The sequence below is a fragment of the Erigeron canadensis genome, chromosome 8 (assembly GCF_010389155.1).
Source record: "Erigeron canadensis isolate Cc75 chromosome 8, C_canadensis_v1, whole genome shotgun sequence".
Lineage (NCBI taxonomy): Eukaryota > Viridiplantae > Streptophyta > Magnoliopsida > Asterales > Asteraceae > Erigeron > Erigeron canadensis.
In genome coordinates this window covers 1,113,837-1,393,023 of record NC_057768.1, presented here as the reverse complement: position 1 = coordinate 1,393,023, position 279,187 = coordinate 1,113,837, and the positions used below count along the sequence as shown (strand labels likewise).

Genomic DNA, 279,187 nt, shown 5'->3' with positions numbered 1-279,187 from the left:
ATTGGACACTGTTGTTTCTGAGATCGACCTCCATTCATGTGGGGGATTGTTGGGAAAAAGTGCATTTTTCCACCACTTTGGACATCAATAAATATATAGTCGTGTGACATATATTGCGAACCGTTTAGTGGGTTTTGTAGTCTCTGGTCAAGGCTACGTAACAAACTAAGATGCGTCCAAATTGGGTTAAAGGTGAATGAGATATCGAGTCTCAAAGTTATGTGTTTGGTGCATAAGTTGGAGTTGGAAAAGCTTTGTCCCACATTGGTGTGGGATATAAACTTTTACTAGTTTATAAGTGGAGGTTTCTAAGCTATGTCAAGATCTTGTGTTGTGTTTTACTCTGGCTCCTACCCGCGCGCAGGGGGGGTGCAGAAAACGGGTTTCTAGGTCAAAATTCTCTGAACCAATGCGTGTACGCGCGACCTGCGGACACGAATGCAGCTCGAAAAACTGGGGCCCGTGCGGGGCTCCTTTTTGCTGCGACCCGAGATAAACCCGACCCGGTTTTTGACCCGTTCAAGAATGATCTAGAAGAAGCTTTTGAAACTCCTGAAACTGATATCATAAGTATCAGTTCTGTAACTCATGAAACTGATAAATAATTAACTCACCATTAGTGCTAGTTAATTATTTGGAGTTACAATTTTGTGTATATAAAATCCTATCAGGGACTTGAAAGACACAACAACAACAATACATTTCGGTCATACCACACACACATTCTCTGCAATTTCGGTCACGAAACAGCAACCATCCCTGTGCTCCGTTCGTCTTTCAGGCAAGTGTTCAACGTCCGGCAGTACGCTGCTTTTAACCGGTGTACCCTGGGAACAGACGGCGAATCTGTTTAAGGGAATTGTGTCAAACACAAGCCCGGTTCTACTTATTATTATTACATTTTCGTGTTTTGCAGGAAGCTTTCAAATTGCCTCTTTTATTCAGTTCCTCCATTCTGTTCTTGTTTAATTCCTTTATCATTATTTAATCGTATTGTAATATATATATATATATATATATATAAATATATATATATATATTTAAGGAATTACATATTGTTATTATACTGTTATTTCCAACAGGATACATAATCACGAATAATCTAACATACACTATTAACGATAAAGGTCATGGTAAGGAGAATAACGATATGTTTATCGTGATATCTAGTTTAAGACAAATTAAAATAGAATAGGTCGATATAGGAGTGAGTAACAAAGAGAACAAATATAATACTTTTATGAAATATGTCACATTATGAGTTATTAGTAATTTATTATATGGATAAAATTTAAATTTAAAAAACTCCATAAATTTTTTTACATAACAAAATACGAATATTAATATGTTTAAATACTTTTTTATTATTATTATTTTCTACCTTTTAACTTGAAATCACTAATCTTTCATGCATATCAGGTGTATATGTTAAAACCAAACCAGATACATAAGCATTTATCAGATGTAAGGGTGAAGATCTCTCTAAATTGGAATTAACTTACGGGATCAAGTTAAATAATTTTAATCCTTAAATTAAAATTAAAAAGTAAGATTAAAAAAATATCTTTTAATCTTAATCGTTAATTTTAATTCAATGGTAAAGATTTCTTCGACTCATACACCACTCACATGCTAAACACAACAAAGTTCACAAACATATAAATAATATAATGTCTAGCATATGCGTACATAAAAACTTAGTAAAAATATATGACCAAAAATTACAAACATATCATTAACCAATCATATAAGATAACACGTATCACAATCATATAGTCACACAATGTCACATATACATAGAATGTATCTAAAACTACCCACATCGAGTCCATAAAATATTTATTATGATATAAAGAATGTTTGTGGAAAGGGTAAGTGTTTGTGGGAAAGGATGAAGAAAGGTGAAAGTTGATTACAAAAAATTGGTGGTAAAAAGGATGGAGAATTATGTTTTGTTTGTATATATAATTGATATGTTATGATTGTAGTTAAAAGTTACTTGAAAAAATGAGTAAAAACTTGACGTCACATAAATAACTTTAAACTGATGCAGGTAATCTAATCTAAATGTCACATAAATCTAAGGGCTGTTATCACAAAGTATTGATTCATCTAAAATTGGATAAATGCTAGAAAAAATACATACTGAAATTGTATATAGTAATAGAAGAATGAGCTAGAAATAGAAGTAGGCCCATATACCACAGCCCACACGCAATCCTACACACGTCTTGACCTCCAACGTACCTTATTAAGCTGCCTTTAGCCAATTATCGTTTTTAATTGGCTTTAAGTCTTTTACACTCTTACTTAACGTGTGAGACTTTCATCCTTCCCCATCTCATTAATCAACACATATAGTCATATGTAGACCATAATAATATATATCTATATCCCCGTAATCCTTCAATACCCTTTTCAATTCCAAAAATATTTTCATCATAATTCAAGTTACAATCTTCAGGTGAAATTTGTTGCCTTCTCTTTTTTCTTTTTATAAATATTCATTCTATTTTTCTACCCGGGTCAGTTTGTTTTTTTAAATTCTTTATTGGGTCTTGATCAAAATTCAATCTTGATTGTGTTACTTGTTAATTCAAATGGGTCTATAATATTCATACTTCAAGTAGTAGTCAAGACCATCATCAAATGAACATGACTAAAGTATCCAAGAAAACACCTATATTAGATTGTGAACAATCTCCATCAGCTTTGATAGATTTGATCATACTAATCGCGGTTATCGGTTCTTGTGGATTTTTATTGTACCCCTATGTAACGATTTTATTATCCGAAACACTTGGAATTATTAAAACAATCATGTCTATAGTTCATCAAGAAGTTTTAAGTGATCCAATAATTTATGAGTGTTTAGCAACCACCATTTTGGGTACATTATTAGTTGTGTTGGCAATAATATTATGTAGAAGTAATTATAAATGCGGGAAACCGGGTTGTCGTGGGCTGAAAAAAGAGATCGAATTCGATATCAAGGTTGAAACAGAAGAAGAATGTATCAAGAATTCAGATTCTTTAGATAAGGAATTGAAGAAAGGGTTGTTTGAATTTCCAAAAGATTACCATAGGGAATTAGAAGATGAATTAAAGAAGATGGCACCTCCTAACGGTCGAGTGGTTCTTGTTTTTCGGGCTAAGTGTGGGTGTCCGGTTGTTCGACTTGAGGCTTCTGGTCCTAAGAAGAATAACAGAAAGATGAAGAGGTAAAATATATGTGATGATTAGCATTTGGTTAGATACAAGTTTGAGGTTTAGGAATAAGGTGAGAGTTGATATTTATTAATTCATCTTTCCTTTCTATTTAACAATTTTGGTATACACATGCATCTTTTTAAGAATTTAATAGTTTCATAGACATACAGTTTGTATTTCACAGATGTTCTTCTGATTTGATTTTATAAACTTGGTGATCTGTAGAGGTTTATATGTTTTGGTAATATTATTGTTCAATAAATTGCTTTAAATGTTATGCTTGTGAAGTTTTGTGTGTCCAATATTAAATAAAAGTTACACTACATATATAAGAAAGTATTAAAAGTTTGATAGATACAACAATTTTTAGTTTTAGCTTTTTTTCCTAATGCGTTTAAATAAATGTAACTATTATAAGGTTGCATCAACTACTCCATTCTCTAATCTTATATCTAATAATAAACTAAAACAAAATTGTAGTATCTTTTCTTCTGGTTAAAACTGTCGTTAATTAATTAAAATAATAAACCTAAATAGAATAAAACAAACAAAATTTTAATTTATGATGAAAAATTTTACGACCTATTAGATATAGCCTTACCATTAATTTGAATTAGTATTTGATATTGTTAATTTATCCATTTATAAATACATATATATCCGGATTTTTAGTATACAGGGTTTTTGTAGTCTCGTATAACAATTCACATTTAGTATGTTAACAGGTGCTAACTTTCTTCTTCTTCTTTTTTTTTTTTTTAAAGATACACTCTTAATTACATATATCGGTTATGTTTTAGTTTTATTAACTTTTTTCATTTTGCTAATTTTTTAAGGGTTTTGCTAAACGAAGCCCTAAGGGCTTTCGTTAAGGTACATTAATTAGTTATACACTTACCATAAAATTCAGGGGTGGACTTTTAATATGAAAATGTACAATAGTTTTATGCACGTTAAGTGAAGTCCTAAGGGCTTTGTTTAGCATTTTTCATTTTTTAAATAAGTTAGTATACTTAAATTTATATGTTTTCTCTATCGTGGCCTTCATGGCAAACTATTCCTTCTCATTTGATGTAATCCTATTATGATCTTCGGTATCTTGCCGAATGGTTTAATATAAATTTTTTTAGTATATTAAAAAATAAATAAAATAAAATGACACATGTCGATCAAGTATTACGCTACGTATCCTCTACGTATCGTCTCAAGAAAATCTTAATCCTGTTCTAGTATATTGATAGCTAATAATAATATAATAATAATAATAATAATATAATAATAATATAATAATAATAATAAAAAATAATAAATAATAATAATAATAATAATAATAATAATAATAATAATGTTAGGTCCAGTTTTGCTGAAAACTGGATCTCTCCAGTTACATCCGGAGAGCATGAAGAATTGTCTGAAATATATGAAGTCCAGTTGCAATGTACAGTTTATGCAACTGATGACTTCCTACAGTTGAGATCTGAAGACATATACCTGAAGACATTCCAATTGAAGTCGAAGACAACAAGTGGAAGAAAGAGAATGACAATGGCAGCGAAGCCAGTTGACATTCTGTCAGATCAATCAATTGGAGAATCTCTCAATGTAAATGCCTTTACAAAGCTTTACACTGATTACGAGGAGGACCTTTTACACTACATCTTTTTACCCGGATAATAATCTTGTCTGTGGATAAAAGTGCAAAGATGTAGAGTGGTTGAATAAAGTAACCTTTTGTCTTACTTTATTTAGCACACACAAAGGATTATTTACTAATACTTTTGTGTGTTGTCAACCATAGTTGTACGTCGAAGTTGAGATCCCAATGCTCATACTTCGACTATAAATAGAGGTCCTTGCCCAAACATTTCAAAAATTTTGCAAACACATACATTCTGCAATATTGGTGAACTTGTGCAATATTCTCTCAATCGTAAAAAGGAACATTTCACAACTTTAAGTGTTTCGATTGTTAGGAGAATTTTCAAGTATAGATCAATTGTATTTCATAGGTTGTTAGGTTATTTACATCTTTGTATTATCTTGGTTCCGCAACAACCTTGTATTTTATTTAACAATCAATAAATAAAATACACTTGAAAAATACATATTATCTCACCATATTTACTTACTTGTCATTTACATTATTGCATTGTATTTACTTATTCAGACTTGTCACCTTAATAAGTAACATTCCAGCTAACCTGGTACACTACTCACTCTAAACTGGTCACGTTCAGATTAAGTGATAGTGTTGCAAAGTACTCTCACCATTGACATAGATGTGTCTTCAGCACCCATCTAGTAATAGGATTAATAATAATAATAATAATAATAATAATAATAATAATAATAATAATAATAATAATGTATACCACCTGATAATGTTTTCAATGTGGCAATTTGATCAATTATATGATATGTCGTCTAAAAATATCAATTGTAATTTACTTATGAAAACCAATGATATGGAGCTCATGTCTCTGGAAACAGGGGTTATGGGTTTGATCCTCATGCCCAGCAAGACTGGAGGTCCTTTTCAACCTATGGTAGAACCTGGAAGCAGCCTCTCTATATTTGGTAGGGGTAAGGCTGTCTACATATCAACCTCCCCTATATACCGTGGAAGACGGTATTGGGACCCAAAACCCGTGGAAGACGGCATTGGGAGTTACTTTACTTTACTTTTAATGATATGGAGCCAGTGTCGTCTCCGAAAATGATAACATTTTTCAGGGCCAAGCTCAAGAATAAAAAATGAGCCTCTAAAATAGCGAGTCGATAATAATAACATATAATAGCAACAATAAATGTTTTCTTCAACAAAAAATAACAATAGTATGACGATAAAGAAAATATGACAAAAAAGATATAGAATATAGTATATATTTCAAATAAATCGTGTGGCTCTCTTCGCATTTTTTGAAGCAAAGTTGTCGATCAACACTTGATAATCCATGCCCTCTAGTACATCACTCTCGATAGAAGTCATTGCTAATTCATTCCGTCTTTCTTATTGGGACATTGTAGATGTTAAATATGATTTCAACAAGTTTAAGTTTGAATATCATAAGTAGAACATAGGAAGATATTAATCATTTTAATATTAATCAATAAAATCTTATGATATAAGTGTATAACCTATTCTCCTAAATTAATAAACAAATAACTAATAAGCTGCATATTATAAAAACTGTAAAGTAATGGAATTTATATCGAAAGACGAAACTAACATAGAAATTTACCCGAGTTTGCGTGGCTACAAATGGGGTTTTAAGAATCTCGACTCCAAAGCACGACTGAATTTTCTTTGACAAAGGGTTATTAGTTGTTTAATTAATTATCTAGTGATAGTAATTTGATAAATGCCTAAAATGTATGATTATAATGGATAAAAATGGCATTTGTTGTGATTGTTAATAGAAGATTAGGGCGTGTTTATGTTTGATTAAGTGTTTCAGGTCATAAGTTACAATTTGGAGCTAAAAGGATCAAACATGGGTCAAGAAGAAGTCAAACAAGTCGAATGAAGTCCAATGGAAGAAAATCTGGAAATTACAACTACCGTAACTTACGCCCAGGAGGGTAGTAGGTTACGCCAGTTGAAGTCACAAGGGGCGTAACTTACGCCTAGGAGGGTAGTAGGTTACGCCAGTTGCTGTGCGAAAATCCGAATTTTTGGGTTTTAATTATTTTCAGTTTATATCCAATTCAAACACGACTTGTGGAAGTTACCATTCATATTTTCTCATCCCTGGAGTAGTTCCTAACATTCCCAACATCCCAATTTCATCATCAAATCACAAATCCATGGAGATTAAAGCTCTAATTGAAGAATCAATGATGATATCAATGATGAAGATTTTAAGCTAATTCTCTTTTGATCATTCTCATGTGAACAATTATGTAAGACAAATGTATTCAACTTTTCTTATGTTCATGTTGGATTAGATGTTTAATTTCTCATTAGTCTTTTAACATCTAATGTTGTTTGGATTGTTTGAATGATTATTAGTTTATAACTTTGAATGAATTCCATCTATCTTTTGATTTCAAATTCTTGTTAATCAATTATTATTGGAAGAATCTCTTATGAACATGTAATCTTGTTATTGAATAGATAATTTAGTTGTGTCAATTCCCCGGTTTTCATTATCGTGAATCATCACAACCTAATTGATTAGTTCTTAGCATTCATTCAATCCAAGCTTATAACGAATCATGTCTATGTGATTTCCAACGAACATAAGTTAGGTTATACTTTTGAAAACATAATTTGAAGCATGAGAATGATCTCTTTATTTAATTGAATTATTGTGTTAAGTTTATAATCAATTTTTTGTGTCTAATCAAATCAATCAATCAATCAATCGGTTTTATGTTTATGTCTAGTTTAATCAACTTTGTAAAATTGTTTAACACTTTCCCTTGATTCCCTGTGGATACGATACTCGACTTACCCATACTAGTTATAGGTATTTAGTTTATATTTTTGATCGGTTCAACGACATCGACCATAATCCAATAAAGTAAAAGTTGTCATTTGTCATAAACTTGTTTGAAAAAGGCTTTCACAAAGCCTGTACCAATTGCAGCCATGGGCCCATAAATACTTATTTAAGCATTTGCTATATTGGAGAAATAATATATACACGGATTTTTTTAAAAATTATGGGCCCTCAAAAATACCAGGCCCAACTCGCAAGCACCTTCTGCATACCTCAAAGGCCGACCCTGTATGGAGCCATGGAGGCATATAAATAAGTTAAGTAGATATTGTAACAATTCTATTTCTATACAAATTCATATTTGGTGGTAACTTGGATTAAATAATTACATATCATAGTGGTTTATAAATATATATATTAATATTAATATTAATATTTATTATATTAATTTTTATTTACGGTAATTAGAATAAATTAGACTAAAAGAACATATGTCGCTTAAATAATATGCCAGGTGTTAGATCAAAGAATACTGTAATCCTGTTTTAGTTTATTGGTAGATAGTTAATTTTATATCCCCATTTTAAACCTCAAATATCATATTTATTTAGTTAAACTTAATAACATTATTAGCGCAGTACTCGTGCAAAACGACGGTGACCAGTTCTAATGGCAATTACTGATATCAATGGTGGCAAAAGTTGACGATTTATGGCGGTATCGAGTGGTCTAGATAATTTAAACTTTTCTTATTTGTTTATTTTTAGATATGTATAAATAAAATAAATAAATATTGTCAAAAAAAAATTATGAAGATGTCAATCTTACATGACATTGTTTTAGCATAACTTATTTTTGACTCTTTATGACTCTTTTTAATCTCATGTCACTCGAACTAGATAAATATTACTCGTATTTATGTTGCTCGAGCTATGGATCTTACGCGATAATGCCTTGCTCGAGTGCTTATTACTCGAGTAATGTTGGGCAAGAGATACACCGTATGATTAAATAGACATGTTAATTTAAAGGCCTTTATAACATGGGGTAACATTACATGGGCCTGACCTAGTTCCCTTTAGTGGGTTGACTTGTTTAACTTAAATTACATGTCTTGCTCGAGGTGTATATGGCTGGAGTTATGATCACGTATTACTAGAGTTATCTGCTCGGGTATAATTTCATATATATTTATATATGTTATTTATGTAGCTCAGTATGTTCGCATATATTGTGTCGCCTAAATATATCTAAACAAGATAAGGGTGTGATTGACATCATGATACGGTACAACTGCCTTGTACAGAAATTATATATATATATATATTTTTTTGAAAAGTTACATAAATTATACATATGATATATAAATATATATATTCATATGGATAATAAATAACTATAGTCTTTACGACGAAAAGGAAACTGACAACATTAAAATCTTTGAAAGTGTTTGTCACCCTTCCAAATATGCTTTCTATAAAAGTTCAATTCAATGCTTGTCAACAAACACATTTAATTCAGTCAATCAATCAATCATATACGCAAAACTGGTAATTTGGTGGTAAGAGTGATTTAATGATGGTGGTGTGATTGGCATACGTGGAGGCCCAACCTCGTCTTCACGGGGTCTTCATTAAGAAGATGACGCCGTTCGAGGGTCGTTGGCACGAAGTGGGTGCGTCGACACCTCGACGCCAATTGAAGGATAGAATCTTTTCAATTTTTCTGTTTTTTTTTGTTGGGTATTGAGGTGGTATGAGATTAGTAGCGATATGTACAACTTAATGCGAGAATGAATATGACCATTATATATATAAATATATATATATATATAACAATCCAAATCTGGACTGCTAGTGTCAGCTAATTTGGCTTATAACTGACTTGGTTTGTTATTAACAGACTTAGTTAGATGTTGATAAAATTACTTTTTTACCCTGTTGTCTATAACTTTCCAACTTTTTCTTTTTACCTTTGTTTTTTCCTTTTCTTCTTTCTTTCTACAGCATTTTTTTCACAAATTATCTTTTTCTCTAAGTCTTAGATCATAAATATGGTGAAGCTAGGTAACAAAGATAATGAGAAATATTTTAAAGCTATTATTTTATTCTCAAGTCTTGGCCCACCAAACACCTACGAGTATTAATTATCCTTCTTCCGTTGCCGCCGTTGGAAACATATCTTCCCAATTTCATTTTGAGCTTTTCAAATTTTACTGTTTTATTTTTTGGGGTTTTTTTATGTTTCTATATTTTTTATTCTTTTTTATTTATATAATAATTCCCGCCTTAGGTGTTGGTGATAAAATTGCTTTCAATTACTACTAAGTTAAAAGAACAAAGCGATAATAATAAGGGGCTGCTGAACAAAGCGATAATATTACTAAGTTAAAAGAACACGATGTTACTCCACTCTTTCAAGTGATAATAAAATGGGGCTGCTGAACAAAGCGATAATAATAGTTGTAAAGTCGATGAAGGATTATTACAGAAATTGAAGCAAAAGGATTCAAACAGTTGGCTTGAAAGGAATATAAAATGCTTGATTCTAAGATGTAATAATCATTACGTTAGTAGTATTTTACCTTAATTCTTTATATGCGCATGAGTCGTTGTTTGATTAAATATTGCTTAAGCCAATAACTTTTTTCGTTTATATATAGTGGTTTGATGTTCATTTAACAATTATGGTGATAACACAGAAAATTAGGAAGGCAACCAGAAAGCGGATTTTGTCCCACTCATGGTGATTGCGCGCATTTCGTGAAATCGTCAAGGATCCCTGTGGGTAAGTTTAATTAAACAATTAATTAAAGTGCCAGTTAGGTAATTCAAGATTATTCAAATCATGTCATTTGGTATTTTGTATGTGTTCATTGGCTATGAAGTTATATGTAACAAAATTTCTATACTTCTTTATATATGGTAATACATATTGAAGTAATTATACTCTTATGGCTAACTGATGAGCATTACTGGATACCAATTCGTCGTTTAGCGTTGCGTTTTCTTTATTCAAGACTAGCAATAAGGATAGTCGTTTAGAGTGAATGTCAAGTCGTATGGTAATCTAAATGGTCAAGTATGCACTTAGTAAGTCTATGGCCCAGCTCAGATCATCAGAATTTGGATTAATATACTTACTATATATACCTTATATAAAATCACAGATCATCAGAATCTGGATTAATTAGCGCATAGTCGTAGCTTATTTCAATTGTTCCAGTCTAAACACGCAACATTGCAATATTATTATACGATCCAGTAGTATAATTCTTTGATTTCTTTCACATAACAATAAAACGTCAAACAACATAAAGACATCAAGTAAACATTACCGGTCTAATTAATTGAATCATATACAAGAATTGTATAAACACAATGCAAATATAACAAAATCTTATTCGAACCGATAAATAATTGGCTTAAAAGATCAATCGAACCTAACTATATATCAACAGTTAAACAAAGGGGCAAAAAAAAAAATAACAATCAATTACTTAACCTAATCGATCTAAATCATCGTTTTTTTAATGATTACTAATTCTAGTCTCAAACCTAAAAAACTACGCCGAAATATTAATTCCTAGATGTACCAATTAATCATCCATCCCATAATTATCTTGATTCATCTCTTGATGACTATCCATATCTAGATCGCTTGCCAACCCGTTCTCCAAACCCGACCCGCTGACCCCACCCGAAGTTATATCCAAAAACAACAATTGCAATTGAATTTCCTGTCTCTTCTCTTCTTCTTCTTCATCAACGGGCATCTCGAATCTACAAACGGGACACGACCCGCGAATTCCTAACCACTTGTTTACACAATCGGCATGAAACTTATGTTTGCACGGCATCTCTTTGGCTAATAATGATTCTCCATCGTACTCCATCATGCAAATAGCACATTCTTCTTCTTGGCTCACTTTTACGGTTTGTAACGACTCGATGGATGCCTTCGAAGCAGGTAAAGGGCCTTCTTTAGCTGCTGCTTGTTCAAAGATTGATGTGATAATGTTGTTGGGCATATTTAATAGAATAATGGCTAGTGTTGATGACATGATCGATATAAGTTAGAGGGGTTTTGCAATAAACGAAACGAAAGACGATTGGATTGTATAGTATATATAAAGAATGGTTGGAACTTGGAATGTTCTGGAATTTAAATATAAGTCGGCTATGTTTTATCTTTCGAGTTCTTTTTTGTCATTGCTTACGTTATAAGTTACTCTCGTATATATAAGTGAATTTGTAGGAGAAGAAAAAACATATTCATGTTTGTATTTATAGAAATTTTATTTTTCCAAGGTTATCTTTTTCTCTTTTTTTAAAAAAAAATATATGTTATGTGTGTTGCCATGTTATATTATTTATTAATTATTTTGGGAAAATAAAATCTCAACCGTTTATCTATACTATTTATTAAAAAAAATAACTCCATGTTGAAAGTTACATGAGGGAAAATGTCTCTAATGCCCTTCCATGTAATATTTTCATCTACAACCCTTAAGATATATAATATTTTTACTTAGCACTAAAATATTTTTAGTTACACTACCCCTTAACATTAATGATTAAGTTATACTATTAATCCTTTATTTTTTAAAATATCCCCATTAATAATCTACATCAATCGACGTCTCATCTACCACAAATAGTCGCATCTACCACCACATCGTCGCCGTCACGACTACCGCCGCATTGCGCGGGTAACGTGCTAGTTTAAATTAAAACTTTTTATATGTCATGTAATTATTTATTAGCTATCAATTACTTTTGAAAAATAAAATTCCAACCATTTATTTAATTTATTTATTTTTATTATATAACAAACTAAGAAAAGATAACTTTGCTCTTAACAAGCATGTAGAGTCATGGTTGTAAAACTCGACCGATACAACCGAGTCTTGAGAATCGGCTCGTGTATCGGCCCTCTGGCGATACGAGTTTGTGAGACTCGGTTTGAAAATCGGCCAAGGTGTAAGACTCGGGTCAACTTGATCAAGACTCGGCTAGATCGGTCAAGACTCGGCTGGATCGGATCGGTCAACCAAAGTCAAACTTTTTTTTTAAGCTTTTATTAACTATCTTATTATTTTTAGACAATTATGTTTAAGTTGAAAAGTCATGTTATGTTTAAGTTTGAAGTTTATATAGAGAGAAAATGTCACAAATGGTCCTTGTGGTTTATCACTTTAGCGTTTTGGCCCATGTGTTTTTTTTTCGTTGCTAATGGTCCCTGACTTTTTCGTTTTCATTGCCAGAAGTCCCTGACACTAACTTCTGTTAAATTTGGCCGTTAAAACACTTCACGTGCGAACCATGCGAGGGCATTTTTGTCCTTTAACCAACCTTAGGGACTATTTGTGATAAAAAAAAATCCAAATTCAATTTATTTTTATCTTTTTATAATAATAGGAAAAAAAAGAAAAAAGAAAATGCAGCCATACCATATTTATGTCATCTTCATCTAAAAACCAACAAAATCCATCTTTCATTTTTTCCAACTTTGAAATATATATACTAATGGTTGTGTATATATGTAGTATATATATGTATTTATATCTATCTATTATATATCAGTGAGATGAGAAAGGATCTTAACTCATGTACTTTCAAAAACTATCGGCCGGAAAACTCATCGCCTCTGAAGTCGCTTGCTATGTCATATTACCGGAAAATGTACAAACATCCCTCATCTAGTTCTTCCCCATTCCATTTTATTCTTTCTCCTTTCTTCTTTTTATTATTTTTCCTTTCCTTCTTTTCCGGTTCACCAGAAAAACGCGATTTTGCCGGACCAAGCATCCATGGATCTGAAAAAGCTTCTCCCTCTTTGGGTGCAGTATCCGGCCACAAGGAAAAAAGACTCAACAGCCGCCTCCGCCGCCGGCCACGGATGAAAAACCCACCGGAAAAAGCTTCTTTTTTCGAGAAGGAAAGGGTGTTTATAGCTTTTCTTATTTTGTATCTGTCATTGTACTTTTAAACAAGTTGGATTGTTGCGAAGGTCAAGCCGAGCCTGACCCATTTATTAAACGGGTTAGCAATGTCAATCAATCATGGTTTACCCCGTTTGTTTTATGTCTGTTTTTTGTCATGTCAGAATTTGCCTCTCGCTAACAATGATGGTATGGTATCATGTTTCCCCAAAAAATTTAATAGCCATATTTCGGGATTTTAGCTCTGCATTGTACTTTTAAACCCACCGGAAAAAGCTTCTTTTTTCGAGAAGGAAAGGGTGTTTATAGCTTTTCTTATTTTGTATCTGTCATTGTACTTTTAAACAAGTTGGATTGTTGCGAAGGTCAAGCCGAGCCTGACCCATTTATTAAACGGGTTAGCAATGTCAATCAATCATGGTTTACCCCGTTTGTTTTATGTCTGTTTTTTGTCATGTCAGAATTTGCCTCTCGCTAACAATGATGTTATGGTATCATGTTTCCCCAAAAAATTTAATAGCCATATTTCGGGATTTTAGCTCTGCATTAACAACTCCCAAGAATTTTACTTGTTTTATATGTATATTCTGTTTGAATTGAATGATGGAAGTGAAGGAATTTTACCCGTTTTATATGTATACTTCGTTTAAATTGAAACAGTGTTTGTTATGTGATATAGTTGGTCTCCATTAAAACCATCGAAGGTCCTTCTTATGTAGTTGAATTTTTGCACCTTCATAGTCGAATGCATCCAAGTGATAAAAAAGTGATGATGACAAGTAAACACGTGATTTGGCTTATTGCATCAGGTGAGTTATCATTAAGATATAGATGGTTGAAAAACTTTGCGATTTATATCATCTATGTTAGTGTTATTGATTAAATTTTAGATGTATCTACAAATCGTCATGCATCCTGAAAAGAAAAATGGTTGGCCGGATTTTGGTGATTTTGGTTGTGGTCGGAAGGAGAAAGAAGGCACAAGAAGGAGACTATATTTTCATCTAAATGGACGATTATACCCTCTCTAACGGCCTTGAACTAACAGAAGTTAGTGTCATTCAAAGTGCCTTGCGAGTCATTCATAAACTCGCTCCTAAGCCTAGTCACATCGGCTTCGGATCGAAACTCTTTAAAGAAGGCTACATTGAAATCAACCCATTCCATTCCCACCGTTGCATCCTCACCGTTCTTGACAATTTCACCATCCCACCACAACTTAGCCCTATCACATAGCATGCTTGACCCATACAAGGTCTTGTCTTCTGGTGGAGTCTTTGTGATGCGAAAGGCTCCCTCAATCTTGTTTACCCACCTTGTGCTCACAATCGGGTCGGGATCCCCATTGTATTTGGGTGGGTTAGCAAAGGTGAAGCTCTTAAGGTCATAAGGCTTCTCACTCTTCGGCTTTGGTCGTTCATCGCCATCTTGTGTTTCCGGTACTTTTTCTTTCGGGAACCATTTATCGAATTCCTCTTGCACCGCGGAGGCAACTTCTTCTCTTATCTTGAGGGCGATAGTATTACTCATTGCGCCCTCAAGGGTCTCATTCAACTTCTTAACTATAAACAGAGAGAAATTCTCCAAAGCCTTCCCGATTTGTTCACTAATGAAGTCACTACTTAAACCTTCAATCAACACGCTCTTATTCTTGTCGTGACTCGATCAATCTTCATCTTGAGATGAAGCCATACTACACAATTCGAAAAGCTCATCAATAATACATTTCATTCACTATTTAGTCTCTAATACCCCCAAACCTTCATGTTCGATCATTTCCGTATTTAGTAAGTTTAACTTAAAACGTAATAGCTTATGATCGATAATAGGCCGGCTCTATTATTATCATAAACTATTTCATTTTAAACCAATCTTACGAAACACTTCAACTCTCAAACATGAATCATCCAAACCTAAGGTCAAAGTCAAATTTCCTATGGTTCAAATCTAGGTATCTTAACTAAAAGATCGAAACCTAAATCCATTGAACCATGGCTCTGATACCAAAAATGTAATGACCAAACTCCGTGTATGATAATATAAAAGTTATAAGATTTTTTATTTATTTATTTATTTTACCCAGGTGTGCCACATGCTTATATACATGTGCCACATTTTTGAGTTAAAACCTAAACATAAGCAAATATGTGCCACATGCCAAATTTCATGTGCCACATATCCTGACTTTCAGTTTTCCATGTGCCACATCCATAGTGTATGTGCCACACAAATGACCCAAATCCGAAGAGAACCTAAAATGTGTCACATACATTTTCTGTACGTGCCACATATTTGGGCTGAACAACAAAAAGAGCCAATTTGACACTTGACTCAACATGTAATCTTTCCAAACACAATTCTAAGCTTCATAACACTACATTTCAGATTTCAAACAAGTATTTGACATGATATATGATAATTACAACCATTGTTCGACCAAAAGAATCAATGTACAACGAAACGGGTCGCTTACCCGAGTCATTGACCTACTAGATGCTTACAATACCATATACAATCCAAATAGCTAAAAACTTGACCTTATCATAGGTTTTATACCAAAATAGACCTGTTTAACCAAAAATAACATGTATCAAGAGCCAAAAGGTACCAAAGGGATGTTCTACCCAAATTACCCAAGATGTCAACCTTTGAGATGGCAAAAGACTTCACTTGAACTTCACTCTAAAACCTCCTTGCTCTTGCTACTACCAACTCCTATAAGAGAGTTAAAAACTAAAATATAAGCTACACTTAGTGATTGCATACACATACAATCATAATCATGTCATTTCAACTTTGTGCATCAAGCACCATATAAGCCTTGCAAGCTAGCCTTTTCATACAAATCAAACAACATATATTCATTTTCAACATGGCCATGGATATTTTGTCTAGTAGGAATTTACCCACCTACTAGCTCTTACATACAACATGACTAGTAGGAATTTTCCCACCTACTAGTTCTTACAAACAATCAATTATGGGTCATAGGAATTTACCCACTGATGTGTAAAATCTAGTCTTAAATTTATAAAAAAGAAAATACTAATAGTTAGACTTCTACACACAGGCAGTGTACGTTATCATGTATAGTAAAGCTATCAGTAAGTCCAGGATCGAACACAGGGACTGATTTAGAGCAACCGAGATTAATGCAGTTTTAAAAAGAGTTTTGGATTTAAGGACTCCCGTCACCTTGGTTTTTATATTAAAAGTTAGTTAATTGAAAGAGTTAGAAATTCCTAAGAAATTTATCGAAAAGAAAATTGTTTTTAAATCAAATAGGATGAGAAGATCATCCACTTCGACTCCATGATACACATTATTTAGGTTGCATATAATTGAAGAACCAATTCAAATATGTTGATTTTATAACCGAGAACTAAACAAAGACTCACCGCGTACCCGTCAAGTTCGTTACTTTATTCAATTCCCTTGATTAACTAGTTCCATTACTAAGACCGGTACCCCAATACGCCTTTCATAACTTTCCTAGCCAACTAATTGTTTTGGTTATTTAGATAACAATTGTGTCTATTGATTGTACCCAACCATTAACCCGTTAACCCTTATTAACTATTAATTACTTTCTACCGTACCCGTCATAGAAACAATTGCTTTTAACCAAGCAATCAAAATAACTTTTACACAACCTAAGTCACCACTGAGATCATGCAAAAACTATCCGCAATTAAGAGTTAAATAACAAAGAATTAATAAGCTAAGATTATGACACAACGTTAAATCAAATCAACTTGAAATTCAAAATATTATGCAACCATTATTCAATGTGTCACTTCATCTTAGTAGATGATTAAAGATTTAGCTACTCATGGCAAGAAAAATAAAACTAACAATCATCGTATAAATAAAATCCATAATAATTGTCTAGTAATATAGTTCTTGCAATTAAAAACTAAAAGTAATAATAAAAAAAGTTAAGAAAATCGAACGAGAATATAATTGCGGCTGATGAAGTTGATTTCTGTCGCAGCTCCTTCGCACAAAACCCACACTAGCTGACCAAGAACTTCGATTCCCTAAAAACTCTTCTCGTACGAATTAATTGTCGAACCTTCCTAGCCGATCTCAATATCAATTCCTTAAACTAAATTCGATAGCTAGATATGATCTGTTGTCCATTCGGTGGCTTCATGAGAATTAATATATAGACATATGAGTTTCTTTATCTGCTTTCCCTGGAGCCCACAAAATAACATAGTCGGTTTTGATGTCAGCCTCTTTTTCCCTCGTCTAACTTATTTATGTTAAATTCTCTTGATCAAAAGTCCAAAACTCACGTAAACTATTAGTCCAACTTTAATTTAATGTCAAAATAAATCAAGCTCATCTTTTCTTTTCTTTGAACTAGGCCGAGCCCACCAAAACAAACCAAAATATTTGACCTGCTTCCTTTTGTAGTATGATCTTCCATCTAGCGAGTGATGGACTTTTATTCTTCAAGTTCATGATTCAAGTAATAGATATTTCATCCTTGGCTCCTCATTGACAAATAATCTTCATTTGGTCTATTTTCGCCATTTTCATCTTATACACCTATAATCCAATAAAATTACATATAAAGTATAAAAGTGATAACAATTCAAGTATAAAATAAATAAAAGAAACGATATCGCGTAAAATAACTATGTATAAAATAGGCGATATCACCCACCTATGACCTTAATAACAAGAATATGATTATATGCATATACACTCACCTCAAACTTGGCTACTTGACACAATAAGGCTACAAACTCAACAATTCAATCTTCAATACCTATTTAAGAATAAACACATACTCCGTATCATCTATGGGCTTCATGACTCAATTGCCTTACATGTAACTACTTGTATTTCTCAATTCTAACATCATGGTGTTTGGCTACTCAACACTTTTCCAACAAAATTCCAAACGCTCATAATAAAGCTTTATTTCTTAATCACTAGCCAAACACCATAAAACATAAGATTCTTACCTTGGGGAATTTTCATTAACAACATCTCTTTCAATCAAATTATCCATTTATAAATCAAATTTAGTTAGGGTTTTACTTGAAAATCTCCAATAACAAACCCCCCCCCCCCCCCCCCCCCAATTCTAAGGCTAAGAACCCTAAATTTCAATAACAATTAAAACTAAGATTAAGGAAATAAATACCTCAAGAGAGAAAGACAAAAGATTAGGGTTCTCAAAATCACAATTTTTCCCCTTTTTCTTCCGAGAATTTTCGGCCACCACCACCTCCAATCAAACCCTCAATTTCAATTTCTAAGATAAATGGTGATGATTATTGTTATTGTTCAAGGATTAAGATTCTTTAATTTATGATTTGAAGATTCAATTGCATGGATTTTGGAAGAATTTTGAGAGATGAGTTAGTTAAAAGAGAAGTGAAACCTGAAGTGGGAAATATGAGTCACAAAAACTATGTGGCTGGCTTTCTTCTCAGATAGCCACGTCCCATACTAAAATTTTAGTGGGTTTAATACCTGCTAGCCACTAAAGTTCCAACTAAATTAACCCCTTAAATCAATACAAAATACTAGGAAATTAATTTGATGTCAAAACTACAAAAAGGGTTAATTTTCTATTACCTTAAAATATTGGGATGTTACACAAGGCTTGCGATTTTGACTTTTTTTGACTTATGGATAAGATGTTTTGTGAAATTTTCTTGTACTTGTTAAGATAGCAATAAGATTTTTATATACTTTTTTTTACTTATGAATTTACCAACAACTTTTCACCATAAACAACACCATAATTTTTTGTTTCTTTCATATTTGGAAAGTAAAAGGTATGTTTTTCTTAGCTAATAAGTATTTAGTATTTAATTTAGTTTTTGTTTGAAATGTAGAGTTAGGATGAAAGTTTGAGGCTAAACTCTGAGTCTTCTTAGGTACTGGTGTGTCACTTATAACTCAGACGATTTCTATAAATGTTATTTAACAAGTGAAATTTGGTACTGTTTGTCTTTCTTTGATCATGGTAATCTTGAAAGACATAAATCTAGTAACAAAGCTAAGATTAAAATTAATTAAATAGTAATTTCAACAGATTTATCAAGAAAGAGGACCACGTTATTACTGCACTCGAGTCAGAGGTGTAAACTGGTTAATATTTTGTTGCTCTGTGCTTGAAACTTACAGAAACTCGATGATAAATATTTTTGAGCAATCAAGTTTTTTAGTTGACTAGAGATAAAAGAAAGTTTCAACTTTGTACAGGTTCTTACTTGGCTGGGTTTTTGGTAGTTGGTATTGTTCTTTCAAAACCCTTGTATATTTTCAGTAGTTGTTTCTCAACATTGTAAATACAAGATTGGTCCTCGTGGTTTGCCACTTTTTACAACGGCATTAAATACTAAATACTTATTAGCTAAGAAAAACATACCTTTTACTTTGCAAATTAAAAGAAACAAAAAATTATGGTGTTGTTTATGGTGAAAGGTTGTTGGTAAATTCATAAGTAAAAAAAGTAGATAAAAATCTTATTGCTATCTTAACAAGTACAAGAAAATCTCACAAAAAATCTTATCCATAAGTAAAAAAAAAGAGTCAAAATCACAAGCCTTGCTTGCGGATCGCAAGACTTGCTTGCGAATCACAAGGATTCCTTGCGATCCTCAACTCCTCCTTGCGGTCTTGCGATTTTATGGGTATTTTTGGTGAATTCGAAGAAAGTTGGGTATTTTCGTATATTAAAGATGGTTTTTGGGTATCTAGGTTATTTTCTCTTTATAATAATATAACTTAATTATTTTGTCTTTTAAGTTTTATCTCTTGCTTTATTGTCATTCAACAAGATTTTTTTTTTGATTTCAATTTTTTTTGTCCTTTTATGGCCATTTCACTTAATAATGTAGCTTTTGTAGAAATGAAATATTATGTTAGAATTTTTTTTATTCACGAACTAACTCAATTATACGTCATTCTTGCAATAATTAAGAATAAAAAATAATTGAAAATCTTGGTAATAAATGAAATCGTTATCAATTATACAACTAAAATTATTTTTTTATGAGGTATTAACAGATTTCGAATCTATATGATTACTCTAAGAATTTTATTAATTTTTTATTTGTTTAGTTATTTATGTAATAATAAATTTACAAATTCAAATTAAAAATCATTTATCATTTCTTTCTATAACATAATTATGTGACATCCTTATTTTTTTGTCATGTAAAATTTTTACTAACATTTGTTAAAACAAATCCATTTAAGTTATATATGTAATTATATGTATAATATAAAAATCGCAAATATTTAGTAATCATTCACTATAACATTTTCTAATAGATCTATTATATTATGCGAGTAGTTTTTATTGTTTTAAAAGTATTAAAAATAACATCTATTATCTACTAATTATAATATTTCCGCTTAATTATTATAATGTTACCGTTGGACGTAAATATAATCTGATTTTAAATATTTAATATTCGGTGTATGTTTAATCAAAGTGACTTGTTTTCAAATAAAAAAAAATGCTAAGTGTGTCTAAAAACTATTGTACCTCCCTATTAAAAGTTGTCCATGAATCATAATAAATGTACAACTATTTAAAACATTTGAACCACAACTCTTATTTAACACTCTTATTTTAAGGTGTCTGGTGTCATTGCCGGCTCAATAGCTTTAGTGGGCCAAGCAATAGCTTTAGGCCTCCACTTTTTTAGGTCCCCCAAGTTTTTAAATTTTGGGGCTTTCTGTTTTTAGATCAAACAATGTAAGTAAATGAATAATTGTTGTAAATATATAAAGAAAGCATATAAAATAAAAACTTACCGCAGTTAGTCCAACTTTATAGTTTTTGTGGTTCACAACCCCATAGAATTGGAAAAGCACATACCACGACCCTAAGTGAATATGAAAATCTCAATCTGTGGTTCACAATTTCAAGCCCAACTTAACGCAGTTAGTCCAACTTTATAGTTTTTGTGGTTCACAATTTCGAAGACTAAGAATCTGTATAATTCGAAGTTCCAACTGCGGCTGATGTGGTTCACCATTCCTACGAATCAGTATTTCTTTTTTATTTTTGCACTCTAAAGTTTTATACAGATTTTGTGATTCGATTCATTCAAAAATGAAAAAGACTTCGAGTCTAAATAAAAGAGAAGAATTTTTTGTATAGACTTGAAAAATGTCCCAAATATGGTTTCGTTTAAGGTATAAAAAATGTTAAGCCGGCGTGTTAACACAAGGTTAGTAAATTAATAAAATTCATGGCAACTCTGTATTTTTTTTCCCATGTGATTGAGTTTGCTTCGATCTTTTTTTCGAACGTAATTGAGTATGCTTCTAATTTTAAATGTTTGAAGTTACACTTATTTTGAAGGGATATAAACGTACACGTGCAAACTGCGATACAAACCCGTACACGAAAACTAAAAAACCAATCTGGATTGGAACTACTTCCCTGTTATTTCAATAATTTAAATAAAATTTAAACAAATTAAATCTTTTTTATATCTCTAATAATAATAATAATATCCTTAAATCAATCGTTTTTGTTTTTCTTTCAGAAACCTTAAAAACAACAATAATTGAATTAAATTTTGAATAATCTGTTTAGGGTTTCGTTTTTGCAACGAAACCCACAAATATGGATTCAACTCGTCTCCACATCTTGGATATTTACACTCGCTATTGCGGTAACTCTTCTACAATCTCAATTATTTATATTTTACCAAATTTTAATTATTGTAATTGGTAGTTTGTTGTTATGTATCTATATATATATATATTGAGTTTATATATATATAATTTTGATGTAGAAATCACATGGGATGCGTATAGTATAGAAGGAGATGCAATATATAGGCCTGCAAACGAGTCGAAAAAAGCAAACTTATATAGGGATGCATTATCCGGGCTTTTGCAGTTAGTCGATTTAAAGGCGGACAAAAGGTATGTGCATACATTGTGGAGGAATACCAAGTTACTGAATTTTGAATGTTTGCTTCGTTGAAACGATTATTATGCTTTATTATTCTGCTTGAATGGCGTCGTCTGTCCTGTTTTGCCCGAGTTCTTTTTTTGTTCTTGTGATTGGTGTAAAGATAAAAGGAATGTTGATATGTATTAGTTGATTTGTAAGCCTTATTCTAGTAGAAAGTTTAGAATAGTTTTTGGGAGCGGAACGTGTTTTATGCTGTATTTTATACCGTGATCGTGATGCGCCTTTTTTTTAACATCTTGATGCAACAAAAAGTTTTTTTGGTGCGTCAAGGTTTGGTGCATCGGAATTCAGACACGTGTCAATGCTAGAATATTTCGTGTACTTTCTACCATATGGAGACTTTTCTCTTGTCTTCTTTCCTATAAACATCAAGTCAAAGGTTTGTCTGACCTGCAAAGGTTGTACGACACATGCTTCTTGAATTTTTTGATGTGATGTCGCATTGTTAAATGTTGATTTTTGGGGTCTTACAGATGTATTTGTATCCCATGGATTTGCTAGCTACGTATCGGTTTACTAGTTAAGATTGATTGATTGATTGATGAGGATTGTATTGCCTCTTAGTGACAGGATGCTGGAAGAAGTGCCTATGCTTATGTCAAGGCTTCGTTTAATGGTAAGATTTATCATTGGCTTGTTAAATGTTTTTGTATCCGGTTGAAACATCAATGCACTTATAGTTATAAATACATGTATCGTATTTTATTTTTGCAGGCAGACTCTCATGAGTTCTCCCGGTTTTATAATTTTGTGTTCTTCATATGCCGAGAAAATGGTCAACGAAGCATCAGTAAGTTTTTAATATCCATGAATTGTGGATGAAATTTTGTATCCTGTTACATTCCCTCTATTCACTATCTACACACCTAACCTAGATCACCCCTTTTCTTCTACGAACACTTCGTAGCCGTTAGCAGGGCAATCACGGCATGGAAATTAGTTTTGTTTGGAAGGTTCCGACTACTCAATCAATGGTGCAGTTTCGTTGAGGTGCTTTTACTTCAGATATTTATTTTTGGTTGCTTACATCTTTTGACGCATAAAACTGTATATAAGTCTGGCTGTTTTTTAATAACGTATTTCATATTGTAATCCATGTCATTTTCATCGCATCATCACCCAGTTTTTTTCTCTATGGTTTCTTTTTTGGTTTTGAATTAACTAAGTTTCAACATTTAACGTTTAGAAAAATCAGCGGCATAATATCTCCGAGGACACATGGAGGCAAGTTTTGGCTTTTAGTCGCTGTGTACATGAAAATCTTGAAGGATATGATCCCGAAGGTACAAAGATATATACTTACTAGTCTGCACTTTGTTCATCAACCTCTTTCTTTTGGGGAGCATCCTGCGTTATCGATTTATAGGTTGCAAAATAGCGGGTTGGGTAACAGGTCAAAACATGGAATTTTGAGGGCCATTCAGACAGCACTTTGGTTAACCTCCAAACAGTTTTTCGTCCATTGTTAGAAATTGGTTAAAAAAAAGAAGTAATTATTTATTATGATTAACGATACATCTTCTTCAAGTATTGCGATTTGGTGTTTTTGAACGTTTGAGTTGACACTTGATGATAAACCATTTGACGTTGACCCATTTCTTTATCTTAGGTAAATTATTTATTACCTGTTTGACCTGTTATCAGTAAAATGTAATCAAAATTAAATTTTTTTCTCATAAATGGGTTAAGGTTGTCACCTTTAAGTAATAACTAATAAGTATTAAAATAGGCTAATATATCAGCATGGATTTGGAGACTCTCAAGCTTTATGACCTATCTATCTTATTTGCTATTTATTTCTTTAAATGAAACACTACTCATTTGACCTGATATCTGTAATAGACAACTAACTTAATAATCTTCACTTTGAGGGTTGAGGCTGTAAAGTGTAAACACTTGAATAACCATCTGAGCCATTTCTTTCTTAGCCAAGTTATTCTGTACCCACTTGACCCAGTATCATCAAAACCTTTACTTATTATAAGTGATTAAGAAGAATGTAGCTTTTGCCTCTTTTCGACTGACATATTTTCTAAGTTCTAACAAAGCTTATGTTACATTGACTGTTTCAGGAGCTTGGCCTGTTCTGATTGATGACTTTGTCGACCATATGTATAGGTACTACCTCTACCTGAAAACGCATATGAGAAGATAAACTTATCTTTAGCTTTATTAAAGAGTTATATATACATTATGGTTTCGAAGAAGTAGTATTATAAGAATGATCCAAGATTTTTGGTCAAAGCAACTTTTGAGGTTATAAATACGCATATGCTTATGTTGCTTAAACCATTCTAACCTGTTTCTATCAAACGGGACGAAGCTGATTCCTTTTTATAGTTTACCAACCAATTATCACTAGAACATAATTCCAATTGCCCCCGTTTTGCTTGACTTCCCAAAATCTGGTTTGTTGTATCATATGGTGCATAGGCTAAAGGGATCTGAGGATGCTCGTAGCTTCAGCTGCGGTTGTGAAGATTCAGAAGCCCAACCGATTGATGACTCTCTCCCTGGTAAGCATTTTCTCTTGGCAAAGACGTGCATTATTAGTCGAGCTAGGCAAATGGAGCCAAATTGCTTTTGGCCCAGCGTTAATTGAGGTTGCCCAACAAGCAAGATGTTGTGGGTATCAGTCCCATTAGGGACAGTTGTGTGAGCAGTGATGTGTGAATATTCACCTTTAAGAAAGGCTGGGCAAGTGCACATGTGGCGCTATGTTGGCACAAAAACACTTAGTGTGCTTAGTTTTGAGTTTTTAAAGACTTATAGCTGTGTTTAAAGTTTAATATGATTTACAGTATTAATCATGTTTATGATAATCTACTATTTTGCTTAAAATGGTTTTAGGATTTTATGCATGCAATATTGTGACTTTAGACCTGTTTGACTTGTTAGAGATCGAGTTGTAAAACCTAACCTGGGAAAAAGTATCCATAAGTAAATGACCATATATATCACCTGTAGAAAAATGAGACCCTTCACTTTCTCATTGTTATTGCAGGTTTGAAATTCTTTCCTGGTGTAAAGAGGAAGTATGGTGAGGACTTGCAAGGCCAAGAATTCGTTGATATTAGTGACACAATGTATATTAAAAGAAGGCACACTGATTTTGCCAATAAATTGGTGAACCAAGATGGATATTTATCGAGTAATTCCATATATGCTTGCACAGAAAACTTGAAAGAAGATAGCCCATTGGGTTCCTCCAAATCTCTGTGTGCTATAGAAGGGAGCCTTTCAAAAGGTTTTGCAGAGCTTTTCTCCGGGCTTTCTTGTTTACAGCGGGGAAACTAAAGTTCCCTATACATTGTAATGTAATTTATTTATTTTACTTGAAAGCCATTGTAATGTAAATTCGATTAGATTATTCTGGGTTGATTGTATGCGAATAAAGATGACATCCACATTCTTGAAAGTGAAAAACATGAACTTTACACATATCCTGATATTATATTATGAAGTTACTTGATATTTAGACTAATTAGCATTCAAGGTGGTGGAAATAACATTGAACGAGTGCTTTGCCTTGTAATTCTGCCATGACTGATCTTTATATTATCGAGCTTCTGCTTGCACCATTGCAGTTGAGAAGTTGATATTTCAGGCATCACTAGCAATCGTGCCACGAGCTTCAACTTGATTATGATGAACATCATCTCTTTTTTGTAAACGTCTTCTTCCATAAGTTTCATGCTTCTTTTGAACCAACATCTCTGCTTTCCTTTTAAATCTTTCATCCATGACTCTTTCTTAAATATAGAAACATAAAAACAACAAAGAGTTAAATTATAATTTGTTCCTATACTGCTGGTTTATGTCATCAACATGAGTCACGTTGTTCACCTGTCTTAGAGTATGTTTAAGATTATGCAGTAAGTTGTAGCCTTGTTGGTCTTCTAATGGCGAATGACTCCATGAAAGACGGTTGTGTGCTTTCCTCCAAGGCTTTTTCTCATCTATCTCAATAAATGATTTGAAAGTCTTGATGCATTTCTCTATGGTTTTCAACACATCAGTTGCCCTAATCATCATACCTCCGATCCTTCCTTTGGTATCATTACCCCCGTTTTCTTGAAGAACATAATATTAGATGATTGTGAAAACACAGAAGGTACAGTTTACTACCTAGTACGTTAAAAAGTAGTAGATCTATTCAATAAACTTCAATCAACTAAAAATTTACAAGGTTTACTAATGACAACCATAAGGGCTGTTAATTAGACGTTGCTACATGTCAGTTGTTGCACCTTCCAATAGATATGACAGGTGGTTAATAATTTAAGATTTAAACACTGAAACATGAAAATGGCGTGTTATATATACTGTGCCGAGGGATGTCATTAGCAAAAATCAAAGTTATTTGTAGCTTTGAAATCAAGACATGTAAGAAAGGTTACAATTACTATACCTGAAACATCAGGAACCTGAAGTAGGCTCTTGTTGGAAGCCCTTTTCCGAACGAAATTCAGATACCTTTTGCCCCTTTCAGATCTTTCGTCGTTCATAAACCTCTCTAGCAGAATTTGAAACCTTTGAAATTTATTTACTAAGGTCCCACTGCATAGCGCGCCATAAGGAGACACCCAATTAGTACCATCATTGCAAGAAGCTATTATGCCTTCAAGCTTTTTGTATTGATCAAAAAGTGCTTCCCATGACAAACATGTTTGCGCTACATATACCATCTCAAAGTCACTTTCTAAGCTCTTTATAATTATTTTTTCACCAGCTGAATGCTCTTTCTTTGTTAATAATGCATCTGCAAGAATAGGAATGTTCTCTTAGTAACTAGGAAAAGATGCATCAATAATAAATTGTAACTAAACGTAAGAACTCAACAATAAAAAAGACGCTCACTTAGTCCACATAATCGTTCTTGGCTAAGAAGATCAAACCAACTCATTCTTTCTGTGTACAACTTGTAGAATGAATCTTTTTCTTCTTCATCAGGTTTAATTCCTGGTAATGGTGAAAGAAAATCTGTACAACAATAATCATTGATTTAGAGGCCAAAAAATTCAGTTTACAATGTACTGAAATCTTAAGGGCATGTTTAGTTCTGGAAAATGAGTTTTAGTTTTCCATTTCTAATTAAATTTCTCGAAAATGAAAAGAGTTTTCCATCTCTACTAGAAAACATGGTTTAATATACTTGGTTAAGTGAGATGTTGAAGTGGGGTGGGGGCGGGGTAGGGATGGACCGTACCCATTAACACTTTCTTGGCTCCATCAATGTTACCAGTCTCCGGATACTCTGGTAAAGTTATAATCTCCATGTCCCTACGACTATTGCAAGAGTAAGAACTCGTTGGTGAACTACTAGAACTACAAGAACAGATTATTATTTCGTAATCAAGATCAGAACTTGAGTGTACATATATTGTTTCTTGACCAACTGACTCCAGAACCTTACTGAAGGCAACATTAGGAATTTTATAAGATTTTTCATAGCATAAGAGCAACATCCCAGAAGTAGTATTTGAAGAGGTACATGAATCAGTTTCTTCATACCACACATCTTCATCTTCTACTTTAGTTTTTTCATTACCTAATCCAGAAGACGAGTGTGTTTTCATCAAGAAACGTCTTAAAAATGCAAGGAGCGGTAAAAATAGATACCGATCAAGGAGAAAGACCCAATTTTGTATGGTTTTGATCCATAAGTAAATTTGACAGAAGAAAAGAAAACAAGGATTGATATAAAAGCTTAGAGAAAACCATTTCATAAACCCATATGGGATCAAGTAGCATTCAACTATAAGCCAACAGTTTGCAAGCACAGCCATGCTCAAAAGACTTTGGAATGGCTTAGTATCAACATATAAAGTACCGTACTATTCTTGTGGGTAAACATTATTACCATGCTAAAATGCCTTACGAAGAAACTATATAAATTTCTTGATTAGATTAATTAATGGAGTAATTAAATAAGTACACTTGGTAATCACATAGAAAAAATATGATTGATAAATCAATTTCTTGATTTGATTAACACTAAAATAAGTACACTTGGTAATCACATAGAAATCTGTCATTTACTATAATTGATGTTGTCATTTGTAGTAACAAATTGCCATTTATGGTAACAAATTGCCATTTCCCACTCTTCTTGATCAATGGGAAAAGTAGTATTATTACTGTTTTTATTATTCGGAACTCTTTAACTACAGCACCTTCTTCTTTTTCTTTTATAAGTTAACATTATTTTCTGAACACCACTTGTTTATTTCCTCCATAATATCATTCCTTCACCTCACCATCTATTATTCCCAATCACGTCATCTATCACTTTCTTAACACCATAATTGCTAAACTTTTACGAGTCACGAGTGAACTCTTATGCGTTGAATCGAATTACACCAAAAAAGAGACGACTCTTAAGGTGACTTCTAATTTCTTTCGACTCTTACGAGTCGGGGGTGGCTCGGTTCGAGTCAAGGCGAGCCGCATACTCTTTTGAGTAAGAAAAGAACAACGAATGAATGATTGTTTTAGTTTTATACTTATGATTTTTATATATTACTCTTCTGTCCCATTAAAATGGTCATATTTTGATATTCAAAGTTTATATTTTAAGTTTTGATTTTAAATATATTTTTGTGTTATATAAACTTCGATTAAATTTATATAAAATGAAAACACTTCTAAAACACAATCAATTCATATAACTTTTATCAAATAGTAACACAAATAAAATTATTTATAAGCAAAGTTTAATTAAAAAGTTAAATAAATAATGATATTAACAAGTTTGCCATCCTTTTAATATATAATAATTTAACATATGCTCATTTAACATGCAATATAACTCATATTCCATTTGATGAATTTTATGTTTTTACGTTTATATATAATTAATAATAATTAACATTTTTTTATGAACCCATATTTTCTAATTTAAATTTAACATATATTTATTTACTCTGCGTTCCTACAAATTAATTAAACTTTACTTATGTCATATTTACAATAATAAATATCGAAAAATTATTATTATAATTATGAAAAAAGTCTCATTTATTTATATTTCTTTTTTTTTTTTTTGTTTTTTTTATCATTAACTTACACTTTTTAGTCTTTAAAAAAAATCTTATCATATACTTAATGTAATTATGACTATTATATTTTCTAGCTTTCAACTTAAGATAAAAATTTTCAATTTTTAACCAATCAATTAATTAAAAATTTTCTAACATATTATTAATAACTTTCTTCTTCATAAACATTAAAACTATATATTAGCTTGCATTTGCAATCCGTTTATAAAACAATCATGTATTTGACACTAGAATATATCTATATCTAATGTCTTTTATACTACTAGATCTATACTACTTTATAACTATAAGGGGTACTTGTGCAACGTAACGGTGGTAATGGCGATGAGTGGTGATGACAACTGGGTTAGGGGGCTGACATTGGTTGGAAGGTGGATGCGTGGTGGGTGTGGCACCACGTTGGAATACTGCCGCCAACCTCCTACCACGAGTGCAGAGACGGTACTAGGAAAAAATTTCAGATGAGGCAAAATTAAACAATCTGTGAAAAATAAATTTAAAAGGGGGCAAAATGTTTAAAACCTATAAAAAAAATTTAAAAATTTATGAAAAATTTAAAAATACATGACAAAATTCAAATTTTGAGGGGGGCATTAGCCCCCCCCTTTAGTACCGTCCATGCACGAGTGGTGGCATCAAATTGAGTGGTCAGACCACGCACCCCATAATCCACTTTCTATCAATCACCATCATATGACTTAACTTTTTTTTTTTTGTTTTGTTTTTAAGTTAAATTTTTTTAAATTGTAGTTGTGAAGCGAGTGGCCGGGTGCTAATAAAATTTGAATGAGTGGTGAGTGAGTGATGAAGTTGAGGTGACATAATGTGATTGGTTAAAAGTGAGTGGTGAAAAAAGAAGTGGGAGGTGGGATGTCATCCCTGTTATTAGTGCAAAGGTAATTAATGTAAAACGGATAGTGTAATTATTTTAAACGTTGAACGATGTATGTTGTAAATCATTTCATTATAAATATATATAATGGAAATGTTTAAATTAGTGAATAAAAGAAAATAAAAAAGTTTTTGCAAATAGGGGTTAAAAAATATATTTAAATATTTTAGGTAGATGTAGTGTATGGTTTAAGAATGTATTAAAAGTTAGTATTTTGAGTATTTTAAAGATAAAAAGTTTAAAAAAAAACTACTTTTTAAAAAAAAAAATAAAAATAAAAATTATTATATCTAACTCATGTTGAAAGTTACAATTCTATATAAATGATACGAGTATAAATGAATTAGTTTATACTTTCAATCCTTTTATATATTTTCACTATCCTTTCACATCACATAATTATACATACCACCACCAAAAGTCGACGAGAAAATGGACAACGAAGCATCAGTAAGTTTTTAATATCCTGTTACATTCCCTCTACGAACCCTTTTTAGCTGTAAGCAGGGCAATCATGGCATGGAAATTAGTTTTGTTCAGTTCGGAAGGTTTCGTTAGAGGTGTTTTTTTTTTATATTTATTCTTGGTTACTTGCATCTTTTGACACACAAAACAATATATGAGGTTGGCTGTTTCTTTTTTTAAAACATATTCCATATTGTAAACCATGCCATTTTCATCACATCATCACATCATCACCCAATTTTATTTTATATTTTTGTCTGGTTTCTTGTTTGATAATGGGTATGCTTGGCCCAAAAGCTTCAAGACTTGTAGATTATAGATATGACTAGGAGTTCGGCCTTCTATTTCAACTTTTGTTACACAAGCTTTTATGTTATTTAACTTTCGGGGCTTTAAGAGCTTTTTTTAGGCTGGGGATTTTGATTTTAAAAACATATCCAAACTGGGCTAGTGAATTAACTAAGTTTCAAAATAGCTGGTTGGGTAGGGGGCCAAGACGGGTAATCTTGGCGCCTTGAGGGCCTTCAAAACAGCAGTTTGGTTAATCTCCAAACACTTTTGAATCCAATGTTTGGAATCGGTAAAAAGATAATCTTTAGTAATTATGAGTAACAATACATCTTTAAGTATAGCGATTTAGGTGGTTTAGAACACTTGAGTTGACACTTGGTGATAAACCATTTGAAGTTGACCCATTTGTTTTTCATAGGTAAATTATTTAGTTGTATCTGTTTAAACTGTTATAAGTGAAATGTAATCCAAGTTAACTTGTTTTCACATAAATGGGTTAAGGTTGCTGCCTTTAAGTACTATAATAATAGGCCATGGATTTGGAGACTTTAAAACTGTATGACGCATCTATGTTCTTTTTTCTTTAAATCAAACACTACTCATTTGACCTGCTATCAGTAATAGACAACCAAAATTATTAATCTTCACATAGAGGGTTGAGTTTGTAAACACTTGAATACACATACAGGGACTTTTAAACCATCTGAGCCATTTCTTTTTTTTTTTTTAGCCAAATTATTTAGTACCCGCTTGACCCAGTATCATCAAAACCTTTACTTACTAAAAGTGATTAGGAAGACTATAGCTTTTGCCTCTTTTCAACTGACATGTTTTCTCACAAGGCTTATGTACATTGGCAGAGCTTGGCCTGTTCTTATTGATGACTTTGTCGAGCATATGTATAGCTACTACCTCTACCTGAAAACTCATACGAGAAGATAAACTTATCTTTAGCTTTATTAAAGAGTTATGGATATAATATGATGATTACGAAGTAGTACTATAAGAATGATCCAAGATTTTCGGATAAAGCAACTTTGGATGTTATAAGTGCGAATATGCTTTAGGTTGCTTAAACCATTGGGATTATTACATGTGGATGTAATTAAGTATGACCAAATGTTTATGTTAGGTAAAGATTTCGTAAAATGTCTTTGACATGTAATGAACGGTGATGGGCAAATCAATAGTAAAAAAATTCTGAAACATATACTAGTTATTGCGAAGTTTTGCTTAGAAAAAATAACAGGTCTTTATCTTTGTGAAAACCTCCCATGAGGCCATGACACTTACACATTTTAATAATTAAACATGGGATTATGACACTCGAATGTAACCAACTATGACTCAATAGTTATGTAATGTAGTGACCTTTCAAATTGGCTATTTGATGTAAGTACCTTTCATTTTTGTTCTTTTAATGTATCGGTTGACCTGTTGTACCGGTAGCCGGTCATAATGTTAGTTTTACTTTGGGATTATGGCACTAGAATGTAACCAACTATGACTGAATGGTTATGTTATGCAGTGATCTTTAAAACTGGCTATCTGATGTAAGAACCTCTCATTTTTGTACTTTTCATTTACCGGTTGACCTGTTGAACGGTCATGGTTACGGTTGTGGGTTATGAACTCCAACGAAATGGATGGTCAATGGTCTTAGACTATGACGAGGTTGTAGTGGGTAGTCTCGGTCTCATTTTTTCTGCCATTTAGGAGGTGCGACCATCTCTCCACCATCTCCACATCCGGACACGTGCCACCGCCGATTGCCACCAATAATATAAACAGATGTCAGCCACCACCCAGACAACCACCGTCGCCATTCTCTGTCAAACCCCCCCCCCCCCTTTTACCCAATTGTAAACCAAAGTTGCTGGATCTTGATTGTGGTGGGGATGGGATGGTCGGATCTTTTTGGTTAACAATGATGAAGTCATCATAACACAATTTGATTTGGGGATTAGGGTTTTAGTATGATTATTATTGAATCGTGTTCTGAAATCAGTAAATGTATATATGCATCTTTCTATATCTAGTGTTGATTTGTGTTCGGGATTGAAGTTAGACATTGAGTTACAGTTTCACATTTGCTCTCCGGAATAAATTGTTGTTACCGAAGATAGTGCCGAAAATTAGACGGAGAAGATGACCAGAGTATAAAGTCGTTGGACTAACCTGGTAGGATACATCGAGTAAACAAAACAGAGAGGTTCTTACATTAATTTTAACACTTTCGTAAGTTACTGCATTACATAACCATTCACTCATAGTTGGTTACACTCCGGTGCTTTAATCCCTATTCTTTTTTACGTCAAACGTGGCATTACCGGTTACAAATAGGATGTTACCCGGTAAGATACATTAAAAGAACAAAAATGGAAGGTACTTACATCAGATAGTCAATTTGAAAGGTCACTACATTACATAATCATTGAGTCATAGTTGGTTACATTCCGGTGCCATAATCCCATTAAACATTGGGCTATTGGAGTATGTCTTTAGATTAGGATGGGCCAAATGATAGAAAAGCCTCAGGTCAAGATAAAATTACACACTAGGCATGTAAATTGCCCAAAATTCAGAATGGGCCACATCCCATCCTACTTCTTAAGTGGCTCCGCCATTGGTAATGAAGTTTCAAATCTTGGTTATTAGATGTATCCGGGTATATGTGATAACCATATAGGCCGGCACTTGTAAGTTTTTATTGGTCGGGTACATCTGATTACTGGGATTTGAAGATTTGAAAGTTCATTATATGACATAAATATTTTACAAGATCTTTAAATAAAATAGACATTTGGTCATAGTTAGTTACCATCCGTAGTAATAACCCCTAAACCATTCTAACCTGTTTCTATTACATGGGTTGAAGGTGATTCCTTTTTAGACTTTACCAAATAATTATCACGTTTATACAAGTTAAAAGTCCAGGGACGCAAGACCTTTTCATCCAACACAAAAATAAAAAAAAATATTGCGGGAACATAATTCCAATTGCCCCATTTTTGCTTAACTGCCAAAAATCTGTTCTGTTGTGTCATGTGGAATGTGGTGCATAGGCTAAAGGATCTGAGGATACTTGTAGCTTAGTTAGCTGCAGTTGTGAAGATGTTGTGGGTATCAGTCCCAATAGGGTCAGATGTGTGAGTAGTGGTGTGTGAATATTTCACCTTTAAGAAAGGCTGTGTCGACACAAAACTCTTAGTGGCGCTGTGTCAACACAAAACACATACTTAGTTTGCTCAGAGATCGAGTCGTCAAAAATAACGTGGAAAATAGTATCCATAAGTAAATGACCAAATATATCACCTGTAGAAAAATGAGACCCATCACTTTCTCATTGTTATCGCAGGTTTGAAATTCTTCCCGGGTGTAAAGAAGAAGTATGGTGAGGACTTGCGAGGCCAAGAATTTGTTGATTTTGGTGACATGATGTGTTCCAAGAGAAGGCATGCTGATTTTGCCAATAATTTGGGGAACCGAGATGGATATTTATCAAGTAATCCCACATATGATTGCACGGAAAAAGCATTAAACAAGATAGCCCATTTGGTTCCTCCAAATCCCGCTGTGCTGCAGAAGGGAGCCTTTCAAAAGGTTTTTCATAGCTTTTCTCCGGCCTTTCTTGTTTACAGCGGGGAAACTAGAGTTTCCTATACATTGTATTGTAATTTATATTTTTTTTTACTCGAATGCCATCGTAATGTAAGTTTGACTAGATAATTCTGGGTTGATTGGATGCAAACAAAGATGCGCCAAAAGAGTTTGAAAGTGAAAAACAAGAACTTTACACATACTCTGATATTAAATTAGCATTCAAGAAGGTGGAAATAACAATGAATGAGAGCATTGCCTTGTAATTCTGCCATGGCTGATCTTTATATTATCGAGCTTCTGCTTGCACCATTGCAGTTGAGAAGATGATATTACAGGCATCATGAGCAATCGTGCCACGAGCTTCAACTCAATTACGACAAACATCATCTCTTTATTGTGATCGCCATCTTCCATAACTTTCATGCTTCTTTTCATCCAGCATCTCTGCTTTCCTTTCAAATCTTTCATCCATAACTCTTTCTTAAATATGGAAACATAAAAACAGCAAAAAGTCAAATTAGTTTGTTCTTATTCTACTTGTTTTGGTCAACATGGGTAATGTTGTTCACCTGTCGGAGAGTATGTTTAAGATTATGCAGTAAGTTGTAGTCTTGTGGGTCTTCTAATGGTGAACGGCTCCATGAATGACGGTTGTGTGCTCTCCACCATGGTTTCTTCTCATCTATCTCAATAAATGACTTGAAAGTCTTGATGCATTTCTCTATGGTTTTCAACACATCGGTTGCCCTAATCATCATACCTCCGATCCTTCCTTTGGTATCATTACCCCCGCTTTCTTGAAGAACAAAAGACCAGATCATTGTGAAAGCACAAAAGGTATAGTTTACTGCTTAATACGTTAGAACCGATTCAATAAACTTTAATCAACTAAAAAATTTACAATGTTTGATATTGAAAACCATAAGGACTATTAGTTAGACATTGCTACATGCATCAATTCTGTACATTGGTTAATGATTTAAGATTGAAGTAATCTGAAACATGTAATGGTGTCTTATATATTGGGTCTTTATATATATAGGAGGGTCATATCTCCAACTTAATACAGTACTTAATTATGTTATAAAGATTACATTTACGATACCTGAAACATCAGGAACTTGAAGTAGGCTCTTGTAGGAAGCCCTTTTTCTAACAAAATTCCAATACCTTTTTCCCTTCTCAAATATTTCGTCCTCCATAAACCTCTCTAGCAGAATTTGAAACCTTTGAAGTTTGTTTACAAAGGCACCACTGCATAGCGCGCCATAAGGAGATGCACAATTAGTGACATCATTGCAAGAATCAATTATGCCTTCAAGCTTTCTGTATTGATCATGGAGTGCTTCCCATGACAAGCATGATTGAGCTACATATACCATCTCAATGTCACTTTCTAAGCTCCTTATAATTCTCTTTTCACTAGCCGAATGCTCTGTCTTTGCTAGTAATGCATCTACAACAATAAAAATGTTCTCCTAATTAGTAACAAAGTATACAAAAAGATGCATCAATGATAAAATGTAACCTAAAAACTCAAGAATATGAAGGCGCTCACTTAGTCCACATGATCGTTCTTGGCTAAGAAGATCAAACCAACTCATTCTTTCGTTGTACAACTTGTAGAATGAATCTTTTTCTTCTTCATCAGGTTTAACTACTAATAAGGGAGTAAGAAAATCTATACAACAATAACCATATATTTAGAGGCAAACATTAGACAATGTATTAAAATCTTTAAACATTTCTACCAAGTATAAAAAACAGAATGGGCTAGACTATTACCCGTTAACCCTTTCTGGGCTTCATCAACGTTAGCAACCTCTGGATACTCTAGTAAAGTATCCGGTAAAGTGTATGACGACGAAGGGGTGGTTGAAGGCGTTACCTCCATGCCCCTACGACTACCAAAAGAGTAAGAACTCGTTGGTGAGCTACAACCAGAAGAACATGTTATTTCCTCATCAAGGTCAGAACTTGAGTGTACATATATTGTTTCTTGATCAACTGACTCGAGAACATTACTGAAGGCGATGTTAGGAATTTTATAAGATTCCTCATAGTGTAAGAACAAGATCCTAGAAGAAGTACTCGAAGAACTATATGAATCAGTTTCTTCAAACCACACATCTTCATCTTCTACTTCAGTGTTGCCATCACTTACCCCAGAAGACGGATGTGTTTTGATCAAGAAACGTCTTAAAAATGCAAGGAGCGGTAAAAATAAATATCGACCAAGGAGAAAGATGAAGAGAAAGATCCATTTTTGTATGGCTTTGATCCATAAGTAAATTTGACAGAAGAAAAGAAAACAAGGATTGATATAAAAGCTTAGAAAAAACCATTTCATATAACCATCTGGGATCAAGTAGCATTCAATTATAAGCCAACAGTTTGCAAGCATAGCCATGCTTAAAAGACTTTGGAATGGCTTAGTATCAACATATAAAGTACTACGAGTACTTTGTTTCTTTCTATTCTAAATCCCCTTCATCCACAAGCTTCCAAGATAATTATGCGTAAATGAAGTGGGTCCCTTTTCAGGAAAAGTCGAGCCTTTGGTTTTGATGTATGCAAACTGATATTCTGTGACCCTTCACTAGACGTTTTCCCTGATGATCCCAAGATGTTTACCAGCGAGGTTCGAACCTGGGTTTCTTATGAGACCTGCACGCCTTATCACTATGTACACCACTAACTTTTAACTGTATAGCACCAAACATGTTTTATATTATTATACTTTACAACACCTCAATGCATATTTGGTGGTGTATGGTTGAAAGCGAATGCAAAATACATATATCGAATTTATAATAACTGTGCGTGTTCTAAAATTGTGTGGGTCAAGTGAGTTCAGCACATGGTTATTTAAATCAACTAAAACAGGTTAGCTAAAATCCTAACAATTGGTCTGTAACTACATGGAAAAAATCAATTAAGCTTGTGGGTCAAGAATTCAAGATTGCCATGCTAAATTGCCTTATCAAGAAACTTAATCAATTTCTTGATTAGATTAATACTAATAAAATAAGTTAAAATTGGCAATGACATAGAAAACTGTGTCATTTATTATGATTGATGTTACCATATATAGTAACATATTGCCAATTCCTCTCTTCTTGATCAATGGGATGTAGTGGAAAAGAGTCAAAATATAAGCCGTCATCCAGTAATTTTAGAGCAACGTTTTGCTTGGATCTTGGGTACTATCTAATTGGATACATACTTCTTAAACTTTTACGAGTGACAAGTGAACTTTTACTAGTCGAGTAAATTTACACCATAAACTAGTCGACTCGCTAGATGAATTGTTTTTGTCCAGAATCTTACGAGTCGTTGTGGAGTTGGACCGAATCACAAGTTGCAAACCTATTATTGTTGTAGTTTAATACTATCATTATATATTAAATATTATATTTATTTTACTACATTATTTTGTGTGTTATTAATGTAATTTTGATCATTTTATTACGAATTTAGAGAGAAATTATAAGTTTATGACTCGAAAATACTGAATATGTAATATTTTAGTAAATGTATTAAGATAATGAATTTATACGTTCCTAATCACGAGTCAAAAAATCAGGTTTTCGAGTCGAGTCAAAAGTTATAAATCGACGCACGACTATGGATACATGTCGTCTAAAACTAATTTTAAAAGGAGGAATAACGGTCACAATATACGAAGACCCATATTCGTCCCTGTGGTTTACCCATTTTCGTGGTTTACATCCCTGTTAGTTTTTTTAAACAAATCCGTCCAAACTTGTCATATTCTTTGCAAGTTACGTCCCTATGGCTAACGACGCTATTATTTAGCCGTTAAGTCGACGCACGTGAGCTGCACGGGAGGGCAGTTTTGTAATTTGCCACCCACAAACAACTTTGTAATTGCACGATTCGTCCCTGTGGTTTGTCCATTTTAGTGGTTTTCATCCATACTCAAGAATTTTCGTGGAATAGATCCAAAGTACGCAAATTTGTTGCATGTTCCATCCCTGTGGTTGATGTCGTCAAATTTCTTACGTTAAATGGGATCACGTGCCATAAAAAGTTTGATGGGTTTTTCGAAAATTCGCAAACCATCATTGATTTTTTGACGGTGGAATTAAAAAACGTTTGGTGTATACAACTAAGCAAACCTGTTGATGGGTTGGTTAAAAATGCAAAATCCGCATTGATGAGCTTCCCCATTGGAACCAACCACTACCAAGCTCTCACCATTACCACCACCACAAACCACAAACCAATTTGTTATGAAACCCAATCGTGGACTGCCACCGATTGATGTATCTCTATTAACCGAAGAACTACTTTGTACGTTTTTTACATATATATATATGTATATATATATATATAGGATAAGTGCCTGAAAATATAACTAAGTATGGTCAAATGTCTATTGTAGTAACCAACTATCAGTTTTGGATATTGTATGAAAGCAACTTGGTAAAAGAGTCTAAAACATTAAAAAGTGACTTGTTCCATCATTAGCCGATAAATACTTAAGTGCCTGGAAATGTAACTAAGTATGGTCAAATGTCTATTGTAGGAACCAACTATCAGTTTTGAATATTGTATGGAAGTAACTTGATAAAAGAGTCTAAAACATTAAAAAGTGACTCGTTTCATCATTAGCCAGTATAATACTCTATTTTCTTTTTAATTATTTCCGACGTGGAATATATAAGCTGGCAAATAACAACAAAAACTACTGAATGTGTAATATTTTAGTAAGGTCGCGTTTGGTTCACAAAATTTGATGGAATCTGATGGAATTGGAATTGAATTCCATTCCTTAGTGTGTTTGGTTGGTTAAAGATGGAAGAATCACATTCCGTTGGAATGTTAACATTCCCTCATTTGATGGAATCTCCATTCCTTGGGATGGGGGAAGGAAACTCATTCCGTCTCTCACTTAAATCTTCAAAAAATCAAAAACATTCCGTCAAATTCCATTCCTTCAGATTCCAATTCCTTTGAAAGATTCCATTCCTTCCAAAAACATTCCGCAAACCAAACGCGCCCTTAAATGTATTAAGATAACAACAAAAATCAAGTTTTCGAGTTGAGTCAAAAGTTATGAATCGACGCGCGACTATGGATACATGTCATCTAAAACTAATTTTAAAAGGAGGTATAACGGTCACAATATACGAAGACCCCCTCCCCACCAACCCCTTTTAAAATATTGTCAAACGCGGTTTTAAGAGTTGTAGTTTAGGTGCATTAAATAATTATACATGCATTTCAAATAAAATTTAGGAGATAAACTTTTTGATATGTAAGGTCCAATTTTATTACATAAATTACGTGCAGCCAATGACTATATTAACCACTGGCTTAAACCCTAGTGGTCAGATGCATGTATCTTCTAAATCCGCTCCGGGGGCAAGTTAACCCAAGGTCTCATATTCGAATCTTGGATTCTCATCTTAAATATATATTTTCCATAAGGAGGGAGTTGAAGCTCCAGAAAATATCTGGTTAAATTAAATTGTGTGAATCGAAACTCACTTTGAAAAAAAAAATTGACCGGATTCAACTACTTTTTTATTTATATAGAAGTACAGTGGCATGTTAACGAAAATTATTTCTAAACTGTTGATCCCCGACTTCATACATGAAACAAAAAAAACTTTAAATTAAGCTAATGGTCTCTAATTAATAATTGCTGAGTTAGTAAGAAATCTTGTCATTTCCTCACCAAAAAAGTTTATTTTGAATACTATATATACATGTTGTATGTAAACAATATATTTAAGAGAAGAGCAGTTGAAACTTCTTGATGATCGATGACATGGTAATGATACTAATTTCGTATATACAAAGAAACTATTCAATAATCGTCCAATATAATATAAGGAATTCGATGCATGCATAGATTTTTGTTTAAACAAATACTTTAAAACATATCTTTAGTAATCCAATTCACTTAATAGAAAACGCATGAGTTTTTCATTTTAGGTTACATGACAGGGTAACGACATTTTTGTGTTTTTATTAATTACAATTCATATCTTTTATTTTTTCTTGAACGTCTTTATTATTGTTTTATTTATTGTTTTATATGCTGAATACAAAAACCATATTAGAAGTGGCCCCCAACTTAATTGATAAATTAAAAGTTTTGTTTGCATTTTAGTCATCTAGTTCCTTGCTAACGTTTGTTACTAATATAAGCTATTGTATTAATGCTGTTAAAAAAGAAAAAACACAGCCTAAGTTATTTTTTACAGATCAAAAGTTCCAAACAAAAACATTCAAATGATTTAATTAAGATATTCACTCATTAATTAAATCAATCAAATTTCATACAAATATATAATACCTAAGTCCTTGATTCACATGTATGCGACTTGATCGAATATCTTTAACTATATCCAAAAGCATCCTTAATTAAGACATTTACTCTGTGAAATTTGAACTTTAGATGTTGAAAAACACCATAATAATGTGTTAATTAAAACACCATGATAATGTTTAGCTCAATTTACGATTTGATATTCATAGAAATCCAAAGCAAAATTAAGTATTTAACTTGCTTTTTAAACCTTTCTTAGATGTATAAAGGAAAACAAATTTATGACCATCTATATTCCTTTATAAATATTATTGGGTTGTGTTGAAAGTTTAAGACCTTTTGAGACATACGAACTTACTTATTTGTCATAACACACTCATTATATTCTACCCTTGCTCTTTCGTATTCTATACTTATAGCAAACACCCTCCTGTTTATCTTTCTAACTTTTCCAAAAATCAAAAGTAAAAAACAAGGTGATCGTGACATGAGAAACCCTGTCCATATTATCTGCTGCAACACGCAGGTACCATACTCGTTTTACTTTTAACATAAGTTAATTATTGGTTAATTAATTAATAGTAACATTTCTCCGAAATAGCTTGGAATAAGGATGTGGATTTGGATAACCACTGATGAAGTCAATGGCATCATCCACATATACAACTTCCATTGCATCATCCATTAACCAATACATATTATTATATATTGTTTAGAGTTAAATTTATTTGATTCATAGATAAAAACCACAAGAAACTGAATGAATTTAAAAATAAAAATAAACAAACACAAGAAAGAAAAAACTAAAACGACATATATTTAACATATGCATTAACATAGCCACCGGTTTTCCTTGACTGAGTTGTTAGATTTCGTAGAGGATTTTCCTCCTCAAGATAACCCTCATGGCTCATGGTATCACTACGGGTGGTAACTGTTGGAATATGATCACGTAAAATGAACGTATGTCCGAAAAGTATTTAAGCCTACGGATCACACCTCAACGTGAATGTAACTATAAATTGATTAATATATTAAATGTAATTTATTAATTAATTTGATCACGAAAAACTAATGGAGGTTCGTTAAAAGAGTTAAAAGTTAACGGTACTTAACTAACGGACTTAACGGTGAAGAGTTAGAATTAGGAAACAATTAGGAAACCCCTCTAGAATGTTCTAGGGAGGGGGACGGTCGACTAAGGGTTCCAAAACCCTTAAACTTGGCCATTAAGTTTCCTAAGCCTATAAATATAAGCCTAGGTTAATTGTTTTTCACACACAATTAATTAGGTTTTCTAAAACCCTAAAAATCTCTTCTCTCTCTCCTTCTCTTGCTTCGGTCGACTACTACAAAAGAAAAGGGTTTTGGGTTTTGTTTGGGTCAAAATTCAAGAGCAAGAAACAAAGGGTTGTTCGGTTCGTGATCAAGTACTAGCATACATACGTTCCAACGTTGAGTGTGCAATCGTAGAGAGGTTAATTTAAACCTTGTTCTTATCTTCAATCTCTCCATTATAAGGTACAAATTCTATACTTTGGTTAATTAATTAAACTACACAGATCTTGTCTTCCGTTGCGTGCTTTGTGATTTGTTGTGATAATTAGTTATAAAACCCAACAGTGGTATCACGAGCCTACTATGTATGTTTTTTGATTACCAAAAGATCAAAACTTGAAGGAGGGTTAGGGTTCTTGATCATTGAATTTTCGGCTATATATATATATGTATATATTTAAATTGATTTTGTAATTTAATTACATTATTTAAATTAGACTAAGGTTTTATTTAATATATATATGGTTCGAAAATTTATTCCATAAAATTAAAAAAAAAAAAGTTTTTTTTAGGGTTCCTAATCCAAGTTTTGATTAATTACATGATTATGTGATAAATTGTATGTAATTATGTGTTGTACCTTTAATTTTAATTGTTAAAAAGAAGTAAAAATCATGAACTTTTCATGCAAATCATTTATGATTCTTACTTAGATATATTGATATGAAATCTTGATCATTAGGGTTAATTATGCTAGATAATTGTATAATTAATTGTGTGACAATGTGAATTTTTCGTATAAACTTTCTGTTTTGCGACAGTTTACTAAAAAATTCATATCTTTTAATTCGTAATGAGTTAGAGGATTTGCTTTGAACTGTAGATGCTCAACACATAGGGCTAAAACTTTGTAGTTCTGGTCGAAATCTGAATCAGACCAGAAACAGGTCTAAACAGGTCGTGAAGCTACTGGAATTTCCAGAAAGCCAACTATGTGATTATATGATAATTGTTTGTGATGTACATGTTTAAGGCTTACGCAATCAAGGCAACTTGATGTATGTGGTCCTCTTCTTTGAAGAGGGATCCGGATTAGACATAAATAAACCATAGTGACATGTTTAGGTGGCATACCATAACTCGTTGCATGCTTAATAGTTATAGTTTATGATTTTGCATATTCATTGAGATATAAATTGTGATGTAAAATTGTTTTGAGAAAATATAAACTTGACTAAGCAATATCGGAATAATAGATTTTTTAATAAAATTGGAGTCCTACAACCTTGAGATACACCGGCTCACCCATTTGAACAAACTCTAAGAGAGGTATAAGCCGGAGTGCGCTAGCCTTCTAAAAGGGCGGGTTTTTAAATCGCGTTCATCGCATACCTTTGCCCTTGCGCTTCTTTGTGCGTTCAAATGGAGCTACCGAGCTCTCTTGTGTTGCTAAGACTATACAAATGATTTTATTAAATATTATGTTTAGAAGATATGCATGAATCTTCTAAACATAACTTTTTGATCACATATCAAATTGTATGACCCAATAAACTTAAGTCATTGCCATCCAATTTGTCAAGGACACATGGAGTCGTTATTTTACTCACTGGTACACAGTGGTGAAATGACGATTTCATGGCAAAACCCATTCACTGGTACATAATGGTGGTCTAATGAACCGGCTAAAACTGCTACAGCAGCTGAAAAAGCTGACTATAGAATTAAGTACACTAGATTCAATGAAGTTTGTTGTTTGATGCTTGCGAGCATGTCTCCTGAGCTACAGAAACAATTCGAACTTTATACTCCATATGATATGATCAGCGAGCTGAAATCTTTATATGAGAAACAAGCTGGAGTGGAACTTTTTGACAATGTCGTGGAACTCCATGACATGAAACTTGAATCTGGAAAGCCGATTAGCAGTCATGTGCTCAATATGAAGAGCATTTTTGACAAAATGGAATCAATGGAGTATGCTTATCATAAAGATGTTAAAGTTGGCATGATTCTCAAATCTCTTCCAAATGAATTTGAGAGTTTTGTGCAAAACTATAACATGCACTCTATGAAAAAGAGTGTTACTGAACTCCATGCTATGCTCATTGAATTTGAGAAGAAGATTCCTAAAAAGGCCAATGACTCTAATGTTCTTATGATCAAAGGGGTCGGATCTAAAAAGCTAAAAGATCGCGAAGAGCTAGAGGGAAAGCTGATGGAAATGGAAAAGGCAAGCAAGTTGCAAACCCTTCCAAGCCAAAGAAGACTCCTCCGGCTAAAAAAGAGCATCCAGCTAAAGACCAGAGCTGTCATCATTGTAATGAAGTCGGGCACTGGAAGAGGAACTGTCCTAAGTATCTTGCCGAGTTGAACTCGAAGAAGAAGAATACTAGCGGCGCTAGTACTTCAGGTATCTTCACAATTGAATTATTTTCCTTAACTAAGCGTAAATCGTGGGTTTATGACACTGGCTATGGAACTCACATCTGTAATGAATTACAGGGGCTTAGGAAAAGGAGGAAACTGAAGCCCGGAGCTTTGCAGTTGATAGTGGGCAATGGTCTACCAGCAGCTGTTGAAGCAATTGGAGAATTTCATTTAGTTCTTCCTTCCGGTTTAATTATTGTTCTAGACAATTGTCATTATACACCTTCTATTATTAGAGGTGTTATTTTAGTTTCTTTGTTGAAAGACAACGGATTCATTAATGTTTTTAATGATATTGGTATTTCAGTTTCTAAAAATAATGTTCATTATTTTGATGCTATTGCTTTTAATGGTATTTATGAAATTGATATGCGTGATTGTGTTTCAAATAATTCAATGTATAATGTTAGCAAAAGAGCCAAGACTGACTTGGACTCTACCTATCTTTGGCACTGTCGTCTTGCACACATTGGCAAAAATCGCATTGAAAGACTTCAACGTGAAAGGATCTTAAAATTGAATGATGAATCATTTGATAAATGCGAGTCATGTGTTTCCGGCAAGATGACACGAAAACCCTTTAAGCATACGCCAGAAAGGGCTAAAGATCTTCTTGGACTCATTCATACCGATGTTTGTGGCCCATTTAGACATGTGTCAAGAAAATGAGCTAGCTACTTCATTACTTTTACGGATGATTTCAGTCGTTATGGTTATGTTTACTTGCTTAAACATAAACATGAAGTCTTTGAAACATTCAAAGAGTTTAAGAATGAAGTTGAAAATCAAATCGGTAAAACCATCAAGATTCTTCGTTCGGATCGAGGTGGTGAATACTTAAGCCAAGAGTTTAAGGATTATCTTAAAGCATGTGGCATTGTCCAACAGCTTACTCCTCCATACACTCCTCAGCATAATGGAGTGTCTGAAAGGAGAAATCGAACCTTGCTAGACATGGTGAGACCAATGATGACCCGTACAACTCTCCCATTTTCGTTTTGGGATTATGCTCTAGAGACTGCTGTACGCATTCTCAATATGGTTCCAACCAAGAAGGTTGACAAGACACCGTACGAATTATGGCATGGTGATGTCCCTAATTTGTCTTACTTAAGAGTCTGGGGATGTGAGACACTTGTGAAGCGCGATACGCCTAACAAACTTGAACCCAGAACTACTAAGTGCATCTTTGTCGGATACCCTAAGGAAACGATGGGTTACGACTTCTATGATCCCGCCAGAAACACTGTTCGTGTTGTTCTTTGAGAAGAAGTTAGTTCAAGAGAACATTGGGAGGATTGTAGAACTTGATGAGATTCAAGAGAAAGATGTGTCACCTTCTGAAGATACTAGCAATCATCAACTTAGGGGGGAAAATGTTCAAAGTGATGAACCTCAAGTTGATGATAATGAAGCGATTCCACTTCGTAGGTCCGAAAGGACAAGACGTCCTACCGAAAGACTTTGTCTGATGGTAGAAGAAGACGTTGTTGGAGATCTCGATGAGCCTCCGAATTTCAACGCTGCATTATCAGATCCGGAATCTGACAAATGGCTTCAAGCTACGAAGGTGGAAATGAAATCCATGAAAGACAATTAAGTCTGGAGCTTGGATGATCTTCCACAAAATGCTCAGACTGTTGGGTGTAAGTGGATCTTCAAGAAGAAGACGGACATGGATGGAAATGTACACACCTATAAAGCTCGTCTCGTGGCAAAAGGTTATACTCAACGTTTCGGTGTTGATTATGAAGAAACCTTTTCTCCAGTTGCGGACATTAGAGCTATTAGGATTCTCTTGGCCATAGCAGCGTACTATGACTTTGAGATATGGCAAATGGATGTTAAGACTGCCTTCTTAAATGGTTACTTGGATGAATAAGTCTATATGGATCAACCGGAAGGTTTTATTGATCCGAAACATCCCAAAAAAGTATGCAAGCTTCAAAGATCCATTTATGGACTAAAGCAAGCATCAAGAAGTTGGAATAAACGGTTTGATGAAGAAATCAAAAGGTTTGGTTTCGTTCAAAATCCCGATGAGCCATGTGTATATCGTAAAGCTAGTGGGAGTAATGTTACTTTCCTTGTCTTGTATGTCGATGACATATTAATCATAGGAAAACACATTCCAATGTTGCAAGATGTTAAATCCCATCTTGAAAAGTGTTTTGCCATGAAAGATTTAGGAGAAGCGGCATTTATTCTTGGAATCAAAATCTATCGAGATAGATCAAGGCGATTAATTGGACTAAGTCAGAGTGCTTATATTGATAAGATCTTGAAGAGATTCAAGATGGAGAACTCTAAGCGTGGGTCTATACCTATGCAAGAAAGACTTAGTTTATCTGTCAAACAAGGTGCTTCTACGCCTAGTGAGGTGGAGCGTATGAGTAGAATTCCTTATGCTTCGGCTGTAGGATCTATTATGTATGCGGTTAGATGCACTAGACCCGATGTGGCGTTCGCACAAAACATCGTAAGCCGATTTCAACAGAATCCTGGTGAAAGCCATTGGATTGCTGTTAAAAATATTCTGAAATACCTATGAGCTACTAAAGATATATTTTTGGTGTATGGAGAAAATCCAGACTTAGAGCTCAAAGTGACCGGATACTGTGATGCTGGATTTCAAACTGATAAAGATGACACGAAGTCTCAATCAGGCATCGTCTTCGTTTTAAACGGAGGAGCTGTGGACTGGAAAAGCAAGAAGCAAACCACAGTCACCATGTCTGCAACAGAGTCTGAGTACATTGCCGCCTCAGAAGCCGCAATGGAAGCAGTCTGGATAAGGAAGTTCATTAGCGGGCTCGACGTGATCCCCTCAAATGAATTACCCACTTATTTGTACTGTGATAATACCGGTGCATTAATCATTGCCAACGAACCCGGAGTTCAGAAAGGTGCCAGACATTATGCTAGACGATATCACTATGTTCGAGAGCAGATCGAACTAGGAGAGATCAATTTACTCAAAGTTCACACAGATTTTAACTGAGCTGATCCTTTCACAAAAGCTTTGTCTAGGCCCAAGCTTGAAAGGCATGCCGATGGCATAGGACTTAAATTAGCTAGTTATTTCATGTAAATCTGTTGTTTCGGTATTTGGATAAGGGATGTTAAACAATTTATATCTTCCATAATGAAATAAAGTACTTGATATGTTTGATTTCATTCAATATTAAATTGTATCCTATATTTGCATGTTTAATCCTTGAATATTTCATTTAATATTTTATACATTATTAAATATTCTAAATTGTCTATTGTCGATTAATTATATGTGAATATAATTAAACGAAGACAAATGTGAGTGATTGGTTATATTCTTGGAATATGTAATGGATGGATCCCACCAAACTCACATGATATCCATAGCGGATGCATATCGGACTACCCCACTAACGAATTATCGATTTATGGATCATCGTCATTAAGTGAAATTCGCAAATGGTTACTTTTATTGATCCTTTGACTTGAGATGCAAGTAGGTCAGCATATATGAATCGCACTTACTAGATATAGTTCTAACTCACCTGAATAAGGGGGTACATAAAGGGCTATTTTCAGAAAGCGTCGTGAAATATGATGACTAACACATGTAGTCAATATAGGATTTGTTCCTTCAATTTGAAATTGAAGTATGATACCGTTTGGCGCTCTCATTAGGACTAATTAAAGATGTTTGCATGGTCGTGCCCAAATAAATCCAGATTGTTCTCGATTATATTTGGTAATCATTAATTAGTTATAGAATGAGAAACAAAATCGTTAAATTATGAAATGATCTCGATCCATATTCATATTTAACAAAGGTATCAGAACAAAGGGATAATAAATGCCTTAACCATTTAAACAGTACTTAAATGTTTTCGGGAGCATTGGCGTGTTGCTAGACGCTTACCAATGTTATTACCTTCATTCGTTACGAGCTCAAGTGGGAGCTGTTGGAATATGATCACATAAAATGAACGTATGTCCGAAAAGTATTTAAGCCTACGGGGTCACACCTCAATGTGAAGGTAACTATAAATTGATTAATATATTAAATGTAATTTATTAACTAATTTGATCACGAAAAACTAACGGAGGTTCGTTAAAAGAGTTAAAAGTTAGCGGTACTTAACTAACGGACTTAACGGAGAAGAGTTAGAATTAGGAAACAATTAGGAAACCCCTCTAGAATGTTCTAAGGAGGGGGACGGTCAACTAAGGGTTCCAAAACCCTTAAACTTGGCCATTAAGTTTCCTAAGCCTATAAATAGAAGCCTAGGTTAATTGTTTTTCACACACAATTAATTAGGTTTTCTAAAACCCTAAAAATCTCTTCTCTCTCTCCCTCTCTTGCTTCGGTCGACTACTACAAAAGAAAAGGGTTTTGGGTTTTGTTTGGGTCGAAATTCAAGAGCAAGAAACAAAGGGTTGTTCGGTTCGTGATCAAGTATTAGCATACATACGTTCCAACGTTGAGTGTGCAATCGTAGAGAGGTTAATTTAAACCTTGTTCTTATCTTCAATCTCTCTATTATAAGGTACAAATTCTATACTTTGGTTAATTAATTAAACTACATAGATCTTGTCTTCCGTTGCGTGTTTTGTGATTTGTTGTGATAATTAGTTATAAAACCCAACAGTAACAAGTAGTGTAACGTGTGAAATGTGGATAACGAGTCTGAATACTGGCTATTTGGAGGTCACTATGATTTTCAACCATCTAACAACTAATTCGTCGTTTGAAAAAAATAATAATAATAAACATTTTGGTATTTGTTTTTTTGGTTTTGTTTTTGTTGTGTGTGTGGAAGGGGCATAACTTTTATGTTCATGAATGTGTTGCTAATTTGAGGCATTTCACTATACTGGTTCAAGAAAATGTTGTCGATATATTTATGGGATAATCTATACATACACCACTTGTCAAATTCAAATCCAGCATTCTTTCATGTATAAATCAAATAATGGTGTATATATATTAATTATTTTACATTCGAAAGACGTGTTGCTAGATGTTTGAATTCATGAAAATCCAATTTAGGGATGGCTCCCGAGGTAAATGGTACATATACTATTCACCCACCGGCCACCCGCACCCGGGAGTTTTTACAAGCAAATACACTCATTTAACGGTTCGATTCCATGTAAATGATCAAATGTGGCACATAAGGGGGGAGGGAGCCGAAGTCCACAACATTTTCATTTCCCTTCAACTATCTAATCAAATTACTTCACCTCATTTCAACTCTCTAACTTTTTTTCAACCTTTTATTAATGGCAACCGAAACTCCAAATCTTTTCTTCACTTTTTAATAATTTATCCTTAACATTATAAACTTTACATAAGTAACCCTTTTTTAATTTATATCTTTTATTAATAACAAAATACATTACATAACACTTAAAACACATTACATTTAAAAGTAAAAAACACACACGTACGTAACAAAAACACACAATGCATAACTTAAAAAAACATAACTACTCTTCATCGTCGTCATCTTTGATTGACATTTTTCCTAATCCACGGTAAGCGCGTTCATTGAGCCACCACTTGTCGTGTTGCGGACATTTGACTTCATCTGTTGTTTTGTCTTCTCCGCAATTATCATGGTACAATTCGGCCTAAGTACATCGGTCACCCAACGTGTGACCGGCCTTACAAACATCATCGACCACCCTCCTGATCCTTTTGGCCTCATCTTGCAAAAAATGTGAATATGTCTCTTCGTGTTTCGAGACCTTGCGGCCTGGTGCTTTTATTGTCTTAATATGTTGCTCGCATTGTCGCATTTTCTCCGTAGGTAACCCAGGACCCCAGAAAGTTCAGTTTGAAGGAGAGTGTCCTTTTTGATATCGGTCATGATTCGTGTTTTCATCTCGTCTTCGGTCAGACGAGGTCGGTGAACATTCTTTTTTGATGATGAGGACGCCATTTGGTTAGAAAGAGTGAGTAAGTTTGTAGAAGAATGAAGTTTAGAATTGTGATGAATCTGAATTGTGCTCTAGGTTTCTATTTATAGTGTGATAATCCAGGTAGCCGTTCAGGGACTATAAGTGTAAATGATTTTGAATTTTTGGCCGTTTGAGGGACGGAAAGTGTAAATATTTTGAATTTAAACGTTAGAAGGACTAATGGTCTAAATATTTTGAATTTTGAACGTTGGAGGAGCGTCTTTGTAGTCTACTTATAAATACTGAGACCTTATACAAGATTTCATATCAAAACTCAAACTTCTATATATCTGAAATGGCTTCTTCATCAAATGTCCCTAACCGAAAACCACCAATGACTGTCGATCAAGTGAATGACAGTATCATGGCCGTTATCCTCGACCACCGAATGTTCAAAGAGGATCTTGTTGCAGTTGGTCGAAAACTAAAGGCGAAGAGGAAATGGTGTCGAGAACAAATCAATTATATACAAACTGGGCATTGTACTGATCTTGAAGGTCAATACTTTACTTATTTGCAGGGTAAGATCGACAAGATTGGAAGTGCTATAGAAGAACTTGCTGATGCGGTCGTCAACTTGAACCATTTGATCATAAATGCTGAAGCAGTTTACGAACAAAAAATGAATGTTTAGTATGTTGTAATGTTATGTACTTTTAAATTAGTTAATGATGGTTTAAGTAGTTTTAATTATGTACTAATGTACTCTTTTAATAAATAAAATGTCATTTTAGGAATTTATATGGAGTGTGCGTTGTGTTTTTGGAAGTTTAAATAGGTAATATATATAAGAAAATAAAAAAAAAAAAAACTTTTAGCAACTTTTCACCCTTGGTCCCTGGCTCTTTCTTTCTTCCCCTTCTAGTCCTCCAATGGTAACACCCAACTTTCAGTAACTTGCCACTTCTGGTCCCTTTCTCCTTTATCTCTCAGCGAGTTCAAAGCTCGCGCCCATCAACTCACTGTCATCTCCCTTCCATGGCAGCCGAAGCTCGCCAACCTCGTTGCAGCTCCCTCCATCTCGCCGGCCAACTCACTTCCGGCTCCCTCCCCCTAAGTTCTATTTTGTGTTATTGCAACCTATGGGAGCATAAATGCATAATGATCGATCATTATACAGATGCAAATAAGTTCAACTAATTTCGAGATGATAGAAATAGACAATTTTAACACTAACAATAAACAAAGAACCGGAGGGAAAAGTCAAGAAATATGTTTTACTAGCTTTCATGCTAATTAAAAAAAAAAAATTATACCAAACCAGTATAAAAAAATAATAAATAATATACAAATAGTTATTCGGGTCACCCATATAAATTTTTATATGTTTAACCCATATACCAAACCATACTAAACATTTGTGTTTGAGTTAAACCGAGTAACCCACCAAAATCTGAATAAGGTGACCCATATGACACAAACTCATTCAAGTTCAGATTATTTGGATATGTGTATTTTTAACACCCCTAATTCCATTTATCAATAATTTTTACTTTTAGTAAAAGAGAGTCTTTTTATTTTTCTATTTTTAATAAAGAGCTTATTTTGAAATAAAAAAACATCTCTTTTCTTAAAAAGTAAAAACTTTTTGTGAATGTAATTAGGGGTCTCAAAAATACATGTATCCAAATAATCCAACTCGATATGAAGGTTTGGGACTTGGGTCTTATGGGTCACCTTATTCAAGTTTTGATGGTTTAATTATTTGGTTTAACTCGCGTCCAAATATTTTGTACGATTTGGTATCTGAGTTAAACATACACAGATTTGGTGACCTGAATAACCCATTTGTATATTATTTGATATTTTTATATGGGTTTGTATGCTTGTTTTTTTTAACATTGAGCAAACAACTTGTCTATGATAAAGTTATTCTTAGCATAAAAGCTAGTAAAATATGTTTCCGTGTAAACATTTGTCTCTGGTTTCTTGTTAGTGTTACTTGTTAGTCTTAAAACTGTTAGTATTAAAACCATCTATCATCTCCAAATTATGTTTCTTTGTAAACTACTGTAAAGAATGTACCACATTACAAATCACTAGGAACCCAAAACTGAATCCTAAAATAATCAACCAACATTGTTATGAAGTTTCCAAAAAGGTATCGGAATGCTATAGATTTCGTGCTATATCTTTCAACGACACATAAGTACCCACAACTGCAACCAAAATTCCTATGAATACAATGAATCCAATGACCACCACCTCAAGTCCCATTCGACGGTAAATGCCTGAAATTTTTAAGTAACACAAGCATGGGAGTATGATCGATGCAGTAACACTTAAAAACGCTCCCACAAGTGACATCAAATACCCGAAGAAAGGGAGTGCCAAGGCTACTATTACTGTGCTTATAACCAATGCTGTTCTGATCAAGATGCTAAACCTCCTTGTGTTGTAGAAAGACATAAATCTTTGTTCAATAGAGTTGACAATTGGTGTTACCATCAATGCGTATTTAGCTATAGGATTCACTAGTGTGGTGCATATAGCCACTCTTGAGCTTATTTTGTTGGTAGGAAGGTTTAAGGTAATCTGTGACTCTACATGTGAACCAAACATAAGGTAACCAAAAACTGCCATTGATGAGTAAGTAATCGTGCAGAAGACGAAACATAGTAGCAGCACCTGCATTGTATAACCATGAGAAAAATTTAGTTATAGAAGCATGGGAATGTTTACATGGCAGGTGAAATTACCGCTAGTTGGAAGATATTTTGGGTCGTAGTGATCTAGCTCTACTTTGTATTCGGACGGGCAATAGTCAAATGTACAAAATACTTTGAGGGATAGGTGCCAATCCGACCTATATACTTATAAATGGGTTGATTGTGGTTATCTTTTATCTATAACAAAGTCAAACAATTAAAAAATCTTAAAGATGGACTTGGGTAGAATAGGTCAAAAAAGTCATCCATATTATACTTCTTATGCCTAAAACCTCTGAAATCATCTTATTTAAAATTTGATCAGGTGTTGATAGATGGTTTTGTAATCATATTAGAGTCACTACTATGTATAAAATATCATAAAAAATGGAAAGAAAGTATTTCGGGCCAACCCAACTAACCCATATTGACTGAACACCAATTACCCATTTTGATGCCTACCTGACCCGCCTGCCCTGTCTGCTTCTGCTACCTCTAGGTGTGAAGTATAATGCAATTTGATGCAAGAAGTTATGGCAGAGGTAGCAAGTCCCCATAGAAAGGGTGAATGACAAACTAAACATTTATATCGTAAGCGTTCAGGGGAGATGTGGCAAACATTATTTATTGTATCGGGCTAGAAGATATTGTTGTACCTTTGAGAACTGACGTTGGTTTTTCATCGAAATATACAAGGTAGGAAAAACTGGATGAGCACAGTAGCAAAAGGCATACAAACTTATAGCCGAAGGCATTCCACTCCAATTTACAAGAGTACCTTTTTCCTGAAACCCGACACCATCAAACTCACCAACCCACATAATCGAACCTAGAATAATCAAAGACGCTAGCACACCACTTGCTGATATATACGAAAGAATGCTCATGTTATTTAACCAAATCGTGGGGAGTATGATGGCTGCAACGATAACAACAAAGCTTTTCTTGCCACCTACATGAATTCCATAAACATCAAAGTCCATTATTCCTGGCAGTAAGTTGCTTAAATTATCGCCTTCTAAGATCAAAAAACCCGTAGCAACCAAGTAAAGCTCTATGTTCATGGTGACTGATACAATGATTCTGCCTGTTTTACCAAATGCCCGATCCCCAATATCCGGATAACTTCTTATTGTGGGATCAGCATCCATACATCTTTTTATAAGTAATCCTGTGTAGAAAGTTGACATGGCTATTGTGAAAAGTAGTATCAAGCTTAACCATCCTCCTGATGCCAATGCATATGGAACAGACAGAATTCCAACACCTATGAAAAACCATCAAAAAAAAAAAAAATCAGCTTTTTAAGCTCATGGTGGACAATGCATATGGAACAGACAGAATTCCAACACCTATGAAAAGTACTATTTCTTTTTTTTACTTGAATCTTTAGATTTTACAATGTCTGGTGTCCTGTATACATTGTCCACCAATAGTCCAATACATATGTCACTCAAAAGTTAATTAGATGTCAAATTTTATTGAAAGGAATAAATATATTGCAAAAGGACAAACGAACATGAGCCTACAGGAATCATAAGCTCAAACTCTTATAAGAATGCCAAATATAACCTTGGTGGTTGCAACTTTCAAGTAAAGTTTATTGGAAAGGTTATACAGAAAATCAACAAATGTATGCTTGGATGCATCTTTTAACTTATTTTTGAACATAAAAAAGTCATAAAACTTTATGGTTTTGTCCTTTTGTTTTATCTGTCTTCCTTGTTATGGGACCCCACATTTGCTATAAGTTGTAAGAAAACAGCTCTTAAAAGTTGAAATACTTTTTAGCTAGGTTCAGAGAACAAAGGAAAAAGAGCTTTTAAATGTAAATTTGGTTTTTAGTTTTACTTTCTTGACTTAAAAAGTTGAATTACTATAGACCTATGTGATAATTAACTCCACCAAATGGGCTAAATTTTTTTCTTCCCGCCGTTTATTATCAATAATTAGTGTTTTACAAGCTAGTATTTAAATGCCGCGCGCTATTTAGACTTGGTACTAAAAGAGAGGTTTAGACTTGGTACTAAAAGAGAGGTTATTTCCCGTTAAAACATTAAACCAAAAGCTCATTGACCACCTAATAGACTGATATAAACGATAAGTCAAGTTTATAAGCTCATAGCCAGTTAAAAGTGAAGCTTATGAGCATTTGAGATATTTGAAAAAATAAAAGAAAGATGCATAGTTTTCCAAAATTTTATATAGTTTTCTCAATTTCTATCGAAAATAGTAAATGTCAAATGAAAATTAATATAAAAGAATTCATGAAATGTATGGTTAACGCCTCAATCGTTTTTGGTGCTCAATTAAAACATATATAATTCAGATGTACCCTTTATATTTTTTAAAAGAATCAAATGTTAATTGTTACTAATCCATAAGCTGATTAAACGTCAATATCTGGATTTGAACCCGATATTTCTAAAAGGGCAAAGCCTCACCTCCCCTTAAACCACAGGACCAACCCCTTACATACCAATAATTACTCATTGGCAAAATGTAGCCTTTATTGATTAAATATTTTAGTTTTAATTATTAATGGTTGATTATATCAAATGACCTAATACTCGACTACCCTTAGGTTAACCTTAACTACCAATATATCTAATAATTAATGACGCAGATTATAATATAATAAAAGTTAGAAATAAAAAGGAAAATATAATTTTAGATAGTAATTGACCTGATAGAGCATTGAGTCCATTGAAACATGTGTTAAAGAAGGAAGAAGTGACCATGCTGGTGTCGGGGGCCTCGGCCCCCGCCCCAGTTTTGTGGTGGTGTTCATCCGCCTTTGCTTTTGTATCATTGTTGTTAAGCAATAAAGGTATTTTTAGGGAATAATCTTGCTGCTTTTCTCCTTCCATGTGTAAAGTTATTGTTGTTTTATTTTAAGCAGCAAGATCGAAGGAAGAGAAAATAAAGATGAGCATGTAACAAATGTATGTACGTTTTGGATGACTATATATGGATAGATATGGAAATGGAGGATATATATTTATGTAGATACAAAATGGTGGCTGCATGAGATTTTTGTTGTGTATATATATGTCGTATACATCACAAGTGTATGTGTTGTTAGTGTATCCTCCGTTGCTTTTTTTCACGGGCCCATTTTACACTCATCATACCCAAATTAAAATTTGAGTAACTTGCAAGAATGATCCCTGTACTTTTTATGAACTTCATTGATCGTTTTTACCTTTTGAAATTATCTTCTTAGTCTTACTGTTTCATTCTCCTTTCATCGAAGGTCCTAAAACAAACGACTGTTAGTTTGCCTTGGTTAAACCTCTCATGTAACCAGCAATTGAAGGCACCTTGGTTATTTTATTTTTTAATTAATTGAACTATTATTATTAACAAAAACAATTTGAACTAAAACCAAACTCATTTGTTTCCTCTTACTATTCCATATTTTATTCCGTATTTTATTAACAGATACAAATTTTATAAACTAAATTATGAGTGTGAGAAGTACTTAAGAATTTGCCAAAATTTAGTATTGGCACCAATGAAAAGTTGTCATGTTTTCATGTCAAAACCATATCAAACCATACCAAATGAAAGATGGAGTAAATTTTGGTACCAAAAGAAAGAAGATAGAACGTTATTTTAAATCTTATACAATATAAGTCAAAAAAGCAAGGTATAGTAGTATCAATTCTTTCTCCATCGACATCACCACAACAATTATGGGAGTTTTGTGCACATATCAATACATGATGCAACAAAGGAAATTAGAATGTCACAATATCACTTTATCGACAGGCCTCCTTCACCTGAAAGTTAATATCCATAAAATTAATCAATATCAAAAGATATAAGGGTATAAGAATAAAAATGTCCTCACGTGCAATGCATTTGAGGTACTTAACGGACCCAAGTTGATGACCATTTATTTTTGAAGCAGTGGTAAAGCCAAATGAAACAATAAGACCGTTCCAACAACAATAAATTTAGAGAAATTATCGCAAATTGTCCCCGTGGTTTGCTCGATTCTCATTTTTATCCCTCTGCTTTTTTTATCATTAGGTGTCCCTGTACTTTTCATTTTCATTGTCAACCGTCCCTAACACTAACAGTCGTTAGTTTTACTCCTTTAAACCCCTCATTTGCAATTATAATCGTCACGTTTATAACAACATGGACTATTTGCAATAAAAATATTCGATTAAAAAAAAATCTTTGTATTCCTTCTCCCACGCAACTCCGACCACCATTCCTGACCGGCCGCCACCACCTGCCACCCCCGGAAAAGTTCGTCGGAAACCGAGAACCACCATCCCACTATGGTTACCAAAACATTGATAAAAGTCGACCATTTCAGTCCCAGAAACATTGACAAAACAGTGATGGTTCACAGTGGTGAAAAGTGGTGGTCTATGGCGGTTCGAACCAAAACCAAAGACAAAAACATAATAATCGAGCATGCTCAGATCTATAACAACATGTATTGAAGCTTGAACGTCTCTTCTTCTTTATAGACCGTCGTTAGGTAGTGGTAGTCCGGTGGTGCGTGGCTGTGTGGGAAAGAAATGGAAGAAAAAAAAAGAGATTAGTGTTTTTTATAGAGAGGGGTTAAATGGGTTTGTTTATAAGATTGTTACTTATGTTTCATACTTTCCTGGGATGTTATGAAGTCGTGTAGTGGTAGCTGGAAAACAAAACAACAATAACAGCGATGGTAGAGTGGCGGAGCAGCAGCGGCAGCAACGGCTCTTGCGATTAAGTAATTAAGGCTTAGGGTTAAAGATGAAACCCTAATTGTTGTTGGGGATGATGGCCGAAGTTTTTTATGGTGAAAGAGAGCGGCGGCAGGAGGCTGTGAGGGTGACCAGAAGTTTGGTTGGTGGTGGAAGTGAGAGAGAGAGGAAGATGATAAGTTTTTGTCTTTTATTACAAATAGTCCCTCAAAAATATTTTATCACAAACAGTCCATATGATTACAAACTGGACGAAAATGCTCTCATGTGCATTGGGTTTAACTGATGAAAACTAACGGTTGTTAGTGGCATGAACGACTAGCAATAAAATGAAAAGTATAAGGACACCTAATGATAATAAAAAAACACATGGATCAAAATGCGAATCGAACAAACCACAGAGACAAATATTTCTCATAAATCTAATAAAGTTAACGCAATTAATTAATGAATAATTCAGACAAACAAATACATGTAATTTACTATTTAGTATTATACTCATGTTAAAGTTTGATGACGTGTTTTCATTTTGCTTTTTCATTCTAATCTTAGTATCTTAAAATTATGTACATAATTGTTCAGTTTACTTTTTATCATTTTTTTTTTACTCTAGTTTTGGAGTTCAAAGTACTTAGTATTTTTCCTTTAAGCTTCTTGAACAGCTAAGTATGTCCAACTATACGTTTTCAATGCATTGTGTATAATGTTTTAATAGCATAATTGGAGATAAGATATATGTCATTTAGGAATAGAAAGTTTGAAATTCCCCATATTGTTTTATTTTTTAATTGTTGGATTTTACTAGCTTTATGATCAAATTAATCTTAATAGCTAATTCGCTATGCAAGCCTAGAGTCAAAGCAGACACGATAAGGACGATACATGTAATGCAATAAACTCAAGGTGATTTATTAATGAAATTCAGACAAACAACAAGGACGATACATGTAATTTACTATTACTCATGTTATAGTTTTATACTTTTATGGTGTGTTTTCATTTTTTTTGTTTATTCTAATGTTAGTATCTTAGGATTAAATACATTTTTGTTCAATTTATTTTATATGATTTTTTTTAAACTTTTAGTTTTGAAGTTTAAACTATTACTCATGTTATATATTTTTCCTTTTAAGCTTCTTGATAGTATGTCAAGGCGTCAAGCTACTTTCAGTGCATTGTGTATATGGGTTTTTTTTTTAAACGGTAAATTAAAGATAATATATGTTTGGCAACAAGTTTTTAGGAGCCTTTAGCTTTTAACGAAAAGCTTCTATCTATCAAAAAGTTTTGTTTGGTTAGGGAGCTTCAAGCTTTTAAATTTGGAGAAAAAACCTCATTTTTAAACGCTACCTTCACTAGTGTTGGGATAAAGCTGCAAGCTTTTTGTGTCTGAAATTACATAGATAACCTTATACTCCCTCCGTCCCATTTTAATTGTCCTATTTTGACTGATCAAGTCTTTTTCTTTCGATTTTGATCGTAAATATCTTTGTTTGTGTTATATATTAGTTGATTAAAGTTATATCAATGAAAAGTACATTTAAAACTCAATCAATTCATATATGTTATATCAAGTTTTATATAATACAAACAAAAATATTTACGGTCAAACTTGAAAGAAAAAGACTCAAAAAGTCAAAATATGACACTTAATATGGGACAGAGGGGTAATATTCTATCACGTGAGGACTCGATATAAACAATTGAAACAAATGATGTATGATAGTGATGTTTATATGTAAATTGGAGTGCATCAGTATTTTCATGTCTTTTATTTTAATGTTTTATAGTTCAATAAAACACTTTTTTTTCTAATAAAGAATCAGTGTATATTACTATATTTCTATAAAGTTTTGATTCATAAAACTTTGATCTACATAACGCTACTAGTTACTCATGCTGATAAAATTTTATTTATTATATAAATATAAATATAAATATATACATATACATGTATATGAATATTATGTATTTTTATTATGTCTATTTTTGTCATTTTATACATTTTATTAAAAGTTTTATACATTTTGTCAAACACATAAACATATCTAAAAAGTTTTAGCTACCAGCTTTCAGCCACAGCTACCAGTTAACACCTTACAGTCACCAGCTTACAGCTAACAGCTACCAGCTAGTTCCGACAAACATACCTTATATATAAATCATTAGAAATAATATATATAAATCATTTAGGAATAGAAATTTTGATATTCCCCCATATTGTTTTTTTTCGATCTTTGGTTTCTTATTCGTTTTGCGAACAAATTATTTTTAAGAGCCGACTCGTTTTGCGAGCTTAGAGTCAGAGCAGGTAAGTCTTTATAGCTACTAGAATATCTGAAAAGTGATTCATACCCCCTAGCTCACCTATTATACGTGTTAGTATTTATAACTGCATCGTCATCGCGAGATCTACTAACCTCTATGATGCAATGCCTGGACAAGAGTAATCCTCCTTTTATATATATAAATATATAAATATATAGGGTAGAGATCTAGAGAGAATGTTCTTAAGGAGAGAAGAGAGAGAAGGTTCATTTTTTATTTTTTTTAACTTTTATTATTTTTTTCACTTTTCTTATTCTTTTTTTAATTAATTCAATCCATAAAAAAATTTAAAAAAATAAATAAAAAAAAAAAATTTCTAACCCGAGTTGATGAGTTATACATGTAAGGATACGGTACGGGCTTTGCCCTTAAGGATATTCATAAGGGGTAGCTGGTAGGAGTGATAGGTCATAGAGGGTGATAGGTCATAGGTGGTGATCGGTGATGGGGTGATAAGCCGAAAGGCTTCGCTTATAGCTTACGGGCTACGCCCTTGAAAAAAAATATTTTTAAAACTTTTTTAAAATTTTTATATAAAATAAGTTAATTAAAGAGAGAATGAAAAAAGTGAAAAAAAGGAAAAAAGTTTTTTAAACAAATTAAAAAAAATAAAAAACGAACATTCTCACCCTTCTATCCTTAATGTACCTTCTCATTTGATCTCTATCCTGTATATATATATATATATGTGTGTGTGTGTGTGTGTGTGTGGTGATCATCAAATGAGAACTAAATTAAAATAAAAACAAATAAGAATACTTAAAAACTACATTTTGATGCATTAAAAGTTCATATAACTAACATAGTCTATAACTAATTATTATTGTTGAAGTGTTTAACAATACATTGGCATGTCAAAATCAAGAAAATCATGTGTTTTTTTTGTGCATCCATCTTGGATGCATATTCTTCAAAATGATGCATCCAACAAAAAACTTGATTTTTTCGATTTTGATGGCTCAATGTGTTGTTAAACACTTAAATAACGATAATTAGTTCTGGACTATATTAACACTCCGGTGAGAACACTTTTCAAATAAGAACGGTGAGAGCACTTAAAAACATCATTTTGATGCATTAAAAGTCCATAAAACTAACATAGTCCAGAACTAATTATCATTATTTAAGTGTTTAACAACACATTGAGCCGTCAAAATCAAAAAAATCAAGTTTTTTGTTGGATGCATCATTTTGAAGAATATGCATCCAAGATGGATGCAAAAAAAAAAAAAAAAAAAAAAACAACATGATTTTCTTGATTTTGACATGCCAATGTGTTGTTAAACACTTAATAATGATAATTAGTTATACACTATGTTAGTTTTATGGACTTTTAATGCATCAAAATATAGTTTTTAAGTGTTTTTATTTGTTCTTATTTTAATTTAGTTCTAATTTGATGATCACCCTATATATATATATATATATATATATATATATATATATATAGAATCGAAAATTCAAGTAATCAAGTTGAATATTAAACTTTGCCTTTAATTTACTTCATTTTACGAACCGGCCGTTGCAAGGCTGGAAGTCCTTTTCTATCTTTAGATAGAACCTGGAAGCAGCCTCTCTACACCGTCGTGGTAGGGGTAAGACTGTCTACATCTTAACCTCCTCCATACACCGTCGAGGTATTGAGACCCAAAACCCGTGAAAGACGGCATTGAGCGTTACTTACTTTTTCTAGTATCACTTTCATGATAACTAATAATCCACTATCACTTCAAGTCGGGTGAAGTGCAACTTATAATTATTTTGTCTTTTCTTTCTATATCGTATCATATGACATGAAACTACGTTATTTAAGATGGGTGCTTTTTGTTGTTATATGAATGTCCTCTTTCAAATTCGAATGTACAACGAATTGAAAACATTATCTTAAATTCCATCGGGCATCCACATATATATATATATATATTGTTAGAGAATTTACATTCCTACTTTGTTTGTAGAGGCAAATCCTAATGTCATTTTTCGCATTTGTTCCAAGTTGACTCGTAGTAGACAAATTAAAAAATAAGATACACAATATAGTTTGATAATGTAAGAAGGCTCTTAAATCGAAATATTTTGAAAACTTCGTTACACTTTTGATAATTAAGATCGTCATATTGAGATCAAATTATCCTAGAATGCTCTATTATTATTTTCAGTCGTTGTAATTAATCATATAGCATTAGAAGGCAATAATAAATCCATAAGGCTGGACGGAGTTGACCGGTGACCACACCGGTACCGGTCAGGTACCGAGGGGAACACCGCCCCGTGGTACCGGTACCGGTTGGGTGATGACCGGCATGGGTTCGCCTCTCCCCACCTTCCTCTCGATGGATTCGACCGTTAGGAATAAAATAAATAAATTAAAAGTCACACGGGGCCCACGAAGTTTTGAACGTTAATCTCTTCTCCTCTACTTCTTCTTCTTCTTCTTCTTCCTTAACTTCTCCCCTCTGTTTTTCTTTCTCCATTCTGTTTTTTTTTCTTCCCTTTACGCTCCCACCAAAACATGAACCCTTTCAACAACCCTTTATTCATCGGATCCGGTTCAACACCCCCAAATTTGCCATCGGACTCGAGTTCTTCCGATGAGACGGACCGTTATGTTAACCTCTTTGCAATGGCGCATCACGCGATTGATCAAGAAGTCTTTGATACTGCCTCCTCTTCAAGGAAATATACAAATAGAGATGATCGTATCGAATCCCACAACCATCTTGTTCGAGACTATTTTGCCTCCGAGCTGAAATTTGATGAAGGTTTTTTTAGACAACGGTTTCGGATGAGTCGGTGGGTGTTTTTGAAGATTGCTACAGATTTGGAAAGAAACTTTGAATATTTTCAAAGGAAGTTCGACGCTCGTGGGAAGCTTCGATTCTCGACTTATCAGAGATGCACATCCGCTATTCGCCAGTTAGCATACGGTTCTAATCCCGACAGCTTAGATGATTACTTAAATATGTCGGAGAGATCGTCACGCGACACCCTTAATGTTTTTTGTGATGGAGTCATTAAGTTATACCGCCATGAGTATTTGCGTAGGCCAACGCGTAATGATATACAACGCATTTTTGATCATCATGCGTCTTATCATGTCCTGGTATGTTAAGTATATATTTACTTATATACGTTTATGTGTGTGTGTATATATATATATTAATAGTTTCGGTTTAATAATGTGTGTGTATATATATATATTAATAGTTTTGGTTTAATAATGTGTGTGTGTGTATGCATATATATATATATATATATGGGGGAAGGGAATATGAGGCTGTTAGGCACCCAAGTTGGGTGAAAAACCCCTCACATACCTTTTTTTTAAAAGGTAAAGATCATGGGGGACCATGTATTTATTTAAAATATTAAAATACTAGTATGTGAGGGGTTTTTTATCCAAATTGGATGCATAACAGCCTTAGACTCACTTTTCCCTATATATATATAATATATATATAGCTTACTTAGTAGTTTCAGTTTAATAAATGTATATATAGGGAGTCTTGATTGTACACACTGGGCTTGGGATAATTGTCCGGTGGCTTGGCATGGCCAATACACGAGAGGTGACCACAACGGGCTGACAATATTGCTTGAAGAAGTGGCGTCATAGGATTGTTGGATTTGGCACGCGTACTTTGGTGTTGTCGGTTCAAACAACGGCATTAATGTGTTGAACCAATCTCCTTTGTTCAATTACTTTGAAGACGGCACAACACCGTTGATTCCTTTCACTGTAAATGGAACCGAATATAAGTACCCATATTTTCTCGTGGATGAGATCTATCCAAGATTTGCGATGTTTGTGAAAACCATTCCTCATCTAATCGGTGAGAAAAGGATTCGATTTGATAAGGCACAGGAGGCTGCAAGGAAGGATGTGGAGCGAGCTTTTGGTATTATAAAAAAAAATGAAAAATACTTGGGGAACCAGCTCGACAAATGGAAGAACTCTCCATTTGTAGGAACATGTATGCGTGTTTTATTCTTCACAACATGATTTTAAAAGACGAGGACCACACATTATGTCCTGATTATATTCCAGATCCCCCGGTCGCGCCACACATCAGATGCTCGACTTGCAGAAATACAAGACTCAAACGTCCACGAAGATCTTCAAATGGATCTCATTGACCATATTCATTGCACATTATCCCGGGCCTCGATCGCTGGTTTAATTATGTATTGTGTTGTCGGTTCGTTTAAGATTGTAGTTTGGTGTTTTATTTTGTTGTTTGAGTTTAATAATGTATTAATTAATTTATTAAATAAAAGTTTTAGTTTTTATTTGAATAAAAATAAATAGAAAATGAGTTAAATAATAAAGGGTGGAGAGAGGCGGAGAAGTGCTCCTTGCATTTAGGAAGTGGGCAGAGAAGGAGTGAAAATCCGGGGAGGGAAGGGGACAGGTGGTGAAACCCTCCCCCAGCCTAATGATCATATATTTTATGTCATTTTTATATTGATTACCAAAAATGATTGAATCAGTTAGAAAGTTGAAACAGTTATATTGGGTTTTACCCGATTTTAATTTGGTTTTAAAAGCTTTTGATCAGTCCCAAACTCCCAATATATTCTGAAAACATTACGTGTAAGACTTGTTTGACTTGAACAGTGAAAAGTTGAGAATACAATTAATATAAACATTGTGGAACAAAATCACAAATAAAATTAAGTTCATGAAGTAATATAAGTATAGAATTTTGATTTATATGAAAATCTTATGGTGTATTACTGTGTTTGGTTCAATATGATTTGGAGAAAAACTAGCATTATACCCGATCGTTGGTCAGAGAAAACCGTAAAACAAAGACCCGAATCTAGGCTTTTAAATTTTAACGTTTTAATGGTTATCTACAGATTAAGTAATACATATAGATAAAACAATATTTTGTAAATTATAAAAGTTGTTTATGAATTTAAAATGAAAAATAAAAAACTGATGACTTATGGTATTTTAGAGTTGTTGTATTTGTGTAGATTATATTTTTAGATCTAATTTATATATGGATTTCATATTTGTGAAGCTAAATATATACCAAAAGTTATTCAATAAAAATATAAAAAAATCCAAAACAAATATCAAATGTGCTATAGCCAATGGAAATCCCAAAATGAATAGTGAGGTTCCATAAGAGCAAACTGAACAAAAGTAAAGTAAGAGAGCTAAAATTTTTAAAAAATAGTATTGTTGGTTGAGGGGTTCGAACTCCAAACTTTAAAAAAATGAGGAAGTGAAGAGGCCACAAAACACCACTTGGTCTATCATTTTTATTGTTGACCACGTCTCCATGTACCTATATATCTTACGCTTAAAGTGTAATACAATAATGCATTAAATATTGTACATTAAGTTTATGCACTTATACTTTACTATTAACGTGAAATTAATTTAAATAAGTTATAATATAATTTGAAAAAGAATTAGATTATGAAAATATTGAATTTGAAAAATGTTTTTTATATTTTGGAAATTCAATTGACATACGGAATTGAAAATCCTTCACATACATCCAAAGAATTTGGATTTAAACAAATGATGAAATTTTAATCTTTTAACGAAATGAGATACTTTCATTTTAAACAACCAATCAAACTTCAATTATGATTTTATTTGAATTTATTAAAATCTATTAACTATAAGGGCGGAACCACATAAAGCTAAGGGGTAATCCGGGCCACGGGTCCGTTAAATTCATGTAGTTTAATTTTTTTTTAAATTGATGTATTTTTTATTGATGATACGAGTCAAATAAATATTGAGATGCTGGTCAATGTAACCAACTTTAAACTTTTGAAGCATTTTTCTATCAATAGAACTTATAAAACTTCATCTATATATACAAGTAAATGATAAATAAAAACTACTAAAAGTGTCAAAAAATTCTTGAAATCCTTTATAAATAGCCGAAAGTCATTTAAAAAAAGCTAAAAATTGTAACAGTTTAGTCGTTATCATTGTTATCATTAATTTATGCCGATACAAGACTATTGGAAAAAAAAAGTGTGCTACCGATCATTTTCGTTTCTGGTTTCGCCACTGTTTAATTAAATGCGACTCTATATTCTTCTTCTAAGAAACTTCCATGGAAGAATATTTAATAAGCACGACACTTTCTTTCTTCTTATGATTCGCTTAATCACAAAACATGACGTGTAATGTAGTTACGTACGAATATTATTGACTTATCTAAGTGTGTATTTTTCAAGGATATATAATTATCGAGTTTTCGACATCATATCATGCCCAGATTGCCTCGAGGTGCACCTTCCCAGTTTTGACCCACATGTTGGCTTATATGTCTTCATCAATCAATTATTAAGATTGATTCATTGTCCATCATATTATTCATATTCATATCTATATCTATCTATATAATTACTAAAACGGTAATTAATCAAAGAATTCTAGAGCATCATCAACTTAAAAACTAGCTTATATCATTATCACATAGGATTTAATCATATGTGTCATCTCAATAATTTTTTACAATATTTAACTTTGAAAAAATAAAAATATGAGAAAAAAAAATTAAAATCATTATTGAATGTCATATCTATTCTATAAAAAAAAAATGAGCCTGATTTTTTAATGTATAGAAAGTGTGTGTTCCATTCAAGGAAACATGTTACTCATAATATACGGATTACATAATTACTCAAAACAGTAAATATACAAAATTTAGCCAATTTTATTCGACTAAAAAACCTCTATATATTATGAACTAGCTAATCAACCTGGGTGATACCCGGGTATGAGTAGCAAAATACATATAAAATTTTATATATTGAAATACTTGTAAGTGCGTTTATCCAATTAACCATAATATTTAATTAAATCACCTATAATGATTTCATACATAGTTTTTTAGGCGACTCGAAGTTCCATGAAATCAATAAAATAAAATTGTAGCGAAACAATATATTACTAAAAAAATGTAAAAGGTAAAACATTTAAAGAAAACATGAAACATCAAATGGGTTCTTCAAGTAGGAGGTGTGTTTATGAGAATTAGTTTTGTAGCTTTGGAACTTTCATTTTATGAACATCATCTACATCTTCATGTTCAACAACTTTCTTAGAACCTGAACTTGAGGCAGTACCGGCTGTTTCACTGGTCCCGAACACAACATCCTATTTATGTTTAAAATTAGAAATAATTTAATATATGTATAACAGTTTTCGTGTTTAAGTTTAAGGTTCAATAATAAAAGTTTGGCATGTAATAAGTTGTACCTCACTGTTAAGCCCAATACTTGATGGCAGTTCATTCAACACTTGGAGATCAACATCAGATGAGCCATCCTATTTTAAATTAGTTTAAATAATGTGTGTTAAGATAATTGAAATAAAAGAAAGTTAATTTCAAGTGTTACGTGGTACTATATTTAATAAATATCTTATCACCTGATGCCCTATGGAGTATAGCCTCAATAACACTAACATTATCTGAGAACTTGTAAACTGTGTACAAATCAGACTTGTGCTCGATATTGTATTTTGATACGTTGATTCTCCAAGCAAATCTTTTTCCGAGGAAAACGTTAAATTCAGCTGGGAACATCTTTGAGTGTTCGCCCTATACATAAAATATAAATGGAGCTCGGTCCTTGTAAGGTGTTGCAAACTCATCAAATAATAATATCATAGGCACCTGGCAAAATTTTAACGTTAAATTCAGCTGGGAAAACGTTAAGTTGTTTTTGTTTTTGTTTTTTTATTTTGACGTTAAAACAAAATTAAGCTAATGAAAGGGCAATGTTGCCACTTGGCAAAATTTTAGAAGGCATTAGGCTAATGTTTTATTAAGGATAGAGATAGAAAAACTCCTTAGGCCAATCATCTATTTGGTAAAAATAATATCAAAATATTATCCCTTTGATTATAGGAATTAAAATATTTTTAATTAGATCAATGATATCACAAACCAAATACTCACATCAATGTCCACCATATATACACAGACTATTTTTTTTCTCACACATCTCTTCAAGTTCTCTATACAATAATACGTAAGTTTCGTGTTGCTTTTTTTACTATTCAAATTAAATGTAATTAAGGCTTTTAGGCTTTATTTTTTCATGCGTAGTAGTTTACTACATTGATGATATGAATTGATTATATATGTAAACAAATATCAAACACAATGTTTTTTAAAATGTTTTTCACACTATTAAAATATAGTTGGAGTTTCAACATGTTTATATAAAATTGTTCTTTGAGATTGATGGTTTTTCTTTGTATAGGTTAATTTTTTTTCCCCAGATTTTTCATTAATAACTAGACATAAGAGTTGTGGATACATGTAGGGTTTTTTTTTCCCTATTTAGTTGATTATTTTATTTTTTATTTTATAAATTCTAACAGTTTAGACACTATTTTTTTTTTTGGTTTTTTTTTCCTATTTAGTTGATTATTTTTTTTATTTTATTTTATAAATTGTAACAATTAGACACTATTTTTTTATTCATGTAGTTACATAGTTAGACAACACATCAAACTATGATATAAATTACATTTTATTGATTATCAATGTCATAATTAAATTTTTAAAAAAATCAATTCAACATCCACGCATCACGTGGATAAAAAACCTAGTATAATTATAAATGCATAGATTCCTTCACTCACACACACACACACAGATATATATATATACACTATATTATATATTATATACGAGTAAAAAAGATAGTCTCACTTGTTAAAAGTTACATGAGATTAATTATCTATAATGTTCTCAATGATTAAATTACACTATCAGTAATTTATCTTTTAAAATATTTTTTATTAACTATTTACATCAATTATTTTTACATCAATTATCTACATTATTCGACATTTCCCCTACTACCAACAGTCGCCTCCACCACCACATTGTCGCCTCCATGACCACCACCACATTTTACAAGTACCGTGCTAGTATATATATATATATATGAGTAGTGATAAATCTACAACAAAATTTTACCATATACAACAAATATACAAATTTTACTACACAGAGTACAACTGTATATTACATGCATTGTTGTAGATGGATAAATATCGTTGTAGATTATCAATTTCCTATATATATATATATATAAATAATAAATATTAAAAAAATAAAAAAACTTGACTCACAAAACATACTAATTCATAATAATAAAACTTAGAGTTAAATTACAGTTATAGAAAAATAAAATCCAACTACTAATTCAAGCGAAGTCTAAAAAATCAACGTAGGTTCATATAAATGACAATATTGTAAAGAGAAAAGAGGCGAACAATTAATGATACAAAATTCTAAACGAATTCTCTTAAACACAGACCTCATTTCATAAAATATTTACTAAATATGTGTGGTAGCATTTTTACTCATTATTATTTACTCATTTATTCAAGGAATTTAAAATTCCAGTTTATTAATCTATATAACATAAAAACAAATATAAAATATAAGAAAAAATGGCCATCACTACTTTGGTGGGTTGGTAGAGACTTTCGCCTCTTGAGAAAAAGACTAGGGTGCAAATCCTGGCAATGATATATAATTATGAAGTAGAATATATTTGTTGTTAAAAAAAAAAAAAGAGAGAAAATTACATTTTTCGTCCCTGAACTTGGCAGTTTTTGCAAATAATGTACTAAAGTGAAGAAATTACACTCGTACTCCTGGAACTTGTCAATTTTTCACAATTATTACTCCGCGACTAAACGCCGTCCAAATTAGACATTAAGTGCTATACGTGACAAACAAGTGAGGGGTAACTTCGTCTTTTCCTCTTTCCCGCCTCTCTCTCCAGGTTATATAATAAACCTTTTTCCACTTTAATTTATATTCATCTTCTTTTCCCAAATTCATCCCCAAAGTGATGTGAAAAACCCTAACCGAAAATGGAGGTAAACAAAAAAAACGATAGGGGTGCAGCATGTAAAGATTTCCATCTCAAAACTCACCAGCAAGATTATGGTACGTATCTATACTGATTGAATACTACTATTTGGGGATAAGTAATGTTAGAATTTAGGGTTTTATTTATTTATAATTTTTTCCCCATTTTTTTTCCAGATCGGTACTCAGAGATGTTCTCAATGGAACTACATTATGGTGGTCATTTTACGTCATTCCCTAAAAGAAAGTACTTAGATGGTGTAAAGGTAATAATTGATTGGCTAAACTTCGATACTTTTGAAATAAAAGATATGAAAACTATCATAGTAGAATACGGAAAGCATGATCCCGGATCTCGACTATTTTTCCATTATAAGAAACCTGGGGGATTTGGATCTTAATTTGTTTCCTTTAAGTAACCAGGGAGATGTCAATGCCATGAAAAAGGCATGGTAAGAGAACTAGGTTCATTGAGGTGTATATGTTGAACATGGTTCAACAACATTGGGAACTAACTTTGTCACCACTTCACCTGTTAATACAACAAATGTAGTATGTGAACAGGATCAGACAAGTAACACTCGAAAAAGATTGTTTAATGATGACCCTAAGGGTAAAGCGATAGATGAGAAAATTACATTTTTTGTCCCTCAAGTTGGTAGGATTTTCAGTTATTGCCCTTAGGTGAATTAACTACAGGAAAAAACCCTGAAGTTGGTCAATTTTTTCACTTTTCACTCTGTGACTAATAGCCGTCTATTACGTCCTTTAAGTAAGGGGCATATTCGTCATTTCACCACGATCCCTTCTTCTTCTTCTTCCAAAATCAAACACAAGCCCAGATTTGTCAGGTTTTGTAGAAAACAAAATGTTAACCGAAATCATGGCGTCCATATATTTGAAAATAACACCGGAAAAATTAAAATCTAGATTCTTCAAATCAGAACACAAAACATGTTGCAATCGACTCAGAAATCAATCACGCACGAACCCTAGCCAAAATAAATCCGATATAGACTTGTCGAAAAAACTCGATCCGCCAGAAAAACTTGTTTGGATCGAAAAGAAAGATAAAGCAAAGCAATTGCACTTCGAATCCAACATCGAATCCAACCAAATCTAGCCAAAACAGATCCTGATCCAAACAATTCCGAATCCAAATACCATCATTTCCGATCTCAGATGTGTGTGATTCTGAGTGTGTGTGAGTTCAGTGTGTGTCTTTTAGTTGACATTTCATTTTTCGGCTACTGAGATTTTCAAAAGTTGGGTTTGTGGTTGAGTTTGAAAGAAGAAAAAGAAAGGATTATAGTGAAATGACAAGTTTGCCCCTCACTTACGGACCTAATAGACGGTTGTTAGTCAGAGAGTGAAAAATGAAAAAATTGACCAACTTCAGGGTTTTTTTGTAATTAATTCATTTAAGTACAATAACTGAAAATCCTGCCTTTTTGAGGGACCAAAAATGTAATTTTCTCTGGATAGATGTAATAGATAGTGTTGAAGTAGACAATGAGACAACTGGGATGGGATGAATGGCTTAGATATTGAGCCTGGTACAATCACTCAACCACTTGGTTTTGAGGTGTTTGATCTGGATGATATTTATTGGGATGGTTTAGATGAATATGTTGCTTCAAAGACCATATAGACTGATGCTGAACCCAAAACACCACCAGATGCACCCATTCCACGACCTATGCATACAGAAACTGATGGTGAACCCAAAACACCTCCATATGCACCCATTCTACAACCTATGCATACAAAACAAGAAACTGAATCTACAAGTGTCCCAGAAGATACACCACCTCCAGTACCAACTAGAAAACCAAAACATGCACCCATTCCAGAAGAAGACTTTCAAGTGGACCCATGTGACATGGTTCATGATGTAGAAATAGATATGTCTGGCTTTGATGGAACTTTTAGAAGGAATGATGAGAACTGGATTGGAAAAAGGTCAAAGGAGTGGAGTCAAGTGTTGGAGAGTTGAAGGTTGGTGATGAGTGTATAGGGATAGACTTTGATGAGTATGACAGTTGTCCATGTTTAGATGAAGAAGTGGCCAAAATAAAATAGAAAATTAAGGACTTGAAGGCTAAGAATACTTCAAAGTCTAAGAAAAACGTAATTAAACCACCATTTTTCCTTGGGTAGACTTTTACTGATAAAGCTGATATCAAACCATTGGTGAAACAGTATTAGGGTTAATTACAGAATGACAGTATTAGGGTAAGAGCTAAATGTTTTGGGCATGTGCCATGTGTTTCCAGTGTGGGCAAGATGAAGATTCCTGTGCGGATGAAGGTAAGGAATAAAAAAAAACCACTCCAAAGAAAGACAATCAGAAAAAGGGTAATGTAATGGAGACATCAAAAGGAAATACTTCAAAAAAAAAGGCAGTGCCAAAAAAGGAGAGCTAGGGGAGACATCAAAGGGCAAACAAGTGATTTCACATAAACAAAAACCCACTTGTCCCTAGACCCTACACGTGTCAAAGCCAGAAGGTAAGGACCGTTGGATGGTCAAGACATAAACAAATAAGTGCAGGACTCCTCCTTCTTGGCACAACATGTGAGTGGTTCCAGATGAGGCAATTGAAGATCTTTTAAGTAAGAAAGTTGAAATCAACAAAACAAGGATGATTGCTTACAGAGCCAGGGACAAGGCACAAAAGTAGTTGAGGGGTGACTTTAATGAGCAATATGGGATGTTGAGAGACTACATCATTGAGTTGCAACACATAAATCCAGGTACCATAGTGAAGTTGGATCTTGAAATACCACCTAGTATTGAGTTTCAAACCAGAGTTTTCAGAAGAATCTATGTTTGTTTTGGTGCTTTGAAGAAGGGATTTACTGAATCAGGTAGGGAGTTGTCAGGTTTAGATGGGGCTTTCATGATGAAAGGGTCATACCTTGGGCAACTATTAACTTTTGTAAATGTTGATGCCAATAATGGGATCTACCATATTACTTATGCATTGGTGGAGTCTGAATGCAAAGCATCATGGCAGTAGTTCCTAGAATGCCTTGGAGATGATTTGGGGTTACCACACAATGCTAACTTCACATTCATTTCTAATAGACAAAAGGTATTATCTTTAATTTTATATATTTATCATAATAATAACATTAAACTGCTGCTAATTTACAATTTAAATAAATCTGTCACAGGGTATCATTAAAGCTATCAACCACACATTCCCTAGTGTTGAACACAGGTTTTGCTTGAGGCACATTCAAGAGAATATGAGGGGAAGGTACAAGAATGGGACTTTGAAACAACATCTCTAGTTTGCAGCTAGAAAGACCACTGAGGTTGAGTTTGAGGCTGCAATGGCTGAGATCCAGAAGGTACATGCTGGAGCTTATGAATGGTTAAGGAAAATACCAGCAAGTACTTGGGCAAGGGCACACTTTTCAGGTACCAATTCATGTACATATATGTTTTGTTATTTAGTATAAGTTTTATCATATAGAGTATAATTAGCCAAACTATGTAAATTGATTCAGGGAGAGCCAAGTGTGACATTTTACTGAACAATAATAGTAAGTTGGTAAAAGGCAGAGACAAACCAATCATTAGTTCTTTGGAATTCGTTAGAGAGTATCTTATGGAGAGGCTTGTGCTAGTACAAGAAGTGATTGACACATGTGAGGGTCCACTAACCCCCACAACCACTGAAATCCTAGAAACAAATAGGGAGAGGCATATAAGCTTAGACATGCATGAGAGGCAGTGTTCTTGTAGGAAATGGGACTTGACAGGGCTACCATGTAAACACGCAGTTGTTACACTAACTAAGATGGACAAATATGGATATGATATTGGGGATCTAGAGGATTAGGTGCATCCTGTACTCTGGAAACATGGAAAAGAGTTTATAGTTACAAGATTGAACCAATAGTTGGGGCTAAATACTGGGCTAAGAGTAGAAATCCACTTTAGATTGAGCCTCCTAAGCACCACAGACAAGTTGGGAGGCCAAAAAGAAGCGAAAAAGGAGCCAGAATGAGGTTGATGAGCCAATTGTCAAAGGTGCTAAACTGTCAAAGAAAGGGGGTACAAAAACTTGTGGTGCAACAAAAAGGGACATAACTCAAAGTCATGCAAAAGTGAGCTAGGTGAGCCATGTTCTGCCAAATCAAGAAGCTATGCCAAACTGCCAAAAAGGTATGCATTTACAATTTGTTGATTATAGTTAAAAGTTTGAAAATGTGGTATATTTTCAAATTATGTGATGTATATACTTGATATAGGCAAAAAAGGAACATTAATGTGTCCTCAACTGTTGTTATCGGCCCAACTCAGTCAACTCAATCCATGCAACCACCACAAAGTACCCAACCCAGTCAGCCACCACAGAGTACCCAGCCAAGTCAATCATCTCAGAGTACCCAGGCCAGTCAACCAAGAGAGCCAATCAGTCAAATATGCCAACTAGTGTTCTCAGGCCATATATCAATCCCCGTGGAGTGAAACAAGTTGTACCTAATGGCTTTTCTGGAAGGAAACACAAACCATGAACTAATTGGTGCCATGGGAACTACTGACTGTTGTTGTCTTTTGTTTAACAATTTAAGTACCACTTTATGTAATGTATGTTATGTCTGCTACATTTGGTGTTGAACACTCATTAGGAGTATTTGGTTTATGTTGTTGTCTGCTACATTTGCTACTGAACACTTGTTAGGGGTATGATGTTTATGAACTTGTGATGTGTTTTGCTTTTTAAGCATAATTTTGGCAATGAAATATCACAAGTTAATATACACATTTGTTCTACAATAATTCATTAGTGCATTTAGTCATCAACATATTACAACAACATTATATTAAGATCATCAAAAGATTACATCATCAACATTACAGTGGTGATTATCATCCCAAATGTGACATCAAAAGACAACATTACCATCCAATTATACATCCAAAAGATTACATATAACTACATTGACCTTATAAAGTCAAACTTGCTTTCACTTCTTGGATAATGCTGAAAACCACCAAAGTAAACAAAAGAGAGTCCAACAACAAATCAACCCAACCTTTAACCTTCTTGCTTCTTGTTCTTTCACTGTTAGTTTTCCTTCCACTTTGTTTTTTGCCCTCAACAATCCGGGTATAATGTCCACAGCTCTTAGACACATGAGTGGGTCAAACCATGCGAAAAACTGACATCGATTTGATTCATGGTGTATACGCAATTAATACAATATAAAATAACATAAATAAAACATAAAAAAATTTTAGGGTTTTCACTTACATGTGGACAACAGTTAACCTCCTCCTAGGGTTGGTTACGGTCTAAGAACAAGCAACATTAGCGACTTCACCACAATAACATAGCACTACCATGGCGTTTTCTTACTAGGGTTTGTTGAAGAAGATGGATTGTGTGTGTGTTTCATGTGTGTGTCTTATGTGTTTGTGTCTCCACCGGGACCATATATATATATATATATATATATATATTCCAACACATTAATGGAATAATAAAGGAAAAGGAAACGTTGGGAAAGAGGAAAAAATGAAGTTACCCTCGCGTGTTTGTCACGTGTAGCACTTAACGTCTAATTAGGACGGCGTTTGGTCGCGGAGTAATAATTGTGAAAAGTTAACAAGTTCCGGGACTACGAGTATAATTTCTTCACTTTAGTACATTATTTGCAGATACTGCAAAGTTCAGGGACGAAAAAATTAATTTTCTCAAAAAAAAAAAAAATATAAGAAATAATGACAAGTAAAAAAGGAGAAAATTATATTTTTCATTCCTGAACTTTGCACGTTTTGCACTTTTCGTCCTTAAAGTGAAAAAATAGCAAAAATACCTTAAACTTGACACTTTTTTCACTTTTCGTCCCCGCGATAACGATGTTAGTTGTCTCCGTTAAGATTTCCAACATTCGTTAGTTTTTTGTTCACTTTTTCATCCTTCCCATTTTTTTCACTTTTCTTTTTTTCCATTTTGATAATTTCAAAACCGCCCAATGGTGTATAAACCGTATTTGAAAGTAGATATAGGAGACATATTACATTTTATATATATATATTTATACTTACCAAAATATATTTATTGAAATTTAGATAACACGATATACTTAACAAAAGCATCTTTCTATATAACTAAGAGAGGATAATTATTTGCTTAATTGGCAATTATAAAATAATGTCATTTAGGATTTTTCATAATGTGTCATTTTTTATTATTTTTCTAATTTTAAGCATCACATGTCATTTAAATTATTTTTAATCATTTATCTTAACCATCATTAATTAATAATAAAAAAAATTTAAAAAGTAAATAATAAAACAATACATGATAACAAGTCGGCTGCAATATGCTGGATATGTATATATGGCTAAAATTTCTTTTTATTATTACTTTAATTTTAAATATAATTGTTTTAGAAAATATACATATATATATATATATATATATATATATCTTAATGAGATTGTTTTTTTAAAACATATATATCTCTTAATGGGATCGATCGACTGCAATATATGGATATGTTTGTATATATGGCTAAAATTACTTTTTATTATTTTTATTTAATTGTTTTTAAAAACAAATATTTCTATAGACTTAATATGGATATGGATTTCTTCTTTTCAAAGTCATGTATCTTGAATCAGATCAAAATTAAACTAATGCTATCATTATCATTATCATTGTTATATCTATATTCTTCTATCTTATATAACTAAGAAAGAATATGTTAAGGCTTATGTGTCTATCTTCTAATCTTAACAAATCTTCATTTTGCATATGTGTCAAAGTGTTATGTTTTTCCAATTTAATTTTTCTATTAATATATTTCAATTCATCTACTGATTCTAATTTCAACTCATCTAATACTAATTCTAATCACTTATAAGTTAACAATAAATAAATGATCAAATAATATAGTTGTCATGTTATATTTTGCTTAGTTGTTACATTATCTTCTATTTTGGTTTTCTTTATGTATTATTATTATTATTATTATTATTACTTAACTTTTTTAATTTTACTTCTTCTTCTTAATATTATTATAATTATTCTTACATATAAATTTGTTATCACTTAATATTACATTTAATTAACCATGCTTTAACATATTTGACATATATCATATACCCATAAAAATCATAATCATATTATTTGCATCAGTCGTAATATGATAGTTTTATAATATTAAAAGTATAATTAATGCTGTAAAATACTATTCTTATTATTTAATTATTCCTATTTTAGTTCATATTATTATTATTATTATTATTATTATTATTATTATTATTATTATTATTATTATTATAAAAATTTATTGAAACTTCAAAAAACTTACAAAAAATTAGTGGGCAGCCGCAATACTATCTGGAACCTCACTCCTTTAGCTATAGCAAAACCAATCCTACTAAATTTATGAGCAGCCGAACGTGTTCCAACGTCTTGAGTCATGGAGAACTTTCGGATCCGCTTCAGGATAGTCACGACGTTCTTTTCAAGTTCTCCCAAAAAAGAAAATGAGAAGGGAAGAAATCTATAACCAATATCTGCGCACTTAGACTTATATTTGGCGCACTTAGACTTATTATTATTATTATTATTATTATTATTATTATTATTATTATTATTATTATTATTATTATTATTATTACTTACACATATAATTTGTTCTTAATATTATATTTTATTAATCATGCTTTAACATATTTGACATATATCATATATTTATAAAAATCATAATCTTATTATTTGTGAAAGTCCCAAGTTTGCAACGATTATGTAAAAATCATCATCTATTGGTAGATGAATCAGATCTGCATGGTTCTCTTTTGTTCATCTTGTTTCTTTCCCAAAACGGCATAAAAGATAAACTCCTTAGTACCAGAACGGTACAAGGTCATATGTCTTCATTCTAATCTATCAACACGTGTCCATGGGGACCAGGCTTCTTATTTTCATCTTCCCGCCCATATTTGACTTACAAAACATGGCAGTGAGTCATTGAACTTATCCTTTACTCGAAAATAATTGTGATCGCTGAGGGCTCGCTGAAAGAGCCTCTCGTTGATTATTTCAGCAAGTACTTGACTCAGCAAGTCTTCAACGAATCCATGACTCAACAATTTGCATCAGTCGTAATCTGATAGTTCTTATTATATCAAAAAGACAAAAATTATGAATAATATTGTAACTGTCAATATAATTTTTATTTACGTTTTCAGTCAGACCTGGATAACGTCTGGATTTAAACTAGTTATAGTATAACTGTGGGTTGATTTGATGAGTTGTAAAGTTTAATTCAAAATTATATCCACATAAGTAAAACTAAACTTATCCTCTTTTGTATAGATAGAGACTAGAGAGATGGGCAGTGGCTAAAACAACAAACTTATATGATAATAAATGTTTTCTAGAACATTTGTAACTAATTTTTCGGTGTAAAGCATAACTCAATAATTACTACAGAGTTTAGATACTATAAATCGAAACACTTTTGATAACAAAAGAGTTTAGACAAACTTATTTGTAATGCATCCTTCTGATCAATTGGATGTCAATACTTTTGATAACAAAAGAGTTTAGACAAACTCATACTTGAACGAGTCATAAGATGTGAAATTTCACATGTTATGTACTGTAATATAGATTTGACGAGAAGCAAACACTTGTTTGGTGCAATCTGTCCAAAACCCGAACATCACATCTTTTATCATCCACAACAAAGATCATTTTATGAAACTTAAAATGGATATTATTTGAAAGAGAAATGATACACACGTAATAATGAGATCTATCTTTCTCCTAATCTGATCTTCGAACAATTGAAATTCACTCAATTGTGTATTTGTGGATCTTGAATAGAGTTAAGAAGATGGGGCATGATTGGAATGGTTGGTATAACGTCAAACCTAATATTGTCTTTTGTTTTGCTAAACTCTCTTATTGCATTTATCAGTATAATCTTATTAATTAATAGTATGGTTTCAGGTAAAATAAAACAACTATTGAAATAAAATAAATAAAACAATAGGTTTCTTTTAACGGAAAATCACCGGACATTATGAAAAGCATCGTGCATCAATTGCTCGTGAATTTTCATCAACCTAACCATGATTAAGGGTCAAGATCATGTCTTATTTATTTTACTTTAATACTTGTTTTGCAATACCCAACCTCTTAATATTATTTTGTTTAAAAAGAAGAAAGAAACATTATGATCATTAAAGCTCAATGTACTACACTACTGCTTATACAGACATACAGTTATACCGAGAGCCCTATGTTGGTTTAGGTTCCACTCTACTCATAAAAAGTTAGGTCTAATCCAAACCAGCCCAGCCCATTAAGTTTTCTTCAGCCCATTACTTTTCAATTCGTTTGTTTTTTAATAATAGAATAATAATAGTATCTAAATCGTATTTATATCAATAAAATTATGCTTAGAAAGTGTATACCTTCATATATTTGTAGCTTTTAGTTTAGGAGACTTACAATAATACCTTGTTTTCATAGGCTGAAATTAACTTCATTTTATATATTTCTTAATTAATCTCTCATTCAAATGTACGTTTATTTTTATAAAAAAAAAAAAAAAAGAGAGAGAGAGAGAGAGAAATAATAGTGATAATGAAAGAACATTGCAATAGTTGAATCAAGGGGACGTAGTAATAGAATTACAATAGCTTTCTTCACCATTTTTATTTCGTTTTTTTTCTGTCAACAGTCGTAGTAAAAAATCTGATTTAGTTTCACCTTTATATGGCGTATTATCGTGACATAATAATACCGTGACATACCTAATGTGATATTTGTTACTTTCAACGTCTTGCCAAAAATTAATACAATTTGAAGTTGCTGGAAAAAAACAAAATAGTTTTCTTCACCAGAATTTGTTATAGTTTTCTTTGAAGGATGCCAGCTGGGAGTCTGGGACATATATATGCCATCTTCAGGATGTTTTAAAGGACCATATATACTTTACATGGATATATAGATATAGATAGTTAGATTTAGATCCGTATTCTAGATACCAAATTTTACCCATACCATTACCATTAAATCCATGCACTTTATAGGTATGAAATAATCAATCATTCAGTGATCATTTGATGTAACATGAATCATTTGTTTTGGTTATAGAATTATAGTGTAAGATATTTGTGTCAAAACTTTATAAAAGAAATCATTTTTAAGCATATCACGTACTTAATGGATGGATGTCAATCCCTCATTTGTTATGCATATTGCTTTTAGGTTCTAATGGAATTCAAGGTCACCAAAGATACAATGCATAAGATTAATTTACTCATAATTCCATTAATGCAGTACGTGTTTTATCTGTTAAAGATTTGTGTGATTAGCAGGGGCGGAGCCAGAAGGGGAACTGGTGGATGCTTAGCCCCCGCCAACCGTCCATGCTTTCCATTGCAAAGATAACTCATAGCCGACGAGTATAAAGATCTTTTTGAACCGAGTCACCCCACCTATAAATATTTGATTTCTAGCCATGGTAGTGTAAGTAAAACCTTTAAATGGTTATATCTTTTACATTATGTCGTTGTATACTATCAGGAAAATAATACGGTTGAGGCCCCCTCAACTTTAAATCCTGGCTCCGCCTTGAGAAGGGATGGATACATATAGGAGTATTATATATAGGTTTGAGTACTATTGACATGTGAATATGCGAACGAATATGTTCACATATACCATTCGCATATGAACTTCAAGTTATAATTTAGATATTCTCATGATTCTTTTAATTTAAATGATTCTCACATGAACTTTATATATATATAAATATATAAATGTTCACTTGATAGCTACAAGTATTTTCACAGCTGAAAATCCCCCTAGCATTCATCTCTTGACCTTGATTGTATCTATCTTTATATATACATCTGGAACAATGTCTACACCACATTCGAGTGGTGGCGCAAACGAGAATTCTATCATTACCATGGAAATACCAGAAAACCAACCACTTAAAGTCACTATAATGTCTCAAGTTTACTATCCTCCCAGATTTTTTCGGAAGGTAATGTACCATCTTCCTTTAGACTACCGCTTTGATCACTAGCCTCAAACGAATCGGCAAGTGTGATTTCCATCTTTGCAGTTAAAAGAGATATTTGAAATTTTCAGTATATAATACTCCTTTGCACATAAACGTTATGATGCCAAGGTCTATGAATGTAGTTTTTAAACTTATTGGGTTTGCAATACAAAAAAAAAAAAATTAACGGTGCAGCTTGTTGCCTGTTTGCCTTCTATTTCTATATAAAATGTTTTTCACAATTCATAGAACTTTCTCCATTTTGTTGAATTTTCGGTTATATAGGTGGTGGCAGAAGTGGTGGCAACCTTCCTCTTGGTGTTTGTTTCATGTGGAGCAGCAGCTCTTGCAACCAGCGATGAACACAAGGTGTCTCCGCTTGGAGCTTCGGTTGCTGGTGGTCTAATTGTGACTGTCATGATCTATACAGTTGGGCATATCTCGGGAGCACATATGAATCCTGCAGTCACCATAGCCTTTGCAGCTGTTAGGCATTTCCCATGGAAGCAGGCACTACTACACTTAACAACTCATATTAACTATATGTCTATATATTGTCAAATTATGACCAGAAATAAATATAGTTAATCTATGTGATCTGAATCAATAATGTATATACAGGTTCCTTTCTATGTAGCAGCACAATTAACAGGATCCATTGCAGCTTCATTTGCCTTAAAGACACTTTTACAACCAATAAAATATTTGGGCACAACCACGCCTTCAGGAACAGACTTACAAGCTCTAATCATGGAAATAATTTTAACTTTCACAATGATGTTTATCACTTCAGCCGTGGCCACTGACTCTAAAGCCGTAAGAACATCACTGCAGTAACCAAATACTATTCATGTTTTATATTGCAACAAAACTTTAGATCCTTTTTTTTTTTTAACGGTAAATGTTGGCTGTTCATTTGAAAATGAGTAGTTCTGATAGAATCGAACTTTCGATCGATCGGGGTACTTGGATGTTGGCTGTTCATAGTTAGTTTTTCCCCAATTGAGTATTTAAACAATTAAACGCCAAATGCCCAGGTTTGAACCTGGACCCAGAGAGGCAAATTAAAGCCTCCAGTGAAACTTTAGATTATATCGAGTATATAAGACTCATAAGTAGATAATCAGTTCTTGGAAGCCTATGAAAACATTAAAATGTCTGCAGGTTGGAGAGCTAGCTGGTATAGCAGTAGGATCAGCGGTATGCATTACATCAATCTTTGCAGGGTAAAACTCAACATTAAAAAATGTTTCTATATGTAAGTAAAGTTTTTTCTACCATTTAAATCTGATAAATGTCGAATCTAATCATCTATCAGGCCTGTATCTGGAGGCTCAATGAATCCTGCACGAACCATCGGGCCAGCAATAGCTAGCAACACCTATAAGGGCATTTGGGTCTATATGGTTGGCCCATTGACTGGAACATTATCAGGAGCAATGTGCTACAGTTTTATTCGAGCTGCAAACGAGCCATTTGAGGAAATGTCTTCATTTAAGTTCCGTAGAATGAAAAGCAATGATGAAAATGTTGCAGTAAAAGGAAATCTAGGTTCTGTGTAACATATAATTGATATATGGCAATCTAAGTGCAAAATATTAACTAGCAAATTTTCATATGAATGAATTAAAATGCTTCAATATATATTTACTAAAAACTACGCAAAGTCTTTTGTACTTCACGTATATTCAACCACATATTTTCAGGTTATGCCACCTAAAAATATACAAGCATGAAGCATTTGAAATTGATACTGATATTAATATTGATAATATCTATATCTATATATCTATATTAAAACAATAAGAATTTTAGCTTTTTAAAACTCTCTTCAATTTAAATCTATTTTTAAATCTATGTGTCATATTCATATTTTTTTCACAATATTTATTTATTTAAGATACAAAAAGTATTAAATATTAATGTATGTAACAAAATGAAAATTTGAAATTAGTAAAATTGATTTTGTTTCCTAAAAACCAACATTAGTTTTAGTAAGTAGATTACAATTGTATCGACACCAATACCATCATATTTTCTTTTAGGTTGGTTTTGATTTCATCTTCGAAATTTCTTTCGACTTTCCGTTAATTTTTATGGGTTTTATACATCTATCTTTAAAACTTTATTAGTTGATTAGTTATGGACAACTAAACCTTTTCTTTCTTTTTATTAATTTGATTAGACGATTAACTGTTTATATTGAGTTGATTTTGACATTTATAATTTATGGTTCTTAATTTCTTATCATCATTTATCTCATCCAACTATTTTTCATTTATTCAATTCTATATCTTGGTGAATGAGAATTAGATGCTTAAGTTTATATTTTTTTTCATTAATTTTGTTTTTGGTTTTGATTTTGACATGGTTATTCATTAAAAAATTTAGGAAAAATTGATGGCAATTTTGATTTTAAATATTTGATTTTGACTTTTAAAGACTTGACGATACGATTGAAGTCTATTCTACATTTTTACATTCTGTTAAGTTTACGAACATTAGACTTTGGAATAAGATTTATATATGTACTTCTACAGATTTTATGCTTTAAATCTTTAATGCATTATTATAGAATATAGATATATTAGTTCATGTTCTTTTTTTTTTACGTAGGTTATTTTAAATAGCCGCACCTCATGCGGGTAAAAGACCTAGTAAATATATATATATATCTAATAAAACAGTAGTTATCCTAGCATTCTAAAGCCATCCAACTCAACTTAAAACTATCTTTATACTTTGCCACATAAGATTTTTTCTATGTGTCATCTCCATGAATTTTTCCATTTAATATATACTACATTCCTTTTTCGTTACAATATCAATAAAATAAAATAACAATATATTAGATAAAATAGTCAACTTTTTATTTGTTTCCAAATAAATAATTGCTAGCACCTTTTTTCAATATATAAGTTTGTTAATTACTAACCTATAAATACGTTTATATCAATATGTGTTTTGTACGAAGTGTCTAAGTCAGTATATCAAGTTTATTTCACAAAATTGTTATTGCTAAATGTATGTATGTATTCTAATATTTTGTTTTTCCACTCATTAATGTAGTGAATATGATATTAAGAAAATTTTGAATATTAGATTTTTAAATACTTTCAATTAATTTTATATAATTTTTTATTTAAATGTTGCTTATTAGAAATTTTATTGATTAAATACTAAAAGTTTTGAAAATATAATTCAAGAACCGTGTATCGCACGGGGCAAAAATCCTTGTATATATATATATAATCAACGACTCAACCCTAATGCTAGCTAAAAATAAAAATTGACATTATGGGGCTACCTCATAAAAGAGTAAGTTCAAATTGATAGTATTATTTTCGTAGCCAAGCCCATGAATTTTTTCTTGGTAAAAGGGATTGTTTAAAGACTTAACATATGGGCCATACAAATCATTTAACACGGGTTGGCCCAAGTTAAAAACGGCCGAGGACCAGAAACTTCTTCGGTTTTGCCGTTACTGCGTTACATCACCAAATTGTGGAGGCGTGTATTGGGTTAGGTTAGAAAAAAACAAAAAACCCAACCACCTAATATTTGTGTTAAGGTATCTTAATGTATCTTACTTTATTTTAATACTAGCTTAAGCACCCGGGTAATATCTGAATAGTACTAAGATAACTTATTATAGTTATAAAAATAGTGATGTAAATGTTAAATGTGAAAATTTGACATAAAATACAAATAGAAAAGTTCAAAATAAAAAACAATATTGATAATAAATTTAAAATATGAGTAAATAACAAAAAAAAAATAAACACTTTTTTGTTATTCTATATTTTGTTTTGTTTGTGTTGTGATTAATGGAGTTTTTACATTTAAATTAATCATCAACCTATCCATATTTATTTTTTTCCTTTTTTCTTTTCTTTTTAACGAACTTATGCGTATCTATTTCATTGATTATGTCTTTTTAATGCAAGTTATTAGCTAATTATGAATGATAGTAAATAAATACATAACGCTGTTTATTAAGGATTTCGAATTACAATTAATAATTTGTTTAATTTTATTAGTGTTGCTAATGACAACTATATATATTGTCGTTAACGTACATAAAATAGTTATTCATTTAATATAAAATTTTGGGGAAGTTTTTGACATGGAATGTATAATTTTTTTAAGACATGCTAATTTATTGGAAAAGTTAAATACATCCCTTAAGACTTTAATTGAAGTACATAAAAAAAACTATACTTTTCATACCAAAAGCATATCCTAAATTTTATGTTAAATGATTATTTTATACACCTTATTTTAATACCCGGATAATATTAAGATAACATATTATAGTTATTGAAATTGTGATAGATGTAAATATTTAATATGAAAACTTAACAATATGGTTAAAGGTGTAATAAGCATACATTACTGATTGCATACCATTCTAGTTTATTCATAAAACACAAATAGATAGTTGAAAAAAAAAACGACATTAATAATACAAAAAACTATACTTTTCGTACCAAATACACATCCTTAAGTTTTATGTCAAGTGACTATTTTATTTGCCTTAACTATAGACTTTATTATTCATATTTCGCAAGACTTTAGTTTTTTTAATGATAAGTTAGCATGTATCTCTAATTTTTTTTATATTAATATGTCTTGGATATGACCTCAATTTAATAAATTGCGGTTTCTTTAGATTAATCATTTAGTTTTTCTAGTTCTATGGATAATTTAAAATTTTGTGTATATATAAGCAGCATGGTTGGATCAGTGGTAAACATCTATGCCTCTGGAGACAGAGGTCATGGGTTCGATCCTCATCCCATTCAAAGGTTGGAGGGTCTTTTCTACCATTTAGGTAGAAACTGGAAGCAGCCTCTCTACTTAGGTAGATGTAAGGTCTGCCTACATCTTAACCTCCCCCATACACCGTCGAGGTATTGGGGCTCAAAACTCGCGAAAGGCAGCACTGAGCAATTACTTACTTACTTACTTTTTTGTATATATATACCTCTATAGGTTTGTATTAAAATACAGATTAATCATTTAGTTATTTCAGTTTTATGAATAATTTAAAATTTTGTGTATATATATACCTCTATAGGGTTGTATCTATACTCCCTATATAAACAAAGTAACAAACCACATATCTCCAAATTAAACACTCTACTTTTAAATTCCCTATTTACCCTTTTATTTTACACTACCACAAAACACTTTAATCCTGAAATATCAAAAATACCCTTAAGAAAACTTTACGCCCAATTTGTCTCTCTTCCTTTCCCCTGAAGCTGCTCACATATTATACCAAAAAACATACCCATACATCCCCCCATAACAAAATACACACATACATCCCCTCAGAACCGCCTCCCTCTAAAACACACATAGCCACCGCCCCCCAAAACCGTCGTCGTCTCCGCTGTCTAAAACACACATAGCCATAGGTACGTTAATCCGGTAATCGCGCGGGTTCCGCTAATTAACCAGCAGTTTTTTCCTATGTCCCGCTGCATCGCGTGGGTACAATGCTAGTTAACATACGAATGTGTGTAGTTTAACAAAGTGTAAGAATAACTATATATTGACCATTGGATGCAATAGAATAAAATTGGTTTTTAGAAGATCATGTATTTACTAATATGAGTTTCTAAGGCTAAATTGTAAATTTAATAAATAATTGTAACCGTCGAAGTGTAACTGTGCAAGAATCACTCCAAAAATGTTTTTCAAAATTTGATCATGGAATCTGGTAATTCACGGAATTTCGATGTAGACAACGCATATTTGTTACTGCATTATTTTATTAATTATGGATGCATTGCATTAACAAATACATTTTGGACTTTAGTTTATAATGCATAAATAAATAATAAATATGATATGATATAATTTGGAGTAAAAAGGCATTACAGTCGGCGGAAAGTAACAAACCTCTAGTTAGGTAGTTACTTAGTTTTAGTTAATATCTAAATATTTGTTTATGATATCATAATTAATAATTTTGATATCATAATTAATAATTTTCAAAATTAATTAGAGAATGTAGAGATTTTAGATGTATTAACTAAGTTTTTTTAGCTAAACTTTAGGAATGGACTTTAGCTTTATATATGGAAGAGATATATTAAAATATAACTGACTTAACTCTAACTAACCAATCACAACCTTCAATTTTTTAAAATTAATTAAAACAACACATGTCTAAATTAATTTAAATATTTTAATTTTCCATCACTAATTTATACTTTAACACAATTTATAAATAATTAATTCTTTATTACGTAGTGTCTATCTAAAAACAAAATATAGCTAAAAGTTAGATAAGTTATAACATTTGATTAATACGAAATAACATTTATATCAATACCTTATTTTATATTATTAATTACAATCAAACTAATTGTAATATTATTGTTATTAATTATAATCAGAATATAATTAGGATAATCATTTTAGTAATTGAAATCAAACTATATATAAGACAAAAATTCTTCTTATATAAATCAAAAACCACAAATAAAATCACAACACTTGAAATCATTAAAATCCCCACGAACCAACTCTTACTTTAATTGTTCTTAATAAATATGGCTAACAAAAATAAAATTATTTTTTTGCAAGACATCAACGCGGTCAATTGTGTAATCAAGATTATAATATTGTTTCTTTAAAAGAGTTTAAAAGGAAAACCCCTCCTACACCATCCCACCTTTATATAATTTTGCATTCATTATTTACATTTGAATATCTGAATTCTCTTTTAAGATGTTGTAAAATTCGTGTATTTATTTAAAATCTTATTAACAACTCAGAAACTACATAAATAATACGGCAAATCTGAAGAATTTTGATGAATTGAGGTGGCATTATAGTATTGATGGATGGTGAGCATGATTAATCATTGTAGCCACCAGTCCACCACCCAAAGTATTATAGTTCATTATCAAAAACATTTTACACTTGTGATCAATATAAAAAGAAAAGTAAATTAAATGTTATCCAATTTTATTTTTTATAAAACTAGCTGATTAACCCGGGTTCAACCCAGGATTATTAATAAAAGTTTTAGAAAAATATATTTTCACCATTAAAGTTGTGATAAAATTATTAGAGTTTTTTATTAAAAAAAACAATTTTTTGTAGAAAAATTACATCATAAAAAATAAAAATAAAATAAATTTTAAGAAAAAAACTATTTATGACATCATAATTAAATTAAAAAAAAAATTAAGCTTTAAGAAAAAATGTGAAAGTAACACATAAGCTATTTTGTAAAATGTTTGTCATAAAATAAGATAATAGACCGTTTTATTGTTACTCCAAAAGTCTATATTTAAAAGGCATCTAGTCATCCTATTTCCCTGTTTCTTCCTACCCTATGAATATCGAAATTTTAATTCCATTTTTAAAAGCCAGAGAAGAAAAAAATATCACATAAAGCTCTTATACTAAAGATTATACGCCTTCCATTCCTTATTTACGGAGTTGTTTCCGTTTAACTAGATCAAGAACTTCTATATTAAATTAACTTATTAACATTTGGGCAAAATAATAAAGCCACGCCAATTTCTTGTCATCACAAGTATAAACTTGAAATTGTAAAGTGTGCATTGTGCAAGGGTCTAAAACATATATATGCTTATGGCAAATATATATTTAGAAGAAAGTAAGTAACATCTAGTGTCGTCGTTCACGAGATTTTTGGTCTCAATACCACCAAGACAGTGTATGGCGAAATTGATCGAAATTATATATACAGTCTTACTCAGAGAGCGCTTCAAGTTATATGTAAGGTAAAAAAGTTTCTGGCCTTGCGAGAAGTGAAGATCAAATAGGAATATTAACTACTTGATCTAATCATATGATTGTACAAGTTAAAAATATATTGTGGCTTTAGGTTTAAGAGGTTGACCTCTCCCATGTTTAGGATGTTTGATACAGATCCGTATCATGTTTCGGGTCCATGGAGCAGCCCCGATGATGATACAAATACTAAAACATAAATCTTTGCATACATAGATATTAACTTTTGGAGAATATCTATTGCTGTATGCATGAAGGCAAATCTTCCAATCCTTGGAGATTATTTAGTTGCCATTTTTTATTACTATTAAAGTTTGATTGGATTTAGTTTCTTTCTTTGTTTTGACAGACAACCTTATTTATAGTCTTATGATATCAAAATAATGGAGACAATTTTTTTCATAATTGATATTAGAATTCGTTTTATTGTTTTCCCATCCCATATTGTTCTTCGTCTTCAAGATCCCCATCAATGTTTATGAACAACTTTTCTTTATTTACCTTTTTCATTACATTCGAAAGTTAACCAAACTTCCAATTTATCTCAACTAAGGATGGTTTTCATTATTAGATCATAACGAACCGGTACCGAACCGATTGCTACCAAAAGCGAAGTAAGCCTAAAATAAGAACCGAATACCGAATCGAAAATACCTTATGGATACTGGTATTTTCTCGTCTAGTATCAAATTCAATATAAGAAATAGCTAATTGACTAGCAAAGTAGTGGCGAGAATATTATCAGAATGTTCATAAAATGACGTAGTTGTAGTATATCGAATCAGGCCCAAAAGGAATTAACACAATGATAGTTAGTTGGTTATTTTACTTAAATATTATATATATATATATATATATATATATATATATATATATAAAATATAGATCATGGAAGAATGTGTCTTAATGAGAGAATGGAGAGAAGATCTTATAGGCAAATTAGAATGCTACATGTGTTAAAATGGAGGAAAAAAAATGTGTGGTGGCATTTTGGTAAATAAATCAAACTTTTCTGAAGCATGATCAGTTTGGTTGGGTCAGCTTGGTCAGCTTGAGTTCTGGGTTAACTTGGTTGGTCAGCTTGGTCAGCCTGGGTTCTGATCAGCTTGGTTGGTCAGCATAATCAGTTTGATCAGCTTGGGGTCTGGGTCAGATTGGGTCAGCTTGGGGTTAGGTTGGGTCAGATTGGGTTAGCTTGGGGTCGGGTCAGCTTGGGGTCAGGTTAGGTCAGCTTGGGGTCTGGGTCAGGTTGGGTAGCTTGGGTTGGGACTTGGGACAGCTTGATACAATTTACACAAATATAGATTATGTGTTTTGGGTCAGCTTGGGGTTGGGTTTCGGTCAGCTTGACACAATCTGCTACACAAATGTAGATTATGGGTTTTGGGTCAGGTTGGGTCAACTTGGGGTTGGGTTGGCTTAGCTTAGGGTCAGGGTCAGGTTGGGTCAGCTTGGTTAGCTTGGATTGGGCAGCTTGAGACAATCTACACATAATCTACACAAATGTAGATCCCAAGCTAACCCAGAACTCAGGCTGACCAAGTTGACCAACCAAGCTGATTAGAACCCAAGCTGATCAGGCTGACCAAACTTTACAAAAGTTTGATTTATTTACAAAAATGCCACCGTGTTTTTTTTTTAAAAGTCACATTACACGTTTCGATTGGTTCATAGGACCTTCTCTCCCTTAGACACCTTCTCATTTGATGTCTTTCATATATATTCATTGAAACTATACATGCATAATGGACGGTGGCAAATAAAAGTTTTCTATAAACGTTGGTCCTACCTTTTTGATTGAACAAATATATTATGAAGAATTGAAATGGCCACTGAGAAGTTGTGTTTGGAGATAATGTTAACCTCAATTCTTGACAACGTACTACCGTAGACTTGTTGGCTTGAAAATGAGTCTAACTAAAAAAATTGATACCGAAATCGAATTCCCATCGGTGTCCATTTTCGATACCAGTGGCGTACCGATACTAGTTCAGTTAAAGTATTTCGGTAATTTTGGTCATGCCTAATTTCAACCATAACAAAAAAAAAATATTAATGGACTAAATATGTTCTTATTTTGTTTTTATTTTTAAGAGTATATGTATTTGATTGGATTCCTATATATATTATATTATTTATGGGTAATAATATATTATTTTAAAAATTAGTCTAAAAATTCTCCTAAAACTATAAAATTGTGACATGTGAAATCCATTTATTCTTTTTTAATTTTAACTCTAGATTTTTTTATTTGTTATCATCTTACCTTTAGAATAATTTTTATGTTATTTAGTTAAGAGAATTAATATTTTACATTATTTGTTGATATCATGTTAAGTTGACAACTTGATTCCGGTGTTAACAGATGAAAACGTTAAATGGCCATTATAGTTCAACTCAATTCGATGATGATGTCATTTAAATGGTTGTTTTTGCTTGATTGTTTGTTTTCATTTTGCTTTGTAGATAACCATGTTGATATATTCATATAACTAGATTATATACTTGTCTCAAATACACGGGTTTATTTGTTATAAAAATTAGACTATTTTCAAAGTTTAAATATATGCAAGTTTAAAAGTCTTATTAATTCAAAAGATAAGTAGCCAAAAAACAATTCTTAAAAAATAAAAATAAAAATCCTGGAAGATGTTAAGAAGCTAATTAAAAATAAAGGCATACAATAGTTTGAACATTAGAAACATGTATCATCCTTCATCTTTTGCAACACTTTTTTGTAGACGACATTCGTTGTAGTGTTTTTTGTCTTCCAATCCTTATCGTATATCAGCACCTTGAGTCCCTTTTTCGACTTAACCCGAGAGGTCGCAACATATAATTGTACGTGCGTAAAAACTGGACGTTATAGATACAAATCAACGGTCGATAAAGATTAGCCTTGACTTTTGTTAATTGTCATTGCGAAAGAAACGACCAACGAAAATTGTCTTCTATGAAACTTGGATGGTATTCTTTTATTTGACGGTATTATCTTCATTCTGAGGATGTAAGTTTTATACTCATTGTTATTGCCAGATATCCGCTTGAATCACATGCTTTCTTAATTTTGTGGTCCTCAATCTATAGTTTGATTAGAATCCTAAACTAATAACAACAATGATAATGATAATAAAAATTAGATCTGAATATCTACCTCTAGCTATAGTCGATGATATGGATATGTATAATATTAAGCTTAATCCATAGTAGGTTTGAGGAATTGTGGAAGGAGACGAATTTAATTTATTTATTATTTTTCAGTTATTATTAATTTACAATAAGATTCACCGGTGGATATAGATATCGATACTCCTTAGTTTACTAATTTGTGCAAAAGTTGGGCCTAAGCTTGTTGGGTTTATATGCAATTCGAATTAGATAGTGATACGTATGTGTTAAAAGATCAACATCTCTTTAGATATATATTAATAGTCCTAATTCCTATACAATGTATAGTAGTTATATAAATTATATAAAAAAAAATTCGAATGTCTTATACATGATTTGTGATTATATAATAAATTGTGTTAAAGTAAATCGATTATTGAAACTAAATTATAATAAACAATAATGATAAATATAATATATGTTTAGTTAGAGTTTGGGATTTACCTTAAATTTTTAGAACCATATCATAATCGGAACTTGTAAGCATGATGACAAACATCCTTGATATTTCGGATCGTAAACTCAAAATTTTGAAGTCTTCATGTTAATAACTTACTATAATTATCATAAGTATTAGGAGTTGAATAATTGAGAAAGAAAAAGAGACAATTTATTAATAAGAAAATGATCAATCAAATAAGGTTATAATGTATTTTGTATTAATAAGTCAAAAGTTAGAGCTTAATTCTAAGTCTAATAAGGAAATTGAATTTATATACAACTTAAAAAGCTAATTTAACAAAATAAATAAATTAAAAGAACACGTGTCGATCAAGGATTACTCCACATGTCGTTTCAAGAAAATGTCGATCATGTTTTAGTTTATTGGTAGATATCCGTAGATTTTTTTTAAATTCATAATTTTTATAATCATAATAATTATAACATCATCAAATTTCAACTTAATGAAATCGAGTCTTATGATTGGTTAATAAGTCAATAATTCAACTGTCTGACCCGTGTCAAATACACAGGTTTTAATATAATTTTAATATAAGAATTAATATATACGTTAAATGTAAAAATATAATTAATAAAAATAATTGAGATGTTCGAAATCAAATACTGAATGCTAAATCATATCAAGGTTGAATGGTGTAGCAATGAATCTGTTATACAAACTTTTCCATGTAAACAATATTTTAACTTTGATTACACAATTGATCGAGTTTCCATGGATGTCTTGCAAAAAACTAATTTTATTTTCGTTAATCATGGTTGATAAGAACAATAAAAATAGCGGCTGATTCATGAGATTTTCAAAGATTTTGTGTGTTGTGATTTTATCTGTAGGCATCAGTTTAAAGAAGGAAAAATCATATCCTAAATATAGTTTGATTTCAATTAGTAATAACAATAATGATTATCCCAATTATATTCTGATTACAATCATAAATAAGAACAATATTTCAATTAGTTTGATTACAGTTTATTAACTCGTATTAATCTAAATGTAATCTTTCTAACTTTTATCTATATTTGTTATTAGATAGACATTTTACAATAAATTATTAATTATTTTTAAATTGAGTTAAATTGAAACAAAAAATGTAAATTAATTTAGACATTTGCCAATTTAATTAATTTTGAAAAATTGAGTGATGTGATTCATCAATTAAGTTTAGATCAGTTGCATTTTAAGTAATGGCCTTAAAATATTATCAAAATAAGAATAAGTATATGCAAGTATGCAACCCAAAAATCCTTACATATTGTATAAAAGTATAATTTTAATAATCGACATATTCAAATGAAAATAGCGTAAGCCAAATCAAAGGGGAGAAAAAAAATCATATAATCCAAGACATTTTTACAATCGTCATATGTTCTTGTGTTCATCACTTTTTTTTCGGCTTAACTATCTTCCTATTTACTGCGGTTACGACATGTTAAGTGGTTTTAACTTTGATCCTTCTTCAAGTAAATGTTCAAAATCCGGAATCAAAGTAATTGATTGAGAAGTATATTTTGTTGCCCTTTTAATAAGTACATATTGTTCATCTACGACAAATAATATCACGGTTGCATGATGTAGCTGACTTTTTTTTTGAACAAATAAACAAAAACAAAAACATAAAAACTTAAGTATCAATAGTAGAATATTATTTTATATAGTTTGATTAAGTATAAATATTAGTACTACTAATATTCAATTGATAAAATGGAAAAGTTTTAGTCCTGCGGCAACAATAACATAATTTAAATAACATAGGATTAAATATATGATATATCCATAGATATCATGTAGGTGATAGAATTTTATATAACATATGACTTTGGTGTATATCCATATAATATAGCTCTCGAGGCTTTAATTTTATTGATTTTCTAATTAACTTATTTTAATAATGACATCATCAAATCCAAATTTTATCAAATTGAGCTTTGTGATTGGTTAATAAGCTATTAGGTCAGTTGTCTTTTAGTATATATAAAAATTAAGATTAAGATTAAAATTAAAATTAAGATAAAGATAAAGATCTTATTATAATATTTAATTATTTTAATCTATATTATTATATAAAATTATCATAACTTCATATTAAAATTTAAGAAAACGAGACACGCGAATTATCAAATTGTTTTTTTGAATTAAATCCAACATCAACCTTTAATATATTGTGCATTAAAATAAATATAAGTGCTAAAATTGGTTTAAACAAAGTATAAACATATGATCGCCTGAATAAAAGATTTAATATAAGAAAAAGGGAAATGATCAATATTCTTATAACACATTTTTGTCATTTACAACAACACATGTATCATTCTGTGTATAAAAATTTATACATTCGTTGTAGATGGATAAAATTTTATCGTAGAAATAAAAGGTCTGAATACTAAGGAATCTTCATGTTATGACAAGACGCATAGCTCTGATCCGTGAATGTCCCATCCTTCCAACATGTGTTAATTTAAGTGTGCCTTCTAATATATTATTATATATAATTTCTGTAATTTTCTTCGTCAAAGCCAATAAAATTACTCCACGTAATAATATAAAAGCAATATGTAAATACTACATATGAATATAAAAAAGAATAATTAATATTATCTGCATCAAGTGGCCAAGTATTTATCATAAAAGGATGAATGTGACAAGTAGCAAAGAATTAGTTATTTAAACTTATGCGAAATGATACTCTTAAAAATTAACATAAATATCCTTCTGAAATCTTAAAATTGTGACACATGTAATTCATTAATTTTTTTTTTTTAATTTTATCATTTAATTTTGTCAATTATCTTCATCTTATGATTAGAAAAATTTTTAGATTATTTAATTAGAAGGATTAATCGTTTTCCTAAATATAGTCCAAATAAATTGAACATATTTTGGAAAAGCTTTCTAACACTATGTTCTTGAGTTTGTTTTTGAAAGAAAAGAAAAGAGTGAAAGATAAATGATTGGAAAAGAAATAGCTCAACTTCTTTCCTTCCAAATCATCCCAAAAGTATGATGATTGTTTTTGAACTAGATTTATTGAAATTTTTCATCCACTTCATCTCATTTCTATTCACTTCCTTTTTTAAAAAAAACTCAAGAACACAAAAAGTTATAATATCCTTTAACTTCCTTTCTTTTCTTTCTCATAAAAATCTTGAGAACATAGTGTAAGAGTTCATGTTATGTTGAAAACCTCATTTGAATATAACTAGCTTTAGCTTTTATTTCAGAAAAAAAAACTCTAAAATAAAACGTTACTCGAAGTAGCGTGAGTAACGTTTCAGGGGCTAATACTTTGGATAGAGCTTTTAATATTTAAAAAATATAAAAATATCTTTTAAAGTTAGAGCTACAATTTATTATATCAAACACCCTAAAAAAATAAAAGTTTTAGTTAACATCTTTGCTTAGAAGTTATAGTTTATAGTCACAACTAAAAGATATAGCTAATAACTACAAATAATTTAGTAAAGTATATATTTAACTTTTGACCGAAGGTTTTTGTCCTATCTTTTATTTAGAATATCTTTCAAAACATGCATGTCTCCACAATTCTTTTAATAAATAGACATGAAAACGAAAAGAAATTGTTAAACTTGCAAGTGGTAAACTAAAATTGAAAGTAAATATTATTAATTCTAGTAGGTTCATATAATGCGCAAAACTACAAGTATAAAAACAGTATTATGGCATCAAATTGTAATTAGAATAAATACACTTGCAAACACAAGACAGGAATATATATCACTTCGTTGAAAAAGAATTTGTTGGATATTGTATATTATATGGTAAATTACTTTTTGTTGTCCTTAAAATTGTCACCGTTTTCACTTTTAATTCTTAAAAGTGAAAAAATGTCAATTTGTAGGCATAAATATGGCTAATTTTTTCAATTGAGGTCCAAATACTAACGACATCTAACTTTTCCTGTTAAATAACCCCATGTAAACAACACGCAAGGATATAAGCGTTCTTTACTCTTTAACCAGGGATGAAAGATGCAAAAATGTAACAACGTAAGGAACAAAAATTGGAATTTACCCTTTTAATGCTTTTGTAAAACGACTTCCATCATTTTTTTCCAACGAAATTCCGGCATCTGAAATAAATCTAAAAATACAACTACTGCCTAGAATTTTGTACAAGAAGACAGAAAAAGTCGTTTTACAAAAATCATTAAAAGAGTATATTTCAATTTTAATTCGTTTCTCACGTTGTCTCATTTTTCACTTTTCGTCACTGGTCGAGGAGTAAAGACGCTTATGCATTCATGTGTTGGCCACCTTGGGTAACTTAACGGGAAAACTTGAAACGCCTCAACTCAATTTAATCCCAAAGGTATGAACATAAAAGAAAAGAAACGCAAATTAGATAAATTATACTTAGAAAAATACGGCCAATTTTCGCCAAAATTCAAAGTTCTCAAATTTGAAAAATGACAAATTGAACCTTCTTAGAATGTTAATATAAGTCTATTGTATGAATTTCAGGTCCCGGAAAGATCAAACGAAGCCTCGGTAAAAAAAGTGTAAAAATTACAGAGGAGCACGGCTCTTGTGTCCTGCAGAGGCCGTCCACAAGAGCCGTCCTCTGCACAAAGGCCGTCCTCTTCAGGTTTCGTACTTTTGACACATTGAACAACTTTCGACCCATTTTTCTCAAAACCGAGCTTCCGACAACTGATTAGCAACTTAGTTTTGACATAAATCAACTAACACTACATTTCCAAAAGTCTCCATACCATCCATTTATACAAACCAAGTTTCTACAAGTAAACGGGTCATCTTACCCATTTTGACACAATTTTCGCCCAAAGTGCAACTTTACATCTTTTCTAAAAAGCTTTACACCTGATCTTTTACATAATATAACAAAATATGACCATCAACCCAAAATGTACCAAGAGCCAAAAGGAGAGGGATAACTAAGCCTCTAAACCCAAAAGCTTGTCATTCATCCATGAATGACCTAAATACCTTCAAATCTTGCAAATCTTTACTTCAACCACTTCAAGCTCTAAATCAACACTTTCAAATCAACAATCCTAGTTCCCTCTTCCGGAACTACCTATAAAAAGGGTAAACAACGAAAATATAAGCAAAGGCTTAGTGAATATACTTGCATACATCTATGGATACAAAGGAGGGCAAAGTACAAGGACTTTCACATGTAACCTATGGCATCGTCATGTCACATTTACATATTCACCTTGCACACTAACAACACATATATGGATCCATATAAGCTAAACAATCATAACAAATCATATCTATCGGGATTCTTAGGCCCCGGAGGTTCTTAGGCCTCATGTTACATCAACTATCGGGATTCTTAGGCCCCGGGGGTTCTTAGGCCTCATAAACAATGCCCCACATGGGCTTAACGCCGAACCAATTACCATGCTTGGAACATTCACATCTCATGGTAATTGGCCCAACGTATACATAAAGGTATGCAAGAATACTCACCTCCTCCGCAACTTGGAAAATAAAGCTAAAACGATTATGCACAACAAGCTTCAACCTATGATCATCACATAAAATGCATAAGCTTACATTCACAACTTGACTAGTTCAACCTAGTCATACTCAATCACTAGCCTTTCTAAACCCAAAACCCAACCCATTTGTCATTGAGCTTCATTTTCTTTAACAAACACACTAGGTAGTTCAACCTACCATTTTCATCAATAATTCCATAACTAGTCAAAACTCATCTTTTCTCAAGAACTAAAATTTATCACATGCACTCATTATTTTCATAAACAACATATCATATAACTCAATGACAACTAGGTTAACTAAGGAATTGGGAAAAATTAATCATAATTCAATTTCTAGCAAAACCCCCAATTTGGTTCCTTCATGAACCCTAAATTCAAAAGAAAGATAAAGCTAATTTGGGGAATTTCCTTACCTCAACAAGAAAGACAACTACTTGGGGTTTTAGATTCACAATTCCTTCCTCCTTTTTCTCCCAATTTTCAGCCACCACCACTAAACCCACAAACCCTAGCTTTGAATTCTTGAATAAAGATTACTTGATGGTGATGATTAATATGATTGTTCTTATCCTTGAATTGAAGGAATTTAGCTTGATTTTGAAAATTAAATGAAAGAGGATTGCATGTAGAATGAAAGAGAGCCAAAGTGGAAGTGTGAGTTAAAGGAAAAGGTGGCTGGAACCCTCCTGGCTTGCCACGCCCCATATGAATTTTTGGTATTAAAATACCCGTTATCCGCTAAAGTTCCAACTAAATTAACCCCATATTCAAAAATAAAATACTAGGAAATTAATTTAATGCCAAAACTATAAAAAGGGGTTAATTTCTTTCACCTTAAAATCTTGGGGTGTTACAAAATTGGACTTCGTTATAGCTAGGCTTTCAATTGAAAAAATTAACCAACTTTGAGGATGCAAACTGATTATTTATATTTCAAGGATTGAAAGTGAACATTTTCCAACTTTGAGGGCAAAAAACATAGATTACTATATAAAGATTTCATAACTTTTATTTTTCGAAATGTTGAAAAGTTAAAAAAAAAAACTAAAACCCGTTAAAGTATTTTTACCTACTTTATCCTTTAACATTAATTACCTTTACATTAATTACATGCACTATTTATCGCCGTCATCACTGTCGCCGTCAATTACGCCGCCACCACCACACCGACACTATCGTACTGGGCGGATACCTAACTAACGAAAAATGTAATAATAAGAAGCTATGTGTGTGATCAAATATCCCCCTATTCATGAAGTTTGAAAGTAAACTTGACCTTTTCATTCAAACTACGGGTGTTGATATTGGGTTGGGGATGTTAGGACCGATTATTCTGGATTTGAAAATTTATAATCTAACGCGTAAATCAAATCCAAACCAAACAAGGATAGGGTTATTTGGTTTCACTACCTCATGGGTTGTCACACCCCACCTTAGGCGGAATCGTAGGATATGACGAAATGATTTAACATGGCACATGGAACTTATAATAGAGTCTTGCTAAATGAAATCCAAATAAATATAATTCCCACACGCGAGATAAGTCTAAGCAACATGCCTCAAACAGCAAAAGATGTAGCAAATAGCAAATAGAGTTCAATGTTCAAATGTAATCTAGGAGTCCATGAAGGATCTCTTTATTGGTCTTCCTAAAGTTCATATGTTCACTCTCCTTAAACATTGTTATTACCTGAAAATGAATGCTCGAAAATGTCAACATAATGTTGGTGAGTTCATAGGTTTAATGTAATACAAATGAATTTTGTAACAACCAAACTCCATTTATAATAATATAAAAGTTATAAGATTCTTCTTTTTTTTTACCCAAGTGTGCCACATGCTTATATGCATGTACCACATTTAAGAGTTTAAATCAAAACAAAAGCAAATATGTGCCACATACAAAATTTCATGTGCCACATATTCTGACTTTCAGTTTTCATGTGCCACATCTATAGTGTATGTGCCACACAAAATACCCAAATCCGAAAAGAACCTAAAATGTGCCACATACCTTTTTTGTACGTGCCACATATTTGGGCTGAACAACAAAATGACCCAATTTGACACTCGACTCAACTTGTAATCTTTCCAAACTCAATTCCATGCTTCATAACACTACATTTCAGATTTCAAACAAGCATTTGACATGATATATGATATTTACATCCATTGTTTGACAAAAAGCACCAAAGTGCAACAAAACGGGTCATTAACCAAACCAACAACCTAAATTACTTCATATAGACAACATTATGAAGTTCATTGACCTAAATTATGACCTATTTGCAGAAAATTACATATCAAAACAATATGTTTACCCAAAAGACTTGTATCAAGAGCCATAATTGCCAAAGGGATTATCTACGATATTTACCCAAGTTGCCAACCTTCAAAAACAATGATCTACAATCTTCAAACTTAGCTTCACTTGATCAAATTCTTTTCCTTGCTACTACCACTTCCTATAAAAAGGTCAAACAACTAAAATATAAGTAATGCTTAGTGAATGCATATACATGTGATCATAATCAAGTTTCCAAACCTTTAGTACATCAAGCAACAATAATAGCTTATCTTTTGATAGCCATTTTAATCACATCAAACATAAAATACAAAATTCATCACAAATCATTTCAACATGGACATTTGCTAGTAGGACTTTACCCACCTGCTAGTCTTAAACATATAATTTGCTAGTAGGAATTTACCCACCTACTAGCTCACATAATCAAAATTCACATTTTTTGCTTTTTACCCCAAGATTGATGATCACTCCTTAAATACCTTGAAAAGATAAATATAATCTATAAGGATTTTATTATGAATTATAATTTAAATAAAAAGTCATAAGAATTATGTTAGGTCGAAAATCGACTAAGTATAATTTGTTCAAAATAGTTGAGGTTCAGTTAAGAAAGCTTGCTCAGGATTCTGAAGTCATTCAGAATAAAGCTCACTGAAGCTTCACTTCAGATTCAGAATCAACCTACACTGAAGACGTTCAGACTGAAGAAGAAGATCATCTCAGAAGCAGAGCTCAGAGAAGATCTTACCTGAAGTTGAATCTGAAGAGGCTCAGTGAAAAAGTACTTACAACACTTTTTCACTGATTACGAGGAAAGTCTTTTTGCAGCTTTAACTACCTTTACCTGGTTAATTACTCTCTACCTGGAATTGGAAAAGTTTTAGCAAAAGGTTGGGAATAAAGTATGTCAAGTCACATCAAAGAAACTTACATACTTTACCTTAAACAAACATGTTATGGATTTGTCCCACAAATCCATAAATGCATCCAACCATATTTGTACGGTATATTGCCATGTCATCAAGACATGTTTGCCTATAAATATAAGACTTCTCACACTTGCAAAACTGCTTGGAACTTTGGCAATTGCAACGTGTGATATTACTCTAAGTATTCTTACGAGTAATTCCTTGTCGCATAGATCATTTGTATTTCTAGGGTTGTTTAGATATTTTCACAAGTGTGATTATCTTTGTTCCGCAACAACTCTTGTATTTTGTTTATAGCAATAAATAAAATACATTGAAAAATACATCTCGACTCATTGCCATAATACTTGATTATATTTAGTAATTTATATAGTTTCAAGCAATTGTTCTTTATTATTCTTATCCATTATCTGGATCGTAATTCTAACTAGTCTTTATCTAGTTTCGATTTACTTGCCAGTCGGGTTTCTTGATATAACTTGTGATTATTATTGTCTAACCTCATATCTTGATATATCTTGTTGTCTTTATACATCTTGTGAAGGTGGACTCACAAATTATAATTAATTTTTCCAATTATTTGCTTGACAATGATGATTAGAATATCTTTGATCTTGTGATGGTTTTCCTCTTTTTTTTCTTTTGTGTCGACGGCAGCAAGAAAAAGGAGAACAAAATAGTTTAATTTTTTTTGTTTAGAGTATTTACTTATTTCTATTATAGGGATAAATGTTTTGGAGTTTGAATGTAATTAAGATACAATAATATTTAATTTAACAAAAGTTCTAACAGGATCTTGATTTCTCTTTTTTTCCCTTTTTTTTCTTCTTGGTCGTCCCCCCCTAAGGAGGTTATCCTCCTTCCTATTTTGATGTATTATTATTATTATTATTATTATTATTATTATTATTATTATTATTATTATTATTATTATTATTATTATTATTATTATCCTACTACTTGTATTGATTATAAATTACTTTGATAATTATTGATTTTTATTCACCACTAAGTAACGTATAATAATTTATCAATGTCCAGAAATAAATATGACTAACAACTACGCGTCTAGAAATTATGGGGATAGTTATAGTCATCTATGTTTAGGAAGATCAAAGTATGTGTTCGCGTATGTCCTATCGATCTACCTGTTGTTGATTGGAAATTGGAAATGACATATTAGAAATCACATATTAGAAATGATCACCACAATTCTACACTTGTTATACTACATAAGCACATTAATTAGTCAAGAAATTTGGAAATTAAGCTAGAGGCTATAATAAAATACCGATTTTAGTGATGGATACCACACTGCTCACGGATAACGAACTATGCATATAAAAATCTCATCATGACTATTAGTTCACGACTTCATGTTATTGACATAGTCATTGTGTGAAGGGTTTTGTCAATCAGACTATGATGACTATCAACAAACTCTCCTAATCCAAATAAACTAAACTAAATTTAGTTCCGTGGTCATAATCATAGTTGTTAAACTCTTATGACTCTAACGAGTCGAATCGATTATTACCAAAAACGAGGCGACTCGGTGGGTGACTCTTTTTTTTCCTGACTCTTACGAGTCGCGGTGTGAATTTAAAACGAGTCAATACGAGTCGCAAACTTATGATTATTGTAGTTTGATAATACGGTTATATATTATATATCATATTTATAATTACATTATTTTGTATGTTATATATGTATTTTTGATCCTTTTAGTACGAATTTGGAGATAAAATGTAAGTTTCTGACTAAAAAATATCAAATATGAAATGTTTTGATAGTGTATTAAGATAAACAACTTATATTTTGTTTATAAATACATTACATATTTATAATTATACAATTATGTAGTATATAAAAATGTATTGACTCTTATGAGTCGAGTCACATTTCGATTCTCAAGTCAAAAATCAAGTTTTCGAGTCGAGTCGACAACTATGGTCATAATATTTTTATTACAAAATGAACTATCTATTCTATCTTATAAAAAATATAGTCTTCATGTTGAAAGTTGCATGGATGTCTAAAATACCTTTAATGATTATATTACACTATCAGTCTTTTATTTTTAAAATATCTTTATTAACTCTTTATATCAATCATCTACAACAATCGACCTTGCTTCTGCCACCATCAGTCGTCCCCCAGCACCACAACGTCGTCGCCACAAACACCGCCGTATTACGCGGTACCGTGCTAGTGAAATGAAAAGAAATAAAAAAAAGTTACAAATTCAAATAAAAAATATAAGGAAAAAGAAACTTGTAATAAATGTAAAGCATGTAATTAAAATTAAATAAAATAATGTATATCCAAAACAATATATTTTATTTAACTTTTATAAAAAATAAAAAAAAATTGTAAACTATATGTTGACTACTAAGGATTTTGGAATTTATTGGTAAAAAAAAAAGATTGTCAGAATTAAGAGCATTCAAAAATAGTTACTTTTCGGGTATATACTCGAGATCGACTTTTTGTCTATTTTGGGCTCAGACATTAGGATTGAACTTGAACTCGAATTCGAAAAAATATTTCTCGAACTCAATCTATAATTGGTCCACAAAATCTCCAAACTCTTAAACCCATAATAGTTGAAAGTCAAAAGCATGCCTTGCATAATTCTCCCAACTTTCTTTGGTAAAGTTCGAATTATTCCAACTCATAATACAAATAAAAGTGCTAATGTGCCACTTAAGTTACATAGTTTTAAATGAGTATGCGCTACCATAGATTGGTTTCAAAAAATAAATAAAGGAAGAAAGGTCGGTCACCACCCTCCTTAATTCTCTCCCCACTCATTAAGTACCTATGAGGACCTGATGACCGACCAGTACCGACTTGGTTCCCGGAATACACCGTGCACCCACAGGTTTGAGTCCATAACCCGTGAGTACCCCAGATGCATCTGCTAGCTAATTGTAGCTCAACTTATACAATAAAAGCTTCTTGTTTTTTGACTAAAGTCTGAAAAGATGGAATTCGAATGTCAAGTATTAATCACATCATCTTCCCAACTCTCTAAGTTAAGAAATAGTCTAACATACGTTTTCTTCACATGTCATCCCCTTAACATTTCGCATTTAGGGTCCAAAAGACCTTCACAACTCAACAAACTTGAGGCCCCAAAGGACTCTCAAACCTGAATGAAATTCATGTCCCGGTCTTCCAACAAAATGGTGAACTGAAACAAGCTAGTCCGACGTCATTTTGTTTGATTTACAATGGGCCAGGTGACGGAGCTACATGGAGGTGAAGGTTGACCACTCCCTCCATATAATGTCTATAAAACTTTATTTTTATTAATATTTTATGTATTTGTTTAATACAAAGTTAATGGGCAATGTTGAAATTGGAGACGAAAGAAATAAAATCTCAAAACTCAAGTTCAAACTTAGTTAATTAACTTTAATTAATTAAACTTACAAAAAAAAATCTAATAGTTATTTTCATGCCGTCTAAGTAAAAAAATTAAAATGAAAGACAACTTCACGTTATAATAAGGGCAAACTATATGGCAATTGTGGGGTCATTTCTGTTAGCCCATTGTAACTTGTACGTAGGGATGGCAAAAATATCCGTACTTGATGGGGAATCCGATACCCACACCCGATTTGACCGGGGAATTCTCGAGTTGACCGGGAATGGGGACGGGTACGGGGATGTAAATCTAATCTCCATGGAAATGGGGACGGGATGGAGAACCGTAAATCCCCGTTCCCATACCCGAACCCGAAAATACTATATATATTTATTAGAATCACTTTAAGTTTTTATTTATATTCTAAAATCAGTTTTAAGTTCAATGCTTTTGTTTAATAATTTTTATGTGTTATACTTTATTAATCATTTACTTAACATATATATTTGTTTGTACATAGAAAGAAAATGTCGAAATACATATTTTCCTATGTATCCTTTATTAAGATAAATTCATCTTCATTCAAAAAAGCTATCCCCAATACCTGACGAGGATCCCCGATACCCGATGGGGACGGGTATGGGGATGTAATTTAATTACTCGACGGGGATGGGGATTACAATTGAAAATCGAGTATGGGGATGAGGATTGAGATCCCTGACAATCCTTGTATGTTCTTAACCTCTCATCTAGTTTGAGTTATGGCCAATATTAACACAAAAAATATATATGTTCAAAGGGAAAGAAGAGAGTGTAAGTAGTATATAAGTAGAAGAACCCTTGTGCACTTAAGAACATATCAAGAAATGCTCTCACTTTCTAGCTAAAACTATAATAAAAATCTCCCAAAAACTTAAGCTTTTTTGGTCTTCTTTTACTCTAGTTACGACTGTAAGTCACTAAGTCATGTCGATAATGCATTCAGATTGTGGCACACCCGACTTGCCCATCGTCACAACACAAGCACCAGAAAACTGGCAGCTCAAACTTGCTACATTGTTTAAAGTGTATTACCCTCGTGGTTTTCTCCGGAAGGTAAAAACACTACAAATATATTCCGTTGTATAGTTTATATCGGATTATCTTCTAATAAATTAAACTTTTGACCACAGGTGGTGGCAGAAGTTGTAGCTACTTTCTTGTTGGTTTTTGTGACATGTGGATCAGCATCACTAACCACAAGTGATAACCGCAAGGTGTCGCAGCTTGGAGCCTCGGTTTGTGGTGGGCTTATTGTGACTGTCATGATCTATGCTGTTGGACATATATCTGGTGCACACATGAACCCGGCCGTCACACTAGCTTTTGCAACAAATGGTCATTTTCCTTGGCCCCAGGTAACTAACTAGACCACACCAACTCGAATACGTTTTCATTTTATCACCATACATCCATCAGATTCAAGCCATAATGGAAACATACCTGCTTAAAAGTGATAGGTATTGGGCCATGAGATTTTAAAACAATGAGATCCATGGCATAGCTTAAAAGTGATAGGCATTGGGCCATGAGATTTTAAAACAATGAGATCCATGCCATACTATGCCAGGTTTGACCATATATGGGACATGTCATGGACCTACTGGTAGTTGGCACTATGCACAAGTTCAATTAAGTCTTCATATAACCCATGGAGTTCAAATAACTTAACCTTTTTTTATGAGTCAACTATCTAATCTGAGTCACCTGAACTTGTTTTGTTGAACACTTATATGTGCAGGTCCCCATCTATGCTGCAGCACAATCGACTGGGTCCATATTAGCTTCATTTGCCCTACGGGAACTATTAGATGAAGTTAAACATCTGGGCACAACGACACCTACAGGAACAGACTTGCAAGCTCTGGTCATGGAGATCATCGTTACTTTCTCCATGATGTTTGTCACTTCAGCTGTGGCTACAGATTCTAAAGCCGTGAGAACTCTATCCTCATTCAATATCTCAAGAAAAACTTAAATTGTGATCATGTATATAAGACTCGTGATCACACTCATGTTAAAATATTTGCAGGTAGGAGAGCTTGCAGGCATAGCAGTAGGATCAGCAGTATGCATTACATCCATTTTAGCAGGGTAAACCTGGACTCTCTGAAGTAGTTTATTTTCCAAAATTTTGTTCAAAAAACAGAACCTATATCGAACAATCAAATCTATTTTGCAGACCCGTTTCAGGTGGCTCTATGAACCCTGCACGCACCATTGGACCAGCATTAGCTAGCAGCAACTATAAGGGTATCTGGGTTTATATTATTGGCCCTGTAATAGGAACGATATCAGGGGTGATGTGCTACAGTTTTATTCGAGCAACAGACGAATCAGTTCAGAAAGTATCATCATTTAAACTTCGAAGAATGGAGAGCAATGAAGAAAACTTATTGCAGTAAAATGTCAACTCCTGTTATGTGTAATGAAAATCAATTATCATGTCTTGACTACCAAAATGTAAAGACTTAAAAGAACTGCAATTAAGCATATTGCATTCATTGGTGCGTATGTTTTAGTATAGATACATAAGTATTCAAACTTAAACTTAGAAAGACTAGAATGTTTAATAAATATACAAGACATTTACATGTAGGAACTGTTACATTAAAAACAAAACACAACATGGTTTTGATCTTGAACATGACAATTAAGTTCACAAATGGTGAGTTTAAGCACCCTTCTCGCAAACAACGAAACTTCTTGGATTGATGGTAATGCTCTTGGTGCAGTTATCGGTTTTGTAAATACCCACAAGTCTGTCGGCCAGCTCAAACATATTGTTTCTTAAGCTGCAAACAATACATCACAATTTATGAGATTTATAACAATATTCACATGGATAGACAGCATGAGTTCATACTGAAACGGCATTAAATATACCTGATGATAATAAACTGTGCATCCTTTGTACGATCTTTAACATAATGGCCGACAATCGAGACATTCTTAAAATCTATTAGTGAAGCCAGAACAATTTAGGTACAGTTGTACAGAAATAATCACAATAGGAAAAGGGTTCCAATGATCCAAAAAACATACCCAGAGCAGCATCAATTTCATCCATAACATAAAGGGGTGTTGGTTTGTAATGGTGGAGTGCAAAAACAAGAGCTAGTGAGCTGAGGGTCTGAAAAAAAAAAAGTAGTTATATACATTGAGCATAATATCAAGATAACGTAATAATATTACGATTCACGAGTACATTGTGTAGAACAATAACAAAACATTTGAGGCCATACCTTTTCGCCTCCGGATAAATTTGCAATGTTTTTCCAACTCTTCTTAGGAGGCCTAACACTAAATACAACACCTTCAGAAAATGGATCTAATGAATCCACCAACTCAAGCTCTGCGTCACCTCCAAGAGTAATCATCTGTTGAAAGGCCACGGTGCAAAATGTTCATCAAATATCTAAAACTTCATAAAAACAATAACATGAAGCTTGTACGTGTAGCAGCAGTTGTCCAACAAATATGCATGCACATTTGGACCGTCATTGCTTGCAAGTGAGTGTGTGTGCTATGAAGGCTTATTCCCATAAACAGATAAAAATGAAGTAATTTTAGATACTAAACCTGGTACATTTCCTTCAACTTCAGTGATATAGTATTAAACCCAGCCATGAACTCATCTAGCCTGGAAGATGAACCAAATTGATACATAAGAACCAAACAGTCGGTTGTAATATAACCTGGTGAACGAGATGATGTTTAAATGTGCTTCAGATGCTATAAGTTGTAAACTCAACCTTTATTGGTATCGAGTTTCTAAAAGAATAGTATTTAAGTAGATAATGAACATGATGGTATACAAGTAATTTCACTCTACCCTCCATTAACTAATTTTGTTGCACCTTGATACCAGACTGAATAAGACAATCATAAATTGAAGGACGACACTAGAGACTGATTAAGTGATTATAATCAAATATATTCAAAAAACACTCGTCCAAACGCCCTGAAACATACCTTCTCTTTCTCCACTCATCATATTGCTTTTTGGTCTCGTCACGTTCGTTGGTTACCGAGTTAAGCTCTTCCACTCGCTCATTGTACACGGATACTTTTTTACGATAACTATAACGAGAAGCAGTTAAATAGCAGCTAAAATCAACTAACAAACTAATAAACTTACAACCACAACATCTTACTCAGCAATCGAATCAAGATTAGGATTCATCTCTTTCATTTGTGCTTCAAGTAAGGCGACCATTTCTAAAGCCCTTTTAAGATCAGAACCCTTAGCAAAAGATTCATCTCCAAGTGTAACTTGAAGCTTCTCTGGATCCACAAGATCTTTGTGAATTCTGCCAGATCAAAAGGAGCAGAAGTATATTGTAAGCTGAAATCTACACAAGTCTTTTCATTTTAAAAGCAGCAGACACCACAGCACTTACTGCTCCATATGCTTAGAGAGAGTGTTATTTAATTCCTCGAGCTTCTTTTTGTATCCTTTTTCCTTCATTTCCAGCTCTTTTGACATCTTCTTCAGGTCTTGTAGCTTATAGTCTGCATCAACCTGTTCCAGTAGTAATGCATTACGTTATATGACATCATATCTGAGGGGGGAATGAAACTCATTTACATTAGCATGAGTCTATCCAAGTAACATTTAATCTCAAAAGGGATTTTGTTGCATGGAAGATGAAATACCTAAAAGCAGGTTAAATGTGCCAAATGCCACCCGAAAGGTTTTTTACTGCAAAAAACTCTTTAAATCCCTTAAATTTGAAAATACAAAAAACTACTACTATTGCATACATATAGGTTTTATAATCATATTTGACACATTAACTATTTGTAACAAAATTTAAAATCTTACAGGATAACACAAATGTATCAGGCCTAAAATATACCAGCTTGAAAGTGACAACCAACCCGCCTGACCTGACAGTTCTTCCACCTCCAAGTCATATAGATTAAATGTATTATAAGAAGAAGAGAATAAGTGAGAGTGTTGTTTTAGAACCTCAGATGTCCGCAACTCATCTACTGTTTTCTTCAACTTTTCATAATCAGATTTTGCTTTTCCAAGCACGTCCTTGTGTTGATCTATAAGCTACACGTAACAAAAAAGAAAGCTAAAAAATTCAACTCAACAACCCTTAGTAAACGCCAGCAGTAAATACTGACCTCTTCCGTCTTCTTATAATCGTCTTGAACCTTAAAAGCTTTCTGTTCGATCTCTTTAAATGTGCTAAGCAAATTTTCCTTCTGCGTAATGAGCTTTTCTTTCTCTTTTTTTGATTCTTCAATTGCATTCGTAAGTTTCTTCAACATTTTCTGACCAGTCTCTATTTGAACTTTGTGCCGATTAATCTCTGTGCTGCTTTTATCAATGTCCTAACGGGAGCAAGAACATCAGCAGATTTAGCCAGTACACTTCGACAGTGGCTAATGCAACTCATACATGTATAAATGTGCCTATTGGTTTATATTCTATTGCTAAAAAGTAAGTCCCTCAAAACAGTCAAATATCACTCCTAAATGCTCAACTTTGCTTATATACCCCTAGTTGATATATTCAAAACACTAGATCATTATTCTAAACAGTTTTGCAATCATAATTAAAATACTGATTATTTATAAAATAAGCAAAAAATAGGTCAAAGGCTAAAATCGATCCAATCCATTATGACTCGCTCTAAGAACCTACAGTCTAGACGTGTTTTTCAAGGTGCCAGACCACCCATTTTGTCACTTATAGAATAGAATTGTAGTTCAGAAAGCATGATTCTTATTACCCAAGTTTTCGAAACATCTTATCTCATTCCTATCAATCTAGGAGTGATAGGTATAACTTGAGTACACCATATTCCTCATCTTTCTCAGAATACTCCTTCAGAAATCCCTGTATCTAAACCCATACCCATAGACCATGGTGACTCCTAAATTGATTGATTTTAATAGAAGTTTTGGTAATCATACTCAATGGATTACCATTTTATGAAAGTAAAAGGGGGCTTTAGTCTAAAAAAATAGGGTGACTCAATCTGGCTTATTTTTACGGTTTTAGAAAAATACTACCTGTTAAAGCCAATATAATCCAAGCCACCTATTTTATAATACTTACATTTTGGATCTTCTCAACCTTTGCCTTTTGTTTCTTCAATCTTTCCCCACCTGCATTATCTATTTTGTTTTGAAGTTCCGACACCTACATAGTATTTGAGCTTTTGTAAAATCAAATCTTTAAGCAATTATTTGACATAATGATAAATGATCAAGTTAGCAACCTTTTCCTTCAGTTGTCTCGAACCTTCTGTCAATCTGTTGATCTCTTTTTCTTCTTCTGATATATATTTGGTGAGTTCCTCGAGTTGATTAAGTTCATGTTTACTTGGCTCTGCTGCGGCCTTTAAGGATTCTAGTTGGTTTGCAAGATATTTTTCTTGGGAAATCAAACTTTCAATCTGCCATATTGAACTAAATATTGTCAGATAGTCAAATTAGATTAGAAAGTCCGAAAGTATTTACAGATGAACCTAACCTCTTTTTGGCTTTTTGCTAAGACAAGTTCAAGGCGTGCCACGTCCTTTTCCAATTCCTTGTAATGTCTAGCCAATTCAGAAATCTGTTGCCTCACACTTCTTAATTTTTCTGATATTTGAGTGAGTTCATTTTCAGCCTGAACAATAGCTTCTCCAGAGACACTAGTGGCTCTGATGGAAGTCCCCATCTTACCACCACGTGGTGCCTTTCCACCACCACTCATAGTCCCCGATGACTCAATGAGTTTACCATCTAGTGTCACAACACGCCGAAAATCTTTATTTTTACCATAACCAATACGTGTTGCCTAACAAAGTGGGGAGGAAAGAAAACAAAATGACAACCATTACATAAAACATATATTCAGAAATTGAATGTGCCAAACTTTCATTATGTAGAGCTTATTATTAAAATAAGCAAAGCTTACTGTATTCTGTTAACATATATGTGTGGTTTATATATTTGTTAAGTTTGAACTCATATATACCTGCTCAATATCATTGGCGACAACTGTGTTGCCCATTGCTGCAAAGAAAGCAAGTTTCATTCTTTCATCCTGCACCTTGATGAGATCGAAGAGACGTGGAACACCCTCTGGAGGGCTTACTTTTTCCTTCATTTTAGACTTATAATTAGCTTGTTTTTCCTGCATAACGAAAATAACAAAAAAAAAAAATTATTCAATCATAAGCTGAGAATTAACATTAAACTAATATGAATATGCAACAGCAATGATTATCTACCAATATCATGAAAGTAGCAACACCAAGGTTGTTCTTTCGAAGCATATCCACACATGCTTGTGCTGCTGATGATGTTTCCACTACAATATAATCGAGTCCAGCAACGGCTGTTGAAATGGCAATATCATACTTCCCTGAAAAAAAAAAAAACTAAGTAAAGCAGGCACACAACAAGCTTTTGAAACAATTAAAACGAAATATTGTTGAAATCCGAGTGCACTGACTTTGGACCATGTAAACAGATATATGAGAAGAAAAAACACAAGATAGTTTTTTTGACCTTAAATCACATTTTGATGACAAGATGCTTCTAACCATCCTTGCACACTGTCTTATATGCAAATTGAGAATATAACAACAGCGTTATACTTAAACTAGTTTATGGTAAAAAGCCAACTTGATAAAACAAGTCGAAAGACAAACGTCACCTATAAAACATATTAAATCGATTTAATTAAGATTGAAATTATTATCAAAACAGTATAATTTTGTAATCACATTGACTCTACGTACTTCAAACAAAATGGACAATGATAGTTGTGGTTCAATCTGACACAACCCAATCATTTACATGAACCCCAAACCAATTTGAGTGACCCATATATCTGCCACCTCTAAAGTAAATCTTAAACCTTACCATCTATAGCGCCCAAGTCGCCCATCCGTCCATAAATTCCTTCTATTGTATTGGAAGCTTTGGCTTGCATAATTGCTTTCAGAACAGATCCCTGATTCCTTTCGCCTTCCAAAACAGACTTAAGCTCTGTGACTTTTTGTCTTGCTGCTTGCTCAAGAGTAATCAGTTCCTCTTGTTCTTTTTGACATTCCTGAAAATCAAATTGATTTATAAACAACCATATAACTGACAAGAGCTGCTGAATAATGTCAGAAATAGAATTCAAAATGAAGACTGATGCTGCTAAGGTGACATACTTGTTCCAGGTTACGAGCTTTTGAAGATTCAAGCTTGTTTTTCTCCAACTTAGTTTGCATATCCTTAATGCTTGAAGTATTTGTTACAATTTTCTTTTGTATATCATCCAACTGTTTCTGAGCATCCAAATATGCTGCACGACCAGCTTCATGCTGTAACACTCAGGGATTGAAGCCAGACATCAATAATAGACCGCACAATAATGGCATCACAAACAATAATATATGAACAATTTTATTGTGTTCTATGAAAACTGTCACAGATAAGGGATACCAGTGATCTAAACAAGTTTGAAGTTTGAAGGTTTCAATTTTTATTATGATAAGACATCGACAAAGGATTAGTAAGTTACAAGTGTGGTCATACAAAGTATGGCAGGTTTTACTATGTAAGCAGATTAGTCTCAAGCATGCTTCTCACCTTCTCAGACAGAAGTTTCTTTTCAGTGGAAGCAACACCAAGCTTTCCTCGATGATCTATAATTTGTTCTTCCCAAGGTTCAAGTTCAGCACGAACCTTGGAAACCTCTGTTAAAAATGCCTCGGTTTCAACTGTTGAGGGTGAGACATAGAAATCTTTCAATATTCCATCGATAACATAATCAGATTTGTTTCAATAATCAAGTGGTGTGCAATCATAAGAATATACCTTTGGAGCTCTCTTTAATTTCCTCCAATATTTTATCCTCATCTAATAAGTTCTTTTGCAATCTGGGGATATCTTCCTCAAGTTTGGGAATTATATTGGTTGACTCTTCAGACTGGTTTGTGATGTCAATTATCTTTGCTGAATCCTGGCATAGGACAAAAAGAAGATTAGTGTTTGAATCATTCAACTAGAGAGGAGATATATCTTACCTTTTCAACTTTCTCATCCATTTTCTTAATCTTTTGTTTAACATGTTTTAAATCTTCACGGTGTTTCACATCCTGCCGCTCAAATTCCTTGAATTCATCCTTGCACCGCTTAAGCCCAGCGTCTAGTTCCTAAGAAATGCAACAAAGGTTTCTTGAGATGGGTTCATAAAAGAGATATACAAGCTGATGAAATTTTAGCAGAAACTGAGGTGATAGAACAGACCTCTTGTCTCTTCATATACTTATTATGCAACATCTCGAGCTCCTTCAATGCTTTTTTGTTTTCCTGAATCTTCTCCCTAAGGGAATAACACTTTTCATTTGCTATTTCATATATAACAAAACAAACAGCCTACTATGGAATGCACACTTATGTTGTCAAACAATCACCTTTCAGAAGTTAAATTTTCTTCCAGGCCAGATGCTGTCTTCTGAACTTCTTCCATTTTCACAGCATTATCCTCGGAAGCAAATTTTACAGCTTTTTCTTGCCATTTAAGCAAAGAAAGCTCCTTGAGCATGTAATCTTCTGCTTCATTTTTCACACTCTGCAATGTTAATCATGTTAATCAACTATTTGTAAAAGAAGTCTGTACATAAGTTTATAATATCAAACAGGCATCTTATGACCTCCAAACTGTCGCGTTCTTTATCTGCTAACTTAACCATCTGAACCACGCCAGACCTCTTCTCATTCAGAGCTTCAAGCCTGAAGCCGATAGAACACAAGCCATTAGACAGAGAACAACATTTAATAGGATGAACAAAACTTATATCATTTAGATAGAAGACAGATATTTAGAATTTTTGTAAGCTTAATAAAAAAAAGAACTAAATTCCATGAATAGACCTTGTTATCATGGTAAAAATAGTAATAAAGTTTTATTGCATACAACATGAGCGTTACCCTTGTTTCAGAGAAATCTTAAATGCAAATACTCAGAGTGAACTTGAATTAAGCTTAATTATTTGGAGGTAAAACACATAACTTATTATATAATTTAAGAAATAGGCAGAAAGCATCTAAAGTATATCGCAGAATGTCCAGTGTTCACAACCTGCCAGAATGCTTTATTTATAATCGAGACATTAAAAGTTTATGAAAACACTGACAACTAAATGTTCATGGGTATACCACCCGATTTAAGCCTGTTATCCAGGCTGCTGTCACCTGCCCATTTTGTCACCTACACTAAGATAACCACAAGTCTTTCTTTTTAAGTGACCTAAATGTAATGAACTCGAGAACTCTAACTCACTGCTTATGGGACTCGTCAATCTTTTCCAGGTATTTGTTAGTTCCGATGATGTCCTCCAAATATTCAAGAAATCCTTCATCATGAGGACCTTGAGCTTTTGGCTTCATAAGTGATATTTGCTCAACCTCGCCCTGATAAAATCAAGCAAGCTGTAACTCACAACTTATAATAAGCACATTTTAAAAAACTTTACTTGCACAAACCACCAAACCTGAAGAATCAAAAAACGATTATTGTCTAAGTCAACTCCTTTCCCTTTTAATTTCTTTGTAACTTCAGTAAATGTACTGTCGCGCCCATTAATATAGTACTTGGACGCGTTATCACGAAAAGCTTCACGTGCTATTACAAAATCACTTCCCGGAACTATTTCATATGTTCCGTCATCCTATAAGCAACAAAAGTAAATCAATCCCACATTTAATAATCACCCAATGCACATCAAACCCAAATACTGTAGCATATATTTATAACATACCAGATCTATAATCTCTTGAAAGTGAACTGATACACGTGCGCTGTTAAGATTTTGGTGATTCGTTGAATTGTGAATAAGCTCTGACACTTTGTTAAGACGCATCTATGCCATTTCAACAAAAAACAACACAGCAATAAATCATCAAAATTTACAATTGAGACATGTGTTTGAACATACAGTAAACTTTAGCCCAAAGTCTATGATATGTATTAATCAAATTTTATTGAGTTAAGAATATTGGTCGTATTGGTAGTATTTTACTACCGCAATCTCCAAAAAATGGTATGTGGAGAACCAAAATGGACGGTTTTGAGTCCAACTTAAGAAATTTCTATCTTGTGTATTCAACTTTTGGTACTTTTGCTAACAATATATGGATGCCACCACATGCCAACTTATAAACATGTCTCGCCAACAAAACTACCATCGGATACATACAAAAAAGATATTTGAAAGTCGGGTAAACACAATAAAAGCATTCTAATTCAGATACATACTATACGCTTTGACCTAAAGTCGAATAAATTATCTAACACTAACACTTCACCAAATCAACAACCCCGGAAACATAAGCTAACAACTTACGACACATTTCACTAAATAAACACAAACAAATAATACCTGTTTAGCTCGTTTTCCGAAAACGAACAACATAGCATCAATCACATTACTCTTCCCACTTCCATTAGGTCCAACAACAGCTGAAAAACTCTGTTCAACATATAAAATTCAAAATCAAGTTATCAAATTAACAACGAACCTACAAAATAAAAGTTTCAAAATATTTATGAAAAAAAAACATCAATTTATCAAATCAACAACAGACCCATAAAAAAAGTTTCAGACTTTTTAATACCCAAATCATAAAAAATGAAATTTAGCCACAAAAAAAAAAAAACCCTAACCTTATGAAACGGGCCAACGCGTTGTTCGCCAGCATAAGATTTGAAATTCTTCATAACCATTTCTCTAATAAAAAGTCTTGCCGGGTTTTTCACCGGATCTGTATCCATAAATTCTCCGGCAGCGTTATCCATTGGTAATTTTTTTGGCCGTAATTTTGAAAGGATTGTGGGTTTTGTGAAATAAAGAAAGGGAAGTGTTTTGGGGAGAAAAATGAGAGAGGGTTTTTGAAATTTTGGGAATTTTATGAGCGGGAAACTAATTGGGATCGAAATCAAGTGGATTTACACTCCTTTCAAAAAAAAAAAAAAGAAGTGTTCTCAACAAAGTGAATTTACATCAATGTTTTCGGTGAGTACTCCGGTATTTTAATCTGGGTATTTTTTCGTTATTTCCGGTATTTCATATCGTCCGGTTGTTCCGATATTCTCGGTATTTTTCGGTATTACCATTCCGGTATGTCTGGTATTTTCATTTTATTTTTTTTTCAAATTTTTTAAAATATTTTTTTATGATACTTTAATGTTAGTTTTGTTATTTGTAAACTTTAAACCTTATATTTTGTTATACGAAATATCTATTATTTTTTAGTGAATTTATGATTGTTTTTTTACTATTTTAATTAAACTGTAACAAAATTTGTAGAATAATAATAAAATAAACTTAAATAGTTGTACCGGCTGATATTTCCAGTAATTCTGATAATACCGGAAATTTTTTTCACACCGATATGATTAAAATACCGGTTTTTAAAACATTGATTTACACTGTTGAGTTATTTTCTTGAGGGGTTAAGAAAGAAAAAAATTAAAATTATTATTCCTCACGAATGCTACATGATGTTAACATTATTATGATACATTTACACCAACTTGTGTTAAATAGTCTTTTGAATTTTAAAGTTTGTGAGGAAACATCAAATATTTTGATGATTTTATCATTTTAACATCATATAAGTTATTTCATTATTAATTTTGGGTTTCTTTTAAAGAAAAAAAAAAGATATGAAATGAAAAGATATTTAAGCGTGCATTTAGTGGTGAAAAATGTTTTATAGTTTTCATTTTTAATTTTTAAAAATATGAAAGGAGTTTTACATTTTTTAGATTACAAATTAAAATTTTAAAAAAACGCATTCAAAACTAGAAAATTGAAAACAATTTGAGGCTTTCAAAATGTAAAAAATGAAAAGTGGAAAACAATAAAAAATTATTTCTAATTTTTAACAGAAAGGTGAAAAATAGTTTTTTCTAGTTTTCATGAAAAACGTTTTTAAAAAGTTACGATTTCAACATGTTTTCTATTTTTTAATATTTTCTTGGAAAACAATGTGTGTTTTTCTCAACTAAACGTACCTTAAGTGTTTTAAGTCAAAGTTATTTTGACAATTTGGCATGATTTAAATAGAAAGTGTGCACATATATATATATGTGTGTGTGTGTAAAATTACTACTTCATCTTTTAATTTATATCTCTAATAATTGTTTTAAAAAAACTAGTAAAACTATACTTTTTTTTCTTCCATTCAAATTCAAGAATGTAATTAATTCTTTCTTTTTTTTCATTTTTTTTCTTTTTTCATTTAACTTAAAAATGTATTATATGTATACATTCTATTTTCTTCTGCTTCTCTATCTAATATTATTTCTTATTTTTTAAATTACAAACTAGAGAATTCATTATTAATGATTTGAGCGGAACATCTTGTATTTCTATTTGATCTTTTAAAAATATATAATGTTGGGTTACTTCTGTTTATCTTTTTATAAACATTTTTTATTAACTTATTAAATATAGTTAATGTGTATAATATAATTGTATATTAACCATAAAATTTAAAGGTATATTTTTGATATAAAAATATAATATTTTATGCATATTAAAATACAACACTTATAGTTGTATTTACCTTGTTTAAAATAAAATAATTATGATTTTATGTGTGTGATATACTATCAAATATGAGGGTTTTGTTCATTCAAAACCTTAATTTTTCTTAGGATCAAAGGACTAGAGCTTAACCATTGATTTAATCCCTATCAATGGATGAGATCATTACCCTCCCATAAAAACCTCCACCCCCAATTTGAACATACGCTTTACACACACTCTTTCTCTTTCCTCTCCCTTTCTTTCCAGCGAGTTTTTCTTTCTCCGACGACCTAACCGCCACTAGTATCTCTAACCACCACCACCATTTCTTCTCTCGCGAGACAACCACCGCAACTACCTCCTCCTCATCCTTCTACTTCGACGAAACAACCACCACCACCACCATCATTTTCGACCACCCCCAACAACACACAAAACACACAGTCGTGGTCTCTCTCTCTCTTAGCCATGGCGTCGACGCCAACAACGGCAAGGGCGGAGCCTGTACCGTATCCAACCACCACCCTCTCTTGGATTACCGCCCATCAAATCCAAACCGCTCCCATATGCATCCGGTGACAACCCCTTTAGAAAGGATGAGGGCAACCCCCGTACCATATCCACCGAAAAACAGAACTAATTATCCTTGGAGTTGTTCGACGGCGATGGTGATCGAGTAATTCGTCTCAGTAATTCACCACAGTGTCGCCGCTGATTGGAGATGAAGAGACCGCCGGAGATAACGACGGAATACGATCGGAGATAAGATCAATTTCCATTCCATGTGTAAGCTTCCTTTTTTAATCTTAATTAAAAAATGTTCATGGATTTGATCTGACGATTGATGTTGAGCCCTTGGATCTTAAGGAAAATTAAGGTTTTTCTTGATTACAACCCTATGTTTCAAATTGTTGTACTGGATGATACTTAACATAGGATAAATAAAGGTAATGTATGTATGGAAAACCTTCATTTCTATTTACGTGGTTAGAATGTTTTTTTTAAAGTATCATATATATGTAGCTAAAGCTTGTTACAAAGATCTTGTCGGTTTCCGTTGCTTAACTGATGTTGTATCATTATCTAGTCCATTCAAAAAAAAAAATTCTTAAAATTTTTTTTTAAGGAATGGGATGAGGTGGTATTATTATGGATTTTGCTAATCCACTTTTTTCATGGCTCGATTTATTTTGTTTTTTAACAACTTTTTTGTTTTTTTTCATAAAGTAAACGAGCATAGTGTTCGCACGTTGTGACGGCTACTTATTCTTTTTATAAAGGATTATAGATTATAGATATATGCATTTCATATGTAATTGATCAAATTGGCACATTAAGATATGACCAAGGTGTGTAGAGAGTTTATTGGCGATCCCCTTTATGATCAGAGGGTTGAAGTCACTTTACGCCTATTGATGTATGGGTTTTTGGCGGTGAATGTGACTATGAATTACCGAGGGGTAAAACCTCTCTTTACCTATTATCTTTTGAGAAGTAATATAGTTAGGGTAAATCTATTCTTTTTCTTAGAGATAATAATAAAAAAAGTAATGAATTACTCAGAGTTTCCTTGTCGAGTCCGAAGTATTAGAGAATAATCTTATATCCCTTAATTTTGGGAGTTAGGTAATCATGGGAAGAGTTTATATGTATCCAATCCGAGTTGGATGCTTTGCTTAGTGTAAAGTACTTCGTTAAGGTGACACTTTTATCGTCGATAATCATAGAACTATTTGTGGGAAAATACTCGTTGGAGCAATAATGATGACAACAACTCGACCTGCTAGGGGCTACCCAATGGGTAAGACTCATCCCTTAAGGAATAGTCCATGTCAGCGCCACATCAGCAAAAAACACTGAAAGGACTAATCCCCCAAAATGCACCTAATAAACTCATCCTTCAAGGACTAGTTTTGGACTCACCAATTATTTATTTCTAACCCTCTAAAATAATAATAATAATAATAAATAAATAAATAAATAATAATAAAAAGTATATTATTTAGAGAAAAAAGGAAGTTTATTTAATTTAGTGTTAATTTTAAGTAAACATCAAAGTAAATGGTAAAAACTGAAAATTTTACAAGAGACAAAAGTTGGAAAAAATACAAAAATTTCACCTTCTCCATCTTCTTCTTTGTGCCGTTATTCTTTTTTTCCCCGACCGTCGGAAAAAATGGAGTGCGTTAATCTTTTTTTTTACATAACACACACACACAAGGGAATGAAAAAGAAAAAAAAAATACACGCTCCTCTGTCGTCCCTCTAGGAACGAATGCATCGAACGAGTGGCACGGACGAACATGGGACGAGTCCCACCCGTTGTGGACTCGTCCCTCGAAGGCGGACGAACGCAGAGACGAGCCCATTGGGTAGCCTTTTAGGGAGAAACATTATAACATGTCAACCGAACAAATCACGGCTTTCAAAAACAAGTTTTGTCCCCATTATGATATAAAGTAGTGATAAAACTTCCCAATCCGAGGGAGTCAATTCTAACGCCTTCACCGGGATTTTGTAGGTATGTATGCCGGTGAAAATTAATCTTTTCCAATACCGTGTTTTTCCTTAGTTTATTGGATTACTATAAAATCCATATATCTTTGATACATCTAGTGGGTATCACCAAGATCATATCGTTCATAGTTATATATGTCGTGGTTACAATGTGGAACCAATCATAAAGGTTTTTTCAATATTATTTAAGATTGAACCGTATGGAGATCGGGTGAATGGGCGATGGTTACAGAGAGGGCCTAGTCGTAGATGTTTTGAGACTAATGGGTTGGATTTGGATATGTTGGGAGATAAACTAGTAATTATTTCTAAAGTACGTATCATTATCTATAACCCCTTATAAAACATATTGAATTCTCTTATTTAAGGAAATTCAACACTTTTTTATACTTAAAATACCCTATTCCTTAATCTTAATTCCTTTATACATTTAATTTATACTTTTATACTATCTAATAAAAAAAAAACTCCCTCTTTAAATGTTACATGCGAAAATAATCTAAAATAACATTAATAACTAAATTACACTATCAGTCATTTATCTTTTAAAATATCTTCATTAACCTTTTAAATTAATTACTTTTACATTAATTATCTACACCACTTGACGCTAGAGGAGCAAGAAAAACCGATTAACTGAACCGAACCGATTTGTAACCGGTAACCGAAACCGATTAGTAACCGGAATAGTAAAAACCGATTTTAGGTTACCAGAAACCGTCAGTTACTAACCGATTACTCTTTTCAAAACCAAAACCGATTATAAACCGGTTAACCTATAACCGGTTAATTATTCCAAATAATAACCGGTTAATCACATATTATACACATACACTGATATATAACTGAAAAGATCGCATCATCAAATGATTTCGTCATCTTTCAACATATCTATACTATATATATATATATAGATTAATGCTTCTTTCATCAGATCCAACATCAATTTTTTGTTGTTTTTAAAATTTGGATGATAAATTTTCGCTCAGACCTATCGGAAATGATTGTTTTTCCCCATTGTTCACCACTTTCTCAATATTATAATGGGCGGTTAAAAAAACCCGAATAGGTTAACTGGTATCGGTTAACCGGTTATTATTAATCGAAATCGGTTAGATAGGTTCCAGTTTTGAAATATAGAAACCGGTACAAGTTAACCGTAACCGGTTATTACTGTTTCAAAAAATAACCAAAACCGGTTATTATAATTAATAACCGAAATCGGTTAACCGCTTTTTGCACCTCTACTTGACGCTGCCTCCACTACCAACACTCGCTTACTACACTGTCGTTACCACGACCGCCGCCGCATTACGCGGGTCCCATGCTAGTTTGTTTTAGTATGTATGAACATTATGTTATGATCAACTTCGTTTTTTAAAGTTAATTATCTTCCATGATATAAATATAACATGCATAAAAGAAAAGTGAAAATAGGTAGATAAGATATTTCATCAAAATAAAACACCATATTAATGCCACATCAGCTTTCATTATTCCATCAGGTTTAAGCCATTATGGATACACAACGATCCATAACGCTGAATATCATTTTTTAATATTTTTTTTATTTTTAAAAGTTATATACATTATTTTAAAACTACTTTTTATTCAAAAATAAAAATAAACAACATAAAACTACGATAAACAAATTTATGTACAAGTATATACCATTGTTTTACCATATCGTTAGTAAATTTAAATAATGACTCAAATTTTGGTCTTAAAATCAATTATTATTTATATCCTTGATGACACTTTTTTTAGGATGCATAGATAGATATATCGGTCAGTTTAGAGAGTTTGTTTATAATTTAATTTTAACTTTAATGATGAATATATACGTATATGTAGGGGTGAGCAAAAATCAAACCGAAAACTAAAAACCCATGAAAACCGAAAAAATCAAACCGAAAAAACCAAAAATCGAAAAAAAAAAAACCATTGGTTTTGGTTTTTTAAAAACCGAAAGTCGTGGTTCGGTTTTGGATTCTAATGAAAAACCGAACCATTAAAACCGAACAGAACTAAAAATATATATTTTTACTTTATTTTATACTTATATCATTTTATTATTAATTTTTAATAAATATGTTATTAAATTTGCGTTTTTAGGCGTATATAATAATATCATTTATATGTTTTTAGTGAAAATACACAACAAAATTAATTTGTTTTAATAATTGTGTACTTAAAAACGCGTAAAAGATATAAATAGTTATATATAAACTTTGTTTGAAGTTTGTACAACTTACTTTTATGGATTTGTTGTCATTGTTATAGTGTTATTGTTACTAATATTGTTTTGAAAACTTGTTTAAATTAATCAAGGTGTAATTATAGGGAATAAGCTTGTAAACTTTTGAAGCTTAATTTGACCCAAACCACAAGTGGTTAAAAAACGAATAAAACTGAACCAAAATAGACCCAAACCGAAACCAAAAAAACCAAAACCCAATGATTTTAGTTTTCAAAAACTGAATTATACGGTTCGATTTCAGTTTTAGTAAAAAACCGAACCATACTTACTCTTAGATATATGTGAAGTCTCCCCTCTCCACCATTACACCATACATACATTAACTAATAAAAATAACCTCTTCCCCACTTCTATACGTAAGTTACAGAACCTATTTTCAACAATTTGTTATCAAATATAACCAAAGTAAAAAAACCAAATGAACCAATTGACTCCTCTGCTTATTACAAGCTTATTAAATATTAGGTGGACCTACATTTATTTACTAAAAGTAGAAGATAGATAGCATGCCGTGAAACGACAATGAAACCAAGAATCTTGATGGATTCTTGATGAAGTGCTCGGCAAAGAATAGGAGGGAATGGATGAAGTTTTGTGACAACAACCATGTAAGCATTCAGGGTTCGACATTTTCGTTCTATACCCGATGCTCTAAAGCATGAGAACACTGGCCCCAATATTGGAGACCAATCAAACTATTTTCACATATTCATAATTCATTGGTCCATCTTACAATAATCAAATGAACCCCAACAACTAAAAGACCATAATAGCCTTATACCTATATGATATGGGTTGATAAAAATATAACAATATATGGTAAATTACTACAGTAAATTGTAGTAAAAATAATCAATTATAGTAAGAACAATCTAGGGACATTTTGGACCGCCTTCCTTTGTCTTCCAGTTGTTGTAGCAAGGACAAACTTGTTTATTACCATAATAACCCGGTGGGACACAGAGACATTTTGCACAACATTTCTGACAGAAAAACATGCAAGGTTTGTGGTACTGGGTCCTGCTGCATCTTCTTATGCACTGTCCGGGGCATTCTAGTCAATATTTGGCAAAAAAATAAATGTTAGTTAAAATTACCATCACATCCCTTGACCGTGACAATTAATTAGTCAACATTGAAACAGTAAAAAGTTGAGATGTCACATTTGTTAAGATGTGAATTTGACCATGAAAAAGTCGGTCACGTGCTACTCATATACTAGCACAATATATAAAGTATAAACCTAAAATAAGTAAAAAAACATAAACACATAACTTTTATGTTACACGATATGCTTTTGTTTATAGAAGCCTGGATAAAAATAACAAATGTTATGCAACAAAAATTGTTGAAAGATGATAAATAGGAGTTATGGACTTATGGGGTAGGCTAAATAAAAACATGACCCAATGACCGATCAAATGTTTAGATTATGAGAGAATGGATAGAACCAATTTGTGAACACCAAAATTTTTAAACATTATGTCTTTTTTACTTCGTATTATTACAATTTTTTTTGATGACGTGTGAAGAAGTTGTAATCGTTTTTAAAATTCATTAGCTTAAAACTCCTACTAACAAAGATATGACATTTTGAAAAACCATTAGATAAGATTAAAAAAAAAACTGATGAAATCCACTGTCATATTCGTATGTTTTTAGGTTAATTTTTAGGCTAATTTTTCGATAAATTAATCATTTTCCAAATGTATAAATAACTTTAACAGATTAACAGAATCTCTTATTTCTAGTATGTAATAACTTAAAAAACGCATATATTAAATTAAATTAATTATATCCTTAAAGTATTGTATATTTGTATGTGCTTATTATTCACATTATTTTCAACATAGAGTATATATTATATTCTATTCTATATATATAGTAATTAAATGTAATTTATGAATGTATAAGACAACTGTATGTCTGTATACAAAGTTACAAACTTACGAGAGCTTTTCAAACTTCCAGCACCATGGCCATGGTGATGCCCTTCTTTCGCCAAAATCTAAAAAAGTAAAAAGTGCAAAAAAAAAAAAACAAAAAAAACAAGTGATGTCACACATTGAACAAGTTTTGTTTAGGAGAAATGATAAACATACCTCAATTTTTGATTTATTTACCATAATGTACAAGTTTAATAGTTGACTGTACAAGTCATTATTGCATAGTGGTGGTAGAAATATCAAATCTTGTGGTACAAATATCACTTCCCTTTGTTTAGTTAGAAATAGTAAAGGCATTGATAATAATGCAATGTGTATAACAAGGCAAACAAACTATAATTAAATTAAGTAGAATAAATTACTTACAGTGGTTTGAAGCAAAGAGATGGCCAGGAGGGATAAGAAGAGGATGGCTAAGAACTTATTAGCCATGGATGATGCCTTCTTGATGAAGAATAGAGGACACCGAGAGAATGTGAATGGCGTAAAAATCTGTAGTAAAATGGTTTGTTTGGGAAATGTGGGTATAATGTTGTAGCTAGTTTAATTTATAGAAAAATAAGGCAACTTTAATACAATAGGGGTGGATCCGGACTTCCGGAGTTCCGGACCATATATTTTGGGTGGGAATAATAAGTTCCGTGTCATTTGTGTTGGAAATAGTGATAGATTGCATGTAGGCTAGACAATGGATTGGATATTGATCTAAATTTGATCTAATCCAATCCATTTATATCATTTTTGAATAAAAAATAATATCCATTAATTCATTTAACAATTCAATGAATTGTTCTATTTATCAATTTAATTATTTGGATCGATTCATGATCCATTCGAATTGATATATTACCAAAATTGACTGGGGTCACGGGGGACATGGTAAACTAAGGGCATGGGTGACAAGGGACACGTGTGAGTAGGAGCGAGGGGTTATCAGGGCACGAGGTCACCATGAAACACGGGGTGACTGGGGACACGGATGACCGTGCCCCAGTTACCTCATCTTAGTCACCCCTCGCTTTCAGTCATCCCGGCCCGTGCCCCCGGTCATTTTTGACCGGGCCACCACCATTGATCAGGGACATGGGTGACCGGGGACACCATTGACTGGTGACCATGGGCATAAGTGGCCGGGAGCACGGGGTGACTGGGGCACTAGTGACGAGGGGCATGGGCTGAAGTGACTAAGACCAGGTAACTAGGGGCACGAGTCACAAGGGACACGGGTGATGGGGGCAAGATAGGTTTTCCCTAACTAAACACCTCCTTAGTTTTTGAAAAGTAAAATTTCATTCACCTAAAAAAAAAAATTACTAAAACAATTTAATGGATTAATCTGGATGATAATCTTTCTATTTAAAATTATTTGGATATGGATCATATAACGATCTATTATGTTGGATCATGGATTCATAATTCATTTAAGTTGGATCAGTAATTGATCGAATTATGATCCAATCCATATCCATCCATTGATACCCATAATTGGCGATGCATGCATTTTCATGTTAAACTTTTTCTTTCTAAACAATGTTGTCAATTTGTAAGCAACAAGTCTATTTAGTGTGTAAACTTATACATATTTATTACTCAAAAAAATTACGATCTTTTTATAAATGAAGTAGAAATTAAATAAAAACAATTATGTAATATTAAATCTTTCTTATGTCAATATTGGTTCATAAGCCAATCAAATTTTGTTAATGATTAGTATCCTGATACAAATTAACCTCCAATTTAAGCTAATATGAACAAACACTATGACAACGGCAATCAATTTTCAGAGTACCAGCCATCGAAATTATATTAAAGTTTGAGGGCACTGACATGAAAGTTGCAAGTCTGTTGCCTCTATGGCTCTCTCTATATATATATATATCTATCCCCACAAGGTCGTTGCCTTCAAGACCTTGCGAGGGAGTGCAAATCTCTTAACCCATGCTATTTAGGTTCGTGATGTCATCAAATTCATGAGTATATATTTTATAGTGTATATTTTAGAGATGTCATCAACAACTATATCCAATCACGTAAAAGCCGAAGTAAAAGTAAAATTTAGTTAAAAATACATCTTAATTACACTAATAAGTAATAACTAACATCAGCTTAGACAACTAGTGGAATATATGGGTTCGAAATGTCAACTACCTTTAAAAACTTAAAACCAAATCAAACAGAAATAAGACAAGTAGACAGTACTCATGAACTTTTTCTAAATCGCCAGTATCGTGCTGAATTTTATTTCACGGGCTACGTTTAAATGGGCCTACAGGGCTACCAATTATATAACTATCTAGGTCTTCCAAAGACGTTTTATGGGCCAAAGAACCTGATAAGCACTTAAACTGGGCCACTTTTCATCATTTAGAATTTTCTTTTATTTTTCTAAATTTTAAACTATCTGCCATTGATTAAACCTATCTTACAATAATGGCTTTATTATTTACAGTAGATTCTAATTTTAACTGTTTAAACGTATTTGGTCGTCTATTTACTAAGGGGTGAGCTTGCTAGAGGAGGGGTTAGAAGGAGCTGATTATATTTATTGGCGGTTTCCTATCGGTGATAGAAATGAATCCACGCCACAAAGATAATCAGAGAAAAGTGTGTGAGTGTGTGAAATCATCTACCTCAAATGTGTGATTGAGGTTGGTATTTATAGAGGGCTGGGAGACAAGATCTGAGTACTTGTCTCCTGGGACCATTAGTACGGGTTGGAGCCCGTTAGGAATGTACTTTCTCCAACTGTGATTGGTTTGTCCTTTCAACACCTCGTGGGTTGGTCGGACACGTGTTCTAGTTGCCTTGCTTCATACATGAGAGCCTTATCTGGAGCCTTATTCGAACCCAGCCAAGGCTGCTGCCAATTTGCATTAGCTTAGTAACAAGGATGGTACACTATCAAGCCCCCCGGCTTAGTATTATATATAATGTTTAAAATACTAAGTTTGAATCATACGAAGATACATGTAAAGCATGGCAACAGGAATATAAAATTCACAAATAATCAGTCAAAGAAATCAGATAAAGTCTATCAAATACTTTATATATAGGGGGACTTGTTTTATAACAAATTTTAAGTTGACTTGTGACAATATTTCAGTTGTCATATCGTGACAATACTTCAGTGTGTTATACCACACCCACTCCCTCCTTTTGGGAAATGACAAATGTATAGAAAAGAGATAAAGTCAGATAATGACCTTTCTTCCTCATTTCTTTTTATTCTCACTAGTCTCCTATTATTTTGTTATTGCATGTACTTTTTATATTTGTTTATTTGTTATTTGTTATTTTTGTTTATCCTCTCCTTGATTTGGCTTCCCACTATCGTCTATTTCACGAAAAAGGGGAGCACCCTCTTCTGACCGATCGTCTCTTCGATGTTACCATGCCAAAAATGTATCTCTCTTTTCTATATATATTGCTCCATCGATTTCCACTTTATTTCTTCTTTTCTTTTAGGTTTCTCTCGTCTTGTGATACAAAATCACCATAGGAGTGATTTTCCTCCTTAGATTTTTGGTCTGCAGCCATCATAGGAGTGCCCAGTCCGGAGCGTTCACTCCTTTTTTGTTTGATTCGAGGTCCTTTTTCAGCCCCTTTACCCCCAATCTGGAATCTGCTCCCTTATAAAATCTTCAGGTTTGTTTCATTATTGCTTATACTTTTAATGGCAAAGAATGATTTGAATAGTCAGTTTTGTAGTTTGACTCATGATGAACTAAGCTCTTTTTTGTCGAAGTATCGATTTCCCCCGGGGTTAGGGTATATGCTTCAAGAACCCCATCATATAGCAACCAGTGTTCCTGAAGGAAAAATTGCCCTTTATTGTTCCTCCTTCGAATGCGGTAATATCCGGCTTCCATTCACCGACTTCTATTGTTCCGCTTTTAACTATTTTAAAGTTCATGTATCACAAGTTAACCCTTATGGTAACATCCGTGTGGGTATGTTTGAGTTATGTTGTCGAGCCCATGAGAGTGTACCTACCGTTACTTTGTTCCGAAGGTTCTATAAGCTGGCCAAGACCGGTAGTTGGTACACATTTGAAAAACGCTCTGAGGATGAGGTCGGGGAATGTGTGGTTGGGCTACCAGAGTCCATAAAAGGCTGGAAATCTAGATTTTTTTATGTTGATGCTTCTGTTTTCCCTGCTAATTTTTATCATGCTCGAATTATCCGCAAAAAATCCAAAGGGAAGATGTCTGATGATCTTCCATACCATGGCTTTAGTTTCGCTCTTGTGGATAGGAAGAGTGATCATCCTCTTCATTACCGTATTGTTCAAGAGCCTATTCTCTACCTTGCTGGCTTATCTCAATCGTGGGACTATCACCCTGCTGTTCCGATAATACGCGTTAGAGGGGAGGGTATGGCTTCGGAATAACTTGATTGCTATACTTTTTGTTTCATAGTTATTATTATTTCTTGTTTGCGTTTGTTGCTACTGCCTTTCTTTTTAGGCTTTGTTATTTATTTGCTTGATTTTTATTTATCATGTATTTGTTTGTGCAGTGATGGGTCTCTCTAAGTTTCTTAAAGGTGGGTATAACGGTGGGACGTTTACTCCAGATCCTCCTACTGCCGTTGCCGTGGCCCTTAGGGATTTTTCTAAAGAGATAGCTACTACCAGAAGATACGGTGGTGCTGCTAAAGCTGTTTTAGAAGCTTCGGTGCACGCAGGGGAGGGTGAGATTGTTGGTTCTTCTGCCGCTCCTTTATTAGTTACTCAGAGACCTTTTGGCACCGTTGCTGCTCCAAAAAAAAAAGGAAAGTTGCTCCTTCTGCTTCTAGCATACACCTTCAGCGATCGCATGGAGGGTACTTCTTCTGGAGCCCCTAAGCGATCCATCACTCAAATGCTTACGGGGGCTCTTTCAGGTCCTCCTATTAGAGGTATAAGACTTGTTTCAGGGGGAAAACATCTCGGAATTTCAAGTGGTCCTTGGAAGGGTAAAGGAATCATGGGCTCGGAAAAATCAAATGCTAAGAAAACTGCTGAAACAGAGGTACTTAAAGCTAAAGGAAAGATTGCATCTGCTGAAGGAGGCATTAATGTTGCTGGTCCGTCAAGCAACGATGAATTGGAAAAGGGAGAAAAAGGTCAGGATGGTGAGGAGTCTGATGATGATGGAGGAAAGGATCAGGAATCTGATAACAAGGAGGAAGGAGAGGATAGCCAAAGCGATGATTTCTCTGGTAATTATACTGATGGGTCCTTTAACTCTGAAGAAAACCCTTTGCCAATTGTTAAAGGCCTTTTTGATCCTCCTTTCATTCGTGTCAAACATATGAGCACCCTTGAAGATAGCGAGGATCAACGCGATTATGTTCGCAACATTATGGTTCCTTACCGTAAGCGGGAGGCTGAGAAGATGTCCAATGGAGAGTTCATTAACTATGCCAATGCATCCTTGGTTGACATTATCACCTCACTGGTATGGTTTTCAGAAAAATTTCTACATTTATGCGAATGTTACCATCGCATATGCATATTGTTACTATCGTTTATATTTTGTTATTTGTTTATTATTGTGTTATCATTACTACTTTTTTTTTTCTTATAGTCTGAGTATATGAGGCGATTTTCATTGACCGATGAGGATCGTTGCAAGTTGCATCTTCAGAATACAAAGTTAAAAAACAAGGTTGAGTATCTCGAAGGTAGTGAAGGACGAGTTCTTGAGAGGAAAGCCCATAGGGTCCTTCATTCTGACCTTGACAACAAAGAACGACAAAACCTTGAGCTGCAACAAGAACTGAACAAAGTTCAGGTCGAGTTTCAAAAGGAAAAAACTAAGCTTCTCGAGCGGCTGGATCTTGTGACTTCGGATCGTGATGCTTGGAAGGCTAAAGTTAAAGATGCAAAGAAGCAAACCGAGAATTTTTGTATTGATTTAGTTACAGAAAAAGATAATGTGACCCGTTTGCAGGGATTGGTTAATGGCCTTCGTTTGAAAGCTGCTAAATACAAAGAGGAAACTAAAATGGAGGTTTCAGATAGGAAGCTACTTATAGAGAGCTTGCCTTTGCTTTTCATGAAGTTCTTAAAGAGTGATGAGTTTAGTAAGGAGATGAGTGTGGTGCAAACTCATGCGATGGATGCGGGTGGGCATCGAGCTATAAATGATCTTAAAAATCAGCTTCCTAGTGTCGATCCTTCTACCTTGGCTGGTTATAATCCAGGGGCGTTTGAAAAACTTCTTTTTGCTGTTGCTAAGGTGGAGGAAATAAAATTTCCTTACATTTCTAAGCTTGCTTCAAGTTCAGGTCTCTACTCCAGAATTATTGCAGCTCGATCCAGAGGTCCTCCCGGAGGAGAACTAAGCTTTTATCGTTTATTATAAGATTAGCTGCTGAACATTTGTCTTTTGAATTATCCTATTTGTAATAGTTGATGGCAACGCTTAGGACTCTCTTATTTGTAATAGCTGCTGAATGTTTGTCTTTTGGATTATTCTATTTTGTAATAGTTAAATCGCAATGCTTAGGACTATTTCCCTTTGCTCGTTATTGTCTATGATGTTTGTTTTTGGAATGATGCTTGGGGTATTTAGACTTAGTTTTTTTTTTTTTTAATTATAATTCGCACTTCATGGTATTTGTTTTTAGGTCCAGAGACCGTCACTAGGCTCCTTGAGGGCCATTTATTAATGCGACAATCTGGAAACTTTGGTAGACCCCTTATTTTCGTTACCCATTTTTTAAGCGTGCTGGTCCTGGAACCAGGAGGCCGGAGCCATATGGTAGATTACATATAAGATGGAGACTATATTCATATTGCACATGGGCATGATTGCAAATTGTTGTACTGTGATTACATGTAAGACGCATTGCACTCATAAAGTTAAATTGCTCAACTCCAGTTTTCATTAAAAATTTTCTTGGCTATAGTTTCATTTTGTTTTTCAAAACTACAAGTACTGAATTACAAAAATACGCAGCCCGAGCCCATGTGTCAATTACTTCTGACTTGTTATATTTACGAAAAATAATCAAAGGTATTTTCTATGGCAGAATTATTGGGCAGCAACTCCCTTGCTTGCTTTCTAAACTCCATTCTTGTTCTCGGATGTTCACCAATTACTACTTTGAGGGTTATCTCCCCCAAAGGCCAAGATTTCTCTCCAGAGAAACCTACCAATGCATTTCCTGAATCTCTTCTTCGTGTTCGGAGAGCGGGTCTAAGCTTTAAGAAACAATGTTCATACATTATTTCACAACCACTTTCTGTATCTAAGTGAACCCTCTTTATGGGGTGGTTCCCTATAACTGCCCTTATCAAGATGGGTCCTTCCGCTTCTTCATCTGGAGGGGGCATTGGGAAGGTTATAGTCATTTGCTCCCATCTTCGTCTTTCTTCTTCAGGCAAATGCATCTCCCTAGCATAATCTACCATCATGATAGGTTCGTCAAGGGGTTCTTGTTTTGGTCCTGCAGGTTCCGCATCATTTTGCCTTCTTTGATCGTTCTTTGTGCGCTGCTCCTTCAACCCTTTTATCAAGTTACTCAACCTTCCAGTTTTCATAGCTTCTTCCATTTTCATCTTCAATATGCGGCAATCATTCGTGTCATGTCCATGATCATTGTGGAAATCACAAAGATTTGTAAGGTCCTTCCTCTTTTTTTATTACGATCTCTTGGTGGTAACCTCTCTGTTGCCAACACGTCCCTTTGAGGCCTTGGAGTGAATAATGTTCCTCTATTTGGCGGGGGTCCTCTGTAAAGCGGCAGGTATGGGGAGCGTTTGTGTCTATCTACCCTTTCATTTCTGTATACCCTTTCTCTTCTACTACTGGACCCTGGACCTCCTCCCCATGTTGGCCTCCCATCCGGGGCATGTGCACCATGCACTTCTCTAGCTGTTTCTTTTGCTGTAAGGAACGTGTATGTTTTGTCCATGACACTCGTATATGTTGCTGGAAGGTCTTGTGACAAAAATTCTACCAAGGGACGATATCGGAGACCGTGAACAAAGCCAGAGATCTTTTGATCTTCGTTCAGTCCTTTGATAAGGGATGTTTCCTCTGTGTATCTTGTAATGAAATGACGTATGCTTTCATTATCTTTTCTCTTAATGTTATGTGCTTCTAGGTGGATCTTCTTATACTTTCTCTGTTGACTGAAGAAGGACCTAAACTTTGTCTTGAGATCTTCAAAGCTCATTATGCTTCCCATTGGTAGGCCATCCAACCATGCCCGGGCAATATCTTTCAACGTGAGTGCGAATATGTGACATGCTATCGGGACTGTCCATCTCTCCATCCGGATTATTGCATTAAAATGTTTCAAATGATTATCCAGATCATCCTTTCCGTCGTACATCTCTGCTCCTTTAGGTAAACGAACCCCTTGTGGTAGGGGGTACTCTTCAATCCATTGAGTGAAAGGGCCTGGTTCTGTCTGCACCAACATATCCCTCTCATTTGGAGCCCATTGTTGGTTTATGTTTGGTACTGAAGTATTACACTGTGGGATTACTTGCTCCGGACGTGGACCAATTGTTTGCCAATAAGGTGGAATAATACTCTGCGTACTTGACCTTGGTTGTGGTGGTGATACTTGTGTAAAGTTTGGCATCAGTGTGTTGTATTGAGCATGATTAACATATTGGGTATTGTATTGAGGTACCAGATGGATAAAGTTAGTACTTGGTGTTGCTACATAAGGTCCATACTGGTATCCTTGTGCTTGTGGGAAAGTTGCTTGAGCATATTGTACCTGTGGGGTATTAGTATAACCATGGTAGGTTGGGTTATACACTTGGCTCGTTTGTTGAACTTGTGCTGCCGCGAGGGGAGGTAAATAACTTGGCTGCTCCGGTAATGCCATGCTTGTTCCGCTTCCTACAATGTGTGGAACCGTTGCTTGAGTTGCATTGGTAGGTACGGGTCGCTGTTGGGACCTTGGTTCGGATTGGCCTGCTGGTGGAGCTTCAGCTTCTATCTCCTCATCTACTTCTTCACTCTCCCCATCGAAATTCAACTGTGTTTGCACATCTCTTAAGGTAGCTCTTCTCAATACTTCTCTTAGTAGTGGTTCAATAGCTTCCACTTGTCTCTGTGTCGGCCGGAGGCTGGTCCGGATCGTTGATGGAACCTCATTTGTGGTACCACCTCCGGAAGGGTTGCCGAACCCAAGAGGTGGCTCCGGATTCTCTCCTCCTGACATTACTGCCTCCGTCACAAGCTCCTCAGAATAGGTGCGGATGGCGCCACTTGTTTAAACGTATTTGGTCGTTTATTTACTAAGAGGTGAGCTTGCTAGAGGAGGGGTTAGAAGGAGCTGATTATATTTATTGGCGGTTCCCTATCGGTGATGGAAATGAATTCAAGCCACAAAGATAATCAGAGAAAAGTGTGTGAGTGTGTGAAATCATCTACCTCAAATGTGTGGTTGAGGTTGGTATTTATAGAGGGCTGGGAGACAAGATCTGAGTACTTGTCTCCTGGGACCATTAGTACGGGTTGGAGCCCGTTAGGAATGTACTTTCTCCAACTGTGATTGGTTTGTCCTTTCAACACCTCGTGGGTTGGTCGGACACGTGTTCTAGTTGCCTTGCTTCATACATGGGAGCCTTATCTGGAGCCTTATCCGAACCTAGCCAAGGCTGCTGCCAATTTGCATTAGCTTAGTAACAAGGATGGTACACTATCATTAACTATTATATATATAACTTTCTAACAATTTTTTTTAAAGTCTGTGAAAGTAAAATTGTGAGGTTGATTATTTTATATTACTAGCATGTTTCTTATACAATGTGAGTTGATTAAAGATACCATATATTTTCGGTTATTTATAACAATTACTTTAGATGTTTGTACAATTTGATATAGTAATGTATACTGTGATATATTATCAAAACATATAATATTCACATGGTCTCCCGTATACAATGGGTAACGCAATAGTTGTATGCATATTTGCCTTTTGATGATTATTGTGGTTTGACTGGTTTCTTTTGGTTTGTAATGGTTAATGATGGTTTATGAATATTTTCGTTTGCTAAAAGTGATTTTTAATGGTATTTGGAGATCGCCAACGAGGAATTTGTTCTCATAGCCGATTGGTGGTTTAAAAGAGGAATAGTGTGATGGCTTAGGCCTTAGGCCATCTCTAATGGAGAATACAGTTTGCCTAAGCAAACCGGCCATCTCAACAACACGTCACCAAATTCTTTCAGCATACAGGTAAACGATTCGCGTGTGATAAGGTAATCATGAAACCTTGACCAATATACCTTGCGGCTCGTACCGTTTGTTGGCCATAATTCATGAACTCAGTTACCATAGGGAACATATCGTGAATATCTATAAAAAATAGGATACTTGTTTCTTTCTCTTGTTTGAGACAAGTCGTGAATATAGAAGTATTTTTTTTTTACAGTGAAAGAAGTTGGGAAGAAGTTGTTAATAATAGATTACCTAGAGAAATAGGTAAAAGAAATTTCCATCCAAGATTTAATAATATATTAAACAACAAACTGAACTTATTTTGTCTCGAACCCAACATATTGAAACTTAGTTTGCTTATGACACATCATCATTTATACTAACTTATAAAACACATTAGGAAAAAAGAAAACAATGATGGCCCATGTTTTTGGAGTAACACCAACTATCCACAGTCATATTTTAGAGGAAAAAAAATTAAAGATGACCCACATTTTATTTGCTAACAATTTGCCTACAAACAAACTGAGTAAACAAATTGGCTTACAAACAATAGGTCCAATGCATACAAACTGGGCTTCAATTTGCCCACAACTAACACGCTATCATGGCATTCTCCATTGGAAATGGCCTTAGGAGAAAAAAAAAGAAAAGATAATATATACTATGTGTGAGAGTTTATGTTTTGCTTAAACTTGAAATACATATTTTCTAGGCTTAGGCCCTTGCTTATAGCTCGTTTACCCTCCGTCTGAGCCACTTCCGATGCAGCCAACCTCCCTGAAGATTGTAGCACCAGCTGCATCTGGGCCTTTGTTCAGTTTTCAGACGCAACCGAGTGAATTGATGTGGGGAAGTAGTGGGGGTAGACGTGAGGAAAAAGTGGGGATTATAAGTAGAGGGTGTTCTTGGTGTGTCTAAAAGAAAGAGAAACTGATGAATAGTATTAGATGTAGCCTAGGGGTGAGCAAAAACCGAATCGGAAAACCAAAAACCGAAAAAACCCGAAAAAACGAAACCGAAAAAACCGAAAACCGAACGAAATCCATTGGTTTGGTTTTTGTTTTCCAAAAACCGAACGAATCAGTTCGGTTTTCGGTTTCATATGTCAAAAAACCGATCAAAAACCAAACCAAACCGAACCGAACCCATTATATTTTAATTTATTTTATATTTATATCATATTACATTTATATTTATTACTTATAATTTGTAAATATGTTAATATATTTAAACTTTTTGTCTTTTTAGTGTACAAATCTTATAAATTATATGTTTTAGATGAAAACATACAATAAAATCAATTCTTTTTATAAAAGTTATATCAATTTTAACACCTAAAAAATATAATTAGTTACTAAAAAGAATATCTATATTTTAGTTTCTATATCATAGTTTTTTTGTTAACAATTGAAAATTAAATATATAACATCATAAACAAAAAAGTAAATTTAAAAAAAAAAGAAAAAAAAACCGAACAAAAACCGAAACCGATCCAAACCGAACCAAAAAACCGAAAAAACCGAACCGAACAAAAACCGAATCCAACGGTTTTGATTTTCTAAAAACCGAATTGATCGGTTCGGATGTCGGTTTTAGCCAAAAACCGATCCAAACCGACCCATACTCACCCCTAGACGTAGGTTAGAAGTAGTTTTCTATAAGGAGGGGCCTTATAAATTGATAATCTTATTCTTATCCATCCTAAAGGGTCGATCCGTGTACCCAAAAATTGTGACGCCTCTAAATTCGAGTTTGTTTACTACTGTAAATTCTTTTTATTTACATTCAAATTTACACAACGGAAGTCTAACTACTAACAATGACATCAATAAAATCAACTACGAAGTTTCCACATCTCTTAAAACCTTTTCTTTTCCAATCTATTCGACATTTATCAAGTATCATCCAACTGATATATTACAACAATTTGAGCTACATCTTAAGTTAGCTAACGCTGATGAGTTTAGTTGTAGTTTTTTGTGTTAAGATACCACATCCATCGTTTTTTTGCCTTTAAAATAAACATCTTAACAACTTAATAAAATCAAATAGCAAATAACTTATTCAAAATAATATTTAAAATTGATTATCGGAAACGGGACTCTTATTTCCATATTCCTTTTCTAAATACAACCCCGAATGTAAAATAATGTATACAACTATTCATTGCATATGGAACGGTTTATATAGAAAAATAAATAGATACCCAATTTAAAGAAAAAAAAAAATACCCAATTTAAAACTTAGGCTCAATTATATTATACCACTAACTGTCACTACTTCTCGTTTTTGTTTGTCCTCTTGCTACTTCTCGTTCAAAAATGCATCATTTGTTGATCTAATACATCCGCAAATCTCTTTAAATATATTGGTAGATCAATTATTTACGTATGAAGTATATAAAAATGGATTCATCAAATATTTATATGTTTTAACCTACTCCTTTCCGATTAACATTAAGATGGGCAGACTGTTAAGAATCGATATTCCAATATCCACAGGATCGACAACAAGATTGAACAAGGATTATGATTCTATTATAACCCAATAAACCGTTGGTTACATTGAAAAAGACACACGTACAAACGAATACAAACACATATTTTTATAGACTATGGGACTGTTTGGCAAGAATTTTCTAGGGGCTTTTTAGGGGCTAGAGGATGGGGTTGTGAAAAATATCTCTTATAACCTTGTTTGGAAGTATAAGGCTTGGGCTTGTTATTTCTTAAAAAAAAAGCCCCAAAGAGCTTATAAAAGAAATCTCCTGGAAGAAGTGTTTAAAAAATAGCCCCATCCCCTATCTATTAAATTTACCCAAATACCCTTTGTTCATTATCTTCTTTCACGATTGTTGGTTGCAGGCTTGCAACATCTTCAATTTCTAAATATCCTTTGTAATTGAATACAGTAGTTCCATATTGGTCAATTGGTGACATTATCCTTTGAATTGATGCTCTCAAAAACGAACAGCTATGCATGCGCTTTACACTATGATATGTAAATTATTCTTTTTATTTTTAGCCAAATATATGTCTTTTTTTTAATTATGGTTTTTTCTACATAACTTACATATAATTTTTTTCAATAACGAATTATCTTTTTTTCGAGTTCTTTCTAACGAAAAAACTTAATTACATATATAGTTTTGTTTTGTGTTCATCTTTATTTTCTATTGAGAAAAATAAACAAACACCATTACACCACTTAAAAGAAAAAGCTGCATATAATAAATTTGCTTGAGATTTTCCTTTCGTTTTTTTTCCCCTATTGAATATAGTGACCAAGAAATTAATCTTATGCCTCTTAATGTAATTATACATTTTCAGCTACATCTTATAACTTGTTTGCCAAACAGATCTACGTAATTGAAAACTTCAATTTTGCAGGCCTTGTTAAAAGCCCCAGCCCCACTAAAGCTCCATCCTTCCAGCCCCAACTCCTAGCTCCAGCTATTTTTACCAAACATACCTTACATATGACGGTTATTACTGAATAGTCATGTTGCTTCCAATCATCGTGTCTCTTCAAATAACCGTGCCCTTTCCCTTGTGAGGGCAGTGAACCGATGCACCTCTCTGATTGTCACGCCTTTTCTTTTAAAAGCCCAATTGACACATTTACACATCCGGTCCCTAGACTCCATTAAGTAATACAATTGTAGCCTAAACCCATCTTTAGACTAATCCCATATAAGTTCCACAATTATATCCAACACAGACACATAATTATGTTTTGGAATACTAATTAATTAAGCATAAAAACTAATTACAGTGACGTTTTACAAAGTTTTTTTAGAATGATGAATTTTAACAATTGAGGGTCTATATGATGTTATCTTAACCAGGTTCTCACTAGCTAGAGACCATAACTTCCTAATCCATCCGTAAAGTGGTAACTCTGCTCCCTCGTATTCAAACCTGGATTTACCAAGCAAATTGTAACAAAAGGACTTAGAACAAATGAAAGAACAAAATGTTTGGTATTTGCTATTTCATTGAAAAAGAGCAATGCACTATTACTACAATATCTGAAAACACTTGAGGCTAGCTGTTCAAAAAAAAAAAGAAAAAAAAAGTGGATACTATAGACCTATAGACACCACCACTATACTACCCACCATTGTGGCCACATCAGCCAAGAAATTCCAAATATCTGACATTGAAGATCGAGAAGGGGCTAGCACGGGGTTCGTGGAGTTAGCTGATAACACCAACAGATAGAGGGAACAACGTTGGAAAAATGAAAGAGATACGATAGCACAAGGGACCTTTAACTATGTAGTATGTAGCACGTCCCTTGAACACCAACTAGCAGCTCCAAACAATGTTTACTTAACGAGTCATACGTAATCAAATATGTTTTAAGCTGTTGTATCAATTCAGTAAAACATGTTTAATGGTATACGCGTTAAAAAAAAACATGACAACTCTTTGTTTTTTCGAAAACCAAAAAAAGTAACAATTATATATCTTGTGGAGTAATATGAGTCCTAATGTTGGTCTTAAAGGTCAATATAATCATGATTCTTGAATGTATTGTCATCCTCACAGCATGGGGTGATTGTTGGTTTTGACTATACATTATAGGTCAGATTCTCTACAAAGAAAACTAAACTAATGGAGGTAACGTGGTAAAAGTTAAAACAGTGTAAAGTGAATAGTAATAATAAGATGTAAGAAGGCACGTGGAGGCTAGGTACCAACCATGATCACCCTGCCCTGTCTGACTGTCTCTACAAACATTTCACCAAATTATGATTGTTTCAGCCTTTCTTTCCACATCACTGTTTCAGTTTTACTTGTTTAAGTAAATTTATTTCTTTTTCAAACTAATCTAAATAGTCCCTGCCACCAAATTAGGTTTTATTTCCAACGCAAATGTACATTTTATCTTATGGGTTTTCCAAAACGTTATGCCAAGGTACATGGTTAACATCTACATAAATTATTATAGTATTTGTGTAATATAGTGTGACAAATAATTTATGTTATCGCATGATTTTTAGTAATACATTTAAATGACTAAACGTCTTCAAATAAAATGTTATGAACATGATTTACATAACTAAACTAGGAATAAGATACCAAAGTTAGTATAACTTTAATATATATATCCCTTTTAATTAAATGTAATCTTTTGCTCATGATTTTTTAAGTTTTTATACAAGTTTAGTGTGAAAATTTAGTGTGCGAGGTGTAACAAAAGTTTGTTAACTTAAATATAATTAAAAATACCATTTTGCACCAAGATAAGTGTATACGTTACATTGGAGATAACCTAGATGTGATTTTTAAATTCATAGTAGAATTATGTCTCATCAATTCGATATGATTCATGTCAACTATGGTATCATGTATAAACGGATGGATGGATGGGGATGGTTGTGGCTCAAATTAAATTTTACCATACTAAAAACCCTTAACAAACGATAATACTACTTTTATATATATATATATATATATATATATTGTTCATGAAAAATTGAAAAGATTAGATACTAGTAAGAAAAATATTCTATATCTTGTTGATAAACGAAAGATGCATAATGGCACTTTCCCACTTGGCCCGTAGATATTTATAATTTTTTTTTGAAAAAATTCTAGTCAGAAACGAACATGTACTTTTGTATTACATTTGTTTTCGTTTGAGAAAATATGACATTTTTGTTTGTACAATAATAAATACAACATATTTTGGTGAAGAAAGTATAACTACTCTTCTGACATATCAATAAATATTTCAAAAATTATCATACAGGAATCAAAATTCGAAGAATTAAGCAATTGACATTTAGTTGGGGCTGGAGATAAGATAAAAGATAAAGTGCATATTTTATAAAAGTAGCAAGTGAGATAGAGATATAAAGCTGCCTCCAAATTCCAAAATATTAGTTACTAATTTGACTATTTAATATATACTCTTTTAATTTGTAATTTAAAGTTGAATAATCATTGTACACTAGAAATGTAAGCTAAACTTGCCTTGCATTTGTATGTATAAAATATGATATGACTTGGCAGCCAAACTATAAATACAAAAGATTTGCATTACCAACAAATGATTAATACAATAGCATAGGAGGTTAATTTGTGGCAAATATTATAACATCGGATATCATTTAAAGTCAATGAAACAAAATTGAGAATAAAGTAACCAAAAACACTTAAAAAGCTAATAAGAGTATAACAAAATTGATCTTTGTTTAGTTAAGGGAAACTAAATAGTAACACAAGATCCTAGTACCATGTGATTGGTCCTAAACATGATTAAAAATTCCTAATTTGGATAATCTCATGATTGGATAGAAGAAGTACGAGGAGCATCTCAATTAAATATATATCACAATAATACCCAAAAAAAAGGAACATAAATATAATCAATTAACAAGTAATAAAACAAAATTAATCCATTAACTAATACCAAATATTAATCAATAATAACTTCTAATTTAAGTAAGTTTACCAAAAACAACACCTTAACAACCTCCTCCTCATCATCATGTTCACCATACCATTAATAACCAAAAATAGATTAACATTATCATTATCCATCATCATCATTACTACTAATCTACTAACACTATACTAATCATAATCATAATAATAATAATTAAAAGATTAATTAATCAAGAAGATGATGTTGAACCTTTAGTAATGCTCCTTAACATTAAGTTATTGTCATGGTGGCCGGAACTTGTCATATCTCCTCCGCCGCCATTCAGATGGTGATGGTGGTGGTGGTGAATTCCGCTATTTTCGTTGTTTCGAGAAATAATAAAATCAATAGGCACATTGTTGTTAGCATTATCATTATCATTATTCTTAATATTATTATTATTATTAGGATTATTATTAGTAGTAACAAAAAAATCTTTTTTGTTACTAGTATTATTAGTACTTTTGTTGTTATGCATCCAAACTTTAAAAACATTTCTATCAACTCCAATTTCATTACAAAATCCATTAATTAAATCTTCATCTTTTTTTTGCATTTTCCACCCAACTTGTTCTGCAATTTCCATCATTTTTTCTTTTTGTTGTGGGGTGAATTTTGTACGGAATCTTTTTTTACTTGAGTGACCTGGGGTTGTGGGTACCGCCGGAAAATTCTGGGTTTCCGGCGGCGGAGCAGATAAGCCGGTGGAAAGTGCAAGTAGCATGTGGGGTGCTGATGGGTAGTAAGAAGATGAGATCGGAGGTGGGGATGGTGAGTTTCCGGGGCTTGTGACGGTGGTTTGTGGTGGTGGTGGTGGTTGGTGACGGTGGTGTGGTTGGTATTCAATGAGGTGTTGGTAAACCGGTGGTTCTTCTTGTTCACGGCGGTGGAAATTGCGGTGGCAGCCACAAGCGGCGCATTTTAGTGAAGTGGGGTAAGATGGTGAAGAATTTGGTGACGGCATAAACTCGCCGCAACCGTCGACGGCGTGGCCGCCAATGGATGCGGCGTGGTTCTTGAGACATTCTTTGTAAACGGGTAGTACCAAATGCGGTGGTTCATGGTGGTGGTGGTGGAGGTTAAGTGGTTTGTGGCGTTTAAGTACGCCGTTGGTGAAAGGGGAGGGTGGTATGGGTTGTTTGATGACGGTAGATTGTGGTGGTTCGGAATCTGGGTCGGGGGTTTTGACGGCGGTGGCGACGGTGGTGGTGGTGGTGGTGGTGGAGATGGGTTGTGGTGAAGTAAGGGTTTCCATATGGGTTTTGGGTTGAAAAAATGAATTAAATTTTTTGAGATGTGGTTAGAGTGTGATGTTTTTATTATCTATGGAAATGTAAGGAATACTTAAAATGGTTATTGTTTTTTTTTTTTTTTTTTAATTATTAAATAATGAAATTGAAATTATTTATTTTCTCTCTCTATATAACATGTTTACAAAGAAACAGACAAATAAAAAGATTATTAAAGATTATTGAATTTATACTTCAAAAAAATTTAAATTTTTCACACAACAAATCACACAACAAATAAAAAGGGCTCATTGTATGACTAGTATACTGTTTCAGGGACTAAAGCTGGACAGTTGATATCTTATTAGCAACAAAAGGTGTAGTACTGACAATTTATAGTAGAATTGACAATTTATATGATCCATGGCATGACAAACAATTTGATGGTAATGGGAGATGGCAGTGGCTGGTTGGACTTGAAGACAAGCTCAACGCACTTTAAAATCAGCTCGATACCATCGCATTGGATCAATGTGATAGATATTTTTGGTATATGGACGATGCGAAAAGGTTATTTATGAAAAAAATATTGTAATACCAAGTATATGTATTAATCAGGCTTGGTTTCGTGGAGTAATCACACCACTTGGTGGAGTAAACTCATTAGGGGAGAAACTAAATTGAATGTAGGTAATCTGAGTTATGAGTTCATGGAATCCAAATATTGTATATTTAAACAACGTTATGTTCATTATTGATGTTACGGTTTAAAAAATGGAATATGAGTATATTGTCTCTAAAGTTTTGAAAGTTTTCAACAATGAAACTTATAAATTCGCATTTGTAACTAAAAGGGAAATGAAAACTTTTAAACCGGCTTAAAAGTTTTAAAAACTATTACAAATAACTAAAAATTCTCAAAAATCGTAACAATCCAATTGTTATCATTAATTTGCATGGATACAAGGTTAGTTTTAAGATATTTGTGCTAAATAACATTTTCATCGTTGGCATACGTACTACTCAAAGTCATTCCAAAAATAGTTCAGTAGTTCACATTGTCAATAGATTTATAAAACAAACTCTCTCTTTCTCTTCTTAAAACCTGAAATGACATATTTACTCTCTATCTTAATATATCCTTATTTCAATTTTATAGAATGTGACTAAAATGCCCTTAAAAAAATTCAATCTTTATCTTGCCCTCACGCAGAAACACATAGCAAAAACCTTAACTCAAAATTCGTCCCTCTCCTCCCCCTTTCATATCCAACGTAATAATTCATCACATCTCCGACCGCAATAAAATTACTTTTACATACCATCACCGCCGCTGCATTGTGCGGACATCAATCTAGTTGTCAATAGATGAATTCCACACATTGTCTTTGATTAAGTTGAAAAGGTATTAATATCCCCATGATTTTTTGAACATTATATGGTGAGCATATGGAAGTCATTAGTCATGCCATTATCCATGATTACATGTGTTATGATCCTATAATTAGAATGATTATTAAATTGATAAGTTAATTTTTTTTTTCTTTTTAAAGTTTTGAGTAAACAATGATTACTTTAGAGTTTAGAGTACAAATATTTTTTATAGATCGACTCTGGACTCCTTTCTAATAGTTACTACTCATTGTAGTTAATAGTTTAGACTGTTTTGATTTTCAAAAATCTCATAATAAACAAAACTTCATGTGACACACATAACTCCTCTCCTATATGTCGAGCAAGTCTTTTGAAGATTGAAAGGTGTTTGGAAATATATTTCATTTGTCAAATGTTGTTCACGAGTCACGAATATGTTCAAGACACTTCCAGTACCAATATTTATTCTTGAATAAATAAAATAAAACCGTCGATATCTCACATACCTCACACCCTGCTTTTAACAGGATTAGTTGTCGTTTCAATGTATAAACTTTGAGTTCACTAGTTTGTCTAAATACCTTGACCGTTGAGAGCTTTAACGGCAAAGCTAACGGCAAACAGTAGTACATTACATCAAGCTCTACTGCTCTAGAAAGCTCTCCTCCAAGCATACCTCATTAGAGATTCAAAACGGCGAGCATATGGATGCTGATCAGTTGTGGACACACTTGGCAAAGGGTATGAGGGAGACGGAAAAGGCGGTACTAGGGGAAACAAGAAGGACAGGTAGTAAGCGGAAAGGGGGTAGGGAATCTTGGTGGATCAGTGAAGAGGTCCAGACCAAGGTTGCGACAAAACTTAGTTGCTTTAAAGAACTTATCAAGAGTAAGCAAAAAAGGACAAATGAGGACTGGTCCTTGGCTAGGCAGAGATACTACGAAGCCAAGAAAGAGGCAAAAAAGATTGTAGCTATAGCAAAAGAAAGAGTGTACGAAGAACTGTATAAAAAACTAGACTCAAAAGAAGGCAAAAATGATATATTCAGAATGGCTAAAGCAAGGGAGAGAAAACGTAGGGATTTAGGAGACGTCATCTATATTAAGGATGAAAGCGGACAGAGCATTGTGAAGTTGGAAGACATTAGGAAAAGATGGGAAGAGTACTTCGCCAACCTGTTTAATAGAAGAGAGTCGGGGCAAAGTGAAGGAGGAATCGATCACGGTACTCACTCAGACATATGCTGCGACGACGACGATACTCCGAGGATCAGCCAAGAGGAAGTAAGGCTCGCCCTAAAGAAGATGGGGAGAAACAAGGCAACAGGTCCAGACCAAATTCCTATCGAGGCATGGAGATGCTTGGGAGATGTGGGAATAAGCTTGCTGACAAACCTTTTCAACAAGATATGGACAAGTGCAAAAATGCCAGAAGAATGGAGACTTAGCGAGGTCATACCTATCTATAAGAACAAGGGGGACGTGCAGAGTTGTAGCAACTATAGGGGCATTAAACTCTTAAGCCATACCATGAAGCTATGGGAGAGAGTGATAGAGATGAGGCTTAGAAGGGTTACAAAGGTGGCAGAGAACCAATTCGGTTTTATGCCAGGTAGGTCGACAATGGAGGCTATTCATATCACTAGAAGCCTTATGGAGAAGTATAGGGAAAGACAAAAAGTGCTACATTGTGCCTTCCTAGATTTGTAAAAGGCATACGATAGTGTACCACGATAGCTGATTTGGAGGACGCTACAAGCGAAAGGGGTTACCGGGAGATACATTAGGGTTATTAGGGATATGTACGATAGGGCGAGGACCGGTGTTCGAACCCCTGTGGGGAACACGAAACTTTTCTCGGTAGATATGGGCTTACACCAGGGTTCGGCGCTTAGCCCATACCTTTTCACGTTGATCCTAGAAGACCTGTCCAGGGGCCTACAGGAGGAACTACTGTGGTGTATGATTTTTGCCGATGACATTGCGCTGATAGCGAGATCGACGGAGGAACTAAACCAGAGGCTAGAGAAATGGAGAGAAGCCCTTGAAGACCATGGTTTGTGCGTAAGCCGAGAGAAGACAGAATACCTTATGTGTGAGTTCAATAACCAGGAGATAAGACAAAATGGGGATGAGGTTATTAGCATTGGGGGCCGCATATTGCGTCCGAAGGAGTCTTTTAGATACCTGGGATCAGTGATACACAAATCGGGTGGGATAGACGAAGATGTGACACATCGAATCCAAGCCAGATGGATGAAGTGGAGAGCAGCTACGGGAGTCATGTGCGACAAGAGGATCCCGCTAAAGCTGAAAGGGAAGTTCTATAGAGTGGCTATTAGACCGACTATGCTATACGGGTCAGAATGTTGGGCGATGACGAAAGCCCAAGCGGCTCGAGTAGAGGTGGCTGAGATGAGGATGTTAAGGTGGACTTGCGGGAAGACCTTAGCAGACAGGATCCCGACGGGAGTTTTTAGAGCAGAACTCGAAGTAGGGACCATCATTAACAAGCTAAGGGAAGAGCGCTTGAGATGGTTTGGCCATGTTAGGAGAAGGGATGAAACTGCACCACTAAGGAGAGCGAAGTCTATTCACGTGGACGACCAAAGATGAGGTGGGAGGATTGATTAGCGAAGGATCTAATTGAACTTGTCCTGTCGGAGGACATGTCGTCGGATAGGACGGCATGGAGAACTAGGATTAGAGTAGAATAGTAGGTTAGGTTAGGACTTTTGGGCGACCTAGATAGTCTTCTTTTCCCATATTGTCTTGCCAAAGGAGGTTTGTGAGGGTTTGGCCTAGAGAAGTGGCTTAGCTACGCTACAGAGGACTTTGACGTGACAGGAAGAGTGGTAGGTAGATGGAGGTGGAAGTACGGAATTCCGAATGTGTTAGAGGAGCTTCCAGGTAGAGGTAGTGGAATGCAAGGGTAAGGGATATAGGTTTTAGATTAAGTAGACTTTTTATTTAGACTTTGGTTCTTTGTGACCTTTCGTAGGGGTTTTTGGCCTTGAGTCTCGAGAGGCCTAAACCGAGGGGGGAGGTTACTCTTGTGTTTGTTTTCCCCAAGATGGTTGTCGGAGGACATAACCAATGAGAGTTTATCTAGAGGACTAGGGGTTTAGGACTAGTTTATTGGTTTAGAAGAGCAGGTGACAGGATTAGGATTAGGATAGATAGGTGGCCTAAGGTCCTTTTTTCCATAGGTTGTTTAGAAGTAGTTACTGCCTTGGCTCAATCGGGATCTTTTCAGGTTTTGTCATTTCTTATTTATTTGTATGTTTGTCTTGTTGTTTCCCACTACTTGTTCGAGTTACGTATTAGTTTGCTACTTTTATGTTGTTTAATATGCCAAATATGGTTGCTCTCGTATTTGTATTTTTATTGTCAAGCATGTTTCTAAGATATCGGTAGGACGCATGAGGGATAAACGTTCGACCCGCATAGTAGCCGGACCCAGCAGACAGGTATTTCTTCTTTTCAGATTCTCGGCAGACAGGTATGATTTTCTAAACATTTCTCATTTTCCGTCTTGCACTCCTTTGTGGCCGGAGGTCCCTATGGAAGCAGCCTCTCTATCTTTGTGTAGAGGTAAGACTGTCTACAGCTTACCTCATCCATACCCCGCGCAGAAATTGGGTCCTGTTGTTGTTGTTATAAAATGAAAAAAACATCAATCTTGTATAAAATTAAATATACTGTGGGCACCAAATTATATGAAGAAGATATAAATAGTTGGAGTGTTTGACTGGGCATAATTCTGAAACTTTTATATATGATGGAGGTACTTTGGTTGGTTTGTGATTCAAGTTATTGGGACACCTGTCTCTTACACATCTCATGTCATTAAGACTCCCAAATGTTCCCCAACTTGCATCTAAATTAATGATTACAATCTTGTAACTTTGATTAGTTGTAGTTTTGATATAGAATAATAATAATAATGCAACTTTTTGGTATTCTTCTTACATTTTATCATCGATCGATTTATTGATGCTAAAAGTAACTTAACTTACATGTAAGCTAACTAAACATCCATGTAATTATTTCCCTCCGTGTGTTGCCGAAGATTTTTATTTTAATAGAATCAATGTTGGTAAATTAATAGTTATTAGATTCAATTAAGTAAGTAAGTAACGCTCAATGCCGTTTTCCACGGGTTTTGAGTCCTATTACATCGACTGTCTCCGGAAGAAAGAGTGTTAACCACTTGATCCAAACTTGCTGTTATCAGATTCAATTGTTCACTGCTATTATTTACATGTACTATTCACAATTTTTTTTGTTTATCAAAAGTTATTTTAAGTTGAAGGATTCAATTATGTGATATAGTCCCTAATAATAATTCCCCTAATTGGATTTTGTAATTAATTTTGGTTACAACTACAATTTAGGCATAGTTTTATATTCAATCCATTCATAGGTAGATTCATCGGTATTATAAGTTCATATATGTATCTCCAATTACAAAAAAAATACTTGTGAGGCCGATCCTACACTAACTATTTTTTATTTTTATTTAACGAGTAACATGTTTGAACTCATTGAATTACCTTTCATATATCTGTCTCCAATTTCAAAAACAAACTGGATATTCTCGAGAAAAATTTAATTTATCTCCGATTAACTAATTAAAGAAAACTTATACTTAGTTTATTTTAGTGGGCTTGGAACAAATTTCTTAAAGATAATGAACTGGTTATGGTTAATGACTTAGAAAAGCTTATCTCAACTATTATTTTTTTTTAAATAAATGGATATGCACACATTCACCCTTCTGTTGATTGCAATTTATTTGTTAAACGCATATGGTCTTTGGTTGATATCAACCTGCTTGGAGGTTCCTCTCTGGTTCTTCAAAATGGAATCGGTTAATACAATTAAGGGTTAATCTTTTTTCTTGGAGACTTGATCTCGACAGGCTCCCTGTTGGGTTATATAACTATTATCAAACAAATCACAAAGCACGCAACGGAAGACAAGATCTATTTATCGTGTTTAGGAAACTTGATGACCAAGTTTAGGGTTTGTGAAACCCTTGGACGACCGCCCCCCCCTCTAGAACAATCTAGAGGGTTTCCTAATTGTTTCCTAATTCCAACTCTTCTTCGTTAAATCCGTTAGTTAAGTACCGTTAACTATTAACTCTTTTAACGGATCTCTGTTAGATTTTTGTGATCAAATTAATTTAATAAATTACATTTAATATATTAATTAATTTATAGTTACATTCACGTTGAGGTGTGACCCCGTAGGCTTAAATACTTTCCGGACATACGTTCATTTTACGTGATCATATTCTAACAGCTCCCACTTGAGCTCGTAATGAATGAAGGTAATAACATTGGTTAGCGTCTAGCAACACGCCAATGCTCCCGAAAAATTTAAGTATAGTTTAAATGGTTAAGGCATTTATTATCCCTTTGTTCCGATACCTTGTTAAATATGAATATGGATCAAAGTCATTTCATAATTTAACGATTATGTTTCTCATTCAATAACTAATTAATGATTACCAAATATAATCGAGAACAATCTAGATTTATTTGGGCACGGCCATGCAAACATCTTTAATTAGTCAAATGAGGGCGCCAATGGTATCATACTTCAACTTTAAATTGAAGGAACAAATCCTGTATTGACTACACGTGTCAGTCATCATACTTCACGACACTTTCCGAAAAAAAGCCCTTTATGTACCCCCTTATTTCGGTGAGTTAGAACTACATCTAGTAAGTGAGATTAATACATGCTGACCTACTTGCATCTCAAGTCAAAGGATCAATAAAAGTAACCATTTACGAATTTCACTTAATGACGACGATCCATAAAGTGATAATTCGTTAGTGGGGTAGTCCGATATGCATCCGCTATGAATATCATGTGAGTTTGGTGGGAACCATCCATTGCATATTCCAAGAATATAACTAATCACTCACATTTGTATTAGTTTAATTATATTCTCATATAATTAATCGACAATGGACAATTTAGAATATTTAATAGTATATAAAAATATTAAATAAAATATTCAAGGATTAAACACGCAAATATATGACACAATTTAATATTGAATGAAATCAAACATATCAAGTACTTTATTTCATTATGAAAAATATAAATTGTTTAACATCCTTTATCCAAATACCGAACAACAAATTTACATGAAATAACTAGCTAATTTAAGTCCTATGCCTTCGGCATGCCTTTCAAGCTTGGGCCTAGACAAAGATTTTGTGAAAAGATCAGTTAAGTTAAAATCTGTGTGAACTTTGAGTAAATTGATCTCCCCTAGTTCGACCTGCTCACGAACATAGTGATATCGTCTAGCATAATGTATGGCACCTTTCTGAACTCCGGGTTCGTTGGCAATGATTAATGCTCCGGTATTATCACAGTACAAATCAGTGGGTAAGTCATTTGAGGGGATCACGTGTAGCCCGCTAATGAACTTCCTTATCCAGACTGCTTCCATTGCGGCTTCTGAGGCGGCAATGTACTCAGACTCTATTGCAGACATGGCGACTGTGGTTTGCTTCTTGCTTTTCCAGGCCACAGCTCCTCCGTTTAGAACGAAGACGAATCCTGATTGAGACTTCGTGTCATCTTTATCAGTTTGAAATCCAACATCACAGTATCCGGTCACTTTGAGCTCTAAGTCTGGATTTCCTCCATACACCAAAAATATATCTTTAGTAGCTCGTAGGTACTTCGAAATATTTTTAACAGCAATCCAATGGCTTTCACCAGGATTCCGTTGATATTGGCTTACGATGTTTTGCGCGAACGCCACATCGGGTCTAGTGCATCTAACCATATACATGATAGATCCTATAGCCGAAGCATAAGGAATTCTACTCATACGCTCCACCTCACTAGGCGTAGTAGCACCTTGTTTGACAGATAAACTAAGTCCTTCTTGCATAGGTATAGACCCACGCTTAGAATTCTCCATCTCGAATATATAAGCACTTTGACTTAGTCCAATTAATCGCCTTGATCTATCTCGGTAGATCTTGATCCCAAGAATAAATGCCGCTTCTCTTAAATCTTTCATGGCAAAACACTTTCCAAGATGGGATTTAACATCTTGCAACATTGGAATGTGTTTTCCTATGATTAATATGTCATCGACATATAAGACAAGGAAAGTAACATTACTCCCACTAGCTTTGCGATATACACATGGCTCATCAAGATTTTGAACAAAACCAAACTTTTTGATTTCTTCATCAAACCGTTTATTCCAACTTCTTGATACTTGCTTTAGTCCATAAATGGACCTTTGAAGCTTGCATACTTTGTTGGGATGTTTTGGATCAATAAAACATTCCGGTTGATCCATATAGACTTCTTCATCCAAGTAACCATTTAAGAAGGCAGTCTTAACATCCATTTGCCATATCTCAAAGTCATAGTACGCTGCTATGGCTAAGAGAATCCTAATAGCTCTAATGTCCGCAACTGGAGAAAAGGTTTCATCATAATCAACATCGAAATGTTGAGTATAACCTTTCGCCACGAGACGAGCTTTATAGGTGTGTACATTTCCATCCATGTCCGTCTTCTTCTTGAAGATCCAATTACACCTAACAGTTTGAGCATTTTGTGGAAGATCAACCAAGCTCCAAACTTGATTGTCTTTCATGGATTTCATTTCCACCTTCGTAGCTTCAAGACATTTGTCAGATTCCAGATCTGATAATGCAGCTTTGAAATTCGGAGGCTCATCGAGATCTCCAACTACGTCTTCTTCTACCATCAGACATAGTCTTTCGGCAGGATGTCTTGTCTTTTCGGACCTACGAAGTGGAATTGCTTCATTATCATCGACTTGAGGTTCATCACTTTGAACATTCCCCCCCCCCCCCAAGTTGATGATTGCTAGTATCTTCAGAAGGTGACACATCTTCCTCTTGAGTCTCATCAAGTTCTACAACCCTCCCACTGTTCTCTTGAACTAACTTCTTTTCAAAGAACTCAGCATATCGAGCAACACGGACAGTGTTTTTGACGGGATCATAGAAGTCGTAACCCATCGTTTCCTTAGGGTATCCGACAAAGATGCACTTAGTAGTTCTGGGTTCAAGTTTGTCAGGCGTATACGCTTCACAAGTGCCTCACAACCCCAGACTCTTAAGTAAGACAAATTAGGGACATCACCATGCCATAATTCGTACGGTGTCTTGTCAGCCTTCTTGGTTGGAACCATATTGAGAATGCGTACATCAGTCTCTAGAGCATAATCCCAAAACGAAAATGGGAGAGTTGTACGGGTCATCATTGATCTTACCATGTCTAACAAGGTTCGATTTCTCCTTTCAGACACTCCATTATGTTGAGTAGTATATGGAGGAGTAAGCTGTTGGACAATTCCACATGCTTTTAGATAATCCTTAAACTCTTGGCTTAAGTATTCACCACCTCGATCCGAACGAAGAATCTTAATGGTTTTACCGAGTTGATTTTCAACTTCATTTTTAAACTCTTTGAATGTTTCAAAGACTTCATGTTTATGTTTAAGCAAGTAAACATAACCATAACGACTGAAATCATCCGTAAAAGTTATGAAGTAGCTAGCTCCTTTCCTTGACACATGTCTAAATGGGCCACAAACATCGGTATGAATGAGTCCAAGAAGATCTTTAGCCCTTTCTGGCGAATGCTTAAAGGGTTTTCGTGTCATCTTGCCGGAAACTCATGACTCGCATTTATCAAATGATTCATCATTTAATTTTAAGATCCCTTCACGTTGAAGTCTTTTAATGCGATTTTTGCCAATGTGTGCAAGACGACAATGCCAAAGATAGGTAGAGTCCAAGTCAGTCTTGGCTCTTTTGCTAACATTATACATTGAATTATTTGAAACACAATCACGCATATCAATTTCATAAATACCATCATAAGCAATAGCATCAAAATAATGAACATTATTTTTAGAAACTGAAATATCAATATTATTAAAAACATTAATGAATCCGTTGTCTTTCAACAAAGAAACTGAAATAAAACCTCTAGTAATAGAAGGTGCATAATGACAATTGTCTAGAACAATAATTAAACCGGAAGGAAGAACTAAATGAAATTCTCCAATTGCTTCAACAACTGCTGGTAGACCATTGCCCACTATCAACTGCAAAGCTCCGGGCTTCAGTTTCCTCCTTTTCCTAAGCCCCTGTAATTCATTACAGATATGAGTTCCACAGCCAGTGTCATAAACCCACGATTTACGCTTAGTTAAGGAAAATAATTCATTGGTGAAGATACCTGAAGTACTAGCACCGCTAGTATTCTTCTTCTTCTTCGAGTTCAACTCGACAAGATACTTAAGACAGTTCCTCTTCCAGTGCCCGACTTCATTACAATGATGACAGCTCTGGTCTTTAGCCGGATGCTCTTTCTTAGTCGGAGGAGTCTTCTTTGGCTTGGAAGGATTTGCAACTTGCTTGCCCTTTCCTTTGCCATCAGCTTTGCCTCTAGCTTGTTGCGATCTTTTAGCTATTTTGGATCCTACCCCCTTTGATCATAAGAACATTAGAGTCATTGTCCATCTTGGGAATTGTTTTCTCAAATTCATTGAGCATAGCATGAAGTTCATTAACAGTCTTTCTCATAGAGTGCATGTTATAGTTTTAGACAAAACTCTCAAATTCCTTAGGAAGAGATTTGAGAATCATGCCAACTTTAACATCTTTATGATAAGCATACTCCATTGATTCCATTTTGTAAAAAATGCTCTTCATCTTGAGCACATGACTGCTAACCGACTTTCCAGATTCAAGTTTCATATCATGGAGTTCCACGACATTGTCGAAAAGTTCCACTCCGGCTTGTTTCTCATATAAAGATTTCTGCTCTCTGATCATATCATATGGAGTGTAAAGTTCGAGTTGTTTTTGTAGCTCGGGAGACATGCTCGCAAGCATCAAACAACAAACTTCATTAAATCTAGTGTACTGAACTCTATAGTCAGCTTTTTCAGCTGCTGTAGCAGTGGCAACCGGTTCATTAGGCCATTGTCTTTCAATGACATCCATACGTTCCTCAACTCGCAGAACAATTCGTAGTTGACGAAACCAGTCATTGAAATTTGATCCATTAAGCTTTTCTCTTTCAAACATTTGCCGAAAAGCATTGGTGTTTGTGGAGGGATTCATTGCCATCTACAAAACAAATTAAGTTTTAAAAATCAGTATTTTCGATAATTAGTCCTTAAGAAATTAATTACCCAATGTTTATAGAATAAACAATTAATTTCATTAAGGCTAGGATCCAATTGACATGCAACCATTTCATCAGTTGATCTGCTAGAAATGATTACACTCAAAAGGTAAGTGACGATCAATAATTGCATTACAAGTGCAATTCCTAGAAAGTATGGGACCTACGTAAGACACTCGATTCATCAAGTGATCTTTTGTAATCATGTTTTGTCCCATCTTTTGCCACGGGTCAAGGTCTCACCGCTTAACTCGCTTTAAGTCGTCCAACTAAGAACGTGCAAAATTGACCACCACTCTGTACCAGTGAATGGGTTTCGCCATGCAATCGCCATTTCACCACTGTGTACCAGTGAGTAAAACAACGACCCCATGTGTCCTTGACAAATTGGATGACAAATAACTTAAGTTTATTGGGTTAGTCAATTTGATATGTGATCAAAAAGTCATGTTTCTAAGATTCATGCATATCTTCTAAACATAAAATTTAATAAAATCATTTTTATAGTTTTAGCAACACAAGAGAGCTCGGTAGCTCCATTTGAACGCACAAAGAAGCGCAAGGGCAAATGTTTGCGATGAACACAATTAAAAACCCTCCATTTTAGAAGGCTAGCGCCCTAAACATGTCACTATGGCTTATTCATGTCTAAATCGGCTCCCCCTTCAAAGAAGAGGACCACATACATCAAGTCGCCTTGATTGCGTAAGCCTTAAACACATACAAAACAAAAAATTATCACATAATCACATAGTTGCTCACTGGAAATTCCAGTAGCTTCACGACCTGTTTAGACCTGTTTCTGGTCCGATTTAGATTTCGACCAGAACTACAAAGTTTTAGCCCTATGTGTTGAGAATCTACAGTTCAAAGCACGACCTCTAACTCATTACGGATTAAAAAATATGAGTTCTTTAGTAAACTGTCGCAAAACAGAAAATTTACACGAAAAATTCACATAGTCGCACAATTAATTATCCAATTATCTAGCATAATTAACCCTAATGATCAAGATTTCATATCAATATATCTAAGTAAGAATCATGAATGATTTGCATGAAAAATTCATGATTTTTACTTCTTTTTAACCATTAAAAATAAAGGTACAACATATAATTACATGCAATTTATCATATAAACATGCAATTAATCAAAACTTGGATTAAGAACCCTAAAAAAAAACTTTTTTTTTTTATTTTCTGGAAAAAATTTTCGATCCATATATATATATATATATATATATTAAATAAAACCTTTTTCTTATTAAATAATGTAATTAAATTACAAAATCAATTTAACTATATATATATTCGAAAACTTTGAAGATCAAGAACCCTAACCCCCGTTCAAGTTTTGATTTATTGGTAATCAAAAAACATACATAGTAGGCTCGTGATACCACCGTTGGGTTATATAACTATTATCAAACAAATCACGCAACGGAAGATAAGATTTATGTAGTTTAATTAATTAACCAAGATAGAAAACGTGTACCTTAAATTGGAGAGAATAAACAAGAAACCTTTATGATAAGGTTTGAATTAAACCTCTCTACGATTGCACACACAACGTTGGAATGTATGTATGCTAGTACTTGATCACGAACCGAACAACCCTTTGTTCTTAGCTCTTGAATTCGACCCAATCAAAAACCCGAAACCCTTTTTTTCTTGATGTAGTCGATCGAACCAAAGAGAGAGAGAGAAGAAGAGATTTTTAGGATTTTAGAAAACCTAATGAATTGAATGTAGAAAACAATTAGATTAGGCATCTATTTATAGTGTTTAGGAAACTTGATGACCAAGTTTAGGGTTTGTGAAACCCTTGGACGATCGCCCCCCCCCCCCCCCCTAGAACAATTTAGAGGGTTTCCTAATTGTTTCCTAATTCAAACTCTTCTTCGTTAAGTCCATTAGTTAAGTACCGTTAACTATTAACTCTTTTAACGGACCTCCGTTAGATTTTTGTGATCAAATTAATTAATAAATTACATTTAATATGTTAATTAATTTATAGTTACATTCACGTTCAGGTGTGACCCTGTAGGCTTAAATACTTTCCGGACATACGTTAATTTTACGTGATCATATTCTAACACTCCCTACACGTTATGTTGCTGGTAGAAACATAGTTGTTTAGATCACATTTTAGCCTCTTACCCGATTATTGTCTTCATTTGTTCCTGGATCACTACCTAGTGGTAAAGGTGTAAACGTGTCGATACACTGTCAAGCTCGAGCTCGACTCGACTATAAAACTCGAAGCTCGAAACTCGACTCGAGCTCGACCGAGCTTCAACTTTCAAGCTCGAACACGATCTCGCCTTACGTATTTACACTTTTGAGCTCGACTCGATTAAGTATTAAACTAAGTTTTAGATCATATTAGTCATATAAGCTCGACAATTTCAAGCTCGACTCGATTAAGCTCGGCTCGGTAGGATAGTAATTATGTAAAAATATATAATAATCAAGGGTAAAATTTTAAATAAGCACAAGCTCGATTAAGCTCGTGTGCTTTATGAGTAGGTTATTTTGAGATTCGAGCTCGACTTGAAAGTCTACTCGAGTAGCTCGAGATCGAGCTCGGCTCGACTCAGACCGAGTCGATTTCGAATAATTTGCGAGTCGATTTCGGGTAACTCGTGAACTGTCTCGTTTCGTTTACACCCCTATGGTCTAGCAGCACTCCTACCAACTTGTCCGTAAATAATATACTTACATTAATTGGGTTGATCATATAAGTGTGCCCTTAACTCTCACAGTTTATTTCAAAGTTGTGATTCTGGCAACAATTTGGAACATTTGGAAGAACTTGGACGAAGCCATCTTTAACAATCTCAATGCAAAACAAAAAAGATTTTTTCTTTCCGGATGATATCGTTGTTTTATTTATTTAGATGGATTAGTTTTAGAATAAAGAAATATCGTCCGTCGTGATGTGAATGGATTGCAAACCCAAAAAATTGTAACTCAATTACCTTGTAACATCTTTTTCTAGCATCTTGCTAGTTATTAATGAATTTTTGCTGTTACAAAAATATGTATATATAATATTTTTAAAAAATATATTACTCAGGATACTGGCATGGTGTCCTACACTGAAAACATCACTTAGGCATTCACAAGAGAACGCAATGGCACCAAAGCACGAAACGCTCTATTGCAATGTGAATTTGCTTCTACATCGTGTAGACTTCGGGCATGTTAGAGCCTTTTAAAAGGTTTTTGGGAGTTTTAGCTTTTAATTTTGAATAATAAGCTCTTATTATGTTAAAAGTTTTGTTTAGATATAACTAGATTTAACTTTTATTTTAAATAAACAATTCCAATATGAAATGCTACTTGAAGTAGCGTTTCAAGAGTTTTTAGTTTGAATGAAGCTTTTAATATTTCAAAATTACACAAATATATCTCTTAAATTTGTAGGTACAGTAACCAAACAAACACCTTTAACAAGTAAAAGTTATATCTAACAGTTTTGTTTAAAAACTACGGTTCACAGGTACAACTAAAAGTTACAATTACAAGCTACATCTAATTTCACCAAACATCTCCAACATATAAGCGGTCGAAACTTATAAGAGATATTATCAAAAGTGTATCATCAAGTTTGTAAATGGTTTTGGTTGTCCTTCGATTCAAGTTGTATTTCAATTAGTATTTTAGGTTTTTTCATCAATATTTCCAAGTTGTATCTATGAATACAAACGTAAGCGTACAACGACTGAAAGTATGTCTTCATATAGAAACACTCAAAGTTTCCCAAACTTGTATCATTTTATCTTCAGAAATTCTAGTCATAATAGCAATAATATGCATGCCAACGACACATGACTTTTCTTAAAACCAAAGCAATTTGAAGTCTCATGTAAGAGATACACATGACCTGTTCCTTCTGTTTCATGACAAATATTATTAGCGTTATTACTTATTATTATCATTTTAGGTTTTTTTTTCTTTCTTTTTTTTTTTTTTGCAAAGTATTACTCAAAATTTTAGTTAATTACAGGGATGGTTTTTCTTAAGTAAGTAACATTGTTTCACAGGTTATAGTTTTTGTATTATCTATGACAGTATATATGGAAGGTTGAGATGTAAACAACTTTATCCATATATTTACTTCTATTCAAGATAAATAGATTATCTTGTAGGTTCTATCAAATGATAAAAATGACCACTGGCCTTGTAAACAGTAACGCTTTTTTTTTTTTTTTTTGTCTCTGAAGACAAAAACATTAACCATTTGATATTAAATTAGTTCCTAAGGTTGATGGTTCTTTGTGTCAATATTAAATTGTGTTGGTCGTTTTTGACCCTTTGGGGTTAAATTTATTGTCTCTAAAGTTAATAACTTTTCATACCTTAATTTAGTTCGTAGTTTTTATTTTTTTTTATGGTATTTTTTAAAATTATTAATGGATCAATGAAGTATCATCGTACTATTAGTGATACTATTCGATCATATTTCTACACTAAATCACCAATTCGGTAAAAAAAACCAAATTTTCTAAAGACAGATCTATAAGATTCAACTCAAAACTTTACGGTCACTAAGTCTCATCCCACTAGCTATCACGATACTAGTTGATCTAAATCATATCGGTTATTTATAGTCTTAACTCTACTAAAATGCCTTTTTATAAGTAACGAGCCATTTTATAAGATGTCATCGTTCGGAACTACATGCGTTGAATTGAAAGTTGCAAAGCTAGAAGACAACCATTTCATAAATGTTTAGGACCTTATTGACTAGCTCGATGTAAAATAGTTGTTTAAATGTCGTTGGGATTTAGCCCAATTGGAAATGTAATGTCTTTTATGTCTTTCAGCAAAATGTTAGTCACGGGTTCAAAACCTTTGAAATGCATATTGGGAAGTCATTCTCTAGCAATTAGCTGGTTTCCTCCAGAATGATAGTGAGACTTCCACCGCCAGTCATGTCCTCGGATTGACTGTGCTGGTGACGTGGTCAATCTCTACCGAACGATGAAGAGACATACCGCTGAATCCAATCACCACTACTGTTAAAAAAATAAAAATAAATAATAGTTGTTTAGATTTATTGCATTTTCAACAATCTTTTCTAAAAACACCACATCAAAACATTGTTTATATACTCATTAAATTAAATTGCATTTTACATTTTATTAAACTTAACAAGGATTTACTAAGATGTGCTCATTAGTTACATGCTATATATAGTTTCTTAAATGAAGCTAATGTTTCACAAAAATACATGATTAAAGGTGTCAGACAAAATTGAGAGGTTGATAGAGTTTCTGAAAGTCAGAGACATAAAATAGCAAAATGTGACAACTAAATAACATTAGCATGCACTTATATATTGTAGAGACTATTGTACTTATTGTAATTTAACTCTTATGATTATCTTTGTAATGCAAAAGACTAATACAAAACTTTGAATGGGTTGTCCTCTATGTGATAAGACAGATAATTAACTGCTAGCATTATTTTATGTTGTAAGAAAGATAATTATGGAGAATATAAGATTGAACGTGTATTTGTTGGAGAAAAGTGTGGGTTTTGACTTGCCGTTTGGGGTAAGCAGACTTGGGGAGTGACCAATGAGAACATCATATCACCTGGGTTAAACGAGTCTTTCTATACCTCCATTTATTTTGAAAGCATAGGCTTGGATATACTCACAATTATTATCTTTACATCACATAGACAAAATACTCGCACGTTCTTGTTGTGAAATGGTGTGGGTGTGATAGATCAAGTGTGATAGGTGATAGGTCATAAAAGGTGATAGATCATAAGAGGTGATATATCATAGAGTGTGATAACCAAATGCCTTAACCGTACGGGTTCCGCCCTAGAATTTAAAAATCCGTCGAAAGTATATCGAATGCCTTTCTAATGAAAGAACATAAAATTGTAAGAACACCCATATAATTTTTACAATTTATCAATATAATGTACGGTCTTTGAGTTAAAATTTTTTGAACGATATAGAGGAATAAAATTATTTATGTATGAGAGTGAAAAAAAAATGAGTGGTTTCAATTTGAGAAGTAGGATAAAAAATTAAAAAATTGAAAAAATTTGAAGGGAATATATGTTTTATAATGTAGTAGAGATAAGAAATTAGGTTTTCAATTTATATAAGAAAAAATACGAAATGTAGCCCTTAGGGATATATTTAAAGTGCATAAAAAAAATTGTATTTAATTTTTTATATTAAAAGTTCTCAATTTTATGATAAGTGTACAGTTATTTAATGTATTTTCACCACCACCCTTAGGGGGTGTTTGGTTGGAAGGAAATTCATTGGAATTCATCGGAGTTATTTGAATTCCATTCTTTTTCATGTTTGGTTGAATATTTGATGGAACTGAAATTTAAAACATTCCACCGAATACCTTAAATCAAGAAATTTGAAATTTCTTCACATATGCAAAGGAAAATTTTGAATTTCATTGGAATTTATATACTTGACTAAATATCCTTCCTAAGTTATTATTATTATTATTATTATTATTATTATTATTATTATTATTATTATTATTATTATTAATTAGTAATTATATTATTATTAACTTTATTAACTAATTTTATTTTATTATTTTCTATTATTTTTTTATTTAAATATTATTATATAATAGTAAATATTATTTTATTATAATGATTAAAAGTTATTTTTTTTACTATTATATATATTTCTTTTTTATTAATTTTATTAATATTATTAATTTTATTATTATATTAGTAAATATATTTATTATTGTTGTTGTAATTATTACTACTAATAATTATTATTTTTAATAACTTGTCATTATTATTATTTTGTTATTATTATTTTTTATAACATTTTTATTTATAATATTTTTATATATATTAATTTTTTCTTACGATACTATTTATTAATATAGATATTAATATTTTGTTATATTATATTACTATTAAAATTTATTAATTATATTTTATCATTATTAATATTTATTATTTTTAGTTATTTATCTTTAATATTATTAACATTTTTATTTATTAAATTTCATTTTTATTTTTATTTAATATAATAATATCTATGATTACGAATATTAATTCATTATTTTTTTAAAATTTAATATGGTTTTTATTATTTTAAATTGTATTATAGTTATATTATTATTATAATTATTATTATCATAGTTTTATTATGATGATAATTGTTATTATTATATTTTATTAAGATATTATAAAAATTTAATAAAAAGTAATTTTGTCATTTATTATAATTTCAATTCAGATTGTTTAGTTGAATCCCGTTTAATTATGTCAATTAAACATAGACAAGTTTTAAAACTTTTCAATTCTAATTTTTTTAAATTTCAATCCCTTCAATAAATTATAATTCCTTAAAAAATATTCTACAAATCAAATGCCCAGGGTTTTGTTTAGTCTAAACTTTTTTTTAAAATAAATTGTTTCTATATTCTTGCTAGGTAGTTATTAAATTTTGCTCTTTGAAAAAGGAAAAAAAAATGAAGATAATTGTGTAAGCTTAGTTTTATTTTATTTTATTTTATTTTTTAAAATGGCTGTAAGCTTATTTAGTTAAATTTGGATATGCGGAATCTGCGGTCTTACTTTGAATAGTGTTAGTGCGTGTATGTGTACATTATCGAATTTCCTTTTTGTATTTTGATGCTTTGATGTGAAGGGGTACTTTTCATATTTTTTCGTGATTTTCTAAAACGTAGAGGGTAGGACGTAGGATAGAATCATTTAGTGAACAATTAGGTAACATTTGAAATTAATGTTCTGTTAATAACAAAACACATGCTACCTTAGTTTTGTAATTCAAATTTTGAAATAAGTTAATTATATGTACACATTTTTTTTTTTATCTAAACTAAATTATAAAGCATAAATAAGTTTTCTAAGAATTATGAAATTTTTATATAATGGGTAGTGATCATTTGAAAACTAAAATTTTTGTGAAAACTAGAATACTTTACAAAACACACTGTGATCTGAATTTAACATAATGTGTTTTTAATTATTTTTTATAAAACACATTGTGTTGAGTTCATATTATAGTATGTTTGAACAATTTTCTGATTTTCACGCATTATCAAAAATACACTGTGATTTAAAACTTAACACAATGTGCTTTTAGATTACACTTAGAAAACACAATTAAAACACATTGTCTTAAATTCAGATAACAGTATGTTTTGACCAATTTAATAGTTTTCACAAAAATTTTAGTTTCAAATGAACATTTCACAATTATATAATCCCCTAACAAATGAAAAAGCTTACTTTGATTGATTACCAACAAATGAAATGAAAGTAAAAATAAAAAGTCTCTAAGAATGTTTTCAAACCGGTCGGTCCGACCGATCTAACCACGGTTGGACCGCTATTTTCAAGATATCTAGTTTGAAAGACCCCAGTTGGACAGCTGTAATGAACCGGTGTGAACCGGATGAACTGGACAATCGGACCGAAACCAGACCGCTATTCGAACCGCTTTGGGCCGAGTCAAACATTCTTTTTTTGTTTGTATTTCTTATCATTTGTAAGGAAAAACTGGAGCCATCGTGAACATTGCGAAAGAGTCGTCATGAAACCGTCGTCGTGAATCCGATTAGGAAGTTGTGGAACCGTCGTGGATTGGATCCGGCCGAAAAAGTCGTCGTTAACCTGATCAGAAAAGACGACGATAAAGCAGATTGGTCGTGCCGTCGTGAATATTGGGCCTGCTGTGATTCAATATATTGGATCTATTGTTGAACATTAGCTTTCGATAATGAAAAACGTATTTCATTATGTGTTATCGTTTTTAATAGGTGAGAAAGTGTAGTTCTATAGTGGGAGGAAATATGAGATAGGAAAAGAAATTAAAAATAAAAAGAGGTTAAGTATTTTTCTCATCCCTGTGGTTTTTCGTTTGTGCACTTTTCATCACTCCGTTAAGTTTTCGGCCAAAATCATCCCTATGGTTTTCAGTTCGTCCCTGCTTCCGTTAAGTCCCCCCACGTGCGTGTCACGTGAAGGATATTTTCGTCCACCAGAGCTAAATAACTCAGTATATAATAAAAAAAAACCCTCTTTCTCTCATAAGACGTTTCCCTCTTTTTCCCTCTGTTCTTTCCCTCCTAATTTTCCTCTTTTCTTTCCCTCTTAATTTCCCAAGATCATATGATTCCCTACTGTGTGTGGTAAGCCATCGATAGTTCGAACATCATGGACAACAAGGAACCCAGGTCTTCGTTTCTATTGTTGTTCATGAAGTGTAAGTATTAATAAATCCTAATTTTCAAGATTTTGTTTTTTTTTTCATTCTTTTCCATAGGTATCAAATAACTGTAGGTTTCTTGGATGGGTTGATCCACTAATGTGTACAAGATCCATGGACATCATACCTGGATTGCGACGATCCAAGAACCAAATGGAAGACGAATTGAAGGAAAAAAATCTTCAATTGAGTAGGTTGAAGAAGTGTTTGGTACTTAGTTGGGTTTGATTCATTTGGTTTTTCTTGTATAGTTCATAATTTAGGTGTATTCTGTTAGTTTCAAAAAATCAAATGTTATGGTGTAAGGTTTAATTATGTAATGTTTTGTTGTTGGTAATGTAAGGTTTTACTTGAATGAAAAATGTAATGTTTTTTTTGTTGTTGATATGATTTGGTATCTTCATTTGAAGAGAAAATGTAAGGTTTTACCTTTATTTGGTTTGATGGTATAGTTTGATAGTTTATTAATGTAAAATGCATTTGCATTATGTGTGTTTTACCTGCATTGTATACGAAGTTAAAGTACCAAAATGCATATTCACACAAAATGTAAAATACAAAATCAAAGATAATGCATATTGTTACGAAGTTCAAACAAAGTCACATGACTGAAAAACACACAAAATGTGGCAACATACTAGGAAACATCAAAAGAAAACACACATAAAGTACTTAACCAACAGATTGTTTCGTTTCGAAAGTGTTACACTAGAACCATTAAATTAAAGGATGGAACTATCAACTTGATTTGCACCAACAGCTTGTTTTGGAGTATATTGACTTGCACGATCAGTTTGAGTGGATTGACTTGCATCCTTAGCAGCAGATTTTTTTGGCCTTTACACACCTTGACTTGATTGACTTGCAACAGCAGCATCACTTCTCTTCACTCCTTTCCTGGCTTGACTTCGGTCATCTTGACTTTGACTCTGACTTGCACTTTGACCCTTACGCTGCCTTGCATTGTGGCCTTTGTTCTTACACTTTAAACAAGTAATAGTTTTCCAGCCCTTGTAAGTTTTCCATTCTTTACAATCTTTGATTTTTCTTTTTCCATAGCACTCTTCCTTCTAAGTTTCTTAGGCCTGCCAATTTGAGTCTTATGCAAAGGAAGGAGAAGTTTAGTTGGGTGCTGACTCTTTGGCCATGAAGAAGATCCAGAAACAGGTTCCAATTTGAAGTCATAAACTCCCTAATAATATAATTCAGTTGCTCCATATCAAAATATCAAATCCATAAAGATCAACAAAGTTAAAAGAATCAACCTTTACATCAATATATTGTTTCTTAGGGTTTGTAATGAACTGATCAGCTTAATGAACGTAAATGGTGAGCATACTTTCGTAGTCATCTGTAAAAATCAACAAAGAATTTGAATATTAGTTATTTTAATTTTAAGTATAAAATAAACCCTAAATCAACATGATTAAGAAATAACTAACCAAATATGAATGAGACGTCGTTGGGATTTGGTTTTCTTTGTATCCATTTGTCTACTTTTTTTCATGTTGAAATCAAAGGTTTGATTTTGTTTTTGAATTTGTGTTTGATTTGTGTGTGTTTTTGGCTTCAGTAATTTGGGGATAGCACAGGGACGAAATGGGGGAAAATAGGGTTGGGCGAGTATTTATAAGACACACGAAACGTCTAATGGACGAAAATACCTCTCACGTGACACGCACGTGGGGGAATTTAACGGAAGCAGGGACGAACTGGAAAACCAAAGGGATGATTTTGGTCGAAAACTTAATGGTGGGATGAAAAGTGCACAAACAAAAAACCACATAGATGAAAAAAGTACTTAACCCAATAAATAGTCTTTGAGAAGATAAAATGCCATCTCTTGCTATATGTCACGTGAGACTTCAGGTAAACTTTTGCAACTAATAAATTTTATTATATTTATGTATAACAATAATTTTTTGGGGTATATAATAATGAGGATAATAAATAAAATATATTTATAGTTATAACTTATAAAGGGTTGGTAATATATGTTTGTCTTGTATATAACTTAGGTATAAAATCTTTCATATATTAATTTTTTAATTTATAAAAAACATGAAAGCTAATTATATTTTTATTATACAATAAATATTAAAATATTATTCTATATCTTGCTTATGTACATGAAAATTGCACCATCACTTTTCCTAGTTGTAATACAATTTAAACTATAAATAAATAATATATTATCTTAAGAAAAGTATATTTATTAAAAAAACCGGTCTGATCATGGTCCAATCAGTCTGACCGGTCCGACCAATAAAAAATTCTTACACCGGTTCAGTGTCTGGTCCGGTTTCAAAACATTGGGAAAACACAACTTAAATTCGTCAGTCATTATATCTTGTCATTGTTTAATATTGTAATATGTGTACTGTGTACATCATTCCTAGATTTGTATTAATGGTTTGTATTAGAAATACAAGACGTACTGAAAAGTTTAAACATTATGTTTTATCGATCTAGTGCGAATCACATATGATCTTGACAAGTTGACATGCTAAAGTTGGTTAACAATCAACAGATTCTTCTACTTTTTATATGACTTTGCATACTAATAAGTTGTATGGAGAAATGTAAACAATATTTACAATAAATTGTACATTATTATGAGTTTTAAAAAATAATTATTACTATTTTTAGCAAATGAATAATCATGTGGTGGAAAAGTTATTCTCATAGGCACAAAAGCTGTTGTAAGACTTGGTCAAAACTCGTCCAACTCGGTCAAGACTCGACCAACTTGAGTCATAATTCGGATCAATTTTGATCACTTTTATTTTCTATTTATAATTTTTTTTTAATAAAATCTTAAATTGGTTTAAGTTTATATTTCTTAATAATTAAGTTTGAACTTTAGAATATTACTCGTATGTTAATATTTTTTAACAATTATATTTAAGTTTGAAGTTTATTACATATAATTTCAAGTTTTAATATTTTTCTATATAAAAAAAACAATCGAGCTGGTGCACCCCAATTCTGATCCGAGCTTTTAAAAACTCCTAACTCCCTCATTCGTTGATCTGATCTCAACTCACGAATAATCTAAGATAGGCGGAAATGTAAGGATTGAGAATTTTAATTGAAAGAAATAGTTTTGCTATCATAAGATTGTACAATATCTTTTTTAACAACGATGTATCAACTATGAAATTGGTTAGTCTCTTAAAAGGAAAAAAAAAAGATAATGGAGGAATAGTCCCAATATTATAATTGGATACCCATTAATTCACCTGTAGTTGTTATATGATAATGATACAATTACCTCCATTCTAAGTAACACATGATATAGGCACCCCGAATGATCGAACTCACATTTTTATAACTTCACAGTTGCATCTGGAGACATGAAGATTTGTCCAGATATATTTAGTCCAGTGGCCAGTGTACAGTTGATGCCACTGGAGCTTTACTCCAGTTAAGATCTGACCAAGATCTGAAGTCATTCCAGTTGAAGTCGAAGACAACAAGTGGAAGACAGAAAACATTCATGGCAGCGTAGCCCAGTGGATGTTTTACCCAGATCAAGACTGAAGAACATCAGTGTAAAGTACTTACAAAGCTTTACACTGATTACGAGAAAGACTTTTTTTATTTATGTAATATTATCCGGACAATAACCTTTGTCTATGATTAAAATACAAAAGTGTATAAAATAGGTTGTATAAAGTGATTTTATGTCTTACTTTATCAAGCATTTTGAAGGAATTCAATACATTTCCTTAAATGTTCTCAACCATATTTGTACGACAAGGTTGACGCCTATAAATATAGGCCTTTGCACAACCAAGAAACAAACTTTGCATAGTCAGACTTTGCATATTCTTGGAGAACTTGTGCAATATTATTCTCTCAATCGCAAAAAGGAAATTTTCACATTATTAAGAGAGCTTTCAACTATTAGATCATTTGTATTTCTAGGTTGTTAGGATATTTACAGATCTTGTAATATCTTGATTCCACAACAATCTTGTATTTTATTTATGATAATAAATAAAATACATTAAAAAAAAGGAAAATTACCTCCTTAGACAAATAGAAGAAGGTGGGTCTTGCATTGGACATAATTCTAAAATTTTTCCAATTTAGTTAAAATAATCGTGGGATACAGTATTAAAAATCACGGATGGAATTTAGCCAATTAAAATATTACACATGCCCTTCTTTTAGTCTATCTTTATTTTCATCTTTTCAAGTTTCCGAATTCCAACCTTTCCTTGTTTTCTGTATCTCTTTGATTCAGTAACAAAAAAACGAACATGGGACCAATTGGATTTTTAATCTCAATTCACGTTTTGTAATCTATAATTCTAAGACTTTGTTATAAGAATAAATTTGCAAAAGATTATGCATGCATACGAATTGAATAACCCATTGGTTGAGAAGACGATCATCTATTTGGTCACATTACATGAATGAAATTGGTTATGGAACAACCAAATTGATTAATACAGGATATCAAAGAACACATTGCTACTCAAACAACCTTGTAGAGCAAGAACACATTTCCCTTCTGTTTAAAAGAGACTTGAACAGGCCACACAAAACCAACGAGAAACAGTCCTCGAGGAAGGCTGAAATCAATACTTGTTACCCTCTGAAGACGTGACCAGCATCCCTCTTTTAGCCTCTGATTCGAGCAGCCCATGAGACTTGGAAATCATCATGAAACAACCTATTTGGAGAATCGATGAAGCTGTAAAACTGCTCTGAATCAGCCTTTCGCATTATTTTTGAGCCATGAAAGGTTGTACTTGACACCCTCTAATTAATCATCATCTCTCATTCATGTTTCGATCTCTGTGACAACTCGCTCACTCTAGTTTATGTCCAAAGTAGCTTCAATAATCAGACCCAGCAGATCCAAATCCATATATATGTACGATATTATTCATGCATAAAAATCTATTTAAATTGAGCCATAAATACGATGAATACGTTTCTGTCTCATAAAGCGACAAGATACATATTGGCTGATTTTTTGAGTCAGATTTTTTAAACGCCGCCACATAATAATTTGAAAACTTATTTCCAATCAAGCACTGCACTTGCAAGTTACAACAAGTGGTAACTAGTCTCAAAGGTTTAATTATGCTTGATTGAAACCCCCAAACACTATGATAAATCTTAGATGAACTAGTTTTTTTTTTTTTTGCTTTCAAACGTGGTGTTCGTTTCATTGTTTTGTTAAAGAAGAGAATTGAAGATGAGATCACAGAGGGAAAAACATCGAGAGAAGAAAAAGGAGGATACGGAAAAACAAGGACACATGTAATATTTTGATTGGCTATCTTTTATCCGTGAATTTTTATACTGTATCACACGGCTATATTGACTAAATTGGGAAAATTTTAGAATTATGTCCAATACAAGACCTACCTATTTCTATTTGTCTAAAGAGGTAATTATCAACTTGGTCTCTCCAGTTTAATTAATTATATTTACATATTTATATTGTCATTTACTTATTTATATTGTCAACCTAATAAGTAATCTTCTAGTTAAATTGGTATAAGTTCATAATAACTGATAGTTGTTTAGTCTTTGAACATATTGCAAAGACTTTCATTATTGACACAGAGATGCATTCAATATTATCCTTGGGACTTACAATTTTCTTATTATCTAATTTATGGTAAAAATAAAACCACGTTCATGATATGTCTTAAAATTAGAATTTGAAATCAAGAGAATTATTGTCGATTGTGTCTGAGAACAATCTCATCATTGGGGACCAGTAGTATTTGTTTTAGTTGATGGTTGTGATCATTTAGGTGTGAATGAGGTCACCTGTTAGGATTACCAAATCCTGGACCCTTAACATTATACATATAGTTTAAAATAAAAATTCAATATCTCTATTTTTAAATTACATTTAGAATCACAAACTTTTGTAGCGAAATACCGATATCAACCTTAGTTTATATAGATGATTTATGATTAGTTATACATGAAACAAAAATATAGTTTATGCCTTTATGGCACTTTAGATTTATTTCGTTTTAGCAACATTTACAATACCGAACCAAATTATAATTATAATTATATATATTTAACTAAAATCCATTGTAATTCCTTTTGTCAAATACGACCAACCCAACCACCAAGAACATGATACTGATGCTTATAATTAATTCGAGGATACCTATTTCAATGCATCATAGCTGGATCATTGGATCCTCCATGATTTTATTTGACTCATTAAGCCTTTAAGTATTATAATAATTCTCTATTTAATATCTACTAGAATGTCAAAACAAATATTCCGCAAGAAAATCATAATATATTTTTTCATGTTTTCATTAACCCGAACATTGTGTATGAAACAAAATTGTTTAATGACTTCCAATCATTTGAACTTATATATGTATATCTTTCTCTAGGATAGGGTTAATGTGATAAACACAAATATGGAGAGAACTGTGAGAACCACTAGTTTCCTCCCCCTTTTTCTTTTTTGTGTTGTTTTTATTTTTTTTAATTTTTATTTTTCATTTTTTGAAACTTTTTTTTGTTTTTTATTTTCTTTTAACAATAACTCATTCCAAAAAAAAAAAATTAAAAAAAATTAAAATTTTTTTGTAAAAAACCATATGGGTTACGTGTTAAAAAAACGTATAGATACGGTACGGGCGTTGCCCTACATCCGTTCTAAAGGGGTTGTCACCGGACGTATATGGGAATGGTATGGATTTGATGGACGGCGATCCAAAAGATGGTGACGGTTGTTACGGTACGGGCGTAACCCTTAATTCTAAGGGCAAAACCATTAGAGATGATTTTTCAATGGTTCTCACGGTTCTCACCATATCTGTTGGTTCTCACTTGATTTCTTCACTCTCTCTATATCTATATATGTATAACAATAACAAATTAACAATGTGTGCGTCTATTTTTTATATTTATTTATTTATTTATTTTTAATTTTATCTTGGTTATGACATGAATGAATTAAGAAAAAGTTGATGTAGAAACGAGGTTAACAATAGTAGTAAATAATTAAAAAGAGGGATAATGTATGAAATAAAAGATTGTGATCTAATACAAACATGTAATTTAAGTTGAATTTTATTGCATATAACAAACATTACCTTTATATATAAAAAAAACTCCTTGATAACTATATAAACAATCAGCAATAACTTATAGGATAGGTTGGATGTAATACAAATCATTGTTTTGAGGAAATCTTTGGCATAATATAATGTTTCGACAACTTAATCATTCAAACCCCATGTTGCTTGTTTTTGGACAAAAAGTGGACAGCGTATCCAAGCTAATTGACCCTTTAATTACCAACCATATTAAATTAGTAACATCATTATAATTTATCTACAAGATATCTTAAATTTGAATACTACTAAATACAATGTTAGAGGTAGCTAAGGGTGAGTTAGTTACTCGTTTGCTGTATAGGTAAGCTAGGGAAAAGTTTTACTCCTTAATGTATCGAGTTCGAGCCTTCTTAAAGTAGCGTTTTCTTTTTCGAGAGTTAACATGAAAATCTACTCATCAAGAGAGCTCTTTAGTGCAAACCAAGTTAAAATAACACATGCTAAACATTTAGATGTTTGCGGGTAATATACACTTTTTAGAAAAAATAATTAATTAAGGAAAAGTTTGGAAATGTTCACAAATTACCTCTAAATAACCACATACATCTGAATTAACCTTTAGACATTACCTATTATAAATCTCTTCCTTGAATGATGAGTTTCTAAGTTGGATATCAACTTTTAACGGCCCCTCTAGATTCTAAAATTTCAATAGTAAATTGTTTGAAAACTTAGCCCGGAAGCAGTGGTCACCGAATTAGTGATCTTTTTCAAATTTTCACGTCATTTTTGTTGTAATTATGAGAATATTTCAATATTTTTAATACAGCCACATATCTATGAACTAGGGTCGCATACATAGAACGGTGAGGACTTAATTGAACTTTATATAAATATTAAGAAATTCATTAGAAATGAAAATAACTAAGAGTTTTAAAAAATAGGTTTGGAGATGTCAAGCGGGTCGGAACCGCGAATCGGGTCATAAACGGGATAAGACATCAAGCACCATGAGTGTCGACCCATGGGGGTGCCACATAGGCCGACGCCGAGAGGGGAGGGACGAGAGAGAGAAGGAAAGCTTGTTTCCTTATCCCACGTTGATTCAAAGAAGGAAAACTAAGAGTCTTCTATGCCTATATAATGAACCATTATTACTTTCTTGAATCCTTGCACCAAAACCCTTTTTTTGCCTTTCTCTTTTTCTTGAAGTTCGACATCCCCTACAAGGGTGGAGAGCATTCCAACTAGTTTATTTTCTTGGTGGGTTTATTTGTTATAACATAAAGTTATAGCTAGCACTTAGTTAAGTGCCGAAGATTCGTTCGCGTGTACAAGATTTTTGAGGGGCGCGACTTCGGGCTCTATCTCGAGGAAAGTAGGTCACGTTATTCTTGCTCATGAATAACGTCTTCGAAAGGTCGTCTAAAAGGTTAGTTGTTCTTCTTATTTATTTGTTTAGTTATTATATGAATACACGATAGATCTTGACTAGAGAATTAAATAGTTTTAATTATTTTATTACAAGCTTCCGTTCTAGTAATTAACTGTTCATTAATTGTTATTTAAATAAAATTAATATGTTTTAAATACTTCAATGTTTTTAATTATTTACTAATTAAACCTTATGTTTTATAAAAGTTTAAAATATGACCCTAGATTAATGAACTGTGTTCATCTATTGAATAAACATCATTCTGGTTGTTAAAATCACAACAATTTTTACCCAATAAAAACCCTCCAACTCAAAGTTCTCCAATCACCCCATACTCCATCAAATTGGCTGCGGTGGTGTTATCAATTTCGGTGAACTTCAACAAATAGATTAAAGTTTAAAACTATTTAATTCAATAGCCAAGTAATTTACTTGGCTATGGAATTAAATAGTTTTAATTATTTTATTATAAGCTTCCGCTCTAGTAATTAACTAGCTCACAAATTAGATTTTGGCTCGATCCTTGGATTTGCGATAACCCTCTTAAGGAGGAGTGCCCGATTCTGTTCAAAAAGGAAAAAGAAAAAAAGTGCCTTATTAAAGACAGATTCGATCGTGAGGCTGGAACTTTTGAAATCTTTGAAAACAATGATATTGGTGGACTACCTGATGACGAGGTGGAAGAGAGAAGAAAGATGACCAGATTGTTGGCTAGTCAAAGACTCAGAGAATGCAGGGACACTTGGGAATGGACTGGTGATAGCAAGAACGGTTTCAACATTAAAGTGGTAAAGGAAATTTCAAGAAAAGACAAAGATGTCAGTAACAGGTTTGTGTTTAGTTGGTCCAAGTGGGTGCCGAAAAAAGGTCAACATCTTCATGTGGAGATTGGCCATGGATCGCCTTCCTACACTTGTGGCTTTAAAGAAAAGGAATTGTGCTTACGACTCGAGCATATGCAGGTTGTGTAACCAGTTTGATGAATCAACTGAGCACTTGTTTTGTTCCTGCTCAGTCTCGATGGAAATTTGGTACAAAATTGGTATCTGGTGCAAAATCCTCCCTATTTTCTTGTTTTCGGTTAAAGATCTGTTTGAGTTCTTCCAACTAGACAGAATTGGTAAACAAGAAAAGGAAGTCATAAAAGGTATTGTGTTTGTTTCGTGTTGGTATATATGGAAGGCTCGAAACGAAGTAAGGTTCACCAATGGCGTTATTAACACGGAAAATATACTTCAAGATATTAGATCGATTGGGTTTTTTTGGTATAGAAATAGAGGAAAACATTGTACGACTAGTTGAGAAATTTGGTGTAACTTTGCTTTGTTGTAATCGATTGTACAGTTTGCCTCATCACTTTGTGGTGGTGTAGGCCGTGTGAGTAATAAAAGTTAACTTTCAAAAAAAAATAAAAATTTTTTTTGATATGTTTTAAATAATTAAATGTTTTTAATTATTTACTATTTAAACCTTATGTTCAATAAGAGTATAAAACATGACCTTAGATTAATGAACTATGTTTATTTATTGAATAAACATCATTTTGGTTATTAAAATCCTAACAATTTAAGCATATAAAGTTGGTGATCAATTACTGAGCTATAATAAGAAGTAAAACTTGATATGATTTAATTACGAATTATGTATTCAAAAAACAACTAACTAAGTTCATTTAATATTTTTTTAACATATGCAACTGTGACACAAGTTACCAAAAATCTATATCTATCTATCTATATATATATATATAGTTCTCTATCTCAATTTGATGATGTGGCATATCTCAGAGCTCGCCACATCATCTTTTTCCTACGTGGCGATCTCACGTTGTTAGTCTCTTAAACGTTGACACGTAAGCTGACACCTATACATACTTGATGAATCATCATCCAGTCAACAACCACATATCCTTTATTAATTATAAATAAATAGCATATTAAAAAGTCATAAGCATGATTAGAACCCACAACCTCAAGTTTTTTACGTGAAACAAAAACCACTTGATCTAATGAGATTTTTATTTATATTTTGGAAAACATGATAGATATTCGGTCTAAAATCTCACGAAAATTATTAAAAATATTATTTATATAATTAGATGACAGTTAACATATATATAAAAGAGATATATGGTAATAGTTTCTTACCTAAAATATATATTAATGACATATTTCAAATTTATAAAAGTTTCCATATTTTAAAGATCTTTTTAATTCTTATTAAAAAGTAATAATGATTCTTAATTTTTTTTAACTAATATCTTTTGAGATATATTTTTTTTATATTTATATTTAATTTTTATTTTCTAACATAAATATATTGTAAAAATATAAACTTTAGATTACATGGAACATAAAAAAATGTAGTCTTAATTTAAGTTGAATTTATGTTTTTATATACTCTATGTTTAATTCTTTGAGGGTGGACGTAATACATAAGGAGGCAAGATGGTGATCGACCGGTGACCAGTTGAAACACCACCCGCCCTGTAGGTACCAAAGGGTCGGTAGCAAAGTGGTGATGGTAGTGTAAATCTGGTTTCTTCCTCACCCTCTCACCTTTTTAATTTTATCTTTTTCTTTGGTTTTTTTATCACTCTCAACCTCACTCAGTATGTATATTATGTATGTTAATATGAAAAGAGAGTATAAATACGTACAAAAATATAGAAAACAAAGGTGAAACTTACTTCTCATTCAATGACTGAATAAGCCTTAAATAGGCAAAACTACATTTTATGTGATCCTAAAAATAAACAAATAAACTATCAACTCTACCTAAGGAATTGGTCATGGGTATGACGCATAACGTTCATATTCTCAATTGCATATAATTCGGTCAACCCCATGACTTTATACCATTTATTTGAAGCAACACTAAAACCAACTCAAATACTAACTTAAATAAAACCAACTCAAACTAGATAATATGACTGAGTCAAGATTAATTCCTACATAGACGGTGAGAGAATGGTGAAATATTCATTACTTGTGGAAGAGATGAAGGAGGATGAAAAAAGTGAAGATTTATATTAAGGTTTATAATTTTTACTTCTAATAATGTTTATTACTTTGTCATTTGACATTTTACTTCATTACATAAAAAAATATCTTTGTTCTTCGATGACAGTTTTTTATTATATTGAATATTTGTTGAATTATTTAATAGAAATTTATGTTATCTCGTGCAACGCACGGGGCTAAACCTAGTATATATATATATTTGAAAAAACATGTAATTATAAGATATAATATTATCATCAAGGTTAGATGAGGACATAAAATAATCAAATGGTTCTCGAGTCACTTTCAGTCTGTAAGAAATTTAAGAGATGGGGTATATGTGTTCTTTGCGGAAATCACTTCTTGTTCTTCGATGGGTTTTCATGGTCCGAAACTTATACATCCATTTGCAGAAACCATAGTTTTAATTTTTAAGGTTTTTATTTTGTTATATCTTATTTTAAAGGTTTTTCAAAACTCAAGACCAGCTACAAACACGTATTAATACAATGGTGACATTGTTAGAGAAAGTTATGATATTTAAGATTAATAATACTCCGTAATATATAAAAAATGATAACATACATAAAAACAAAAGAAGTATTTTTCCATGGACAAAAAGTAATAAGCATGCTCTAGATGTACAATAATTTAGTAGCAAAATGAGAGAAAAATCAATGTGGTGTGAAAAAAATTAATTCAGAATAATATGTATGTATGTATGTATGTATAGCCGTATAGGAAAGATTGTCCTGTTTTTCTCTTTTTTTTTGAGATTAAAATGACTAGTAGAATTAGAAATTTAGTAAACTTTAGGCCGGCCATATTTTCTTACAAAGAGTAAAATAAATAGTCATATAATATTTTGTTACGTCTTAATAGTCGAAGAGTTAATAAAACACGATTGGTCATTAATTCATTTTCTTATGCCCCTCCACAATAAAATTATAAATCTAATTTTAGTACCTTCGTATTATTTTTCGTTCCAAAAACATACTCAGTGGAAATTGGCTCATTAATCTATCTATCAAATATCAAATAATATCAGTTAAAACAAGCTTAATAGACACCATAGATTTTTTTCTTATTAATTATTTATTTTTTAAAAATATATATATTTAGATAACTTTCGATTTTTAATTCCATTTCTTGAAACTTTATTAAAAACTAGCCTAAATCTCATATAAATTAGCATATAATTACATAATTTATATCTTTATTTTGAAACTTCAACTATATGTCAAGTTTTAAGAATAAAATCTTATTTTGTTCAAATCCAATTTCCTTATAACTTCACAATTAAATCTCTTTTCACTTTAATATTTTAATCTGTTATGAATATAACCCGTATTGCTAGTTTATTATATTTACTGAAAGTTTAAATTAACCAGTGGAATATATAATAATTTGGCAAAGATAAAACAGAGATTTGCAGAGTGCTACACAGGACCACTAAATCGTTATCATATATTTGCAAATGTATAAGCTAGTGGAATTTGTATCGTGTCTTTTACTGTGGTCCTTTACTCCTTTTTGTTCAACCATTTCCTAATTATTTCCCGAATTTATTCCCCTCCCTCTTTAAATCTTATTTGTACTAATTAAAAAGGTTTTGGTTACATAATAGCGATATATATTGTGTTTTGTTCTCATTATAAGTAACGAATTCTAAACAAATACCAATATAGTTAACTCATATTTAAGTTTTGTTCAATGTTATGCAACGTACCGAGAAAAATACCATTTTGTGTACAACGTATTTTCAAATTTTTGTACGTTATTGGTATGCAATTTGGATATGTCACACATGTATTGATAATTTTGAAACTTGCTACTTGTATAGTTGTATTGAGACAAATTTTTTTATTTTTATTTTTTTGACTGTTTTATAGCTTAAATCCTCATTTCAATTGTATCACACGGAAGCCCAAATTCATCATCTATTAAAAATTTATATGTATCCACGGAAGCCCAAATTGAATGTCTTTTTTACTTAAATGCATCTAATATGGAGTATGTTTCTTTTTATCTTTCAGTAATAACTATCATTAATTTTAGGGAAAATGTTATGTAAAACATGCAGTACTTATCTTAGTTAAATCAGGAGGATTATGTAAAATTCATGGGGTTTATGTAAAATTCACGAGGGTTATGTATGTTTATCAAATTCAAAGGTTTAATCTGTAACTTTTTTTTAATGTGGCAGTACCTAAGCTTAGGTAAAGTCTGCAGTACGGATCATTTTCCCTTAATTTTAACCACATAATGTGGCGGCGGCGGCGTGATGTTGGTGACGGTATGGTAGTGGTGGCGGTAGTTGGTAGTGATAGTGGCGTTACGGGTGGCGGCGGTGTGGTTAATATTGTAAAATTAATTAATGTAAAAGGAGTAGTATATTTATTTTAGGAGTTGATGCGTCTATGTTGTAAATTATTTCATTAAGGGCATATGTATTTTAAGTGGAGAGGTTTAAATTAATGAATAAAAGAAAGAAAATTAATTAATTCATTAAGGGTAGAATAGTCTTTCCGCATAGAGACATTTTTATGAGAAAGAGTGTTGAAAATTGTTAAAAAAGAGAGTGTGATAATTTTTATAAAGTAGTATAGATGTATAAAAGTCACCAATAGTTTGATGACCCATTGGTAAGATCTTAGACTTTAGAAAATTTATCAAGGTTTGAATCTTCCTTTCTACATTTGTAAGATTGGATTATTATATGGGATTTTGAGAGTGCTGAGTGTCATCCCAGTTATACGTGGTTCGAGCTCTGCATACTACTCAATTGAATGTTATTGTGGTGTGTTGAATACAAACTAATAACTAGTAACTCAATATTCAAAAATATAAATAAAAAGATAATGTATAAAAGTCGAAACAAAATGTTTAACAAATTAGCTTGGTTTAAATAGAAACGTATTCAATATGTCAAAATAACGTCTAATTTCAACAATCCAATCAATCCGATCACACTACGAGAAATTTTAACCACTGAGTTATAACGTAAAGCTGATACCACTATGCCATGTTGGTGTATTTTTGTTTGATGTTAATTAGTTGCTTTTATAGACAAAATAAAAAGAATCCGCTCAATGTAGAAAATTGTTAATGGCCTACATATTCTATCCTTGCGACAAAAGTAAATAAAGATTACACTTGATAAAAAAAAAAAAGAGGCTTGTTTTTTTCCAAAGTACAATGAGACACAAATTTCATACTTTTTGGAGTATTATTAAACTTATGCGTATATATGTTCAATTGAAGCATTATCAAAATGTGTTTTTTTTTTGGTGAACTTCACAGTATTCATTCACTCCATATTTTTTCCCCCTAAGGCATGTGGTTATACAAAGTAATTAAGTATTAATCTTTGTGACATTATGTACACATAATACGCACAACATACTAGCCTTATAAACCTCCATCTATATCTAATAGTGGAATTTTGAGAAAACATCCTTTAAGAATTTGTTGCGATACTTGTTTATATTAACGATCGGGATAGGGATGGATTACTATGTCTTACCTAATATCATAATACTTATTTTTCACTAAAATAATTGTTAATATAATATATATCACACATTATTATGATTGTTATGACTTTTTAGTGTATCCATCGCCACCATGTGCTCATAAGAAAAAGAAGCGGGGGTTGTCGAGCCAGTTTTAGTAGCCCACATTGCAACTTTTTGACATATATATAATTGGTTTATATTGACCATGTGTTTCATAATTAATAATGAATTTGAATATATATAGCACGAGTAATTTTCATGTAATTATTTTCATTCCGTTTGAACTCTTTTTAAACGATTTTAGTTAATAAAATTTCATAATGTGGTTAGAAAAAAAATGCTACGAGTAATGGATAATAGGTTGAGTTATGAAATCCATGTAACTTATTAATGTGATTAATTGGATAGAATAATGTATATACATACAAATTTGTAATTAGATGTTTTAAGTTCCAAGTCATTATATTTTTCTAATGGAAATGATCAAAGTTTACAAATTCTATATTTTACATATCATACCACAAACTTGAACCAATCCAATAATAATATAGTTTAAATAAATATCATAACATGCGCATTTTGTTAGCTAATTGAGCAGCGTTTCAAAAAATATGATAAAAGATAAGAAAAGAAATTAAGAAAGATGTTTACATGTCTATCAAATTAGGCTATAATTAAGGCTGACAATTTAGTACCTGTTAAGACCTGTTAAAGTACCTGTTAAGTAAAAAATGTACTATGCAACTTTTTCTATTTTTAAAAATAATTGTTTTTAATATTTTAAAGTTCAACATTTAACTTTTTTGATACATAAAACGAATAACTGTCAAACTCAAATCATCAAAGACAAGTGTTAAATGAGTCATTTTCATGTTTGAAAGCTGAGAATTTTGTGTACACCGAACCTGTTAAGACACGATTTGCCAGCCTTAGCTATAATGTACGGAGTAGTTAAGACTTAAGAGCTTATGTTTGTTTAGATAATGGACTAGACGAATTATAGTCTTTGGATGGGCTTTCGAATCTGTATCAAACTACTACTTTTACTTTATAATGAGCCCAATATAATTGTGGTTTACTTTTTTACTTTTATAGGCATCTACTAACAAATACTGGGCCTTACAAGCTAGCTTGTTCTCTGGGTATCCAATTTATTTTCGGAACCAAGAAAGTAAAATAGGTGTGTATAAAAGTTTGATCCTAATTAAGCAAAGGCATATGTTTTTGATATTTTCTTAAGACTATATAAATAATTAAACACCATGATGAAGATGGATTCTTTTCTTTCCATATATATACGATGGATCGACGTGTTTGTACTATGCAGGCTCGTCCGATATTGAGCGAATAATATAAATTAATTGGGCACTTTAAACATAAAAAGTATTCCTCAATGTTTTCATTAATAATATATAAAAAGCTAGTAATTAAGTATATTTTCATTTTGAATTATGTTTTTATGCTACATGTTTCTCAATCAATAGACTACCATCACGAGGATGGTTAATCTCTTTAAAATTAGTTTTCTATTACAAAATGGCGGTACCTATATATATATGTATATATATAGAACTTAAATGTTTGTTGTTTTTATCAAAACATTCACATTTATTATCCCAAAAAGATATAGTATTCATTCATTCCTTCCTTCTTCTAACTTTTGTTTGTAAGAGCGTTCCCGTTAGAACATGTACTTTAAGACAAAATTAGAAGTGACATTTACCCGATTTTGAGTTCAGGTATACCAGAACCTTTGTTCCCTACATTCATATGTTAACTTATGCCTAACTTAAATTCACTATTTGACACATATCTAACCACATGACCCATTCATTCATATTTTTTTTTCTTTCCCAATTTTGTTTATTAAATGAAATTGATCTTTTTAATTCCATACAAATTGATCATATTAGTGTCTTAATTAAATTGCTACATATATCATGTTTGATAAACACTAACTTAATTAATATTTACTATAATTTCTAGCCATGAGTTAAATACATTTAACTAAGGCTTTAACAACTAATACATCTTTTTCATTTAGGTACATGCATCTGTCGTTAATCTCCACCTTTCCTAAAATGGAAACTTGAACATGCGAATCTTACGTTATCTTACTTTCTTGATTCTTATCCCGTGCTCAAATCTTATGGCCTATAACTTTTAAATTTGACAGAAAAGTTTCTTGATCTCTTGATTTAACTTGTTGAACTACCTACAATGAGCTAGGAATGAAGAAAAAACCATTGTACATACGTAATGTACCTTTATTTTCTTGAACGAAAATCATACGTATCATCTTTATCTACTTGAATTTTTCTTTTGTGTGTGCAATGACATTGCGTACCGGCCATGGTAAGTTGTCCGGTACTAGCCAGATTATGATGAATATGTATGGAAATTAGTCTAACATAAGGTTGCTAGCTAGCTCTTTGTTGATTAAGGTACTAGTCTGATTTTATGATATTTATATATATGAAATTTAGCAAAATGTGAGCTACCTAGCTAAGCTAAATATTGATGATCAAAAGATGATTATATGAAACATTAAGATTATATATAGAAAGCAACTAGTATTATTTATTTATTTATTTTACTACCAAAGCTTGATAGGATGAACAAGCTATAAGAGTAAAGTCTTAAAAGGAAAAGTCAAAAAAACCGAAAAAGACAAGACAAATTAACCTAATTTTACATTAACTCACCCACCTCTAGCTCATTTACACACACGTACGCTAAAAGACAAAACCATAAACACACACAAGAAGACAAACAAACCTCACACACAAACATTTTAGTATAAATAGAAGTTGATATGTTTCCACGAGACTAGACGTTTTTATTAAGTAGGTAGGTTCTTGTGTTTTCACTCACAATCGCTGCAGCCAACAGCTTGCTCAATAGTTTCCACCACCCTTCTATGGAAGTTGCGGTGGCAGCCACACGCGGCACAGGTAAGCGAGGCCTCGGTCTCTTCCTCTTCACTCGACGCCATGAATTCTCTACATCCATCAACTGCATACCCGCCAACGTTGGCTGCGTGGTTCTTCTGACACTCGCCGTATCTCACTTGAACTCGCATTGATGAATTAGCGGAATCCATCAATGGTGGTTCTAATTCCCTTTTCAACACTACTTGTTTTTTGGTCATTTTTCCTTAGAGAAATGTGTATATATATATATATGTCTTGTTTTGTTGTTAACAAATCGTAACCCTAAAAGGGATTATTTATAGGCCCTAAAGATTTTCACTAACCCTAAGAATATTTTTGTTTTAGTTCCACTTTTCACCCTTGTAGTTTATTAATTTGCCAATCTTATCCTTACTCTTTGTGTTAATCACTATTAGTCCTTTTGAGTTTCCTTTTTTTTTTTTTTTTTTTTTTTTTTATTTTTAAATTTGAAGATTCCATGGCTACATTGTAGTTTAAGTTTGGGTCAAGAAGCATGCATGTGTACTTGCACATGTATGTTATTTTATAGACACATGTACCTCACAATTAACATTTGGAGTTTCTTATCCCAGGCCCCTTCTTGTAACTTAAAAATCTCTCTTTCAAACTTTCCTTTTTAGGTAACTCAGATGCAATTTTCGAATCCCCTTTTTTAGTTTCTAAAAGTAAATAATGATCCATCACGATAAATTAGGTGGTGCTACTACTTCTACTATAATACCTTTGATATGAAAAGACTATAGTCGATTTGATCTGTACGTAATTTGCAATGTACGTATATAGATATCTACAATAACAACAATACTCAATCCTGTTATATATAAAACGTAATGTGAACTGAATATATATATATATATATATTGCCAGAACAATGTCATATCCATATGTTTGCATAAAAAGTTGGCAAGCATCACTTAATATCCAGTGGACATGTTATAAGGTGTCAACACATTATTCCAATGGGTTAATTCAAACTACAATTGAAATTTATTAGTCCAAAGTGTGAGTAAGTTAAACTAAAAGGGTCGTAAATGAAACTATCAATAATATCATTTGCGAGGTGATAATTTTGTAGTTAAGTGACAAACACTCCCTAGAGTGGTCCAATTATGAATTCATTACCAGAATGTTAACAACACAGTTGATAGTAAATTAAGCACTACTTAATTAAATATAAGTGATCCCTTCTTTATTAAGGAAAAACAATGAAAAAAACAAGTCCTTACGACCTTTCATTTTAATTTGGCTTGTGGAATCGAATAAAAATCATACTCTAATAATATTGTAACATGCCATTCTAGCTACTACTAAATTTGTATATTTTAATATGAAAAATGAATTATGACTAGCATGAGGGAATGAGGTGAAATGATAAAAAGTGTCACCTTCGTATTTATAGAAGAATATGAATGAAGTGACTAGTTTTATTATCAAGATAGGATTATGTATGATCCGTGATTAATCTGATTTTAAAAAAGTATAATGGCATAATTCAATGTATCAAATATGATCTTTCATTTCATTTGGCTTGTTTAAGTGACCTAATTAAATTCCATGAACTCTCGTAATCCATCTCTTTGTGCCTCATTTGATAATAACATTATATGATGTTTGACAAGATATAATGATGTTTTTACAAGTATACATTATACATATATATACATACATATATATCATTAATAACTTAATGAATGACTGATTCAATGTATGGAATGCTAATCCTCAATTTGGTATGAAGTATAGTTATCTATTCAATGAATCTAATCGATGATGATGGTACTAATTGGGTAAAAGGTTTCCAGTTAATTGATTCACGACAGATTAATGGGTAATGGGTAATCTCATTTTAATAAGTATATGAAAATGACCATAAATAAAGATTAAAAGAATATATATCAAATTTGTACAACTCTCATGTCAGTCATGTGATTGTCGCATGTATGTTTAGACATTTTAAAAACTATGATTAAATCACTATACCTTTAATAGATTTTTCATTATAGGCACATATGCCATTAGAATATATGATGTAGGCCGAAGCCCAGGCGTTTTTGAATTTGGAAGCTCAAGAAATTAAGGGGTAAAAAGAGGTGTTTCCTAAAATGGTTGTAACTTTTACTACCAAGCTCCGAAGGCCGTTTGTGCCAGCCCCAAAAACACCATTTTCTAGGACTTATGGACTTTTTTCTTTTATCTTTTTTTTTGATGTTTTTTGGAATTTTTTTTTTTTTTATAACTTTTGGCCCATTAATGTTTTTAGGCCCGTTCGAATTTTGCTTGCATATTTATATGTATCTTATTATGGTGAAATGATTAGTTTTTCAAATTATCAAAAAATCATTTTTTCTCTAATCACATATGTGTCTGTTTTAATGTGAAATCCTTAAATTTCGGTATTCAATTTGAATCAACGAAAGTTTAGAAGAATAGTTTCCGAGTATTTTTAGAATCAACAGGATCAATTATCTATCTCGTATTCCGTCTGCGTCAATATAACTTTAGCTCACAAGGGGATGGTTAGAAGTTACACTAAAATTAAGTCGTTTAATTTGAAACTTATATACAAATTCTAGAAATACAGTTATATATTATTGTCATAAGAATACATCGTTTAGGCTTGGAGGTGCGGAGTGCACGCCTATCCGAATTTGTTACCCTAAGATACAGGGGTCCGGGGGCAGCTCCCCTGGAACGGGGTCCAAGGGGCAAAGCCGCTGGCTGGGATCGAGCTCCCGTTCATTGTTGATGGTCGATAATTATTTTCTTTCTTATTTCTTTGGTTCTGTTTTTCTCTCAAACACAAAATTAAACTCACAAAACATTCTTAATATTTAATTGTATCCGATTGATCGAATAGTTTGGGTGAACCACCAAATTGATTCAATCGGAAAGCGACTACGTGCCTTCAAAGATTATTTATATCCGGTTATCAGTTCGTTAGTTGCGAAATTCCCCAACATATATGTTATTGAAAACCGAGTAACCTATTTGGTTATCTGTTGAATTCGTCATTAATTTGATAACTAATTAAAGGGTTCAGAATGGTCTTGCCAGCTTGCTTGTTGGTGCTGGTTGTTGTACCTTACAAACCGACGTCATATATAGGCAGCGTATCATAGCTTTGTGAAATTGGTTTGTTTCGTCAGTTAATCAACGAGGCAACACCGAAGTGAGTGGGCAAACCTAATAAGAAGGTAATGAGTTATTGTATTTTTAAAGTAGTAAATAGTAGTATAATAATAATAAAATACTGAAACAGTGTTTGTATTTTATGCCAGTTTTAAGCGATGAGGTGGAACAGATGTGACAAAATTGACGGTAATAATGTACCTCAACATTGATGCCCCAATCACCAACAAGAGCTACTTAATTCATAAGTCAATATATCTACCAATAAACTAAAACAATATTATAGGGGTCTTATGATAACACATGGCACGACCTTAAAATGACAAGTATCTTTTCAGCAATATATATTATAATTTAAAATTAAATTCTTTAAGAGTTTATGATAGTATATCCTTTTTTTAAAAATCACGTTATCTATCATACATTTAGTTTCCCAATCCAATATAACTCTTAAACCTAACAATTTTATTTAGTTTTCAAATCCATTATAACTTCTTAACCTATAAATACCTATTCCGTTTTGCTGTTACAGTCCGTCGATAACATATAGCAAAAAAAATTTTATTCTTAAGTTTATAAAGAAACTAAAACAAAATTTTTGGTTTGGTAATGTTGTTGGTCGACAACAATAAATAAACAAAAGGTTATTTTTATTTATTTCCATTTGAGCGAAAGCATAAAGATAGGCAAGCTTCAATTTTTTTATAATATATATGTTCAATCCGTACATCGTACGGACTAGTATATATATGTTTAATGTATATTTATCATATAAATGTCTGATCGATGTGGCCTCAAATAAACACGTTTTAACATCACATTTGTATTGGATTTTATCATTCTAAACGATCAATTGTGTTTAATTATCTTCTATTTTTATGGTGGGTGTTTTGAACGCTTGGACTAGAAGTAATTGATGAAAGTAGATTTTGTCAGCTTTCTCGTATATTTCAACAAAGTTTCAAAGCGGGTATACGTTAAAAGTAAAAAAAACTGACAGCGAAAAATGATCAAAATCATGAGAAAACAACACTCATAATGGGAAGTGTCACATGGAGTGACCTTAGGTAGCCACGTAGAGTGGCCAATGAAGGCCACTTACCCAGCATGAACTGACTAGAAGGGGATAGGGTGGTGGCCAGGGACGGTACTAAAGGGGTCAAATGTCCCTTCTCAAAATTTATTCATGTATTTTTATATTTTCATGGATTTTTAAAATTGTTCTATACGTTTAGAACATTTTGCCTCATTTTATATTTATTTTTTAATGAATTTTGTAAGTTTGCTTTCACTGAATTTTTTTTGGGTACTGCAGAGCTTAATTACTTTCCATTCTATGTAAATAATACCACTAGGTCATAATTTCAGGTGTCTTTCTTTTGTAAGGTGACTTTGTTGGATCGGAGTTATGAAATTAACCAAGTGGTAAGAAATCTAATCAAGTTGAGGATTTTGTACACTACATACGGTTTGTATTGAAAAATCTTCCACTTTATATATAAATCAACGGATGTATTGGTCCATGATTAACGGATTTAATTTTTTTTTTTCCATCTTTGGTCCAAAATTAACGGATCTAATCGAGTCGGGGATTTTATATTTGGGTAAATTACACTTTTGGTCTTTAAACTTAACACGTTTTTCATTTTTAGTCAGTAAACTTCAAAATTTACAAATTATATACTAAACTTGCCACTTTGTTTCACTTTTGATCACCGCGTCAATTTTGTTACCTTTCCTCTGGTAACTTGTCCAGATTCGTTAGTTTTTTTTTTTTTTTCCACTTTTCGTCCTTTTCATTTATTTCATTATTAAAAGTGATAATCGGCCTAACGTCATGTCTTAGATATTGTTTTGTTCGATTAGTGAAATACATATTAATTTGTGAGGGGTTTTAAAACAATTTTTTTATGTTAACAGTTTACTATTTTATTGATTATAAAATAGTTTGATTAGATGAATTAATTGATTTTCTCTTTGAACGACGATGAATTAATTGTTAGTTGAAAATTTTATTTATAAAGTTAGATATTTTTTTAGTGCCTCTGTTTGAATTTTTTAGTCTTCTTATTTCTACTTTAACCGTAAATGTTTTTGTTTGTGTTATATAAATTTATTTTATTAACTATTGCTAAACTATATTAAAATAAAATATTGTAACGGTTATCCGGAGTAACGTGTTCTAAATTTTTTTTCTTTGAATAATCGATAACGTCTTATGATTTAACCGTAAATATTTTTGTTTGTGTTACATAAATTTGTAATAAATCATATAAATGGATTGAGTTTTGAATGTACTTTTCATCGATTATCACTTTTAATAATGGAATAAATGAAAATGACGAAAACTGGAAAAAAAAAAAAACTAAACAAAAAAACTAACGAATCTGGACAAGTTAACAGAGGAAAGGTAACAAAGTTGACGTTGTGACCAAAAGTGAAAAAAAAGTGACAAGTTTAGTGTATAATTTACAATTTTTGAAGTTTAGTGAATAAAAGTAAAAAACGTGTTAAAATCAAGGACCAAAAATGTAATTTACCCTTAATTGTTCAAAATTAACGGATCTATTGGTAAGGGTCATTATCTACATGCATGACTGATTGACTGATACTGCAAGTGAGGAGCACAGGAGTACTTGACAACATTCACTAATGAATCTGTTAATTTTAGTCCAAAAATGTAAAATGTTTTTGATTTACGGACATTATACATTACAATATCATTAAGGCTCAAGTTTATGAACAGTGCCACGTGGCGCTGTTTTATTGGTCCACCTGTACCTCGCGTTTTTTCTCAGATTTTGCCATATCGGATTCCGTTAAGGTTATTTTTTTTTCGGTTTATCTTGGTTTCCTACATAGTTTTTTTGCTTTTGTGTTTTCTTTCTATTGGTCCACCTATACCCCGCGTTTTTTCGGATTTTGCCATATCGGATCCTGTTAAGGTTATTTTTCTTTCGGTTTTTGTTGGTTCATTACATAGTTTTTTTGCTTTTGTGTTTTCTTTCTATTCGTTCATCGTATACCCCACATCACTATTTAGATTTTGCCATTTTGGATCCGTTTGGGGTTTTTTCTTGGTGTTCATCATAGTTTTTGGCTTTTGTGTTCCAAATAATATATTGGAAAGTTTTACTCAACATTTTAATTTTCCTTTGTTATTTCTATTTTCTTTAAGGTTATTTATCTTTCGGTTTATCTTGGTTTTTTGATACCTTTTTTTTTGCTTATACGATCTCTATTATTGGTTCATCATATATCCTGCATCACTATTTAGATTCTGACATTACGGATCCCATTTGGAGTTTTTTCTTTCGTTTTTTTTTTGGCATGGTTATCAATAGTAACCATGCTTATTAAAACTTGACACGTGACATCGATTATAAAGTGACACATCGCACGTTTCTTATAGTTTGGATTTTGCCACATTGCATACTGTTCGGATTTTGTCACGTCTTTTTCTTTTTTAGTTTTGTTTTTCCTTTTCGGATTTTTTATTACGGGGTACTTCTGTTGTTTTTTCCACACTTTTTATTTGTCATTCAAACTTATTGTGATACACCCCGTACCACTACTTGCATTTTGCTATATCGCATCCACTTGATATCTGAATTAATATATTGATATTTTTGTCATATCACATCCCGTTCAGGTTTCTACTACGGGTTACATTTTGGTTTCTTGCATACTTTTAAACAAACATATTAATGACAAAATTATCTCTAATTAAGCTGTTGAAAATTCACGGCATATATACCAAAATAACAAACCGTTTCAACAAAGGAATTGAGACTCCGCAACGCGGGATCCAAAATTTTCTAGTAGTAATAAAAACGGAGGTACGGGGTTGCGTGCAGAATTTTTAATCGAAATTAAAAGCGTATAAATAGGACTTAGATCAAATAAATAACAAATCTTCAATTGGTGTAGTTTGTCAAAAGCGTTGCCTCCTACGACCAACTTACGTGGGTTCGACTCCTGTTGCCCACATTTCAGAACGTTTTTTTGCTTCTTTTTTTTCAACATTTTGTTAAAACAAGTGTTTTTTTTTACTAACTGTTTTACTTCATATGCTACAGAAATATTATTAAGATGTTTTTGCCCCCAAATTTTTATTCCTTTTTGATGAACAACAATATCATCGACTTAATTCCATCACTGGTATCTATACTGTCATTTTAATAGGTGGATAAAATTGATAATAACAATTTTTACACAATAATTCTACTCACAACAACTTTTCATTATACACATAAATCCCATAGAATTAAATATAGTTGACAATTAGTCAGATAATGTCACATACGTTATTTTTTTAATATGTTTATTTATGAGAGCACATTATAATTTTACATTTTTCGTATACAATAATGTTTCGTCTCTCAAGGCAACGTTCGGGTATCTAAATCGTGTATATATATTATAAAAGGCGTGCATAAAGTTTTTGAAAGCACCGTTATATTTCCCGGGGCAATGGCCGGTACGTAATTAGTTATTTTATAAACTTGGAAAGAGACCCATTGTAAAATACAGAAACAACCAGAACCAATCTTGGATTTAACTTTAAATTCAATCTAAACCTCTAGAAAAAGGCTCATTGGCTCATTGCTAAAAGAAAATTTTAAGTGCACGGGCCGATGGATATATGTTATTTTGTTTTGTTGGGCTGCAATCTTATATACATGGCCCGTTTTCCTATATGAGAAAATAATGGAAACTTCACTCATTAGTGTTGACGTTCAAGTCACAAAATATGGATTCAGTGAGAAAACCCCCGTCAATTGAGAGCTTATCAAAATTTGAATCCAAAATACCAAAGTTTCTCAAAATATCAATCCATCTATTGATTGAAATTTGAAAAAGTTAATTCTAATTATGGTTCTAAATAACTTAGCTAAATGGTCTTAACTTTGTAGTTACTATAAGTCTAGACATGTACCATTATATGAGGTTTAAAAAGTTTTGTAATCGTATTATTATATTGAAAACGAAATCTTTTTTCATGCTTCCTTTCCTTTGTTAGTCGTATTCACGAAATTTTTATATGAATTGCAAGGTCTTCAATCGACTATCAGCCATGCTTCCATTCCTTTGTTAGTCTTTTTCATGAAATTAATATAGTCTTTTTCACAAAATTAATATATGTGTTGACCTTGGATACTCATGCTCGATAAAAATTTACTACTCGATTATTTGATAATAACTGATATTGTATACTTATTATTTATAGAATCTGATATTTTTATAACTAAATGAAAAGGCAATATTTTTGAATTATTAACCTTACTAATCTTTATATATAATAAAAGAAAATTGTCTTACAAAACTATTTTTAGAAAACAACATTATGTGGCATGTTTATATATTGTTTCAAAAAATTTTATTTTATTTATGATGTCATATTTAATATTGAATATTTTTAAAGATAAATTGTTCATTAAATACTTATTTTAAATTTCTATTTTTATTTAAAAATATTTTTATGTTTTGTTAATGCAATAGGTACCCATATATCTATAATCCCTTATAAAATAAATTGGCCTCCCTATTTTAGAAATTCAACAATCTATTCAATATCCTCATATTGTCTCTAATTCACACGTTACCTCTAATTCTATATCTCTAAACACAATCAGACAAACACCTTACCAAGATCTAACACACAGTCACTCCTTTCTTTTCTTCCTATTTACACACACGCATATCGATTTCCCCACTGTTTTGTATTATTATCACCGTTTAACCGCCACAACGCGCGGACACCAACCCTCGTATATATAAATTATGTTAGTCAATTTAATATCTCCAAACCAAGTTATAATATGTCAATAACAAAATCTACATATATTTTTTTTTTATAATTTTTTTGCTTTTAAAAGTTTTAGTTAAAATACCCGGGTTAAAACCCGGGTTTATTAGCTAGTTAAAACATTAACCGAATTCAAATACTTATAATTCATGTTGTAATCTACAAAAGAAATTTAGTAAAACAATGTTTTATCTGTGTATGTTAAACAATAATTAACGATCCTACAAATACTTATATTAAGTCAAATTTTGCATCATCCATAAATTTTAAAACTATTTATACAAAAGTAGAGGATTAAGAACTATGAGAAATAAGGCTAGTAGGAGGTACAAATTACTCGAACTTAAAACTCTCTCTCTTTAAAGATTGAGAATGTTTACCAATTTCTTTAATCTCTTTAAGGACCAACAAATAGAATATTATAGGCTAGGATTCAAGTATTAAAAATCATGATACTCTTCTCAAATATTTGGTAATAAACAAAACACACAACAATACCAAAGTGCTTTAACCTCTTTAAGTAGAATACCTAAGTGTTTTAACCTCCTTAATTAAGTAGACTATTAAGGGAGACCCCCTTTTGATCAAATACTGAAGTATTCATTGCTCTCAAGTTATTGAGCATTAGCTCAGTAGTGAAAGGTCACTTTCCCATTCAAGAGGTATCGTGTTCAAACCTTGTGGAGGATATAGGAAGTCTTTTTATGAAAGTTTGGTTTGAGTTTACCTAGATTCAAGTTTGAGGGCAAGGTTTACTCTTATTAATCGTTGTGCTTTCAGGCGGATTAGTAGGGGCTTTTTATTCCCATCGGGTATTTAAAATAACTATTTCTACTTCAAGATATCTCTCTAGCACGAACTCAGTTAAGACAACGTATGCTAGACCTTCCTCTGTCTAATCACGACACGAAGTGTTCAAGCGAAATTCACCTTTCAAAAAAAATAATAATAAAATAAAATTCGTTGCTCTCCAAATACCTCAAAATGACAATTTTAATGGCCAGAATAGTATCCTTTTCTAATTTTTCAAGCCATGTGTTGTTTATCAGCTGAACTACTTTCAAGTTTATATAAGTTATATGTAAACATTAAATATATAATAAAATTATTAGCCAATGTTATTGGAATGATTCATCAAGTTGGAAGTTAAATAAAATTCGTTGCTCTTCCAAATACCTCAAAATGAAAATTTGAACGGCCAAAATAGTATCCTTCCTAATTTTTCAAACCATGTGTTGTTTATCAGCTGAACTACTTTCAAGTTTAAATAAGTTATATGTAAACATTAAATATATAATAAAATTCTTGGCCAGTGTTACGTGTTGCAGCGGTGAGATGGTAGGGGTGATAACTCAAGTCATAGAGTATGATAGCCAAATGCCTTAACCGTACTGGCTCTGCCCTCGAATTTCAAAATTCGTCGAAAGTATATCGAATAACATCTCTAATGAAATAACATGAAATTTTAAGAACACCCATACAATTTTTATAATTTATCGATATACGGTTTTTGAGATAAAAGCATTGTTTATCATGTAAGTCGGGTCAGTTTATCGCGCATTATTTATTATGTAAGTCGTGCCATTATAACTATGATATTTTGAATAAATTAGAGAAATAAAATGATTTATGGATGAGAGAAAAAAAATAAGTGGTTGAGATTTGAGGAGAGAAAAAAATGAATTGTTGAGATTTAAGGGTATTATATGTATATTAGGTAGAGATGTTTAAATTAGTGAATAAAAAAAAGAGTAATTTAGGTAGTTCAATTACTTAATTAAGATTTGAAAAAAGGGCAAAATGTTTTATAAGATAATATTTGATTAGTATAAATATACTACTGTATTAAATAATACTAGCAATGATCCATGATGTGTTTGGTGACTGGTGTCTGGTGAGGCATCTAAGTTTACATACGAGTCCGAGATTCAATATTTGGTTTGGTTTTGAAGGAGTTGTTTTTGAATTTTGTTTAACCAGGCTTGCCCGTACAGTTGGGTTGAATCGCTAGCAGTAACTTTTCATTTCTTTTTTTTTTTAACATGTAACTTTTCATTACTAAGTTATACGCCGATAAAGAACAATAAATATATCATGTAGGTGTGTATAAATGTATCATTTTTTGTCTTTGAAAAGAGATAATGTTGAAAAATCCCTTTTTTCCTTTTTACATTAAATTCTCTTCATCAGGATCCTTTACTACTTTTGGTGGTCATATTTTTCATGGCCATTTTTATTTTTGGTTAAGTTTTCAATGTTAAACATACATATTGAAACAAACAATATGTAGGTTGACCGTTTGACCAGATAACTAGGAAAGCATCAAGAAGGTCAAACATACAAAACGCGCAAAGCCGCAAATAACAAAAAGGTATTTTGGATTAATGTCTCTGTCACCACCTTTTTCTCCTATTCAATTATTCGAGTATATGGGAAGTGTAATTACATATTTACACGCGAGTTATCCCTTCAAGTTATAATTAACTTGATGGATAAAGTTGGTTAATCTCGACCATTGATTTGAAATCAATTACTAAAATTTAAAAATGATAATTGAATCATGATCATTGATTGTAATACAATGACTATTAACGTTTCAACTTTACCCCCAAGTTACTTAAACTTGAGAAAATCTCAACCCTTTACACGCAAATGACATACCCTTTAAATTTTCAAATCCAGACTTCAGATATCTTAATTTATTGAATTATTCAAAACTTTGGATATAAACAATCCGTCGCCCACAATAGCATATTAGTAGTGACTAGTGAGGACATGACCATAAAACTAAAAGCACAGACCACGGCAGCCGTGCCCATCCAAACCGGTTTGAACCGACCCGGTTCGACCAAAACCAAAATCGAGTTCGGTCAAAACCGATTTTGACCAAATGAGTTCGGTTTCTAAGCCAAACCGATGGTTCGAAACCGGTTTCAAGATTTCTATGGTTAAATCGGTTTCAATACCGGTTTGAGAAATCGGTTTCAAGCCTACTCGGTCCGAGATACCGGTTTCACTTAATTTCAAGCGTTTTTTGTTAAATAACTTTGAGTTTTTTGTGTTAATTCACTAGATATTATTCATCGTAAGGTATTTTGGGTCATAGTCTCGAGTCATTAGCATTCACGTAGCCGAAAAACGATTTACGTAGTTAAAAAGCGACTTTTTAGCATTTTTAGTGATTTTTAGTGAGGTTTCACTTAATTTTAAGTATTTTTTGTGAAATAACTTAGAGTTTTTTGTGTTAATTTACTAGATATTATCATTTGGAAGGTATCTTGGGTCCTAGTCTCGAGTTATTAGCAATCACGTGGCCGAAAAATTGATTACGTAGTTAAAAAAAAGTGGCTTTTTAGCATTTTTAGTGATTTTTAGTGAGTTTTCACTTAATTTTAAGTGTTATTTTTTTTTAAATAACTTGAAGTTTTTTGTGTTAATTCATTAAATATTATCATTTGGAAGGTAACTTGGGTCCTAGTTTCAAATCATTAACAATCACGTGACTGAAAAATGATTTACGTAGTTAAAACTAACAGGTTCGGTTTTCGAATCGGTTTAGACCCGAACCAGTCCCAAACCGACCCTATCGGTTCGAAATGGGTCGGGTTTTTCAAGCCTCCAAATCGGTTACAAACCGGTTCGGGTTTGACCTCAAACCGATTTGGGTCAACATCCCTCCAAACCGGTTTGGACCGGGTTGGGCCCAAAACCGAAAAATGCCCACGGTTAGGCCACGGGAACAAATGTTGTTCACGGCTTTTAACCATACTGTACGTGATTTATCTTTTTATGTTTACTATAGTTTGACTAATTAATATTTATTCAGAATTGATGGAACCTTTTCGATACATGTATTTACTTTGAAAAATGATACATGTACAAGTTCGGCATATAACATAAATATAAATTTATCAGATATTAAAACAAGATTGAACTAATTATCAATAGATGAATTGATATATGGTGGAGCCTAAGACTGAGAGGTATTGAGTTCTAATTCTGGTGTGCAGGGACGGAGCCAAGAATTTTATCGTAAGGGGGCAAATTTAAAACATTATATAGGTAAAAGTTTTGTTTTAAATATAACGATCAAATTTCGATAAATTCATATACCGACAAAATAATAACCATCCAATTACAACCTAAATGCAAACTCAAAAGACGACATAACGAACCAACTACAACTTCGTCGTATAACTAATAGCACACACTATTCACTAAACTTAGACGATCCATATAATGCTATATTATATCTACTTCTCTTTATATTAAATCAATACAAGATAACAAATAATATGTTGTTTAGTATGTTATGTGTGAGATTTCCCAAAACAAAACCTCTCTTCGACCTTTTCAATCTATCATCACACTTTCATCTTTCAATTCAAGCCAAAAGAAAATAAGAAACCTAATAATTTGGGATAATATATATGGATAATTTAATTTAAATCAATAAATGAAAGTATTATTTGTTGAAGAAAAAAATATGTATAAAGAAGGAGAATGAAGATTATCTACTTATAGCTACTATCATTTAAAATTAAGATTTGAAAGTTGGGATTAAAATCGTATATCACTTATTGCATATGTATTTTTATTTATTTATTTATTTTTTTGATCTGGACAAATTTCCAAATATACTTTGAAATAAATAAAAAATACATTGTGAACAAATTAGGGTGGGGGCAATTTCCCCCAATGCCCCCATGTTGGAGCCATACCTGCTAGTGTGAGCAAAATGCTCCTAGAAATTCTGGAACTGAAGTTGGATATATGAAAAAACATGTTGCTGAGCTCAAAATTATCATTAAAAAAAAAAACAAGATTGATACATTTTGATATTTGGAAAGTGATAATATTATTTATCCATAGGGTAAAACCCCATTAATATCACCATCATGTGACTAAATGGGTCCATAAATAAAGGCAAGAGGTCACATGTTCATACAGAGATGAGCGGAATTTTCCAAATCCTGATCCCGTACCGGTACTGAAAAAGGGGTACCAAAATCCGAGTGGGACCGGGACTCACCTTTTTCAGTTCCCGAGACTGGTACCAATCGGAGTCAGTGATGTGCGAAATCTAGTTTTAAATTTATAAACACGATTTACCGAAATACTGACTACTACACACTCACAGGCAGTGTACCTGATCACATGCAGAATAGTTTAAACTGGTAAGCCGAGATCGTTCGCAAGGACTTTAACAAGCAATTGTAAACATCAAATGATTCAAGTAAAATATGGGGGTTTTTGTGGCTTAGTTGCCACGTTGCAAGTAGTTAATTTTAAAAGTCAGTAATCCCAAAGGATTAATCGAAAGAGAAGTTTGTTGTTGAAAACAATAATTTAAGGGTCACCCATCTTGATTTCGCTCGACAACATGTTCAGATTGCACATTTGATGAAGTTCAAATTCAATTTAGTGATTAAATAACCGAGACTCAAATTAATCGCCAACCCCGTACCCGTCAAGTGTACAACTTATTTGACTCTCTTGTATAAACTAGTTTCATTATTAAGACCGGTACCCCGAGACGCCTATTTATAACTTCTCTAGTTCAACAATGGTTTTGGTCATTTCAGATAACAATTGTTTCTATTGATTGTACCCAACCATCAACCCGTTAATTCTTATTAATTATTGATTACCCTCTTCCGTACCTGTCATAGAACCAATTGCTTATAACCAAGCAATCAAAATAACTTACACCCAAACCCTAGTTGTCACTAAGCAATGAATATAAATTATCCGCAATCAACAATTAACTAATAAAGAAATAATAGATTAAGATCATGACACAACGTTAAATCAAATCACTTGAATTATAAATTATTGTGCAATCCTTACATAATGTCTCACTCCATCAAGATGGATGAAAAGGCGATTAGCCACTCATATTAAATATGAAATAACAAATCAAATAGAGAGAATTCATCGTTACCGAATACAAAGAATTGAACGAAAATAACGAGAATAATCCAATCGTAATATCAATCTTCAAGGATGATAAATCTGATCAAAAGTCTCCTCAAAAGGTCTTAAAAACGGCCGGAAAGTATGAGATAGGGTTTTGGAATGATTAAGCAAGCTATTTATAAGTTTCCAAAAATCTGCCCAGATTCGGACCTAGTTGCGGGGCAACTACAAGTTGCGGGGCAACGAGGTCCAGCTTCGTGTTGACTTGTTGACGTCCAATGATTTAAAGCTGAAGGTGTTGCGGGGCAACGATTCTCCTCTGTTTTCCTATTGCGGGGCAACTACAAGTTGTGGGGCAACTCCCCACTTTCCAGCTTTGACATTCATTGACTTTCTGCTATCTTCATCCAAACGATTCAGGAATCATCCGTTAGCACTTATTTCACCTCAATAATGTCTTTTCTCCAGATCTACGCTTAAACACCTGTCAGTAACCTGAAACACTAACAAATACCATAAAGGCACCAAATGTATACAAAAACGACTTATAAACCATGCTAAAGCAATTATATTCATTGTGGGAAATGGCTCTAAAATACGACATATCAGTCAGTATCGAGAAAAATCCATAAAATACTGATTGGTCCCAACTAGTCCTGATTGCTATAAAAAATACGACTATTGATTTACCGTCAACATGTTTTACGTGATTTGAAGTTTAGCAGGAGATTTTGTATGACAATATTGTCTGCCACAACGTATTAAAACCCAAACTCTAGCTCTTTAAATCTAAAACATATAAACTCGAATCTGTAAACTAAGGCCTCAGCCAGCCCACGACACCATCCTTCCTCTTTCTCACTGTCACATCAGCTTTTATCTCTCCTAAAATACCTCTTCCTTACTCACTACCAACTCCACATTTTCCTCAACTTTTCCTCAACTTTTATTTTATTCTTATTTTATATTTAACAAAATTATATAATTTAAAAAATAAATCAACTTTTATATTATTATCGGTTTGTGGGGCCCATTTTACTAATTTTAAACTTTGAACTTTTGAAATTTTGAAAAAAACGGCTACTACTTTTTTTATTTATTTATTTTCTTTCCCTTATTTATAATCAACTTAACACACTCATTTCAACTCAGAACAACTTCTTTCAAATCATTTTTTATCCTCCTCAAAACCATTATATTTCAAAATGGCCAGACAAATATGGAGTGAATCCGAACAGCTTTTGTTTATGCAGGTGTTGGATATAAAAATGTGAAATGGTTAACCTCCCAAGCCAGATCACTTTTTGGACCAACATATCTGAGCCCTTCAACGCGAACACCATTGAACGTCCAAGGGGCAAATCTCAACTACTAGGTCAGTTCCAAAAAATTCACAATGAATGTAAGCATTTTACGATAATCTATACGAGATTCAATGCACAAAGGCAATCTGATTAGATGTTCTATGCAACGGCGCATTAGGAGTACCATCGCAATTATGGGAAGGGCTTCAGGTACGAGCATTGTTTTAGGGAGCTTATCAGGGTTGTCCACTTTCGTTTGAATTAAGTCTGTTTATGGGAAAGTCTGTTTGATATTTTTTTTATTAAGTGTAATTTATGTATTTTATTTAAGTATGTGTTATGTATTTTATTTAAGTTTGTTTTATGTATTATAATGTGTACTTTGTAATTTAATAAAAACAGACTTTTATTCATAATTTAGAAACATTACAAACTTATTAAAGAGAAACATACAGCATAATAGTTCATAGAATATATTTTTTCATCTTATAGACTGCTCTGGCATTCATGATGAACTCGTTGAAGGTGAAAACCGCATTAGCAAACTGAATTTTGTCATACTTCCCTTGTAAATAAGTGAAGTATTAACACTCAAGCTCAGTACAATGCCCTGTTTGTATATAACGGATTTGTTCAAGACACCATTTTTTTTCGGTGCCAGTTTTAGACCAATTTCAACAAGTTCCTCTTTGGACGTTTGGTGGTCGAGGATATCAGCCATGATACTGTCATTCACTTGATCGACAGTTATTGGTGGTTTATATTTAGGGACTCTTGATGAAGAAGCCATTGCAGATATATAAAAGTTTGTGTTTTGGTAGAAATATCTGATAAGGAGCCGACATTTATAGCTAAACTAAAAGACGCTCCTCCAACGTTCAAAATTTAAAATATTTACACAATTAGTCCCTTCAACGTTCGAATTCAAAATTCAAACCATTAATCTCAAATTTAAAAGATTGAAAAACAGCATAATCGACAACTCGAAGAAGTAATATTTTGTATGATGAAAGAAGAATTTTCTTAATTCAATTTCTCATATTCCATCTAAGCCGCATGAAATATATGATACACATTTGAGCAATCACGATCAGAAATTCATAACATTAGGCACCAATCTCAATACCAACATACTAAGTTCCAACATACTAAGTTGCTGCTAAGTTTTCATAACTCGAATACAAATTAATGTTTGGTCTTCCTCTTCCATGATTACATTTTACCACTTTTACCGTATGGAATACAAATTATTATACATTTATACAATAAATTATTCAAAGAATGTAAACCTACTGCTTGCCATTCGGTTCCTTAAAATATCAGTAAATCACTAATTAAGGAAAAAGATATCTGAACTTACAACAAGTATTCCAATAACTTTTGCCGTCGAAAGTGGCTAAAAAAGGCTAATGTTTAGGAATCTACGAAAGAAACAAACTTCAACTTCAAGTATTCAAATGAATATAGGCATATAGCAAACCAAAAAACGTGACGACTTCGGGGCTAGTCGGGATTTGGTACCGAAATCCCGGTCTCGTCCCACTCGGTACCGGTTTATATAGGATCGGGATCGGTACCAACTTTTGGTGATATTCGGGACTGGTACCATTGGTACTGGGACCGGGATGGTACCGGGACGGTCCTATGCTCATCCTTAGTTCATACTTTACCAAATATCTTATGAGGGAATATAATTTTGTCACACATTTAATTTGAGTGAAAAACATCTCACATTTTAATATTTTTAATGGTTTTGTGTATAATAAATAAATGATAGGGACCTCATGTTTTTTATGTGTTTACAAATAAGCACACGAGAGATTTTTTTACCAAAATTAGATATGTGACAACACTATAAGATAATGAGAAGTGATATTTGTACCACGTAATTTAATTAATTTATCACACAATACAAGGGTTACAACATATTGTACAAACAGTTAATGCATAATTATAACAAATTAATCAAGTTATGTGATACTAATATCCTAACTTCTTTATTAAAATAATACTATTTAATATGTATCATGTCATTGTCTACACACACGTAAAACATATTCATAATTAAAATATCATATTTTAAATCAATATTTACAATTTATATATGTACACATTTATATTATATATATATATCATATCAGTTAAGTAGCATTTAATAAAGTCCAACCTTTCTAAAATATAAAAATATGTAATAATTATTTATTTAAAAATAAAAACTGTTATGTTAAATTAATACACATTAAATATAATTTTTGATTAGTAACGAAATAACAAGTTCATTAAATGTTTCTTAACTAATGCACTAGGGACACTAGTTAGCAAATCCCTATATATTTAATTATAATCGAACTATTTCAATATAATTGGTTGATACAATTCTAGTTTTTATTCTCAGTGTTAAATTCAACTCCCTAAAATGATGGATTTATAAAGTTTTTGCATAGTGGGGTGTTTCCTGATATTTCCACTCGACTGACACTCAATTTCTTTTAACTATACTTTAGATAGGGATAATGTGCAAACTAAAAAAAAAAATCTAAAAGTATTAATAGATACAAAAATATAAAAATCATACACATAATCGATTCGTGAAAAATATACATAAACAACAAATAAATAAATAAATAAAATAATAAAGAAAGGGCAAAATAGAGTTTTTGTTTTTTTTGGAATGGCAAAATATACATGAACAACATAGAAATAGAGTTTTTGTTTTTTTTGGAATGGCAAAATATAAATTGAGTTGTAGTTTAAACGCTTGGACCGGAAGAATAGCTTGTAAATTGGCGCCCCCTACCCTCCAAATATCGCCTATTATCTTCAACTTCAATTAATTAATTAATAAATTTATTAATTAAATAACTGGTCAACCGCCACAAATCCCAACACACATACACACATTCTCTCCCAACCTTAACTCCATCATTCAAAATTTGCAACCAACCATATACCATGAAACCATTAACTGTTTCCATAACCATAAATCTCCACAAATAAAACCCGACCCGAATACCCAGTCAAGTTTGCTCACACTTACCCATCTCATTCTCCTTGAAATTTTGCTTTCTTTTAGGTCAGATTTCCATTCTAAGTTTTAACTTTTTTCTTTGAATATTTCACACTTGTCTTTTTCATATTATTGTCTTTTTTTTTTTTTTTTTTTTTACAGTTGATTAGTCTTATTCAGTTTTTTGATTTTTTTCAAGATTGTTATGATATTAACAGTTTACAAAATATGTATTGTATTGATGGTATGTCTCTGTTTCCTCTGTTTTCTTGCTTCACTTTGAATTTATTGGTTTTCTAATAAATGGGCTAGTTTTTTTCTAAAGATTCTTCTTACCCATATTGAGTTTGCTAATTATGTATTCAGTTGTTGAGTTTTTATATCCAAAGTTTATTCTTTTCTTGTTGGGTTTTTGGTATTGTATTTCCAACTATTTGGTTCACCTATTTCATTATTTCACAAGGTACTCTAAAGCTTTTTTTTTTTCAAATGGATTTTGCTGATAATATTAGTCCTTAAGAGTAATGATTAGCAAAATCCTTGTGTTTATTGTAAAATATTGATGAAAGTTTTGATCTTTTTTTGTTATGTATTTATGTAAGTTTTTGTGGGTTTTTTTTAATTACAGGTTTAGAATAAATGATGGTTCTTCAAAGGGTGTTCAAAGTGATCCTGGGGTTGCATTAATAGAAGACATGGAGGTAAAACAAGACTTTTTGGAGGTAAAAGGTAAAGAAAATGGTGATGGGCTTTATGAGGAAAATCAAGAATTAAATGATGAAAAAAATGATGGGCAAAATGATGAGGAAAAAGATGGAAAAGAGTCCCCTGAGTTTTCATTCACTTTTAAATTTCCAACTTATGAGGAGTTTACTAAAAAGCAGAAAGATTTTGGTTCCATAAGTCAATTAGTTGATATGTTGGAACCACCTTCATGTGTTGATGACAAGAATTTAAGTAAAAATATTGATTCATTTGAAGTTTCGTTGGAAGGTAGCAGTGAAGTCGATGTGGATTCGAATGGTGAGTTTGTATTAGATGAGTGTATGGTTTTTAATTTATTGGAAAAGAAAAGAGAAGGTATACTTATGTGCTATAATAACATTTTTCTATTTTAATTGTTGCAGAAGGGAATTCGGCTAGGAATGATGATTTTGAAGATGAAGCAAATGTTAATGAGCAAGTGATGGTTGAAAGTTTTGATGAGAAGGTTACAAAAATGGAGGACAAAGAAGAAGTTGATGCTTTTAGTGAAGTGAAATTGGAAAAAGTTAATGATGAAAGTGTTGATTCATATGCTGATGTTTTTAATATGGATTCAATTGGTTTAAAGATTGAAGAAAAAGAAGAAATTGATACTTTTAGTGAAGATAAGCAAAAAGTTCTTGATGGAAGTGTTTGCACATCTTCTGACTCAAATACGGATTTAAACGGGTCAAGTGATAGTTCTCCATCGAGTAATGTATCTCAAGAAGACGGGTTCTTATCTGACGAATTTTTTGATTTAGAATTCATTAAAAAGGATGAAAACAAATGGTTATCAGACGATTTCTTATCTGAGAAAGATTTTGGTACAAATCTAAAAAAAGAAAGTACAGATGATAATGGGAAGAATTCATCAAGTGATACATCAAACAAGCTGGAATCTTTATGGGAACATCAAGAATTGATTGAGCAGTTAACAATGGAGATCAAGAAAGCTAAAGCCAGTGGACTGCCAACAATTTTTGAAGAATCCGAATCGCCTCCAAAGATAATGGAGGAATTGAAGCCATGGAAGATTGAGGAAGTGTATCAACATAGTGGTGGCAAGTTGACTGAAGCTCACAAGTTTTACAAAAGCTATAGAGAAAAGATGCGAAAATTGGACATTTTCAATTACCAGAAAATGTATACTATAGGTAAATAATTCTATCTTTTCTTTTCTTTTTTTGTCTATCTACTTTCCTAGCATACCATTTACTTGCTAATATGATCACTTCTAGCTCTCTAGAACATAGTCACGATTAGACATTTGGATGTGCGTTTCTAAGCGATTATAGAAACTTAAAGATCAAAATCAGATAATCAGATGCTCAAAGTTTATGATACTTAGGTAATTATACACGTTATTATCTCACAACTTCTTAGATGCTTCTTCAAATCAGGTTATTTAGACCCTGCATAACACGAAAAAATTTAAAACGCTCATATTAACACCCTTAACGTTCACGAGAACTCAAGTCCAAGTCGGTTTTCTTTTCTAAATGAATACTTTTAAGTCAAAATAACTAATAAAATGAACATTTTAAAGGTTGGTAGCAATGCATTTTGTGTTATTTTTTGGAGATGCATTTTGTGTTTGATGTTGCAGCCTATCTTTCATGATATGTGTAACTACAAAGGAAATGGATTGAAAAGGGAAAGGGACCCACTTTATCTAGTTAGGTGGGGCTTGAGAGAAACACAAAAACTATGAAACTTTTTCATGTTAAAGAATGATGACTTATGGAATTGATAAAAGGTATCTTTTTGAGGCGGGGGACAAGAGGATGGTTTAGGGTGTTGTCTTTTTTATTCTATCAAACCATGATGTAAGTAACTTTAATTTAGGTCATCAAGTTCATAAAATTGTAAAGTATAAGTATGGCCGTATGGGGTATGGAAGATGTAAGATATGTTTTTTTAGGTGTATACCATTAAACATGTTTTAAACTCAATTATTGTATAATTATGTCAAGTCTTGCTGGTATACGGCTAATAAAAAGTGTGCCATCAAGAGGTTAAGAGATTCATTCTAGAAATTTTTCCAAAATAGAAAAGTGTTATGGAGTTTCAATAAGTCTTTACGACCCTACCAAAAAGGACACGTTTATTGAAAAATATACAAATTTCTCTTTTCAAATGAATTCAAAACGGCAGGTCGACCATTTAAATTAATGGGTTGGGGGGACAAGACAATATAAAAAGCACTAAATATGTTATTGCAATCTTAATAGATTTGCACTCATGGAGGGATGTGATTGTCTTATCTTAAAATCCTGTTACTATATGTTTATTTTAATGAGACCAGGTATATATATTATAATCCACACGTTTTCTGATTTCTAGAGAAAGTTCATAACTTAATATATTTTGGTTCAAGAATTCTTAACTACCTAATAATTCAACCAACCTTCCAGATTTTCTTGAATCCTTCAGAGCAACAGCTAAGAAGCTATTTGGGTGCGTGTTTAAACTGATTATTGCAATTTGAAAAATATTGATTATTCAATTAATTTGAGGACATGTGACATTTTTGGGAGTACTATGTGTATCTGCAGAAATTTTGATACACACCCGTCTAAGTTTGATGCATAAGTGCACAACTGTTGCGTGTTGTACCTCAATCCATTTTTATCTGTTTACGACATGGTTTGTTTTGCAATTACCATATATGTCGAAATTGTGTGGTTGTATCGTGGACGAAAGATAGTTATTTGGAAAAATGCAAATTTACCGAACTTCTATTTTTAGAATGACAACCTTCAAACTGAGACTTGCTCTTACCATTAATGGCGAGGGCCTACTCAGATCAGGATAGTAGGTGTCTTTACCGGGCCCACTACTTCCAACGCTAAGTAGGCGTTCCAAAGAAAAACCAGAGGTGCCCACCTTTCAAGTGCATATCAAGGTCGAACCCCAACGCTCTTTGTAAAACTTTGCTTACTCGCCACTTAAACCATAGGTCATTGTCTTAAGTTTACCTAACTGTTCATCGAATTAAAAGTATTAACTGTTGTTACTGATTTATTAACCCCCTGCTAAGTTTCTTAGCAACCGGTTGTGTAATTTCTTTGTGTCACTCATTAGGGTCTAAGAAATCTTTATAGGTAAACACTTTACCAAAAGTAAATTTTAATGATGGGTTATCATTTTCATGCTTAGTCAGCAGCTATTGAAAGGAGACCTTTTCTTTCTTGTGAATGTGAAGCTACTTTTTGGTATTATGAGTGTTTCCTTTATTAACACTCATTAGGGATCCCACAAAATCTTGTTTGGTACCCAGATTCTTGTTGATCTGTTTAGACAGTTTACCTAAGTGAAAGTTAGTCATGGTTTATTGTGGATAAATCTATGACAACACTCGAAAATAACCATTGAGTTCACTGCAAAAAGTTAAAAAAGAGTTGGTAATGTGAATTTGTGATTATTCTTTGTAAGGAAATTGGTAGGAAGAAAGTTTACTGTCTAAGGTAAATTAACATCTATTTAACCATCTTTGGCCTTAAGCATCTGATTGTCTGATTCTTTAATCTGTCATGATCACTTTAAAAACACACATCTAAACGCGCCTCTAATTCTACCTCTATAAATTAGATGCAGGGTGATTTAAAGGCTTAATTATGTTTTTGTCTAATCTTTTATGTCTATAATATACAGGTTTCTTACAGTTAAAAGATCCCAATCAGTCATCTTCAAGCTCAAAAGCTTCAATTCCTCAAATTACGACACTTCTTAGCCAAAGTTTCACAACCTACAAAGGCAAGAAGCGTGAAGACGATCCAACCATTAAGTTTATCAAAGAGCTACAAAATGATTTGGAAGTTGTGTATGTTAGCCAAATGTGTCTTTCTTGGGAAATCCTACATTGGCAATACGAAAAGGCAATGGATATATGGGAATCAGACCCACATTTGTTTCGAAGATTTAATGACCTTGCTGGTGAATTTCAACAATTTCAAGTGTTGATGCAAAGATTTATAGAGGATGAACCTTTTCAAGGTCCAAGAGTTCAGCATTATGTTAAAACTCGATGTATATATCGTAATCTTCTACAAGTTCCCGTGATTAGAGGTAAGAATAGGTTGATTTCACTGTTCCTTAAAACAGTTATTCGGCTAAAAGTGTATTACTGTCATGTGATACCTTTATGGATTTAACTGTTTATACTTATGAATGACTTTTACAGATGACCCTCCAAAGAACTGGAAGGCAAGAGATGAGGTTGTATACGATATTACCAGTGACACGTTAGTTGAGATATTTCAAGAATCCATACGCTTATTCTGGCAATTTGTTCGTGCTGATAAGTATAAAAGGCAAACGCCCGCTGAGTTTCGGAAACCCGAGGATGCACAACTCTATATGGATCTTCAGAAAGATTTACACAAGGTTAGATCACCAGTCAACTTTGACTTTAGGGATTAATGGATTTTAAAAGCTAATCCACTTATTTTAAGATTAAGGTTCCCTATAAAAGACAAGTCTTCACATTGTTTTGCACTCGCGTATTAAGTGAAGATAAATAAAGCCCGAATCTTGGTGACAATTACCATCTATTTTACTGAATCTGCAGAAAGAAAAGAAGCTGAAAGAAGTATTAAGAAGCGGAAATTGCATACTAAAGAAGTTAAGAAGCTGTAAAGAAGAGGAGACGGCAGAAGATGGAGCCCTTTACTTCTTTTGTCAAGTAGATATGAAATTAGTGTCCAGGGTGCTACAAATGTCTACATTAACTAGTGATCAATTACTGTGGTGTCATAATAAGCTAAGTAGAGTTAGTTTTGTCAACAGGAAGATTCATGTAGAGCTAGAGCCCTCATTTTTGCTATTTCCTTGCTGATTTTTAGGCCCGACTATATCACCCTTTTTGCGGTGTAACGATTTTGTTAATTCTTTCGAAATCATTAGGCAAAGTTATTATAGCTTCGTTAAAGGTGTTATTGATGATGTTCCTTTCATCCTGTTAGCTTTTGTGTTTGTATAGGGTACTAATTAGTTAGATGTAGCGAGGTTTCCATTTTTCGATAGAAAAAATTTATTACTCAATTTATTTCAACATCAGTGTTCATTTTGATGAATACACACCGGTTTAAGAATGTATAACTGTGCCACCTAAAAATATTGAGTCAGTGACTACTAGCAAGTAGCAACACCCATGTTAGAACAAAAAGAATAAGAACTTGTTCTCTGAAAATTTACTACACAATAAAGACACATTGTCATGGCATCGTCCGACACTAACACTTGTTCAATTGGAGCCACAACATAGAAAGATGTAAGCACACTAGGCAATAAGATAGTAATATGGAATTGGCTGCCATTTTCCGGCAGTGGCCCGTTCACTGCAAAAAGGGTAGACAAAATTAACAATGGAAAAAAAAAAACAGAAGATACAAAGTGATTTAATTGTTAAACAAGAAGGTAAATTAATAAGAGTGACTAATTATTAATTACATCTATATATTAAGCTTGAACTCTAAAAACAAAAAAGGATTATGACAAATTAAAAACAAGTGAAAAAAAAAAGCAAATATAGATATACGAAGTATAGTAAGTTAGTAACTGAGAATTTAGGTAGACCGTAGACAGATTGATAATTACTAGAGGTGGCAAAATGAACTGGTTGGTAACGGGTCAAAACACGTTCTGGTCAAATCAGGTTGGGGTAAAATAGGGCAGCTTTAAATTTGGGTTGAATCAGGTCGAAAACAGGTTTGGGTGAAATGGGGCAGCTTTAAGGTATCAAAGAATATCCCGCAAAGCAGGAGATCCAACATGGAAGATGCGTCCAAAATTTCACCCACCAATGGGATCCGGGTGCTCAAAAATTGTTTTGAGGTCCCTAACGCATACCTAAATCGTATTAGCCTAATTGGACCCGGGTGCTCAACTATTGTTGCATCTGTCTCGGTTTGGATCCGTTTACCATAGTTGCAGCCGCCCAAACTCAAGGAAATTGCCGGTTACAATAGTAAGTATGGAAGAAAATACAGAAAAGTAAGAAAGGAAAGAAACGCACTACAACCGGTTCCAATCATGATGATGGCTTGTTACTTTTTGAGGGGGAAATATTAATAACATGTAACGTGCACAAAACAGATGGCCGGAGAATCTCAACACTAACACAAGCTAGAAAAATGTACATGTAATGGTAATGCAGGAAAGAGCATTGGCAACCTGCTGAGGTGATGGCGGCTCCTTTTTGTTTGCTGGCTTGATAAATTTGTATGAATCACCATTATGCCACATGGCTAACATCTTCTTCACCTGAGCAGCATGTTTGAAAACAGCAGAAATCAATAAGTGTGTTCGTTTGGAAACATAATAACCATAATTCCAGTTAAAATAAAAAAACTAATATACCTATTACCTAATATCCTAGTTTTACAATTCCAAACCAAAATTTACTGTCTTTTTTTATATGATTTTTATTAAAAAGAGAGATTTTTTTTATAAAAAAAAATAAATTAAACCAAAAACTAGGGTTATAAGCCAAACTCATACTTATAACGGACAGATAATAATCGAATTGAAATTAAAAATAAAAAGGAATAGAAGCATCGATCGTTTCTTACATATCTGAGATACTCGGCGGCCACTTGTTCTTCTCCTTCCTCTTCAAACCGTGTAATGAAGCATCCGGTGTTGTTTGTGTACTGCAATTTTTGTTCAAAAAAATTAGATGGAAAATCACATTAATTTTAGTGGTTAATCGAACAATCAATAACACGCAAAACTATACATACATAACTATATCTATATCTATATACTAATACGAATAAACTAATTAACGAATAAATTAAATTTAGATCAGAGAGACTTACGTGCGATCCATGGCGATTGCTAGGAACCCTAATTACGATTGAGAGAACAAATATATAGTAGGGATGGTAATGAAACCCTAGTTCTTAGTAGGGAGAGATTATCCACCTACGAAACGGGCTGTGTTGCCATCCCTGGTTTTTAGGATTATATACTTCTCATAAATGAAACCTTGAGTCCCTTCGCTTATTACATCGCCATCTTGGTTACAAAGTTTTATCTTTAGTCGTCTCGCCCTTTTAAACCTTTTTCTTTTTTAGAGTTAATTACAGAAATCGTTCCTATCGTGGTACCACTACCCAGCTTGCAGGTTTCATCCCTGACTTTCAAAAATTACAGGTTTAGTCTAACAAACTTTGCACCGTCAATAGTTTTAGTCTTGACCATAAACGTCCGTTTAAAATCAGGTCACGTGATTCGCACGTGATGGGTAATCTCTTAAATTGGCTTAATAATACCCAGAGTTAATTACAAAAATCGTCCCTGTTGTGGACGGTCACTTGCAACTTTCATCCCTAACTTTCAAAAAATTACAGTTTTGGTCCAAAATCCAAAATAAAATTAAACACAAAATCATTTGGATTTCTAATGCATAACATATATCACAGATACAATCCCAGATCCAAAATCAAACACAAGTTTAATCTAAAATTTAATGAAACTCCAAATCTCATTACTTTTATATCAATACATGATCTATATACAAACATAGTATATAATTATATATATTTTCATTATATACAATTAACTCATAAACAAAAAAATCTTAGAAAAATCTCACTATCTTTACTATTCTTAGCTTTTCTTTTGTTTTTATAAGTTCTCAAAACAAAAATAAAACTAAGTAAAAAAAAAATCAATTACCTAAAAGCCATAAACACTTAAATCCAAGAGAGTCTGAATTTCTAGTTTTCAAAAAGAGAGTAGGGTGTGAGTTAAGGTTGTTTGTAAATTTATATCTGATAGAAATAGAAGAAGTTGGATAATTATGATTTTTTTTTTTTTGTGTGTAAATGTTTCTTTCATATAGATTGAGAATAAAAATTTAGATCAGAGAGACTTACGTGCGATCCATGGCGATTGCTTAGTGTTAAGAACCCTAAAATTACTATTGGTTGAGAGAATATAGATATAGAAGATGTGTGTGTAAAATTAGGCAGATATTATCCACCAACGAAACCCTAGTTCTTAGGGGTGGCAACGGGCCGGGTATGATCCGGATTTAGGTAAACCCGGACCCGGACCCATTTTGGCATGTAGGTACAATGATGGCGATCCTTTGTCCCTTGATGATCAAACTTATATTCTTGATAACTTCTTCAATTACCATCCGGGAAAAGCCCAGAAAATGGGTGCTGGAATTGATTACATCATGGTATAATCGAACAAATTATTATAGTTTGTTTTTATGGACACCCCGGACGTTGTAATAAGGGTTACATGTGAATCTTATCTCGAACATTGTTACTTGCCAATATTCTTGACATGCGAGTTGAATTTACCAGGTGCGGCGGGCGGGAGGAGGGTTCCGGGTAGGCCTTCGGTATCCAGTCCGGATACCCGTGGTCCGACCCTTATATATATATATATATATATATATATATTTCTTCACATGAGAACTCTTAAAGTATATATTTGAGAATCATTTTTTTAAGAACCATGAGAACTCTTGTAACATCCCGAACTTTTTTATTAACGGTTGAATTGAGTCGTTAAGTCAACACCATGAGTCCGTTAAGTCTCCAGACGATGTGATGCTCACGTATGATTAATGTGCTATGTGTGTAAGGTTTTAAAGCCTTAATGATTCATGTGTTAATGTGTCTAAAGTTATATTTTAATGTCTTTGGAGGTGCTTAAAGTGTTTAATGTGTTGTAAGTATTCCCCATAGGTGTTTTAAGCTAAATATGAGCCATAAGAAAGTCTAAGGACTAGTTTTGATAAAGCTGGAAACTAAAAAACGGGTTAAGGGTCTAATAATCTGTCATTAGACTCATAAATCAGAGAATATACATTTCCTTTGAAGCCCTAGCCGTTCCCTTTGTTCCATGGCATCCTATTGTTCGATTTCATCGTTATTCGGTTGATTCGAGAGTGTTTTGACCAAGTTTTTGCATCCTCTTTGTAATCTCTAGGTATCCAAGGTATAATAACATTGATTTTATGTCCTTTCAATCATATAATCAGATCCATAACTGGTCTAGGTTATTGGAATATCAATTGATGTAAAAAACGTGTGTTTTGATCGATTCGGTAACCTAAAACGTTTAATTATGTGATGCAAATCAAGTAAGGATTAATCAATGATTTTATTGCATCATTGTGGTCTTAAAATGGTGAATTTTGAGGTGCAAAAGTCGTTCATAAGGTTTGGGGTCGTTTGGGGTGTGTTTGGTTAAGTTTTGGAGGTTAAACAATGAGGTTTGTGCAGATTCGGGGCTAGCTGCGGCGCAGCTACTAAGCTGCTGCGAAACTAGAAAACAGTGACATATAGCTGCGACGCAACTTGGTAGTTGCGACGCAATAGCAACAGAATTTTCAAATAGCCATAACTTTTGAACCGTAACTCCGTTTTTAACAAATAAGCTATCCACGGAATCGTGAGAGAGTCTACTTTCTAATGGTAATGCTTTTTAAAGTTGAGGATGATGTCAAGTTACAGAAAGGTTAATTTAGTGAGTGATTTCCATGTTCCGTCGAGTTATGTAAGCTCTAAAGTATTAAACGAACCTCCGATGCATCAAGTCTTGTCATGGGTGATATTTATAGGTATCTAGGCTTGAGTCATGACCATAAATAGTGGGTAATTGATAGCTCATTATGTCGTTTAATGATTATAGGTAGTCGGGAATACTTACAAAGCTCGGTAACTTACGTTATCATTTGTTGTGTGCTTCTACGAGATAAGTGTAACATCCGTGAATTTTGACCCGTTGACTTAATGTGTAATTTGATGAATTATTGAAATAAAAGATGTTTTAGGTTAATCTTGTGATTAAATGACTAACTTTATACTCGTTGGGTCATTTGGCGGTGTGCTAGATGATATGTCGCGGGTTATGAACTAACTAGTTATGTTGATGGGTCAACCCATGGATCAAGTCATGATCCATGACCCACTTTAGTCAACCCAACCCCCCACCCATCTTATCCTTTCCTTCCCTTATTTTTCTTACTCCTCTCTCTCTCTTCCTTACACCCAAGAACACACCCTCTTCTTCCTCTCTCTCTCTCTCTAGATTTATTCTTAGTTTAAGGTAATTCAAGCTTAATAATTTCAAGAATAATAAACCTTATTATCATAATAACATCATATCGAAGATTCGGGCTCCAAAGTGCAAGAACACATCACATTCGGGTTAAATTTCGGATTCGAGTGCTATGTGGTGAGCTTGGTAAGTTAAACTTGTCCCATAACCTTTAATTTATCTTTGTTTACTTGTTTCTAGTTGAAGTCAAGTGGATTCGGGTCTTGAATCGGGTCGAAAAGCTTGCTAGTATCATCAAGGGTTTTTAGGTGATTAGTTCAAGGATCTAAGGTTTGATTTGGGGTTATGGAATGAAATTGTAAGATGGGCTATGTTTAAATATGGTCTATGTTTGATTTTGTGGGATAGAAACTGATTTGGAGAAGTGTTGGAACCAAAATGGAAGCCAAAATTGGGTTTGGGTCGTGGTTGTATGCTGGAACTGAAGGATTTGGGCTGCAGGAGGTGTTCACTGCGGCGCAGTGAGGGAGGCCAAGCCCCACTGTGGCGCAGTGCTTTTTCATTGACTTGGGAAGTGATTTTGAGCCTCACTACGGCGCAGTGAGGTGTGCCAAGCCTCACTGCGACGCAGTGATGAAAGGCTCTCCGGCAGTTTTTGAACGTAGTTTTCAAACGCTTGTATCTTTCAAACCGTAAGTCCAATCGAGACATGTGACCTATCGTTGGACTCGTAAATGAGTCTAGTTTCTTGTAGTAACCTTTAATTTGGTTGAAATCTCCCCCAATTCTAAAAAGGTTGAGTCTTTTGGGTCTAAGTCTTTATTCGGGAAAGTTACTAATGCTTGGGTACGTTGTGGCCGACTTAAACTTGGGTTAGATCTTACCTAGACGTTTTAACAACCTTATTAACCCCGAGAGTCACTAGGGTTGTACTCGTTATGAGTAGGATGTAGATGAATCGTGCTAATAATTACATATGATATTATAATTATAGGTGGTGGACGTGAAGTGATTGCAAGACAACTCCAATTTGATTTTAACTTGTATTAACTACTCTTAGCCGATCAAGGTGAGTTCGTATCTCCCTACTCTATTGAGATTCAGGCTGAAAAGCGTACATTGTGTGTTTTATTGTTTGCATTAACTGTTTGTTGATCGAATGATGATTGATGGTTGAATTGAATTGTTCGTGTGAGTTGGTTTGAAAAAGGTTATATTTTGGGTTAAATGTACATACATGGAAGTCGACTTTGTTTTCAAAAGGTTTGAGATATGGAGGGTTAGCCGCTGGTACACCCTGTATACAAACATCGAGGACTCTTTGAAAGCAAGCCCTCTCAAGTGTGTGTATGTATAGTTTGATCAGATTGTTGGTTATTGGATGTCGGATTGATGGATTATTGGGATTGAATTGTGTTGGTTGCTTAAGATGATTTGGTTGTCTGTTGAGACAAATGTGTTTATCCAGGTATAGACGTATACACTGGTGTTGGTCATCCGGGTTTATAGACGTATATTCGCCGATGATTTTGAGATGCCACATTGGTCATGGTGATGACATGTGAGTATCGTTGCATAGATGGCATGATGGCCATACATATCATACGTATTTTGGTTTGGCATGCTTATCATTCGCATCATGGCATTGGCATTGCATTTGTCATTCTTTTACGCATATTATATTGTGATGCATTGGTTGGATGACGTGTAAGAATACTTGTATGCGATGAATTGTTCTTGCTTTATGATATGTGGTTATTGTCGGTGGTTCCTCTTGGACCACCACTACGGACTCACGAACCTCGTGTTGACTTGTTAGTACACTTTTCAGGTAATCAGGTGAACCAAGGACGTGATGCATGATCTTGTGTAGCTTTTGGACTCGGGCATGGACTTCATGGATCAAGGATTCATTCGTCCACTTTTGATTAATGCTTAGGATCGATAGCCATCTCTAGAATTCTCTTTTGTAAACTTTGATGGTCATTTGCTCCTTGTGCATTGTATGAATATTTGACTTGTTATGGATTCACCGAATTCATTATTTTCATTTAGTTGCCTACGATAATCTCTCCTTGTGCTATGTGATTTCCGTAATATTTCGAGCCCTAGCTCGGGGTGTTACAGAATGGTGGCCCATGCCAGGTCGTAGAGAATTAGGTGGTTTGACCTAGACTACGACTTAAGTTAAAACTCTTCATATAGCATGCATGGCTAGGAATTTTGTGTGCAACTTGATTGGTGTGAACCCTAGAAAGTGTGCGTTGGGAGTTCGTAGTTGAGACCAATTATGTGATGACTTGAGTACGATATGGTTTTGGTTTGAGCTTGATTGCGATTGAGATGGATTGTTATTGTTTGGTAATAATTGTTGATTTAGGGCAAAGTGAAGTTATGGCGTTAACTTGATGTAACATTGTGGGAACCCTAAAAGAGCGTGATCAACTATTTTATGGTTACCCAATGTTATAGCAATTTAATGACATCACGGATTGCACACGCTTGGGTTAAAGCATAATAAGGAACCGATATGCTTTTTGGGAAGTCGATTGAGTGGAGGGTTAGCCGCCGGTACACCCTGTATACAAACTCGATCGATAACTAGAAAGCATATTGGATTCGGATTATACTTTAAACCATCCGTGCTAGATTCTTGGATTGTATGATAAATGATTATAGTGAACTCGGTACGATAAGTAATGAATTCCCCCTAGAAATCTATCGCTTGTGCCTTAGCTTAATGGTATAAAATGTGTATGTTATATCGACATGAGAGCATTGACAACTTGTGTGACTAACATGTGAGCATTTCAAGACTAACTTTCGGGTCAACGTGTTATTTGTTTTTATAGAAATGGTAAGACCAAGAAGAGCTGGAGCTAATTATAGGGCTAACTCGGAAGAACCTCTACCGGAACCTCAACCGGAAGTGCAAGGAGGTAGGGGCCGGGGTGGTAGAGGCTGTGGTAGAGGACGAGGTAGGGGCCGAGGTAGGGGTCGTGGTGAGGCTCCTAGGCCTAACTTGGCGGATGTGATTGCTCAAACGGTCACCAATATCATGCCAACTATTGTTACCCAAGTCCAAGCAACTCTTGATGGGAACAATGGGGTACAACCTAATGAGCATCAAAATGTTGGAAACCCGGAAAATGTGAATGATGAGGGTGCTCAACCTCATGTTGTAGAAGAAGAAGAAGAAGAACTCGAAAGAGCGGACAACTATAGGGATAGGTATAACCAACATGGAGTGTACCGCCAAGGTTGTCAATTTAAAGATTTCAAGAATTGTGGGGCACCGGAGTTTGATGGGTTGGGTGGGCCTGTGGAATGTATAAAATGGTTTGAGAGGATTGAGGCGGTGATTGAAAGGAGTCATTGTACTTACGATGACCGAATTTATTATGCCTCCGGTATGTTCAAGGAAGATGCTTTAAGTTGGTGGAACCAAGAGAAGGCCTTGGGTCGGGCCCACAATTTGGAATGGGCCGACTTCAAGAACAAAGTGAAAGAGAAGTTTTGCCCATCTTATGAGCTCCAAAACTTGACCATCGAGTTTGTCCATCTCAAAATGGACGGGGCCGACTACAAGGGCTATGTTAGACGATTCCAAGAGTTGTCTAACCTTGTTCCTCACCTAGTGAGCACCGAGTCTCGGGCCATTGAGAAGTTTGTTTTGGGTTTGAATCCACAAGTCCGTTCTCTCATCAATCCGGTCATGCCTACTTCCATGGTCGAGGCTATTAACCGTGCCGGTAGTGTTACCGAAGACTTGTTAAGAAGTGGAGTTTTGAGTAAATCATCATCGTCATCATCAAAAAGAAAGGAGGTTGGGGAAACGGGTGGTCCAAGGAAGATGGGAAGGTTTGACCCCAAGAATGCTAATCGGGGTAGGGTGATGGCGGCGGTGGAGCCGGTGAAGAAGTCTTATGTGGGGCCCCACCCACATTGTGGAAGATGCAATAGACACCACCCCGCCAATGTTCAATGTGGGGCATGCTTTAATTGTAACCAGGTGGGGGCATGTGGCGAAAGAATGTAGGGCACCAAGGATGGGTGCGGGTTCACTCAATGTAGCTCCTATTTAAGCTTTTCCTCCTCAAGGCAATCAAAGAAGAGGCGAATGTTATGTGTGCGGTAGCCCTAATCATTACCGTAACAATTGTCCTCGATGGGTGGGACAACAAGTTCAAGTGGCCGTTCACCCCAATCAACTACAAATTGCCGGGCCTAACCAAAACCGGGGACAACAAGGTCACCAAGTGCAACCCCGTGGCCGAGCCTTTGCGGTCAATGCAAATGAGGCCCGTAATAATCCCAATGTTGTTGCAGGTACCTTTCTTCTTAATGGTCATTATGCAACGGTTTTATTTGATTCCGGAGCTGATTATAGTTTTGTGTCTTCTCGTTTTATTCCTTTGATTGATGTGCATCCGTGTGCCCTAAACTATGTACTCGATATAGAAACGGTAAATGGCGCCTTAGCAAAACTTAGTCAAATACTTCGTGATTGTATTTTGACTCTAAACGACGTCGAATTCTACATCGACCTTATGCCTTTCAAAATCGGTAGCTTTGACGTTATTGTGGGAATGGATTGGTTAACGGCGGTAAATTCAACTATTGATTGTGGTGAGAGGGTTGTTAAAATACCGTTGTCTAGCGGTAAAATTCTTAGAGTTCAAGGTGAAACTTCCGATTCTCTAAATTCTAAAGTCTTTAGTGCTACCGTCTCAAAGGTAGAATTGAAGACCGTTCCTATTGTTTGTGAATTCCCCGATGTTTTTTTGGAAGAATTATCGGGATTACCCCCATCTCGTGAACTTGACTTTCGTATCAATCTTATTCCGGGAGCCGCGCCCGTGGCAAAAGCTCCTTATAGACTTGCTCTCACCGAAATGCAAGAACTCGAAGCTCAACTTAAGGAACTTCAAGAGAAGGGTTTCATCCGCCCTAGTCAATCTCCTTGGGGTGCTCCCATTCTCTTTGTCAAGAAGAAAGATGGGTCGTTTAGAATGTGTATAGACTACCGGGAATTGAATAAGCTCACGGTGAAAAATCGATATCCTCTTCCTCGAATCGATGATGTCTTTGACCGACTTCAAAGTGCCAAGCACTTTTCCAAAATCGATCTCCGCTCGGGTTATCATCAACTCCGGGTTCATGAAGATGACATTCATAAAACGGCTTTCCGAACTCGGTATGGGCACTTTGAATTTACCGTTATGCTTTTTGGGTTGACCAATGCACCGGTGGTGTTCATGGATTTGATGAACCGGGTGTGTCGCCCTTTCTTGGACAAGTTCGTCATTGTCTTTATTGACGACATACTTGTTTATTCTAAAACAAAGGAAGAACATGCCGAACACTTGTGAGAAGTACTTGAGTTGTTAAGAAAGGAAAAATTGTATGCTAAATTCTCCAAGTGTGAGTTTTGGTTGGAGAAGGTTCATTTTCTTGGTCACATGGTGAGTAAGGACGGTATTCATGTTGACCCAAGTAAGATCGAAGCGGTTAAGAATTGGAGGAGACCCGAAACACCTTCCGAAATTCGTCAATTTCTTGGATTGGCGGGTTACTATAAAAGATTTATCGAAAATTTCTCCCGCATTGCACAACACATTCTTGACTCAAAAAGAACGAAAATTCGAATGGGGTGATAGACAAGAACAAACCTTCCAAACTCTTAAGGACATGTTGTGTGAAGCACCCATTCTAACCCTTCCCGATGGAGTTGAAGATTTTTGTAGTATATTGTGATGCTTCGGGGCAAGGTTTGGGTTGTGTCCTTACGCAAAGGGGCAAAGTTATTGCATACGCTTCCCGCCAATTGAAGGTACACGAAAAGAACTATCCGACACACGACTTGGAATTGGGAGCGGTAGTATTTACTTTGAAGTGTTGGAGGCATTATCTTTATGGCACCAAGTGCGTGATTTATACCGATCACAAAAGCCTACAACACATCTTTAATCAAAGTGAATTGAACATGAGGCAAAGACGTTGGCTTGAACTCCTTAGTGACTATGATTGTGACATTCGTTATCATCCGGGCAAGGCCAATGTGGTAGCCGATGCCTTGAGCCGGAAGGAAAGGGTTAAACCAAGACGTGCTAGGGTTATGAGCCTCACGGTAGGACCAAACATTCGTGATCGAATCATTGCGGCTCAAGTACAAGCCACTCGACCGGAAAATTTTGGAAATGAGAATTTGGATGGTATGGAGCAACAATTTGCTAGAAAAAGTGATAACGGGCTCTATCTAGTTGAAAGGCTCTGGGTTCCCATTTTCGGCAATCTAAGAACAATTCTCATGCATGAAGCTCATCGATTACCTAATTCGGTCCACCCCGGGTCGGATAAGATGTATTTTGATTTAAGAGATTTCTATTGGTGGCCGGGTATGAAGCGGGACGTGGCTAAATATGTGAGTGAGTGCCTTACTTGCTTACAAGTGAAAGCCGATCATAAGAAGCCACCCGGATTGTTAGTGCAACCTGAGGCCCCCGAATGTATATGGGAACACATTGCAATGGACTTCATAACGAAGTTATCGAAGACAAGAAGTGGTCGCGATACAATTTGGGTGATAGTTGATCGGTTAACAAAGTCGGCTCATTTCGTGGCCATTTGTGAAACCGATGGTGTTGACACCTTAGCTCGTTTGTACATCAAGGAAGTGGTGTCTAAACATGGAGTTCCGATTTCTATCATCTCCGATAAAGATTCCCGGTATAACTTGAATTTATGGAGGGCCTTTCATCGTGCAATGGGCACACGACTAAATATGAGCACGACATTTCATTCTCAAACGGATGGACAAACCGAAAGAACGATACAAACGCTTGAAGATATGTTATGGGCGTGTGCCATTGATTTTAGTGGGAGTTGGGAAGATCACTTGCCTTTGGTGGAATTTTCATACAACAATAGTTATCATGCCACCATTCAAATGGCGCCTTTTAGAGCTTCATATGGTAGGGTTTTCCGATCTCCCCTAGCTTGGGCGGAGATCGGTGAAAGCCAACTTATTGGGCCGGAAATTATGGTGGAGACAACAAAGGTGATCTCCAAAATCAAGGAGAGGTTGCAATTGGCCCGTGAAAGGCAAAAGAAGTATGCCGACGTGAGGCGGCGACTGCTAGAGTTTGAAGCGGGAGATTATGTACTATTGAAGGTGTCGCCATGGAAGGGTGTTATCCGCTTTGTGAAGTGGGGCAAACTCGGGCCAAGGTATATTGGTCCTTTTAAGATTATTGAACGTGTTGGTAAGGTTGCTTATCGGTTAGAATTGCCACAAGAACTTGGTGGAGTGCATGATGTCTTCCATATTTGTAACCTACGAAAATGTTTGGCGGACCCGACACAACATGTGCCTATGAATGAAATTCGGGTGGATAAGAATCTGAATTTTGTGGAGGAGCCGGTAGAGATTTTGGACCGTCAAACCAAGAAGCTCAAGAACAAGCATTACACAATTGTGAAAGTCAGATGGAATGCTAGACGTGGGGCCGAGTTCACTTAGGAGCGTGAGGATCTTATGAAGTCCAAGTACCCGGATTTGTTTATTAATTAGTGTTTTGTTAGATTTCGGGACGAAATCCTTTTATCGGGGGAATAATGTAACATCCGTGAATTTTGACCCGTTGACTTAATGTGTAATTTGATGAATTATTGAAATAAAAGATGTTTTAGGTTAATCTTGTGATTAAATGACTAACTTTATACTCGTTGGGTTGTTTGGCGGTGTGCTAGATGATATGTCGCGGGTTATGAACTAACTAGTTATGTTGATGGGTCAACCCATGGATCAAGTCATGATTCATGACCCACTTTAGTCAACCCAACCCCCAACCCACCTTATCATTTCCTTCTCTTATTCTTCTTACTCCTCTCTCTCTCTTCCTTACACTTAAGAACACACCCTCTTCTTCCTCTCTCTTTCTCTCTAGATTTATTCTTAGTTTAAGGTAATTCAAGCTTAATAATTTCAAGAATAATAAACCTTATTATCATAATAACATCATATCGAAGATTCTGGCTCCAAAGTGCAAGAACACATCACATTCGGGTTAAATTTCGGATTCGAGTGCTACGTGGTGAGCTTGGTAAGTTAAACTTGTCACATAACCTTTAATTTATCTTTGTTTACTTGTTTCTAGTTGAAGTCAAGTGGATTCGGGTCTTGAATCGGGTCGAAAAGCTTGCTAGTATCATCTAGGGTTTTTAGGTGATTAGTTCAAGGATCTAAGGTTTGATTTGGGGTTATGGAATGAAATTCTAATATGGGTTATGTTTAAATATGGTCTATGTTTGATTTTGTGGGATAAAAACTAATTTGGAGAAGTGCTGGAACCAAAATGGAAGCCAAAATTGGGTTTGGGTCGTGGTTGTATGCTGGAATTGAAGGATTTGGGCTTCAGGAGGTGTTCACTGCGGCGCAGTGAGGGAGGCCAAGCCCCACTGTGGCGCAGTGCTTTTTCACTGACTTGGGAAGTGATTTTGAGCGTCACTGCGGCGTGTAGATGCAGATTCGTTGTGACAATCGCAACATAGATTTAATTATCGTTTATGGTTTAGGAACCATGTTTGTAATCATTTAAATAAGAACTTGTGTTGATATTTAATGATTACGATTGAACTTCAATATTATATCTGTTTATGTTTTGTATTGAGTTTGTGTGTTATATATTGTTTTGCAGGTACAAGAACATAGAATCAAGGTTTATAAGTGTCGTAGAACACTTAAACAGTGATTGAATGTTATGTACGAGCTAAACGAAGCCAAACAAAGCACCAAGGGGTCGAACCTCGTGCTGACGTCATCAGCATGTTGGACTGACCTCGTGCTGACGTCAGCACGAGGGAGATCGATTGATGCTTATTTCGGGCCTAATACGTAATTAAGGCCGAAGCCGACACAACCCAATAATCTTCTAGTATAAATACAAGACCTAATCTAAGGAATTAGGGTAATCGTTTTGAATCCTCATTAATGGTTTTCGAATTATTCACGAATTTACGAATCAAGGTTATTTGTTCCTTCGTGTGATCTCCTACACGAACCACAAGCCTTGTGCATCTCCTTGGGTTGGTTAATTGCTTATTAATCGACAAAAGGCAATAGCAAATCTAGTTATCTCAGGAGGATTCCGCACTCTTGATATAACGAATCACATCTTATTACGATCCACGCAACAATAAGGCACTTTACAAGTGGTATTAGAGCCCTATGGTTGATTACCAGAAGGTTTAAGATCGTTTGATTAGCTATTGATTGCAATTTCGTTCGAAATTCGTGTTAATTTGCATTTTCGTGCTCTTCTTCGTGTTACTTCGTGCATACGTCAGCACGAAGTGAACTTCGTGTTCGTGTTCACGTCATCTGTTAACTTCGTGTTAGCTTCGTGCCACGTCAGCGCGAACCACTCTACGTGACTTAGGTCGTGACTAGTGTTTCGTATACTTCGTGCACTTCGTGCTTCGTGTGACGTGTACTTCGTGGAAGTCATACAGCTTTGTGCCACGTGACTTCGTACTTCGTGCCACGTGTCCTTCGTGCCACACGAACTAAGTAGTATTTTGTTTTATTTGAATTCAAAAGATTCGAAATGACAACTATACCAGCTGCTGCAAATTCACCAAATGCCCTACTCATCAGCCAGATGATCATGCATGATCATGAGGTTGGTCGTGGAAATACACCTCCAAAATTGTTCCTTATGGAAAATTATTGGATGTGGAAGAGACGTTTTGAAGATTACATTCGTCTCACTGACATGGAAATGTGGCTTGTGATAACTCAAGGTTTTGATTGGCCTTCATATGAGAAGAATGGAGTGATCGGTAGGTAGACTTATGCTGATATGCCTATTGAAGAACGTAAAAGATACGCTGTTGAGGGCAAGGCATTGTCCACTCTTACTATGGCATTGCCTCAAGATAGTGTACATCTGTTCAAAAAATACACTACTTCAAAGGATTTATGGGACGCTCTGAAAGATATTGTGAGGGCGATGTAACTTTGAAGAAGAATCGTATCAAGCTTCTGAAGCGCCAGTATGAAGCCTTTAATGTACTGAAAGGAGAATCTCTTGACGAGATTATTATTCGATTCAGTCATTTGACCACTGAGTTTTCGTACTTTGAGGTTGTTTATCCTCAAACTGAGCTAGTTGATAAGTTTTTGGACTCACTGCCTAAGACATGGACTGATTATGTTCATCAACTTCAAGATGATCAGGAATACAATACATGGGACTTTGAAAAGGTAGTTTCCAAACTGAAGAACAGAGACATGAAGAGAAGGAATAAAGATACTCACTCGGATTTTACACAAGATCCATCTTTATATCATGCTAAGTCTGTTCATTTAGCAAGTTCTAGCTCGGGAAACAATGCATTTCTAAGTGGTGCAGAAGCTACACCAATAGTAGATGCTGAAGGTATTGCTGGATATGTTGCTTATGACAATACACATTCGAATGTCAAGAGCAATGTACAATCTTTTCATTCTATGCCAATGAGTATGAGTTCTGCAGAAGGAAGAATGAGTGTTTGCTCAGGCTTTTGTAATGCTCATGAAGCATTTATTGGAGGAAAGATTACTAATCCTGCAGTAATTGATGAGGATTACAATCAAATAGATCCTGATGATTTGGAAGAAATGGATCTACAATGGCAACTAGCTATGCTTACTATTAAGGTCAGAAGATTCACTCAGAGGACTGGGAGACCTATAGGCAATGCACTAAAGGCTTTGACAAATCCAAAGTGAAATGTTATAACTGCGATGGATTTGGTCATTTTGCAAGAAAGTGTCAACGACCTAAGAGGATTGATAATACCGTTGCCGGTCGTCAAAATTACAATCAAGGCGGTATTACTCCGAGTAATCATAAGACGCAAGCAATGATTACATATCCTGCTACTCCACAACAGCCAGTTTCGTCACCATTTTCGGAGTCAAAAGCTGTTGTTGTCCAAAATTCAGATGGTACTTATCAATGGGATACACAATCTGATGATACCTAGAATCATGCCTACATGGTAGAATTATATGATGAGGTAGCTACAACAATTGATTATGCTGTGTACTCAAGTGAAGAAAGTACATCTGAGATAGTTCAGAAGAATATATGTAATGTTGCTGAGACCGTAAGATCTGAGAGTGAACAAATGACAGCAGTAAAAGCATCTGAAGAAAATGAAGAGTCATCAAGTCCTGTTGATGATATTTCCATGAAGAGCATTGAAGAACAGATGAAGAACTTCGTGATACCTGAAGGTATGACAACTAAAGCTTTGTTGCATACATGGCAGATTGCAAGGCTGCAGATCAGAAGGTATCTTGTTCTTTATCTTCTATAATTGACGTTTGTAAAATGGTGTCAGATTTAAAACTTGAAATATTGAAATTAAAAGAAAATTTAACTAGTTTAACTGCTGAAAATGTTATTCTTATGAAGGAAAGTAACGTGACTAAAGATTTTGATTTACTTCTACAAAAAGATCACCAACAAACTGAATTAGGTTTTAATCCAGATGAAGTAGTATACTACACATTGAAAGACTGTGATACAGTTTTCTATGATAAAGAAGTATCTATAAATAGGATTGAACATAAATCAAGAATTGATAAAGTTTAGTGTGTGGAAAATAAAGAAGAATGGTTAACTGAACAAATTCCATATAAGGATAGACATTATGCGCCTTTTAAACCAGTAAAAACTATGGAAGAAGCAATACAGACGCTTGATACCATAAATGAAATGAAGGAGTATGGTATACCAATCCCTGAAATAGAAAATGGTCAATCTAGAAAACAACAAGTAAAGAAGTGCTATACTTGTCGTGAGAAAGGCCATATAGCTATTGAATGTCCAAATAGGAAGGTCAAAAATCCTAAGAATGACAGTCAAGTCAAGTCAAAGGATGTTATTAATATTCCTAATACTAAAGGGAAGGGTAAACTAGTTGAACAAGTAGCATCACCAAAATTTATGAGTGCATATAAAAGGGATTATTATGAGGAGTATGCAAAAAGACATCCTGAAAATAAAAATGCACAGAATTATGTGAAGTTACTTAGAAATGTGTCATATGGAGAGTCTACTATTAAAGATCAAAGGATTAATGTCAATAGATCTAAGACTCCTAAACGACAGGGACTTTCACAGAATACTACTTCTAGTAGTGTAAGTCCGAGTCGTTCTCGTACACCTCAAAGGAGTAATTTACCTAGGAAGATGACTCAACAAAATCGATCTCCTCCTGTTAGAATTAATAGTTTGTCTAAATTCTATGATCGATTGGGGAGTCAACCTAGATATGGTACTAACACACCAAGGAATTCTCCTCCTAAGGCTCATTTCAGTTCACCTAAGAAGCAGTCTATGACACCATCTTCATCCAAGGCTCCATTACAGAGCGATGGATATTGGACCGAATTAATCATCAGAGATGAATTCAGAAAACCTAAACCTCAAAAGGTTTGGGTTCCCTTTAGAAACTAACCATCTTATTGTCGTATGTGCAGGGAGAACCAAGGAAGCCTATCAGTCTTTGGTATGTTGACAGTGGATGCTCTCGGCACATGACAGGGGACAAGAATGTTTTGTCCAATTATGAAGATGTGAATGGTTCGTATGTTAGTTTCGCAGGTCCCAAGGGCGGCAACATCTCGGGCCAAGGTGATGTTGTCAATGGGAAGATTACGCTGGAGAAAGTCAATTATGTGGAACAGTTAGCACATAATTTATTAAGTGTTTCTTAGATTTGTGACAAGGGAAACAATGTCCATTTTACTGAGAAAGAAGCACTTATATTGAAACTAGGATATGTTATTCCTGAAGACTGGATCTTGCTAAAAGCTCCTAGGAAGAGAGACATCTATGGCCTTGTGTTAGGTGTTGATGATCCAAAGGAGTCTGTTTGCTTGTTATCGAAAGCAAACGAATCTGAATCGTTACTATGGCATAGAAGAATGGGACATATCAATTTCCGAAAGATGAATGACATTGTCAAACATGGTTTGGTTGACGGTGTTCCCATGAAACGGTTTGGAATGGAAGACAAATGTGTACCTTGTCTGAAAGGTAAACAGCAAAAGTCTGCATATAAACCAAAACAAGAGAATTCTATTGCCAATCCTTTGGAGTTACTTCACATGGATTTATTTGGTCCAGTAAATGTAAGAAGTATCGGTGGGATGTACTACTGTTTGGTGGTTACTGATTATTACTCGAGATTCTCATGGGTATTCTTTCTTAAATCGAAAGATGAAACTCCGCAGATTTTGATAAATTTCTTTGTCGAAACTGAAAACATTTATGGAGTTCGTGTTAAGAGAATCAGGAGTGACAACGGAACTGAATTCAAGAATAATGTGATGGATGTCTTTTGTTTGTCAAAGGGAATCCAACATCAATACAGTTCTCCATATGAACCACAACAGAATGGAGTTGCTGAAAGAAAGAATAGGACTCTAATCGAGACAGCCAGAACTATGTTTGCAGATTCAGGGCTTCCTACTATGTTTTGGGCGGAGGCGGTGAATACAGCTTGTCATATTTTAAATAGGGTTACTGTAGTTAAGCGTCATAATAAGACATGTTATGAGCTTCTACATAAGAAGAAACCAAATTTACAGAATGTTGAACCATTTGGTGTACCGTGTACTTTCTTGAAGTATCTACCTCAGTCAAAGTTTGATTCAAAGGTTGAAGAGGGATTTCTCATGGGTTATAAACCGGGAACATCAATTCGACCGGTTTACAACAAACAGACCGGCAAAGTTGATTTGGGAACAAATGTCAAGATTGTCAGTCATAAGCCCGCTATTCATTCTGGAAGTGGCAAAAACTTCGATTACGATAGTGTGTTTAGTTCACTACATGGTCCTGATTCTTATTCAGATCCTAAGACAGTTGATGATGTGATTATTTTAAGAGATCACATGGATAATACTCCTTTATCTTCGCCTACTCGAAATTTTGATACTACTCCAACCAACGTTCAGTCTACTACTGATGTTGATGAAAGTAGTAAGGACAAGAATAAGACACCAGATTCAGATAATAGTGAACCCGAGAACACTACACCACCTACTCCATCGAAGGTTATACTGCCTGATGATGATCCTATTTATGAAGAATCGGAAGATGATTTTAGCTCTCCTGAGTTTCACATTAGAACAAATTTAGGAGAAAGTCTGAATGTTGATTCGGTTCCTTAATATCGAATTAATAAGGATCATCCGGTTGAGAATATTCTTGGAAATGTTGCAGAACCTGTTCGAACTAGAAATCAGTTGAATAAGGATCTGACATTGTTTTGTGAAGTGAAAGACACTGGGTTGATAACTGAGTGTTTTTATTCTGGTTTCATTTCACAAGTAGAACCTAAGAATGTTAGGATTGACTATAACGAAACTTTTGCACCAGTTGCTAGGATTGAAGCTATAAGGTCGTTTTTTGCTTATGCAAGTTTCAAAGGTATAAAGGTGTATCAGTTAGACGTTAAGAGTGCCTTCTTATACGGTGAAGTCAAAGAAGAAGTGTATGTTCACCAACCACCAGGGTTTGAAGATCCGAATTATCCAAGAAGAGCATATCGTTTGGATAAGGCTCTTTATGGATTACATCAAGCACCCAGAGTGTGGTATGAAAAGTTGTCGACACATTTGTTGACAAATGGTTTTACAAGAGGATCGATAGACAGCACATTGTTTATCAAATGGAAGAAGCGAGATTATCTAATTGTACAAGTTTACGTGGATGATATCATTTTTGGTTCATCTAATATAAAGATGTGCAAAGAGTTTGAAATGAGCATGAAAAATGTGTTTGAAATAAGTGCTATGGGGGAATTACAATTTTTCCTCGGACTACAAGTAGATCAAAGGAAAAATGGATTCTTTATTCACCAGTCTAAGTATGTCGATGACATCTTGGAGAGGTTTCAAATGTTAGAGTCCAAGATATATGGTACTCCTATTCAGCAAAATCATGGTTTAGGGGTTCTTGATCCGAAAGATGAACTTGTGGATGCAACTTATTATCGTGCAATTATTGGCTCATTGATGTATCTGACTGCTTCGCGTCCAGATATTATGTTCGCTGTTTGTCTTTGCGCTAGATTTCAAGCTAGTCCGAAAGAGTCACATTTGACTGCAGCAAAACGTATTCTACGTTATCTTAAGGGAAACCAAGGGCTTGGTCTATGGTATCCAATGGGAGGAACGTTTGATTTTGTTGCATATACTGATTCGGACTTTGGCGGTTGTAACAATGACAGAAAGTCTACGACTGGAGGTTGTCAGTTGTTAGGAGGAAGATTAGTATTGTGGCAGTGCAAGAAGCAGACATGTGTTGCTCAGTCTTCATGTGAGGCAGAGTATATGGCTGCTGGTAGCTGTTGTTCCCAGGTATTGTGGATTCAGCAACAACTTCGTGACTACGGTATGGAATTTCTTGATACTCCTATTAGAATAGACAATAAGTCAGCTATAGACATTACAAATAACCCTGTCATGCATAAGGTCACCAAGCATATTGATATTAGACATCATTTCTTACGTGATTGTGCCCAAAAGAAGTTAATTCATTTGGAAAAGGTTATAATTGATGATAATTTAGCTGATCTGTATACCAAAGCATTTGATAAGACTCGATTTGAGAAGTTAATTCTTCTCAATGGGATGAAGAATGCTGACTCATATTAAATCTCTCAAATAACTAATTTTGTAAGTTTGTGTCTGTAAATAGCTAGAGTCATAAAAATACAAAAAGAGTTCTTAGTGTCATAAAAACCATAAAAATGTGAAAAATGAGAAAATGACAAAAATATGGAGAGATTTAAGTTAATGCTGTAAGACGATTAGAAGTGAGGATACTTAGCTTTTAAGTCTGCTTAATCGTAATATAACTGCTTAGTTCAGTGATTACAATTTGGGATATATTGGTAGACACAAAGTAGCAAGGTTTCCTTAATCTGAACTTAATTTATACAATGTTCTTATGGGAAACATATTCAGATATATGGCTAAGAATGCTTGCTTTTCAGTAATGAATTGATCTAGTCCTTAAAATTTTGTGAAAGATCTAGCATTACTATAAGATTTGTTCAATGTATAGGCAAAAACCTCTACCAATCATGAGCATAAAAGTTAAATGTGATATTGTTTATGCAAATGAAATGAATGAAAATTAAGGGGCTAATGTGGTCTTTAAGATTCGGACAAGTATGTCCTCGGGGTGTCTTTGTATACCTAGCCTACCTAAAGCTTCCAACTTGGGATAGGTTGTCAGAAAGTTCGCTACATGGGTCTCATAGAAAATCACGGGTTCCTTATAAATAATGTAATGCAAAAGCAAATAAGTTAAATCACAAAGTAATTAATTTATGTTATCTAATTAGTGTCTCATGATTTGTTTAAGGATGTTTTTGAATATATATTGAATATTTGTTATCTTAGTGCTTGTATCGATTACGAATGTATATCTGAATGTGGGTTACATAAGTTCGCAAACTATTCAATGGCATATTAGGCTACTCGGGTTACATGGTGACTGTCCTTGGCCAGGGTATGTCGAAAGTGTCACAACTCAAAGGAAACTGGAAGTACCGAGTGTTTAAGAGGACAAATATACCGGTAATCGTGGTTGGGTCACTGTTCATAATTAATAATAAGAGAATTATTTCTCACTTGCAGACTTATGTAAATGCTATTCTGATCTAATCTGCAGAAACTTAAGATTTCCTGTAAATAAATAAAGTAGTTTAGTTTTTATTTTTATTTGTTTTTTTTGTAATAAGTGTTAGTTTGTGTGTCAAACTAGTTCTTATTGCACGAGAGGTTTGATAAGCATTAAAAGTTATAATTCTTAGTGAATTATATAAGTCTTGTTGCTTACGGTATAAATGTTTAAAAGATGGATTTTCTAATTAAGACATAAGTTGTTTAATTTAGAAAATGAAATGTTTTGAAAATTGAAAAGTCAAAATATTTTTGAACGTGTTTCATGTAAAGTTTTGAAATTTCAATTGTTTTTGGTTGATAAGTATGCTTGACAAAGATTGGACTTGACCTAGTTTATGTAGTGATCATTAGGTTAAGATTTTGATTGTTTTGCATATTTAAGATATTTTGTTGATTTTGATGCATTGATGAAGTTTGTTAAGTGTGCAGGTTTTAGCTATCAAATTTCATTTTTGACAATGCAGCTAGGTTGATTAAATTGTGACCTATTCAACTATGAAAGCGTGGAATGCATCATGAAGTTTAAATGAAGATCATAACCTAAGACTTAGTGTGATAGTTTATAGTTATTTTTATCAAGTTCACAACCTAAGACGTACTGTGATAGGTTGCTGATATGATACTATTGATGTATTTGTAATGCAAATTTACATTAAAATGATTTGTACATGGTTGAATTAAACATCAATGAAGAAATGATCGATTTTATGTCAAGACAATAATGTAAGATTTATTTGATACATTATTGAGATGGCAAGTTAGTATGGATGATTTTTGATTGCATAATCGAGTAGATACAAGTTTTTAGTAACAAGTATCTACAGGTTTATGTTTCTAGAATTTCTGGAATTTTTCCTTGTTTAAATTTTTGGAAAATTCGCGTGAACAGTAACTCGGACGAACCACGAATTAGATCTTTGATTTTTGATGATTTGGACTTAAATTGGACTTAATATTAGATTAATTGATGTTTAAACATGTTAAATCTAACAAAACTTTAAGAAAACAAGTGTTAAATCAAGATTAATCAAAGAAATTTGTGTTTCGGTCACTATTCACACGAAGAACACGAACCAACTTTGTGTTCATCGAATTAGTTTCGATTTTGTTTTCTGGGCATACACGAACCATAAACAAGTTCACGATGATGTTTTTGTTTAATTTTAACATCGTATGGAGATGTTTTTACTTCGTGTTTCTGGTTTTGTTTGAGGCTCGTGCTGACGTCACGACGAAGGAGATCCTCCTTGTGATGACATCATCACGAAGCAGAAAGCCAACACCCTAATTGTTATTTCGTTTATACTAACTTTTGTTTTTCTTGTCGTTTTTGTCTGTTTTTTTTTGCAGGAATGGCAGGACAAGGTAATAATGCTCGTGTGTTCGTCAAGGAGCACAATGCTGCACTCGATCTTAGCATTACACAGACGGGGTACACTACAGAGTTTCACGGTGTCCTACAATTTCTTGCACGTTCTCGTGTTCATTTTGCAGTAACAGAGAACCCTCCGTTGGTGATAAGTCTCATTCGGGAGTTTTGGAACTCAGCCCGTTCAGTGCAGATGGGTGATCATACGTACATTCGCACTACTGTTGGAGGACGTTCATTTTCGTTCTCGGCTAGAGACTTACGGACGATATTACACTTAGGTGATGTCGAGATAGAGCAAGGTCCGACTGATTTTTCAGAAGAACTTTGTGACGGTGCTCTATGTCGTATGGGGTATACTGGTGCTATTTCTCACCCATACTTCAGAAATCGTCTTCGTGGCAAATGGAAGTTGCTAGCTTACTATTTGTTGAGGTCCATTAGTCATCGGAGTACAGGCTATGACCAGATGAATATCCAGAATGCTTCTCAGATGGTTGCTTTGGTGCTGAACAAGCCATACAACTTTTCTCAGTACATTTTTGATAATTTGGAGAAGCAGTTGAGGTCATTTGGTACAGACAAGAAATTCTTTCTGTTTCCAAGATTTGTGATGATAATCATTCGTCACTATGCAGCTGATTTGCCATTTGACGGTCCTACGTTCAATTTAGGTCGTCTTACTTATAAGGCATTTGTTGAAAGTTTGAAGCACTTGTTGGGTAGAGATCATCCGATACATGTTGATAATCCACCATTGTTCGGACATTTGATCAATCCTAACTATGTTGCACCCAGACAAGGTTGGGAAGATGAAGAACCCGTTGTTGTTGCTGTTGCTGCTGATGATGATCAGGCTCGAGAAGATCCTCATGAAGAGCGAGCTGATCAGTTTGAGGGACTCAATGATGTTCCTCTGTATGCTGGAGATCTGGAGAATGATCCAGATATGGACGCTCTTATGCAGGATGTTGATAATCCCGCAAATCTTGTGCCACCAACTACTGGAGTTTCTACTTCTACCTCTGCTCCAGTTGGTATTGATGTTGGTACTTCTGAGCTACCGGTTACTATTAATGCTGGTAATGACTCAGAAGAGGATGAGGAAGAGGTTGAGAGATTGCCGAAGCGAAGGAGAAGACAAGCAAGATCTCAAGCTGAAGTTGATAGAGAGTTTGCTGCTTATAATGAAGCCATGGAGAGGTCTCATGCACCTAATGTTGGTGATACTCCATTGGTTGCTGCTTTAAGAGCTTCAGTTTTTGATGTTACTGTTTCTGTGTCTGCTACTGTTGGGGAGAGGATTTAAATAGGCCTCTACATCTGATGTTGCTTCTACGTCACGTCCAGTTGCTCCAGTTCAAGTGCAGCTGAGTCGTTTATTTTCTGAGAAGAAGATGTTAGAGTTGAGGGTTACAGCTTTGGAGAATCAGCTACAGCTCCAAGCTGCTAAGCATCAAGAAGAGATGGACATAATGACAGCTCTTGTTCATTCTCTTGGTTCTAGACTTGACCAATTCTTGGCTCAAGGGGGAGATAAGAGTGGTTGTAAGGATGATGAGCTAGCAAGGAAGTCAAGAGATGATGATCATGAAGATCAAGATCCAGCTCAAGGTCCTAATCAAGCACAACCATCAGTTGGTGAGCCAGAGAATAGAGATCAAGGTCAAGGTCAAGATGCTGATGATGATGCTATGGATACAGAGACTGCAAACATTCAAGGGGAGTCATCAAGACAAAGAGAGTCAGAGATTGCTGGTACAGCTGGTGCTAGTATTTCTAGGACTCAAGATAAAGGCAAAGTTGTGATGACCGCTCCAGATGCAGATCCTGATGATCCTAACAATGATGATGAGGAAGATTCCAATTCAGGTAACTCCGATTCTAATTCTGATAGAATAGAAAGGGAGATTCGAGAAAAGCTACCCTTTAATTGTGCATAGACTAGAAAAGAGATTGGGATATGATCCACAAGCTCATATGAGAGCTAGAGCAGAGATGATGGATTATGATGATTATTTATGATCTAGGATCACTTAGGGATCAAATGAAAGAACAGTCAGGGTTAACTCATACAGAGTCAGAGTCAGAGTCAGATTCGGATTCGGATTATGAACCTTAGTGCTAATGATTTTTGTTTTTGTTTTTGTAATAATTATAAGATAAATATGAATGTATTTGTTACATTATATTTATGATATAATATTATTGTTGTAAGTTAAAATAAATAAAGATTATAAGATAAATATTAATGTAATTGTTGCAATATATTTATGATATAGTATTATTTATTTTAATTTCTTTTATGTATTTATACTATTTTATTATGTCTTGATTTATGATTTATGTTCTTTATCTTTGTATATGTAAATCGTTTGAATTGCAGATAAGCTTCAAAGGATAGGTGCATTGGACGATCTTGATGCTGAAGAAGATTTAGAAAGTATCAATGATGAAGATATGGAAGGAGAGTTCATTACTTCAGAAGCTGATAGAAAAAGGTTGCTTGAGACACCTTATGACTTTGATCGTGTCTTTAATGAAGATGAAGTCATTCAAGTTGAACCAATAGCTGAAGTGGAACATCTCAATCTCAATCCAATCAGAGATAGTCCAGATGAACCTAAGAATGCTGCAAGTTTGAGATTTGCTGTATATGCAAATATAGTTGATGAAGGACATGATAATATTTTTAATCTATACTAGAATATAGATGCTACACGAGAGGTTGATCTTGGAAGTTTTAATATACCTCCGGTGCAGCAAGATCATGAGTTTATTGTTAATAGACTGATTCCAGGTTATAGAGGACATACTGGTTTGGTAATACGTGATACGTATAAACCATCAATGTTCTGGGAATTTATCTCAGACAAGGATGCACCCAAGTACTTCTCAGTGATACAAAGTTGGTTCTATGATCACAGAATCAAATTGTTTATTATCAAGAGAAATGAGGGATGCCAGTCTATGTCTATGAGTCAAAGACATTTCCACTCTCTCAGTGATTCTGACATGATAGATTTGGGAAGAAGATGGTTCGTTAATCTTCAGAGCAATGGACTTGCAGATTTCTACTGGAATAGATTCAGAGATGAAAGAATTAGGTATTTCAGTAATAGAGGTCTGAAGCCAGAAGAAAGGTTGATTAAGCCAACACCTTTCAAGAAGATTAAGAATCTAGATGGCACATTTCGTTTTAAACAACGAAGGATTAAATGTGTTAAGAAGATTCCTGCTATTAGATGGGATCAAGATATGCTGACAGAGATGACATTTTGGCAAATAGATATCAAGTCAGGCGAAGCACAGATGTTTGTTGATGATTCACAGAAACAGATGTTGCTACGCATGTATGATCCAATGCATGTTGTCAACTTGTCAAGAGGTGATCAGAGAAGACTTTTGGATACACCTTGCTCAGCAGTGGAATATTGGAGAGTTGAAGAAAGGCGCTATCGCAACATTCTGGCTCATTGTTTGCAAGAGAGAATTCATGCGAATAGCATAAGACTTTTGTTTAATGGATAACTTTGAAGTTCAAGTTCGAAGACTTTAAAGAGATCTAGTTGCAATCGTCAAGGGGGAGTCTGTAGATGCATATTCGTTGTGACAATCGCAACATAGATTTAATTATCGTTTATGGTTTAGGAACCATGTTTGTAATCATTTAAATAAGAACTTGTGTTGATATTTAATGATTACGATTGAACTTCAATAATATATCTGTTTATGTTTTGTATTGTGTTTGTGTGTTATATATTGTTTTGCAGGTACAAGAACATAGAATCAAGGTTTATAAGTGTCATAGAACACTTAAACAGTGATTGAATGTTATGTACGAGCTAAACGAAGCCAAACAAAGCACCAAGGGGTCGAACCTCGTGCTGACGTCATCAGCATGTAGGACTGACCTCGTGCTGACGTCAGCACGAGGGAGATCGATTGATGCTTATTTCGAGCCTAATACGTAATTAAGGCCGAAGCCCACACAACCCAATAATCTTCTAGTATAAATACAAGACCTAATCTACGGAATTAGGGTAATCGTTTTGAATCCTCGTTAATGGTTTTTGAATTATTCACGAATTTACGAATCAACGTTATTTGTTCCTTCGTGTGATCTCCTACACGAACCACAAGCCTTGTGCATCTCCTTGGGTTGGTTAATTGCTTATTAATCAACAAAAGGCAATAGCAAATCTAGTTATCTCAAGAGGATTCCGCACTCTTGATATAACGAATCACATCTTATTACGATCCACGTAACAATAGGACACCTTACACGGCGCAGTGAGGTGTGCCAAGCCTCACTGCGACGCAGTGATGAAAGGCTCTCCGACAGTTTTTGAACGTAGTTTTCAAATGCTTGTATCTTTCAAACCGTAAGTCCAATCGAGACATGTGACCTATCGTTGGACTCGTAAATGAGTCTAGTTTCTTGTAGTAACCTTTAATTTGGTTGAAATCTCCCCCAATTCTAAAAAGGTTGAGTCTTTTAGGTCTAAGTCTTTATTCGGGAAAAGTTACTAATGCTTGGGTATGTTGTGGCCGACTTAAACTTTGGTTAGATCTTACCTAGACATTTTAACAACCTTATTAACCCCGAGAGTCACTAGGGTTGTACTCGTTATGAGTAGGATGTAGATGAATCGTGCTAATAATTACATATGATATTATAATTATAGGTGGTGGATGTGAAGTGATTGCAAGACAACTCCAATTTGATTTTAACTTGTATTAACTACTCTTAGCCGATCAAGGTGAGTTCATATCTCCCTACTCTATTGAGATTCAGGCTGAAAAGTGTACATTGTGTGTTTTATTGTTTGCATTAACTGTTTGTTGATCGAATGATGATTGATGGTTGAATTGAATTGTTCGTGTGAGTTGGTTTGAAAAAGGTTATATTTTGGGTTAAATGTACATACATGGAAGTCGACTTCGTTTTCAAAAGGTTTGAGATGTGGAGGGTTAGCCGTTGGTACACCCTGTATACAAACATCGAGGACTCTTTGAAAGCAAGCCCTCTCAAGTGTCTGTATGTATAGTTTGATCAGATTGTTGGTTATTGGATGTCGGATTGATGGATTGTTGGGATTGAATTGTGTTGGTTGCTTGAGATGATTTGGTTGTCTGTTGAGACAAATGTGTTTATCCAGGTATAGACGTATACACTGGTGTTGGTCATCCGGGTTTATAGACGTATATTTGCCGACGATTTTGAGATGCCACATTGGTCATGGTGATGACATGTGAGTATCGTTGCATAGATGGCATGATGGCCATACATATCATACGTATTTTGGTTTGGCATGCTTATCATTCGCATCATGGCATTGGCATTGCATTTGTCATTCTTTTACGCATATTATATTGTGATGCATTTGTTGGATGACGTGTAAGAATACTTGTATGCGATGAATTGTTCTTGCTTTATGATATGTGGTTATTGTCGGTGGTTCCTCTTGGACCACCACTACGGACTCACCAACCTCGTGTTGACTTGTTAGTACACTTTTCAGGTAATCAGGTGAACCAAGGACGTGATGCATGATCTTGTGTAGCTTTTGGACTCGGGCATGGACTTCATGGATCAAGGATTCATTCGTCCACTTTTGATTAATGCTTAGGATCGATAGCCATCTCTAGAATTCTCTTTTGTAAACTTTGATGGTCATTTGCTCCTTGTGCATTGTATGAATATTTGACTTGTTATGGATTCACCGAATTCATTATTTTCATTTAGTTGCCTACGATAATCTCTCCTTGTGCTATGTGATTTCCGTAATATTTCGAGCCCTAGCTCGGGGTGTGACAGTAAGATACACTACTTTAACACGCTAAGGGTTCAACACAAACATAGTTTTCATATAATAATTTCCCCAAATGGTATCTTGTTTGCTTATGTGTCTTCGGGATTATACGGGATGTGATATGGGCTAGGTAGATGCATATTGAAGCCTGAAATGCTACCCCAATGATATGTACTGATATGAGATGCTATGTATGCTTAATAGATGAAATGAAATATGTTATGAGATAATAGGTGTTTTGCAACGATATATGACATGAGATGATAGATGATATGAAATGATGTACGATCTATGATGATAAATGATATGCAATGTTGTAAAGATGTATATATGTGATGATTGTTTAGGTTGTGTAAACACCTAAACTATATGTGATGTGAAATCGAGCTCGTAAATTTAACGTGAAAGTGTTAAGCTTAACCCGTACTTGCCCTAGCCCGGTTAAGTGCGTTGATGTGGTTGCTCGGGTGGCTCCTTGCAACGAGGTACAACGTGAAGAGTAATACGGGAGGTCTTACCAGCCCCATTGTCATTGAACATACGGATTACTCCTGGATTGGCTTTCCATTCCTTAACGACATTGATATACTACTGAATGGTGGTTCATCTAGTCGGGTGCGACTTATGTCACACTTAACGAGACGCATATGTTATATGAGATGCGTGACTTTTGTCACAATTATAAAGATGTTCAAATGTGATATGTGATGATGCAAAAGATGACTAGGCACATTTAGGATGACCCATCCTAATATAAATGATATTGATGATATGATATGTAAGTGTGATGATATGTTTGAGGATATGTGCCTTAACGACTTAATATGACTTTTATATAATGTTTTAAATGGACAAGCGTTTTATAACTTATGTGTTATCTTACTTAGCTAATTCGTTAGCTAACACTTGCTCTTTTAAATGTGTTTTGCCCTCGGGTCCAACAATAGTGAGCAGGTAGATGTGAGAAGATGTGAGGCATGGGTAGATGATCTTGAAGCTAGCTATAGTTTACCCATAGTGGCTGCTCGCTTTAGACATTTGCTTTATGTTTAAATATTAATTACTTGTATTGATAATGTACTTGGTTGCTTAATGTTGGGCAACCGATGGATTTCCATTTAGACTTATTTTGATGATATGGCTAGTAACACCATTTAATGAATAAACCAAACAGATTTTACTGGTTTGGACTTTTAAAGTTAATTCCGCTTCTTTTAACGGCGTTAGGCAAAAGTTTTTGGAAATCCTTGTTTTAAAATGTTGGGTGTTACAACTCTTAAATTATATATTTGTTCACATATTTTTTTTGTTCATTCATATGTGAAATGATATATAAAAGTATATTGTTGAAAGAAACTTTTTTAAGAAACCTTTAAAGTAGACTTTTGTGAACTTATAAATGAATTTGTTCACGTTTTTTGTTCATATGTGACAAACGCCTATATATAAGTTTTTGAAATTTTTTTTCTTCTGCAACATATATTTTTATAACGTTTCACATGTGAATGAACAAAAATAACATGTGAACAAATATATGATTTGAAAGTTCTCACGGTTTTTACAAAAAAATGGATTCTCAAAATAAGAGTCTCCTTATATAACTATGTTGTATATGTTTGAAGATATTTATTTATTTAAGAGTTCTAATAGTCAGATTCTAGTTTCTACTTTCGATTAAAAATGAATTTGAGGCTTTATTTTAATGTACGAGTTGTTTAATTGGGATGTGTTAGATTTTTTAGTGCATATCATTTTTGATCAATGTATAATCTCTTTTCATTTCATCTACAAATTTTATTTAAATTATTTAGCTCTCATAGTGTTATTGATAATGATTTATAAGAGATGTAGTTTTATAAACATATTCAACTTAAAAAAATAAGGTTCTAAACTTTTGTTAGTCAGCCATATTCGTCTAACATTTAGACTTTTTCTAAAAAACTGCATATAAACTTTTTTCTATAAATTTGAATACAATTTCTTTGTAATGTTTAATTTACATAAATCTTATAGTTATAAGTTAATTTGTTATTGATTTGTTTGTTTATCGTTGTCTTCTTTTTTTTTTTTTAAAGTTACATTTTTTGGTTCTTTGTTTGTGATAGTTACATGAACAAACTTGAATAAAGTCTCAATTGTATGTGTTCTAAACTTCAAATCCTACCGAAAACCTAATCGATATACTCGAATCGAAAAATTTACATATAAGAATCAAAAAATATATAGAAAAAATGCATACCCAATAACAAATTCTTAAATCCGCCACTGTCCAAATAGCCAAATTTGGCCAATGGGAAGAGTCAGAGCGAGGGGAGAGACTTTCTAAATGAAGGTTGGTCTAAGTAATAGGATACAAACAGGTTCAACAATAAACCCATAATTCATGAGTTACAAATGTAGAATCCAATAACAAATTACTATATTTACATTGCATCAACCCATGCTCCACATATTCAATATACTAGTTTATTAAGATAATTTGACCTTGTCGTCTAACAATCCTTCTTGTGGTATAATTCAAATATATCTTTTTATTAAATTGTAAGGGGGATTATACGTGTAACTAGGAAAGTATGGAAGTCAATTTATTTTAAGTGATAAAATATTAATTTTTAAAGAGGTTTATGCAGGGAGTTAGCTACATGAAGTTGTAGAGAATATATCCCCCATATATATATATATATATATATATATATATATATTAAAACAGTAGTTAATCAGATGATTCTAGAACATCTTCAATTTAAAACTAACTTATAACATTGACACATAGGATAATATTTAAGTGGCATCTCCACAACTTTTTCACAATATTTTTTTTATTTATAAAATAAAAAATATTAAATATATTGATACATAATAAAATTTTGAAATATATATATCATATATTTTATTATATAGAAAGTTATTATATTACCTATTGAATATATATATATATATATATATATATATATATATGGTAATTGTTCATTTGAATCCTTAATTTTTCATTAATCCCAAGGACCAAATTCTAGCTATTTGATCATCTCAATCAATGGCTAGGATTGAAACTTATGTCTTAATTAAAAAAACACGCAGGGGCATATATGTAAATTTGCTTAACAATTTTTTTCCCCTTTCCTCCTCCTGATAGAAACACACACACACACACACACAAACAAATAAACACACACTCTCTCCCTCTCTTCTCCTCCTTGGACGGTGACCACCACCACTACCACCATATCCGACCGCCGCCGCCACCACCACCACCACCACCACCACAATCTGGATCATCATCTCAAACACTAGCAACAACAACAACAACAAGTGGAAGATGATGTTTAAGATGTTATTAGAGTAATATTTTATGTAGTTTATGTTTTTTATATAAAAAATGGATAAACAAACCATTTTTATCCATGGTTTGTAGTTTTTTTCTCTTATTTTTGTTTTTTATATGATAAGAAGTTGTATCTTTGGTTGTTGTTGTTTAAAATTTTTATAATGAGTTTTGCCAACAAAGTGTTTGATGAAATGTCTAAACCAAAATGTATGTATTAAATCAAATTTGATTATATACGTATTTACTGATTGTACAGCCAATCATACTTGATTGTACATTATTCTAAATTTTGAATTTGTTAAATTTGTGTTTTATAACTTTGTTTGTGCAATCAAATTTAATTATGTATTGAGTTTTTATTTACCTGTGTGTTTGTGACTATATGTCTATAATCAAATTTGATTATGTGTTGATATTTTAGTGATTTATATTTTTGCAACTTAGTGTCTAGAATCAAATTTGATTATGTATAAAGATTACAGAGATTTTGATTTTGTAACTTTGTTTGTACAATCAGTATTGATTTTGTATTGAGTTTATAGTTACCTGTGTGTTTGTGACTATATGCCTACAATCAAATTTGATTATGTATTTATGTGTTGATATTTTTAGTGATTTCAGTTTTTACAACTTTATGTATAGAATCAAAGTTGATTATGTATAAAAATTTAGACAAAACAAATGGGTTTCATATCAAAAAACTATTCAAAATCAAATTTGATTTTATGCAAATTGTGTCAAACTTATACAAAATCAAATTTGATTTTGTGCACACATTGAGACAAAACAAATGAGTAAAAATCAATAATGATTTTAGGCATACAATGTAACAAGCTATACAAAATCAAATTTGATTTTATGCATACATTTTTACAAAACAAATGAGTTCCATACCAAGAAACCTACACAAAATCAAATTTAATTTTACCTATACGGTTTCAAAACCTATACAAGATCATATTTGATTATGTACAAACTCATTTATGATTTTGTGTAGCACATTGAGTCAAATCAAATGCCTTCCATATAAAGAAATTTATTCAAAATCATTTTTGATTTTACTCATAAAGTATGAAAACCTATTCAAAATCAACTATTCAAAATCAAAAAAGATTTTACGCATACATTGGGGAAAAGCTATACAAAATCATATATGATTTTTTATAGCACATTGAGACAAAACCAAATGAGTTTCATACAAAGAAAATCATTTAAAATCAAAAAATGATTTTAAGAATATAGTGTGAAAAAGCTATACAAAATCATATATGATTTTATTCTTACATCTAGACAAAAAAAAAGTGAGTTCGATATTTATAAGCCTATTCAAAATCATACATGATTTATTATCAAATCACATTTGATTGAGTATTGCATAAGGTGTTTGATGAAATGTCTAAATCAATGTTTGATAATATGATTTAATCAACTTTATGATTCTGAATTAATTTTTTTGGTGTATAGGTTTGTGGATATAAACTCCATTTGTTTTGTGGAAATGTATGAGTAACATCAAAGTCGATTTGTTATCTGTTATTGTTTACTTTTATGTTCATCATCATATTTGATTATGTATAGAGATTATAGAGATTTCTGTTTTTCAAACTGTATGTATAAAATCATATTTGATTTTGTATATAGATTCTATAAATTTGTGTTTTGTAACTGTGTTTTGTACAATCAAGTTTGATTTTGTATTGAGGTTTTAGTTACCTGTGTTCTTATACCTAAAATCATATTGATTTTACTCTTACAGTGTGAAAATTCTATATATAATAATATTTTCAAAATCAAAAATGATTTTACGCATACATTGTGAAAAACCTGTTCAAAATCAACTATTCAAAATCAAAAATGATTGTACGCATACATTGAGGAAAACCTATATAAAATCATATATGATTTTTTATAACACATTGAGACAAAACCAAATGAGTTCCATACAAAGAAAACCATTTAAAATCAAAAATGATTTTGCATAGATTTTCCGGGGTTTTTACATGGTAGCTTAGGGTTTAGGGTTTGAAGTTGTAGGGCCTAGCCATTAGGCCACAGCTAACCCTGCGACTTCAAACCCTAAACCGTTAAGCGTACCGTATACATCCATTCCCCCACTATAGGCTTTAGCATTTTAGGGTTTAGATTTTATGGTTTAGATTTTCCTGGGTTTTTACATGGTAGCTTAGGGTTTAGGGTTTGAAGTCGTAGGGTTAGCCTAATGGCTAACCCTACAACTATATGATTTTGTATAGGTTTTCCCCAATGAATGCGTAAAATCATTTTTGATTGTGGAAACAAAGTTATAAAACACAAATCTATAGAATCTATATACAAAATCAAATATGATTTTACACATACAGTTACAAAAACAGAAATCAATAAAATGTCAATACATAATCAAATATGATTCTGAACATAAAGTAAACAATAACAAATAACTTACATAATCATATTTGATTCAATACATGATATCACACAAACATATACACTTATACTGTACATAAAGTAATTTTAAAGGTATTATCAAACTTTGGTTTAGACATTTCATCAAACACCTTGTATGCAATATTCAATCAAATGTGATTTGATACTAAATCATATATAAGAAACTTTAGTTTAGACATTTTATCAAACACTTTGTAGGCAATATTATACCAAACAACAAAGTCAATTAAATAACCAATAAAATTTAACAAATTCAAATGTTAGAATAGATTGAATCACATGTAATCTAATTACATTTAAATATTTCAAATTTACATAACAAAAAGCCATATATTCGTATTCAATAGATCCTCCATTATTATTAACATCTTCAAGATCAATTGATAATGAATGATAAAGATGATGACGACGACGGAGGCAACAGTGGCTGTACCATTTTGATTAGAACGTGATGGTGATCTGAACATGGTGGTGGTGGTGGTGGTTATGGTGCTGCTACTGGAGGTGAGAGGGAGAGAGAGAGAGAGGGGGAGGGAGGGAGAGAAAGATATATGTGTGTTTTTGTGTGTGTGTGTGTGTTTGGATTTGGAAGAAATAACTAGGGAATGAAATAATGTGTCAAATTACAATATTACCCCTCTGCGTGTTTTTTCCTTTTTTAACATGGATCGTTGATCACTTTTGATCCAAGGGCTGAGATGCAGCCCTTGGGTTTCACCAATTTTTAAAGATGCAAGGGAATACAACTCATATATATATATATATATATATATATATATATATATATATATATATATATTTAATTACTATAAAAATCATATCGTATTTTATAGTTACCCAAATCTTCAATTATAGAAAAATATATTGACTCGGTATGAACTTTGTTACAAGAAATCAAGTTGGAAATAGAATATATATATATATATATATATATGAAAAACTTTACACCAACTTGAAACCTTGGTATTTATCATACTTATTAATATCATATTTGTATAACTTATAAAAAAAAGCCCTAAGAATAGAATTGATTTTTATAATGTAACTAGCTAATTAACCGGGTTCAACCCAGGCATATTAATAAAAGTTTTATAAAACCATATTTTCGCAACTTTATGAAATTGATTCAGCCTATTCCTAAATATCTATGTTATAGTTAACTAAAAAAAATTTTTAGTATACTAAGTGTGCAAACAACAAACAAATATATTAATTATAACTTCCAAATAGTATGCCTTATGTTACAAAAAAGTTTATTTGGTTAATAAAAATAAAATTAAAATAAATCAGAAATTAGATAATTATATTTTAATTTACATGAGACTTAGGTTATAAAATAAATAAATCATAAATCAATTGAAAATGGTATAAATTTTAAATAAGGATGATGTTATAACTCAAGACAATAAAAAGGAAATAATTAAAATAAAGAAATCTAATAAAAACAAGTAAGCATTTTTTTTAAATAATGATGTCATACAAATCTTGTTTTATTTATATAAGAGATTATATGTTTATATAATTCTACTGTATGCATTATAAACTTTAATGAAAACTCTATTGTTAAGATTTGTTGCATTCCATATTTTATAGTTTTTTAGCGATTTTTTTTACTCTAATATTTTATAATGTATGTTTAATGACTTTGAATATTTATATAGTCAATCCATACATCGTACGATATTTCTAATAGGTCTATGATATTACACGTTTTAATGAGGAGGTAATGGATGAGATATATCTCCTAAAGTTGTAGATAAAGCTATTGTACCAAAGACCTCTAAAAGAATAAAAGTTTTAGCTAACAACTTTACATAAAAGTTGGAGGTATGAATGCAACAATCATTGCTCTGGTTCCTAAAATGGATATGCCACAAAAGGTTTCTGACTTTAGACCAATTGCTTGTTGTAATGTGGTCTACAAAGTGATTAGTAAGATCATAACAAACAGAATTAAGAGTGTACTTGGGAAGCTTGTTAACATAAATCAAAGGAAAATAACTAATAATATATTGCTTACACAGGAATTATTAAGGGGTTACAAATGGAAAAATGGGACTCCAAAGTCTGCCATGAAGATTGATCTTCAAAAAGCTTACGATACCATTAGTTGGGAATTCCTTAAAACTATTTTGCAGCAATTTAAGTTCCCACGAAGAATGATTGAATGGATTATACAGAGTGTGACTACTTCAAAATTCTCAATTAGCATAAATGGTGAAGTGAAAGGGTATTTTGAGGGCGCTAGAGGGTTAAGACAAGGGGACCCAATTTCTCCTTATTTGTTCACCCTTGTGATGGAGGTCCTTAACCTTGTTCTACAAAGAAGAATTAGTGAAAATGGAAAATTCAAGTATCATCGCGGTTGTACTAAATTGAAGATAACTCATGTATGTTTTGCAGATGACTTTCTAGCCGTGTATTATGGAAATGTTAACTCTGTGCAGGTAGTACAGGATGCAATCACTGAATTTAGTAGTTATTCTGGGTTAGAACCTAATATAGGTAAAAGCTCAATTTTTTTTGAGCAAATTCTAAAACTGGTAAATTTTAAAGAAGGTAGACTACCAGTCAGGTATTTGGGGGTGCCTTTGATCATAAAACGTTTAAGTGTGAATGACTGTAAGGAACTTGTGGATAAAATCAAGAGCAGGGTGCTGGATTGGAAGAATAAGGCACTCTCTTATGCAGGTAGACTACAACTGATCACCTCTGTTCTTTCCTCAATGCATCTGTATTGGGCCTCTATATTCCTAATTCCCAAAACTGTTTTGAAAGATGTTGAATCTATACTTAAGGGCTTCTTATGGTGTGGGGGGATTGTATGCAAAGGTAAAGCTAAAGTGGCTTGGAAGGATGTTTGCAGTCCTAAGGACTGTGGTGGACTAGGATTAAAGAATTTGCAGAAATGGAATGAGGTATTGTTAACCAAGCATATTTGGAATGTGTGCAAAAGAAAATAATCTTTATGGGTGAACTGGATACATGCTGAAAGAATAAAAGGGGAATCTATATGGGATATAGGATATAATGTGCATTCTTCATGGAGTTGGAGAGGGATATTGAAACAAAGGGGACACATCAGGAAACATTGCATTAGTAAAATTGGTAAAGGAGACTAGATTGCATTGCTATATGATATATGGTGTCCGATGAGCCCTTTAAGTGCATACATAACTGATGGGATGTTAAAAGGAGCTCAAATTAAGAAGAATGTAATTGTATGCAAGGTTGTGAAAATCGGCCGATACACCCGATTTCTCGAAATCGGATCGTGTATCAGTATGCTGCTCATACGAGTCCCCTGGATCGGCCTCAAAAATCGGTCAACGGCGTTTACCGGCGGTCAACGACGGGAACGACCAAAAAAACGGTCGAAACTCAAAAGATAAAAGGAGAAGATAAAAAAAACTAGAGAAAATACCTGCTTTCTTCACATGGTGGTGATGGAGATCATCGATTGAAAAGATGAAGATACATATAAATGTATAGATATAGACATAAGGGAATGCTCAAAGAAAAGAAAATAAAAAGGCCGTAAAGATTGAGATCTGGAAATCAAAAAGCTGACAAAAGTGTTGTAGTTTTCCAAGACAAAGTTTTCATTTTGACCCTCAAATCTTTATTTTGTTAATTTTGGCCATGTAACTTTGTTTATTCTTTTTCAAAATGTTATATAAATTACAATTTTTTTTATTTTTATACAATAAATATGTTATGTTTACCTCTTTTTTATGTTTATAGTTTATTTTCATACATATTATACCATAAGTTATAAGTTTTGTATACAAAAAACTCAATCCGATTTTTGCTCTGATCCGAGTTTTGAAAATTCTTGACTCCCCCCCTTACTGATCCGATCCCGAGTCCTGAGTTTTCCAACCTTTGAGATGATTAAAGACAGTAAATGGAATTGGCCTTTAGGGTGGATAAACAGGGTACTTGAATTGGGAAATCTGAGTGTACCTGTGTTACATAATGATGTTGCAGATAAAGTAATATGGAAAAATAACAATGGGAATGAGGTTGATTTTTCAGTTGGCAGAGTCTGGAAAGACACTAGGGAATGTGGTTCTAAAGTTCGTTGGAGTAAGGTTGTGTGGTTTAGTCAATGCGTTCCTAGTCATGCCTTCATTCTTTGGCTGGCTATGAGGGACAGAATGCAGACACAAGATAGAATGGCGAAATGGTGTCCTGCAACTGATTTTTCATGCATGTCGTGTGATAAACAAAGTGATTCAATGGATCACTTGTTCTTTAGATGTGAATATTCAAATTACATTTGGGAGGAAATGAAGGAGTATATAGAGGATAAAACAATACCTAATAGCTGGAAGGATGTTAAAGATTGGATAATTAGAAAAAAGTCTAATAATTCTGCGGCAAGTGTAATTCAAAGGCTGATAGTTGCTGCTTGTGTGTACATGATATGGAAGGAGAGGAATACAAGATTGTTTAGCAAAACTCAAATGCCCAAAGAAAAAGTGAGAGACAAAATTATTGAAGTTGTAAAGATTAGATTTATAAGATTGAGATTCAAAGATGGAGATGAATACAACAAAGTTAAGAAGAAATGGAATATTGTGTAGCTTACAATTTTGTAAGATCTGAATGGGTTGTATGGAGATCAGCAGATAGAATACTTAGTTCTATATACATAAATGATTGATACTGTAGAGCATTTATACAGGTTGTAAAACTTGGGGATTATCCAAGTTGCTATTAGGAATGAATTGTACTATGATTTTGATTAATATAATTAGAGGTATTGCCTCGTTTGTTTTTTTTTTTAAAAGAAACCTTTACATAAAAACTACAACTTAAAGTTAAAATAAAAGCTACAGATACAAGCTACAATTATTTTTACCAAACATACGTTAAATATATTACTTTTATTCATGTATTAATAGATAAGCAATACATTAATATTATTATACTACTAAATTAAAAACAAAAAACAAAGATAAACAATACATTAGCATTATACTACTAAACCAAAAAAAACATACAAATTATTAATTATTATTGACGTCTACATTGTAACCTTTACCAACATCTAATTCAATTATATTTTTAAGTAATCGCACATCGTGCGGGTAAAAAACCTAGTATATATATATATATATATATATATATATATGTTGACCCCATATCTGACGTATCTAATCTTTTAGAGGTGTCATAAATAGTCCATAATATCTTATTTTCGGGTATTCAATACAATTGAAATTTACTGAGTTTTGAAGATATTGAAAAAAAAAGGTTACGAACTATATCTATGAATAACATCAAATATTTTCAAACTTGTTTCACATACACATGGCAAGAAAATTTGTACATGAATACCAAAAAAATTATCCTCTGGGTAATATTCTATACAAATCTTATCGAATTCATGGTGCAAAAAAAAAGAGAATTTCGATAATGATTAATTTTATACATGGTATGAGCGTTGAGGTAATTGTGATAACATAATCATTATGCATATTCTCCTTATAATTGGTTTCTAAAAGGGAACCTAATTTGTCCCACTTTAAAATTATTGGTTGCACGGTATATGTATCAATACCATTATATCGCACCAAAATGGGACAAAAAAGACGACTGGGCATACATACATTGGGTTTTAATCCCAATCGATTGTTAAATACTTATAATCATCAATTGATGATATATGTACAATATTTTATGTTGATTGCTAGTTTGAGGAAAAGTATTCCTAGTCTTAGGAGGGAAAAATAATAAAGAAAGACCGGTAATACAAGAAATACTTAAATGCATCATCAATATCAAATATAGACCCTAAAAGTGGTCAGATATGAAGTCCAAAACACTATAAGTTATTAGATGCATTCATAGATATAAAGTACAAAGTGACAAAGTTACATATACCAGCATAAAATGCATCTGCTCAAAGTAACGTGGAATGCCAATCAATTCCATAGATAAATAACCACGATAAGGAAATGAGCAACACAACATAGTTGGTAAGAATTCCAACATAATATAAATGAAACCTCTATATAGGTAAAAATCACATGGACATACACAATACCAGAGGAATAAATAAAGTAAACAAGTCCTTAATGAAATACTAGTTCCAAAAAAAAAAGTTAGATCTCAATAAAGTATATAAATAACATTGCACTTTGGAACTAGACAACATGTGTTGACAATCTATAATTCCATCTGATATAGCAACAAACATAATAAATACGTATAAAACTCTGGAAAAATGCATGCACAAAGATGATTGGCATAAATGGCGAGAAGCCATAAAATTCGCTCAAAATGCGAAAAAATTGTCAAACCTATAGGTTATACATCCATAGACGTCAAACCAATTGGTTATAAATGAGTGATTAAATGAGATTGTATGATACAAGACACGAATAGTTACACAAAAGTTTCTCTCAAATCCCAATTTTAATTTATGAGGACACGTATTACCCCGTAATAGATGAAACAACATTTAAATTTCAATCAGCCTAACAATCTCAAAAGGACTTCATATAAAACTGCTGGATGTCATTATTATATGGGGTCTGAAAGCAAATTGAGATGAAGGACATCCATATGAATATCCCTAAAGGTACAATCAACATCACGAGATGTATACACTATAAAAGATCATTATGTGATCTTAAACAATCTAGTCGAATACGGTACAATCGACTCATTAAATATCTCGTAAATGTACCTTTTTGACTTGAGATATATAAGCATGACTTGGAAGTGCGTAGGCTCATGCTTTTATTCAGTTCGAACCTGTCTTCTTAACTGACAATAGTATGACTGTTTTGGGTGTGAGTTAAAACATGAAATAAGTGTTCAGCCTAGATGTGAATATGTTGACAACATCTACATGATTGGACCTCCTAAACAGTTAAAAGAAGCATACAAAATCAAATCAATCAAGATCCTGAAGACCATTTATGAAACGGCGCTGGTTCATAATTTAGATCAAAGAAGCCTAAAAAAAATCAACAGTGATAGACTAAAGCACATCTCATCAAATTTCTTCTAAGCATGTGATCTACAAAAAGAACAAGATATATTTATGCAACAAATCAAGTCAAGTGAGAACAAGAATGATCTATTTACAAATCAAGTCTAAGTGAGAACATGGTCCATTTAATGTTTTTGTGAAAAGTCTTCGTAACTTGAGTGTTTTTAAGGTAACTTTTTTTTGTCCCTAGCCCCCTTGACCACGTAAGCCGGTCGGATTTGACAATTAGTTTTTTTTCTCCTTTATTTTTGTGTATATTTGTCAAGATTTGTATCAAAAAGAGTCATAACTAACCCTCAAAATTAAAACTTTACATATTAAACGAAGTACTAGGAGGCCTAAATATTTGTTTTAATGTAACGGAACTTTAGATAGAAACTTTGACTATATGTTAATATCAGCTAGTCATGTATAAAAAAAAGCTTATATCAGTTTAGTTGAGAGTTTCTTCTCCTATTAGGTATTGAGGATGACGAGTCTCTCTAGCGCGGACCCAGTTAAAATAACGTAAGTTAAATCCCCTGTTGCGAGTAAATGATCTACACCTTTAAAAAAAAGTTATAAATACGAAATATAGGTGTCATTTAACATAATTAGAAAATGCATTTTCATAAAATGTTTAAGTTTTATGATTACAGAAAAAGCCGCCTTTTCCTCAATGTGAAAGTATGAAGTGCAGTCCAGTTTTTATGGTATTTTCTTTGCTCAAATCATAACCGGACCAAATAAGCTAAATTTCTCAAAACTTAAACCATCAGACCAGACTTTAACAGTTGTATCCCCAAACCAACCCAAATCTTTTTGGAAAACATTGTTCTTTTTATTGTGTTGGACAAAATGAGCTTCCATATGTTATGTTTGAGACCAAATAAGTTTAGTTGTTGGTTCAATGTGATGAAACAATTAGTTAACATGTTTTTGAAAAGCTGGCGGGATTGCTTGGGCATATTGTATATGCCATTGGAGATGACTTTAGACTCTAAACACAACCGTTTTCTTTATCCTAATTATGTGGAAATTAAGATGGAAGTATTGTACCAGCATCATATGACTTGGGAATTCAGGATGAGTCGATATGTATTCAATTGTGATACTAGGGCTAGATTCCCCCGTTACTTTTTTTTTTCAATAACACTCAGCCACAACATAGTTTTAGTTTTAATATATGCGTGGTTACATGTAGTATGGAGAGCTCGTATTGACCTTGGGCTGGGTCCATTAAACGTGGTTTTAGCGAATATGCTTTGATCTATCAAAGGAGCTCCCAAATCAAGTTTGCATTATAGTTCTGATGAACATATCATTCGTTTATTCAAGCCCGAATTTTACTTGAACAAAGTTCGTGTTATCCCTGGTTGTTAATGATACCATATCTACCAACAATGAACCAGTTATGTAGCTCATGACCACCATAAATACACTGCAAGAAAAATGACTATTTATGACAAATAGCAGGTAAGAAAATACATCTTCCAGTCAGTCAAAACTTACTATTCTTAGAAAACCTTAAACAAAATGATGAAGAGTTGAGAGTTCAAAGATACACTTGTCATATTTTCTTCGTTACGTGCCGAAAAACACTTGCAACATTACTTGTCATGTCACCATCGTCACCGATCATCTTCCTACTATAAATCTCACCCATTCCAACCCATGAGTCCTCACCACCCACCATCCACACAAAACAACTGCAAGAATATATATTACAATTCACAAGAAGTAACCGAAAATGAAGAGGTCAATGGCTGTAGCAATGTTGGCAATGGTAACCATGTCTCTAGTCATGGTGCACCAAACTGAAGCCATTAACTGTAACCAGCTTGCTAATATGCTGGCACCATGCCTAAACTACTTGAAAAATGGTGGTACACCAACATCGAGTTGTTGTAATGGAGCTAGGCAAGTTCAAGGTGCCACACGTAGCCAAGCTGATAGGCGAGCTGCTTGTAAATGTGCTAAGAGTGCTGCTGGGAAGTATCAAGTCAGGGGAGATGCGGTTTCTAGCCTTCCCGGCAAGTGTGGTATCTCCACTACCATTCCAATCAACCCCAGCGTCAACTGCAACTCGTGAGTACATACATACATATACATATAGTGTGTGTGTGTATATTTATATGGTTAAAAAGTTAATAATGTAAGGTTATATATGGTGGTTAATTGTTTTTATATGAATTGTGCAGCATTCCTTGAGCTGGTGTGCTGGAGATGAATAATGGTGGGAGGAGTTTCGGCCAAGCGTGGTGGATTGCCACCAAAATAAATAAATAAATGTGGTTGTTTTGTGTCTGTGTTTTTTTTAGATATATACATACAGGTTGTATCGAGTCTGGTAATGTATGTACTATGTCCATGACGTATGTGGACTTTGCATATCGAATGAATCATAAATAAAGTTACCCTGATGAAAGTCTTGAAGTCCATCTTCTTTTTCTTCAGTGAATTTTATCTGTTCAACAAATCAGGAGGCCAGATTGAAATTGCATCTGCTAAATAGTAAACTAAGTAATGACTGAATTTCATATGCTAATAGTGAACTTATATATGTTGGTAACTAGATATGATCTTTGAAGCAGTTACCAATAGAGGGGTAAACAAACATAAACGAAGGTTGTTCATGTTTGTTGGTTCAAGTTTAGACCGATGAATGAACAAATACGAACTAAATGGACGGGATTTTGTGTTCATCTTCGTTCGTTTAAGTTAAAACGAATTAACGAACACGAACATTAGAAGAGTTGATACTTGTTAAATCAGAAAATAATCTTTTCCATTATGTCCTTTTAAAAAGTAAAAGAACACAAAAACACAAACATAAACAAACATACAACCTTGAAAATATATATGATGTTCCCTTCATTTATGTTAGAAAAGTCCCGCCGAACAATTAAAAGAACTGTTTGCGAACATTCTGTTTGTTTCAGCCTTAAAATTGATAATATCTTCACAACGTGATTGTCAGAAAGCTCTAAGTATTTGTTCAGCTGTTACATTTAATCTAAATGAATCAATGAAAGACTACATTAAAAAGGGTATCTAGATGATGCACTAACAAATGTCTTGAATTTCATTCATAGATAACAAATCGTCTTACGAAGGAAACTACTATACCTACTACCATGGTGCAGAAGATCACATTCATAGGGAACTAGTTTAATCAAGAAGCTTCAGGAAAGCTAAGGTTAAACATCGAACTCAAGAGGCATCCAGTTTTACCCAAAAAAATTTGAAAATTTATTTTGGAGATGGGTCAGTTTGTGTCCAAAGGGCACACAGGTAACTGATTTTTATGTACATACATATTATTGAGCAGATCCTAAAAGAAGTAACAACCAACCTTCATGTAAGTCACTATTTTCATTCTGACAATCTAATCTTTCTAATGCGCAACCTCTTAAACATAGCTCACAGTTACCTTTCATAACGTGCTCCTTGGGATCCTATTTTTGTAATTCAGCACAGAACCAGCATCACCATTCAGATGCATCCTTCTTTTCTTAAAAAATAATATATGTAAATCGCATCAAGTCATCCTTCACTTTGGGATTTTGTGACTGTTCAACACCAAGATAATTCTTCATGATATGGAAGAGGGTATCTTCCGGCAATATTCCAGCAAAAGGGGTAACCAATTTGCTGAATCAAATATTCTAAGAGGAAGATTATAATAACCTTCGTCCAACAAAGTTGATCCATGATCATCAGGACGTCTATGTTGAAAGAAAACCTAATGCGAAGAGGCACCACGTTTTCCAAATCGAGACACCAAGCAAATAGCTCAGGTTGACAAGCTAAAACTCAAACTAAAATTACTATTTTTTATATAAATCCCAATGCGATTTCCCACCGAGCCGAGTCGCAAAACCTCTCGACTCGCCTACACTCCTAGCCAAGTCCAAGTCGCGGGTCACTTCACGCTTATAAAATTGACCTACACTTGTTCATGTTTTTTGGGTGATACGATCATAAACTTCGTGTTCGGTAATCTTTAATTATAAACTAAATAGTTTTTTTGACAAGTACACATCAATCATAATGCCGACACACCATGGGGTAGTCGGTTGTCTTAGTCGGACCTGTTAAATCCAAACTGAGTTGGCTACAAAGGAAAACCCACCTAGGCTTCCCGACACCACTGAAAATTAATAGGGCCAAACTTGCACTAGGTAAGGATGGAACTCCCGCCTATTATAAAAAACCCGGATGACTCATTTGGCGGTGATCTTTTTCATACCTAGACATGTCATTGGCTAACAAGGCATCTTTGGCATCCTTGTCTTATACCCAATATCAAGGACTTATAAAAGAAGCAAACCAAAGGTACATGCAAATAAATGGTAAATCCATACTTAATTTATACCCAAATAGGTCCTAACCTAGTTAAGAGTTGCCTCTCAAAAACAATATATAATTAAAGAATCACCATCGGCAAAGAGGAGTCAGAGTCACGAGTTTCCAACCTTGACGGATGTACAAAATGACAACGCTTGAATTTAGACACTTGTATTATCCTAATCACGATACTGAATATCCAACTGTAAACAAGTTAAGCATATATATTCGACAATACTGAACTGAGAATAGCAAGACCAGCTCGCTTTTGGTCTAACCTGGTGTGCATGTGTATGATTTTTGTTCCCAATGCTTCTCTAAACAAGAATAGCTAATCTTTGATGGGGAAACTTCATTTGTGGGTTCATATGGACACAATACAAAAACAGGAAGGATTTAGATGACGTATAATTGCACGTGAGTACTGGTGTCGTTTGAAGTTCATTTGGTGTTGAAATTACTTAACTATGGAGGCTGGAGAAGATAACAGTTCCTTTTACCATTTTGTTTAAGATAATCATAGAAGGATCAAGGATCTGTGGCTGAAATCTTAGTAGATCTTATTTTGGTTCATTATAACAGTTCACTATACTCGTTCATAAAGACTCTTGTAATTTAATTTGTATATGAACAAAAAACCTTCCCACAAACATGAGAATGATGGGGTAAATATATATTTTATTTATATTTTTTAGAACAAATCTACTATACTCCAATAATACTCTAATAAACACCAATAAGCACTAGTGGTCAAGCACTGAGGGATTAAACATTGAACTCAAGTCTTCTCCCCAAAAAGTAAGAGCCTCTAGCAAGTAGGCTAACACCACATTGGCCTGCTTAGTTCACGCTATGTTCATTATTGCTCAACAATGCCTTATTAAACTCATCATGATAGATATTCATGGCTCATGGGCTCATGGCGACCATAACGCTAAAGAGAATGAAAGTTATATTTTCAGCTAGTGTTTCTCTTGTCCCTATTACTAAACTTTGCCCTTGTCAGTTTATATCTACTATCTAGTAATGTTCAGATGAAGTGCATATACCCCTATCAAGTTGTTCAGGCTGCACTAGTTTTCAATTTGTCAGCATTTGCATTTGTTTCCTTTCTTGAACTGCTAAAACATAAAAAAAATTGCTACCAGCCTCTCCTAATAGAGTGACCAAATAGTTAAGGTCCATACAAATTGGAACCTGGGACCATTTGCTATTGTGGTCCACACATAAACTTTTGTTACAATATTCATTTAAACTATTCGGTTATTATAATAATTTTGTTTTAGTATTGAAAGTCCCTTAGCCACCGAATCTACGAGAGTAGATGACTAGTGTTTGAGTGCGGAAAGTCTCGAACACTAGCAATCAACAATATTCGGTAAAACGAACACACAAACGATGAACAATATATGAATGAAATAAACGAAGCCTTGTATTAATTCGGTAATAACAATTACAATTAACACACGAGCTTATAAAAACCGAAAATACGAACTAGAGAGATTCCTTTTGCATAAGGTCTAATCTACTATTTATACTAATAAACTCGGCCAAGGTCTAGCTTGACCACCCTAGGTCGGCCTAGACCTACCTAGACCTAGACCGGTCTAGTTAGACTTGGTCAACTCTCTGGTTGACTTAGTCGTGTTTGACCTTATTACATACAAAAACATCGTTTAATAATTACATATAAAAATGACTCAAGATGAACTTTTATAATGAACCCGGAAATGCACCAACAAGTATCCTCTTAGGTTTACAACTTATACGGTAGTTTATTTCTTTAGAGTTTAGATCTATTATTTATTTAAAGATGGTGCTCTATCAAAGCACAACCAAGGCTGTGTCTGTGAGATGTCCGTGGATTATCCATTTGCCTCTAACCGAAGAGATGTCTAGTGTTGAAGAGAAATAACAAAAAAATAATAAAATGAAGAAGCAAAGAGTGGTTACTCTGGTATTACTTTGCACTTTTGCAGATTTTCAAAACCCTGGCAACAAACTACAACAGACAGACTACCAATTGTAACATAAAAATAAAAATCTCTACCCTCCCCATGAAAACACATATAACCTATCTCTGGCATGTAACAAGTCAAATATGAACATCTTACCTGAGTAGAAAATAAGGATTGAAACCATCCCAGACTGCCAAGTTGCCACTCACTGGTTTCTCGTGTAGTCTAATCAGGGAATAAAAAAGGTTATAAATCATAGGGTTACCAAGGAATGGTTTGATGGCATCTTTAAGATCAGCAACTTCAGACGCCAGCAAACTGCTGTTTTCTAATTTTCCATAGAAAATGCACCGAGAAAGAGCGTAAACTCCAAGAAGATTTGAATAGACTGGTAGAAATGCATCTTTATGGTTACCCAGACCACCAATCCAGTCAACAGCTTGCTTACCACCATGGTCCGCAAATGACATTAACCGCTGGAAAAATCTACTTCGCCATTCGTGTAGAAGATCTAAACCCCCATTTTCATCTACCGCTAAAGACTTTGATATTCGAAGATTCTCTAGATGGAAACAACAAATCTGGCAAAGCAGTAACTTTTCTTCATGATGATTATCAATCTCCTTGTCAAAAACCCGCCTAACAAGATCACCTCTTGATACAACATTGTTGGATGCACTTAATATCCAATTTGAAAGATAATCAAAGTAGTTGGTCCAATTACCAAAGATCGAAGATAGATGCTCAAAACTTGATATTATCACTTTGTCCACTTGGCTTGGAATTACTCTATATGTTTCTGTAGAAAAACACTTTTGAACATCAATGGCAAGTTTGCTTCTAAGGATAACATCCTCATCTTCTAGAAGTTTTATGCATGTGGACCACATGTCGAGTGTTCTACAAGCGTACATGTTAGCAAGATCTTTCTGGTCAAAGTTCTTGGTTACATATTGACTGATAAAGTCAACTGTCTGAAGTAAACCAGATGCAACAACTGACTCAGCAGCTGCTTTGCGTATGTTAACAGGCTCTGATGGATCGGCATGCTGCTTGACAAGGTCAACATAGTAACTGATACAATCATACACTTTGCTTGATCTCTGCATATGATCCGACTGACTCATAAACATACTAGCAAACTGTTTTATGCAAACTCCCATACAGCATAAAAGTATTTCCAGGGTCTTCACATGCCGGGTGACTTTGTACAAAGAAACTAATTGATCCCAGAACCGAAATAAAGAATCAGCATCTATGTTACCCACAAACCTGGTTTCTAAGAGACATATATCACTGCCTAATTTCTGCAGATTTTGCATATTCCAAGAGAAAAGTATTTTTAAGATGCAGCAAGTACATCTGTGGTTCTTTTCTAGAGATAGAAGATTCACCATCTCTGAATGTAGATGAAGCTTGATCCACTTGATCAAACCACTCTTAATCCATTGGTCCTCTCTATGATCATCCAACTCTGCATCTTTAAGAACCATAAGAAGCCACTTCAATGTTGCGATACGAACTTCATATGAGACGTCTGACAAAGATCGCATCAGCCTTTTATGAAAATTGGTAAACCCATTACTTGTTTCAGACATAAATAGACCCAAAGTGGTAGGATTGTGTTTCCATGACATCAAGGTAACAGTATCATCTTTATCGACATCTTTTGATGTTTGGAATACACAGCTAAAATATGAAACTGCTGCCTGCTTTCTACATTCTGCTATTGTTGGATCATAATAGGGTAACCCAAATGAAGCTTCTGCATCTAAACATTCTGAAGACAACTCCAAAAGAAGCTGGCAGATAGAAGAAAAACATTTGCTATTATAACATGTTCTGGAAATACTGAGCATGATATCGAGCACCCGCAAGAAGCTAGTGTTAAGTGTTGGGCACGAACACAGCTTCGGACTCCCGATCCAAGATCGCGTGGCAAGAACTTGGATCAAATCATCTAGAATCTGATCTTTCTTGGAGAAATCTGCTAGGTTTCTACAATTGATATCTAGAAGAGAGATCAACTGTAATAGCAAGCCATGAATCATATTTGAAGAAGCTAACTTTGTTCCAGAAGGTAACTCGGTCACAATGTTAAGCAAGATAAGAGGAAGTTTTTCATTAGATATTAGGCCTGTTAAAGCTCTTGATGCTAGTACACGAACTCGAAGGTTACTTTGTGTTGAGCATCTTCTAATGAATGGCATGAATAGGAAAGGGTCCAACACGTCTCCAGTTTCACTTGCAATTGGTGAAGGCTTGAGCCTGCACAAGAGAATTAACATAGGGCACAAACTCGGATGTACAGCCTTGGCCAGGTTTGATCCCAAAGGTTGTGGTGAACTGTCTGTTAGAAACTCTGTGGCGATTCTCAGTTCACTATACAAGAAAGGATGCAATGACGGATACCTTCAAAAAAGAAAGCCTGTTAGCATTTTTCTAAGATTCCAGTAGAGTTTTTTTTTTTTTCAGAACGGCGTTCCAATAGAGTTTTGGCCCAATTGGTTATGAATTGGTCGATTTATTGAGTTATTTTTTTTAACATTAAATGGGTCAAATAATGGTTTTATCAAAAAAAGGCATAGGTCAGATACGCCAAACAGATCAGACAGGTTGAACATTTCCGGGAGTGCACTCGTCATGCATGAAGTTCTTAAATCCCCTTATTTTGTTACAGTAACAAAAATGATTATAAAAGCATATCTAGTGCACTAGATATGTGGTTCAACTTTAAAACATGGAAAAGTTTTGTCCTAAGTCAACTGAAACATAATCCGACTAAAGGCTAACCCATTTTAACTGTTACATCCCGACCTTCCCATTCTGGTACCATAGTTTTCAATAATCCTAGAAAATGTGAGATGCAACTTTAAAATACCTATGAAAAAATTCAAGACCAGTCAATGCCCGTCTGGCAGATTCCCGTTTCTGTACATTAAGAAATCCAATCATCCTACGAATCAAGGCCGTGTATGCAAGACACGCACTGTTTCGGACCTCCCAGTATGATGAAGAAAACGAGCGTATAGCAATTATCATAGCCTCGGCAGAGAAACCAGAAGTATCCGTTGCAAGATTGGTATCGTTGAATGCTGCTCGAAGTACATTAAATGCATGTACAGTGGGGATAACGCCCTCATCTCGAGTTTTTGAATTCAGTTTACTATCATTCATTTCAGTTTCCTGCTTCATAGTAGTTAGCTTTGTTTCAGTTTGATCCATCATAGGTCTGTTGGCTAAATCTATTAACCACCGTAATGCCCTTGGGAGGAGTCTCTTTGGCGTGCCTTCTGGTTCTGATAAGAAAAAAGCAATGAATGCAGCTGGTATACCTGCACTTCTTCTCAGCAAGTCATCCACTGTTTGTTCTTTGGCCACTGTTCTTTCCATAAGCTGTTCCATCCAAGATTCAGTTAACTTGGCAAGTCTGATAAATTAGAGACAGAGTTAGCAGCGAAGTACATACTCTTATAAGTAGCCAAAAATGTCCACAGAGACACTAAATAATCAACAAATCATACCTCGGATTGTCTGAGCAAAGTAACCGATTGCATAAAGCAGTAAACCCTGCCCTCGTCTTATCGATTGCACCATTATGTTTCATTTTCATAAGGACTTCCAGGAAATGATTCCCTATAGTCTCTAGTTGTCTGAAGTCGAGCACTACATCATCAGTCATTCTTAAACCACCTTGAGGGTCGGATATGTCTGATGTGGGCAAAGGAACTTTCCTTATAATAGTTCCAAGAAGAAGACTCACCTGGGATGGCAGATTCAAAAGTTTTGAAATTAAAAGGCTGCTTGGATGTGCGATATGGAAGTGAGTGATAACGTGATATTGTATAATTAAACGTGTCCACTTAATCCGTAAGAATTTATTAAGAAACTAATATTAATTAACTATGCTACAAAAAAAACAAAGCAAATACCTCTTTCATTGCAAGCCAGCAACCAACCATTATAACCTGGTTAACTGGTCCAACATCCTGCACTGACTCTGTATCTGTTGTTTCTTTTTCTAATACAGGAATTGGAATATTAACATCACCACTCACTTCCCATGTGTACGAATCGTCATTCACAAGGTCCTCCATATTGTCGGGTAAATGCCAAGCATCGGCTGATACCACAGATAGTGCCATTGAAGTTATTCGCATGACCAACTCCAGCAATTTCTCAAGTGCATGCTTCATACCAGAAATATTACTCAACACTATATTGGATTCCCAATCCAGCTCTTCAAAGGTATAACGAAGTGTAAGCAGCACACCATGAACAAAGCTATCCTTGCATGCATCAGATAGATCCTTTTCTCCCATTTCAACAGCAGAACGCAGCCAATCAATAAGTGATATTACATATTTTATTACCGGAGAGAAATGTATATCATGTCCATTCCCTAGTATTGACTTTTGTGAATGAAAAGAAACTAAATTACATGACGTTTTCACCACCCACCCAAGATCCAAAACATATTTTCTAAATATGAGCCGCATTGTTAACGCTCCAGCATCACTTTCTCTAACACGCGGACTACAAACTAATTTCTTAGCCCATATGATTACTTCTTGGACCATGCCTGTGGTCATGATTCCAGGTAGAGGGGTCGGGAAATGAAGCAGTATGCGAAAAGAATTCTCTCTAAGACGATCCCAACTGTCAACAATTGAACCTACTAGCAACAAAGTTGCTTCAGGTGATATAAACCCTGGATCATAAGGAGTCATCAAAGCAATTTCGGAAGCAGAATCTTGTACAATTGGCCAAGTATTGTTCATTATCAATATGATTTCCGTCGCCATTATTTTCCTCTCGTACGGAGCTGAAGGATAGCATGAAAAAAACAAAAAGCTACTCAACCATTTCATAAAGAGAAACAGAGCTTCTGCTCTCTTATAACTGTCATCATCTGTTCCTTCGAGTTCCCCATTATTAACTACAGAAGGTCTCCAATTTCCTTGCTTGATTTGTCTCTCTAATGCAGTCCGAACCCGAGAAAAGAACTTTCTGAACAAACTGGTCAATTTCATCTGAAATGATGTTGAAGAACACCTCATGTTCAACGGAATTGCTTCTTTCATCATACTTAGCTCCAAAGAAGATGGCAAACTGGCTGTTTTAGGATTTAAAAACAATGATTCCACCGCATCTGTGCGAAGTGACTCATCAACATGGGTCAAAGCTAAAACAAGCCAATTTACAAGAACCTTAACCTTTATCCCCTTCACGCAAAGAAGAGCATAATCACCACTCTCAAACCTATCAACATCTCCTTCAATCAAAGCAAGAGAACGAGAAACTTTGAGCAGTGAAACAAGAACTGCCACCTTCTGTTCGACTCTAAGGTTCATGTTTGTGCCATAAACATCTGGAAACGATACGAAAGTGTTTTCTCCAACAGGACCAATGGATATAAAAGCAAGCATCGGAAATATACTGTCTACATCCACCCCAAGTATCACTGGAAACGCATATGTATTTAAGTTTGACCTAAGCTTTGACTTACCTAAAGCAAGGCCATGTAGGAACGGAGGCAAGCAAGCATTTCTATAATTTGTATACCCATTTTCCACTCCGTCACTACTCCAAAACTCATCAAGTAAACATTCAAGAAAACACTTCAAAAAAGTTGTGGCGGCACAGCATACATCATCATCGATATATGCCCATGCTATCTCAAACATCAAATCAGGACTCATCTCTAAAATTGTTTTCGCTCCAAGTCTTTTCGTAAGTGAAGCCAAAGGGACATACCTACCCTTGCAACGTGCACCCATACGTAAAAGATTGGACGCAATCTTCCTCAAAAACAGCTGAATCCTCTCCTTACCATCTGTCGAAGAGGTACTAGAATGTATATCTAAAAAGATATCAAAAATCAAATGAACTTGTTTGACCGTTTGACTTAACGGGTCCTCTAGGTTATTCCATATAATTCTCAATATCCGCCCACTAATATCATCCGAAATAGGATCATAATTCTCTGATCCATCATTCCCTCTAGTTTGCATCAATGTCTTAATCTGTTGCAGACAGATCTGCATCACAGTCAACGCATGAAAATTGAAATGACTATCAACCGGATTCTCACAATACCCGCATAATTCAGGCAAAATCCCATCGTAAAGTATCGTTTTTGTCAACACTACACTCTCGTCACACCCACATACATCAAAAGGAGTATCGAGTATCGTTCTAGGTACAGAAGTAAGAATCCCTCTAATCAAACAAAGCCTACTCAGTAAAGGAAACTCATTAATCTCCATAAACAAATCCCCTTGATAGGGAACCTTCATAACCAATTCTTTAAACCTAGTACTCGATATATAACTTAAATCACGGCAAAACATACCTTCCATAACCACGAACCCAAGCTCTTGAGGAACCAAACATGCCTGCAAAGCCGCGCAGAAAGCAACACCTGCAGCCACAAAACAATCTCTCGAAAACGCTTCTGATTTCAAAACACTCAAAACCGTTTTCAAAATCATTTCCATTACATCAAAGTTATCGAATTTCAAAGGACAACGTTGCAACAAGTAATACAAACAGGATAAAGCATCTTGACATTGCTCCATAACAATCGGAGACGGTCTAGACCCGTCATTCGTCTCGTAAACGACACTATTTAAACCCGAAACAACGTCTAATCCCATCAAAACCGCACATTCTTCAACTACTTCAACTAAATACCCTAATTTCGGTGTTCCCATCATCGATAACCCGACTCTCGAAACACAAAACCTCTTACTCTTTGTACTCTCGACATTCTCGGAATTCGAATACTCTTCGCAGAGTGATCGAAAACAGTCACGAATGAGGTCGTGAAGGTCACGCGCTTTCGATAAAACCGATACCAGAGTTCGGTGTATGGGGACGGAGTTTTCGAAGAAGAGGATTTGGAGGTAGAATCTGGAAGCGCGTAAAACGACGGACGGGTCGTCGGTGTGGTTTTGAAGAAGGTGAGTGAAAGCGGAAGCGAATTTTTTGGCGAGAGTGAGTTGAGAGTAAGTTGAGTTAAGGGAAATGAGCTCGGAAAGTAGCGCGTAAAAAGCACGCGCCGATGGGTCGTCGTGGTGGTGGTTGATGGTGGTGGTTAGGGTTTGTTTGAAGTGATCGGGGAAGATGATTGCGCTGTAGGTGTAACGGTGGCGGTGTTGTAATGCACGCCATTTTGCTGACATGATGATAGAATTGTAAAAGAATGGATACAGAGGGATATTGGTGTATCTATATCTGTTCCTATTCTGGTGATAGGGCCGGCGTGATGATGGTTGGGACTACGGCGGCGGGGTTTTAAGACTTTGACACAGGGAGGACCAACAAACAGAGTTAGAGGCCCCGATAGGGTTTTAATTTGACTTGGAAAATTAAAGTTTTTTATTAACGTTTGGCGTCCACTATTAAATATACTTAAAAGGTGTTTTTTTTTTTTTAACATTCAAAAAAAAAAGCATGTTATTAAGAAACTAGCGAGAAACGTACAGGGAGGAGACACGGATATATTACATAAATGAAAATTAAGAGATAATGCTAAAACAACACCAATTTGTCCAGTCAATTCGGAGCTTATTTGTTATGTTTGAAAGCCACATGAAGCTGAGTAATTTGAGTTTCTTCACTGCAAAACGTATCGAGGGGTTTTTGTTGGAGAAGATATTTTCATTGCGTGTTTTCCATATAATCCAGCAGTATGTTAGAATTACAAGATTGAGGAGGCTACTCTTGGTGGATCCAAGTCTGAGGTTCTTGTGTATTTCAAAGAGATCATTGACACTTGAGGGATTGATCAGTAGGAGTTTGCACCAAGAGATAATATGGCGCCAGAGTTCTTTCGCAAAGCTGCAGTGGAGAAAGAGATGTGCAGCAGATTCATCGATTTGGTTACAAAGATGGCAGGTAGTGTTGATGACTGTGATGTTTCTTTTAAGAAGCAGATCAGTTGTTGGAAGTCTATTCAATTCTAATCTCCATCCAAAAAGGTTGGCCTTGAAAGGTGCCAGGCGGTTCCATGGAAAAGCCCATCGTTTTGGACCAATTTCACTTTTTTGCAGAAAGTTTTTCATTGATTTCGTGGTAAAACAGCCTGATTTATCTGGTATCCAGGTCCATTTATCATTGTAGGAAGAGAGAACAGTCCTTCATATCCGGCATAGCAGGTTTTCTAGTTGTTGAAGTTCGTTTGGAGTCGATGGTGGTCTTGTCCAGCACCATTCCCAGGAGGAGAATTTGCCTTGAGGTGCATATCGATCACTGATGGTGGAGTCCTTAAACTTCTCAAGTCGAAACAAGTCGGGGTAATCTTTGTAGAAGGGAGTGCTACCATTCCAGACGTCAATCCAAAATCTTATTAAAGTACCATTTCCCAATTGTCCTGCAAACAAACTCTCCAAAGCAACATCAAAAGTACCGAGGTGGGAGTTAAGGTTGGCAATGACCTTCCAAACACCCACCAGATCAGACCGAAAAGGAACAGGTGAACAGTTTCGTTTTAAGCAGTGAATCGATGTGATTACGCGACCCCATAGACTATAAGGTTCATTACGGAGTCGCCACCACCATTTAGAAAGGAGTGAAAGGTTCTTTATATGTAAATTATCCAACCCAAGCCCACCCGACTCAATCGAGTCTGTGATCAGGTCCCATGATACCCATGGAATTTTTTTATTTCCACCCGAACCCCCCCCAAAAGAATGATTTACGGATAGAATCAAGTTTGGAGATGACACTTACCGGGGCCTTAAACAATGAGAAAAAGTAAGTTGGAAGGCTGTCAAGTATTGATCGGATCAAGGTTACCCTACCACCAAGTGAGAGTGAAGAGGCTTTCCATTGAGATAGGCGATTTTCAAAGGTTTGTATGACGGGCAGCCAATTCTTGATGAGGTTCATATTGCTCCCCACTGGTAGGTTGAGATATGTTACAGGGAAGCTGCCAATTTGGCAGTTAAGGATGTTGGCAGAGGCGGTCACTTTGTCAAGGGGTAAACTTATTCCAGTGAAGCATGATTTTTGGAGGTTAATTTTGAGCCCTCAAGCTAGGTAAAACTAAAACTAGATGTTAATGCCTGTCAGGGGGTAAACTTAAAGGTGTTAATGTGTTATACTCCATGAAGCATATTTAATGGTGTATAACTAAAACTAGATGATGTGTCTCGAATTCGATTTTTATATCTGAGAATTAAGAGAGCCCCATATCAATTAAGCAAGATTGTAAACTTTTTTCTTAAAACGGTAGCCCATTTAACAATGTATCAGGTAACCTTGAATTCAAATCTCATACCGGAGAATTATGAACGTCTCTCACAATCAGGGTAGAACTAGGCGAGTTAATTTTATATATACCCCTTCTAAAGTATACCATAAATAAAAATGGGCTATTTCTTTTATATCGGACTCCAAATAAACACCATGTAAATATCAATTTTGATACAACTTATCTATATTATCTAATAAAATAAATCACATTTTTTTCCTTAAACTTTCAGCCTTTGAAAAACAAAAAATACTCATTTATTTATTCACTAATTTAAACATCTTTACCTAATATAACTATATTATCCTTAATGAAATAATTTACAATATAAATCCCTCAACACTTAAAATAACTAAAGTACCAGCTTTAACATCAACTAATTTTACATTTACCACCATCGTTGCCCCCACCGCCGCCCCTACCACGTTCACTACCACCTCCGCCATCACTACCCCACCACCGCCGCATTGTGCGGACATAAGTCTAGTGTTTCCTAAAAGTTATAGTACACATCTCCATCGCTAAAATATATGTACAAGGATACCCTAATAATAACATAAAGTTTAATTTGTCAAAACATATTTAAAAGTGTTGTAAATTTCATATAACATCCTCCTGAAAATATGCATGAATATCGGAGTACAACAATATCATACATCTTTAAACAAATTAACTATAGCCCCGGGGGCTACGTTTAATATTTATTTTTATTTTATAAGATTATATAAATAAATACTCTACTACCTGCAATAGAAACACATGCATTTTTAGGCTTTTTTTTTTTTATCAGCACTCCCATCAAGATTATTGATGTTATGTAGGGATCCTAAAGTGCAAATTAGGAATAAAAGATTAGTTGGAAATTTAGATTTTGATAAATTAAAAAAATAAATACAAGTGGCATTTCCTTAGAAGAAGGATGATGGTTAGGCATAAACTAACATGGTACTTGCAGCGGATACTATTGACAATACGTTCGATGACGTGATTACCGAATACAGTATAAGTCAGCAATCAATTAAGCGAGATACTACGATAATAATGTATCTTCAATAGCAGCCAACATCAACAAAAAATACATGTATTTACAGTATAAGTGGGCAATCAATTGAAGTGGGAATGAGAGAACTTCTTTACTGCCACATCATCATCACATTATTCAGGACTCCCCTCAAGACACTCCCTGTCTATAAGGACAACTTCTTGGAACTTCTTCCCCATATCATCAATTAATTTATTATTTATCTCACACACACAAATACACACACACATATATATACCTCACACATATAAAAAGCATAAAAAAAAAGTTGCTCGACCCCACCATTCATACCGTCCTTGAACTTCTTGGTGGAGACTAAATAATGGGACACAGCCATAAGGAAGACAACCCTCAATAGCTGTCCGCGTCTTTCGCTTCCAAGGACACTCGCCCAAGACTATTATAAGCACTGGCCTTAGTTTCATGATTCGTGGCCTGAGTCGAAGTTACGTCTAGAATATGTTCAACTAATTTTTCTTTAAAAATAACTACATGTTGAAATGGTCTTATGTTTACCTTGAACTATATATGACATAATCTAAACCAACACAATATACCATATACACGGTCTAATAATCCCACATAAACTCGCATCCAAAAAATCGATGCTTTAGAGAATCATGTTGTTGAGTGCATAACAATTAACGAATAGATAGTCCTTAACTTTGGATTCCATTGATTTACAATTGGTTGTTCATAACAAGCTACAAAATGAATGAGTGTCTAAGCATACATTGGGTAAACCAAGAGACTTTTGCAGAATCGTGTCTCATCACTTGCTGAACGTCACCAACATAAAATTCAACTTAATTCCTTACCATCCTTGCAAAATGGAAAAAAAAACAACAGAATGTCAGGTAGAGGCATGATATGTCGTATTTTATACTCATTTCCCACGTTAAATGTAATTGATTTAGCATGTTTTATGAGTCGTTTTAGTATACATTTGTTGCGTTTATGGTATTTGTTAGTGTTTCAGGTTAATAACAGGTACTTGAGCGCAAATCTGGAGAAAACGACATTATTGAGGTGAAATAAGTGCTAACTAATGATTTCCGGAACATTTGGATGAAGTTTGCAGAAAGTCAACAAAAGTCAAAGCCAGAAGAAGTGGAGTTGCGCCGCAACTTACCATTGTGCCGCAATAGAATTCCAGAGAGTTAAGTTGCGCCGCAACTTATCCCATTGCACCGCAACCTAACCAGTTCTCATCCAGGCCGAGTCAACAGAAGTCAAAGTCAAAGCAAAAGTCAAAGGCAGGTTGCGCCGCAACTCTAAGTTACGCCGCAACTTGGGTCGGTTCTGCACAAAAATTTTGGAAACTTATAAATAGCATGCTTAATTATTCCAAAACCTACCTCACTTTTCCAGTCGTTTTCAAGACTCTTTGGAGAGCTTTTTCAACCAATTAATCATCTTTGAAGATCAAGAACACGATTAGATTATTTTCGTTATTTCCTTTCAATTCTTTGTATTCGATAAAGATGAATTCTCTTAATTTGATTTGTTATTCGTATTTTAATATGAGTGGCTAATCGCCTTTTCATCCATCTTGATGGAGTAAGACAATATGTAAGGATTGCACTCTTTTTAATAATTCAAGGTTGATTATATTTAACGTTACATCGTGATCTTAGTATATTTATTCCTTATCATTTATCTTGAATTGGTTGGTGATTTATATGTGTCTTTAATGGTAATTATTGTTCGCATATATTTTATTTCAATTGTTTGGGTACAAATGTGTTGGATCTATGACGGGTATGGTAGATAACCATTCAATGATAATAGGAGTAAATGTGTTAACGGTTGGGTACAATCGGTAGATGTAATTGTTATCTTAATAACCAAAACCATTGTTGAGTTAGCTAAGTTATAAAAGATCTCTCGGGGTACCGGTCTTTGTAATGGAACTAGTTTATACAAGAGAGTCAAAAGAAGTTATTAACTTGACAGGTATAGGGTTGGTTCTTAATTTGAGTCTCGGTTATTTTATCAACTAAACTATATTTGAACTTCATTTTATGTGCAATCTGAACATGTCTTCGAGCGAAATCAAGATAGATGCCTTTTAATTATTGTTTAATCAAAACTTTCTCTCTTGCGATTAATCCTACGGGATTATTAACAAATTTTACTAACTATTTGCAACGTGGAAATTCGGCCATAAAAACCCCATTTCTTAATTTAACTATTTTAACAATTGCTTACAAAAGTCCTTGTGAATGATCTCGGATTTACCGGTTTACTATACAGCATGCGATCAGGTTCACTGCCTGTGAGTGTGTTGTAGTCAGTTTTCCGTAATTCGTGTTTTATAAATTTTATTACTCGATTTCACATATCAAGGCGACAGAGCAAACCTTTTTCGCATTTCAAATTCATAACATGTTTTGGATAAGCCAACGCTAAAACCGCATCTCAACATTACATGCTTATGAGCTAGCTAACATAAGCTATTTGAAGAAAGCTAATTCATACATCTCTCAAAATGTATTGTTAAGACAGTAATATGAAAAACTTCCAAGAAGCACCTCCATAAAATTTCAGCCTTGATTAAATGGTGAATTATTGAAATACAAAAGCTACTTGCATTTTTATAAGAGTAAAAATCTTAGGGACGCGTTTAGTTGGAGAAAATGTTTTTAAGTTTTCTATTTCTAGTTTTCTAGAAAATGAAAAAGTTTTTCATTTCTAAAAAATCCTTGAAAATTTTGAAAACGCGTTCAAAATAAAAGATGGAGTTTTCATTTTTCCATTTTAGAAAACTAGAAAACATGTTCAAATTCACTTGTCTTCTAATTTTAGGTTTATAAAAGGTTTGAAAAATAGAAAAGTGAAAACAAAAATTGAAAAAAACAGTTTTCTAATTTTAGTGCAAAAGTTGGAAAAGGGAATTTTCATTTTCTAGGAAAACTTTTCTAAAATATTATAATTTGAACGCGTTTCCTGTTTTTCATGTTTTCTTAGAAAATGAAAATGGAAAATAAGGGAGTTTTCTTGAACTAAACGCACCCTAGATATCTTTATGTGTTACCAAAAGACATTTTCCTAAAAGCTTTTGGATTCAATTTTGATTAGATGTATTATGTTTAGGTCTTAAAGCAGATTAACACATGTCAATCTGATATTGCAGAAAAATGATTTTAGTTATACTCCATGATGACACTTTCTTGTCAAATTAGTCATATCTTGATAATGCCTAATTACCACCATTTTAGCTTGTTTTGTTAAGATTCTCGATCCCTTTTTTATCTAAACTCAATGTCATGTCACAACACGTACACTCGAACAGCCTTAACATCGTCTTCACATATTCTAACAAGATTAATTAATTAAGTACAAATATGTACCTCAGTCTCGTTTTCTATTTTTTGTCACTCTCAATTTTTTGGGTAAAAGGGCAACTGTGTTACCCTGATAAATATAGTTTTTTATCACTCTCTTAAAAATATAACAATTTGAAATATGCTTTTGGAGCTAGTTAGTTTTGTAACCGTTTTTTTTCTCAGATGATATACATATATCAATTGCTTATACGTAACATGTATTTGCCTACATATATACATGCTTTTTATAGTTTTATACACACGTATAGGGTGATCCTGTCAATGTTTTTAGAGCGTTGAAGAGCCTAGAATCGGTACTCAGTACTCACTTCACAAAGGAAGATGATATTCAGATGGCAATCAAACTATATAAGCTTTTTTTTTTTTAATAATATACTTTTCGTAATCCTATTCAATATATCAAGTCTATTAGAATTTACTTTAGGAGAAGAAAGTAAAAGTGTTTATAGGTTAAGAGTCCCAACCCGACCTAATCTGTTTTGACCCCAATCCATTTTGACCGGTTCACCAGTCTCGCGACTTCTAAAACACAGTCTCGCACACATATCAAAACGATTGATCTAAGAACAAGCTAACCCCGAGTACATTAGAAATGATGTAAAAAGAAGGTAATCCCAAGTAGATTAGAAACGACTATGTAGACATGAAACTCAGGTTGTCTTTCAAAAAAAGTGGCTTGACACCACTATCCAAATACAGTATAATCTCTATAAATCAATACTGTTGGGACCTGGATATTTTATTAATTTAACGAGTTATTAATTTATCGAGTGTAAATTTACAATACTTCTCTTAAGTTGGGACTTGAGAATTTTATAAATTTATCGAGTATTAATTTATAGAGGTTATACTGTATAAGGTGTTTTTGAAATGACAACAGAGGTTTAGGCATGACCCTGTCGACCTTTCTATTAATTAGACGTCTAACATAAGTTAATTAACCTATAAAATTGGTTGTGTTATCAAGAACCCTTTTTCGGCTTCAGATGTCACTAGATTGTCTTCCAAATATCTTTCAACAAAATGGAGTACTCTCAGTCTCTCACACACCTGTCTGCCTCTACAAATTTTTCTTGTGCGACCAAGAGCTCTGCACATCTCTGTTTCTGATCCATTAAGGCCGCTCCTTTAACCAAAATGGTGTTTTTCTTCATTTCCACAAGCAAACTTGTTTTCTGTATGGCTTCCAAGTGAGCCCGAAGCCACGACACATCAACCTTTGCTTGCTCTGCCTGTGACACATAACGCTCTACTTCTTCTGCTTTTTCTATAACATCATTGGTTTGAACTAGCCTAACAATTTCACAAATACCGTCAAGGAAAGAAGATCTCATAGAAGCTAGTGTGTATACGGATTCAGCAGCAATGTCACCATATTTCTTGAAAATGGCTTCAACAATCGGTACATTACTCTCCTTCACTTTGTAGCCGTGGACACAAACTATGCCATGAGATGAAGCCTTTAGAGGGGATGCTTGTCCCATCTGTACAAGAAGATACTGAAATAAAATGTGACAAAATGAATGGGTCAGGTAACGGGTCAAATGGGTTGCATTCACGCGTTAGTTTTAGAAGTAAGCAAACTTTTTAAATTAGTGAGTCGTTGCATCAAAGAGAATTAAACAAATTACATTGGTGATGTTATGGGTTACAACTTGAAAGGATTAAACGCTGATTGTTCAATTTCAAACAGATTATCGATTTAAAGGTAAAAATCATATTCAATATTTTAGTTATACAAGAATCAGGAAAACTACAAAGGTCAACACAACCTGATCGAGTTGACCTTTTAACCTGTAAGTTCTTGAGCGCTATCTTAATTCTAGCCAGTTCGAATATGATGTTTCACCGGATAGTATCCCATACAACTAACAAAAAGAAAAGTACAAATTCAACCAGTTTTGTCTATTTGGATCAAAGTTCCCTTTCTAACATATAACATAGGAGTGTATAACATAATCTAATTTAAAAAGAGCTGAGTGAAACCGATTCAAGTTTATTAAGGGAGGTAGAAAGATATATATAGTATCTGATATTGGAGACACATTTTCAACCAAATCCAACCGTTCCCCCTTGTGGTCAGAGAGTCCTTCATCACCATCATCATAGAATAAGTGAATAACTGAAGATACAGTAAACTTTTCAAGTGTTGTATATGTTTGTTATCAGGGCACTAGAACTTTATGGTGGCGAATTTCAACGTATTCCTGGGGTAAAAACAGTTCAAATTTGGTCATACTTTGGCTCTAACAGGTCTATTAGAACGGATATATCTTCAAAAATTTCAACACTTCTGAACTTAAAAGTCACCAAAAACCTACAAAGCTCCCATTTATATCCATTCTATTTGATGACTTCAATTATTATTGTGTGATAATATAGTTTTTCAAGCATACTTAAACCTTCAGAGAACTTATTGGCAGGCATCGAGTATTAATCATGGCTATATTTAGGTCCATATTTTAGGCCTATGTAACAATAAATAAATGTTCAATTCACCTGCAGCTCGACCGAGTCAGTCTGAGGCGGAGACAAACAAGGCCCAGCAGGAAGCACTGATGATGTTGCCTGTGCAGTAGGTGAAGGAGACTGCTGAGAAGAGTCAAAACGGGGTAGAGCATTTCCAGCGGCTTCTGCTAGAGTATGTAGACCGGAACACGAATCTGGAAATATGCCTAAAAAATGATTGGCACACTTAGTAAACCCATATACTATATATTGGGAGATATAAAAAGCCAACAGTAGATATTATTATACTCACCGGAAGCTTATCCGAGTCAGTCTGCTTGGCAGGAGGAGCTACTGGTGGCAGTAGTGGTGACTTCTGATATGAGTCAAAATGGAATGGATTTTCCACGTCATAAACGTTTTCTGGAGCTACTTTGTCGTCTACATCTTCAAAAACTTGTGTATCTGTTTTGTTAGAAACACGTGCTGATTAATAAAAAAGAAATATGATACACAATCAATAAACTACTCTGTAAATGTATATAGTTTCGATTGCAAAATAACTTACTACATGATTTTAATGTGTCGTGTTTTCTCCTCAAGCTTGTTATTCTGTCTTCATCATTGTCTGACTCGTCTGATTCAATGACAATCAATTTATGGGTTGCTGTAGTGGTGGCCGGAGGAGCTACTGGTGGCAGTGGTGGTGACTTCTGATATGAGTCAAAATGGAATGGTACATTTTCTACGCCATAAACGTTTTCTGGAGCTTCTTTGTTTTCTACATCTTCGAAAACTTGTGCATCAGTTTTGTTAGAAACACATGCTGATTAATAACCAAAATAAATAAAATGATACACAATCAGTGAACTACTCTGTAAATGTTTATAGTTTCGATTGCAAGATAACTTGCTACCTGATTCGTCTGATTCGATGACAATCAATTTCTGGGTTGCCGGCTCCTCAATGCATCCAGTATTGAACTCCTCCCCTTCTAATATCATCAACATATCTGACGTCCACATCTTGATTATAGGGACCAATGTCTCCTTTCCCATATTTTTTCGACTGATTGAATGTGCATAGAAAACCTTAAAAAATAAATATTGTTAAGTTTATCAGAGTATAGTACGTATTACCAAACTGATATACACACAACCAATCAATTCAGCATGAATAAACCGTAATAAACTTACGACCAAAAAGGCCAGTGGGCCGTTGTATTGGCCTTTCGGATTCCATTTCTTTCTTGTTCTCACCAAGCACTCAAGAATGTATTGGCACCAATCTATATTTCGCACATCCTCCAAGTTTCTAATACACCCCAGAATTTTTTGGTTCACCACCCCACCACTTTCCGCCATGACTGTAGCAAACAGAACAAGAAAGTTCAATTTAAATAGCCTGCCGCCTTTCTCCTGCTTTACCATCTCACGAACTACATCCGTGACACGTATCCTTTTCTTTGTGGCCGGAAATTGATTCCTAAATTCTTGCATTGCATGATTCATCTTGCACACAAAATTGAATCTATTGATTCTCGTACCACCCGTGGGAACACCTAGCTAGTACATCATGTATTGTTTTATCCGTGACTTTTAATGATGCATCCCTAACCAGTAACCTGCATGCCTTATGATCAAAGTTCTTCACATCCCAATATCCCATCACTGTTGGAACTTTATCTATTTTAAAGTCAAGCATTGACCCGAATCCCATTTCCCGTATGGCACCCTTTTGATCATCACTTAGCCTACACATCAAATAAGAAAATGACATCGGGGTGACCTTGGTTTTATCCGGCAGGGAATTTTTGACGGTATTGATATGTTTTCTTCGTATTGTCGTTTTAGACTTCTTGTTGTCTTGGCATTGAATCCATTTTGAGCATACTTATCTGAAACCAAAATGTCCTTTCCTCACTCTCTCAAAAAAGTTGGGTCACTCACTACATAATCATCATCATTTGGTTCATCATGATCATATTCTTCCCTTTTTAGCCTTTTATGGCTATTCCATTTCAGTTGCATCTTTTCATCTAAAACATGTTGAACTATGCATTAGTACTTTTTAGTTATTACAACTAGCTAAAGAACACTAACAAAACTTACAATTCATTACAGAACACATTTACATTAACTACTAACAACGTAACGTATGATACACACTATATGTAAAACATCACTACTTATTAAAAAATAATTCATACAAAATGAAACACGTAAAATTAATGTTCTAGTCGACATAATCACACTCAAAAACATATACCTATGTATCAACAAGCATCAAGAACTAGTTAACGTACCACAATGTACACATGACACAAATATAAATGTTAAAAGGTAGGGTAAAAGTGCGTTTTTAGTTAAAAAAAAAGGTGGGATCATAAAACTGAATGATTGGAAGTAAAAGGTGATTCAATGTTATGTTGACGTTTCGGTGTAAAACTGTTTTGGGTTGAAGATCATGGTGTAACTACAACTTAAGTTCACAGCAATATTTATATATATATATATATATATATATATAGTGAAGGGATCAAGTGAGTGTTGGAACCACGTTAAATGTGACCGTCACTGATCGTTTATCATTCGTGATATGATAATTGACGATTACTGAAATCTCTATGTCTAGTAACTATACGATGGACGTATTTACTCTTAAAGACATATTATAGGGTTTCCCATTAGATGATTGAAATTACGGGGACTTATATTGCACATATTAAACACCAGAGGCTAAAGTTGTAAATGTTCTCTCTATAAATAGAGAACCATGTACAACACTTTTAACCCTAATCTTCCTCCATCTTTATGTGTGTTTTTTCTCCATACTCATACCCATCTAATAACAATCATCTTGTTTTGGGAACCCGACATCAATGACAAATATTCTTGCTCTTACGAGGTCTTCTGGATCGTCAGGTACACATTATTATTATCATGTTTTCATTATGTTTACAATACGAATCATATTCATTCCAACATGTGGTATCATGAGCCAATGGTTTGATACGCGATCTATTGATTCGTATTTGTATACTGTTTATTCCATTAAATACCGAAAATATGGTCTTTCAAATAAATGAATCTGATTTGCCACCGTCGAAGAATCATGAAGGCTAAGAAACAATTGTTTTCATTTTACTTGGTCGACCATTAAAGTGAAACAAATTGGTTTGTATTTTAATTTGTCAGCCGCCAGGAGATATATATATATATAAAACCAAAATCAATTGTAAGGAATCAAATTCATTGATTTTGTTGTTTTTTTTTTTGCCGATCGAGAAAACAATAAAAAATAAAAGGAAGCAAATAATTCTTTGGTTTGACTTTGATGAGTTCGACCAAGATACTAGGTCGAGTTAAATAGACTTCTCTTATTTATTATTTTGATTTAATCTTTTAAGTTGTTTTTTAATTTAGACTTTATTGAATTCGATGAAATAAGTTAGATTTTTGATTTAGACTTTATTGAATTCAATGAAATAAGTTAGTTATTTGATTTAGGCTTTATTGAATTCGACGTTATTTTAAGTCGATTTTGATTTAGTCTTTATTGAATTCGACCTTATTTCAAGTCGTTTTTTGATTTAGTCTTTATTGAATTCGACCTTATTTCAAGTCGGGTTTTGATTTAGTCTTTATTGAATTCAACCTTATTGCATTATTGTATAAGACCTTATTTTAAGATTTTAATTTAGACTTTATTGAATTTGATGAAATAAGTTGTTTTTTTTTTATTTAGTCTTTATTGAATTCGACGTTATTTTAAGTCGATTTTGATTTAGTCTTTATTGAATTCGACCTTATTTCAAGTCGTTTTTTGATTTAGTCTTTATTGAATTCGACCTTATCTTTATTATTATTGAATTCGACCTTATTTCATTTATTGAATTCGACCTTATTTTAAGATTTTAATTTAGTCTTTATTGAATTCGACATTATTTCAAGTTGAATTTGATTTAGTCTTTATTAAATTCGACATTACTTCATTACATGTAATGTCATTATGTAAAACATGTTGAACTAAATTACTTGACCACTTATGTGAATATTATATATATAAATGTCAAATAAACCATGACATTTTCCCTTTATTATATGTCGATTTCAACCTAAAGGTTGAGTTCGACCTAAATATTTTAGAGGTCAACCTATCTATCGAGTTCAACCTAATTTTTCTTAGTTGAGTTCGACCTAAACTATTGTCGAATTCGACCTAACATCTTATCGAGTTCAACCTTAATATTTCAAAGTCAAGTTAGACCTAATCTTGTCTAGTTTGACTTTAACGTATCAAAATCGATCATTACTTGTTGAGTTCTCCTTAATTGTCGAATACAATATCACCTAAAAGTTTTATGGCAAAATTTTGTCACTCAATTTTCAAAAATAATTTCTTTCTATGACATTTTTGCCATAACACATAAAGAGAAATTAAAATAAATATTTCAATAATTCAATAATGAAATTTGATTTAGTCGCCCCTTGGACCCCGCTTTCAAGGGTTTGATTTAGACCCCGTAACTTAGGGGCTTCGCACTAATGTATATGGTCTCATCATTTGTGCCCAAAGGTCAAATGTGATTCTCATGTTGCGCTCTTTTTTCCTTTTACATAATGAACACTAAGTATATTAATTCTGCTCAAAGGTGATTTAATATGTTTTGTGTGTCAAAAGGATAATTTGCATGCATAATATACACGATTCTTAATTTTGTGCCCAAAGGTCAAAAGATAAGCGTTGTGTTGCATGACCCTAATGCTCATTTATACTTAGATATTAGTTATTTCTGCCCAGAGGTGATGTAACATCTAATTAGAGCCTTACTTTAGCTTATTGTTTTGGTGTTTACAATAAGCTTACATATCACTAGCTTCATTTCTATAATAATGGTCATAGTCTCATTATTCTAAGGAACATTACTAGTAAGCCTACTTATTTTAGCCATTACTTTAGTTCCATTACTATTAAGAGACATTACTTAGTCTGCCTTAGATAGCTAATCATGTCACTATAAGAACATTATTATTAGGCCTACTTATTTTAGGCATTATTATAACAATCTTCTATTACTTGTATCCTAAATTTTTTATCCTCCTTATTTCCACTGTAGTACCTAACTTAGGCATTGAGCCACTTATTGATGCAAACTTTGCTTCATGAAAAGATTAATTACTTCTAACTTTGGAGATGCTGGACCTTGACTATGTCATTCGCCATAATGAACCCACTGTTGTTACTGCTAACTTTTCCGCAGCTCAGAAAGTGAATTTTAAGAAAGTGGGATAGGGCGAATCACTTGTCACTAATGATGGTCAAGAACTTCATCAATCATAGTATCTGAGGGAATGTATAAAGCGTATGCTAGCTTAAGAACAAGGGAAATAGCAGTATTTGTGAACACATAATGACTGACATGACTCATAAGTTTAAGAGTCCTAAAATGGAAGTCTCTGACAGTTTTCTTATGCATTTTATGATGACCTCATTGCTTGCTCATTCCGACACCTTCAAAATTAGATATAATGCAATGAAGGATAAATGGTCTATGAGTGAACTAAATAGCAATGTGTGTGCAAGAAAATTTTCGTCTTAAGTTGGGCCAACCTGAAGTTGTTCACCTTACTACCACTGCTTTTTCCATTAAGAGGAAGGATAATAATAGTAATAATAAGACTTTAAGTACAGTTCAAAAGGGCTAATCATCGTGCTATTGCCTCTAGCTTTAAGTCCTTGACGAGCAATCCTAACTGCAAATTCTGATTGTGCCTAGATTGCCCTAAAATCGAGGAGTAGCTAGCTTATAAAGGTAACCTATTTCATGTAATATTTGATTCATTTATGTTTGATGTATCCATTAATACATGTGTGAGTGATTCTAGTTTTATGGTTCATGTGATTAACTCAACATAAGGATTCCATACAATTCAGAAACTATCAAATGACCAAAGAAAACTTAGAGTCGGAAGGGTTGATCTATTATATGTCGAAACCACGGAGACTTATGATTTACATATAAATACTTAAAAGTATATTAGACTAGTGGATACCTTATGTGTACCGAGAATTTCTCGGAACCTTGTATCTATTTCTCTAGTCTAAGACCTTGAAAGTTATGTAATAATTCATGGTTACGACGAGATTACCATTACTCATAATAATGAATTCCTTGGTCGTAGTTTCTTGAATGGATTGTTGTATAAGTTAGAACTAGATCATAATTTCTCACAGTCTTTGTTGTCTCCTAATATTGATGACATAACTAAAACAAAGACAAAATCACCTAAATAATTAGAGAATTCCTCCATAATGTGGCATAAACATTTTGACCACATCTCACGAGTTTGCTTGATACGACACATAAGGATGGAATATTACATTATCTTGACTTTAGTGATTTTGAAACATGTATTCAATGGCTTAAGGGATTAAGAAAGGAGCCACTAGAAGTTCCAACTTTTTGGAAATAATTCACTCTGATGTTAGTGTCCCCTATCCCGCATCCATCTCAAGACATGCATCATTTATTACGGTCATTAACGGTTATTCACGTTATGTGCACCTATATTTGATCTGATCCCTTAGAGACTTTTATTGATCTTAAATCTTTGGTTTTAAACCAAATTAATCATAAAATAAAAGTTGTGAGATCAGATAGAGGAGGTGACTATTATGGTTGACATACTGATATTGGTTAAGCTGCCGGTTCTTTCCATAATTTTTTGAAAGGAACAAAACATAAGTAACCAATACACCATATTTGGTTCTCCTCAAAATTTTATGTTGCTAGAAGGAGAAATAGAACCTTAATGGACATGGTGAAAAGTATGTTTGTCAACACTAACTTACCTACTTTCTTTTGGACTGAGGCCTTACACATAGCCATTCATATACTCAATAAGAGTTCCATTAGAATCTGTCCTTAAGACTCTTGGACAGGTAAGAAACTGAGTCTAAAATATATGAACGTATGAGGCTGTTCTGCCAAAGCATAACTCTATAACCCTAACTTAAAGAAACTGGATCCTACATCCTTTACTTGTTTCTTTATCGGTTATTAGTTTTGCTGTCTTTCCTACACTACTAGCATTATTGATACACAACATGTCACATTTCATGAGAACTAAGAGATCAGTGGGAGCACGACAAATCATAACTTGGATTTGCATTAAGTACAAGAAGCGGGGGGAACCACTCGTCGGTTATTATTAGTCCTCCGATAACTCCTCTTGTACCCAACACTGTTCCTAAAATCACTGATCCACTTTCTCCAAATCAGAATACTACTAATGATAAAGCATCTTGTTAATAATGCTAAAGCATCTTACTATTAATGCTAAAGAATCTTCCTTACTAAATCAACTCAGGAGATCATCTAGGTCATGCAGGTCCATAACTTTGATGATTTCATAACTTATTTAACTGAAGTTGAGAACATTGGAAAGCTTACTGATCCTACCTCTTATTAAGAAGCCATTACTAGCGATCATGCCACTTAGTGGAATGAAGTCATTATCTAAGAACTTAATTCCATAAAGCATGATGACGTTTGGGACTTGGTTGAATTTATTGAAGAATCTAAACTTGTCGGTTGTAAATGGATCTTCAAAACCAAATTAGACCCGAATGGAAACGTCAAACGCTATAAGGCCAAACTGATTGTGAAAGGCTTTACTCAAATATAAATAATCGATTATCAAGATACCTTATCTCCTGTCTCATAAAGATTCCTTAAGGATCATCATGGCATTCGTAGCTCATTATGATTTAGAGTTACATTAGATGGATGTCAAAATCACTTTCCTGAATGAAAACTTGCAATAAGACGTATACGTGTGAGCCTGAAATTACATAAGGTGAAGAGCACATGGTCTGCAAGTTGAATAAGTCCAAATACGGGTTGAAACAAGCATCACTAAAGTGGATTAATGCACCCATATCTAAATCAGTGGGAGTAAATTTACAATCCTTGTTTTGCATGTGAATGAATTTATGCTTGCAAGTAACAACTTGGATATGTTGCATGAGTCAAAGCGTTTACTTTTCGCAGAATGTCGACATATAAAAGATCTCGGTGATGCTCTTATGTCAAAGGTATCGAAATACACCGAGACAGACGTAATGGTGTTCTGTTTCTTTCTCAAAAGACTTATGTTGAACACGTATTAGAACGCC

The 279,187-nt window shown here is 33.4% G+C and overlaps 19 protein-coding genes and 4 long non-coding RNA genes across 26 annotated transcripts; 12 read left to right on the top strand and 11 right to left on the bottom strand.

The window, feature by feature from the left end:
• Positions 1-2,569: 2,569 nt before the first annotated feature.
• On the top strand, positions 2,570-3,430 carry LOC122580562 (uncharacterized protein At5g19025-like). Its single transcript, XM_043752833.1, has one exon. It carries the CDS (start codon positions 2,650-2,652, stop codon positions 3,223-3,225), a length of 576 nt encoding a protein of 191 aa, XP_043608768.1. The 5' UTR covers positions 2,570-2,649; the 3' UTR covers positions 3,226-3,430.
• A 6,506-nt stretch (positions 3,431-9,936) lies between these two features.
• On the top strand, positions 9,937-10,598 carry LOC122609851. The gene is made up of 2 exons (XR_006325405.1): positions 9,937-10,209; positions 10,357-10,598. It is a non-coding gene; the product is annotated as an uncharacterized LOC122609851 (long non-coding RNA).
• A 534-nt stretch (positions 10,599-11,132) lies between these two features.
• Positions 11,133-11,796, bottom strand: LOC122580501 (E3 ubiquitin-protein ligase MPSR1-like). The gene has a single exon (XM_043752778.1). The coding sequence runs from the start codon at positions 11,716-11,718 to the stop codon at positions 11,254-11,256; it is 465 nt and encodes a 154-aa protein (XP_043608713.1). The 5' UTR covers positions 11,719-11,796; the 3' UTR covers positions 11,133-11,253.
• A 10,280-nt stretch (positions 11,797-22,076) lies between these two features.
• LOC122578881 (defective in cullin neddylation protein AAR3-like) lies at positions 22,077-26,011 on the top strand. The gene is made up of 9 exons (XM_043750930.1): positions 22,077-22,262; positions 22,386-22,518; positions 23,135-23,186; positions 23,285-23,360; positions 23,478-23,560; positions 23,757-23,853; positions 24,643-24,688; positions 25,004-25,086; positions 25,575-26,011. Exons 1-9 carry the CDS (start codon positions 22,214-22,216, stop codon positions 25,865-25,867), a joined length of 912 nt encoding a protein of 303 aa, XP_043606865.1. The 5' UTR covers positions 22,077-22,213; the 3' UTR covers positions 25,868-26,011.
• Positions 26,012-35,101: 9,090 nt separating this feature from the next.
• Positions 35,102-37,292, bottom strand: LOC122580645. The gene is made up of 5 exons (XM_043752912.1): positions 36,668-37,292; positions 36,441-36,563; positions 35,988-36,338; positions 35,452-35,678; positions 35,102-35,362 (listed from the first exon to the last, which is right to left on the bottom strand). The coding sequence occupies exons 1-5, from the start codon at positions 37,290-37,292 to the stop codon at positions 35,102-35,104; spliced, it is 1,587 nt and encodes a 528-aa protein (XP_043608847.1).
• A 15,514-nt stretch (positions 37,293-52,806) lies between these two features.
• On the bottom strand, positions 52,807-56,446 carry LOC122578662 (amino acid transporter AVT1I-like). Of its 3 annotated transcripts, none has more exons than XM_043750676.1 (3): positions 56,181-56,446; positions 54,151-54,761; positions 52,807-53,474 (listed from the first exon to the last, which is right to left on the bottom strand). In XM_043750676.1, the coding sequence occupies exons 1-3, from the start codon at positions 56,362-56,364 to the stop codon at positions 52,959-52,961; spliced, it is 1,311 nt and encodes a 436-aa protein (XP_043606611.1). In that variant the 5' UTR covers positions 56,365-56,446; the 3' UTR covers positions 52,807-52,958. The 3 variants fall into 3 exon arrangements, with proteins under 3 accessions (XP_043606611.1, XP_043606612.1, XP_043606613.1); XM_043750677.1 differs by lacking the exon at positions 56,181-56,446 and adding an exon at positions 55,067-55,087; XM_043750678.1 differs by lacking the exon at positions 56,181-56,446 and adding an exon at positions 54,876-54,891.
• A 6,597-nt stretch (positions 56,447-63,043) lies between these two features.
• LOC122580639 lies at positions 63,044-64,534 on the top strand. The gene is made up of 2 exons (XM_043752907.1): positions 63,044-63,634; positions 64,148-64,534. The coding sequence occupies exons 1-2, from the start codon at positions 63,044-63,046 to the stop codon at positions 64,532-64,534; spliced, it is 978 nt and encodes a 325-aa protein (XP_043608842.1).
• Positions 64,535-81,322: 16,788 nt separating this feature from the next.
• On the top strand, positions 81,323-83,031 carry LOC122580620 (aquaporin NIP2-1-like). The gene is made up of 5 exons (XM_043752887.1): positions 81,323-81,451; positions 81,755-81,979; positions 82,091-82,285; positions 82,634-82,695; positions 82,788-83,031. The coding sequence occupies exons 1-5, from the start codon at positions 81,323-81,325 to the stop codon at positions 83,029-83,031; spliced, it is 855 nt and encodes a 284-aa protein (XP_043608822.1).
• A 14,558-nt stretch (positions 83,032-97,589) lies between these two features.
• Positions 97,590-98,962, bottom strand: LOC122580577. The gene is made up of 3 exons (XR_006320824.1): positions 98,784-98,962; positions 98,336-98,390; positions 97,590-97,934 (listed from the first exon to the last, which is right to left on the bottom strand). It is a non-coding gene; the product is annotated as an uncharacterized LOC122580577 (long non-coding RNA).
• Positions 98,963-105,808: 6,846 nt separating this feature from the next.
• Positions 105,809-107,523, top strand: LOC122579567 (aquaporin NIP2-1-like). The gene is made up of 5 exons (XM_043751754.1): positions 105,809-106,075; positions 106,153-106,377; positions 106,761-106,955; positions 107,052-107,113; positions 107,202-107,523. Exons 1-5 carry the CDS (start codon positions 105,947-105,949, stop codon positions 107,422-107,424), a joined length of 834 nt encoding a protein of 277 aa, XP_043607689.1. The 5' UTR covers positions 105,809-105,946; the 3' UTR covers positions 107,425-107,523.
• On the bottom strand, positions 107,501-116,856 carry LOC122579566 (structural maintenance of chromosomes protein 4). Its single transcript, XM_043751753.1, has 28 exons — positions 116,694-116,856; positions 116,410-116,499; positions 115,789-115,890; positions 115,522-115,698; positions 115,311-115,441; positions 114,682-114,760; positions 114,442-114,599; positions 114,275-114,350; positions 114,052-114,180; positions 113,843-113,987; positions 113,615-113,745; positions 113,194-113,346; positions 112,898-113,087; positions 112,261-112,394; positions 112,005-112,163; positions 111,516-111,824; positions 111,262-111,438; positions 111,099-111,182; positions 110,159-110,368; positions 109,995-110,084; positions 109,423-109,544; positions 109,177-109,332; positions 108,995-109,102; positions 108,602-108,662; positions 108,265-108,399; positions 108,065-108,152; positions 107,906-107,978; positions 107,501-107,814 (listed from the first exon to the last, which is right to left on the bottom strand). The coding sequence occupies exons 1-28, from the start codon at positions 116,823-116,825 to the stop codon at positions 107,694-107,696; spliced, it is 3,720 nt and encodes a 1,239-aa protein (XP_043607688.1). The 5' UTR covers positions 116,826-116,856; the 3' UTR covers positions 107,501-107,693.
• Positions 116,857-123,949: 7,093 nt separating this feature from the next.
• Positions 123,950-125,848, bottom strand: LOC122579004 (gibberellin-regulated protein 6-like). The gene is made up of 3 exons (XM_043751083.1): positions 125,653-125,848; positions 125,291-125,348; positions 123,950-124,394 (listed from the first exon to the last, which is right to left on the bottom strand). The coding sequence occupies exons 1-3, from the start codon at positions 125,716-125,718 to the stop codon at positions 124,213-124,215; spliced, it is 306 nt and encodes a 101-aa protein (XP_043607018.1). The 5' UTR covers positions 125,719-125,848; the 3' UTR covers positions 123,950-124,212.
• Positions 125,849-128,959: 3,111 nt separating this feature from the next.
• LOC122580617 lies at positions 128,960-131,636 on the top strand. The gene is made up of 3 exons (XM_043752884.1): positions 128,960-129,659; positions 129,805-130,727; positions 130,857-131,636. The coding sequence occupies exons 1-3, from the start codon at positions 128,960-128,962 to the stop codon at positions 131,634-131,636; spliced, it is 2,403 nt and encodes an 800-aa protein (XP_043608819.1).
• A 7,559-nt stretch (positions 131,637-139,195) lies between these two features.
• LOC122609697 (zinc-finger homeodomain protein 9-like) lies at positions 139,196-143,237 on the bottom strand. The gene is made up of 2 exons (XM_043782646.1): positions 142,113-143,237; positions 139,196-139,384 (listed from the first exon to the last, which is right to left on the bottom strand). Exons 1-2 carry the CDS (start codon positions 143,155-143,157, stop codon positions 139,323-139,325), a joined length of 1,107 nt encoding a protein of 368 aa, XP_043638581.1. The 5' UTR covers positions 143,158-143,237; the 3' UTR covers positions 139,196-139,322.
• Positions 143,238-146,304: 3,067 nt separating this feature from the next.
• LOC122580612 lies at positions 146,305-147,440 on the top strand. Its single transcript, XM_043752877.1, has 2 exons — positions 146,305-146,997; positions 147,315-147,440. The coding sequence occupies exons 1-2, from the start codon at positions 146,305-146,307 to the stop codon at positions 147,438-147,440; spliced, it is 819 nt and encodes a 272-aa protein (XP_043608812.1).
• Positions 147,441-164,561: 17,121 nt separating this feature from the next.
• Positions 164,562-165,556, bottom strand: LOC122609699. Its single transcript, XR_006325371.1, has 2 exons — positions 165,423-165,556; positions 164,562-165,331 (listed from the first exon to the last, which is right to left on the bottom strand). It is a non-coding gene; the product is annotated as an uncharacterized LOC122609699 (long non-coding RNA).
• A 16,301-nt stretch (positions 165,557-181,857) lies between these two features.
• On the bottom strand, positions 181,858-182,171 carry LOC122609698 (mini zinc finger protein 2-like). The gene has a single exon (XM_043782647.1). It carries the CDS (start codon positions 182,148-182,150, stop codon positions 181,866-181,868), a length of 285 nt encoding a protein of 94 aa, XP_043638582.1. The 5' UTR covers positions 182,151-182,171; the 3' UTR covers positions 181,858-181,865.
• Positions 182,172-200,980: 18,809 nt separating this feature from the next.
• LOC122579154 lies at positions 200,981-206,805 on the top strand. 2 transcript variants are annotated; one of them, XM_043751266.1, is made up of 6 exons: positions 200,981-201,187; positions 201,750-202,144; positions 202,249-203,022; positions 205,523-205,936; positions 206,052-206,254; positions 206,439-206,805. In XM_043751266.1, the coding sequence occupies exons 2-6, from the start codon at positions 201,817-201,819 to the stop codon at positions 206,703-206,705; spliced, it is 1,986 nt and encodes a 661-aa protein (XP_043607201.1). In that variant the 5' UTR covers positions 200,981-201,187; positions 201,750-201,816; the 3' UTR covers positions 206,706-206,805. The 2 variants fall into 2 exon arrangements, with proteins under 2 accessions (XP_043607201.1, XP_043607202.1); XM_043751267.1 differs by lacking the exon at positions 200,981-201,187 and adding an exon at positions 201,509-201,584.
• Positions 206,806-207,023: 218 nt separating this feature from the next.
• LOC122579156 lies at positions 207,024-208,872 on the bottom strand. Its single transcript, XR_006320607.1, has 4 exons — positions 208,690-208,872; positions 208,441-208,521; positions 208,043-208,132; positions 207,024-207,207 (listed from the first exon to the last, which is right to left on the bottom strand). It is a non-coding gene; the product is annotated as an uncharacterized LOC122579156 (long non-coding RNA).
• Positions 208,873-214,751: 5,879 nt separating this feature from the next.
• On the top strand, positions 214,752-217,269 carry LOC122580607. Its single transcript, XM_043752871.1, has 2 exons — positions 214,752-215,901; positions 215,999-217,269. The coding sequence occupies exons 1-2, from the start codon at positions 214,752-214,754 to the stop codon at positions 217,267-217,269; spliced, it is 2,421 nt and encodes an 806-aa protein (XP_043608806.1).
• Positions 217,270-245,501: 28,232 nt separating this feature from the next.
• LOC122580603 lies at positions 245,502-246,200 on the top strand. Its single transcript, XM_043752867.1, has one exon. It carries the CDS (start codon positions 245,502-245,504, stop codon positions 246,198-246,200), a length of 699 nt encoding a protein of 232 aa, XP_043608802.1.
• Positions 246,201-250,105: 3,905 nt separating this feature from the next.
• On the top strand, positions 250,106-250,978 carry LOC122579937 (non-specific lipid-transfer protein AP10-like). The gene is made up of 2 exons (XM_043752204.1): positions 250,106-250,687; positions 250,801-250,978. The coding sequence occupies exons 1-2, from the start codon at positions 250,350-250,352 to the stop codon at positions 250,808-250,810; spliced, it is 348 nt and encodes a 115-aa protein (XP_043608139.1). The 5' UTR covers positions 250,106-250,349; the 3' UTR covers positions 250,811-250,978.
• Positions 250,979-254,363: 3,385 nt separating this feature from the next.
• On the bottom strand, positions 254,364-262,266 carry LOC122578219 (thyroid adenoma-associated protein homolog). Its single transcript, XM_043750129.1, has 4 exons — positions 258,840-262,266; positions 258,432-258,670; positions 257,789-258,337; positions 254,364-257,319 (listed from the first exon to the last, which is right to left on the bottom strand). Exons 1-4 carry the CDS (start codon positions 262,092-262,094, stop codon positions 255,060-255,062), a joined length of 6,303 nt encoding a protein of 2,100 aa, XP_043606064.1. The 5' UTR covers positions 262,095-262,266; the 3' UTR covers positions 254,364-255,059.
• Positions 262,267-279,187: the final 16,921 nt, after the last annotated feature.

Bases quoted from the DNA above. Each gene is read 5' to 3' on its own strand.
- LOC122579566 (XM_043751753.1), bottom strand. From the start codon at position 116,825: ATGGATAACGCTGCCGGAGAATTTATGGATACAGATCCGGTGAAAAAC. The intron at 108,400-108,601 runs GTTTAGTATCTA...GCCTTTCAACAG, and splicing joins AGTTGAAGGAAATGTACCAG to ATGATTACTCTTGGAGGTGA. The intron at 108,153-108,264 runs GTATGGCCTCAA...TTTTTTTTTCAG, and splicing joins ATTTATCCGGAGGCGAAAAG to ACCCTCAGCTCACTAGCTCT.
- LOC122580617 (XM_043752884.1), top strand. From the start codon at position 128,960: ATGGCAAAGAATGATTTGAATAGTCAGTTTTGTAGTTTGACTCATGAT. The intron at 129,660-129,804 runs GTATGGCTTCGG...TTGTTTGTGCAG, and splicing joins AATACGCGTTAGAGGGGAGG to TGATGGGTCTCTCTAAGTTT. The intron at 130,728-130,856 runs GTATGGTTTTCA...TTTTTCTTATAG, and splicing joins TTGACATTATCACCTCACTG to TCTGAGTATATGAGGCGATT.
- LOC122579567 (XM_043751754.1), top strand. From the start codon at position 105,947: ATGTCGATAATGCATTCAGATTGTGGCACACCCGACTTGCCCATCGTC. The intron at 106,378-106,760 runs GTAACTAACTAG...TTATATGTGCAG, and splicing joins GTCATTTTCCTTGGCCCCAG to GTCCCCATCTATGCTGCAGC. The intron at 106,956-107,051 runs GTGAGAACTCTA...AAATATTTGCAG, and splicing joins TGGCTACAGATTCTAAAGCC to GTAGGAGAGCTTGCAGGCAT.
- LOC122578219 (XM_043750129.1), bottom strand. From the start codon at position 262,094: ATGTCAGCAAAATGGCGTGCATTACAACACCGCCACCGTTACACCTAC. The intron at 258,338-258,431 runs GTATGATTTGTT...CTAATTTATCAG, and splicing joins CTTTGCTCAGACAATCCGAG to ACTTGCCAAGTTAACTGAAT. The intron at 257,320-257,788 runs GTATTTTAAAGT...TCTTTTTTGAAG, and splicing joins GGTCTTGAATTTTTTCATAG to GTATCCGTCATTGCATCCTT.
- LOC122579154 (XM_043751266.1), top strand. From the start codon at position 201,817: ATGGAGGTAAAACAAGACTTTTTGGAGGTAAAAGGTAAAGAAAATGGT. The intron at 205,937-206,051 runs GTAAGAATAGGT...TGACTTTTACAG, and splicing joins ACAAGTTCCCGTGATTAGAG to ATGACCCTCCAAAGAACTGG. The intron at 206,255-206,438 runs GTTAGATCACCA...CTGAATCTGCAG, and splicing joins TTCAGAAAGATTTACACAAG to AAAGAAAAGAAGCTGAAAGA.
- LOC122580645 (XM_043752912.1), bottom strand. From the start codon at position 37,292: ATGGCTATGCTTGCAAACTGTTGGCTTATAATTGAATGCTACTTGATC. The intron at 36,564-36,667 runs GTAATAGTCTAG...ATTGTTGTATAG, and splicing joins AGCCCAGAAAGGGTTAACGG to ATTTTCTTACTCCCTTATTA. The intron at 35,363-35,451 runs GTGAACAACATT...TCCATATTTAAG, and splicing joins TTAAACATACTCTCCGACAG to AAAGAGTTATGGATGAAAGA.
- LOC122580612 (XM_043752877.1), top strand. From the start codon at position 146,305: ATGTACGATAGGGCGAGGACCGGTGTTCGAACCCCTGTGGGGAACACG. The intron at 146,998-147,314 runs GTAGGGACCATC...GGCCTAGAGAAG, and splicing joins TTTTTAGAGCAGAACTCGAA to TGGCTTAGCTACGCTACAGA.
- LOC122580607 (XM_043752871.1), top strand. From the start codon at position 214,752: ATGGTAAGACCAAGAAGAGCTGGAGCTAATTATAGGGCTAACTCGGAA. The intron at 215,902-215,998 runs GTAACCAGGTGG...TTCCTCCTCAAG, and splicing joins ATGTGGGGCATGCTTTAATT to GCAATCAAAGAAGAGGCGAA.
- LOC122579937 (XM_043752204.1), top strand. From the start codon at position 250,350: ATGAAGAGGTCAATGGCTGTAGCAATGTTGGCAATGGTAACCATGTCT.
- LOC122580562 (XM_043752833.1), top strand. From the start codon at position 2,650: ATGAACATGACTAAAGTATCCAAGAAAACACCTATATTAGATTGTGAA.
- LOC122580603 (XM_043752867.1), top strand. From the start codon at position 245,502: ATGATTAAAGACAGTAAATGGAATTGGCCTTTAGGGTGGATAAACAGG.
- LOC122580620 (XM_043752887.1), top strand. From the start codon at position 81,323: ATGTCTACACCACATTCGAGTGGTGGCGCAAACGAGAATTCTATCATT. The intron at 81,980-82,090 runs GCACTACTACAC...ATGTATATACAG, and splicing joins GGCATTTCCCATGGAAGCAG to GTTCCTTTCTATGTAGCAGC. The intron at 82,696-82,787 runs GTAAAACTCAAC...ATCATCTATCAG, and splicing joins ATTACATCAATCTTTGCAGG to GCCTGTATCTGGAGGCTCAA.
- LOC122578881 (XM_043750930.1), top strand. From the start codon at position 22,214: ATGGATTCAACTCGTCTCCACATCTTGGATATTTACACTCGCTATTGC. The intron at 22,263-22,385 runs GTAACTCTTCTA...ATTTTGATGTAG, and splicing joins TATTTACACTCGCTATTGCG to AAATCACATGGGATGCGTAT. The intron at 23,187-23,284 runs GTAAGATTTATC...TTATTTTTGCAG, and splicing joins TGTCAAGGCTTCGTTTAATG to GCAGACTCTCATGAGTTCTC.
- LOC122609698 (XM_043782647.1), bottom strand. From the start codon at position 182,150: ATGACCAAAAAACAAGTAGTGTTGAAAAGGGAATTAGAACCACCATTG.
- LOC122609697 (XM_043782646.1), bottom strand. From the start codon at position 143,157: ATGGAAACCCTTACTTCACCACAACCCATCTCCACCACCACCACCACC. The intron at 139,385-142,112 runs GTTCAACATCAT...TGGTAAATCCAG, and splicing joins GTTAAGGAGCATTACTAAAG to GTTTGAATACGAGGGAGCAG.
- LOC122579004 (XM_043751083.1), bottom strand. From the start codon at position 125,718: ATGGCTAATAAGTTCTTAGCCATCCTCTTCTTATCCCTCCTGGCCATC. The intron at 125,349-125,652 runs GTAAGTAATTTA...TTACTTTTTTAG, and splicing joins TCTCTTTGCTTCAAACCACT to ATTTTGGCGAAAGAAGGGCA. The intron at 124,395-125,290 runs GTAAGTTTGTAA...AATATTGACTAG, and splicing joins TGGAAGTTTGAAAAGCTCTC to AATGCCCCGGACAGTGCATA.
- LOC122578662 (XM_043750676.1), bottom strand. From the start codon at position 56,364: ATGGAAGGAGAAAAGCAGCAAGATTATTCCCTAAAAATACCTTTATTG. The intron at 54,762-56,180 runs GTCAATTACTAT...GGTTTTTCATAG, and splicing joins TGGACTCAATGCTCTATCAG to GTGTTGGAATTCTGTCTGTT. The intron at 53,475-54,150 runs GTACAACAATAT...TATACAATGCAG, and splicing joins ACCAACGTCAGTTCTCAAAG to GTGCTGCTACTATGTTTCGT.
- LOC122580501 (XM_043752778.1), bottom strand. From the start codon at position 11,718: ATGTCATCAACACTAGCCATTATTCTATTAAATATGCCCAACAACATT.
- LOC122580639 (XM_043752907.1), top strand. From the start codon at position 63,044: ATGAACCCTTTCAACAACCCTTTATTCATCGGATCCGGTTCAACACCC. The intron at 63,635-64,147 runs GTATGTTAAGTA...GTGGCGTCATAG, and splicing joins ATGCGTCTTATCATGTCCTG to GATTGTTGGATTTGGCACGC.